Source organism: Hippoglossus hippoglossus, chromosome 6 (assembly GCF_009819705.1).
Source record: "Hippoglossus hippoglossus isolate fHipHip1 chromosome 6, fHipHip1.pri, whole genome shotgun sequence".
Lineage (NCBI taxonomy): Eukaryota > Metazoa > Chordata > Actinopteri > Pleuronectiformes > Pleuronectidae > Hippoglossus > Hippoglossus hippoglossus.
The window spans coordinates 25,626,242-25,909,225 of NC_047156.1; the positions used below are offsets into that span (position 1 = coordinate 25,626,242).

At 40.6% G+C, this 282,984-nt stretch overlaps 3 protein-coding genes across 7 annotated transcripts; 2 read left to right on the forward strand and 1 right to left on the reverse strand.

Annotated features, from left to right (window-relative positions):
* Positions 1–87,258: 87,258 nt before the first annotated feature.
* On the forward strand, positions 87,259–199,614 carry mgat4c (mgat4 family member C). Of its 5 annotated transcripts, none has more exons than XM_034588632.1 (7): positions 87,259–87,792; positions 105,757–105,847; positions 135,140–135,210; positions 144,613–144,693; positions 190,796–190,947; positions 191,620–191,767; positions 194,982–199,614. In XM_034588632.1, the coding sequence occupies exons 5-7, from the start codon at positions 190,819–190,821 to the stop codon at positions 196,136–196,138; spliced, it is 1,434 nt and encodes a 477-aa protein (XP_034444523.1). In that variant the 5' UTR covers positions 87,259–87,792; positions 105,757–105,847; positions 135,140–135,210; positions 144,613–144,693; positions 190,796–190,818; the 3' UTR covers positions 196,139–199,614. The 5 variants fall into 5 exon arrangements, with proteins under 5 accessions (XP_034444523.1, XP_034444524.1, XP_034444525.1 ...); XM_034588633.1 differs by lacking the exon at positions 87,259–87,792 and adding an exon at positions 100,161–100,381; XM_034588634.1 differs by lacking the exons at positions 87,259–87,792; positions 105,757–105,847; positions 135,140–135,210 and adding an exon at positions 144,066–144,286.
* Positions 199,615–214,576: 14,962 nt separating this feature from the next.
* Positions 214,577–220,944, reverse strand: nts (neurotensin). Its single transcript, XM_034588507.1, has 4 exons — positions 220,575–220,944; positions 219,528–219,589; positions 216,059–216,259; positions 214,577–215,045 (listed from the first exon to the last, which is right to left on the reverse strand). The coding sequence occupies exons 1-4, from the start codon at positions 220,633–220,635 to the stop codon at positions 214,902–214,904; spliced, it is 468 nt and encodes a 155-aa protein (XP_034444398.1). The 5' UTR covers positions 220,636–220,944; the 3' UTR covers positions 214,577–214,901.
* A 4,793-nt stretch (positions 220,945–225,737) lies between these two features.
* On the forward strand, positions 225,738–237,583 carry rassf9 (Ras association domain family member 9). The gene is made up of 2 exons (XM_034588506.1): positions 225,738–225,919; positions 235,278–237,583. Exons 1-2 carry the CDS (start codon positions 225,873–225,875, stop codon positions 236,539–236,541), a joined length of 1,311 nt encoding a protein of 436 aa, XP_034444397.1. The 5' UTR covers positions 225,738–225,872; the 3' UTR covers positions 236,542–237,583.
* Positions 237,584–282,984: the final 45,401 nt, after the last annotated feature.

Sequence of the window (282,984 nt, forward strand, 5' to 3'; positions counted from 1 at the left end):
TATGACCCCAAATGGTGTATTTCTCAACCAACCGACCACACCTCTGAATCAACACATCTGTATCTGATTTGTCGGGCACAGACAATTGGAAGCATGGTTTCCTGCCTTTTTACTACTATTGTATTCATTCAAGATAGCAACAGAAAAATGGGGATACGTATGAATGACAATTGGCTGCCTAACATTAACCACACTGGGGCCTAGTATGTGAACTCCAGTCTGTGGAGTGACAGTTGTGCACCATTCAGCAACTTCCACCTTGCAAGGTAGTTGACAGAGCTCCTACATATATGGGAATGGTTTGGTAATACATTAAAATAGTTTGTGTCCACTTATTATTCTGAGTAGATTGTCATTGCACTTAACCAGCAGCTCCTCTCTTTTAAAGGGATTAATAATCCTCAAAAATGTTAGTCCCTCTGTTACTTCTGTGGCACTAAAGCCTCAGGAGATGTAGCCTGCTCTGTGATGCAGTTTCATGCAGTGTCATAATAAAGATTTGTATGGCACGTGTCACAAAATGAAGTCATCAATAGCCTGATTGATCTAGTACTATACAACATGGATCGAATGAGCAAAAAAGAAAAGAAGAAAGGGACAAATGTTCCAAATTGTCGTCCCATGAAGCCCCTTTTCTTCCTCTCCGTCATCCCTCTGAAGCAATTTGTCGTGCCAGATTGCCTCTGTGCTGTATGACAGGGAGAAGTGGCTGTTTATCAGAAGAGCTGGTATTTAACTTTGTAGGACACGTTTGTATTGATTGGGATTTGTAATTTTCTCCTGAGTAGATGGAGGTGCTAGTTGCAGGCTGCTGTGCATTAAAATTAATCAGGTATGCCCTCAGCATGGCTGAGTAAAGCCACAGTGCAGAGAGCCATGCATGATTCTCTCAGTGATTTATGTAAAAAGGAAGATTGCCACAGGAGAGGTCTTTTTGCTCGCACTGAGAAACTGAGGGGTTTATTTTTGGGCAGCAGGTAAATTCTAAAAATATACCTAGCACCTCACTAAAGCTCTGCTCCTGAGTTAAAGATGTTTTATTGACACCCATGGGGAAGGTTAAAGTTACTATGCTAATATGGTAGTATGCTTGCAAGCTACTTAGAAGGAGATGGTAAAGTGCTTCAGTGTCATTGGTTAGCACTGTTGCCACTAGGTTCTGTATTCAAACCTCTTTATAGGTTTCTCTATTATCTTTATGTGGGTTTCTTTCAGATGTTTTCTGCCAGGGTCGACCTATTTTATGTGTAATCAATTATTACTTTTCATACATGCTATAATTTAAGGAGCTTTACAGAAGACAGGGATACAAATAAAAAAAATTAACTGCCAATAGCACTGACTAGCATATTCAGTGAAATAAAAAATATGGTGCATATCTTGAAGTAGTAAAAACATTAATTCAGACTGGCAAATGTGCCGTACTTTTCTGCAAGAGAGTAGATATTCCCTTTTGGTTCTGCCCACATGAAAAATTGATGATGGAAATTAGCTGTGAATCCATGGCAACATCAAGTTGTTGTGGCAGTAATAGTACCAATAATAGGACCAATCCTTGTATTGAATTGAAAGTGCCGACTGTTTGGATGCTCTCTGAGATGACACAGTTTGATGAGTGAGAGTTTGGTTCAGCTCCATTAAAAGATCAGAGGAAGAGGAGAAAGTGAACCTCTTGGCTGGATGGTGTTGTTTTCCATCCAGGGCCCTTTACTCCTTTGAATGATTGCCCTCTCTCGCCTCTTCTCGTTTCTCGTCCATTCAGAAAATGAGGAGGACAAACATCTGACAAATCTGCTTCTCTCTCTGCTACGTGTTTCATTCAGGCTGGGGTCTTCTACGCTTTGACGAAAACTCAGAACAGGGCTTTTATAGTCAGTCCAAGAGGCAGCTCAGGAGAGAATATTCATGGTAATACAAGTAACAAGTACTGCAGTTCAAATAGTGTTATTTAGTGGATTAAGGTTACACGAGCAATGAGCAAACTAAAAATAACAAAGCATTTCAAGAATGGTGGTTAATAGCTCTTTTTAATTAGCAGGAGCTTAATAAATCTGTCAGTGGTCAGTTAGTGTTCTATTCTGATTTTCACAATTACAGTATTCTTCCAACTTTCGTAGATAAAGATCAGAGGGCAAAAGCCAACTTTAAAGGGCCCATATTTTACACCTTTCTGGGATTTAATTTGAGGTATTGGTCCCCCTAAGATGATATATCAGGAGTTTAAAGTAAAAACTGCTGCAATGTGTATTTCCATGTCCTCTCTTCTGCCTCTCTCTGCCTCTCTCTGGCCCTCGAGACAGAGTGGGGGTGGTGGGTTCGGAGGCTTGACTGGTTCCGGCTGGGTGGGGCTGAGAGAAGAGTGCCATTCCATGATAACATCATACGGAGAGGAAGTACGAAACGAGACGTTTCAATAACATATTTCTTAGAATGGACTGAGTGACATCGGAGTGACTGTTTTCCTACTTTGAGGGTCCCTACTGACCCCCTTCAAGTCATTACGGATAGTAAAAGCCCCGAAAATGTATTTTACACAATATGGGCCCTTTAAACAAATAAAATGATAAAGGATAATTGCTATAATAAAGTTCTGTACGGAGAGATCAATGGGACAAATATACAAGTTTTGATTGAGATGGTGACAGAGGAAGTGATTAGATGATTAAAGCAATACAGCAGAGAATCTTCATTTTAAGTATTTGCACAGGTCATAGGATATGATAGACACAGTCTAGACAAATAGAAACTGAGTAAATTTTGATGAAGGTAGCGATGAAGAAAAGTGGCTGAAAGTTTGGTCTGAAAAACAGAAGGTTCTAGCAACTGATGGGAAGTGACAGATTAGTGACAGTGAAAGATTGTTGGCTGAAAATGACAAAAACTATAATTGATCGAGTGGGAGTAAAGGGCAGAACACCATTGGAGGAAGAATAGCTGGTTCTTTCTAATGAGATATTTACCAAATTGATATGTAACTGTTAATACCAATAACCCAGCTCTCCGGTTGTGGGAGTCACCCAATCAATGAGCCTTATCTTGGTGGAAAGGCCATTCAGTTCAAATGTCGGCCCCCTGCCCACACATACAGTACAATGTTTCTCAGTGCCCTGGGTGTATTGTAACAGTATTAAAAATTGAACAGTAACTTCATGTCAGGCAGAAAAGCTGTGTTTTCCTGGTCTCAAGCTAGTTTCACTTCTGCTCACATCCACTGTCACTATGTGTACAAAGTAATATTTCCAGATTAACCTGATTTGGACAATAGTCTGAATAAGATACTGCCATGTAAACAGCATTTTCTAAATTAAGACATGTAGTATATTTTGATCTTAGCAGCATTGTATGTGCTTGTCATTAGTGAGTCCTCCTCAAACAGTTCTACAATATACTGTCACTGTTTATTGTTTTTGTGCTTTTTATGAACAGTCTGACACTTTGAAGTCAGAACACTTTGGGTTCATCCTACCTGGTCATCAGAGTTTTCACGAAACGAAACAGAATTTTCTTCATGACTGTTCCATGTGTGGCTTATATATAATTTTGAATCATTTACTGAACTGGTGTTAGTTTTTCATATATTACATATCGAGGTCTGTTAAGCAAGTGACACACGTTCACAACATTTCAAAACACAAGCTGTGTAATTTAGCTCAATATAAGGCATTACAGCAAAGTAATTTTTTTAACTTTTGAAGTACCACAACTCTATGATATCCCTGGTTTACATTAACTCCCCAATAAGTTATAATGAGGGGTGTTTGGGTAAAATTGTCTTAGGTAGAGACCACGAAGGCTTAAGTATTTGTGGTGAAACATATACCCTGCTGATACACAAAACCATTAAACAACAACAGCAATAGTCACACTGGTCTGTATTTTAAATATATGACTGAAAACAGCTCTTTGGAATGAAAAGGAAGAATAGTTTGCTCCAAATTAAGGGTTTAGAAATATACAAATTATGACGACCCCCTAATTAGATCCCTTTTAAAGAAATTGACCCTTTTGTGAGAAAATAAAGTAAGAAAATTAGAATATGTACCTTACAAAATATTGAAACTATACTGGCTTATAACCAAATAATATATCTCAAACTTAAATCCTCTCAAGTTCTGTCCCTATTTCTCACTCCTTTACCACAGTATAATAATCCCAAAACCCCAAAACATGTGATTTACCAAACTTTATGTTGGGCCCACATACACACTCACATGCACGCACAAAAAGCAAGTGTACTTTACTTTTTAGGGACTTCTATGCAGTAGACAATATAGTGAGCTCAGCGGCTAAAGATAAAAAACGCTTTCAGACACACTGAATTTTCTCTGCACCGGTAATGAAGTCACTGCCGCAGGATTATATTTACATTACACCTTATTTATGAAGTGCATTTGATTAACTCCTGGCTAACCCGTTTTTCTTCCTGTTTTAACCAAAATTACATTCACTTAGAATCTCATTAAACTGCTTTCTTCTGATTTTATTTGGAATAATGTTATTTTAATCCCTTTAATTTCTACACCCGGCCACACTTTGAACCTACTTGCTAAAGAAGAAGTGATTATTCCAGTACATCGCATTCTCTCCCTGTTTTCAGATGTGCGCATCCTATCACAGAGATACCTAATGCGCACAGACACACTCCCTGCGCTCGTTCCAGGAATGCACAAGATTCGGTTTCATTTGTCGTTCACATTTTAGAGAATGTAATCAATATTTTACACATTAACGATGTATGATGCCTATTTCCCCCGACCCGAACCCATCCCGGATTAATCAGAAATGCTAATTGTTAGGACCCTACCCACCCAACCTATGTTGTCACTGATGGGTATAGTTGGGTGAATAGTTTATAGGTTTTCATGGCTGTATCTAATATTTCTATATTTTTCTGTCATTCAGTTTTTGTGTGAAGACTTTTTCTACTCGAGGATGTGACTCCACTTTAGAATGAAACACAGGTATTGGAGTTCAAGGCTGCTCATCAGCAAAAAAACAACAACAACACAAACAAAAAAAAATGTCTTCATCTTGTTTAATTCAGGCGAGTTAGGAAACATTTATCTCACCTGTGGATTGATGTGCAGCTGTTACTGCCTGACCCAGACTTCCTTTATGGGAATTTTGTATTGACATGTTCAACTATGTGTGTTTTTAACATTTCCACAGCCTTGCACATCGGTAGGTAGGCCTTCGATGGTTGCATAGCAACCTCAGGGGCAGTAACAAGAGTCTCCTCATCAGGGGCTCTGCCCTGCATGAGGAAATAAAAAGAGCTCCTCAGGGGAACAATCAGCTCATAATCATAATCAGAAACAGAAATACTTTATTGAGGGGGAAATTGTGTTTGTTGCAATAGCTAGCTAATGTTAGTACCTTAAGCCCCTTTCACACAGCTTGTTGAAGTCCGGGGTTTTTTGCACCTTTTCTTTCATCTTGTTATTGCTAGCAAATAATGGAGGGGGTCACTGTTGTTCCACCCTTTTCCTGGCAGCAGAGGTACAAGAGAGCCAGTATGGTGGGACAGACGCTGATGCTGTTGTGTTACACTTCATGCCTCTGATTCCAGAATGTCGACTACTTCCAATCACTCCTCCAGATGGAAACATGCAAACCTGTTTGACTCAATGTATAACAAGCTCTGGTGGCATAAGTTGGGGGTAACAGCAATATAGTGGGTTCTCTGCATAAAAGGGTCTAAAGTTTACTTCACTTTTGCTTCCTCCAGAGTTCAACTTGTCAATTACAGCAGTTTGTTGCAGTTGGCTGCCTCACTTTAAGTCTTGATAAACACATGGGGCTGCATGCTGAGAAACCTTATCTTCATTCCCGCCAATATGCCAAAGGTCAAACAATATTTACCAACTGTTTTTCATCACACATGAAAGTACTTACGAGGACGACTACACAACTTTTGTATTTACAACAACTTTATAACAAGACATCAAACATTTTCTTTAGGTAACACCTAGTATATAAAATGAAAAGGAAACATCAACCATAGCATTATGTCCATCTACAAGGTTTCAAATGCATTAACAAACACACTATCACTGACATTCTGAAACTATTGCTAAACCTGAAAAGGCAAAGGACACATTGGATCACACTTTCAGTCTCAAAATCAATAATCATTCACTTAATTTAATAATTAATCAATATACAGTATTGTAAGTAAGTTTGTTCATAATAATCTATCTAAAAAATTCAGTGTGTCTATCCTCTAAATTCCCTACAACTTATAACTGCATTCTCTTATAGACCAAAACCCGGTGGACTCACACTCTGAGGTTATTTTTGTTTGTAAGTTATTAATTTTTCATTCCTGCCTGCTTTAAAATGTAATCATGCTACACTATAATGTGTTTTTTTACTCCTGCAGTGAACCTTTCAACAAAACTACCAGGCATGTATTGGGAATTTGCATTCGTAATTATCCTCTTTGCACCGTTGCTTCAGTGGTTTCTGAAAAGGTGTTAAACTAACTTTGTACCTGAGAGACCAAGACAGACAAAATATGTACAGAGGCTTGCTCGAGGAGGTGGAATACACACCACTTAGATTTTTTACTTTGTTCCTCCTAATACTTCACCAGAAGTCTCTCGGATCAATCTCATTCAATGGATTTAATAAAGGTGTTGTCTAACTTTTCCATTTCGAGTTTGTTTGTTTTTTCCAAGTGCTGTTGGCCCTTGAACCAGGCCTTCCTATTAATTTGAAGAATGTGAAATGCAGCATTTCCAACATAACATGAGCAGTAACTTTGATTGGTGTTGTAAGGACTGAGAGAGCCGATAACACAAAGAGAGCGTGGGCTTGAGTGCAAATGTTTAAATTCGTGGTTGTGTTTATTCTACATGGGGCGTTTGATAGTGGTAAGGTAAATGAGCAAGGCCTGCATACTGCTCAACCCGATCCTACCTGCACTCGATCATTCCCTGGCACTCAGCACCTAACAAGGGATATGAGTTCCGCTTCCTAAAAGCAGGTTACAGCAATCCCAGAGGTCCCTGCAATGCTGGGGTGGTCCCTGGTGTAAATGTTGTACAGGGATGTGTGTTTATAGTTAGCTGTGCATGTGTGTGTGTGTGTGTGTATGTGCAGGCGTCTCTGTGCATAGTTGTGTATGTGTGCGTATGAGTGGTCCACGGTGGAAAGGAAACTCCACTAATAGCCCTGTCGTCTCTGTGGGCTCTCTTGCAGGCTCGGCTGACCTTGAGCGGGGGCCTCTTAAAAGATGACATGCAAAGGCTTTCGACTCGTGCTCGGCCCCAAAGTTGGTGAAAGATCGTGTAAACCCCTCCATTAATCATGCAACTCCCGGGTCATTAAGCTCCCCAAATCACCCGCTGGAACATCTACCTTTACAGTCATGCTATCTCCCCACAATAGCCAGGAGCTGTGACATTGCTCTTTAATAAAAAGCACACACACACACACACACACACACACACACACACACACACACACACACACTTCTGTCCTCCGAGCCTATTGCTGTTTGGGAGTTAGTAACTCTGCTCGTTATGCACCAGTACCAAGCCGCTAATGCAGAGAGACGCCTGTAAATCAGCAGATAATGAAAGTATGGAAGCCTGGAGCAGCTCCATGTGTTAATGTCCCTGCTCTCTTCACTGGAGGCGAGCAGGAAGACAGTTGTGATTTCATGAGGCACAGAGCAGTTGTCCTCCAGTCGACGGTAATGATAAGTAGGTAACTGAACAACATCGTCAGATATGTGGTGATGCAAGCAGGCGTCACAGTGCGGCACACTCAACTCCAATAACAATAGGACAATAGCTGGTGCAGAGATCTTGAAGCTACTAAATCTTTGTCTCATTGATGAAGTCAAACGTGAACATGAACAGTAGTTGCTCATAAGGACAAAGAGAATCATCACATAACCCTTCACTCTTTGACTTTAATGTTTGCATCACTCTCGCTGCTCTCATCCTTTTTCCTAGCTGCAGTTGTTTTCAGTGAACAAAGTATTAATATTAATATACTGTAAAAAATGTTTCTAATGATTTTGTTTTCCTACTTATTTACTGGTACAGAAAAAAAATGATTTTTGCATAAATAAATAAAGGATTTTTTTCATGTTTAAACATATATTTATATACTTTTATCCACTAATTCCACAAACATCTGTCCGTCCGTCCGTCCGTCCGTCTGTCCGTCTGTCTGTCTGTCTGTGGAAGGCAAATCACGCGAACCGTTCATCTTATCAGCTTTAAACTTGGCATGTCTATTGCAAATTGCCAGAGGAAGTGCAGTGCAGAGTTTGGACATGCAATATATTCAACATGAATTAAAATGTAAGAGAAATATGCCCAGCGCTCTGCAGCAGTCAGTGGGAGCCGGGCAGTGTGCTTTTAGACGTTCTCCTTCATAGCAAAAGCATTCATAAATTCACTTCCTTTTCAGCAAGTTCTCTTTAAAGTAAAAGCTATTGTTGTGAAACGTTGTGAACTTAAGTGTTGTTTGCAAAACAGACCTCTGAAATAGCCCATATGTGATGTATGAAGAAATAACACCAGGTCAGTAAATCATTCAAACTTATATACAAGCCACACATGTGAACAGTAATAAAGCAAATTCAGTTTCATTTAATGAAGAACATTGACTATCTTCACTGGAGATACACCAGGTAGTTTTCTAACTTCACTCTGCATCATAGACTCACTTGACTCACATGTTTAAAACGGTCACTACTCTAGTTTATATAAAATGTGACTACAGTTTGTTATTTCAATAAGTATAACCCCAACCCTAAACAATACATGTGTGAACATTTTTTATAACACCAAATTCAAAATAAATGTCAGAGTGTATAAGAGCTTTACAGACTCGGACTAAATCATGTTTCACCAGCATTGTAGTTTATTTAGTTCGGAAAATTGCACATAAACCTCCAAACTGATATTCATACAATTTTGTGGAGAGGTGGGACATCACGAAAGGAAGACCCTACAACATTTTGGAGCAAATCCAGATAAATTGGTGGATCCAAGTTATTTATTTTTTTCACTTTCTTTAGCGATACGGTGCTTTGGTGAAGAATGCAAGGTAAACGTTTAAATCTACAGACTGTTAATTATTTGTTAATTGTGTAGTACTTTAAGTAACATCATCAAAAATCAGATTAATGACAAGTTCTTTTGGTCTGTAATTCTATGGGAATTCATTGTTATAATAACAGGTATATAGCCTGCATGTATGTGGTGAAACAGGTGAGTCGTTTCAGGCTACAATAGAGACTAACGTTATACTTTGGTAGTTTCTGAGTATTTACCATTTGTATCCCTTCTTGTATAAGCATGTAAACATTGTTGCCCAAAGTAAATGCAGAAAGCCAGTTTCCATAACATGTCCAATTACTTCCAGTATAAGTATTTGTAACTTCCAAGTGGTAGCCACTCCACTGCAATCGTAGTTTCCCAAAAGTGGATGACAGATGCAGCAACTGTGCATCTGCTGGAAACGTCACTGTAGTTAACCCATAATTACCTTTCCACTGCCTGTAAAGTGTAATGTGCATCAATTCTTTGAAAAGTATGGATAGTTTCAACTTAAATAAGAGCATGGTAGTAAGGACAATAGTTGTAATTACTTTCTTATGGCCTGTAAAGTGTAGCCTGCCCGGTAACCCATTTGGAATATGTAATACTAAATGAAGGTAGGTACCTTGAAATGTCACTATCATTACCTTTCCACTGCCTGTTAAGTGTAATGTGTACTCTTTGGGGAAAATACAGGTAATTTCCATATGATAGAGTAAAACAGAACACACAAATAAAGTTAAGATTCAGTAACTAATCACTGAGTAACTCGGATACTGTAAAACATCAGGCTCAATCCCTTTATCACAGGATTTAACACCAACAATATCCCATAATAATCGTTCAAACTGATAAGCTAATAGATAGCTAAATTAGCATATCGTAAGCAAATACATGTAACACATTCGGCTAATTACCTAGCATTAGCTCAACAGACGGGGAGTTAAACAACACACATAAGCAGAACCAGCTCAGCAAACATATGAGTAAGGCCACTTAACAGAATCCCAACAACTGCTGGTTCATCAATTACACTCTTCACAAACGCCTTCTCTGCACATGAGGGGAACAGTCACGTAGCTGTTGGAAGCCTGAAACGACCCCCCCCCCATTGTACCCCATACATGTGGGCTATATACTTGATATTATAATAATTAATTCCCAAAGAATTACAGACCAAACCCCTCTACTCTGCTTCTATTTGACTCTGTAAATACCCGGTAATTCTACTGCTACAACTTGTCATTAATCAGATTTTTCAGATTTGACTTTACTGTTACTTTTTACAATTTCTTCAAGTCACTACTATTAACGACATTAATTAAAGGGTTACTCAGAATTCATGGCTGTTTAGGGGACTGGTATTTATCAGTGTGTACAATTTGGTGCAGATCCAAATAAAAATCAGGATCTAAATGTGATTTGATAAGGAGGCCGTTGGGCCTTGGCGGAGGAAAGTGCTCTGTGATGGCTAGTTTACATCTGCTTGCTCATGAGATCATGTCAGGTGGCACATTGCTCCCTGATTGCTCCCTCTTGTTTTGTTTAGACGATAATCTTGGTGCTCTGTTGAGATAGTCAATATATGCAAATCTTGTAGTCTGTGCAGTGTGAAGTTTTGTGAAATTTGTACTTATGTGCAGGATTTTCAATTTCAAAATGGGTTACTAGTTTAAAACTCCTCTGAGGCTAGGGTTTAAGAGAGGGACTCTTCTTCGATGCCATAATGCCAGATGGAGACCAGTTGGATTGTTATGAGGACAGCTTCTCCTCCTCCTTTCCAAGCAGGCCTCACCATCCAATTACTTTTAATTACTGAGGAGAGGATGCGCAGAGCACCTTAGCAATAGGCAGCGTGAATGGAATTGTGGGCTTTCCGGTGGGTGATGGGAGATAAGAGAGCAACAGGGCTGACACGTGTGGTTTATGGATGACTTCTTCAGGGGCTTGCAGGGAGCCTCTGTCTGTGCCGAGCTCCTCAAGGGCAGAATTAGCCCCCTGATCCACTAATCAATTTGGAGAGGAAGAACAAATTAACAGAGGTTCTCTCACTTGGAGTCATGAAGGAAATATATTCCTGTTGGTGCTTATAATTCGCTGCCTGTGTGGAATAGTTCCTTGTTATCATTGCTGTGTGATATATAGGACACAGTTGAGGTGTTTTTCTGCATTTGTGGAGAACGTCTGAATGAGATTCTTGACAGAGACATAAATCATTTTCCAGGTTAATGATTACTGTGTCAGCTCTTTGCACCATCCATGACCTATATGAATCATATCCAATGGCATATTTAAAGTATTATTGTGCCATAATGAAATATTCAAATACAGCCTACCTGCCTCCAGCACAATGGAGCACATAAGTTTGTAATGATGACATAAAGGCCTTGGAGGAATGAATGGGATTCATTGGAATTGAATCTGAGTCTCCAGGACTCCGTGTGACGGATGAGGCTAAAAAATGGGTCAGAACCACAGGTTGGCTGGCTGCACTTCTGGGCTGAGACACAACGAGCAGACGAATCACACATAGGTAGACGCACTATCCTTACCCAGATCAGGCCTCGTGATGATAAAAAGTGAGACTGAGTGATCATATGTTTCTGTTTTGTCAGTAGAACATTATTGTTTTCTCAAGTATCCAACCTTGGCTCATGCATGACTACAAATCCCCACTTGTGCCGCTCAGTTGGATCAAAAGACAGTCATTTGTTAAACAAGGGAAACTCGATTTAGCCACATTTAACTAAGTACAGAATTTTCCACCAAGTCAGTCACATTTTAATCACCCCAACCCAGCAATTAATCATCCAGCTGTTTAGTGTGATTGCAATGAATATTCAGTTACCTACTGAGGTCTTGTGCCTGACCCCTTCCCTCCCCTCATCTTAATTATGTTCCATTCGGTGGCCCTGTCGTCGAGCGGTGGCTGTTTGCCTTGCTCACCGAGCCTCCCCTTAACAGTCATTAAGAAAAATGACACCAGTGCAGGTAGTGAAAGCCCCTCAGTATGCAGAAATTAGTTTAAAGGCAGACGCCATACAGCTTGCCAGGATGAAATCCCCTCTTCTAGCACTCCCTCAGTGTGTAGAGTCATAAATCACCACGTGCTGCTTCCTGACAGGCGAGAATCAGAGTGTTCTGTCTATGAAAGTGTGAGGTTGGGACACCCCTGGCTGCATGGCTGCTCCAACCCGCCCTTCAAAGAGATTAATGCAAACAGCTGAGTTTTGATTTTTGGGTACTGAAAGTTAACATGGCAGTGAGAGGAAAAGTTTTTGCATTAATAGCTGAGGTGCTACTTGGAGTAAATCCATCCATCCATTCATTATATAAACCACTTATCCTGTTGAGGCAGGCATCTCAGCTGACATTGGGTGACAGGCAGGGTACACCCCGGTTGCCTGGTCGATTTGACACTCAATCAATGAAGAGACAACCATTCACACTCGCATTCACACCATACGGGCAATTTTAGAGTCAACAAGTATATGTACAGCATTTAACTTCAGGCCAGTACGGTTCTCTCAATCTTAACGTTAGCAAAAGACCTAGTTTGATGAGATGTAAAGCAGCATGGGATCATGGGAGTTTCTTCACCATCATTAGCGATTGAAATCTACCTGACATGACTCAAGCATGTCAGGTAATGAATAATCGTGCTCCAATGCAGAGAGTGGAAGGAAAAAACAGCTGACTGGCTAACTGTGTGTTTTTACTTCTTTATGTGTCGTTGGAAGTTAAAGCACAGACGGGTAAAGCCACAGGTAAAGATGATAGGATGCATTTATAAAGGCAAACAAAATTAAAGGTCCCATTATCTTGTGTAAAATCATGGATTTCTCTGGGTTTGAAAGTTGTTGGAAACATTTTGGCAAATGTAAGTACACACGTTAACAAAATATGTAATGTAGGTGTAGTCGTTTCTAGAAATTTGAATGAATAATTGTTGGATATTATATTTTTAAGGTGATGCTGCATTTTTTGGACTGTGGAAGGAAGTCAGAGTATCCGGAGTAAAAGCCTGAACCTGCGGTCGAACCAAGATCCCTCTGGCTGCGAGGCAAAGCTTCCATCTAAAGCAACATGCAGAGTCCATTATTACATTGCTTAAGGGGTGATCCCAGTTGATCACAATATCTTAACAGTGCATTGCTGGCTAGTTTCTCTGTGATGACAGTTCATGGAGTATTTCTCAAGATCTATGAAGGAATTACCGAGCAGGAGTTGTTGTTTCTAAACGCCAGCTTACAACAGCCTGAATCAATATCATTCACAATTTTCATTTTTGTGCTAGTTTTTCTTGGATGTGGCTTGTTACCTATTCCCCTCTTTGTTTTTCCATGATGCTGTGTGCAATGGAAGAAATGTACATTGTTTAGTTCAATTGCCATGTGCAAGCCATTTCACTGTACATGTGTTCACACTGTACATATTCTGTTTACATTGTATGTATTCGTTTTTACTCCATTTTTATTTTTTATATATTTTTTAAATATCCTTATGTTATAAGTATTATTTCCTTACTGATATTTTGAGTGCCCTCTTTCTGCTGTAATGTTGCAAATTCCCCCACTGTGGGACTAATAATGGATTATCTTACCTTATCTTATACGTTTCTTTGTCAATGTGTCAGCAGTCATAAATTAATTCATAATCTCTTGGTCTTCTGAAATGGTTTTGCCCTTGAGAATAAATACTCTGTGCTTGTAACATTCTAATATCTGCTGTTATCCACTGACTCTACCTTTGTGGATGAAGCTACACATCACTTCTCATTACTATTGCCTCTCAGATCACTTCTCAGATTTCCTTTGTCACTAGCTGGTGGCCATTAGAATTCTTTCCCTCACTGTTTTCAGCTGGCCCTGCTGTCTCATAATTCCCTTATGCATACAATAACACACATTTGTATATTTTGTGGTTTAAATTATTGTGTTTTCGCGTTTGGATTCTTCAGCATTCCATAATGTTGCCTTTCCAGATGGGTGTAATGTCACTGTTGTTCTTTATGATCTTATCACTGAGAATGTTCTAATATCCACAAAATGAATCTTCTAATTTCTTCCTGTCACAGGAGAAATGCAGACAAAAGATTCATATTTAAAAGCCTTTGCCCAAGGATCAGACTTGTTGCTTTTCAGGAGTATAATCTAACTATAAATATGTAATTTAATCAAGCTGCACCAAATTCAATTTTTCAATTATCAAAACCCATGACGTATTTACTGGGAAAACAATGGCAATGTAGAAAACACCCTATCTCACGATTTTGAAGAAATTGACAAAACAAAATCCTGTATGTTCCCCAGAGCCGCACAAAAATGTAATAGGTTTCATCCTGACCCATTTTGTGGGAATCAGTTAAGATCTTTTTGTGTAATTTTGCTTATAAACAAACAAACCAATCAACAAACAGACGGGGGGGGGGGGGGGGGGAAACATAACCATCCAGACATTAAATAATCTATATAAACCGTACCCATAAATCCTACAGATGGCTTCATGATATTTACTGTATGTCCTGGGTTGTGTCACTGGGGTTTGACATCATGCAATGTTGCACTGTGAGATCATCAATTATGACACGTGATTTACCGCATGTAAGCAATTTGAAGTGGGATTAAAGGCCTTGCCATCAGCCCCTTTCAACAGGCACTGCAGGAGTCTAACGTAATGTGTTGTGTGTCTTGTTTCAGATGAAGGTTAGAAATATCAATATGTTAGTAATGATGATGCAAACAGCACAATGCTTTGTCTCCCATTAAGACAGTAACACGATGTGATACATAGAAATGCAGTTGTTCAGTAAATGAAAGATTCATTGACAACTGAAAGTAATGATCACATGAAATGTGAAAACGGGTAAAGCTCATCTGCAGCCAAAATTTCAAAGATATTATATTTACCATAATATAAAGCAGAAACATGGTTCATTTCCTAACATTTGAGAAGCCGAAAACAGAGAAAGTTACACAATCTTTGTTTAATAATAGTGTAAATCAACCAAATTATGTTGTTTAACTAATCAAGTTACTGTTTGAGCTCTAATCTCGTGTCATATTTTACTGTCACGTTTCGGGAATAGGCCAACAGAGCTGATGTGGATGTTGACACACAGCAGGGTACAGGCCTTTGAGACAAATTTGTGATTTTGAGCTGCCTATGTAAAACTGACTTAACTTAATGAGAGGGTACAGGCAGGAATGACAGCCACGCAACACTGACAATACAGATGCTATACTACCCGACGAGAAAATGAGAAGGTGTGCAGGTGGCTCTGGAGATCAGGTGTCTGGATTTTTGCGCCCTAAAATAACTATACGTATCCTAAAGTGAATGGAACATTGTGGCTTTAGGTTGGGAAATGCAGGGTCAAACTAGGACAGCTAGGTCAGGTAGCTTTTATAGAGAAGGAGCAGGCTCTGTTTATACACTGAAAAAGAAAATTGATGGAGAACTTCAAAATTACAAAGGATACAAATAAAGTAATTAGAATAAAGTTTGTTGAACTTAAGGCCAACAAGTTATAATAACAGCAAAGCTCATTTTAATTTGTCTGTAGCCAATCAAAGTAACATTTTGAAATTGGTACAATAGAACAATCTTCTCTTTTCAATGTATCATCTTTCTTTCCACTACTCTTACACATGTGTGATGTTATTTCTATGCCTGGGGTTATTCTATGTTTATATTAGTGATCTTTCTTTCTAAAACAGTTGGACATGGTCTTTTTTAGCAAATGCTACTGATCCGGGAGTAAATGTTGCTTCTGGTTTTTTTTCTATTTTCTGTAATTTTCTATCCTCATCTGCAGTTTTATTTATGGCAGCACAGTGTGTGGTTTGCCTCAACGTGAACTACAATGTGTGTGTGTGTGTTTATGATAATGGATGTGAGCCAGTGCAGCAGTGAGGCTCTGGCTCCTCTGAACAACAATGGAACTGTATGGCACAGCGGAATATCTTAAGTCAGACAAATATTAGGCTGCTTATTAGGGTCAACTCTTTGTTGGTTTTGTATAATTATTGGATTTGTTTTTGCAATAAGAACAATACAGGATATCACCAGATGTATCCTTTCAATGTGAAGAACCTCACATGACAAGTCTGTAAGAAACAGTTTAAAATATACAAATCCAATATATTATTCTAACTTAATTACTTGAAATTTTCTACATAATACTGACTGACAGCACCTGAAAAAGTATCCTCTTATAACAGCTTGTGAATCTGCTCTTTAACCTTGCGTAGTTAGGGAAGACATGCATTTGTATGCCACACCATGCATGCATATAAAGGGATATACATGTATATGTACATGCCTCGTCATGACCTGTTTCTAAATTTAGAGAGCACAATAGATGACAGTTATAATGAAATGACAGTGACAATGAGGGATAGTTTGGCTGCTATGCACGAGAATTCATTTCTTTTTAATATGACTTAACATGAGGAGAGACCTTCAGTCGTCCAACGTATGGCGGTTTCAGTGAGGTTTTTCCTACGTGTGTTTTAGTTTAGCCGGAGACATATTGGAACCATCTGTTCAGCGAGGCAGGATGATCTCACACTTGTGAACAAACACCTTTTATTGGTGTTTGATGAATAAAGTGCTGATGTTTTTGTCGGTTCTGAAATTGCTGCCATTACAATGCATGGTGTTCCTGTCTAAGGTGCATGGCGACTTATCTGGTCAACATTGTAACTTGCATCGTCAGACTTAAGACTCTATTGTCCCCTTGGGGAAATATGTTTTCACAACCAGTACAGTACAGATCAACAGAAATAGGCACATTTTAACACTGTAAAACACACACATTTAACACAGTGACGGTTTGTTTAGTGCTGCAATGTCAGAGGGGACAAAGCTCCTGCTGGAACAGGCCTTTCTCCATTTAAGAGCTCTGCACCTTCTTCCAGATGGCCGTAATGTGAAATGGTGATTGAGGGGGTGGTCGGTGTCATTTGCTATGGCAAGTGCTAGTCATGTGATGGCTGGAGGGGCAGATCCAGGGGTGGGGCCAGGGAGGCAATGGCCCTAGCTGAAATCGGATTGGCCCCTTAAGTGCCCCTGTGTCATTAAAGGCAGTCACTTACTAACAACACATATAGTAAATATAACAATTTGTGAAGAATTTTTATTTTCTAATCTTGTTTTGAAGTAGAATGTGCTTAGACAAGGAACAATTTTCAAAATATATTCAATGATGTGTGGATTTACTCTATGGATTTAAGCTATAGAGCCAACAGCAAACAAGGACTGTGCACCTTGCTGAATAAGGATGGATGTTGGCCCCTCTGTGTAAATTGTGGCCCCTTGTTGGCCTCCGAAAAATCCTAGGTCAGCCCTGTGCATCGTCCATCAACAGCTTTTATGTTGGATTGGTTTTACAAAACCACATTAACATAATTTATTTACATCAAGTGAGACAGGTGGTGATTCATGATGTAAAAGAACCATGGGGAACTGACGTGTAATCACTCTGCACACAAAGCCAACACATGTGTTTTTAGGGTGTGGAAAAATGTATAAAACAGATCAGTCCTAAATGAGCACTACAAACATACCTGCACAGATCAACCTCACTATAATACAATTACTACACCATGTGTAACAGTGCCTGCATATATCTCTCTATAAATCACAGACATCGTAAAATTTAGTTCATAAAAAGAAGGTGGAGATGCCAGCAGCATTAAAGCTGCTAAAGCACACAATTAAAATGCTGAATGATGTCATACACTCTGGATATAAAAATGACAACAGAACTCAGACATCATGACAGGCCCTATCTTACAGCTGCCGAAAAGTGGCTCAAATCAGCACCAAGCGGGATCCAAGTTTCTTTGCAAATGTCAGACGCATGCAGTAGTCCCGTCCACGCTGTTTAAATAGCAAATGATTTTACATCCATGTAAGCACCCGTGAGAGCGACAAAGGTGAGCTCAGGCAGAGAATTTCATATGTAATTGTAAGTGCACGATTAAGATAGAAAGGCACAGCATGCGTATGCAGATGATCTACTTACATGCTTACGCCCATGAGAGGCTCGTGAACGTCACATGTGCGTCACAAAATGTCTTAAATGTTTAATTTAGATGCGCATGACAGATGCGCAGGTCGGCTCTGACATCATCGTAATCCACACATATGCTCATCCACTCATCACCAGCCCAAAGGAATTATTTTCTCCAATTTAGAGACCCACACCTGCATGAACATTCCAAGATAAAATCGTGTCCAGTGTGCCTGGATTTAGGTTCCTCCAGCTCGCCAATGATGCGCCGGGCTGCGCAGAATGAGCACTCGCTCACAGCGCTCATTGCAGGAATGCACAAGGTTCTCTTTACAAGGTGCTGCAGCCGTGGGAATGAACCGACTTGTTTCTCCCAAAAAGAAAGCAAATCGTCCTCTGATGAATCGTCCCATTGGCCTGTTTCACCTACCAAACCCATCTGCTATCAATGACAAATGTTCATTTTCACGACCCTATCCACCCGACCTGCGGTTATCAGATTAGAGTGGCCACGCGGACTGAGTAAGCAGCACTGCTCTTCTCGAGAGTTGGAGTCTCTACCTCTTCTTGTACCTGTTTCGAAGCCTCACGTTTGTGTTGACTGAATCCATTCATTTGTTTTAACAACGTCTTGACTGTCATTGCATGACCTAAAGATGCATGGCTCCATAACATAGTTTCCTGATATTTAGTTGGGTACATAGGCTACTTTTAAACAGACCTTGCCTAGCAGCTCAGACATGCTTCCTGTGTGAACAACAGATGCATGTGAGACGCAGCAGATCAGCAACGCCAGTGTGGCCCAGGCATAAGTTTCCTCTGCAACAGATCATTACAATAGAGGTCCACAAAAAAGCAAATAAAGAGTAAACACAAACCTTGCTGGCAAATTAAAAAGAATTCTAGAATCACAAACGTTAGAACTGAAGGAGAACAAAGTCAACATCGTGCAGACGTGACAGAGGGACATTGATCTGGTCCACTATAACAGAATCTGACCAGGCTAAGCTGCTTATATGCACTATTGCTGCTGTTGATTAAACAGGAATTAACTTGCACTGGGTCGAAACTCTACACAAACATTTTTAGCAGTGTAAATTTAAAGACTGAAGGAGTGTTTCAGCACCTTAGTTCCCCTGACCACACTGTTGGGGAAGTTACGTTGTCGGACTACAAACATGGGAATAAGAAGTCTTTGAGAGCCACTAAGAATTTGTCAAGACAGTGTCAGAACGAACTTCATTATAGTACAATGATGGCATGTGACTCCATTAGCTGAAAAGACGAATGTAGAGTTATGAGCTGGGACAATACAAGGGTGTTTATTAACCTTTTCACTTAGTAAAGTGTAAAATAACATCTATGCCATTTACCTCTAATTCCACAAACCTCTGTCTGTCTGTATGTGGAACACATATCTCACAACCCATTCATACAATCAACTTCACACTTGGCATGTGTATTCTGAGTGGTCATGGGAAGTGCAGGACACATTTTAGTGCGATTTGGAAGCAATACCTAAATTATCGATACAAATGTTATAAACAAGCGAGCAGCACTCTGTAGAAGTCAGTGTGTGTGTGGGTCATTGCGCTGACCCAGTTTAATCTCCTTCTACGCTGGCAGACAATCTCTCTTGTCTCCAAACCAAAAGCACAACGCACCTTTTGTGCTATGGTGCTGAATAATATAGCTTTTCTTTTGAAATTTTTGAAAAGTTGTGAAGTGTTGTTAAGTAAAATGTTTGAGTGCTTCCTCCACCACTGAGTGTTTCTGAGACAATGGCAACTCGTGTTATTTCAGTACGCATATATTACATTCTTGGCTCTCACCTCACACAGATGTGATAAGTAATAAATAGTCTCTGTATTCTCGTGCAGCTCGAGATGTGATCCACGTGGATACAAAGGTGTGGAACAGAACAGAGTTGTGAATCCTTGAAGGGAGGAATCCAGAGCCACGTTGTTAGTCCTAACCGTTCCTCTTTGTGGTGACAATCATCGCTGTGGGAATGCACAGTAAGCTTCACAGCTGAAGCCCATTCAGCGACGCTGCTTTGTCGAGGCCGTCACTCACACTGAAAACTGTCTTCGTGTCAATCTCGCCCGTTTCTTCTTACTCTCACTGTTGCTTTATCTCTGTCATGCAATTTACCAGCTAGCAGGATAGATCCATGTAATCCATTGTTCCCATTCTTTCATATCAGCCTGTTTCTCTCCCTCGCACCTCCCTGCCATTATTTCTGATTATTATAGCGTCGCAGGAATGTGAAAGCGCCGCAGGCTCAACCCTTTCTTCTCGTGTAAGTCTGGTGATCCAGGAACAAGGCTTATTTTAGTGCTGCACAAATTAGAAGTCGTTTTGGATAACGGTTAAATGACTCACGTAAAAATGCAAATTCTGTGTCACTCAAACTTAGAGACATTTTAATACTAGAAGGGAGGGTGGTGCTTTTCTTTTAGAGCTAAATATATAAATACACTCTACTCTAACAGAGAGCTGCTAATAATGTTGTCATTGTCATAAATAGTGACAACTGACAGATGATGCCCAAGCGTGTGTGTGTGTGTCTGAAGATAGTGTGACGGGAATGATTTAAAGCGCTCCTCGCACACTAGCACCTACCTCTCACAGAACAAAGTAAGTCTTCATTGAGGGAACCTTTATTTGTGTCTTTGTTTTTTCTTGTTTTGAATTGTTCAGTTTCTCTTTCTCTGTCGTCACGCAGCTTGAAATGGGAAAATATCTGTTTGTAAACTGTGAATGTGCATAATAGAGTATGAATAATTTTCTATTTTTGAAAACAAGACATTAACACATCAGCTGGACAAAACAATCCCCCTCTCTCGGGGGGGATGGGGGGGCTGCATGGACAAAGGTTTCTTTGTCCACGTCTTATTGAAAACACAGAGATTCTCATTGTCTTTGACTTGCCGGACAGTTGTTGATTAGTTTGTCCTTTTGAATCACTTAAGGAAGGTCCAAATGAAAGCGGCACGTCAGTCTTAATCACTACATCTTTTCATCTTTTTTATTCCGAGCACAACAACACACTTGTCCTGTATGCGTCTGCTGACAGCTGAATTTCAATACATCACCACTGATTACACCCAGGAGAGAAATGCAGCCTGGCAGACTTAGTAACATTCAAACATGATGATTGTGTAACACGCCAAAAAATGACTTTGGATTTGTACCAACAATAATCTAAATGTAGGTGGTTTGAATGAGTGATGCCTCCCTTTTTTATTCATCCGTTTTTTTTCTTCTCCTGAATTACCACTCATTTTACTTCTTTTAGACTAAATTACAGTGGCTCCTAAGGACAAAGCACATACAAGAGAAAAACACAAACATTAAGGGAAACAAGTTCCAGCTCCAGAGATGCAACTAATGGAACGGAAAGCACATACAAATAGGGAAAACACATGCAAATCAAGCCTTTTAACTCCCTCTTGAGTCCCGGAGCCCCTCCAGTGTATCAATTTGTGTTGCACGTGTTTTTCTTTTTGCATGTTTTTCTATATTTCTTGCATTTCTGGATTAGTAGCACATTCCCCTAATGTATCTGCTTTGTCCTTTGGGGTACAATACTACTTAATCAGGTCTGCAAAGGAACAGTCATACTTTTACTCTTTAGCTGAACTGCTCATAGACCGACCTGCAGAGCTAAGGCCTCAACCACATCCACCACCTTTGGGATGAACTGGAGCAGACGCTATTGCAATTACCGGCCAACCTCACTAATTCAATGGCTGCAAGGGAGCAAAGCCCTGCAGCTGGGTTCCAGTATCTATTGGAAAGAGGATGAAAAGAGGAGCTGCACCAATGGACAGTATGAGGAAAGCGATGTTTTCTGAACATTAGAGCCTGTATGAGCGTATACGTATGAGCAGAATATTTCTCCTTTAACAATCAAATATGGCCTTGATGTTCAGATGTATTCTATTGTATGTGTTTGATCAATACAGATATAGAAAAGTCAAACCAAAAAATCTTGATTGCCACCTGGTGGCTGGCCAAAGTGTCATAAACCCCACCATGTCCCATCCATGTTAATGGAATGGACATGGTGAGGGTACTTATCAAATATATTTTTCTCATAGATGGTTTCTGTCATTTTAGGTTGTTCTTATCACACTGATGTAAAGTGTTGTTTTTTTCTTGGAAGTTAGATTTTAATTAGTTATTTTATTTCGTTTGCTATAAAAAAAAGGCCTGAAACGTCAGGATTGGCAGCTGAGACTGACTGATAGTGGAAGGAGAGATGCATCATCCATCTTTATATACAGTCTATGGTTTGATCAATGTGCAGGGAAGGACTAATAATGCAATGGAGCTATTGCTTGGTCTGACACCCTGAAAAAAGAAATTCAGAAAGCTTTGATGTGATGTTTTTTCCCCCTGCACACACATTACACACTCCCTCCCCAAGACGTGATGGGGTTTCATCATGTGCCACTCAGCAGACAGCACATTTACCTTCACAGATGTCCAGCTGGGTTTGTCACTCATGCAGCACTGGCACCGCACTGTTCCCCGGCTGATTTTCTGTAAGTGTCCTTCATGTTCCCTCTGGTATGAAAAGAATCGCCGCCCCACCTTTGTGTGTAGGTGGAAAAGCCCAAATCTTTTGTGACATAGGTTTAAATGTTGAATCAATGAATAGATTTGAACAGATCCCCACATACCCACACCAATGTGCAACTTCGCACTTTCATCTTAAAAGTGGGCTTAAAATAGAAACCGAGGCAGAATCCATGCTGCTATGTATTTGACTTGAAACGAACGCTTCTTTTTTTAGGAAATATATTTTTAGATCCTCAAAGGACCCACGAAGGAAGAGAAGTTAAACGATGGTTTGTAGATGCTTCAATTCAGTAATGCATGTACAATACTGACGTTATCTCACAGCTTTGCAGGCCAAAATGAAAGATTGATCAAAGCCTGTTCAGGTCAATGTCACCATTGTCAGGCAGAATTTGAATGTTTTAATGCTGAAATTCATAACTGTTGAATAAAAGCTGGTGTATATTTTATAATACGAGATAAGAGATTTTCAGGCAGTCGGCGGCAGGGAGCCTTGAGGAAGTGTCAGAAGGATGCAGCCCCTGAGCACAACTTTTTAGAGCAGGAGAACTCGGCTGCAGCCAAATCTGTTGGGTCAGCTCTTTCGTTAAACTGGAATTCCAGATTATTCTAACCAAAGGTGACTGCCCCTGCATCTGCTGCCCCAGCAATTAATGAGATGGGTCTCGGGAGTCACTGAGGCAGATCCCCGGATAGAGCTGTCCACTTCATCTTAGCCTGCATGGAAACGTTGCAGGCCAGACAGTGATTTAGTGCCGGGGCTTCCTAGAAAGGTCACAGCTTCCTGTACCACACCACAGGACCTCCCATGCTGTATCCACCAACGAGTAATGGGGGCTGACTCTGCGTGCTCCACAGCTAACATTAACATTTTTCTTTTTTGACATGCTATAGAATTCCTCACACAAAAGATACCTTTTCCCTGGAGGACATAAAGAGTCCACACAGAGCGAGGACTTCAACTTTTCTGGAGATAGTGCTGTTATTTAAGATATTACTGTCAAGTATCATGCATGGGAAATGCTGTAGATCTAGATCTACAATTCTGTTAATGTACGAGTATAGATAGACAGAACATCAGGCTGGCTTAAAAGAAACATTTTTCTCACTGGAACAAGCAAGTTTGTGACCTTCTTTTGTAGGACAATCATCAGAATCATGAATCAAAAGCTGCCGCTAACACATCATCTCACTTTCTCACTTGTTGTGGAGCCCATGAAGTGGCATGATGAGTTGTATCTATCCAGCATGGTTTAAAATTGGCCACTGCAGCTACTTGGTCAAAGACAGAAAACTATTAGGTCATGTTCAAACAGATATGGCCACACACTTTGTCGATGCTATTGTGCTCCCTAAGATGTGTTCTGGCACAGTAACATCATCATTCTTCTTCTAGTCTGTATCCCCCTCATCAACAAAAGCTCTCAGATCTCGATGTCTTTCCAAATTGAAATCTTTATCTGTGTCTTCCACTTGTACAACACCTCATCTTCATCCTGAGATATTTGTATTCTTTTGTTTTCTTCAGCTTTGCAGCGTCACGCGTACTTGCTAGCAGGGATTCGTCGGACAGTGTCCTGCTGTATTCTCACATGAGCTCACTCCAGAGAACATCCACAGGCTTGCATTCTCAAAAATAGCCCCCCTGGTGTACTGCAGTTCAGTACATGTCTGAAAGCAGCTACGAAGTTCAGCTGCGACATATTGTAGAAAAACCCTATTCGGGACAATGGCAAGGACAACTGATTCTCCAGTTGTGCCTTCTGCATACAGGCTTGAGCTTCACCGAACTTTAAATAAACAGACGAACAGCTCTTTGTTTGAACAAGAACACGTTTATTACAGAAAACAACAAAGACATTTTCAATGTACATTATTTTGCAACAAAGAACTTTGACAAACATGCAGCCAGGAATTTGGCCCTTTCAAAATAAATTTGTGGTATGGTAACAGATCACGCTAGAAGAACTATGAGAAGATGCACGAGACTGTCCACTGGTTTCTGCTTTGAACAAACACAATTGTTTTCTTGTATCTCCCAATCATAACTAAAGAGGAGAGACCCACTGGACATTTGGATGAATTCCTGATATGTCCGAAATTTTGATTGGCTATCATCAGTCTCTCACACAGTTGAAGCATAGTCAAGAGTCGATTACCCAAACACACATATTTGCCTCACTGCATCTGCACAAAATGCCAAATGACAATAGGTTTATGGGTGGAAGCTATTGCACAGAAACAAAAGAAAAAGTAGGAGCTATAGGGTTCTTACAGTACAGTAATCAGAGTGTAGGTAGTCATCAATTTACAATATAGTAGCCTTTCTTTCTGCAAAATAGCCAAACCAAAACGTCCACGTCATACACGCCACTACACGCTGAGTCTCTTCTTTTGGATGTTTTGGCACAAAGAATGACACACGATCAAGGCAGCATGTTCCTCCCTTGATAGAATTGTTAGCAAACAATCATCGACTTCTTCGTCTTTGACAAAAAAAAATGATCTGGAGCTGGTTTGGAGGAGCCAACAGCAAAGTGTCGGCAGTCAGGTTGCTTCAGTCAATCGGACTGTACACTGTGAGCACATCAATTGTGAGTTTTTGCTTTCCCTCCCAGACAATTTTCTCGTACAATTTACAGCTTTACTCACATATCTTTTCAGAGCCAGTGGCCCCTCTTTGCCTAGTTTGCTCCACCCCTGCATGCACCTGCTACCATTTACCAAAACATCCCCTCTGTGTATAAACACCTCACTGTTTCCACTCAGCGTCACATTGTCTTCGTGATCATTGCCAAGTTCTCCAGACCTGTATTTGTTTAGCTGCTTGACTCCTGCTCCTGACTGTTAACCGTTTACGTCCTTGAACTTCCCAGCAAAGGCTCTTTACCTGCCATCATTGACACAGCTTGTGCTTTTTCCTCCTGCGTTTCTCAAACAGATCAGCCTTTGCAACAAAGGGACACGTCACAGAGATAATGTGCCATTAACACCGACACTCAGCTTCTGCTTCTCCTCTGCTGCTTCGTGGTGGGAGTCTTGTTCATGGCAGCAGGGAAGGTCAGTTCACAGCCAGCACGCTCATCAAACCACTCACGCTGAGCCATAAAATGGGGACAACTCTCAGGCTTTTAAGAGGAAAACGCTCTCAGAAATGCTTAGCAATCCATTTAATGTTATGACTATGACACACACACATAATGTTATATGAGCGCAAGTCCTCAGTTGTAAGTCGCTTTGGATAAAAGCGTCTGCCAAATGAGTAAATGTAAATTCTACAGAGGCGAAAAGAGGCTACTCACGGGGTCCTGGTGGGAAAATTCTCACATGGCCTCAGGCTAAGCCCAGATGGCCTCTTGAGACAGTTAAGCCAAATCGTTTGCTTTGTACATTTTAGAGCAACATGTGCATTTCTGGAAAAAGAAGCTATCAAGGAATAATCATATCGTGGGAATTTAAAGCACGGCCTTGGTGAGGCGACCTTGAGTCATCTGTCTGTCATCAACAGTCAGTAGTGATTGACCGCTCCTGTTTTATCTCCACCTTTGATTGGCTGCCATCAATATCAGCTGCCTATGAGCAAGGGACACCATTTATTCTGCAGCCTCTTCAATGGGATATAGATCAGTAATGCGGGGTCAACAGAGATGGCCTCCTGGTGAGATCTGACTAAGGAGATGCAAAGGAAAGCAATGAAGTAAGGATACTCCCCATGTGAAAAAGAAAATCATGGTCAGTGAATATATTTTCCATCCATGAACTCAATTAGCATGTGATTTTTGAAGGCTAAAGGTGGTTTATTAAGTGGAGCCAGAGGGGCCTCACGTGGTACCGTCAGAACATGACGTGATAGTTTTAGCCAATATGACAAAGAGTAATTTTTATCTCTGCCAAGGAGGTTAGGTTTTTATTCTGCATTTATTTTTGTCCGACTTCCATAACATTTCGTGGAGGGGTGGGACATGACCCAAGGAAGAATCTATTACATTTTGGAAACGTTTGTACTTGGATCTGCCTCATACTCCGCCCTCTACACGCCCACTTTCAACCATAAATGGGTTTGTTATGACTGCTGACCAATGGGATTACCACAGTGAGTCATGACAGAGTCACGGCATCAAGCGATGAGAAGAGGAAGCAAATCTTTCTGACACCGACATCGATGTGTTTGTTGGTGAAGTGGAGGTGAAGAGAGATTTTATGGGACAGCAGTGATGTCACTAATCAAGAAAATACACTGATACACTCCTGCTGTTCATTCTGTGAGTGAGAGTGGAGACGATAGAAAGAACGGAGCATGAAATAAAAAAGATCCAATCAGAATGTGGAGGAACTTATATCTCATGCTCGTGTTTTAATCATCCAAAACTGCAGGATTATAAAATTCAGAGCAGTTGTAAGGTCCCTAATCTATAGAATCTAACAGAATTATTATTATATGCTCGTGTTTGTACTGGGATGGTTCGGTTCCGTCGGTCGATCTGTGTGATACTGGACTCAGTTCAGCTCAGAGATCACAGATCTATAGAATCTATATCAGCTGATCAGACATCATCATGGGACAAAAAATCTTTGTGATCGCTGAACCCTCGTTTCCCGACTCCTCCTTCCATTCGCGTGAATCCATCACGGTACATTGTCAAGGTGTCAAGGCAGTATTTATATATTTAGAGCAATCGGACCGATTACCTCACATCAGTGGATCGTAACCTCCACTCTGGGATATTATTTGGAAAGTGAATAGTTTTTCTTTATTTTTTGTGAGTGATCTCCAGTGCGCTCTGTGTGCTCTGTGCGCCTGATGGCCCAGTCACGTTCACTGCAGTGATTTAATGATGCCATCTTGCCATCTTTTCAGTGATGTCTTCTTTGCCAAGTGCCATAAGAATCTCCATTTCTGTTGCTACAACCAAAACAGTGAAAATATGATATTTCCAAGTGCTTTTACTTTAACAATTCAGATTGTCCTGATATTGTCTGGGTGAAAATCGGAGGTGGTGAACCGTCATTGTAAAGTGAAATTAGCCTGTGGAAACCGGTCGTTTTCTCAATGACAGTCTGTTATTTTGTTGCTTGAATTAAGTTTTTCTTCATTAGAAAGTTTCCCACAGTGGTAATGACAAATCAAAAATAGTTTTGTGTGACTTCTTTAAAATGAAACATTTATTTAGAAAAATATCACTATGCATCAAGAACAATTAACAATTGGAAAACACAAAAGAGATTGTCTTTGTGCTCCACAGACTCATGGGTCAGGTGCCTCGGAGGAAACTCAGCGGTGCTCACCGAGAGAGGATGAAGAGGAGGCATAGGAGAAAGAGGATGCTCAGGAGGAAGAGGAGGGGCAGGAAGAGGAGGAAGAGGAAGAGGATGACCTCCCATTCCCATGAAGACCAGGCTCAGGAAGCAAGTTGAGAGGGAGTGAGAGAGGGAGATAGAGCAAAGGATGCCAGAAACGATCAGTGTTTCTGACGGAGAGGAAGACGTCGGCCTTTCATCCTGGTGGAATGTGCAGCCAGTGTTTTCTTATATCAACTCTCTGCCAGGTACTGATGTGGCTTCAGCACTACTTTGTCACTGAGGATATTGAAAATGGCTGGTGGTTAAAATGTTCTTGTGTTTAGTCTATTTTGAATGCACTTCATTCGACTGCAGTGCGTTGAGGTTTCAAGGCTTTTGTAAAATATAGTATCATATTAGTAGAAAAATTGACCGATAAATAATTTTACGATAACCCTTAACAATCAAGCCCCTTGATATATCAAAGAGCTCATAACCCCATATTATCCAAAAAGATCACTTCACTCCCAAAACACAGGCTCTCTGGTGGTTCCAAGAATCTGTAAGAGTCGAGGTATAGAGCCTTCAGCTACCAGGCTCCTCTCCTGTGGAACCACATTTAAGGTTAAACTTAAAACTTTAATAAAGCCTATAGTTAGGGCTGGATCAGGTGAGTCCTGAACCATCCCTTAGTTATGCTGCTATAGGTCTAGATCCACTGAGCACTTCTCCCCTTCTCTCTGTCTCTCTGCCCCACATTCATTTATTTATTTTACTACATGTCACTAACTCTGTGTCTTTTTCCTCCCATAGTCTCTCTCTCTCTCTTTCTGTCTCTCTTTGCAGGTATCTCTGACTCCAGAGCTGTAGGATAACAACTATTATTATTCATATTAATAGCAATGTCATTATTATTATTGTTAATAATAATAATAATAATAATAATAATAATAATAATAAAACATATTATTAGTGTATTATTATATGAATTGTTGCTGCTATTATTAACAATAACATCTTTACACTCTTGTTGTTTTTATCATAACTGGTCAGAGCTGATATCGGGCGGTTCACAAGTGTTCCTGGTCTCTCTTTAGTTTATTTATTTATTTTCAAGAAAAATACATAAATTAGTTGAGGGATATAATTGTTAGTTATAGCTTTAAAAAATCAAGTCAAATATCTGCCCTCATCAAAATGAATTCACCTGTTAAAAGATGGAGCAGATCATGAAGTGATCTGAAACCCTGGACCCACAGATTTCTCTCCTGACACCTGCAGCTGTTTCCAGTTGTTGGTCAGATTGAAGTCCACTCAGAAAGATGAGCAGTTTGAATCTATTACCTCTGGTCATTCCATCGTAGTGATTGTAGCTCCACTTATCCATTTGTCTCAAAATGGTTCCAACAAATCTTTGGATCATTTGTGAACAAGAGCAACTTAACAACTTAACATTTACATTGCTACGCCAAAGATGCTGTAAAATCTTCAAGGTTTACAAAACAGATGTTTGCCTAATGTTGTGATTTTTACATTTATCATGAGCAAACAGTTAAAATAAGAACTAACTGATGACAAGGTTATTTATGTTATCATTATTGTATTATTGTCATAATTAATATATAAGTTTTTTTAAACTTCAAATATTATTTTTTAAATCCTTTTTGGATTCCCATTAGCTCTCACAAAGTGGAACTTATTTAATGACAGCTAGCTAGCCATAGTGAGTATTTCATGTGTTTTTGACTGACCTGCTGCTCCCTTACTGGCGAACATGTCTTTAATTTTACTGTATTTCCAGAACGAGCCGCCGGGAAATGTCCCGGTGCTCCCTATGGCCAGCCTGGCTCTTGCTTAGGGGATGGATCCAAGAATTTTATTTTCACTTTCTTTAGTAATAAGAGATGGGCATATTTCTACATTTCATTGATTTATCAGGAACTTGAGGAAAATATTTTTAGGGGACTTAGAATTATGAGTGTGTTTAATTTGGTGCAGATCCAAATAAAAATCAGGATCTTGTGAATTTAAATGTGGTTTTATAAGGGCTTGGCGGAGGTATACACTCTACTGGGTGTCATTCTAGTTGTAAATTTCCCAGATTGTATCTTTAAATGACAAAGACTGATACATTATGTTGTTTAGTTTTGGGAAATATCACTGCCCTTGTATTAAGAAAGATATACTGTACTTGTTTGTAATATTGACTTAATGAGGTGAAACCTTTCACAATTGAAGCGAGGGTTCTTAATCCTGGAAAAGAAGAGCAGACTACACTTTGAAAATATTCAGCAAATACATCCCACCCCCTTCCATCGGGCCTCTTGTCAAAGCTACGGCCCCAAAACACATGAACGTGCACTGACAACTGCTAGAAGACGACTTTCCTGTGAGTCACTCGCTTACATCTGGCTGTCGTCTCTGCTTCAGTGGTGTTTGTCTCTCCGGATGAAGACATAGACAGGCAGGTAAGAAACACACAGATACACCAACCACTCATTTTATTTAGTCCAAATGGAATGATTGGCTGTGTTTACGTCAAGGGCCACAGAAATTGACTTTTTTTTCCTTGTTTTTCAGACGACAACCCTTTTTATGGCTATTGAGATGTGAAGAGGATTCGAACAAATACAATGTTTGTCAAAAAAGTGTTTAAGAAACAACTTACCAACCCTACCTTTAAATGTATGAGAGGCAGAAATGATGACTTAAAAGCACTGATCCCACATTTCTAAATTGCATTGCTATTTCTGTCAATTAGCTGTTCCACTCTTTTTATTTTTCAGTGTAATGGCCTGTATTCAATATTTTGTAACTGAGAGATAACTGTGGCAGCAACAGGAGTAGCACATTTTTTGTGTTAACTATAATGTGATGTCAGTATCTCTGTACGTAGCAAACTCTGTGTGTGTGTGTGTGTGTGTGTGTGTGTGTGTGTGTGTGTGTGTGTGCGCAAAATGTTACGGTATTCGTCAAAGCAAGCAGATGAATGTGACCATGTAGGCGTCTGCGCTGAGCTGATAGTGTGCTCAGCTTGAGCTTGCGACAAAACTCCGGGAACAGCTTTCAAACCTCGATTCAGAGGAACCGTGTCCCAGTATTATCTAAAACCCAGAAGCACGCGTTGCCACTCTTACACCCCCTCATCACATCCTGCCAATCACCAGGTCGAACCTTTCCAAGATGCTCCCCGTGAAGATGCGTTCTTTTCCCCTCTGATCCACAGAGAAAAAGTCAAAATGTAAAGAAGTTTCTTTTCTTAAAAATGACTTTTGAAAACATCAACATAACAGCAGCGGGTGGGTGTGTCTGCGTCTGGCTGGTGTTATTTGCTCATGTCACAGAGACACTGTGAGATGGTGTGTTCAAAAAGTCAAAAATAGCAAGTTCAATTTTCAAATCCCCCTGTGACGAAGGGTTTCATGGTTCGTAGATCACTGCATTAGCTCAACCTATAAAGGACCTTGTAAACCTTTTAAGTTAGATTGAGTTTTCCACATGCAATAATGTGCTTGCGTAGGAACTCTGTATTTTTGCACTCACCAGCAATATTTTATTGCACTTTCCACAAGGTCTGACTCCCTTCATCATCTGATGTTTTTACTTCATACTGTATAATTTCATTTGAGTGCTTTCGGTTAGGGAACAAATATCCATTAGAGGAAAATGTGTGAAGTACATTTGTTCAACAAGATTTGAAAGAAAATAAGGTACATATAAGGTTTATGGTTGTGTTCATCACAGCAGTGACGAAACTGTACCCATGGATCCATGGGTGGTTTCAACATCACAGTCCGTGTTCCCTTCTCCCAGACGGGCCATGAAGAGCCTCATTATCCAGGGTGAGTCACAAATACAGTATATTTTGGTCCATTGTTAGTGAGGTGAAATTAAGGCACAGGTCACCATCAAATATGCTCCCTGTTGAGTCCCCAAACCTGAGAGAGACAACATTCACCAACAGGCCTAGGAAGAAAGGGGAACACGACGAAGCAGGGCTGATGGCCAGGTCGGTTTGGCACCAGCGACCAGATAATTGGGTTCTCAGCATCAAAGTAAAATATCTGGGATCAGGTACCGCTGTGTCTCAGTCACAACTAGACCTGTTTGTTGTTCTCTCAATAACAGGGCTGTGTAGTCTTTCTGAAATAAATTTGATTTTTATTTCATATAGAGACAATGCAGTTGTTTGTTTTTGCTGAAGACTGTAGATAGAAAATAGGCGTTATGAGCTATAGTTGACCCATAAATGTAGACGTTTTTTAATAAATGTTTTAATAAATGTGATTTAAAAACCAGCTTTAATTTATTTCATGTAATTTAGTTTAAAGCTCAAAAAACACATTTAAGTGTGAAGTATCACTAAGTTTGCCAGTGCTGCTGCAGGACAAGACAAACCACTAGAATATTTAGGCTTCATCTTCAGGGGACCATGGAACTAAATCTTGGATATTCTCAGATCTCTGAGAAACAGTATTTCCGTCAGACAACTCACGTTCAAACCTTTATTGCAACAGTAGAACAGGTTTAGTGTTTGGCATCTAGGCTCCGACTTAATCACTCCCCCCGATATGATTACACAGATATGATAGGATAGATGAGCAAATACTTGTGACCCCCCCGTCGGAGCCTACAGGTGGATGCTGGGGTGGTGGAGGGGCTGAAGCAACTGGCAGCAATACTGCAGCAGCAGCGGGGCAAGAAAAGGGGGGAGGGGGGGATGTTCTCTGCTTAAATAGACTGCCTAATAGGTCGGGTTTGTATTATAGATGATAGTGGAGAGTGAGAGGTATGTCACATGATGTACGTCACATGATTGGAGCAGCGCAGCTCGAGTTGGCTGCCTGAACTAGCTCACAGGGTTCGCTTCATTTCAGTCCAAAAAGGTGGAACAACTGACTGATATTTGCATCCCTAGAGCAAAACCACGAGTGTAACTAACACGCCACATTCAACCAAGATTTGGCTCAATGATGTTGATGAATATTTACCAAGAAATGTAAGAAATATATAAATCTAAATCAAATAGATGCATAATTCTTAGAATTGAAGTTAAAAAAATAAAACAAAAAGCAATCCGTCACACAATATTAAATTTTTCCCGTTATTTTGCCATTCAATGGTTTCTTTTCTATTTTCAATAATTTTGGTTATGGGGATATTTTTCAAAGGGCTACATGTCTTTTTATGAAAGTTTAATACAAGTTGATTTTATACGTTTGTGTCATTTGGAGTAAAAACTAATTAATTACAGTATATAACCTGTACACCAAAAACACAATACTCTCCACACATTTAAATATTTTTTGTTTGTTTTTTCAGATCAGCACAGAATGTTGCTTTTGAATGCAAATGTTTCATGTTGTTTCATTTTATTTTACTGTGATAATGTGAAAAGTTTGAGCAATTGAAACCAAATCAGCTAAATCACCATGACTTTAGTTTTGGATCCCGTCCAGAAATATCAGACCTCAGCACGCACTCACTTGGCAATCATAACAACAAAGCTGCAATTTTGAGCTGCCACTCATTTTTGGGAAAACCGGGTTTGCAATGTCTGAAACTCTTCATAATCAGCTTGTTCCAAAGATTAAACACACACACACACATTTTCACACACACACACGGCACATGAAATTGCTTCATGTCCTCCAAGATAATATTCTTCATTAATCAATCTATATTATATCTACTAATCCCAGAAACGTGTGTTCTCAAGAACCATTCCTTACCTGCTTCACTCTTGGAATGTCTATTTTTAATGGCACAAGAGAGTGCTGTGTTGAATTTGGTGCAATTTGGACATGTGATATGTTCAGTATTGATAATAAATTATCAATACTGAACAGCGCAAACAGTGCGTTGTTATCAGCGGAGGAGGGACAGTGTACCTTTAGTCTGTGAACTGAGTTGAACATCTTCCTCTACGTCCTTGTATAAACTATAAGCAGTGGTTGGGAACTGGCAATATTATCTGGCTGATCTCCAACAACATTCATAGAATTTGTCTTCAAAGTAAAAGCACGTTTGTTTTGTTACTCCAATAACATAATCAAATTACAGAAGTTTTATTTTGAAAAGTTGTGCACTTGGGTCTGAATATTGTGACACATGCTAAACAGTGCTTTGTAATAGCCGACATGAAATATATGAAAAAATAACAGCACTTCAGAAAATCATTCAAATTTGTATATAAACAACACACATGAATAGCAACAAAGCAAATTCAGGTATTTTTTATTTAAAAAATGAAAAAATAAAACACAATCTGGTAGATTATGGACGCATAATAGCTTCAGCAGGTAGGATGAACTCAGAGTGGGTTTCCCTGTTTGGTCGGAGGACAGAGGGCGCTGTAATGCTGTAGTGGTTACTAAGCCACGTCAAACAAACCTCTTAAATTAGTCAATATGAATGAAAGTTGACTCGACTGACTGAACTGTGGATTACTTTGGCTTCAGGCTGTCAGGAGTGAATGAAAACGCAACAGTGGTACGTGTTATTCAGTGATACAGTGTGGTCTTATGGGAGGACTTTCACAGTAATATGAATAGCTGTGACCTTTTATAGAAGCCCAGGAACTAAATCATTGTCTGTGGTCTAGGTTTCTATATAAGCTAAGATAAAGTGGACAGCTCTGCCCCGGGATCTGCCTCAGCAGCTCTTGAGACCTCTCTCATTAATTTCTGGGGCAGCGGACAGTCACCTTGAATCAACTGATTAAACTAATTGAAAGCGTGACACTACCCAACAAAGACGAGGGTTTTCTTGATGTTGTGTGTGGAGCTGTGCTGGTGTCCGAAAAAAGTCTGGCTCATTTAAATTACCCCCCAAAACCCACATTTCCTTACTTACGTCTAGTAAACCATGCAGGTCGATCATTTTAGTTTTATTTTCCCACTGTTTTTAACCCACATTGACCACCATCAGCAACCTAGTGTTAAAGGTAAAGTTGTGTATGTATAATGATGGAAGGTTTTCTGTGATAAGTATCGCTGAATGTCTGACTGGGAGATGGATCAGTTCTGCTGTGTGTGTGATCAGGGGCATTTCAGGAGACTTTAGGGGCCACAGGCAAAAGGGACCTGGAGGCTCATCGAACCAAACAAACACCCTGAAGCATAAATGTATTTATTCATCCTCAACATACGTGAATGGACGGAGCCTTCTGTTCTCAATCTGCGGTCATTTCCTCTGTATTTGTGCACATCTTCTTAAAGCTCGCAGATATGGATGAAACACAGGAATGGAGCCGTACTGCTGGAAATCATGAAGCCAATAGTTCAAGCGAGAATGATGTTTAAACAATGGGGGAACCTTTGGAGGAGACTTTGAAAGTTGGTGAAAAACTCCATGGATATTTGTAAGATGATGCATTGCCAACAGGGATACACTGTTGCTTTTGCTTCTTTTTAATGAAGTACATTATCACACCTTGTTTGAAACAGATGTATCTCAGATGGATGTCATTTTCTTATACATAGATGGTCGTAGAATTTAAGAAGCTTCTTACAAAACTGTTGTGGGACTGTGGACTAACACCATCAGACATTTTGAGATGGGGGCGTCAGACAAATGCCTGCTATCCTGTTGCAATGCCTCTGTGTGTGATCTCCACTGTTTAGCCAGCCAGTGCCACCAAACACCTCGCTGAACTGTCACGGGATCATTTCCAAACCAAAACAAAAAGAGTTTGGGAAGTGATCACTCAAATGTGACACAACACACTTTTTCATATGGCTCCTTTTAGAAAGATGTAACCCAAGCAAATTCCACAAGCAAAAGCATATGAGGAGATGCAAAATCCCTGCAGCTGAAAATGTTACATTTAATAGCATCATTTAATATTATGGTGCATCTGTCAACAACAGTTTTCCTCAGACCTTTAAAAGTAAATTGAAAACCCGATGCCAGTAAGCTTGACTGACAGACTGTTACTAGCATGTGATACATTGCATTTGTTATGCATGTAAGGCAGTATTGAGAGTGAGTGGAGAATAGTTAAATGAACCATATTGAAGTGCAACATCTCTTTCCAGATACAGTGTATTTATGACTCTGGGTATTCCACATTGTGGTAGTGGGGCGTGGCCAGCGTCGGCTGCAGCAGGGAGGGAGTGGGGACGGGGTTCTGGGATCGGTGCCAGGGAGAGAGTCTGATTGTACACAGGTGTTCCAGTTCAACTAATGACTCTCTCCCCTTTATCAGCAGTAGGGCGCTGGGGCGAGGGGGGGGGGGGGGTCGCCGGGAACCAGGAGATCACTCCAGGACTCAGAAACTCAGAGATACTAAGCTGCAAAGCTAGTCGCTTTATGTGTGATTGAAGTTTATGTTTGTTGACATGTGTGTGTGGAGCGAATAAAGAGAGACATTGAAGACACCTACCTGATTCCCCTTGTGTTCATGACGAGGAACTCACGGTAACGCGGAGGCATTGTTACACACACAATGTGCTATTAGCAGTTTTCATAGTGACAGACACATTGAGTTTTAAAATGTCAGTTCTCAATACTGTGTGCACCACAAATGAAATTCTGTCCATCTCTGGTGTAAAGGCAGAAACGATGAAGGTGGATGATTTAGTGCTGCCTGTGTTTCCTGTGCTGACAGTCTCTCCTGCGTCTTGCTGCTCTCTGTCAGGACATCTCCACCTTTCTGCACTCCTCCTGGATTTAAACTTATGGTAAAACTACTCGTAAACACATCCAATGTGCAGAGGAAAGAAAAAAAAAAATCACTTCAATGTTGAGCTACAAATTATTTACCATTAAGTGATAATGTACTCCAGTTAAAATGCAGAATGCTGTATTTTCTTGCCTAAATATTGTTTATAATTACTGGCTCATCATCAGGAACATAGCGTGGCCAGCGTCGGCTGCAGCAGGGAGGGAGTGGGGACGGGGTTCTGGGATCGGTGCCAGGGAGAGAGTCTGATTGTACACAGGTGTTCCAGTTCAACTAATGACTCTCTCCCCTTTATCAGCAGTAGGGCGCTGGGGCGAGGGGGGGGGGGGTTCGCCGGGAACCAGGAGATCACTCCAGGACTCAGAAACTCAGAGATACTAAGCTGCAAAGCTAGTCGCTTTATGTGTGATTGAAGTTTATGTTTGTTGACATGTGTGTGTGGAGCGAATAAAGAGAGACATTGAAGACACCTACCTGATTCCCCTTGTGTTCATGACGAGGAACTCACGGTAACGCGGAGGCATTGTTACACACACAATGTGCTATTAGCAGTTTTCATAGTGACAGACACATTGAGTTTTAAAATGTCAGTTCTCAATACTGTGTGCACCACAAATGAAATTCTGTCCATCTCTGGTGTAAAGGCAGAAACGATGAAGGTGGATGATTTAGTGCTGCCTGTGTTTCCTGTGCTGACAGTCTCTCCTGCGTCTTGCTGCTCTGTGTCAGGACATCTCCACCTTTCTGCACTCCTCCTGGATTTAAACTAATGGTAAAACTACTCGTAAACACATCCAATGTGCAGAGGAAAGAAAAAAAAAAAATCACTTCAATGTTGAGCTACAAATTATTTACCATTAAGTGATAATGTACTCCAGTTAAAATGCAGAATGCTGTATTTTCTTGCCTAAATATTGTTTATAATTACTGGCTCATCATCAGGAACATAGTTGAGAAGCATATGAGAGACTTCCAAAGACATACACACACACACTTAAATGTGTTTTATTGAGCTGTGAACGAAATGATGAATCACATTTATAAACACAATTGATAAAAACAATCAAAATGTATGGGTTAAACATCATAACACCATCTACTGCTTAAAAGATGCATTCATTTTCAAATCTAGGCTGAAACTAGAGCCCTTAACCACCACATTGTCGACCATTCAGAGACGCCTCCCATCCTCCCCTGCCCCTCAGCTGTCTCTCACACACCGTTCAACCGCTGGCTGAGAACTGCAAGCCAGCTCATATTTCAACCGAACATTACATTGTTCACATTTCATACCAGATTGTGGCAGTACTGCCACTGAGATAAACCTCAAACTAAAAAAAAACAACGGTTACGTAGCGGAAATCATTCTTGTTGGAAGAAAATAATTGGATAACAGAAAGCAATTCATTAACTTGCTTTTGAGATATTTACTTTATAATTGTAGCATTTGGCATTTTTTGGTTTTGGAAACTAGTCACCTGTCAGAGATCCCACGGTTATCTGAACACAAACAGATAATAAATACTGCTCTCCCTCCTGCCTGACAAGCCCCAGTCCTCATCAATGGGACATGGTCATGCCCATGAAAATGACAGAAACAATAGTCGACCAAACAAGTCAGCGGCAAATTACTAAATGAATGCAAACAGGCGATATCACATCTCTCTAATTGATGTCTTTTTTTTTAGCTTTGACTGGTCAAGCACTACTTGACTCGTCTGTCCTGACAAAAGGCCACTGATTAAATCTGATTGAATCTAATTAAAGGGCATTGCATTGCAAAATAGACAGTACTGTGTGCATTAATGAGGATTTGTGCAGCCGTCATAGACGTCTCGACATTATTGACACAGTTATAATGAAAATATCAGCGGCGATTCTGAGTAATTTTCATATGTCTGGGTGACAAAGGAAAGGAGGCTCATTAGTCATATGGCTCAAATTGGATTTGAGTTAAATGCCTACTACTGAGCGGCGGGCTGAGTAGAGATCACTTTGAAGTGCAATGTTCACTTGATTCATTCATTGTTCAACGAGGCCAGTCGACTTGAAAACCGCCACGGCACAAAGCAATGCTTTTTCAGCTGCCATTCCTTCATCACTACTAGTTAGCCTTGATAGGCGGCTTCAACTGACTCTTATAAACAGCAATAATGCTGCCATTGAAAAACATGCTGCCTTTGCACAATAGCACTTTGAAGGGAAAGGAAGGAATATCTGGGCTGCTTTATAGACTGTATTGGGCTCCACCTGAAATTAGGCCAGAAACTCTTGTGTTTTTCTCGACTGGGAGCGCTTGAAGAGATGTGCTCCGGGAACATTTTATGCAACCCCGCTACATGTGCTATTTTCCATATTTTAGCAGCTATTTGAGCTGCCTTTTGCATCACTCAAGGAAAAACAGAAGTGTTCTCCCCGCTGCTGTCAAGGCCACTTTAAAGCTGGAAAAGTTCGGGGATCATGTGGAAAACAAACATTTGATGATCTCTCCTCAGAGGGACTCCTTTCAATTATTTTGGCAGCATTTGAAGAAAGAAGATGCCATGCCTTCTAGTCTCTGTCTGTGCTTAGAGATTGTTCTCATACTGTGTTGCTACACAGCCACCATCGTACATTTGAATTTCAAAGATCGCTCTTCCCAAGAAAAGTTTCCTGAGTGACTTTCACAAAAACAGAGCTGTGAAAAGGTATTATTTTTTGTATTATTCACTATCAAATCCTGAGAGACATTGTTTGTCAGTGCCAATTTAGAGTAGGTCCCCTCACATATGGTGTTTTAAAGCCGGAGAAAGCTGAAAACTGATTTGCACTCCCAGGGAAAAATTGATTTTTGATATATATATATATATATATATATATATATATGAGATAAGATATGACTGGATATTTTCACTGTCACCAGTCAATCAATTAGAAAAGTTTTCACTCTTTAATCTTGGTTATGATATAAAATCTTAACCTTGCAAACACATTCTGGTGGAAACAAAACACCCTAATCAGCACCGCAGTATTTGGCCCATGTTGCTCTGACATGACATCAAGCCTGTTTACATTAGGTTATGAAAGTTAGCAAACTGTAGAGAGGCAGGATTTAGGCCTATCGGGGGCTTTGGGAGAACAGATCTTTTTTGTGGAAATACAGGACCTGTGCAGAATTGGTTTGAACAAATCTTTCCAGTATTGATCTTGTTCCAAATTGGTAAAATGTCCATATTAGTTGTTCAAATGAAATTGTAAGAATAATGATAATTTAAAAGAAAGAAGTATCATAAAATTGTGAAGTAAAAGAATTGTGCAAGTGTGTGGTTGACTGACGGCTGAGGCAGTAGCAGCAACAAGACATATTAGTATTAGCTAACACTATTTATCATCTGACCAGTACTCGAGTTAAGTTGTCATGTTTTTATGTTGCTCAGTGTGCTACAGCTACATTTTAGCAAATAGTGCACTTTACCTAAATTTCCTCACTTTTTGTAAGCAAAGAGCAATGTAGCAAATATTCAGGTTGCCATTTAGCAAGATAAGACTAAATAATTCTGATCTTTGTGGACAACAGGAGCTCTTATACTCTCAATCTTTGAGTATAATTTCTTGAAACTCAAGATATTTATACATAGTTTTGACTATATCTTAAAAAATACAAAGCTGAATTTTAGTATTGTAAATAATTGGGTTGGGCTTCAAAAAGTGAATTCGGGGGAATCTTTCAACTCAACAAAATGCTACCGAACCCCTACAGCAGACCTGGCAACATCTAAATCATTGTAATGAATGTCATGTGGCTCAGCAAAAAGCTGATATGCTCCACAGACTTGGAGAGACATTTGCCATAATTGGGAAAATAGCCCTGCATCCTCGCACCATGGAGCCACATTGATTTTCTATTTATTCATCCCTCTGTTCCTGAAAATTCTGCAGAGCAGCGGCTGCAAACGAGAAGCGGCTCCCACAATCTCTCAGTTCCTCTGGGAGCAGCTGTGTGCTGAGGAAGTGGTGCTGTAAACAAGAGGCCAGTGTGGATGTGTTTGTCAGGGCGTGCTTGCATGTATGCGCCCTGGCTTCATCTGTCTTGCTATTCATGTTAAGGGCAATGACTCATGCTACAGCAAGGGCCAAAAGACAAACAAGGCACAAGCAGGAGACCACCTGCTAGGCCGGAGAGCAGGGCGAGGGGAAGTAGCTCTCTCTGACATCCATCTTGACTCTGATTCATTATTGTCTTTAGACAAGCAAAAAGTTGCCGTCTGTGGATTCTGTGGAAAGAGCGTGTGATGCATTTGTCCGCCTACTATCCCCCAAGGCTCGGTAACCCTTCCCTCTTTTGCTGCCAACTCTAAGCACTGTTATTTAGAGGGATGCATTTACCTCTGCCTCCCTGCTGGAGTGGACTCTTCATCACCAAACACAAATTCACACGCACCAAAACAGGAGTCATGTAAATACACATGCCCATGAGTGTATGAAAATACACACCGATGTTAACACAAACAGACATACACACACACATACTTCTGCCACTAGTGTCTAGTTTAGGAATTGGAGCGGACACGTCACAGTATCCAGAGGCAGCAGATCCTCCCCTGTGCAGCAGGACTTCATTTTAGACAGGCTGCTACTTTGTTGAGGCAAAAAGAAAAAAATGTCTGCCTGATTCTCTCAGGCTGTGTCAGAGGCATGGAGATCCACAGCCTAAAATGGATTCTTTTTAAACAGATTAAAATTGATCCAGTTAGTTTTGTTTTCACATTGTAATTTAGGGAGCGGACTAAAGATTTTGTTATGACATGTCTACATCCTGTCATTATCACCTACGTGGGCTGTGACATTGTTTTATTTATAGAATATGAACAAACCCGTTAATTTGGTTGCCACTGAAATATCATTGTTCTATTACTACCAGCAAAATCAATTTCCCTTACATTTAAACATTATGTTGACAGAGTCAAAGACTACAAGCAATCCTGCAAGCTGCTTCCTATTCTTTTTGTCCAAATGTTTAATTCTGTCTCTACCTCCTGCAATTGGTTCTAAAGTCAAAACAATCGTTCGTTTGATTCGGACCAAGATCACATCTTTTGGTCAAACAAAATTAGTGTCCGTTGGTCTGAACAGTGGCATCTTTCATACCGGTTAAATGTCTTGAACAAACAAAATAGGTATAAACACGCCCTAAGACTGATACAAACCTTTCTGTAGTTTTGCCATGTGTTGGAAGTAGAAGACAAATCTCATGACACAATGTTAGAGGGAAACGTCTCAATAAAGTAAATGTAAAATTTCGATCATGATCTCCTTCTCAGTTCCCCTTGGCCCTTGTTTTGTTTCTTTAATTCCGCAGACCTGCAATTTTCCATCCACCCACCAGCTGTAGCTGGACTTTCTCACGGGCTTCACTGCCAACTCAAACACCTGAACCCTAGTTCCTCAGCCAATATTTATGCTTGCCATTGTCGCCAGCTCATTGCCAGTTCATCCGAGGTTTTCCCCCGATGCAGGGGCGGACTTCCCGGGGAGACCCCTCCCGCTGACATGTCACACACACTCTCTCTCTCTCTCTGAACACTGCCATGTTAGTATTTACTGTCTTCCCGTAAGTCTCAGCCCTGCAACAGTTAACTAAAAGCAAAGGATGAGTCAGAGATGATGCTATAAAAACACATTTACATTTAACCAGACCACATATTGTGTGTGTAGCGCACATCTTATTAAATTTTTTATAACTCTATGAATTTTACACCGATTTTTAATCCGGCACTCTTTAATTAAAGCTCCTTCCCTGCATCATCCGTGCCTTCTCTTATGTGCCTGTATTTGGGTCTATCTTGCCTGTGCTGCTTTCAGCAAACTTCAAAGTCTCACTTTATTTAGCAAGAAGCTATGAGCTGTCCCCACACAGGTGAACCTTTTAAAAAAAATTATAACTTATACACTCAGTACTCGAGATTTCTGATCAAATTATGTCTCTACCAAATTCCTGTACCTCTGGGCGCACAGAGTGTAGAGAGAAAGCAGGAGACTAATGTGATACAATAACATCATTGCTGCTTACGCAAGTCACAGCGAGTCAGGGCAACGGCTAGCTAAAAGCAGTCACAATTGTGGCTACACTTTCCAAATTGCTGCACACAATGCTTGCTGAAAAATGCAACCAGGGCAACACATCTAACATGAGGAAACACCTGGTCAAACACAAGATACATTTAAAATCTAACTGGTAATTCATTTGCTAGTTGGTTTAATAGCTGTTGGAAGGGTCACCTCAGCATTAGCCAACACTCACTGGCTGCATCTGAAATTCCTTACCAAAATGCGGTTTAGCACACCTAAACAGTAGAGATTTTTTATTCCTAAGTCTTGATATCAAACCAATAGCGTGTGAATAGTAAATGACTTAAAGGGAAATACAGTATTCTCAATGTGATACAGTCAAGTACAGAAAAAAGGGTACTGTTAGGTACCGGTATTCAAATGTAAGTATGGGTACCAGCCCTGTATTGATTCAAGTGTGAGCCATAGTCAATCCTACTCCTTAAACAGCACAAGAATAAAAACATTAATGACATTATAAGAAAGAAAAAAAATCACTTAACAATTGTCACACAAGTATCACTCAAGCATACATCAACACATTCCAGAATGAGTCAAAAGGGAGAATATACTTGTTAGACTTGTTAGAAAAACAATAAAGAATCAATTAAGAAATATATCCACACTAAGTGACAATAATACATGAACAGTGCTGAGTTCTGTGTCCTCTTTGACTCCGGTACTCTAATATTGCTATTAAGAGACATATGAGTCCAAGTTATCCTCTCTTTCATCTCTGCTGCAGATAATTTGGCTGAGATGAGCCTATATTAGCTTAGAAACAAAATGCAGTGATGGAGAGGAAGCCTTAACTGGAGATACCTAAGTTCAGCCAAACGTAAAAAGCACATATTAAAATGAGCTTGAAATTAGAAGGAAAACTTGCAGGTTCAAAAACAAATATGACACCTCTGAGTGTCTTTTGGAGCCTTTTCAACATCACTCTCAGCTTGTATTGGTCTCAGCTATGGTTTGCATGCTAGAGGAGAAATAAGACAGTCACAGAAAGAATTCAGATACATTTTTACAATACGTTACTGAGCATTAAGGCCTTTAGAGTGATTTTCTATCCCTAAACCCTGTCCAGGTTGAGTATCGTCAACTCTCCAAAATGCAGCCTCTTCAAGCCATATGGACTCATCTGCATTCCAGGCTTCCTGGCAGCCAGCGAGACACTCTGAGGATCCTCCTTTAATGTTTCAGCAGTCAACGGCCTGGCTCCATAATTTCCCATCCAGTGTGGCCAGGGGAGCTAAAGCACTAAATTGCTGTCTGGAGATACTCACTGGCTCTAAAAAAAAAAAAAGCAACCCACTAAAAGGTTCCTGTGCAGGACTGCATAACCCAGTGCATATTTAATTCCTGGTTAATCAGCGGGGGCGATAGTGCATGTAAGCAGATTAGTCCAACCCTTATTTAACCATAACAGGACAGATCAATGTCCATCCATTTTGTTGGAGGAGACCACTGCCATGTGACTAGTTATTTAGCTTGACATATACACGTCAATAAGATAAAAAAAACTTTAAGCCCTGTGTATTTTAATTCTTCTCCGCTCACTTTTTTCTGCTTAAGCCCACTTGTGGCTGCAGCCCTGTCGGGTAACATATGATTCATTGAAAGGAATCATCGCAGTCTTGGGAAAAACCTGAAATTAAATAATAAACAGATATTCTATGCAACGCAGTTCTGACCATTTCCTACCTTTGACTAAACGTTACAGATTCTGTAAGAAAAGAGAACCCAAATTGGTCAAATGAAAAGGCAACAAAGAAAACATCTAGCAGAGGTGAAGTTTCATGCTTTTAAACACTAACTATGTTATAAATGGTGACAGCGAGGATGTTATGTCCTGCACTGCCCCCTTGGTCTCCATGGTGGGGTGTCATTGTCCTTGTACCATGTTCTACAGGGTGTCCTTTGACCATATGTATCAAAGCCAGACAGATTCCTCCACAATGAAAGATAGTAAGTTGTATCAGCAGTCTCTCTTAAATAATAGGCTTTGGTACATTGTTGTTACTTGTCCTTCGTAATCTTCTTTCTTTTGATAATCTTATTGAGCATTTTTCACTCAGCAAAGAAGTATTTATAAAATGATTCTGATCACTCAAGATCTGACAAAACAACTTGACTGTCATTGTTGTAGTTTTTCTAATATTTGCAAGCAGGAACCCTGTATTCATCATCTTTAAAACTGACAGGACTCCAACCAAGCTTTCATAAAGAAGATTCCAAAGAGATCAGGGTCATGCAGCATAGATCAACCTTCCACTGCTTTCTGATCATCCTGAGGCATCATCAGTTGCATCACACATGTTGCCGTATTCCACTTGACTCCAAGGTCTACACACTGACCTTGGAGTCCTGCTCACAAATCCACATACACAAAAAAAGCACTTGTTATGCACTTCCTCTGCCAAGGAAATAAGGTTTTCATCCGCATTTGCTTGTTGGTTTGTCTGTTGGTTAGAAGTATTAAGCAAAATTGACTGGATGGATTAGCACAAAACTTGATGGAGGGGTGTGATATGGCTTCCTAGAAGAATCCAATATATTTTGCATAAACCCAAGCTGAAACAACACGGGTCTAATGATAAGAGCTCATGTTCTTTACAAACCACCTGAAGCTGGTTTTTCTTTGTCCCCATTTATTGTAAAGGTGATTCCAGCACAGAAAACATGTCTGCAATTACTGACTGTTGTGTTATGGTATGTTACGTTACGTTACTTTATCAAAAATCAGAGTTGTAAAATGCCTTTATGTGTTTGTGTGTCCCCTGAAGGAACCCCAATTAAAAGGAAGGAGTGACAAGTAAAGCTGTGAATAGCACCAGCAGAGAATTTACTGTCCAAGTTTTAAAGTCTCTTAGAGTTCATGTGTCTCTCACGAGGGCTTCAGAGTCGTCAGACCACAGACAGCAGAGTATGAATATGCACAATGCTGCCAAGTTCCTTTATTTTACTTTCATGTCTCTTTGTGTCAGTGTTACCAAAAATAGAGCTGTCACATTTCTGTTTTCAAATGTTTTTATCCCACGAAACAGACCCAGCAGGTTTCACAAATAAAAATGCAACCTTGAGTGTTCTGACGCTGCCCCCTCTGAGATTACAACCAGCAGATGAAGTGCAATATGCATGAATATGATTAAAACCATTGCAAGAAGCTGGGGTCAGAAGTCGTTTTGCTCGGCAACTGAATATTCATCAATTTCATCCTTAAACTGTGCAATGATTAATTGAACCTCCAGTGTGATTAAAATATGAATGAGTTCCTTTCAAAGCCTAAACTCTCAGGGACGGCACATCCAAACTGAGGAGTTCATGTTTAATGCATGAACCACATATTGGTTTATCTTGGTGAGACCAGTCTCTGCTGCCAGGTATTCTTCCCTGACCATATGCCTCTGAGAGTGTACAGGTTTTCACTCTTCAGAGAGTTTATTTCACACACAGTGTCGATCCTTTTTAAGCCTTTTAAAGGGTCTGTCACATACTGGGGTCAGGTCCTTTTACGAATAAAAACAATACATGAACCAGTGGCGCTAAGAGGGGAAATGGCATAGAGAACAGATATTCATTCATTGCCCTGGGCGTTGTGTCTCGGCCCAGTTGTGCAGCCGACCAACCTGTGGTTCTGACCCACTTTCTGGCCTCATCCGTCACACTGAGAGTCCTGGAGACTCTGATTCATTTCCCATGAATCCCATTTATTCCTCCCAGGCCGTTACATCATCATTACAGACTTACCTTCTCCATCGTGCTGGAAGGCAGGTAGGCGGCATTTGAATATTTCATTATAGCACAATAATACTTTAAATATGCCACAGGATAAGATTTATACAGGTCGAAAAAGATGTTCACATATTTCTGCGGCTGAGTATAATTGCCGCAGGTTGCGATCACTGACCTGACATATGAATGTATCTTTAAATGATGAATACTTAGTTAAGTTTAGTTAGGAAATGGTAACTTCAGAGAATAGCACAACTCTTGTTCTTTCTGCAGATGGCTGGTCAAGTTGGAGGCAATAAACTTACTGTATATGGATTTGTTTGATTTAAACCTGCAAACCCTGAGCATTTGGATTTGTTTGGAGGACATAGAAGTAGGCCCTCTGTTAATTTCCCCTCCCTCTCCAAATTGATTAGGGGATCAGGGGGTAATTCAGCACTTAAGGAGCTACACTTCGACTCCCTGAGAGTCTGGAAGTCATCCATAAACCACCCATCACCCAGCGGTTAGCCAGCCTGTAACCCTGCTCCATACACATAAGCTGCAGCCTGCTGCGGAAAGAAATGGACCAAGAAGGAAATGGATGCACTTGAAAAACTAAAAAGTCACAACAGAGACAGAGAGAATGATCGCAAATAAGAGATAATGAGCAAGATCCAATTAAAGCTAGTAGTTTGTTGATGGCTTGTTGAATATGCAGCTTGCAGCCCGACACATGGATTCCTCTTACATTTCTAACAGAAAACGAATGGTTTTAACTATAAATGGTAGCAAATCTGGATATCTTTATGGACATGGTATATTTAATTTAACTGCAGTTTTTATAACCTCTCTGTGTAATAGCTGCATGAGGATGTACCCTACACCCATTTGATTACCTACAGATAAATGGCTGGTAAATGTTATTTTTTGATCAAGGCAGTGATCTCCATCTGCTCCAGTTTGAGATCCCACTTGTCTACTCCCAACACGTGGAACATTTCCTGTCCTCTGAAAAACAATATGTGGTGTTCTACATACTGTTTTGCTGTAACTGATGACACAGGAGACATTTGATCCATGTTTAATCATCCACCTTCCATGCATTTGATGTAACAGACACCATTCAGTTTTAATTAGACCAACTATAGCCACTCGCACTGTACATATATAGCTTGTGAAATATTTCCAATTTACTTCAGTTTTATTTGCATAACTACAGTGATTGTGTGTTGGACTCTGACTTCTATATGCAGGTGAAAATCTGTATAGACACTGCTAACGTACTGCTCTCACTATGCAGTCCAGACATTTTAGAAGAAACATGCCGGTCATGGTGGAAGACAATTTACACACAATTGAAGGCAATTATAAACTAATGAAAACATAACCACATACAACTCACCACATGTATTAATGGTGCCATGCTCAATCTTACTTCGATCATATTTGATCAGAAATAAGTTCCACAGAGACTGCATCCTTTTTTGTATTTAAATTTCAGCATTTTTATTGACAATGTTGATAAAGAGCAAAAGACAAATCTCAGAATGGCTGTAAGCTATGAAAGATCCACATTTACTTTAATTTCCACTGGTTAAAAATCTAAACGTGGCACTGAGAGTTATCTCCTCTTTGAACATTTGGCATCAAAGTCACATCCTCCCTGGTGGCTTCGTCATGTCAATGTCATCCTGACAATGATGTCAGAGTGAGTATTCTCTCCTGTGCATTATCGTGGCTGAATTAGATTCAAAATGTGTTGGGTGTTAAGAAACTGCTCTTAGAAGGAGCTGATGCACTGAGGGAAACCCACACGGAGCTGACAGGAGAAGGTTGATTGGTCGTTTTCAAGGACAATTCATCATGACCAATGGCTGCTGATGGATGGATTATTGGTATTTGTCAAAACCAAACCTAAAACATGTCAGTTAAAGAGGCTCGGTCTGGCTGAGGTTGTGCACTTGAAAAATAAACCCTTTTTTCTCCCCTATAAAAGTATCAGATGATTAAAAGGAAAGATTCCCCATTGATTTGCTGTTAGAAGCACTTGGAGACATGTTTTGTTTATTGCTATTCTGCAAATCACCAGAGCACAGCAGGGAAGGAGAGAAATTACAAATGCAAATTCCCAATAAGTGCCTGGAAGGTATGTTGAAAGGTCCTCTGAAGGATATAATTACAGCCCGGCTTGATTACATTTAAAGGGAGATGAGGGTGAAATGTTCCTGAATTATTCAAGCAAACAAAAAACACCCTGCAAGCATGCGAGGAGCAAGAATTAGTATCAATCTGACGCAATTCTTCGTCTGTCGCCACTCGAGAGATTGACATCACACACAACCAAATACAAAACCTGCTTTATTTGTTTGCCCCAAGCCTTGTCAGTGATTTCTTTCAAAACATGTTATTCCTCATAAAAATACAGTTTCCACAACATGAAAATTGTATATTCTTTTCCTCTTAATAAAGCTGAGAATAGACAGTGCAAGGCCAGCGAGCCACATCATACATTTTTTATTACCAGCCTCTCTGACAATAGCTGAGATCAACATGGAGTGGAGTTGCTGATTAAATGGCAAACTACCTGGTCAGATGTCACCATCTGCACATATCTCCCCAGTGACTGCATGAATTTCGCCACCAGAGAAATCCTCTTTCCAGTGGCCTCGAGGCCAAACGGATGGAAAATGTAGAATGTGAAATGTTAGTTTGGAAAAGTCGCATGTTAATAAGTGAAACATGAAGAGAAATATTTATATATGAATACATGAAGCAGATGCTCCCTGCACAGTCAAAACTGTCTTCTAGGTTTTTGTGCATGTACATGTAATCCTCAGGAAACAGCTGTTGTTTTTGCATCATCTCAGCAAGACTCAGCGCACAGCAGATTGTTCAGTTAATGCAATCTGTGTGTCAGAGAACAATTTGACATTTTAAAGCTGAATTTTGATCTTGTGTTCTGCCTAGAAATGTCTGCTTACAGGTACAGAGATGAGATCCTTTAATTCATTTAACTGTTATAAGAACTTTGTCGTTCATAGATAGCTAATTATTTCTTAGCAGATAGCAGATCAGTCTAATTCGAGAGTCGAGAACTCATGATGAAGGCCAAAGGTGGGTGGTGGGTGGCGTGAGGCGACCATGAAGTTGACGACGAACTGACAAAGGGAGGCACAGACACTTATATACACAGGGGAGGCAGGGGTAATTGGACACAGGTGAAACACATGAGGAACTGGTGCAGACAATCACAGGGGCAGGAAACAGGACAAAGACAGGATATCAGTGTGAAACACACAAGGAGCTAAACTACAAAATAAAACAGGAAACCCAGAGAACACAAATCCAAACATAAGGAAAACACAGGTATAGAGTCCATAATCAAAATATCATATAAGAAGGCAAAAGTCCAGAGAATAAGTTCAGAGTCCTGACACGGTGACTTTGCAATCCAATTGGAGTAGTGTGTCTGTCTCCACACGACTGAAGAAATCAGTGTGACCTTTGGAGGAGCAGTTGGAAAGCAGATAATGATTCTCAGCAGGGAGCCTGAAGTGTAAATGAATGCTTCTCTTCACTTTGTTATGGAGCATAATCAGGACTCTGCTCTGACGCCTCTGGACGGAAATTAGCTGGAACGAGGCAGTGAACTGTGAAGGGCTGGGGCATGACGGGGACCGGTGATCGCTCTTACAGATAAAGTAAATCACACACATATTCAAGCGGAGACACACATATGGAATCGGCCTATGCTTGTGAACAGATCTGTTCATCCCGTGTACCTTCCAGTTCTTCTTGGCACAAACCACAGTGTTTCCCATTCATTTTCTACACTGTGGCGGCCTACCATATTTAAATATGTCCCCCCACAGTCTCATCATAAAAAACTAGGGCTGGGCAAGTTAACTCGTTATAATCGCGTTAACGCATCAATTATTTAACGCCAACAATTATTTTATCGCGCATTAGCGCAGGTTTTATTATTTATTGTATTATTGTAAAAGTCTGTTGCGCACAGGCTTTTATTTTGTGAAAGTCTGTTGCTGACTGCTGCGGAACCGGAAAAGAAAAGAATTGGCGAATAAACAAACATGGAGAAGGGTACGGAGCTTTTACATGGCCATTTTCATTTTAAAGTTCTTCCAGACGGCGGAGTCGACAGAACCAAAGTTATTTGTAACCACTGCCAAGTTGAATTTTCTTATCACCGGAGTACTTCCAGTCTAAAATATCACCTAAATGCAAAACACACAGTTGATACCAGCAAATCATTCAACGAAACAGACAGTGGAGCGAGGCTTCGGCAGACTCCGTTAGATGCAGGGAGGAGTATAGATAAACAAAGGCAAGAGAAGCTAACGAATGCCATAGCGAAGTGGATAGCTACAGACTGCAGGCCGATTAGTGTTGTGGAAGACGTCGGTCTGAGAAACATTTTGAGAATCGCAACAAATGACGGCAGGTATGAGATGCCCTCAAGACGCACCATCACACGAAGAATACACGAGTCGTATGAAAAGGAGAGGACTGCAAAAGCGACAACTTTACAACGTGCACCCGCTGTTGCTCTCACTGGGGACTACTGGACATCACTCGGTAACCACAATTACCTCGGAGTTACAGTGCATTATATTGATGAAAAGTGGGCGCTGCATTCACATGCTCTGACTGTGAGGAAAACAGAGGAGGGACATTATGCTGAAACGTGTGCGGGACACTTTACTGACGTTGCACAGCAGTGGAATGTGTCAAATAAAGTCACCACACTTAGCACAGATAGTGCACGAAATATGATCGCTGCTGCGAGACAACTGCCTTTTGATCATGTCCCCTGCTTCGCGCACAGTCTCCAGCGTTCTGTCACAGTATCTCTGCATAACAATGCGTTTAACAATGTCCTGGCCAAGTGCAGAAAGGTTGTGGGGCACTTTAAACACAGTCCAGCAAGTGCAGCAGAATTAGAGCAACAACAAGTTGAACAGAAGAAGAGAGCTTCTTTATCATCTGAAAATGTAAATAATCTGGTGTGCCTTAGCAACTGGCTTAGTGCAGAGGAGTAAAAAACATCAAGTTTTAGGAATCTACAAACTGCACTGAAAGTGTTTTCTGGTTCTTTTTTGACCAAAGGAAATCCAGTATAAACATGGACTTTACAGACTAGTCCTCTGCACAGTAAATGCCAGCAGTGAACGTTGTGGTGCTTCACCACACTCTAACATTAATGCCCTGGCAGTGGCAATAAGCTTTAGTCTTGTGTTTGTTTTGATAACATTGTTTAAGTTGAGATTTACACAAAGTATTTATTTTATTTAACTGCTACTATATAAAAATGCTGATGTTAAGTGTTTGTTTGCACAACAAATGTTATGGCACTTTAGTTCATATGGCAGTACATTTAAAATAACAGTGTCAAGTTCTAGGAATTGACAAACTGCTCTGAAAGTGTTTTCTGGTGTCTCACTCTAACAGGGACATTTGGTACTAGACTGGTTATGCTGCTCCCTGAAGAAAGTAAAATGTTTCTGCTGTTACCTCAGAAATTGCCTGTTTTAATGATATGATTGTGGCTCAGGATTTTGTGGCCAGTTTTTTTCTTTTTCATAACGAACAGGATAACAGTAATGCCCTGGCAGTGGCAATGAGCTTTAATTTTGTATTTGCTTTGATAACATTGTTTAAGTTGAGATTTACACTGAATATTTTATTTAACTGCTACTGTATTAAAATGCTGATGTTAAAAGTGTTTGCACAACAAATGTTATGGCACTTTCGTTCATATAGCAGAACATTTAAAATAAAAGTGCGCTATACACTACTTTTGAATTCATTATTGGATTTTGCGTATACAAATGCGATTAATCGTGATTAATCAGGGAAATCATGCGATTAATCACGATTAAAACTTTTAATCGTTGCCCAGCCCTATAAAAAACATATATATTTTTTACAATTTTCATTATAACATAAGAGATCTCTGTCTACAGCGCTATTTTCAGGACTATTTGCCACGTGCCACTCTCTTGTGCTATGGTCGATAATAATTTGAACGTCCACGCAGTCAGACCTCATAGTTTCTGCTGCAGTTGTCGCATCAATGCAGTTCTTTTTCTCACGTGACACCTTATCTTTCACTCTTCAGTAAACACTGAACAATTTAAGTAGAATTGGCCCTGTGCGATCCCTCTCCCTCTACTTACCTTGTTATTCAGTTCGATTTGCTGGATGAGAGTTTGCTGGTATTGGTGCAGTTGGAAGATTTGTTTACTTGGCAGGTTTCTTTCTCAGACTGGCCTACTGTATCCTGCTCAACCTTCCTCCCTTTGTTTTGATGCACCATCCAACATTACTTGCATGCTCAGTTTACACATCCTTACACTTCTAGTGTGACTCATCACTCTCCTTCTGTCACACCTCATCATTTACGTAATGTTTATTCTGCGGCCTCCTTCCTTGAAACCAGACCTGAGCCATGTGGTAACAGCACCCATTGGACATCAACCATACAGGGACACGTCACCTCTAACCAGCTCTAATCACTCATCACAACACAAGTGCAAGACATATACAGCCGACATAATAAAGCACGGTCATTTTCCATGAACTGAATGTTAAATGCTGTTTCAACGTCCTGCAATTGGTACACAAGTCCTAACTATCCAATAAACAAAAATAAGTTTTCAACCTCTTTTCTGGTTCAGACTTAACTGAAAAGTCCAAAGGTCTGGTCCAAACAAGGTAGATGTGAAAGGTCTGAAATCACATCCTGAGGAAGAGTCTACCGATTGCATGGTTGTACAAACGAGATTAGGAAAGTAAATTGTTGTCTAGTCCAAATTCACCTCTTAGCCCTACCACTTGGCCCAAGGGAGAGGAATTGGGACAGGGCCTTTATGTGTGTGATGGCCAAGGAAAGAATAAAGGAAAGGATAAATTGCATTGTGAAGTCCTTGCACACTGTTAGCACTATGTTTTTTATCACTACTATATACACAGTATTCTGCTAATCAAGAATTAGCAGAATTGGCAATAACAAATAAGGCAATGCATCAAAAGCATCGATGAAGAGTCCTTGCAACCAAAAGTAGAGGTAAACAATCCCCAAATGAAAATATGGGAGAAAACTCCACAGGGAGCCTTCAATATGTTGTGGGCAACACAAAGTGGAAGGAAACCAAGAGTAAATCATTTTTGGCTTACTGTCATTGGAATGAATGGCTGCAGTCTTGGAGCAGCATCCATTTCTGACAATACACGTGGTATATCCTTGTGTTGTCATTTTCTCATTTACACTACTATAGTACAGATAATAGATTATTTACTTGTGTTTACAGACCTTAGGTAAAATTGTTAACGTCAGATAAGGCTAGCTCTACAAAAGGGTTTTTAACTTATTTAGCCTTTGCTTGATTATCGATTCTAATCAGAGATACATATTTCAGTTTATCTTGCACCTCTATTCCTTAGCTGATGCAGCGAGCTGGCGGTTGGGCTGACTAGCTTGACGTCATCACTGGAAAAGGTCTGCATTAGGCTCCATAAAATGTAGCCGGCCAATCAATATCCCGTCCCGTATTGACACCATGTTGTTTTCCCTAGAGCGTGACAACAATGTCAGAAGTGACTGCAAGTAGTTTTTGTGCTAATGACATCCAGCCTTTACAAGGGGGATAACTGTTCGTGTGAGCTGAATAGTTATTAGATCTAACTCAAGCTCAATGAGTGAGAACATTTATTCTTAAGGTTCAAGCATTTTTAATAATGTGTATGTTTGGTAGTTTGCCTGTGAGTGAGTCTGGATTCCTGTTAATGCTGTTGATTTGAGATTTATGTTCAGCTATAACAAATAGCCACATAAATGTATGTTAGTACCGCTAGGGGAAATGGTAAGGCGTTGTTTATTTTTGCTCCTGTTTTAAGATTTACATTAGGTTGTATATTTCTCTTTGGACGTTGACATGTTTCATGATGTAGTTGACAGGAAACACAAATAATCATGTTGAAGCATCCTTTGTTCTTAATCCTTCTGTTGCAGACTTATGACCTCATATATTCTGTGTTGCTTCATGTAAGTCAAAATAACAACAGCTGCATTGCAGAGAACGCCTTACTCACAGGTGATGAACCCATGGCATTTACACAGGCTCAAAATTACATTGAACAAATACCAGGGCGGCCTGGCTCCTCTCCCGTTGAAATGTGCTGCGGGAGGATGACATCCTCCTCTGGGTGTTGTTGTGCCGCTGCTGCTGAAGTGTCACACTTTTAGTAACTACCAACAATTCATTAAAACCTTGGTTTCATGGAATCCAGGGACCTGAAACCTACTCTGCTTTAAAATGACCGTGTAAAGTGTCAGTTCATGTTAAGTCTGTTTCTCCCAGGTGTGGATGTCTGGAATAATATGAATATGAAACAGGGCATTACTGGAAAAGTCCAAGCATGCTCAGTGGACGTTTAAATGGATAAATAAAGCCGAAGAGGAAAACAGATGGGCTGATAAACCACAGGTTTAAAGAAAACACACACACACAGCCATGCACATCACTTCCTTCTTATCAGCTGTCAGTCAAAAGCCCAGTCCTCCCCTTCTTGTTCTTACACGGCCTTGCCAAGGATTAAGTGTGCTTACAAGCTGCCCTGCTTTCAGCACCCATCATGTCTGCGTATGTCTTAGCATCTGACACCAGCCCACTAACCCCCTGAGCTTCTGCTTTTACACAGCCCGCATCTTCACCCAAACCTTCAAACTCCCCCATCCTCGTCCCATCTGAACCTGTTACATTGCTCATTCGGCCAACTGCTAACTGAGCCTGAAACAATTGCTGCTCCCGGGTTACAGCTGCCCATCTGTGCCACTTTGTCATTCACTCACAAGCGGGTTGATTAGAAGTGTATTCTGCTGATGTTCGCTCACACTCAGCATTCTGGTGAGTAGAACGAGGAGGACGTGGTTTATCTGCCTGCCCTGCTGCATGTTAGTCAACAAGGACCTAAGGATGTTGTATCACCTTAACTTTTGTATGAAGCCATTCCTTGTAAAACAAAAAAAAAATCATTTTGTTTCTGCCTGTTTCTTCTTAATCTCTTTTGGAGATAGGGATACAGCTAAGAGAGACACGGAGCGAGGGACAGAATGTTAATAGGGAGCGAATGTTTTGTCTGAATTCAGCCAGGATGAGGGGACAGAGGTGGAGATGTTAACATGAGAAAGGGCCAGAGGATTAAGAAAAGGCCCGTATGCTGCCAAGCAAAGAGGTGGAGGTGGCATATGCTGCACCCTGAGTCACCAGGAAAATGGAAAAAGAGAAGCTCCTGTACAATGTAACACAAGGCAGCAAAATGGAGTAGGTGCACAATTAATACGGTATTATAGATATATTGACAAACTGTTTCTTCTAATCAATGTTGTAAATACTGTTATTTTGTTGACGCGTTCACCTACATGCTGCATCTATTGCACCCCTGTCCGTCCCGGGAGAGGGATTTGTGAATATGGGCTCTACAAATAAAATTCGACTGATTGATTGAATTTTGGTTCTAAAGCTCTTTGTGTGTTAATTTAGTTCTCTGCTACATCCTCAAGCTGAGTTTGATGAGCTGCTATTTATTGTGTTTGTAGTTGTGTGGTATTATATTATATAGGATTCAAATGTATACATTTTTTATGTGATAAGATAAATAGACGAGACTACAGACTATCTAACACAATACAAAATTTGTATATAAGGTTGTTATGTTGGTGGTCGGTTTTGTCATTTCTTTAATAAAAAAATATTTCAGTCTCTTTCATCCCACTCATTGTTGTGCAGGAAGAGACAAAATAGAATTACAACTGGAATAACAACACTGACAAGGTCATGGTCCAGTAAACAAGAAAGACACTTTTTCAAAGAATTATGATTTAATCTACTAGAGCAGCTCTTCTCACTCCTTTCATCGCACACACACACAAATATACACACACACACACACACACACACACACACACACACACACACACACACACACACACATACACACACACATACACACACACACAGCTTTGAAACGTGCTCAAAACTGATTCTAAAAAATACATGCTGCTCTGATTTTGGTAAAATAAAAAAAGCTGGAACATGGGTAGTTTAGGATGTTTGAATTCTGAATGGAAGGAGTGACAACACTTTCCTTATAAATGATATATTATATATAATTCAGTTTGATTAACGATCACAGCTTAGATAGGTGATAATGAAAACCTGTACATGAAAGATTAGGGTCAAATATTGAGCCCAGATTCACCCAGTACTTTTTACTAACTGCACATTGCAGCTACAGACATTATATTAAAAACCTCATTCATAGCAGAGCTATTATGGAGGAAGGATAAACTGCATTCACATTTGCTGCTGGGTGAATTGACAAAATACATTTCCTTCAACGTATTAAAAAAAAGTTATATTTTTCATTGAAGTTAGTTATGTGTGTTTGTTTTGACATATTATGGAAACTAGCAGTCCATTTATTCCTCCAGCAGCACTCTCTCACTCTGTTCACTCCTCCGCTTCATCATAGTGCTCCTCCTCCTTACAACATTTTGGAAGCATTGACATTTTTATTGAACTTGAAAATTACTCGGCAGCTTTACACATTTACAATTAAATGTTTGACAAGTGCTAATTTGCAAATGCAGACAACTGTCCTTGTAGAAAAATCTGTTAAAATGAAGCGTTCTAATTAAACATGAAAATAGAACTGCTTGATGTATCCAATCAAATGAACTAATAGAAGCAGTGATGTGGTGCTAATTTAATATATGGTTATCATAAAATATTGACCTAATTCTAAAGACGTCTTCATATATACATATATCCACGTTATTAAAGTTCCTACCACACTGAGTATATCACATAGAAGAATACAGAAATATCTGAGCCCCAGTAAGAGCTAATGACTTGTTGTCCTCTCTTATCCAAAGGTAGTTTATTTATCTTCCTTTATAGAAATATACTTAACCCAGCCATTACAGGGGTCCATAAGGTTGATTTGTTATGTGACACATTCATTAGTATGTGTGGTGCACGATTCAGTTTTTAGACACAAGACTCACCCTGGAGGAAAGTGGTCGAAGGACGTATTGACAAAGTCTTGCACACATACACTACATGCCATAGCACATAAACATATTGTAAAACACAATGTCTACCGAGGGGGAAAGTCACTTTTGCACAGAAATATATACAAGTACATTTACTCCGCATGTACTTGTGCCTTTTAGACAAAAGCACAGATGTAGGCATACACATACTTATACACACACACACACACACACACACACACACACACACACACACACACACACACACACACACACACACACACACACACACATGAAGGATCTTTGAAGGGTGAGTGGATTGGGAGGAAGGGTCATGGGTCGCTGGGTCAGGAGATTTAGCTTCTCCGTTTTGGGTGAGCTGAGATTTTGACAGACTGTAGAAGTAAATGTGAGTCACTGTAGCGCTCAGTTCAGCTGGCTACCTTCTGAGGCCAAGGTTATCTCTCCTTTAACGTTTGAAAAGTAACAGTTCACATTGTAAAATATAAAATTTGAAGAAGAGAACTCATATTTGTATGTATTCTATAGCCTTTGAAATAAAGCTATAATATTTGGAATTCTATCTATATGATATGGCTGTAGATATATTTGAAGACACTATTGTCATGTTCTTAGTATCATTTCCTAGACCAAACTATTTTTTTTTTTTACTATTAGATTCCCCACCAGAATTTAACCCTTCCAGCGTGGGGAAGGCTTTAAAACAGCATTTACTGTAAGACGTGAGATAACATTTGTTCAGAAAATACAGTTGCATAATTTAAATACAAATTTAAGCTTATTGATGCTTTTTACGGAGGGTTTTTAAAAAAACACTGGACACCTGAGTGCATCTCTCCCCATCAAGTGCAGAATCCTTTTTTAAATTTATGACGAAGAAAAACTCGTGTATTATGAATATTTTGTCTACTGATATTTTTGAGATGTAATTTAGATGACTAGATAATTTAGCTGCTAAGATAGTTCAAACATTGGAATTGGGGATGTTCACATTATCACCTGCCATTATCATTTGTTTATTTTCTCAAAATGCCATGTTTCTTTTTCCCTTTGTTTTTTATTACCAAATTCAGTATATTATTACTATACATTTCCAGTGTGATCAGTTTTAGGGGGATGAAATGTTGAAAAGGTTGCAGGTGATGTTTGTGTTTTTTACAGTGAAGACCGACTGTGCTTATCCGTATCTTCTGTTCGGGTTCAACATGGCTACAGTCTTAACATTACATTCTTTATGACTACTGCTTATGACTACATTGGCAGCAATTAGTCCATGGTTTGACGGACAGTCAAACAGTGAATGCGAACATGCATGTGTGTAGGAGCAGGAGCAGGGAACTCCCCTCAGATGTTATTGGCCTTGACAGCTCTGGAGCAGAGCCCAGCCGTGAGCCACATTTACCAACGTGTCAGGTGTTGGAATTTATTTATTTTCTGCCATCTTGAATCAGTTTAGATCAGCAGATAAGTCAAGCCAGGCTAAGCCAAGCCAGGCTGGGCCTTTTCCACCCTGCTGCTTTCAGCACACCAGGCACTGAGCTGGCCTCTTTTCCGCTACCAGCCTTTTTTTTGTGGGCTTGCCAAAGCTGCTCAGGGGGGAGCTAAAAATGGCAACAAGTTGGACAAGGTTCTGACTCAGCTGATGAGTGAAAGACTGGGAACCATGATTGGTTAAGTTAATGCCGTACTTTGGTTGATTTAATAACTTTTCATGATCCAGTTTTTAACCTTTACAGCCCAATGTGAAGGCTGTACCTGTATCTGAAGGAGATAACACAACTGTGGATGGAAATTAATTCACTCCCATACGATTGGTTCTACATGTCAGTAGAGCTGCAGCTAACACAGAGAGGAAACTGACTGTATTGCGGTACGAATACAAATATGTTTTGTGTTAAATAATATAATGAAATTGCTTGCTTTTAGTCTTCCCCTCTAATTTCATCCTCCAGTTTGGTCTCTGGCTGTGTGTGGGAGACCCCGATGGCATCGTCGTATGCCACAGTTTGAACAATGAGGACGTTCATTTTGCTGCGAGTAACAACACAATAATATTACAGTGGCAATTTTCTCAATTCAAACAAAAAGACAGCTTTTTTCTATGCACTTTATTTAACTAAATTTGCGAATACAAGAGCTGGATTGACAACACAGAGGTGTCAGACGTACGCCCATCTACAAATCAATCAGTGTCAAGTCTAGACAAGTGATGATGACAGGACGTACGCCTTTACTACTCATTACAGCCCAACAGCACCTCTGCTGCTTGCATTTTTCTGTGAAACCCCAACAGCAGGCATTCATCTTCAAAATGTGGGAAGTAATATAATGGAACATTCTGACATTGGAGAGCTTTGTGACTTATGTAGAGTGTGGATCCCACTCTACACCAGATATGGATGTGAACACCCTGAAACAGTCAATACTTTAAACCTCATAGTCATTGTTTCATATTAAAGGTGTAAAAACAGTGACAACCTGAATTTGACTATTTTATGGCTGTATCGAATATATTGAGTTCATTTAATATCAGTCACGAGAGTGTGTGAAGGGCTGTTCAAGATTAGAGCAAATTGGTCACTGCAAAGACAAGAGTGACATGCTTTTTCTCTGGTGGGCACAGTGTGAGTCAAAGACACATCTGCATGAACTGACTCGTTTCAAATTGAGAGAAAAAATTATCACTCTTCCCAAGGCCATACTCCAACAAATCATCAACAAACACAGCTAAGAAAAGCAGAGGGGCCCAGAATGTCTTTGTCACAAGTACGTCATCAGTAGGAAAATGTAATGAGGAGGAGGAGAGGAGAATACTTAGACCACACTTGCACATGCATTTATGTATATACTGTATGGACACACACATAAAGGTGCACTTTAAGTCTAAAGGAAACAGACCCACGGACCCTGACACACTCCCCTCATTTATCTTTAACTGACATGAAAAGAGAACGTGAACACAAGCCCACAGACACACACATATACAGTCCTGTCGTCCCTACGGATGATTTGATGTCCTTACAGCCTGTCATTAGATACACAACTCCTGAACACAGTACAGGGAATGAATAATGATGCAGTGTTGTGAGCACTTTAGCAGCTCCGCCTGTCAGGGTAGTCAGCGTTTATCTTGTCACTGGACAACACCACCCTGCTCTTAGCACAAACAAATATAGACTGATATTTGCATCAGTCTCCTGAAAAGCTAACCCGTAATGTTCCCCTTGTACATCCCTCAGCCTCACCCTAGTGCCACCCACCCAACTTTATTTTCTACTCATCTTGAACACAAGATCATAATCTTTTCAGGTAACAAAGAGATTGACTGTTACTAAATATAACAGGTTCAGTCAGCAAGAACGATTTGAAGAATTGAGGTCGGCGGTAAACAGTTTGCAGATACTTCATATAACAATTTCCTGATTTAAAAAATGTAATCCGGGTGACATTTAATTTCCAAAAAAAAAATGCCTCTGCAAATGCACAATAGACAATTTCCTCCTGGGATCAATAAAGTATTTCTGATGTCTGATTCTGAAATCGTCTTTAATTCGTAGAAAAAACTAAACATCCCCAGGATCACAGATATTTTTTAACAGACTACTTCTGCTCTGTCTGCTGCTGTCATCAGTTCAGCTCCTCAGAGTTCAATTTAGAAAACAACACACACATTAAATCACAAGATGAAAACAACAACAACAATAAAGTGTTGGGGAGCGACTGCCTCTTGGGTTATTACATTGTGAGGGCAGTCTCATTTCTTAAGTTGTCTGTTATGGATGCTTGGTGAGAAACCCCTGGGCGTCACTTCGATGTACTGAGTGCCCCTTTAGCATGACTGCATAATTTGCAGAGTAGTTTTAGGTATTGTAAGTTGAAGCATGAGTGAAAGTTGGCATGCATCCAGCACAAGGTGGAGACGGTTGGCTGGACTTGTTGATTAATTGTTGTCATGTAAGCTGTATTCTTAACATTCTTTGACACCTTTTTAACCCAGTTTTTAAAGCAATGACGTTCAGGAACCATCTATATAAGAATCATTGGACCAGGGTTGTGGTCCAATAAGCTGCAGTTGTTGGGTTAAAGGCTGCGACTGAGCTACAGGATCAAACCGTTTTCATTTCTGGACTTACAAATATAAACTGACAAGGACAGGGAGACACATTCTGTCTATAACTCTTTCTCTAACCTTAAGATACTGTGTCCAAGCACATCTCACTTCCCTGGAAAACTCAAGGTGGTTCTTAAAGGGTAAAGAACACACACACACACACACACACACACACACACACACACACACACACACACACACACACACACACACACACACAGATATCCTTGTTCACATATATTCGAGCCACCCAACATTTACCATCACTACTGAATGCCTAACTCTAACCATAACCGTAATTCTAATAATAATATTACAAATTAATAAGTCTTTCCTCTGAAATTACCATTGAAACTTGCAAGTTGTGGTAATCTGGTCCCCACAAAGATTCCACAAGCATAGTGGGTTTTCACAAATAGTAAAACAAAACAGCACACACACACACACACACACACACACACACACACACACACACACACACACACACACACACACACACACACACAATGTATGTTTGTCTAACCTGGACTCAGCGGGAGCCAGGTTTTGAAGAGTCCGTATTTGTATTTCAAGGTTGCGCCCTGCTCACATTGCTGGAGGGTAATGCCTTTGTGATGATGACACAGCGGAGTTCACGGTGGAAATGGCGGAGCCGCTCTGTTGCAAATGAAGCACAAGATGAAAAGCAGCTGTTAGAAATAGTCTAGTAGCAAGTGCAGATCATTCTGTAAAGTATGAAGGGTGTCTGTGACAGAGGAAGTAGCTACCAGAACTTTTGCTGCGTGAATGGAAAGTGAAATCATGATATTACCTGGGAGACATTAGGTGATTTTCACTTATTGCAGGTACTGTTTTTAGAATCTTTAGAAAATCTTTCCAGGTAATACTTTAAGTAAATGTTCCATTATATTACTTCCCACATTTTGAAGATGAATGCCTGCTGGTGGGGCTTACCAAGTATGAACACTCAGTAAATTGGCTGCTGCCATAACTTTTGTTTGTGTGTTCTTCCACACAATATACACTTTCATATTATCCTCTGGGCAACAGAAACAGAGAGCGTGGTGGGATCTATAGAGGAACAACAAACTCAAGTTCTATTTTGATAAAACAGGAAGAGAAATAAATTAAAACATTTCAGGGCCAGACTTTTCATTATTTTGTGCAAATGGGTTCAACAAAACATATGGTTGGGGGCTAATTCATTAATTATACAATAATATTTGTCTGAAGCAAATAGAGCTTCATTATACTTTCCCAATATTGCATTGATCTCCCAGATGCAGTAAACAACATCAATTCTGTGCTTCAAGCAGGTTAAAGAAAACAGAAATTACCAAGAAATACTGAAACCATCTGAGGCCAGTCTCTGCTCCGCGAAATAAAAACACACAGAGAGACTGAGAGAGAATTTCTCATTGTTTGTTTCATGGTGCATCATCTGGTTTCCCCTGCCTCAGGCATCCGGTCATGTCATTTTCTAACTTTTAAATGTGGCACAGCTGTTCAAGCTAACAAAACTCCTCAAATGTGTAAGGAGGTGATTAAATACAATTTGTCGTCTTCATGCCGACCCGAGGTTAAGAAAAACTCATGAGGGAATATCAAACATTAATTTGATAAGGCAGTTGTTCAGTGTTAATAAAAGGTTTAAAGGTTTTTCTAACTGATGGCTATTCCTTTTTTGTAAGGCTGTGCAATTTCAATTTTTTTCATAAGGTTATAATTTTTAATTTTTTCATACTAGGGAGCGGTTTTACACCTACTTTGTTTGGACATGCACTAGATGTCCTTGTGATGCTTTAGTCTGAACCTAAATAACAGATGTAAACGGTGCCTCAGACCACGTACCAGACACAACTGACCAAATGTGATCAAACTGAATCATAGTTTGATTCGTTTGCAGTGTGAAAATAATTTCTTGGTTCCGTAGGACTTTCAGACCAGATGCAGGAAACTGAGCCAGCATTAAACAATAGAAGAAGAAAAATAAGTGAAAAGGGCTCGCTGGATTTTATAATGTTAGAAAAATGAGTATGTTGATTTTGCTGGAAGTGATACCATAATGATATTAGAGTCGCAGCAAAATTCAAAAAGTGATCAGGTTAATCATTTTTTCCCTTTCAAACAAAAAGAACCCTTAATACTATACACTTTATTCAAAAATGTTAACAAATACAATAGCCGAATGTACAACACACTGTCAGACACATGCCTGTCTACAAACCAATCACTGTTAGATGCAGCCCATGCAGATGATGATGATGGTGATGATGATGAAGACAGGGCATACGTATGTCAGTTAGGGGACAATATATATTCAGAATAAATGATGGTTACTGGACAAAAGGTGGAAAACAGACTAATTACTCAGCAAAGACACAAAAACACTAGGTTGAAATGAAAGTCACAGAACCTGCAGGTTGATTTGAGGCTGAGGTTTTTACATTTTGTCGGATCAAACTGTTTCATAATGAACAGCTTTACTCGGCTGGAGATGCAAGCAGTCAAGCTTTTAAAATAAAAGGGGAAATAAATTAAAAATAGGTTTTATCTAAAAAACACTCTAATTACATTATGTAAAAGAAGTTCATTAATTTAGGTTTTATTGTTCAATGTATTCAATGATAATTTGTCAAGGCTCGTCCAAGAAAGGATTTTTATTGTGACAAGACCATCAAAGAGACTTTGAGACTGACATAAAAGTCACTTCCTCCATATTTATCGCACATCTCAGTGAGGCATGCAGCCTGCCCACTGCTGATAGTGCCACTTTTTAATTATTTCCTCTGTGTTTAATTAGCACAACTTATTGGAGTTTTGTGTTGAGAAGAGGAAAACAAACATTAGACTGCAATCATTTACAAGTGGGTGCAGCTTTAGAAGCCCAAGAAAAAATGACTAAAAACTAACCAATATATTTTACTTTCACAAAAATCTTTCCCCCAGTCAAACCTGAGCATATTTATGGACTGACTGGTTGTACGTGGCATCCAGCAGGCAGCCGAAGTCACGGCTGACCTCATCTTTTGACACAGGTCAACCAGAGGTCACTGGAGCAGCAGCACTGCCATAGTAACTCATTCTGCATGATATGAAATAAGAATGGCCACCCTGGTCATCCATCATCTCTCTAGTGAGGCCCATCCATCATCACGGAGGCATGCTGACATCCGCTTTGCTCTGGTTCCTCTCGGCTGGACTGTGATTGGCCCGTGTTCCATAACCGAGTTGCCTAAGCACAGGGGTGCGTTCCCCCATTCAGAGCAGAGAAACACCCACCCTGCACATCTGAAACACATTGATTCAGAAATCTGTAGAGATGGGTTTCATTAACTTAGGGCCTTACGTTTTACAAGAAGGTAGTTGTTTTTTTCCCCCTTCAGAGTGTGAACAGCGTGAAGAGCAACTAGGTGAGCAGAACAGGGCCAGAGGCAGCTGTTAATGTGTTGTGGTCTCCGGTATGATATGCAGCAAGGTGTTGTCAAGAGGAATTGAGTTTGACTGCAGCGCTTGTGAAAAATCTTAAAAGTCTTGTTGAGTGTTGCTGATTGTGGCAGGTTTTTGCTCAAAGGTATCCTCCCCTGAACTTTTAAAATCTTTCAGGGGCTTAAATGTTTGACATTTCCATTTCAGTGGAGACCGGGAATCATCGCTGAGTAACACGTCAAAATGGATCTAAACTCTCATAAATTCTCATAGTACTCAAGCAGCCTAATTCACATCTCTGACCTTGAGCTATATTTTCTGCATGAAGGCTTGAGAGAGAAAAAAAGTCAAAGAACACCATTCTTTGAAGAATATTAGTAGTTCTTGAGATTTGGTACTGCAGAAATACTAACAGAAACAGGCAAATGGAGCTTTTAGTTCCTGGAATGGTTTGAGGGAACCAACATTTCTTGCTTCTCTGGGAATTTGCTAAATACCTATTGGCAAACCTATGGAATGATGAAAAGGTAACTCAGTGAAATGGGACTGGTAAATTAACATGGAGGTCGCAGTATAAATAGAAAACAAGCACTGAATCCAACCAGTCAGCAGACATGGTTCATTGTCACAAAGAGACAGACTGGCTCCATGAGAGACTTAAATGTATCTGGAACATTAATGGTAATAATGACATTTTCTAAGTTGACAGCAACAACACAAAATGCTTTAGCGTTTCATCTTTCAGATAGAGTCAGAGATGAAAACAGCATGACTGGACCAGGACCCATGGAGACATCCAGATAAGATCCAGAAGGAGATAAGTCGGAGTGAGCCCTTCATGCAGGACACAAAGAGGAGAAAAGCCTCGGCGCTTCTTTGAAATTCTGGAGCATAAAATGACTTCTGAAAAACATAGTTATCTCCAGTTTGGAGAGGGCTGGATTATGAAGCTGGTTTTATCACGCCTCATTGATAACACCACCTCAATGGGATTGAACACGCAACAACAGGAAGCTTGTGGTGTGAAAGGGTATCTTAAGGGAAACAGATTTCTGATGATGTGCTGTTTGATGTGAAGAGAAAGGATCTGTTGAATGGGCAGATAAGATGAGAGAGCCTCTGTGTGCTTGTGGTTTGCTGCACCAGCCGATTAAGTGGATAAGATGCAAATGATTACTCTTACAGAGTGGCAACTTAATAGCGACATAGATTTCTAGCAATTACGTTAATTACTTCATTTAATTTACAATGGCTTGTTGCAGACGGTGCATTACCATCATGGCTTACCAATGGAGGACAGGCAGTGAAGTGAAGAAAACATGATCAGACGCTGTTTGAGCTGGAGCATTGTGGACAACCGTGACCACGGCCCATGATGAGTGTATTTTTACACAGCCTACATCGTTACTAAATTACTTTTTGACTAAAAATGATGTGACAGGTGTTAAATATACCATTTAACAAACTGGTGTCTGCTCCCTGAATTGCTGCCCCGTTTTTTCAGAGATTCAAATAGGTATGGTGTTAGTATCATTGATTGCAAATGCTATTTTTTGGGGGGGGGTGGGATTAAGAATGGGGATGTCATCCCACTGTGCTAGACTCTGGCTACATCTGGCTCCCAAAATAATATTAGAACACTGTTTTCAGCTGTGTCGACTGAAAGACGAGCTAAACGTTGGTTAGTGACAAAGAAAAATGACCAAATAAGTCAAATGAAATGCGCATTTAAGGCCCTTTAAGCTCAACGTTAGATACATCTACAGACATGGATGGAGCCTTATGTCCATACTCTGTGTTCATTTCATCCGCATTTGTTCACATCTTCTGAAAGCTTACAACTACGGACAAAAAAGATGAAAGTACCACTGGAAATCCTGGGGCCAGTGTAGTCAATAGTAAAAGTGAGACGTAAGAGACAAACCTTTTGAGGAGAGACTTTGTGAGTGAGTTAGAACAGAAGAGAACTGTTGTTGTGGACACGACCCACATTTCTTTCTTGATCCCAGTGATTAAGGCAAACTCTTTAGTGTGCTCATGCTAACTTAAGCTAGAGACGGTGGTGTTGCTAGCCGCGAGGATGCTGTGCTTTCTGAGGTTGTTCTGGAATTTCTGATGAGGCTTTCATTGCCCCTGTCCTCTTGTTTTTTTTATCTTTAAACTTGAAACTGTCTCTCCAGGACTAAAGCCGAACTGTGAGTTTGACTTTTTGTGCCCCTGGTTCTGCTGAGGAATCGGTCGCACTGCAACTGAGCGACTCACAGGCCAGCAACTTTACCCTATTATTTGTGTGAGTGTGTGGGCCAACTCTGGTGTTTATAGTCAATTAAACATTCAGTTTGAGTTTGCTGTGGAAGAAGATATTGGATAAAAGAGTGAGAAATAATAGGTAATTACTTTGCTAGTTGGTGAGGGTAGTTATTATCTATTTTAAAGGAATTCAATTTTTGTTGTTTGTTTTGCTGTTTTCTTTTCAATTCAAAGGGTAAATATAATATAATATAATTTGTTAATTTCACCAACACTATTTTAAGTAAAAGGTTATTCCATTTTGTTCTTAATAGATGTCTGGGGTCAGTTTTTTAAAATACACTATAGTAAGTATGAGTACTTCTTTGATTATTAGTGAGATATTATATACCCCCCCTAACATTTGTAAAACTCAAAAATCTAAACCTCTTATTAACAGCTATTGGTGCACGTATTACTCAATAGTTTGGGTTATGGATTAGCATTTTACAATATATTGAGACCGCTCACAGGTGATTCTTGTAGTAGCCTGTTCAATAGAAAAAGCTGTGAGAGTGCTCTGCATGATATTAAACAGATGGTAAAGGTCATCCTTCTCATGATCATTATCATCTTAATTATTACCCCATCATCATTATCTTCATCACCATTATCACAATAACCTCACTCCCATCCATGTACCCATCCTTTTAATCTCCCCAGTCAATAGTTTAAGGAACTGTTCTTCATATCCTGAGCACTTACCAGCTAAGTAATAAATATTTATTGGATTTCACAGTCTACTTTCTGTCACCTAATTTTGCTGCGGAAGTTGTTCAGGGAGAAAAATATATGAAAATTGCAGATTCTGTAGTTTTCCACATGCAGCAGCTACGGGGGGGGGGGGGGGTGTAATGACTTTCTTATCAGACCTCAGGTACGGTACAGTTTGGTAGTGGCTGAGCTCTGCTTATAGTCTGATAACAGATCCAGCATACATCCTAAAATCACATTAGGAATACAGCACTTTAATGAGGTACCGAGTATCAGCTATATGTAGAGGAAGACAGGCAAATACAATAATATAAATATAAAATAATATAAAATATTGAACAGGATTTGGCTCAGCCAGTATTGGGCCAGTCACAGGTGGTGAATGTGTCCTTACATGAGATGTTTCATAGATTAATATTTCTTCATATGCTATTTTTCTAGTTTATGAGTTATACAAATTAGAAAAAACAGATCTGAAGCTTGATTTGAACAGGTCATATTTGGGAGTAAATCATGAAAATACCTTTGTGGAAAGTGAGGCCATTTTGACCAGTCCTCACTTTTTCAAAGGACTGTTTGAGGGTTAAGATTTGGTTTTAGGGTTATGGTCAGGTTTAGGTTAGGGTAAGGGGCCTGAGAATGTAGTATGTCAATGTCCTCACTAAGATAGTACAAACCTGTGTGTGTGTGTGTGTGTGTGTGTGTGTGTGAGTGTGTGTGTGTGTGTGTGTGTGAGTGTGTGTGTGTGTGTGTGTGTGTGTGTGTGTGAGTGAAAGCCCATCTAATAATCAGGGTTTTATTGGTGTGTTCCTGGCATTATAAAATACAGTATACTTTATACTGTATGTAGCCTTGCCATTAATGATGGGACCAAACACGGAGCAAAGTTATTTGTGAGCCTCTTATTCCCCAACTACATTTGAAATTAAGCAGCATTAATTCTGACATTTTGTGGTTCTGACAAAAACCACAGTTTTGACAGGGCAGATAATGTTTCCCTATTTCTGTGCTTTCCCTGCACTCATCTGCACTGAATATTATCTTTCAACTTGAAACCATACAGCACAAAATTTAAACCGGCATACTCATCTCAATGGCTATGGCAGACAAGTCCGTCTAGTGAGCTTACATTTTTCAACATCTAATAGACAAGAATAGTGGCTTTCCAAAATAAAGGGACATAAGAATATATAAAAACGAAAGCCAAATCAACATATTTGTACATACAACATATATAAGTATTCTAGTACATTAGTTCACTAGACACTACATTAGTTCACTAGACATAATGCATACATTTATTAATAAATCATGAATAAAATATACTTCCACATGAACTCACAATAGATTTCACTGAATACTGTCACTCACTCTGGTGTGCAACCTGCTCGCCAAGACACACACACCTGGACCTCAACCTGACCTTTCTCCCCTCTACAAAATATACAAAGTTTATGGAAATAGCCAATCTACATCAATATGAAAGGATTTTGCCATTAAATGTACTTTACCCCCACTTACGCTGACCCCACTGTTCTGTCTTGCCTTGGTAGTGATATCACAGATATCGCAGTTGCACGTTTTCCCAGCACGGCTGCTTCTGTGTTCGTAAAGTCTTATTGGAACACTCCAAATCTCGTGATTTCCAACCTTGCCCTGCTCTCAAGGGGACAGCATCTGAACAAAAACAAACAGCTTTTACAGCAATTACATGTCATTTGGCAGACACTCTTATCCAAAGCGACTTACATTAAGTGCATTCATCATCTATGAAGGGACATTTAGGGGTTCAGTATCTTGCCCAAGGACACTTCAGTATGCAAATGGGGAAGACTGAAGATTGAACTGCCAACCTTCTGGTTGGAGGACAACCACTCTACCCCTCAGCCACAACCGCCAACAAGATAATAATACAAAGCTTTGGATAAATGCTATTCTCCTTGTTTACCTGGATACATTTACATAAAAAAATAGATCAAATACAAATACAGAAATCTTTCATGTGTTGTTCTGATGTTACAAGTTCAGCTTGGTTTCTGTTGCTTATACCAAAAGCATTATTTTTTTTACTGTTTTTATGGTAATCTCATGTTTTTAAAACATGTGATCCTTAAAACATGTCTAAGGATTATAAATGAATGAAATATATCAGAATGCAAAGTTGTGCACATGGCTGCTGTTGGTAATTGCCTTCACTGGTGACTGATTCCCATATTTGTTATATATTTAGTGCTAAATTACAATCAATTTTACTTCAGGGAAATCTATAATGTCCTTCTAGAACAAGAGTGAATTTAGAGAAACTGTTAAACAGCAGCCAAATGGTCTGTTCCAGCAGAAACTGATTTGATTCTACATGAGAGACAAGTTAATTGCAGATGTCGACAGCATCAGGAATCCCTGCTAAGAGATAATGAAGGCCAGGTCAGCCAACACACTCAGCCTACAATTGCTCATTTGAGTCTTATTGTGATTGACAGAACAAAGATTGATCCACCCCAATCTCAGGCGGTGAACTTTAACACTGGCGCAGGTCGGCCACCACAGTGTAATGCAAATGCACGCCTACGCCACGTCAGCCCAGTGGACAAGTGTCAACACTTTCAGAATGTATTGATCTTCTGCTGCCACTGGATTTAATATGCTTGAGACTTGTCAACAACCACGAGGGAGGCTGGCCTCCTCTCGGCTCTGTTGCTGAATATTTGGCCTCAGAGTGAGAGGAGAAAAATCCAGCAGGGGATTTTCAGAGAGCACCGTTGAGCACAAATCAAAATGGATTTTTTCAATCGATCTATTTCAAGTATAGTTGTATTGATCCCAATTTTTCCTCTCAAAGTACTGATTGTGATACCTGAGCTCAGGGTTTTGCCTAATATTAGTGTTGTTATTTTATTTTTCTTACCAATTTAAAATCAGTATGCATCATAGCATGGCACTGATTGAGATATTTATTCTATAAATAAAGTAATATAACGTCATAACTACACAATACTTATCAACTTCAAGTGATCATACACCATTCTTTTTTAATTGTATTGGGGTAATAAAATTACAGAGCTTTTAAACGATAGTGACTAATGAACAGGATTTAATTATGATGAGTCATGTGTGGTCAATATTTGAGCCTTTTATAAGGTCAGTTACTGATGCGATGTATTGTTCTGGTGATTATCTTCTATCTATTCTATCTGTCCACTAATTCCATAGACGTCTGTCCGTCTGTATGTGGAATGTATACCTTGCAGTGTTCATGTTATCAGCTTTGCACTTGGCATGTCTATTGTTTATGGCCAGAGGAAGTGTCGAATTTGGTGTGATACATTTGATATTAATAAATTGTGAGCCCCTTGCGGCCAGTGGGGGTGGGGCCGCATGCCAACAACATACAGGAAGTCTGTGGACTGAGTTGAACATCTTCTTCTATGTCCTTGTGTAGAAGAAGGAAGCTGGCCCACCACCAATAGCATCTGTCCTGACTGATCATTTTGAAAATTCAGTTTCATTTTACGACTATAAATTCTGAAGTAAACAAAATCTGGTTGATCATGGACACACACCGGCTTCATTGTAGATGAACCAGGTAGGATGTGCACAAAGTTGACTCTGCGCCATAGATAGTTTATGAAAAGCTCTGCATGATGTCCAGCACACAAACAATGAAAAAGCGACAGTATATTGCTGGTCTCCACACCAATTTTTTTACACTGGTTGCACTGGTGCTTATCATTTAGGTGCACCAGCACATAATTTAGGTGCAGCCAACATTTTTTGACTGCACCTTTTGGCACCACAATAATATACAAGAGATGTTTTAGGCCTTGCACCCACGTCATTGTCCACAGTGCCTCTGTGCCGACACTTTGAAACAGAGAAGAGGGTAGGCAATAAAAGACATTACTTAAACCACATCCAGTTAGTCACCTCTGTTTCTCATAACAAGAGCAGGAGGAGCCCCGGGTGTGAGCTCATCCTCATCACTTGCTGCTGAATCTGTCAATCCGGTCAGTCCAGACCAAGCTCCTTTATTCTCCTTTTTTCTTGTGAAAGGGTGCTTTTGTAAAGAAATTACCGGATTCGCCGCAGTTCCCCTTGAAGTCGCCATATCTTTGCCAGTCAGCAGCGAATGTCTATTCATCGTAGGTTAAAAAAGCAAAAACAAAATCAATACCAATTTCGCTTAAAATATAAGTGGGGGTGTCTGGGGCACAGAGAGGTCTCTAACAATAACACATTTTGCTTGACCAAATTTTGTTCCAGAAATTATTGCGATGAATAAGATACCATAATCCTTTGTTAGTCCTACAATGGGGGCATTTTCAAATAGAATGGGAATGGACTGGTGAAAAAGGCACTGCTGGGATTTGAACAAAGGATCTCTTCTTTAGTAAACAGGCACATTCACCAACTGAGCCACAGTGCCACTTTAGTGGGGTATAATTGTCATCATTGTGAAACCATTTTAAACCACTGGTACAAGCATAATCATGAAAGCACTCGTTCTATATCCAAAGAATATTCAGTCTGACATTTGACTGAGAATTAGAATATGACAAATGCTTAATAAATAAAAATAAACCACACACAACCAAAAAAATAAATAGAACGCACTCTCTTGCTCTGTTATGAAAGTTGTAATAACATACATTTGGCTCAGGATATATGTTACCAGCTTAAACAGAAAGGGATGGTTATGATTTAGATCAGCTTTTAGCTTTGTATTATATTAAAGGGGACATAGCATGCCCATTTTACCACAAGTTGATATGGTTCCTTGGGGTCTTAATGAAATGTCTGTAACATACTTTGGTCAAAATACCACAAGGATCATATAAAACAGCACCCTTTTTACCCTGTATAAAACAGCCCTCCACAGAGTGACCTGTTTTGAGTGCCTGTTCCTTTAAATGCTAATGAGCCAGCTCTCCCCTCCCCCCTCTCCCCCCATGATTTTAAACGATATAAATTACATATTTTATATGATATAAATTATCAAATATGCATCCCATACTTTGTATTCCCCTTCTGTTGTCCTGGAGTTTTAATTTTCCCAATCACATAATTAAATGTCCCCCTCTGCCCATCCACTACAAGCACACAAGCAGACAGACAGAGAGAGAAAGAGAGGGGTGGGGGGGGGGGGGGGGGGGGGGGCTATGAAGACCATCATTTACCCCCGAACCCCGACATTCAACGGGTACAACAACAAGCGGAGAAAGCAGAATCGCGGGCTGACCTTATATATACAGTCTATGGGGCTGACCAGTGGAGAAATGCACGTCCCGTGTGAACAGCCAGGCGGCTGCGTGCTGGAGAACGGCGCTGCGCTGCCTCGCAGCGGCGCTTCCGCGTCCGGTGTACCCCGGCGTAACTACTGTACCCCGGCGTAACTACTGTAACCCGGCGTACAGTAGTGCTGAACACTGCGGAAGTGTTACAGTAGTGCTGAACACTGCGGAAGTCTTCCACACTGCTGGCTGCGTGGCGCTGACACAAATTCCAGCTCACGCATGGGAGAGCGAGCGGTCGCTCCCGAGCAACTGCTGCAGCCTCCCAGTCCCAACGATCCAGACAAATGCCACATGTGAGTGAATCGCGGGCTGACCAGCGGAGAAATGCTCGTCCCGTGTGAACAGCCAGGCGGCTGCACGCTTGGGAACGGCGCTGCGCTGCCTCGCAGCCTCGCTGCCTCCGGTGTAAACCCGGCGTGACGGGGGGGGGGGGTGGTGTGAGGTGGGGGGTGGGCCAAGACCATGTAGGGAGACTTCCAGTTCCTTGTTACGACACAAAACCCAGGAAGCTCAATCGAGTCGCTCAAGCATGACGTTTCTGACTTAGAGGAACTATAACAAAACGCGCGAGTGTTTTTTTTCCCAGAGTTTTTGGGTTGGTAGACATGCCAGATACCCACATTAACGTGTAGAAGCACTAACAAAGTGGAATTTGCATGCTATGTCCCCTTTAAGTCAGTATTCCAGCATTTCCTCCAGGATTTCGTGTGTGTGTGTGTGTGTTTTTGTCCGCTCGTCACATTTTCTATGTGTTAAAATACTTGTCTCATAAACTTTGGAGCAAATCAAACAAACACAAAGTAAACTTTAGTACCGCTCAGATTCTAATAACTTGTGATGGGTGTTGGTGTTTATTGTTAAAGTGTAAAGTGAGTGCAGGTCACACTCAGACAGAGACTCTAACCAACCTCTGCTTCTGCTCTGATTCTGAAGCAGAGATGCTAGTGGTCTATCACTGGCGGTCCGTCGTGGAAACCCTGTATTCACACTTTTCTCATCTCCGCTTCACTGTCCGTCCGTCTGTCTGTGTGTGTGAGTGGGTGAGTGGGGCCGTGGCCAGCCTGGGAAATGTGTGCGAGTGTAAATTCCGCAGAGGAGATGAGATGAGGAAGCGACACTATTCGCTAAAATACAGAGACAGACCAGCTTAATGTCTAGTGCAGACAAGGAGCATTTTTAGTCGCACTTGACTGATTTCTGGTCACACTAGAACTGTTTGAGGAGACAGACTAATGAATAGTTCTGAAGTAGCTCCAGAGCATTAACAAAGGACAAGAGGACAGATCAGTCCATCAGGCAGGTTTAGAACTGACACTGCACTGGTTATTTCCTAAATTAAAATGGTGAGACATTATCTCATGTACGCTGGTCACCCTAAGATTATCAATATGCTTTTATATTAACACTGAGTAAAATGACTTATATATAGGACATATACATGTAGTTCCATCTTACAGGTCAGATCAACCTTGTAACCAGCCACAGGCAAATGTTTCCAACAAACAGGATCTGAAAAAGAGTGGCAGCAGCAGTAGACAGACACGGTTGCTGACTGGCTGGTGAAGCAGATAAAGGGCCAGATATCTGTCTCCGGCGCTCGAGAGAGGAGTGAACGTTGGACAGAAACATGACTCCAGATCAATACTAATGTTGCTCCATGCCATGTTGATGTATATGTAGGCAATTGTTTGAGAACACATTAAGCACAACATGTCAGGAGGGTTTTTTTTCTGTCCCTCCAGTGGCCCAACATGAATTAATGCAGCGTTAGGAAAAACAACTCGTTCACTAGCTATGATTTATTAATACTCTCATGAGTTCGCAATGGGAGCTTATGCTATGCGTGATATATTATCAGTTCTATGTGTACAGCTGCAGCAGGTCTACAAAAAGCCCCTTTCAGCTGCTTGGAGCATAAGTGACCAACCTCTACTCCCTGCTCCTGTTCTTTGCTTTGTCTTTCTGCCTGTGCACACTTCTTAAGTGTTTTGTCTTTGTTTCAGCACATTATACAGTATATTCATGTGCAAATGCCTTTCTCAGTGAGCAAGTTAATGAAAATCTACGTTGCTTTCCCCCGAGCTTAATGAACAGTCCTAACCCCAAATCCCTGGAATATTATAGAGTGTCAACATGAGCTGGGTTGTCGGCATAATTACAAGATGTAATTTGATGCATCGAGCCTCATTCAATTCTTTAGTTTCTGCTTGTATTTCCCACCGTCATTGTATCAAATTGAACATTTTAATTATACCTCAGTACCCCTGCAGCAGTAATTGAAGCTTATCTGATGTTGTCCCTTTGCAGTGTCGGAGGATTTCTATTTATTCGCAGCACCTCCCAAACCAACAGTTACTACTGCAGGTAATGGTAAAACAAGCGTGGTGGGTGGTGATTGTAGGCCGCATCGCTATCAGAGGTTAAAATCTCCACAGATTAAAGAGAACACTGGCAGCTCTGTGTCGATATGCTGTCAGCTCAGCGTGATGATAAATGTTTACGGCACTACATTAAGAGGAAATTACCTCTTTTTGTTCGGGACCCGATCATTCATCCACAAGCGTAGCATGCCCATCGTCAGCCCTGTTGTAAATTAGTCTGCACCTTTCTGTGGGAAGAAAGGTGGGGAGGATTGGGGAGATCAATCTTTTAGACGGGCAGTTAAAATCATTATTTGGCTTCCTGCAGGACACAGGCTGCGCTAAGCAGCGACAAATCATCTCACACAGTTATAAACATTCCTTTTCGTGGACACCCCAGGGGATGGCTGCTTTCTGTCCCTCTGTATGGAGATGACCAGTCTGACCGACAGGAGGAGAGGATCCTGAGTTAGTGAGGGTATTAAGGCTGCAGGACCGCCACGGTTATTCATAAGAAGCCACCATAACAAGCCCACAGTGGCTTTCCTAGCTAAGATTTACAGTGTGCTTCAAAAAAAAACTGCAGCCATATCCCCACAGAATCTATTATTTTGGCTCCCTCTCCTCCACCAAGCTTAGGAGCCGAGCTGAAGGAAAAAACGAGGAACGATGACGACTTCCTCAGGCCATGATGCCGACGCAAAGTATCTAATTCCTGCATCAAATCTGTCTTAAAATAATCACAAATTGTTTTGTGCTATGGAAGCAAAGTGTCCTTGTCCTGCTGTCACTGACATTGTTTACAATGGAGTTCTGACATAAGGGGAGATTTGCATGTTTAACAAACAGATCTGAACGGAGTTTCCACATTGACGTGATTCAGACCCACAGCAATCACCGCTCGGCCGCATCATCTGGTGCTAATCCAGCTAATCTTTCCATTGGCGACTGTTCGAGGATGGCTGTTTGCCCTGTTATTTTAGGAGAATGATTACGCATTGTGGAATTAACAATGGCTTAACCTCTTCGCAAGATTTCTTCACATCGCGCCTGCAGAATGCTTAGGGGGAAAAAATATTCAGTGGAGAGCTGCGCTGCTCTCGCTTCCTACAGAAAACACAATGTGAACCAAGATGTTCGCACCAATTACTAGATATCATTCATTGCATAAATGATACTGTGAGAAAGGGGCCTTGCTTCCAGTATTGTGAGAGCTTGCATTCCAGTAAGCTGCCGTGAACCACCTGGCTGTTCTTTCAGATAATATCCTCTCTTACCTGCCCTGTGAGATTTTAATGAGGCAGAGGATTCCTGTAAAAAGAAAAAAAAATCACTTTTTAATTACCAGTAGGCCTCATTTCCTTTTCTGTAGTCCAATAATGACCAAGTCCAGGAAATCAATTTAGTGCTGTACTGCAAGAGGGAGTAGCCACACTCATTCCCTGGGCTGACGAATGACCAGAAATCCTGCATATTTAGCACAAAGATCAAAGTCATAAATTCAAACTATTGTGCAGGAGCTGCTCCAAACCTCTCTGAAGGAATAAAACTGAGACCATCTTCATTTGTTTTTGTTGCACTTTGACCTGAATTACGATTGCTCTATGTGCACAGGATGAGCATTCACATGAGATTCTAGCGTCCTTTAGTGAATAAGTTGCATGTACTCTCACTCTCAGGAGTTATTACATTAACATTCTTATTATGATCAAATGCAGAGATAATTGTTTTGTCCTTACGAGCAATTCACATTGTCAGTTTCTACTTAGTTCCTGTTATCTTCTTGATGATAGATTTGTGTTGGTGCCAGTTAGACTAAATTTGGAAAGAAAAAAGTACAAATTCTTCAGCGTCTTTGCAGGAACGTGTTCTGCCAAGTCAGTACCACACAGTCTAAATGAGCTTAATTAAAGGAGATTGAATTGTTGTTCCAAATACCATTAGCACTCGCACAGCAACAATATCGTGATTAGTTCTTCAACAAATAATGAAGCTGTGAGTGTTGTGAGCAACAGGATTGTCCACAGCGAGGACTGAAGTTTACTGTTGTGTTTCAGCCATTTCTAGTTTTCCTTTTGACTATTTGAAAACTGTCGGTATTTATCACTGTTTTGAAGAGACAGGCAGATATACTGATACGAATGAATACACAATACTGCAGCCCAGTGAATGGGCATGGTTCTCAGTAGTCTGCACCCGATAATAAAATAATTTGGCAAATCATTTCTGAATTACACTTGATTGTTGATTGAAAATCCCCTACAATAAGACATCACATACAGTTATGATTATTGGCGATTTAAGTATTTATTTCTCTGTTTCAGTTCTAATAGTATAAAAGAACAATCTCGTTATTTATCCTCCATAGGCATTTATACAATACGCAGCATGCTTCCTCAGTTATTAACATTATTGACACGGCTCCTGTGGGGAATGTGATTAATTTACAACTGGATTTCTGTCACTTCCACCGTGGTCAGGTGTGAACAGGATGCTGATTGGACAAACCCTTACGAGCCATCTCTGCGAGCAGCAAATCCGTAAAGACCTGGAGAGGCAGTCGCATGTTTTAATGCTGAATGCTTGAGATGGATGCCTTCCCCAACACAACACAACACCCACACTGTTCCTCTTACAAACCATTCGTCAACATATTGTTCGAGCATAGAGCGGAAGATCTTCAATTGTTCTTCTCTATAAATGTCCAGGGGCCGACTGAAATCCATCCAGTTTATCTCTCAGTCCTCCACCAGTAAAGCTGTGATCATTAGCATGCATGTGTCTCTGAGGAAGGTGTCCACCTGATGATGTGATATGATGCCTAATGAAGCCGGTTTGCATCATCTGCATCTTGGATAGCAAATAATTTACTGTCTGTGTGCATATTTGATCTCTGGTGCAGGTCTACATGTATTCATGTATGTAATATGTACCTGCCTGTCCGTGTGTGAGAAAAATGATATCCATTCCCTGCAAGGAAATGACATTATTGCATTAATACAAGGCCAAATTAAAAACCAAGGGGCATGGCTAGAATGAATCAGAAATAAAAAGCTGATATCTGTAAAAGTGAAAAATAAATTCAACCTATGTCAAAGACATTATGTTTTATTCCATGTCCGCTTATTTGTTGGTTGGTTGGTTTGTGTGTTGTAAGCAAGAATACACAAAAACAACTGTACAGATTTCAACGAAACGTTGGTGAAGGATTTGTCATCGGCCATGAAATTTAGGATAAAGGGGCAAATCCAGGAATTTGTTTATATTCTCAGGAAATAATGCATGGACTTTGATTTGTAAAGACTCTGTATTGTCTCCTTGTCCCTGCAGGCGAGAATCACCCCAACAGCATGATGCTGCCACCAACAGGCCTCCGTTTTTTGTTTCATCAGACCAGAGAAAACCTTCCCTCATGCTCTGAGTCACCTGGTCGGCTAACTTTAGGAAGAGTCCTGCTGGTTCCAAACTTCTTTCATTTCACAATTATTGAGGTCACTGCTCATGGGAACAATAAAAGCTTTAGAAATGCTTTTATACTCTTGCCCTGCTCTGTACATCACCACAATTTTATCACGGAGGTCTACAGAGACTTTGTTGGACTCATGGTTTGGATTTTGTCCTGACATGCAGTGTGAATTGTGGGACCTAATATACAGTGGTGTTTGCCTTTCTCTACTATGTCCAATCACTTCAATTTCCCACCGGTGAACTCCAATCAAGTTTAATCAGGAAGATACTTATAAGAGGGACCAAAGAGAATGAAAGAAGTAAAATTGAATTTGGGAAGTAGAAGTGGTCCAATTAGGTGAACCCATTGATGTAGGAAACGTCCCCCTGGGACCAGACACCAGTGGTATGTCTTTAATTTCCACATCTTCACGAGAGGGACACCTCTGGTCAGACAGTTCATTGGAAATGTCAGGTGCATAGTTAAGGTGGTGGAGCTGGGTTGACAAAAACTAAATGACAGCTGAATGAAAACAGAGAGAGAGAGAGATATCTGAGAGCTTACAAGTGATTGGCCACATTGGGATTGGGTGAGGAAACATTTGAGCTAGTGGAGCCAAAAGATACAAGGAAATCTGTACTTGTAACTTAGAGGGCATGAGTAAGGAGACAGTCTTCCTGACTGAAATTTTGATGAGCTTCATTTCTTGACACACCTCAAGGGTAACTAAAGCAAACCTGGAGGCACGTGAGCATTTGTAGTGTGTCAACAAACGCTCTTAATACTTGTATAATTGAGATATTTCCGTTTTAGATTTCTAATAAATTTGAAAATAATTTGAAAAAACATGTTTTATCTTATATCATCATAATGGGTCAGGGTAGTGAAGTGCAGACTAATGCACAATGTTGGCAGACATCAATGTACAATTCAATCTATGACACAACACAGTGTGCAAAATGCAATAGGGTTTGATTGGGCCAATATGGTAGTATTATTATTGTGTGTGTGTGTGTGTGTGTGTGGAGAGTTGTGTAACTGCATCTCAATCCGTGTATGCATATTCAGATTTGTACAATGTGTAAAGGAATCTCGAAATGTGTGCTGAGGTTTGTGAATTCGTGCTGGAATTTTCAATATGTATACAGAATCTGAGTACGTAGTCAGAATTGTAAAGGTGTTAAAAAAATCTGTAAATGTGTATTGAGGTTTGTGCCCGTCGACAGTTCTTCAAATGTGTGCATTGATCTGTGATTATGTAGATACAAAATCTCAACTTCAGATTTTTTGCACACGTACAAATCTGATTACACATAGACAATATTTTTTTTCCAAATCTAAATATGCACTCATGGATACAGTAACACAACTTCCCACACTCACACACAAACACACAAATAATATTGCTACAATATTGGCTCCATATCTGAATCCTTAATGAAAACAGTGTAGTGTACATCTATATATTCTAGACATTACAACAATACTGAATAGTTTCGTATAAATATGCATTTTGTAGACTAGTGGTGATCAAGAGAAAAATAAATGAAATAGTAAATGTTAAAATACTTGTTTTTCGACATGAGCAACCTTTAGCTCCTGTAATTCATTCCCTTGATTCAAACCCTCTCATGAATGTGGAGATTTTGCCTTTGAAACTTAAAGATGTTTTGCCCTCATCACATTCATTTGAATAAAGTCGCCAAACAAATACAGTAAAAATCTTTAAACAATCTAAACATCCCTCCTTGTTTACATCCAGCAGTCAAAACACAGTGGCACGCTCGCAGCGTGACGGCCGCCCATGGGATCTGCCTTGTATTTAATGCATTCACACAAAGTTGTTGCTGATCCTTTTCTGCAGCGTCTTACATAATAAATGTGAAACACAGCAGAGGGAATAACACTAACCCTAACAACAGCACGGAGCAACACTAACCATCAACAACAACGTCACCGTAGATGATATTTTCCTGTTGTTATTCAAAACTTCACTTTCTTATCTCTACTTTGTGTTGCCCTGTTGTGTGGGGATGGTGCCCAATAGTCCACCTCTGTTAACATACACAGTAGACATTTTTAACTTGGGTGACCTCAGGAGAATACTAACCCACCAGCAGAGTTGGAGGCATTCTCTTCCACAGAGCTGTGAGAATGAACCACAGATTCACAAATTCATACCATGTAATCGTTCCCTGCTAAGAAAGCCACGCGACCCAAGGATACTGTTCCAGGTCAGATTTGCACAAAGAAAATTGAGTCAACGCGGGTGTTTGGCTGTTCTGTAGCTGAAGCTGGGACAGCTATTTCTGGACAAGCTCCGATGATTCATCCGTGGCTGTTGGGAGGTGTGACGTGTCAAGATGTGTCATTCCACTAATTGTCACTCTGACTTATCGGGAGCCTTCTGCAGCCCCTGAGCTCTCTTCTGACCTGAGATAATTCAGGCACAAAACTAAGCAGACAGAGCAGGTTTTACACACCTCAGGGAAGAGGAATCTGGTGTGGCTCTCTGGAGGTTTAGTGTACAGCTGGACTGCAACCGCCTCTGGGTTTTTTGTTCTGAACACGGATACCAGTTTCTTCCTGTTTGTCGGATTTTAGATCCTTGGTGGAAAAACATTTGGATTCATTAACAGTGCATAAAACGTACATGGAAGTACATGGAAAGACACTCCACCCGAAGTAATCATCTTGCATGCATAATTTGACCACGAGTAAGTGAAAACACAGAATGAGCTGCTCTGACAAAACTAACATGGGGCTTTGCTTTGTGGTGATTCCTTCAACAAGTCAGTTATTTTCTTTATATGGATTTCATTGAGTTTATTTCCCTATAGAAGCGGTTGGTAACCTTTTTTCGTGGTTTAGTACCATGACCAAATATTGAGCGTGTGTCACAGTAACCTCTCCAGTGCAGGAACTGTTTCTCTCTGGCAAAGCATTTGACGTCAGATGGTACTGATGCAGCAGTTCCTCAAGACAAACCGACACGTTTACTGGTGGTAGCAGCTTTGAAACAACAGCATGGCTCCTTCACAAACTGAATGAGGTTTCAGCTTCTTAGCCTTCAGCTCACTCACCACAAACCCTTGCCCACGTTGCATCGTCTCAGTCAGAATGTGCTCTTATGAAAGCTGCTTATTAGCACCCAAACTTCTTTGATCTTGCAACTCATCCAGTTGAGCTGCGTGTTTCCAGCTGCGATGCTCCTTGAGATTGGCCTATTTCATCACTGCGAGCATGTCCGTGGAAACTGGGCAGACTGAGTTTTCTTTCACAACAACACCAATAATCATTGTTTGTCCATTTCTCTTGGAAAGCACGACATGCATCTATATTTTCTCGAAAGTTGCCATGATGCTTGTCAATGTTGACATGTAACAGCTATTTGTGTGTGTTTCCTGTAGCCTGAACGAGAGCTGACAGGCGTACAGCCAGTCGGGACCACCCTGAAGGACGTGTCAGTCTATGATTTTACGTTGTTTTCTTTGATTGCAGTTAAGAATGAGTTGTTGCAAGGAGAATTTTGGGAATTTGAGAGTTGTTTTTTTGTATTTATGAATTGTCTGGAGGGCAGCACCATATTTCCTAGCGAGCTGTATACTGCCTGTAGGCCAGAGGTTCTCCACCTCTGTACTATGCTAAGTGGCTATGATCAATATTATATATTAACAATGGATCAAAATTGCTTTTTTGTGAAAGTGGTAACATGAGACAGAATTGTCACGCGTTATAATGACTTTCAGCTCATGGATTTGGTTGCACAGGCTAACCTGTTGTAGCACTCTCACTTCTGTCTTCAGCGTTGTTTCCAGTAGGCAGCTGTTTTCAGGTACAAAGCTCTGATAAACCCACTCGACAGCATCTGTCCAGCACCAAACACAGCTGTACCAAGCTAGCAACTGGATGGTGACTATCGTGGAGTTTTTAGCAGCTAGAGAGATCAAACAGAGCGAAAAAGAAACTGAACTGGACTGGACTTACATGTGTCAGGAAATATATGGTTACATATGTCAACCAGCAAACACATCAATGATAACAGCTTCATCAGATGATGATCATGTGTTTCATGTGTTTCATGTGTTTTTACACTGCAACCCAAGTTTCTTACCCTGAGCAGATGACTGAGGACTGAGGATATTTCCCAATATGTTTTTTTATATGTTTTAGTATTGGAATATCAATTTTGCATTTACCTTGAAGGTCATAACAGTGTATAATTTTGTATCTATTTATAGTCATGGTATATTTACATGTTGTATATGTTGTACATAGTAACACCGTTTGATGTTTCATAATATATTAATGCTTTTGTTGGCTTGTTTCAGTTGATCCGTTTTGGGCTCGTCTTTGCCACTGGAACACCTACATTTCATTGTGGGTTCAATCAAGTTAATCTTATCTGTTATCTCCTCTCAAACTGTCATCTACAACTAGCAAATACAGTGATCAGATGAGTATTAAAATAATAAAATATATAGCCTTCGAAAAATAGACTTCCTCAGAGTGTCTCCAAACTGTGCTGAGGAGCAGTTTGAGTGAATGTATCCCGTCCTCCACCAGATGTCTGCTGGGAGTGAGCAGGATCATGAATATATGAATGAACTATCTCCCAAAGACTAAATATTCAGGCCTGCACTGCCATCAAACTGAACTTTCCACAACTTCACCACTTCACCACCACTGGCAGACCTGATGTGATTTCTGAAACTAGAAATAGTGGACAACATTGACCAACTGTGCCTGGCTTGCTTTGTGTTTCCATCTGTACACAAAATAAATGCTCACTTCCAATATGACACACAACTGTTATAATGAAGGTACGTTTGTGCACATTTACAGCTCAGGAGCCTGTTATTCAGGAGGCTGAGAATGAACACACCGTTCCCCATCTGGTATAAGCACCCATCATGATTACACGCAAGGGTGCAGTAGGCTCATATTACCCAGGTTACCCTATTTAATGTTAATTCTGTTGGGTCACACTACACTCTCCTCTCATAATAATATCCAAAGTATTTGGCTAAATTGTATGCTGTGGTATTTGTGATTATGATATGAATATGCATATGCATATAAACAGCTTAGCCCAAATTTGACCTCAACTGAAGCTTGAGCTGGTCTTAGTGTTCTCTCTCTCTCTCTCTCTCTCTCTCTCTCTCTCTCTCTCTCTGTAAATGTGCCCATTGGCGTGAAGTCATTTTCACTAAAAGCTTGACTGAATAGGCCCACCATTGTTACTTAGATTGGTTTAGATTGATTAGGAGCAGACACTGATCATTTTCACTTTATCTTTCTCTCGTGATTAATGTCTCGATTCTCGGTTATTGAGCCTTAATACTTGTGGTTATAAGAATGTTGGGGATGTGGTCTGACTGTATTGAATCAGTCACTCAAATATGATCATTTATTAATGCAATGTGAGCAAACAGCAAATAGTGCGAACAGCAAAATTTACTTAAATTATACATAAAATTATTTGTAGAATTTCAAGCATAACCACCCATTAAAATGATAATAACTAGAATTAGGTAAAATCGCAGTACAATAAAAGAAGGGTGAATTTGGGTAATCTGGAACATTGGGTAATCTAGGACACCAAAGCTTCAGTCTGTTCGTTTCCTGTTTAAACAAAAGAAAAGAATCAAAAGAACTTTGAAGTCATGTGACTGAAATCACATGACCTCATGTAGGTGATGTCACTGAAAGGGGCATGTCAATGTCAATGTCAATCAGAGGCTCCCCCTTGGAATTGCATGACAACATGAATGACACAAGTTTCTGACAAGATCAATGTTAAGGATATAAATCTGTCATAATAAGAAAAAATATCCTAATTGTTATCAAATTATGTTTGTGATGTATTCAAGCAACAAAATATGCACTGAGTTATTTTTTTTCAGCATGCTTTGGGAAATCATGGGCAGGCTTTTAAGTTCTCTAAATTGAGAAATATGGATTAGGGGACTTCCTGAAGTACATAAGAACAATTTAAGAGATGTAGCATATGATCTGCTGGAGTCAGAAAAGAGTTAATGGTAAATACAGTCTGTCCCTGTCTGTTTAAACTGATAACCATCATAAAATCACTTAGCTCTCTAGGACATAGATGATCCAAAAAGCACAGAAGAGTCTGTGGTCTGCAGCAATTGAAACATGTGGAGATGGGGTGATCTATGATAATGGGTCTCTCACCTGCACGATAGATAGATTGACAGATAGCTAGATCATTTTTGGTCTATCCCAAGTGACAGAAAATCTCCTTTTGACAGGGCTCAACAATACACACATAATTCACAATTGACAACACAGTACATATTTAAAGGTTCAGTGTGTAGAATTTAGTGACATTTGAAGTGTCATGTTGCAGCTGAATACCCCTCACCTCACCCTCCCCTTTCAAACATGAAAGAGAACCTGTCGCAGCATTCAGTTGTCATAAAAACTCAAAGGGTGTTTAGTTTGTCCTGTCTGGGTTCCTGTAAAAAACATGGCTGCCTCCGTAGAGAGGACCTGCTACCAATGTAAATATAAAGTATTTAAATATAAAGGGCTCATTCTAGGGTAAAGAAAGTAACAATTCCTACAATTCGATCACACACATCACTAAGATTACTTTATATTAGTTTCTGCAATAGATCCCATTCAACAAATAGAAAACCTAGCTCACATTTAAACCAAATTCCAGAATAGGTTAATAAGAAGGGACTGTTAGAAACAGCAACTGTCATAAACAGGTTAAAGTGCAGTGTAAATTGTTGAGGATGGTTATTGCAGAGGGAATGAAGGATTTCTTGTAGAGGTTTGGCCAGTGGGATTGGTAACGTCTGCAATGATGGCAGTAACTGGAAAGGACTAGGTGGAGGGGCTGAGATGGCTCCTCTTGGATCAGGGTGGCTTCCCTGATCACTGACCGGGTGTACAGTTCAGATAGGGAAGTTTGGAGTGAACCAATTATTGTTCTGGCCTGATTAGTTATACGGGAGAGTTTAGTTCTTTTGTGTTTGGTGGTGAGGGTGTTGTACCAGGATGAGATGTTGAAGGTGAGAATGAATTTAATAAGTGACCGGTAAACCAGAGTAAAAAATGTCCTTGCTGACATGAGTTTCCTCAGCAGGTGGACTATTTGTTCCATGAGTTTGCCCCCATACAATGGCAAATTACCGAATGAATAATCTATTATATCTTTTAAAAATTGTGATATTGAGCTTGACATGCATAAAGCAAGGTGATAAAGGCTTTTAAAACCCTAAAAACAAGTGTCCCAGATTACTAAATGACCTGTGTCAGATTATTTTTTGGCACAAAGAACACTAAAAGCCGCGTCATGTCTCCTCTGAGTATCATATCTCCATTCTTTCTTCAGGTATGGTTAGAGCAAAACAGATAACAGAATAAGTCGCAGAGGTCGATATTGCAAAGAATGTCCCAGATTACCCGGAATCACCCTGTGTTTGATATAAAGAAAGCTGCTGATTCAGCCTAGATGATTGTAATTAAGAAATGTAGAAGCAGAACTTTAATTCTGGGGTCTATTCTATCTACTTAATGTTATGTTAGGTAATTTAATGTATCACAAGGTATCAGATTTGATAACGTTTTATGGGTTGAGTCTGCAAAGTACAACATCTATGTAAAGTAAATAAATAAATGAACAGTAAAGTGTTTATTTGTCTTTAAAAGTGGAATATAAAATATCAGCAACATATTGTCGCACTGAGATTAAACATGTCTAGACGGGGTTTGGTCCAAGGTCTTGATGTTTCCTGTCAATTCTGCCTGTTATCTCCCATTCAGTGGTGCAGAAAAGCTCCCCCAGACATCTATTAGGTCTGCATTGATTTTTGACATTAAAGTTCGGGCAGCTAAACGAATCCCTTTATAGACTTTGTGAGTGATTTCCTTCCAAACTCATAGCATCCTAAAACATCCTCAATACTTATTTGTACCCCAACTAATCACCTCCCAGAAGGGGGCCTGAACAAAAGCGCATCCTTCTTGGACAGGACATTGGTCCCCCCCCAAAAAATCGTATTAGCGCCCCTGGGTTTGGGGGTTACAGCCTCTGAGCCAGCCTCGTCTTCGTGCTGTATTTTAAACAGGATGCACTTCGTCTTGCGATGACAGGTGGAACCAGGGATCTGACCGTCCGTGCCACGCACGCACCGCTGGAGCGCACGAATCCGATCGCACCGCCCTCCTGCCCGCCTGCTGCTGCTGCTGTCGGGAGGAGCGGGGCGGAGGAGAGAGCAGACCGGAGCGCGGCGTCAACCAGTCACGGTACCTCGGGGATGGCAGCGATTTCGACAGCTAGCGATGCCCCGTGAAATCCTCAGTGAGAGCTGAGGAGGAAGGAACAAAGCGGATCGCGAGAGGGGACAACCGCGGGGAGGAGGCGCATCATCCGTCCGCTGCAGAGAATTTCCCAGCGGCGACTGCGTGTGCCCGCCTGTCTGAGCAGTCGTGCGGGATCGCGGAGCGCGTCGGAGCCGGTGTCCGAGTCCGAGACCGACAGGAGGAAAGAGACATAGAGAGAGAGAGAGAGAGAGAGCTACTCCCCCGCTGACACCTGCATGTGGCCCCTGCAGTAGACTGCGCTGATGTGGAGGTGAGTACCACTGTGTGCTGCTGAGGAGTTGATGTGATTGTTGCTGAAGGACGCACATGGTGAGGCCACGTGGTCACAGGGAGAACAGGAGCAGCACGCTTCTTCTTCTTCCTCGGGTGTGTGTGTGTGTGTGTGTTTTTTTATTATCCATCCTGCTCCGCAGTGTGCCACCGAGGTCCTAACTTTGTGCACATCGCAGCCGGCCTCAGTGCACAGACGTCACAGCATGTGGGGCTGCGTGTCTGATAACATCAAAAATGCAATAAGTCACAATCACAGCGCATGAATCCAATCTCTGTTTAGACCAGCCACTGAGGCAGAGTCAGACTGGAGAAGAGTGTCCGGATCTTTAACTACATCTGGAAGCACGTTATAGCTCCAGCGAAGAAATCCAAACAGCTGGAGTCATTGTTTGTCAGAGAGAACCCATGCTTAGTGGATACAAGCCGAATACACACATCTGACTTACGAGAGCTGAATACTGGCAAAACAACTCGCCATATGTTTATACTATGAAGTAATACAGAATTTAATAGTTGATACATTGACGGTATTTCAAATTAATTTGAAAATAGCAGCATTGCTTTCAGTGTACACAATACAGAATGGTTATTTGCTGTTATCTCAGTTGTATATAATTATAAATGAAATAGCTTCAGGTTCAGGACTGGCGTTTGGACCAAACAAGCTACCGGTAATTGAAAATGTCACCTTGGCTGGTCGGATCTTATGAATGTCCTCTTCCCCATTTTTAAAAAACTTTTTATAGACTAAACCATTAAAATGATTCTTCACTGAATACACAGCTGCTAGGTTGACTTATACTGAAAATATGTGTTGCTTTCAAGTTGCATGGCATTTAACAGCATGTGTACAGCAGAAACCCATACCTGTCCTCCTTGGCCTACATCCTCAGTCACTCCGTTCCTCTGAGCATATCGTAGTGCAGCAAAGAAAAGGAGAAACACAGTTTTGAGCTCTTTTCAAGTGGACGCTTAAAAACGTAAACAGCTTCTTCCATCCAAGAGAAAAAACATGAAATTAAAATTCTGACACGAGTTGACTTCACGGACGCTGAACTGTAAACAGTAACGCACCACCGAAGGCATGCATTGTCCTAAGTCGCCGTAGATTGCATCATCTGCCAGGGGGCCGCTCATGTCCTGCGGTGCGAGTGACAGCTCCATGGCTCATGTGAAAGGCCTGTAGCAAAAGGAGCAGCTCATTACAAGTGCAGCAGCTCGGGCCTTCCTCTGGCAGGAGGCTGCTGGCTCATTAGGGGTCCCGAGGGGCGAGTCTCCCACTATGAGCCTCAGCTTGTTACCAGAGCACTCGGTGCAACCGCTGTTAATTGGTATGAATTCATTTTCACTGACAGATTGCAAAGACGCACACGAGTCAGTAAAACGGTGGAGAACTCGGCGCTGTGCGGATATTATTTTTTTTCACTTTACAAATGTATTTTGTATCACGGCGGTGATGCCTTGAGTTAGACACCCTGTTTCCAAAGAAGCAGATTTTATCCCCAGAAAATAGTAGGGAAGCAAGACAGCTCACCAGTGTGATAACAAACAGTGCTGCGTTCTGCTCCTGGCTGCCTCTGCTCCTCATTGTTTGCCTTAAATCTATTTGGAAGCTGGAAATTCCTGACTTCACAATCTGTACATTGCTATACATCACAAAATAGACACCAGCATTCTATCATTCCATGGTCCATTCAGTGGTTTCTGTGTTGTTTTGTCCCTCCTAAATTGGCATAAATACTGAATCTATTTGTAGACTTTCAGTTTAACGTTGATGAGAACACTCCTGACAGAAGAGTGACTTGCGTGCAGAGACAGTTTTTTTCTCTCAGATCGTTGCACGAGTATAAAAAATTGCTGTTAATATACTGAAACTCTTTTCGTGAACCCATCACCAGTGTTGCTTTCAGGGGGAGCTGATCCCTCACTGGCTTCCATCTGCGACACAGCCAACTGTGTTCGTTCCGCACAAGCTGAAAGGTCCCATTACTGGAAATGCATTCTCAGTCGTCAGCTGCAGTGGTCAGGAAGTTTGCCACCTGTTACCAGCTGCTCTTTGTGCCTATGGTGAAAATGTCACCAGGGTCAAAATAAAAAAATAATATTTTCATGTCGTACAGTGTTACATATTTCATGTCGTACAGGATAACAAAGGAGTGGAATTTTGAGATATTTTTTTAAAAACACATGATGGGCAAATGATTGATGAACAATTAACACATGGATGTGAAAATAAAATTTGGAAAATTTATTTTTCACTGTGTTTTTATGGGACAGCATTAAAAGGTAAAACAAATTAAGACCATGTTGGCTTTATCTTACTCCCGTCACCATGTCTATACTATCTTCAACACATGTTTGTGATGAAACAGTAATTTGCTCACATTCACATATCCCTGCATCAGAAAGGTGGTAAAATACAGACCACCTCAGACAGGAGTGGACATTGGCACTTGAGCAGAATCTCATCTACTCTGTCCATGTGCAGTATTTTTTGCTCAGCCCGGACATGATTGTTTGTGCTGTGCTGTGCAGCTGAGTCTGAGTTTGAAAGCAGAAGGGCTGCACACTTTATTTCCCTGCTACAAAATGACTCGACTGCTAAATGAAATGACTCATGCTTTCCCTTTCATTCACACTGTACAAGTAATTTAAATAAGTCATTTTTCTTTAAAGGAAGAGGAAGCTTCTATTGACCCTTGCGTGCTTAGGCGGAACGTAAACCCACAAAAAACCTCTAATCCTTTATACTTTTTGAATGGAATCACATGCAGGCTTATTTCTGTTGCAGTTAAAGCAGAAACGAGATGAGACTGTCTATCTGAGGAAAAACATTCATGCTTCTAATTTCTTCAGAAATCGTATTTATCGCTCAACTTAATTTTTGAGGTTTATAACTTCATATGAAGACCCAGTTTGAACCTAATAAAATGGAAACTGTTTAACAGGTTAAATTGAAAATATATTCTAAGTACAATATTATTTTTAGCTGTTTATCGAAAAAATAGAATATAGACTCAAATTGATTTAAATGACATAACTAGAGCAGTTCGGAGTTAGCAAATAGATCCAAAGAGCAACAAACACTGCAGATGCAGTCCAGGTCATTCAATGCGAGTTCCAATGGTGGATTCAGTAGACCTTTCCATATCGGCTGCCGCCAGCTTGGTTCGCTACCCTCCTCCATCAGTCATCAAAGTAGACCCACCCCATTGTAGATAAGTGGTTGGATTGGTTCGGCCTGTCTCTGGCAGGGAGTGAGAGTTGGGAGGGATTCATATGTGAGAGGTAATAACCATGATCTCACTGATTGTTCTTTTCCAGGCCAGATATTACTTGCAGTGTAGAGATGCTCTGAACCTAAAGCTCTCGAGAGACACTGATGATTAAATCATCAACTCTTCAGGTAGTCTGGGCAGACTGCTGGGGAAGCTTAAGACTAATGCTACAAATATCTGTCGCTCTGCCCTGTTGACCGTACTCCCACCCCCCCCCCCCCCCCCCCCCCCCCCCCCCCCCCCCCCCCCCCCCCGTGTCTTGCCATGTTTATTATCCGAGGTGACTCAGGTCACGAATGCCTCGGCAGCCGGAATGTATTGGGTGGCCACTGACACTGCTGTGACACTGAGGATGTGAGGCGTAAGCGTCAGGGAACGAAGGCTGCTTCAGTGATAGTGGATCTGAGCTCGGGTCCATGTTCAGCCGCCGTGAAGACGAATCTTAATGCCAGCGCTGACTGAACCGCCACTTACTGACTTCCTGCCTGGCTGAATGGGTGAAAGAATGAACCGTACTTACACCATGCTTAGCACCGATGCCAAGATTAGCAGAGGAAGGAGCTGAAACACTCCAGGCATAAATCCAGACTGTATATTCACACAGTCAGATGCATTGATGTTGCCGTCAAGTGCTTAGCTGGTTCAGTGAGCAGCGTGATGCAAAGCTTGAATACCATGTTTATTAAGCGAGGAGAGAGGAGGGGTCTGGGTATAATATTCAGCACCGTATGCTCCACATTGGGGTTTCTCCTACTTCAGGAAGACAGAATCACCCAGCATCTTATAACTGAGTTTACTTTGAATGGAAGCATCTGTTATTGAGTTATTCCTGAATTTATTTCATTTAACTCAATTGATCCTGAGAAATCAACAGAGACTCATCATTTATTCATAATTCAGTTATTTAATAGATTGATCTATTTTCTTCCAATTTCAGCTCCATTTTCACTTAATTAAACGATCTACTATTTAAGGTGCATCACTATAAATAAGATGTAAATTTGTTCCGATTCCAATAGCAGCCAAGCTATACTCATTCTGTTCTAATGGAGAGCAAGATTCTTACTTAGAAAAGTTCTTGTTGTTTGTTACCTCCACCAAGGAGGTTATGTTTTTGTCTACATTTGTCCGTCTGTCTGTTTTTTATCAGGACTTTGCAAAAACTACAGGATGATTTACAGTGAAACTTGGTGGAAGGATGTGGTATGAGTCATGTTACATTTCATTTTGATGCACATCCGCATCAAGGGGTGGATCTACTTTTTCACTTTCTTTATAACTTTTGAAAGAGTTCGGAAACACACTCATTGATTTATCAGAAGAATTCATGGATGTTGACGAAAAAAGTCTGATACAAGTAGGGGACTGATATTTATGAATGTTTGCAATTTGGCGCAGATCCGAGTTGATCAACGTTATAAAATCAAATTATAAAGCTATTACTTACAATTTTAAATACTGTTAAACGTACGTTCCAAATAATTATTAAATCATTTTAATGCACATTTAAATGTATACATCACCAAAGGCCAATGCTATAAAATATAATACAGGGTTACGTTAAAATGCAAGATGATCCCTCACATCCACAGAGACGTTGGGCCAACAGCCTGAAATGTAAATACCTGCACGTATCATGTTTATTATCTTTTATCACCTAATTTAATATAGTGTTTCATTGGCACTGTAATTTAGTTCTTACATTCCTATGGTTCTGTAGTGCTTTTGCAGTAATCCAGCACAATAAGTTAATCATCTCATTCCATTTACACGTCCATATCTTAGCACTGGGTTGTAGTTTCCGTGCCGCCATGAATAATATGAAGTTAATTGAGCAGAGCCCGGGATCAAACCTGGATACAATGTCAGTATAAGAAGACATTTCTCTCAAGCATTAAAAACTGTTACTTCACCAATGGTTTTTGATTTTAATCAAATTCTTCCCTTCTTCTGTGAAGAGATATAACATTTAAGAACATTGGTTTGTTTTACTGAATGAAGAACAGTGTTTGTTCACCTGTAAAAATGTGTTTATATATCTTACAGTAATGTGTAATACCAATCCTCAGGCAATGCACTTTATTGATTGGCTATAGTATTTATAATTTTCCCACAGAACCCAACCCCCACAGATGTATCAAGCTGTGCATATGTACACTTCAGGTTACCTCAATTAAGCCAGACCTGTGACCGCAATGACATGGCTGAGATCACTGTAGCAGATACTGCTGCGTTGTAATATTCTATGTCAATATTTATGCATTCGAAATAATATATTTATATTTTGTAATGACATATCTATTGATTGGCAAGAATAGATGTAGAAAAAGGGGGAGGGGGGGGTCACCCATCTTTATTTACAGTCATTGTTTGTAAGATTGGAGCCATTTTGCCCATTAAAACACGGCTCCATCGGCAGAAACAGCTATCTGCATCTGTTTCTGTGTACTAAAAGATTACAGTTACGCAGCAGGTCGGCACACGTCGGCCAGTGCACATCTTTGTTATTATTTGTTAAAAAGGAAGGTCAAATAAAACTTCAGTAACACGGCTCCACAAACTTTCTTAAGTTTGACTTCCTGTTTCCTGATCATGTGACTTCTGGACTCTTCTCCAGACTGATGGACAGATGAGAGAAAACAGCAGTTAGCTGTTAGCTAGGTGAGTAGATAATGAGTGAATTTTCATTTTTGGATGAACTATCCCCTGAAGAAGATTATCATTCTATGTTCAGTCGACTGTCATGTCAGGTTAAACCTTAGAGTGCTTTTACCCTGGCTGTTTGTATTACCTTTGTGACTTTCAGTTGGTAAATCTGTCGTTGGAGGATTTTATGAATGCCAGAAATTGTTGTTTTTCTAAGATTTTAAATACTTGAAGAAACGTATATTCAAACACATGAATAAATAAAGCCAGCACACTATGATACACATCCAAACTGTACATGCAACGTTTTGATCCAAAGTGGTCCCACTTAAGCTGAACATTTCTAGAAGAATCATCCGATTTGTGGATTGAAATTATGTATGCTAACAAATAAAAAAAACTGTCTATATTACGCAAACAAAATATATAGTTCTCCAGTTTTGAGTTTTAAAGTATCTTAGCTGAAGCACGTTGTGGAAGTAATGTCTAACAAAAGGCTTGACCTCTCGTGCACCACAGGGTATAAAGACAATTTAATATGTTTGTGACCTGGGGAAGAATCCATCCATCCATCCATCCATTAGCCGTAGCACTTGCCCTTTGAGGGTCGCGGGGGGTCTGGAGCCAATCCCAGCTGACGTTGAGTGAAGTCACCAGTCCATGACAGGGCCGACGCATAGAGACAAACCATTCATGCTCACATTCACACCTGTGCAGAATTTAGATTCACCACATAACCTAACCTGTATGTCGTTTGACTTTGACCGAGGAATAACCCAGAGTTCCTGTCTGACAGAAAGATGGCAGATTCAAACCAGGAACCTTCTTGCTCCGAGGCAACAGTGCTCACCTCTCTACCACCATGTCACCCAAATAAGTCAGGCAGTAATGGTAGTGGGCAATGCACAGTAATGACCAATTTAGTAGTTTTTGCTTTTGGACAGTTGGTCAGAGAATACACAGAACAATATCACATTGTACTATTTATACTGTTAAATATACCAGAATGTTACCTTCCACTACTCAATGAAACTTGATACAGTGAGGAACAGGTGGGGTCATTTTGCGAGCATATAAATAATTCTTTCGCCGCAGTAAATAGAGGAAAATAGGAAGCTGTTGTGTCACAGCACTGAACCAAAAAAGGGGTTGCAATAAAAACACTCAGCTTTGCAAACTGCTCTTCATTACAGGGAAGAAGTTGCCTATACAGCAGCAGCGTTAAGTCTCCTCGTGTTTTGAAGTGGAATGATCTTAAACTCACTGAAGTGTGCTCTGCCTGCTTCATCTTCTGTGTCTGTGGCCATTTTCCCTCAGCGTCACCCCCTCTGATGCTCATTTAGCATAATGTGACTTTCTGCCCATTAGTATCAAAGAAGGGGCTGCACTCGTACCATTTACTGTCAAGTTTCCCATCCACAAAAACAAACGTCTGTTCTAATGGTTTTATCATTTTGTATGGATTACATTCATTAATCAATTATGTAACACTGCTGTGTCGTTCGGCGATGTTATAGCACAGCATGCACTGCTAGAACTAAAGGGCCAGTGCGCTCATAGTTAATATACATTTTTTCTAGGGGTTTCTACAAATGTAGATAGTTTGTGTGTATGCGTGTGTATGTGTGTGTGTGTGTGTTGAAGTTTTTACATACCCATTGAAATTTCTTGATCCAACACAATGGAGTCAATGGTGATGGTTAATTTGAAAATTTTTGTGGCACAGAAATACTCCCTTTAACAGTAGCTGACTTTTCAAAATGTCATTTTTAAAGTTAGTTTGCACTTTCGAAGAACAAGTGAAATTCCTTTGATGTCAGTTGTGTTGGTGTGGAGACAGAAGTTTTACAGAACACCAAAAACACTCTCCTGATACCAAACCTGTATCTTGCACAGTGGACGATCCAGGGCCATGATTTCAGTGGCACTAAAAACTGTGTGGCTGACTGATATCATGCATGTTACTACTTATTTTAAATTCATTATTTAGTATTTTATTTCATTTGTTTAAATCTGAATTATGACTGATCCACTTCATATGCTCCATAAACTGATTGAAGGCTGAAGCTGTGCCATGTTTATAGCAGTCACATTATAAGTTGATTCATTGATGAATTAATTGACAAAAAATGTGAACATCCAATTTGATGTGCAGGCAATTGAGTCTTTTATTCAAGTAATACATATGTATTTCATATCAATAGGTGCATGTCAATGTAAACTGAACATATTTGAACTTTGGACTGAAGGTCAAAACAACAAATATCCAGACATCACATTAGAAATGAATGCTCGGCAATAAAACAACATCACTAATTAAGGTAATATAATTTTGATTAAAGTCCAAAATATATTGATATAATGCCTATGCATAAAGCACAGTGAGGAAGAATAACGCTATAATAATAATTGATCTACCTATCAAGTGTTTGCCATTCTCTGCCAATAAAGAAGAGATTAAAACCAAAATCTTCACCCCTTAAAATAGGCTAGTCTAAAAATGTGCCATATATCATGATAATTATCTTTCCCAACTGACATGAAACATTTTTTTTGATATAATGACCATATCGCCCAGCCCGTTTTGGGAATTACACATTACACTACATATCCTTTAGCTGACGCTGTTATCCAAAGCGACTTCCAATAGGTGCATTCAACCATGAGGGGATAAACCCAGAACAGCAAGAATCATGTTAGTACATTAGATAAAAAAAAAGCCAAACTATAAAAGTGCCATCATCTTCTTCTGCATCTGCTAAGGTGTAGTCGGAAGAGATGCGTTTGTGGCATTTACAGACTATTACAGCTTTACAGACTATTACGACAGACTAACGATTAATGGTTCTCTCAGTCTGAGTCGTCGTTATTGTACTTTTTGTCAAACCTGGGAACTTATATATGCGAGGAGGGCTGAGCCATTATATAAAGCGCAACACCGAGTTGTAAGGGTCGCCTTGTTGTCTTTAATTAGGTATGTAGAGCAGATAATGGGAGCTAATGGATTGCTAGACAGCAGCACCAAAGTGCCAAAGAATCAAAGGAAGACAGTGGATTCCCTTATGAAATATGCATCAATGACATTGAAATAGAGACTAAAGGCAAGCCATGCTTGTTTGGAGAATGGGGTGGAGGGCTGGTTGAAAAAGGTTGCATAACCATGCCATATTGAGATCCCTTTTTTTCCCATTCACACCAGCTGTTGATGAAGGCATGGAGCAGCTTTGATCAGCGAGAGGAGCTGTGCTGAGGTTGACATTACAGATGAGGACCTGAAGGCGACTGAGGCTGCCTGCCTGACGGATTTATTTATTTATTTATTATAACAAAGGAGTTTCATTTTCTCAAGCCGCTGCTCAGAAACTAAAGAAAAGTCAACACTTTACACATATATCTTTGCTTTGTCTTTGAAATGTTGCTTCACAAGATCAGATGTAACAGTGGAGATTGTCCAGAATAGGTTGGAGTTATAGGGTGGCTCATTCTCCTCATAATCTCATACACAAATCCCTCTAGAATATGCAGGTGGTAAATGTAGAGCAGCAGAGATTTCATGAAAAGAAGGTCTGTGATTGTTCCTCTGAAGGCGTCGCCAAGCAGCAGAATATGAGGCCGTCTGTGCTGATATCTTGTCTTCCACAGTCCCATGGTGACAGGCTCTCATCCAGCTCCTTAAAATTACCTCACTGAAAACTTAGATCGACAAAAGGACAAATTCCAAAAGTCAGCATTTGTTCAAGGCACCTTGGGACAGTAATTCAAATGATGCACCTGCGACGGAAGCTGCTCATTGTCGTCAGCGATTTATCACAGGGATTTCAGGCGACACAGGTGCTCAGACAATACGTACAGGTGCTGATTCTCTGGCTGTCGGGAGCCTGGTCTCAAAAAACATCTGAGAGTACTTAAAGTACGGAATCATTTTGTGACTGTCTGAAAAGTTTATACATGAATAGTAACTAACTATTGTGACCAACATCTCCAAATTATCTATTATTATCCATACGGAGAAAAATGATTTTCAAGCTGGTGACATTTTCTGAGCTGTTTTAGAATGGTTAAATGGTTTAGTTTTAATAGTTTTATGCTTTTAAGCTTTCAACTCTCAGATGATGAACAATGACATTTTAGTAATTTATTCAAAAGTTCAAGGTTTACCTAAAGTGATACTGTTAGAGTGTGTGACAGTGGCCGCCCAGCTGTGGTTCTGGAAGTAAATTTCCCATTAATTTTCTCCATTGACGTTTCAGAAAATCGTTAGAAACACAGTTTTAAGCCTGGAACCAGGTCAACCAGCTACGAGATGAATCGTGACCATAAAACATTTGATGTGGATGAAAATAATACAGGAAGATTTAACAAAAGATAATGGTTGTGACTGTGTACATAATTATTTTAAGAGTAAAGGAACTACACATGCCATAAACCATTGAGAACCATCCCTTTCCAATGACTTCCAGCACTTCTTGAATTTGAACGCGTTTGTTAAAATATTGTTGCAATATATTGTAGTTTGTATCTCGTATGTATACATATAGTGTTTTACATAATGTATAATATATATGGTAACAGCGAGCTCCACCAGAGATGTTGCTACTACACCTGAGGATTGTGGGTAGTGTAGTACTTCTATTTGACATTGGAAATAAAACATGCTTTCTTGGAATGCAGTTGATTTCATACAGACTTGTGGCCTCTACAGGAGCCAATAACATTGTTCCTCAATATCTTAGCTTGTAAGTCTACATTGGGTTGTTGCAATAATATGGCTGATAATCAAAATCTCTAATCGGAAAAATGGAATTGAAATTTTCCTTCAGAACAACGCTGTTGAACTCTATGCATGCCTGTTACTTTTAATATTCATAGCCACTTGCATTTTCTATACTTGGACTTAAGAGTATGCACAGCAGTGTTGTGGATATTAGTCATAATATATATGCACAAAAGTGTAAAAATATAGTTATTTCCAATACACTGACCAAACACCTGTTCATAATTCTCATGTGAAGTGTTTGCTAAAATAGAGCTGAATTCATAATGTGTGTTGCTCCCTGAGAGGACGTTAGATTTGATCCCTTCACAGTTTTGTTTTGTCTCATCTATTATACATAGTGCTGTGTGTCTGTGGCGAGGCCCATGCTCTCTGTTTTTGACTGCTGGGTCGATGTGGAGGAAAAGACTGTGGTACTGGCTGGAGCGCAGTATGTGGGGATTTGTACCTCCCTCTGTGACAAGCCTCCTACAGAAGTAAATCAACTCATTACTCTCTGTCTGTCTGAGTTAGCTCAAAGAACTGGACCCTGCGTCACTACTCAGCGAGGTTTCAAAGTCAGTGACGGATTTGAAAAAGAATAAAACAGGTACCAACTCGTTCTCAGCTGCTCTGCCTCAGGATGTAAAACTTGATGATACCAAAGATTACTGTTGGCACTTACTGTTGCTTGTATCATCCAGGAGCTGGCTGTAAAACCCACCAATGCATGGCAGAGTTACATGGCAGCATAGGAGAGGTCTTTACTCATGTTATATGGTTACACGTGAAGGAACTAATTATAATGAAGCAGTAAAGTGTCTCCACTGCTGTAACTGCAGCAAGAAAAGGTGAATATTCAAGGGTTGGAAGGTTGTTTTAAAGATCCAGACTTAGACATTTAAAGCCTCACTGGGCTCGTTCTCAAGCCAAAACAGAAGCATTACTTTTATTAAAGTATTTTCATGGTGATAGATCACCTTGGTACGAGAGCTTTTGGCCGGATCTCTGCTCTATTTAACTTGCTTACTCGTCTCTTTTGAAGACAAAAATATGACCTCCCCATTTATGCCAGTCACAGGCCACGTGCGTCGACCAGAGACCTGTTGACACTGTCGCATTTCCTCAGTCCCCCGGTGAGATCAATGAATGTCAGACCCCCCCCCCCTCCACACACACACACACACACACACATCAGCATCTCCAAGAGAATCTAATTCTGCTGCTTCCTGAGGTCTAGCTCTTCAGGTACACATCTGTCGTCGCCTCTTTAATTGAGCTCATAAATTATGGAGGCTTGTGCTGCTCCGACCCTAAAATGTAATTAGTTTACAACAGTACACACACTTTTTGAGCCGCAGTTGAGGAAAGAGGGTGGGGGGGGGGGTGTATACGTTGTTCCTTTAAGATAGGGAAACCGGAAAGTGGATGAAAGGACCAATGAGAAACCAGCATTTGCAGAGACTGTTAGTGGCAAGGAGAAATGTGCTTGGGGGGGGATAGGGGGGGTAGGGGGGGTAGGATTTGTGGGGGGCAGGTGTGTGTGTATGTGTGTGTGTGTGTGTGTGGGGGGGGGGGTGCTCTTGAGAGAGTATAGGCGAACAAACGAGAGAGTGAAAAGGAGGGGGAAGAGAGAGAGAGAGGAAAAAGAACATCCATGCGCAGGAGTGGGATCACAGAAAAAGAAACGGCTCGTTGCTGGGCTGTACTCACTCACTCACTCACTCACTCACTCACTCACTGCCTTTACAGTGACCATTTATCTCCAGTTTACTGAGAGACAAGAGGCATGGAGATCACTTAGACTGGTGGCGTTCGCAGAGCTCCCGCACAACACACACACAGTAACAGGGACTGAGCGCAGAGATGTGTTTAAATGCTTTGGGCAGGTGAGTGTGCTGGGTTTTAATTTTTTTTTTTTCATGAAGGTGCTGCTTCTGTGATCGGTGACGCTTCCCTCCTCCACTTGGATTCCTGCTCTCTGCACGCTGCTCCTATGTGTGTTTATTTTCCAAGCCGATGTCTTAGTGGAGTAATATCTGACTCCTCTATGGCAGCCTCCATCTCTCATGCTGCTTCTCTCCTCCCTTTCAAATCAAACCCCACCACCACCACCACTCCGTCCCTATCGAGCACTGTCCTCTGTTTTTTCTCTTCCATCTTTCTCCTGCCACTGACAGTGGGACATGTTACCATGTCTGATCCAGAAGAAATAACTCATCGCAGACACACAGTGCTCTCCCTCCTGCAGCAGTGTACCTGCTGAGCCGGGTGCGCAATGTTTACCTCTTTGATGATACAACTTCTTAACCCTCTCACCAGTTGCTGCTGCTCCGTTCATCACATCAATTAATGTGTCTCATAATTATTACGACATGTAGCCCTTTCGAAGATGTCAGGAGGCATACATACAAAACTGTGTCATTGTGTCATGTTTGTGTTTCCATTTCAGCTCTGTCTTCCTTACGCGAACTCCTGCTGGCTTATTTCAAACAGTGAGAACTTCATTTCACTTTTCAGGAAAAAGCTTTCCCCCCGCGCTCAGAGCAGAGGTTACCAAACAGGTAAACCTCAGCTGTCCTGTTTGAGTGCTTTAGCGATTGCGATGAATCGCCTGCCCGGCTCACTTGGCTCTATTTCATACCATTGTCTGCTCGCTGTGATTAACTGGTCTGCGCTTGTGGCTCGGGTGATTTCTGCTTTGTGTTGAGAGCTCGCCTGCAGCCGGCGGACGGGGCTGTGCGTGAGGGGCCGGCTGCCAGGATTGGAGGGTCAGCTGATCGGCTCTGAGGTGCGGGAGATTTATGGCCCCCCAGAACAAAGCTGTGTCTGCTGAGGGACCATAAACCATAAATCAGGGAAAAGTGGGTCAGATTGGGTCAGTGCTCATCTGCTCACTGCAGATCCTTCTCTCTCTTTTGCTAAAGGTTGTTTTTTTTCTCGCCGCACCTGACTATCTCACCATAAGTGACGTTTTCCACTCATTGCACCTGTACAAGTCAACCTGTTGTTTATAGTTAGGGTGAACAGTAACCTGTTGTTTATAGTTAGGGTTAGGGTTAACAATAACCTGTTGTTTATAGTTAGGGTTATCAGTATCCTGTTGTTTATAGTTAGGGTTAGGGTTAACAATAACCTGTTGTTTATAGTTAGGGTTATCAGTATCCTGTTGTTTATAGTTAGGGTTAGGGTTAACAATAACCTGTTGTTTATAGTTAGGGTTAACAGTAACCTGTTGTTTATAGTTAGGGTTAGGGTTAACAATAACCTGTTGTTTATAGTTAGGGTTATCAGTAACCTGTTGTTTATAGTTAGGGTTATCAGTAACCTGTTGTTTATAGTTAGGGTTATCAGTAACCTGTTGTTTATAGTTAGGGTTAACAATAACCTGTTGTTTATAGTTAGGGTTATCAGTAACCTGTTGTTTATAGTTAGGGTTATCAGTAACCTGTTGTTTATAGTTAGGGTTAACAATAACCTGTTGTTTATAGTTAGGGTTATCAGTAACCTGTTGTTTATAGTTAGGGTTAACAATAACCTGTTGTTTATAGTTAGGGTTATCAGTAACCTGTTGTTTATAGTTAGGGTTATCAGTAACCTGTTGTTTATAGTTAGGGTTAGGGTTAACAATAACCTGTTGTTTATAGTTAGGGTTATCAGTAACCTGTTGTTTATACTTAGGGTTAGGGTTAACAATAACCTGTTGTTTATAGTTAGGGTTATCAGTAACCTGTTGTTTATAGTTAGGGTTAGGGTTAACAATAACCTGTTGTTTATAGTTAGGGTTATCAGTATCCTGTTGTTTATAGTTAGGGTTATCAGTATCCTGTTGTTTATAGTTAGGGTTAACAATAACCTGTTGTTTATAGCTAGGGTTAGGGTTAACAATAACCTGTTGTTTATAGTTAGGGTTAACAATAACCTGTTGTTTATAGCTAGGGTTAGGGTTAACAATAACCTGTTGTTTATAGCTAGGGTTAGGGTTAACAATAACCTGTTGTTTATAGTTAGGGTTAACAGTAACCTGTTGTTTATAGTTAGGGTTAACAATAACCTGTTGTTTATAGCTAGGGTTAGGGTTAACAATAACCTGTTGTTTATAGTTAGGGTTAACAGTAACCTGTTGTTTATAGTTAGGGTTAACAATAACCTGTTGTTCATAGTTAGGGTTAACAGTAACCTGTTGTTTATAGCTAGGGTTAGGGTTAACAATAACCTGTTGTTTATAGTTAGGGTTAACAATAACCTGTTGTTCATAGTTAAGGTTAACAGTAACCTGTTGTTCATAGTTAGGGTGAACAGTAACCTGTTGTTCATAGTTAGGGTGAACAGTAACCTGTTGTTCATAGTTAGGGTGAACATTAACCTAATTTTTAATTTTTATTAAAAACCTGCATATACCAGCTAATTAATAAAGGAATAAGTGAATCCCCCCTAATCCTTTCATTATCTCCAGCCATGTTCACCCCATTGGCCTTTTGTCTCTGTTCATCTTAATCATCCTAATCATATCCTGTTTGTCTTTTCAAGAGGCTGATGAGAGTAAAATGGCCCGTTGTCATTCTGGCAGCAACTTGTTACAGATTGTACACGAGGCATTCCACTCTGTTCCATCTTCTTCCAGTCTGTTTGATTCTGATCGCTGCTTTGACTACTTTTGTGATTTGTCTTCCTAAGGGCAGTCGAAGCCAATGTGAAAAATTGATTTTCTGCAGAAGGATTAGCAGTGGGGTTATAGCTATAGGCGTGCAATATATTACAATGATTCATCTGGCATCTGCTCACCAAAGTAGGCTAAACAAATCCTTTATTAGCTGCAATATGAGAGTGATATTTAACAGAACCATGCACAGGCATACAGCAGACTGTAATCTTTACTGTCAAGGCAGTGGGCGACGGGTATGGGAATTGCAATGAATAAGTTGAAGCTGTGTTTTCGAAGTTCAGACAGCTTGAGTAGGGAGATAAATAATCTCTGCCAGGAAGGATGGATCTTAATTTATTTGTGTCTCTATTGTTGCACAAAGAGGCACCGTGCACTGCTGCTGGAAATCAAACAAATGCAAATGCCGGCTGTGGAATGGAAATGACTGTGAAACATCACAAGTCTCTCAGTATGGCTGCCATAACAGCAGAGATTTGTACTTGTGTTTACAACAACACTGATAATATTTTCTACTATTTTAGGGGAACAGGAATGAAGCCATAGTGTGAGGCATGCTGCGTTAATGTTTTTCCCTTTATCATGCTAATACCTGACAGGTTTACAGTTTGTTAGCAATGTGTGGAACTCGTATGCATGTATACGTGTTGTCAGCAGAATAGTATTAAAGAAGAATCCATGAGAAAAGACCCTTTTAAACTAGTTTTAATCAAACGTTTCCCCAACATCTTCACATCATTTGCTTTTTTTATTATGGAAAGTGAGAATTGCTGCAGCTTGAAAAGGTAGAAATGACCTTTACAGAGCTGAATGTTAATTTATACATGTGTGAAAATAGCTGATATGTTTCCAAAGTGCTTTGTCTGCTGTTTGTGGCTTTTCATACATTTAGGTTGCATGTTGTTCTCAGTCATTGTGCTTAGGTTGCTGTGATGCTTATATCATGCGACAATGGGTTAGTAAAACAAGTCTCCAGGGTCAGCTTTCAGTCCTGTGTTTGGTTTATTACTGCAGCACAGTCTTATTGTTACATTAGTTTGGACGTGGCTCAGGACTTTATTGGAAAACTGTTGTTTAGCCCATTTAAACAATTCCCAAAGCAATTTAGTGGCATTATTATATAGTAATATACAGCATAAAGCTGCAGTGATTTTATCACCATAATATGAATGAGGAGTAAATGCGGAAAAACATAATGTTATAACATATGCACTTGGAAATCAAACATTTTTAATATGTGCCCTTTGAAAAAGCCCATTTGGCTCAATGTCTTGAGACCTGATGTTGGATTTGTATGAAAGAAGGAAAAACAAAAGACTTGTGAAGGTTATTTCACACACAGTTTCTTTCTTGACAGGACAGCTGATGTCATTTTAATGTATTTTTCAGACACACATAATGATCACCAGCACAGCTTGGATAATATATAATTAAAGCCCCTCTTTAATTGATTCCTCTGGATTGTAGACGACTTCCTGAATTGTGCAGAGCGCTGCTCTGTACCTTCGTTTGTCTCCGGAGATTCCGCTGTGCTTTGAAGCGACATGTTTCATTGTGCTTTGAATTCAGCATCAGGCGCGCATCTGTTCTATGGGTTTAACTCGGCGACATCATCGAGCATGATAATTTCTCCCCAGACAGCCTTGAACGAGCCATAATGTCATATGCAGCGAATTGATGGGTTTTATGCTTAGTGGGAAATAAATCAATGTGCCACGCAGAGTAAGATTTTGAAATTACAGCACAGAGCGGGGCTGCCAGAAGTCACTTATCTTAGAGGATGTTAGATATTTTTGGACACATTACAGCCATGCATTCCTAAAAAGGGCATTACTGTACATTCTTGATGAGAGGCTGATGAATTGAAGTTACTTTAATCTCAATTTGTCCTCAGCTGAAGGAATCAGATTGACAGGTCAGATCTCATGCACAGCATTGGGTTTTAATAATCCATATATGAATATGATGATAAGAAAAATGGCTATCAAAGCCTCATTCCAGCGCAGCGTTCGACAATCGAGCTTAGACACGGTGCCATATTTTATTGTTTTTAACGTCAAACAAATAAACACTAAGTGAAAAAGCCCGAACCAGAGAATAGATTGTAAAATGTATCTTCTCTACCGTCTCTAACCTTTAGGATCCTGCACATGTTAAACTACTAGTTGATTAATGCAGTTAAACGGAACGTAACAGTCGCACATTTCATTACCATCATGTTTTTAACAAGATTGTTCATTCAAATATAACAAAGAAACTGTGTTACACTGTTTCCTGCATCAGACATCATGCTTAACTCACAGTAGGCTAACGTGAATGGCTCATTTTGCTTGTTTTTATTTATAAAACTTGATTGGAAGGACACAGTAACAATTTGTAATTTTATCACAATATGATTTCACTAAATGGTAATAAACAGAACCACGTTATTGCCAAAGTTTGTATTTCACCATGCTAATCCCCAAATGTGTCTGCAAAGACTCACATGGTGATCGGCCATAATATCCTGTTTATCAGAAACACATTGCGATTTTAATTTAATCCTAAAACAACCTGTGTTTTGGTACATTTTGTCATGTTGTCCTCTTTTTGTTTTTGTAGCTGACACACTGCAGCGACATGGCGGCCATCTGAAGACGCCTTAGGATCCTACGCATCTAATGGAATGCAGCCAGATACTCTTAATGTCAAGGTGAGACTGAGATACTGCAAGATACACACACACACACACGCACACGCACGCACACACACACACACACACACACACACACACACTAAATGCTATTCAGTATATAAATCTACCAACACTAGCCAATTAGCTTAGCTTAGCATTAAAGAGGGGAGACAAAACGTTTATAATCCAGCTGTTAGGCTCACAAGTTAACACATGCCTACCTTCCACTGATTATGCTAAGCTAAGCTAACCAGCTGCTGGCTGTAGACTCATATTCACTTTACAAATATGAGAACGGTGGCCAATCGATTTTCTTATCCAACTCAGTACGAGAGCCTGTGAAGGAATTTCCCAAAATGTCAAACTGTCCCTTGAAGTGTTTCCTCTTTACTTGTTCTCAGCCACATGTTCAGCTGCAGCAGATCATCAATCTTCAGGCTGCTGCCTGTGTCCCTCCAGTTATGTAGACTCACTTTTACTCCTCTTTTAAAGGTGCTCGTCACACAAGGACGTTTGTAGTTACTTTTGAAAAGATATAACACATCAGCTTCACACACTGACGAGTAAAATATGCCTACAATCTTCTATGACACAAGCCATAAGCCAAAATATTATAACGTGTCTTTACGCAAAAATAAAAATCTCTTTGCTTTGTTATATAAAATTTTTAATTCTGCTTAATTCCTAATTCTGTTTTAAACCCCAAAAGTCGAAGCTGAAAGAGATTAAAATGTTCTTTCAACACAATCACACCCACACTCCAGAGTGATTATTTTTCCATCTGCATATGTTGCATAAGGAAATAGATCATTGCATCCAGGGTAACCAGTTTGCCATTAAAAACATGATGTGAAAATCTGCATCAGCGCGCTGCCTGATAGTACTGTTTGTGTTTTTTCTGTTAATCCAACTGAAGAAATATTACTTTTATTTAAAAATTAAAAATGGGAACTCCCAAAAAGTGTGACTAGACAAATTGTCTGAAATTCTGAAAGTGACCAGAATCTGCCACAGAGCTGCTGCGTGGAGGATGTTCCAACTTTTCATATCACATTGGTAAAGTTTGAATTGGTAAAGTCATCTTCTGATATCTAAGGGTATTGTAATTCACAGTCTTCAGTTAGATTTTTTGCAGAATTATTCTAAGTAAGTGATGCTGAAGGCTAATGTTACTGGCCAAGAGGCTTTCCAGTGTGCCAGCGTCTAACAGTAATGAGCAGAGAATATGGGCTTTCTTAATGTGGCCTAAATTTGCATTTTGCCTACTGCAGAACTGAGGGCAAATTACACCTCCTCTTTGTCTGCCAACTTCCAGTCTGCTGCTGAAATAAATACTTCCTCTGCTCTTGAGTGATGCTATTTCCTGACTGTTAAAACAGTAGTTAACACTTGCTATTCAGAAGTAATTAATTTTTAACAAAAAGCTTTTCATTCTCTGTTGATAAGCAGCTTTTAACCTCTTTTGTGTTGGAGACTCAGAGCGTTAAATAACATTGTGGCTGAACCTGGTTGACTGCAGCTCTCTGACATTGTTAGGAGACAAGTGGAACACGCACTATGCATCACCTTGTTGCAGTGGCACTGTCACATTATTATCACAATCACCTACATCAACATGGGATGAAATGTTCTGATGTAATAATGATGAAATAATTAAACAACCAAAAACATCTTCTTAAAGAATACATTTCATAGGCACAAAAATATTAACCTTAAATATGCAACATCCATTCTCTCTCCACTCACACATCCTGATATGCAGGTGTGTAAAAGAAGGATGTGACCAAACTGCGGAAATGTAACAGATTATCCTGCAGAAAATAAGGATGTAGTTATGTGATTAAGTTAAAAAATATTCTAATTCATTGAAACATTAGTGAAACTAGAGCCTGGCCGATTTATCCTTTGGCCGATAAGACATGACCAATATGAGCCTTTCACAGACATAGTGATATTGGAGTAAATGTTGTCTGATATGCGCCAATATAAAAACATTTATTTGACAGATTAATGCAGAAAAATAGGATTTATAATTGTTTTACATAAAAATGTTTACTTTCGTAAGTTGAGTTCTCTATATTTTGTTGTATTTGTGTTTTATTTTTATTCATAGTTATTTATAACAAAGTTTAAGATTAAACTGTAACATTTCAAGCCTCACTTAAATGTTTTTGTAATAGTTTTTTTTAAATGATATTATAGAAATCATGGCAAATTTTTGGGATTTATATATATATATTGTCTTGAATAAGGTATTGGAAATGTTTTTCTCCTTAATTTTATCGGAATTAGCTCCCAACAATCCATATGGGTCAGGCTCTTTGACATATTGGTCAAAGATAAAATATTACCATGGAAACACTGTATTTTATAATTTGAAAGGAAATGCATAATAACTTACTAATTTGTATTTCTAAAATCTTTCCCTTTATTTATCCAAAAAAGAATAATTTTCTGTAATTGCCTGTACATCCAACTGTATCATATTATAAAAAAATCTGTCTTGTTCATCAGCAGCAATAATAGTCGCTGTGGTCAATCATAAAATTGTGTAAGTGCTGTTTATATCTCAATATGTTCTATTGTATCATCTGACTTCCCATAGTCTGTTCTATTTCCCCGGGTTTTAAAATGAGCTAAGACTCAGACCTTGTGTCACGTTGACCCGCAGCACAAACAAGTCAGAATAAAAGCTGTTCAGTTTTCCTTGGATGTGTATGAACTCTGCTGCTTGCTGCAGCCTCCGTTACCACTGATACGTTTCCTTTCCCTCGGCTTCCAGTTGACTTTCCACCCTGCGTGGGATAGTGAGAGCAGGAAGGGACAGGGCAACAGAATGAATGGGCGGCAGAGGCAGTAGCGAGGTGGACCAGAGAGATTAGCTGGGAAATTGACACTGACAAATCTCAGACATTAAGGCTTCCTGGGAGGCGGCTATCGGTAGAGGAGGTGGCAGGTACCATATCCTGTAAATGGGACTGGGTTTCCTTAATACTCAGCTTGCAGCGTGTTGGAAAGCCGAAACCACCCTGTCGTCCACGGCCCCAAAAAAGATAAGAAAGCCAGGTGCGCACAGAGACATTTCATTTGACTAATGTGTTTACAGCCAGAATAATGAATAGAGTGAGGAAGATGAGAGTAATTAATTTGAGCTTTTTCTAGCTAAGTAACAAAGCAAATACGGGCAAAACTGTTTCATTTCCCTTTGGAGCTGGAGCTTTTTTCCCTGTCTTTCGCGCCTGTTTTAATGAGATAAAGCCAGGCGTCTTTGATAAGGAGTCCTAGCTACTTTTGTTAGTAGTCTAGTAGCCGTTTGATCTGTTCTGAGGGTGTTTGCTCACATTCTCCTCATGAAAACGAAGGACACAGCCTGAATGTAGCATTTACATTCATCTCCGAGTGTCCGCAGACCATTCAAATAGGGAACGTGATTATTAAGTAAAAACAACAATTCATATTTTTCTTTACACCAATTAACAATTTGATCTTAATTAGGCATCATTAGGAGTGAAATGAGCCTTTTCTCACTCTGTAAACCTTTTGAAAATTGCAGACATGCAGTGCATTGCTTCGTGTCCTGGGAGTAAAGAGTCTAATTACCAAACATAAACAACTCTCTGGCCTTTGCAGCTGCACTACTTGATGTTTGCCGAGTGTTATTCCCAGCGACTTAACCCTGCTCAAGAGGTTCATGGTGTGTTCCTTCTATCTTTATTTATTGTGGACAGTGAAGTTGTTTTCCTGAAAAAGGATTCGGTGCCCTTGCTGTTGCCTAGCAACAAAGTGAGTCCATGGGACACGGCACCTTGCAGAGTCTCTTTCCGACTACCTTGAAACTTGTCCTCTTTGGACGTGTGGAGAAAGGTTATTTGAGTAACCATCATTATTCATGAATGAATGACGGGCCATTTTCACGAAGGAGAAATGAAGATGTGAGTGAGCTGACGTTTGACTGATTTTATTTCAAGAACAATACAGAGACTTTAAAGCATTATTTGTTTAGTTTGTTCTTTTTTTGCTGGCATTGTGTCACAGTAACCAACAAGTAATCAACATGTCAGTGTGTGTGTGTGTGTGTGTGTGTGCGTGTGTGTGTGTGTGTATGTGTGTGTGTGTACTGCTACTTATATTAGAAATAACACCATTAGTGCAGAATTACAGAAATGTAGAGGTGTTGTTTTATAGCAACCATAAAAACTGTCCAAAAATATAATACAGAGGCTTCCTGGCAAGGGGCCGCTTTATGCAGACAATTTTTCACTCCGAGTGGTGAATTCATCAGACTTTATATTTTGGTGGAACATAAAGGAGACGAGCTGTTAAATATTCATAGCTGCGTTGTGTTCTTAAAATAAGGCTCATTAGCACTCCCAACCTCTTTTCAAGTTCCGCCTTTCTCTTGTCACTCTCAAAAGAGCCCCACAAACATGTTATTCATCTCTCATCTCTGTGCTCAAAGTGGGTTGGACTATTACATCGAACAAAGTCTTTATTTTGAAGCCAGGCCAGCTCTGATACTATTAGATTCTAACTCCTGTTTAAGTACCATACGAGTATTGATTGGATCTATTGAAGTCTTGCGAGAAATTCTGGTGCTGTAATAACAGAATTGATTTCTTTAAATAGTGGAAACATACGCTTTTAACAGGATTACAAATGTTGTACTCCTACCCCTCCCCCCCCCCCACACACACACACCAAAAAAAAAAACTGGCAATGTGCAGCACTGAACCTCCACAGTTAGAACTGGCTTTTCTCTTCCTTTGTGGAGCATTATCTCCCTGTGTACATGCCTGTGTTTTCTGTCTGTCGGTGTGCGAGTGTTCGGGGTGCAACCTGTCACAGTGCATGCTAGGATCGATTCCAGTCCTCTGGATCCCTGCACAAGTGTAGAAAATGGATACAAATGTTGAGGATTGATTTATGTGACTCATATTCGGGACAGTTTGACTGTACAGTCGTCTTCATGCTCTACTGTGAAATTGACTGGTTGATACTGGGCCACTTAAATGCATTTGGTTTAGGGTAATTCCCTCCTACAAGGAGGTTATGTTTTCACCTCTGTCTGTCTGTTGCTTGTTTGTCTGTCTGTAAGCAAGATTACGCTAAAACGACTGAATGGATTACCATGAAACTGGAAGGATGTGGTATAGTTCACGGAAGAACCCATTACATTTTGGCACTGATCTGAATCAGGGGGCAGATCCAGGATTTTAATTTTTTTTTATTTAACATTGTGAGACATTTTCAAGGTTTTCCCAGAGAATAATTAATGGCTCTTGATGAAAAAAGCAGGTGAATTTACGTAACTGATATCTACGAGTGTGTGATATTTGGTGCAGCTTGACTGAGGTTAAGGGGAATTGAAGGATACTGGACATCAGGTGGGTCTGCGGGCTGTTAGCCAAGCTACAACTAACATTAGCTCCATTTGTCTTCAGATAATCTGCTTTTTTCAGTGAAGATTCAGGATTCATGTCAAGGATTTACAGTGTTTATCATTCAGGAGGTTTTTATGGGTCACTAAATTATTCTGACCAGAAGATACAGACCAGGGGTCTCATTTATCAAACATTGCGTAGGATTCATACTAAAAGTGTACGTACGCCCAAAAGCCGGAAATGGCGTACGCCAAAGTAAATTCCGATTTATAAAACCGTGCGCACGCACACCTGAACGCAATGTTCGCTTTATAAATCACAGTCCACCTGGAAACGTTCATACATGGATCTGCCTCCAAATCCGCCCTCCACACGCCCACTTTACACTATAAATGGTCAATGCAAAGCACGGCATGAATATTAAATTATGCTGCTGACCAATGGGTTTCTACTGTGAGTCGTGACGGAGTCACTGCATCAAGCTATGAGAAGAGGAAGCGAAACTTTCTGACACTGACATGAGGTGTTTGTTAGTGAGGTGGAGGTGAAGAGCGATTCATGGGACAGCAGTGATGTCACTAATAAAGAAAATACACTGATACTCTGCCGCTGCTGTGGATAACACACGGAGCCTGAAGTAAAAAAAAGATCACAGATCACAGATCAATAGAATCTATATCAGCTGATCAGACACCGCTGAACCCTCGCTTCCTCCTCATCCTTCCATTCGCATGCACACATCACGCAGAACCCCGCACCAGTGTCACGGCAGTATTTATTTATTTAGAGCATCGGACTGATTCCCTCACATCAGTGGATCCTCACCTCCTCTCTGGGATATTATTTGGAAAGTGTCTTCATTTCTTGTAAGTGATCTCCAGGTCGCTCTGTGCGCCTGATGGCACAGTTCACTGCAGTGATCTGATGATACACGCACAGTGTTAGAAGATATTATTAAAACCTATTAATGACTCGGATCTGTAACTCCGCTGTTAAATGGAATCTAAACGTAATTTGCTTTAAGTTGTTTTATATATTTTTTAATTAAAAGGTTTGTGTGGAACAGATATGTCGCGCGAGCACAACTAAAGCTGTTGGTTTTAATGTAAATGAGGAAGTGGATCAATAATCTGCTTCAGTTCACCACCTCACGTCTGCGTCGCCACTTTCCCGTCTCCAAAACGTTCGTACGCATGGGTCAGAGTTTGCGTGGAAATACGCACATTTTCCCGTCAAGTTTGTTTTGATAAATCCCAACGTTTGCGTGAGAAGTGGCGTACGCACGTTTCAGGCCCCGTTTTGTGCGTACGCAACGGGGATAAATGACACCCCAGGTGATTGACACCAGAAGCTCAGAATAAAACAGTTTCCTCTTGAAATCGGTGTTGTGAGCGGCACTGTTTGCTCTTTTTATTTCTCTTATAACTTAAGATCCAGATGGCCGATGACTTAAGTCCCTCAACGGTTAAAGATTATAGTTATAATGTTATAAAATTGATTGTGATGGGATTTGAAACAGTGAGAAATTAGTCGGTTGGAAATATTTTAATGACCGGCCATTGGGCCGACAGCCATTATGGAGAACTCTGTTCATTATGTCCCTAACACCAATAGATTATTGAGAACAAACAACAGCTTTGAGAGATGGAGGTAAGCACCATGGACAGTTCCTGCATTTATTACCATCCAAGTCTGTTTCATTGCAGAGGGACACCCTTCAGAAAATGTCATCATGTAAGTCTTAAGTGAACATTGTTGAGTCAATATACAATTGAAACATTTACATTTGTATCTTTGATGTCATTGTTTAGTGCTGTTATGTAAATTGAGAGCTCTTTATTGAATATATAATTTTTTAATAAAAAATATATCTTTAATCGGTAAGTGGATGATTACTATTCATTACTGTGTAAATGCTTTACTAATCCATCTGTTGCCTTCTGTGCAAACTGTAAACATCCAGTTTTGTTTCATAATGAGCAGCTTCAGCAATTGACTCAAACACACACACACACACACACACACACACACACACACACACACACACACACACACACACACACACACACACACACACGCAGTGCAAAAGGGAGGTTCACCTCACTTACAGGCTTCATCCACCCATAGGCAGCTTATTAACATCCACTTTATCAGCGTTTTCATATTTCATGACCTAGTTCATCAAATTTGAATGCCCTCCAGGTTCTACACGTTTGTGTTTTTAGTGCAGTCATGTCTGAATTGAAAGCTTTACCTATACGTCTCTTGTTGGAATCTTATTATTACTTTTTCTTTAGGAAGCAGGTTATTAATGAGACAGTATCTATGGTTATCACAAGAGTCTTTGATGAATCACGACATGTGCAAGGAAATCATTACAGCAAAATCACTTTACAGAGCCAAAAACCTGCTGAAAGCAGATGATGGGCCAAACGCCAGTGGTTTCCCTCTCTGCAGACATGGCATTCAGGCTGCTGAGCTCCACTAAAGTACGTCTAGGGTAATGTGCTGCCCTCAGATTGCCCGAGTCCTGCTGAGCCTGTGAGATGCACGATTAGCCTGTGGCCAGGCCAGCATGCAGTGACCATAGCCAAGCATCGATAGATGAATAGAAAGAAGAGACAGGGAGCAGATTGGAGGGGAAGAGTACAGGCAGAATACAAAGGTGTGTGTCCATAATGTGCAGGAAACAGTGTTAGTGTTTGATGGTTTTATGTGCTAAAACAGAATGCATTTGGAATTGAATTATTGGAGCCTAGCTCCTGAGAGTGCTGCAGTGTGAATATAAAGATTTTTAAAGGGTGATTCAGAATGTGGCAATCATTCTGAAAAACCAAAAATGGCGGCAGTGATGCACGGAGCATTTTCAGCATTACTGAGTCGACCACTGGCAATTTCAATTCAGTCTCAAGTCACTGTGTGAGGGTTTGGACTGTATTTCTACAGTAACATAGGAAGAATTGGTACTGAACCTGAACTGAGCTAAGTCTGCAGGCAACTGCTCTTGCATTGTGCTGCTTACATGCAGATAGCCTCCTAAGGTATTTTGTTTTGTTTAAAACCTTTTGCAAACTTAAACAAAGAAACACCTCATTTGGGATTAAAAGCTCCAAAACACAGTTGATGGTAGAGCTGTGGGCTATGCCCTCTGCTGACATCACATTTTGTAGTCTTGGTTATTTTGTGATCAGGCCTCGGGAGAGTTGCTCATGTTCACAAGTATTGGTTGAAACGAGTCCAAAGAAAGAACATGTGAGTCAGAAAATGAGCAGAAATCCAGTTGTATCTGCTCAGGCTGGATAAACAGAAAAAAAGTGAGTTGTACAGCCTGAAAAGACCGTGTCATGAGAAGCTGATCACGGCCATGTACACTGTGCTCTATGTTACACCATGAATGTTGTTTGCAGTTCAGCTCATCAAACTGAACTCGTATCAATAATTATAGTACAATGTTCTGTCCAAAAAAATTGATAAACTAGAAACAAGGTGAGAGAACTACTGCCAATATGGCAACATCTCAGGTCTGAAGCCAACAGAGTGTTTTAGCTGTTATGAGAAATAAAAACACAGTGCGGCCAACTTGTAGTTCACAATGTCATCATCAGAACTGAATATAGATATAGAAGTTATTTCAATCCACTAATTGCGGAACGGACACAATATATTTTTTGTTCTACACTTATATTAGGTTTTCTCCACGTTTATTCCTCACATTATTATTTTATTTCAATATTTCAGTCCTGTTTTTTTTTTTTTTTTTTTTCAATAAAATTCTATTTTGTTGTTTATTTCTTTGAGTATGTGATGATTAAATGTTCCCTCTGTATGAGCTGAATACATAAAACATCTTTTCTCAGGACGTGTCATTCTGTTCAGGACAGGAAACTTTACCAGGCGCACAGCCCAGACTACCATACAGTCTGTGTATCTTCCATTTTAAATAAAGTTGGTTTAAAAAAGTGTATGTGGAGTCTGATTTTCTCTGCACCGTGGTTTTCCTTTCCTAACTCCTCATGGCCTCTGCTTCACACCTTTCCTTGACCTCATGACGTTTTTGATTGGGGTCAAGGAAAGGTTGTTAGGAAAGGAAATTATTTAGACTTTCCGAACGCATCCAGTGTGTGTCCCATTTCGCTCTCTGCTTCTTCTTTATATTTAGTGTTAATAAGCATTTGGCAAAACAGCTTAGACATGGATTACGGCCACTAAGTGGACTGGAGTGGCTGGACTCTCATTCATTGGGTCTCTCAGTCTCATTATGGCTCAGTGTTTATGAGTCCTTGTGCCACTCTGAGTGTCAGAACTGCTCTGGTATTGGGGCGTGATATCAAATTGGTACAAATGTTTCTATATCAGTTTTCTTTCTAACCTTTTCAGCTCTGCCCTTCCTCTTTTTGTTCGGACATATGTTCGTTTTGCTCGGTCAATGCCGCTATGAATTGCTTGTGAAGAGGAACTTTTCACAACTTCTACTGCAAGTGAAGCAACTGCATCACAATTGAGCTTTGCTTTCACATAACATCAGCCCAGAATGAGAAGCAGTGTGTAGGGGTGTGGGCTGGTGCCTAGTCACGTTGGGCTGACATCGCATCTGTGTGCTGGTCAAGCAAAAAGAAGAAGGCAGCTTTAGTGGTCCACAGAGCAGCCGGCCTGCTGGTTTTCCTTCCAGTTCTAGTCCAACTATTGTACCATAATCATGGTGACATCAGTATGGTACTTTTTCTGCACAATTTCTCATTAGCTTTGACGATAGTAAGTTCCCGCATAGACATGAGCCTTTTATCACGGCATCTTCCTTTAATTGTCTGCCATATTTCTCACTGTCGTGCTGCCTCTTGTGGTATGTTTGTGTTGTCATCACAACATCCCTCTGTAGGCTTTACCCATAAATATCATTTACAGGCTGTATACACAATGAGGCAGACAGGACACACACACACACAAAAGAGTTCCCATAGGAACTGGGGAGAATAGCAGTTAAATGATCTGGCCTCCTCTAGGACAAGGCACCATTCAATCACTGAAGACAGTCCAGCCCTGAGGACTGCAGACAAACACAATGCGTTACTGAGAGGAATAAGGTGAAATACGTAGGGGCTTCACAAACAAAGTTTACACAGCTCCCGTGACGACACCCCCCCCCCTCTCCTATCGCCACCCATTAATTATCAATGTGGACTCATAACATGCTTGACTACTGCCTTAAATTGTCTTTGCGTCCTTGGATCCACAGACATTTTCACAAGAAAATTATGAACTCAATGAAAAGTGTGACAATCATGATGATTGATGGTGTTTGTTTTATCAGAGTCTGTTCATCTGCTCTGGGCACAGGCAGGGTCCTTGGAGAGAGATGGCTGCGGTGCACACATCCTGTGACTTACAGGTCCCGGAAGCACTCGTGGATTGTAGAATTTCTGCAAAAGAAATAAAAAGGGAATATAATGAAAAGTCATTAAACCTTGGAATGGAAGCGCTGAAACAGATGTTGTTTTGCCTCCATTTTGTGCAGTGGACCATTTAAATGTCATATTTTGCTTTTACAGAAACCAAAACATGCAGATTCCACTTGCCAACAGCAGTATTGGTGTCCTTTATGACTAGAGTTTAAAAGTAAAGTTCTTTAACTTGCCTAGACTTATTTGATGAAGAGGATTTCAGCTCTGTCACGTCTTTCCGTGCCGCTGACCACCAACCTCTGACTGCCTCCACATGCCTCATTCCCCTCTGGTGGTCCACAGTGCGGTGGCTGGAGCACCACTTCTCCTCATCCACACAGGCTCCTGTGGGGTGATTGAAACTAGAGTAAGCCCTTGTCAGGGCCTCGGCCACCATGTAATTGAATTCTACCTTGTTTCACAGAGTGCAACAAAGCATAGCACTGGATAGAAGGGTAAATATACTCAGCACTTTGAGACAAACCCGGGCCGCGACCGCTCAACAACAAACACAGGCACAGCTTTGCTTGGTATCGTCTACAGACACAGTGGTGCCATCAAAGTGAAAATACTAGAGCTGCTGCTTGTGATGAGGCAGCGAGGACGCTTCCAGCTGTCGCATGTATGCAACTGTTTGTATTGTTTTTAAAAAAAAACATCCTCATTTGCAATTTGAGTTTGGTTTAGCTTTACCTTTCACACTTGGACATCAAAAACACACACAATTATTACCTCACTGATTCTTGGGAAGTGGGACAAAACAGGATCCATTATAGAAAAAATAAAACCTTAAACTCAGACAAATTAAACGTATGTATGTATCTACCATGTACTAAGCTGCTTAGCTGTGCTTTGATACAACCTCCCAACTTTCCTCTTTTTTAACTAAATGCGCTTTTTGCATTTTGCATTTGCTTTTCTACTTTGTGTCAACACCATCAGACACCAAAAACAAATTTTCACCCAGGCTGACAAAACCCTGAAGAAAATTACTTTCAATATGTATATATTAGTTAGTTATTTTATTGGTCTGTAAAATAAATGTAACATTACCTTAAACAGCTATCAAAATGTTTTTAAAATTTAAAAACTATCTCATGTTAGGAGATTGCATTTTCATATATGACCAACTCATCCTCAACAAATATGAAATATCATACTGAAATATTCTCAAAATATTCATCTTACGGAGGTGACAAAACATTATAGCTCTCAAATACATTGGATGACTCAATTACAGCATTAAAACAAACAAAACAAACAATAAATATGTTTTTTATAAACAATTTTTTTTACATAGAAGTGTAAAACAGAAGTGTTGTTTTATGTCATTACAAAATTGCCTCATTTTGTTCAGCAGCCGGTATTGGCTATGGTTCCAATTCTTTCTCCTTTTCCTCCTTTTTTCAGTCAAATCCTTTACTTGCTTTATTTTTCCTTCACTAACTCTCTGTCTCCATCTTTGCCTCTCCTGTCTTAGAAATCCTTCTTTTAATTCTGGCTGTGTACTGATTTTCTCCGTCTGCCTCTTTGATATTCTCTGTTCCTCCTTCTACGTTCCTCCAGTGACAGTTGTTGCCTAGCCATGCTGGACTAAAACACACAAGAAGAACACTCAATATTATTGATCATATGTTCCTGTACTAGAGAGGGAGTGCATCTATGTACATATATATATATATATATATATATATATATATATATATATATATATATATATATATATATATATATATATATATATATATACCCATTATTAGACAAACAAATAATATATTTCTACATTTGACTCAAATTAGTCCAAAAAGTTCCCATTGAATGTGAACTCCGTAATTTGCCTGTCGAGTTTACATAGACAGGCATTTTTTTAACAAAACAAATGGAGTTCATGTAGCAGCCATTTTCTTTTCAGCTTGATGCTACATACTAACAGAACCTACTTCAGGAAAATCAAATGATCTTAACATTCTAAACAATTTCCTCAGAAATTGGAAGACAGAGTTGAGATCATGGTTGTCACACAGGAAATATTAACGTTAATATTTAAAATACTCTATAATACTTATTTGATCGTGTCTGTCATGGATGCACTCTGCACAGGTGGAATGTGAAAATGGGTCCTTAAGAGTGACTGCTTCCCCTAATATTGCCTGATTTTATTACATTTTAATGAATGTCTGACAGTGTTGACAAAAAGAGCGGACACAACTTTGAAACCTCATGAAATATGCACGTGTCGTTGAAAAACAACCTTGCTCTGATATGAGATATTATTAAGTGTTTCTTTTTATGAAACAAGCTCTTTTTAATCAATAAAAAATATTTGTATCCATTTTATTGCACATAAATGATTGAACCCTTTCTTTGAAGACAGTAAGTGTCATAGATTTGATATAATATTTATTAAATTAAATTGAAGGAGACAATTGTGTTGAATACATTCTAATTAACTATTACTATTAACTGCTGGATGGGTTTTGTCCCGTGTCTCAAGAATCAGTGACCTCCATATCAGTAAAAACACAAAGGTTAACAAAAATTGTATTAATAATAACCCACAAAGTGGATGGGAAGCTCATACACTTCATCATCCATAATTTAACCATCTTTTAAAAATTGTGGTGCTTCTTAAAATGTAAAAAACGTTACTATTCCACAGATAAATGTTGCAAAATGGATGTGCAGAGCAGGATTACAGAAACACAAGTGTTGAATGACATCAGGGAATTTGCTGTGAAGAAAAGCGAAAGGGGAAGGCTGACTGATAACAAAGGGAAACTTTCAAACCAAGTTAGGGTGAAAACAGTCAGAGTATAGAGTCCAGGGTGCAGAACAGAGGCATCCAGAGTTTGTTATTTCTGTTGCTGTTGTTAAGTGTGACAGGTTCCAGGCTGTGAGCTGATCCTGGCCGATGGAAAAGACAATGGTTAGGAGGCAAGTGGGCAAGAACGAAAACAAGACTTTAAGAAAACAGTAGTTGCAAACCAGGCTTGTCCAAAGAGTGAGTACAAAGGGGTAAAGGATATTCTGGCTGAGTAGTGGTGACCTGACCTGTCTTTGAATATTGGAGTCACAATATCTCCGTCCAGACAAGAACACAAAAATGACTACAAACGCTGAACCAAGCAGTGTAGGTGGTGATACAATCTTCTTTACAATACGTGAAATACCAAAGAAGAACATAATGAGCATGGTCAGTGAGCTGCTCCTCCTGTCAATCGGTATGGCCGCCATCGTTATTCTTGTTTGTGGTGCATGCTCATTAGACAAAGCACAAACGGTAAAAGTTTCTTTTGTAAAATGTCTGCATTAGTGGGGACAGGCGCAGGATGCAGAGGACACGCATGGCCAGCAACACACACTATCAGGAATAACCCTATAAAGATTTGGTCCTCAGCAAGCAAATGTTATTAACAATGAGTTTCCCCAACCCTACAAAAGATGGAAGTCAAAAGTCCATGGGCATATTTATTGCTCATTATATTATCACAGCATGACATTCTTGATGTTGTGTAGCTGTCGAGTGTTATGTTCTTATAATGGGTGTTTCATTTTCTCCCATATTTGTCTTTTACCTGAACTGGGGAGGTTGTTTTTGCCTGTATTTGTTTGTTTGTTGTTCAGCAGGATTACGCAAAAAAGTAATCAACCGTCTACCATGAACTTTTGTGACATGAAAAGAAGAACCTAGATAATTTTGGTGCAGACCAAGATCAGTTGGCAGATCACTTTCTTTAACATTGTGAAATAGATTTTTATGGATCGGTCGGAGATATGCATTCTACTGAGTCTCTCTATTAGTGCTCAAATAGTAACTTGTTAACAATCCACAGTGGTGAACAATGTCTTCTCACTGCAAGAAACAAACAATGGGAGAGATTGTCGAAACATTAGAGACATGTTACAATCTTAACACAGTAAATAATATCAGTCCCCAACGGTCAAATTATATTATTGGTTGTTTGTTATACAGTTTTTTTCGATTGCATAAACACTAAAATCAAAAGTATTACACAATTATCAAAACCTTACACTCAAGGAGCAAAACAACGGCCCCAAAACAATACACACAGTATTTGCAAAACACTAAACACACTTGTATACATTAAACACAGAAGTATATCAAGATGTCACTTCCTTGCAATTCCAAAGCACTGACTGTCAAATTACCCCCCCCCCCCCCCCCCCTATGAGCCAATTGGTTCAACACAGCCATCAGGTGCGCAAACACATGATTGCTAAATTGTAGACACACCAATCAGGTTTAAGCACTATAAAAATGCAGCAGGTGAGTTCACCTGTCTTCAACCAAAATGGAAGGAGTCAGAAGAAGAAGAAGAGTGAGGGTGAGAGGGGGAATCCACGGAGGAGGAGATGGAGGAAGAGGAAGAGGCGGAGGCCGTGCCAGAGGCCGAGGAAGAGGAAGAGGAAGAGGAAGACCTGAAGCAGGAGGAGAACGTGCTCAAAGAAGAAGAGGACCAAATTTATCAAATGAAATTCGCGCAACACTAGTTGACCATGTCGTGAACCACGGATTGACGCTGAGGGAGGCTGGACTAAGAGTTCGGCCAAATCTTAGCAGATATACAGTGAAATCTGTCATTGTAACCTGTACTGCAAACAGAATTTTCTGTTTGTCTGATATTTGCTGAGCTTACAGTGTTATGCACACTAGTGTAGTAGCGTGAAAACTGGGACATGTTTTGTTGTGATTCTCCATGTTGACATTTTGACTGATTTGGGAATATGGAGAGAAATAAATTATATTTTCATCAGTCTGCAGCATTGGTCTTGTGTAGTGTTTGGTGAATTTATTGTATATTTGCACTTTCTCTGTGTACTTCACTTACAGTACTCTAATCACTGAGAAGTAGAATTGCTAAAAGTGTTTTAGGTTAGCAACAGCAGTGTGTAACTGGTTCAAACAGAATTAAGTCATATGAAACGTGTGTGTTTCATATGGTAACAAAATATGGTTTTGATAAATTAGTGTATAGTTTTTACAAGAGTGTTTCATTTTGCAAAGGATCTGAGGTGTTTTGCTAATTGGGTGTGTGGTTGTGCTAATTGTGTGTAGTGTTTTGAAACACCGGGCCCTGTTTTGAAAAACCGTGCTTAAGCAATCGAGAAAAACTGTAATAACTGTGAAAAAGATCATGTGTAGTCGAAAAGCTGGAAACAGTTTATTATACAGCTAAAAATGTTTGTCAGAAAAAACAAAACGAAACAATGATTCTTGTTTAAAACATATGATAACAGATGTGAAGGAACATGTCAGTTTGGTTCATGGCATAAGAAACTAAAAGGTTTTTGCTATGTAATTGTTCGGTCTTTGCATTCTGGTGTCTCTGTGGGACTGATTGTTGAGAAGTGTGTATGTGTGTTGTGTGTTGTGTGTTGTGTGTGTGTGTGTGTGTGTGTGTGTGTGTGTGTGTGTGTGTGTTTGTTCTGAGTTTTAAAAGGCATACTATAAGGAGACACAATGCCAGTCTTTGGAGGGCAAATGGGATTACATTGTTGAGGCTGCTTCAAGGCGTCACTCCACTGAGGCAGGCTCCAGTCGGTGGCCTGTTTGCTGTCGGCTAATCTAAGGAGATGGATTCTCAGGGCTTACTCCAGTACAGTTACTGTGCTTAATGGGTTTGACTCCCCAGGACATTGTTTCAATCTAAAGGTCATCATGGTCTTAGTTCAAGCCGAGAGCCTCTCAACCCGGGCTGATTTCCTCCTCAACCACCCTTGTATAGTGTACTTCACAAGGACATTTTTCTGTTAGCACTCCGATATTAATCACTGGGAGAGAACCTGCATTAACTTTCTCGATTACAACACAGGCATGTATTGTAATCGAGAAAGATATATAGACATATTATTTTTTCATGCAGCTGGGATTTTTCCAAGAACCTGTTTTATAAACTCTGGAACTTAATGTGTATTTCAACCACAGGGATATAGTTTTAACTCTGCAGTTGTTCCATTTTCAAGTTAAAACTAGCCATCAATTTATTTTTCTCTGGTGTAAAATAACTCAACAAAAACATAAAAACATTTTTTTCCTGAGGTTCTTGAACAGGGAATTCATCCAGTACTGCTCTTGGATTGTACCATTTATTTACTATGATTGTTCAGCTAATGATCTTTTTAGCTTTAAAGGGATAGTTCACCCAGAAATAATAATTCACTCATTCTCTACTGATGGAGGAGTGGGTGAAGTGTTTGAGTCCACAAAACACTTTTAGAGTTTCAGGGGTAAACAGTGTTGCAGCCAAATCCAATAACAATTTAAGTAACTGGCCGACTACTTATTTAAACGTGAAAAAACAACAGGAAAAAACATAAAATGCCTCCATACTGCTCCTGTGATGTCATCCAAGTGGCTGTAAGCGCCGATATTCAAATTCGACTCGAAACGGCATCATTTACGCAATGTTTTTAGCTTAAATGTCCTCTGTGATTCACACTCCAACGTAGCTCCGGACGAGGACATCACAGGACATTTAACCTAAAAACATGGTGTTAATGACCGGTTTAAAGTCAAATATGTTCTTTTATGTTGGGGCTTACGGACACACTTTTTTATTCACTCAGATGGATAAACCAATTATTAAGGCTTGATGTTGACTGCAAAAAGCATATATGCAGCCATAATCTCCCCATATGCTGTGCCTACATGCTGCTCTTTATGTTCCAGCCGGTCCCTTATCTGCAGTCCCAATCAGTCCCATTTAAAACTCCAGGCAATCTTGCCTCGAAAGAAAGGTACATTGCTTTTTCTCCTGCTAATTAACTCACCGTATTCATATAGATCAGAGCTGCAAGCAGAGCAAGCTGGTTCCACCACTCCTTCATTGGACCTGGAACAATGTGTAGAGTCACCCCAACACTGCCACATGACCAAAAGGGTTTTTCCCTGAACCAGGCCCAAGGCTTCGGTGGTTAGCTCCACTCCAAATCCAGGTGAAGCATTTTAGTCCAAATTTGACCGGCTGTTTGGCTCAGTTCAGCACTAACGGACCACCACCGTTACTTCTGCTCCTGTGGTGTAATCCAAGTGTCCGTAAGCCCAGACATTCATATTAAACTCAAAATGGTATCATTTACACAGTGTTTTAGGCTAAATATCCTCACGGACACACTGGAAACCGCACACACTCTCGGCCAAGGGCATGTGCAGTGTTCGCAATCGCATCGCTACATCCGCTAGCATCGCTACTTCCACCAGCATCGCTACTTCCACCAGCATCGCTACTTCCACCAGCATCGCTACTTCCACCAGCATCGCTACTTCTGGTAGTTGACTTAATGCTTAAAACTTAGTACTAATGATACTGTTTCAAGTTTAAAATTAATGTTGGGGCTTGTGGACACTTGAATGACACAGGCAGTATTACATTACATAACTTTTTTTTTTTTAGATATATAAACACCAGAGTTGACAATGGTTATTAGACATCATCTTCTTAACCAAGGTGTAGTTGAAAGAGATGTGTCTTTAGTCTGCGGTCGAAGATGTGTAGACTCTCTGCTGCCCTGATGATAATGGGGAGCTCGTTCCACCATTTGGGAGCCAGGACAGCCATTGGCAGACTTTGTCGAGTGGCTAGGTGTCACTCACAGTAAGGGAGCAGCAGCAAGCCAATATGGAGGCATGTTGTGTTTTTTTCAATTGTTTTATTATGTCTGAAGAAGGGGTCACCTTGGCTGCAACGCTGTTTACCCCCTGAGACTCCTAAAGTGTTTTGTGGACTCAAACCCTTCACCCACCCCTCCATCGGCATAGTGGTCAGTAGATAATGGGGGAATTTTCATTTTTCGTTGAACTATCCCTTGTAAGTAAAAAGTGTAAAACTTGGAATCTTTGAGCAAATCTATTTTTAATCAAATTTTCCAAAACTAGGAGATGTACAGTAGGTTTACCGCTATAGGCATACTGTGGGGTTTAAGAGTCTAAAAATCAATAATCCTAAATTGGTGGGTTGGTTCATTTTGTGTTTTTTATTTTTCGCACCAATAGACTGCAAGTGCACCACTTTTCTCTCAGTAGTTTCCCACCACAGGAATCTATATGTGCTGCTTTGACACAGACTTCAACAGCTTCCTGCAATGTTGGGGATTCATTTCACCGTTAAGGTGGCAGGTGGCTCATCAGGCCTCCGATAAGGCTTTCAGAGTCCACTTACCTGCTCTAATTTACAGTATCTAAGGGATTTCTTGGGCTGCATATATTTTGTTCTTTGAGCAGCCAAGCATTAAATTGCTTTCCATCGGGAACAGCTCGTATGCTGGGGTCGCCAAAGCTGTGGCTGGTTTCCAATGAGATGGTTTGGCAGCGAAGCCAACACTGTAATTAGGGTCACCCGGCTCCGGAGCTGTTGCAGGGCAAAAGGGTCATCACGGCCGCATGGGGTTTGGAAGTCACAACTAACCTGGTGGCTGATACCGCATGCCTTTATAGATCATACATCAACAGAATGCTGAGGTGGTGCATCATCAAAAATGTCTTACTTTAGCCACCAGAACTTTATAACAACCACCATGACGTTCCTTTGCTCCAGGGCACTGTATAAGCAAACAGTTAGAAATATATGGCACTCTGTGTCACTGAGAAAGGAGCGCTCAATGACAAAGGAAGAAATGGAAAGATAGTGGTCTTGAATGGGGTAGTGAAAGCCCCATGTATAACGACTTGTCAGCTTTGTCTTCCGGTGCCAGAAGCTGACTTCAGCAGCCTTTTGCTGTTCGAGCTTTCAGTGCCTGTACAGTGTGACTCCCTCCAATGTAGCCTGTGGTGTTTTCTTGAGGAGACTGCACGGCATGTGTCCATCTGCAAAAAGCATTCCTTTGTGTCCAGCAGTGAAGGAAAAAAACAAACAAACTCCCGGGTGCTTTGTCCAGCTCATAGAAGTCTCTTTGTCATTGCAGCAAGTAAACTCTCCTGTGAGAAGTAAAGAGACAAATTCTGCTCAGTAAATCTGTGGTAGAAACATACTCGTCTACAAGTGGCCTCCTGATTAATTAGATTTCATACCAGCAGGCACAAACTATATTGAATTTGGTTAGAGACTCAGCACAGTATTTCACCATAGACTGATAAACCCTTCAGTACAATTAGGACTCCCTCATTAGGACACCTTATGCTGATTTTCACGAGTATCGTGTATTATGTCTGTGTTCAAGTTGGTAAGTTTAGCTGAAGAAATATTTCCTTTGCAGGAAATGTTGGTGTTTAATGGCTTCGCTCAAAAGCATTTCAGCAGTAATTGTGCATTCTGCTGTGTCAAAACCTTAAGAGACAAGTACAGTGATTTTTGATGTTTATCACACCAAGGATATTTATTTGGATTACATGATTGGTGGTTTTCTTTGACAATATTGCACAGGAAGTCTCATGTTATCTCAAGTTGATTTAATGTGGGCATGATTACAATTGATTGGGCTGGTCAAACAGACAAAGTTACAGGTACAAAAACAGCCTGTAGCACTCGTGTGAGCCTCAAACGTAGATGAAAGTGTTGTGCCGAGGGACAGAACTTAAAAGAAGTTTATTTATCATCTTTCAGAAAAAAACAGAACACGGCAATCCAGCGTATATTCAAAACTAATGTGCTTTCCACGGCAGTTCTTGCTGAATTATTTATCCATTCATTTTAGAAAAGACGAACCAATGTGGAGAATTGTGATTAACTGCAACAACTTTTTTCCCACCACGTTTTAAAAATGGAATCATGACAAAAGCGGTTTCACCACTTATCTTATAATAAATGGTATATGTGGCGCTGGATGGGAAATAAGTGCTAATATAAAGCAATACTAAAATTAAGCAGCATCAAGGGAGTAGGTATGTATTTTTGCTTTAGTGCTTACACATACATATACACCCACACAAACATGTCCTTGTAATACATGGTGACGGTAATGGAGAATTGAATTGTCTAGGGAAACAGATAAACACAAGAAAACTGTTTGCATTGCTGGTTTATAAAGCTGTTAACCTCAGGCTCTGTGAACTAGTGACCATATAATATATAGACTATACAGACTCTATAAAAGTCTGCTGACAAAGCTTCTGCCTCCTCATTACCCCACTGTGTCAAAACAAACATCCATTTATGTAGATGTCTTGACAAGTCATTTACTTGATTTTACAAGATCTTTTAATTGTAGACATTTGTGGTTGTAAGAGAAACTTCTCTCCTGAATGATTGGATCTTAGTTTGGGATGTTGGATGCAGAATATCTCTCAGGGTCATCTGAAGCAGCTATGTCATTAAGTGCTTCATGTATTTTTCACCATGTTGCACTGACTGTCTAATTATAAAAAATGGGCCCATCAGGCCTGTCTCAAACCCCCCCCCTCCCCTAACTCTACCAGCACTGGTCACATAGGTTCAGTGCTGCAGACGTTATTTATCTCGTCCATATTTAATGAGGAGTCGCCCAAGGAAGCAGATGGTACATTAGCTGTAATGAACCGGAGCTGACTTCAGTGGTTCTTGTGAGAGTATGGAGTTGAACCATGAAGGCCTCACCGCTTCACGCCCTACATTGTGAGCGGGTCGAAAGCTGTGTGATGTGCACAGAGCGCGTGTTCACTCGCCTCGTAAGAACAGATCCCTGTTATAAGTCTGAACAGGATCTCATTGCCCCCGGTGAAGCATCATATATTGATGTGGAGAGAAAAAAAATTACTGTAAGCTCTGACCTCTTTGTTCGCAGTGCCAGCATTAAAGTTGCTGAGTGAGGGCTTCACATTGAGCTACATTTTATTGTTACACTCAGCAGAAGTGATTCAAATGAGTACCCTTACTCTTACATGCTTCCTGACACTCACTGACTGTAAACCAGCAGGCTACACGTGCATCCTCTCCTAGACCCTCACATGCACTGACAGGGAGGTTTAATTAAGATTTCTGTCAAGTTCTGGAAATCCAGAATGGATGATTTTGGACTAACAGACAAACTGCACTAATCTGTGACTCAAACCTAAGAACCAGCCAGCTGTATTTAACAGGCACGTCAAGATGGAAATGTTATCACAGCCAGTTCTTGAAGACTACATCTGGCAACAACCATTTATTCCCTGAGGTTACTTCTGCAATCTATAATTTTTCTGACTGCTTACCCCACAGCTGGAGGTTTGTTGCTGTCTGTGATGTCTGAGGATGTTTCATGTCCTCCATTCATTCTTTGGAGAGAGACCAAGGAGTGGTGGCAGCTATCTGAGAGCCTGCATGCTCCCACGGTGTATGGCTAATGCTGATAATTAAGGGGAGTGGATGGATATACCTAGTTTCTGCAGTGCGATGGGTGGTGCTTTGAGCCCTGCTGAGTCACAGGGCACCTTGGAGGTAAACGAAAGCATGTTTTAGAGAAATCTGAGGGCAGTGGGGGGGGGGGTTAAAAAGATTTCTCATCTCAACTGGGTGCTTTCATAAAGCAGGACTCAGGGTGTGTGTTGAGAAAATAATCACGCAGTGCAGCATATCAAATCATGGCTTGATGAGGAAAAATAAACATGTCTGAGTTCCTTGCTTGCACTGCAATTTAGCGCATACACCTCTGGGGTCTCCAGCTGCAGGGTTCGCTCTGTACACTCTGTGCAGACAAATACCATTGTAAGAGGAGCAGAGGAGATCTTAACAAGTAAAAAAAAAAAACCTCCCCAGAGACAGACCAGGAGAGAGAAAGAGGGCTGATGGGATGGAGAAGACTGGATCACCACAGTGTGAGTTCATTGAGAGGAATGAAGGAAGAAATTTAAAGTGATGGCGTTCCTGGTGATCTTCAAGGCAATGAGACATTATTGATTTCCAAGGAGTAAACTCATTCCTAATGTGTCCAGGGATCCAGGCTTTCTTCCTTTGTCTTGTCCTAATACTCGTGTATTTCTATAGCTTTTAGCCACCACAAATGACTCTGGAGTGAAGCTTGATATATAGCAAAAGCCCAGCGTGGTTTAGGCATGTCGGTCTAGCTGTAGGAAGAGTGAGCACTCATCTCAGTGGATGGCGAAGATATGCCTCGACCATCTGTTCCCTTCAACAGACACAATGCAGTGAATCAGCACTTTAGTTTTTTGAAGGAGTGTATCCTGAAAGCCTCTTATCTGTGAGGGCGGACACAGAGTATTGCTGCAGAGATGTTTATCTGTGTTGATATTTAAGGGAAGGGAGCGATGCATTCTGTTATTGCTCCTTAGCCAAAATTTTCACACAAATTCAGCGAGGCAGACAAGCTGTCCTAAGCTGTTTTTAAAAATTGTTTACAACATGATGGCTCATTGGCATGAGGGGGCCACCTGCAGAGAGGTGAGCATCAGCATTTGGATGTGTTTAGTCTGTTTCCGTTGAATACATAATGTGTAGTGCTGAATATCTAAAGGTTGACACTATTTTATCTGCATTGATTTTTGTGTGTGTTCCCGAATGTAGGCCATATGAAGCTAGGGTTGCCATCTTAAGACAACTTGACTTGGCTTTGAGTAATAGTCGTGCAAAGTTATCAAGTCTTTCCATTGCTGTGCTGCCACTGTGGGTGAAAGATTTGGTGATGAGCTGAGGAGCTGCGGCTTTAAGATCCTGTCCAAGGCAATAGTGAATAGGTATAGTGATTCAGAAATGATGGTAGAGATAGCAGATGAGTTTGTGGAGATATGGCGTGCAGCCCCAAGTTTATCAAATAGACTACAGATAGTCAGAGGATAGAAATCTAAGAGATTATGTAGTGTGTTGAATAGTTGCTTGTCATGGACTTGGACTTGGACTTTTTAAAGGACACAAAGTAAAGCGGGGCACACACTGTATGATTTTAGAAATGCTGTTGTAGAGTAAATCTTCACAATGTGAACCAAAGCTCACGATGTATGTGCTCACACTGTACGGTCCAATCGTCAGCAATGACCGGACCTGTCATAAAAACACAGGGCTCTTTCCCCGTGCACCACGATGCACCGTGCAAAGCGCAGGCAGATGTCCGGACTGTGCCTGTGCGCAGTTGGCATGTTGCAGGATGAGCCTGGAGCATCTGGAAACAGGAGGAGAGTGAGATGTAGTGGCTGTTTTAGCATTGGGATAACCAGACAAAGTGTTATACTTTTATCCTTCCCTTTAAGTGGGTTTATTCTATGAAATTAAATATTAATTAGGAATGGGAGATGGATAGTTTACAAAATGTACCTTGTGACCCTATGTTTTATTGACGAGTAATAGCAAACGTTTCCACCACAGTGGGGCCTCAATCAGAGTCAGTGCAGACTGTGTGTCAAACTAAAGCCCTATAAAGGCTACATCCTGTGATTAAGTCAAACGTTTTATTCATCTCATCCAAGCGGCTTCTTCGGCTCAGTTTGCTTTCACTGTGTTTGCCACTTCGCGCAGGCGCAGTTTGGTTATAAGACACAGAGATTGAGTAATTGACTCATGGTTCTGCTTCAACTGTGCGAGAGGATGAAGTCGGCCGACCTAAATTTTGGACATGTCAGAAGTGTACTGTTAATGAGTCCGACGGTCGGTCAGGAGCAATTCAGCGCAGCCCGCTTCCCCCTGTACACTGTGAGGCGAACAATGTGTGACAAAGCTGAAAATCGTATGACGCACGACTCAGAAATCGGGGCAAAAAAACGGGCTTGAATCGTACAGTGTATGCCCAGCTTCAGAGACTTTTGGTAAGGTAATGGAGGAAGAGAGCATCCATTGTGTTTAGCCTCTCTAAGGGACAGGGGCATAAATAGATTATGGCCACCTCCTCCTCTTAGGGTTAGAGTGTGTTTTTGCCTTAAGATCATACCAGCATCAACAAGTCAAGAAGAGGGGCATTTTTGGAAATATTTACAGTGTGCTCTGCTTTTCAGATAAACAAGATAGACAAAATCATTGAATGTATTACATCTGCATTGAGAAATGGAAATTCAGCTTTTTTTGTTTTTTTTCATTCAATCCAAAGGGATATTTTTTATGTTGGTTGAGCCATTCTCTGTCCCAGGTAAGGTGCCCCAGCTGAAAGGTGGAATTCAGGCACTTGGGCTGAAACAACGAGCACATTGGGGACACTGAGCTAGACCAGAGGGCCACTTGGGCCACTTATTATGCTTCGGCTCCCCTCACGTGTGACGTCTGAGTTAACATTAAGCAGCATATTAGAACCCTTGAAGCTTTGAGAACCCTCTAAGTCGTGCTAATTCTGGCATGTAGACATGCTTGGGTTTGTTCGACTGAAAATCCCAATTCGTTTAGAGAACAGTTTACCTCAGACAATGCAGCCTAACAATACATGGTATGACTACACACTTAAATTCCCATGCCATTTTGGAAGAAATCCTTTTTCATGTTTGTTTTTTGGAAGGTGGGAATATTAGTTCCCCTTGAATGGCTCTATATCTAAGAATCGCTTAGCAAAGAGAAGATTAAATGCACACATTAATCCAGGAGTCAGAGCAATCTTGTAATCCACTCAATATGCTAATTGCCTGTTCTTTCTCCAGCAAAGGGGTTTACAGGCCATTAAATGGCACTGAGTAGTTGACAAAGGATAGCCAGTATTCTCCCCCACCCACTCTCCCTCTGTCTCTATTTTGTACTTGGACAGGTTGTTGCACACCCACACAACATCCGTCTAAAGAAATATGCAGAACCTTAACAAAAGTATGCTACTGTGATTCCAAAGCAGTTTTTTTTTTGTTGTTGCAGGATTATGGTAGAAATATTGTTTGTTCCATGCAGGCCTGACAGTGACAAAGGTGGATATGTTGAACTTTTGATCTTCTCAATCTTGATGGGGTCTCTATAGACGTCTTCCGCCAGCATACCAAAGATTTCTTGTAACAATTGTCCATATCTGACAGTGGTACAAGTAAATAATGAAAAAGAGTTGAGCGCTATTGTATCCGTGGCAGTCCCAGTCAAGCACATCCCTCCCTTCTCCCACTTTGCCCATACTCAAGAGGATCACACCAAGGTAAAGTGCAATTCTTAGCACACTACTGCCTGTGTACTAGTCCCCCAAGTGGCCTTGGCAGCCTCAACATGATGGATGTGGTTTCCGATCGAGTTTCTCGCTACACTGATAAAGCAGCCTTGTCAAAACACATTCACTTGCAATGTAAGCAGATAAAGATAGTTGAAGATAATTAAAAGATTTGCACTTTGCGTCATTTGTGGAGCCAACTGCCAAAGAACGGGGCTGTGACGGATGACTCAAACAAGAGAGTTCGGCATGAAGCCTGACTGCAAATGTAGCTGGTAATGACCAGAGTGTGTTTTTCAGATGCAGCTAATGAGCACAGCCATTACACATAAATGACATTTTAAAAACCTGGGGAGTAAGGAAATGAAGGAGTACTCCAGATAGACTGCCCGTAGGCAGATAATATGAGATCTGGTCTATAGGACCAGGATCTCAGTTTGCATGTGAAGACTCACAATTGGCACTTATCCTCTGTTTTTGACGGATAATCCTTTTATGGGTATCATTTAAATTTTCTGATGAGCCCATTTTCAAGGATGTTTGCTCTTTTGTAAGATTCTGTAGAGCGAGAGAGAGACTGAGGTGATGAAAGAGACAGCAGTTTAGACCTTGTAGCTTGTGGTTTGTGAGGATGCGTTGACTCAATCTTAACCTTCATGTCACATCTAATGAACCTAGCACAGATAATGTAATTATTGCTCAATAGAAACAACCAGATGGATTTATTCCCTTCTGTTTAAACAGTAGCTCTCAAAGTCGTCTCACTTAATCCCCAAAAATCTGCAGGCTAATGCTGCCACCAATCGCTCTGCAACATGATTGATTAGTCACACATTTTGATGTGCTAAATGTGCGCAGATATAAATGAAATCATCTTGAGTGTTTGTTTAGAGGTGGTTTATATCTAGCAGTAATCAAATACTATGAGGGGCTTAAAGGTATAGATTCTGATGCTAATCATTTTTTATTGCATTGAAGATTTAAAAGCAAAAAAAATCTAAAATTATTAATTTCAGTGAAGATAATGGTGGAGATGATTCCATTAATGCTGCCTATATGAACAAAAATAGATTCGTCCTTTTCAAACAACAAAATCTGCACTGCCCACATACCACATGCAGCTCTTATGTTTAAAGTGAGAAAATACACATTTTTTTCTATGTAAATAATTATAACATAAGAAAATGTATTTCCTGCATCAATTGCTCTGTAAAATAAGTTTTCATATCAGAAACATACACGCAGATATCAAAATGACTGTGAAAAGGCTCTCGTCGTAGTGACCCAGTATTTTATCTGGATCGTGGTTGTTTGTTTGAACCAATTTCTTCAAGGAAGCATTGATACACACCTCGAGGCCCCAATAGTTAACTTATAAGCTGTTATAATAATCTTCATATAGCTATAATCTTCATATTAATATGTAATGGCAATAATATTTATAACATTCATAGAATAGCTAACATTGTTGTTTTTAGATTAACAGTTTGCAGACGTGTTGTTGTTGTAATTAAATTTTCATGACTTGAAAGTTTTTGATTTTATTATTATTAAGCTTGCAGTCATCAAGTAATGTGCTCACATCCCTCCCACAACACATTTGATGGCCTGTTTGATGTATTAATTTTTCTCAGGAATAATTTCAGCATGAGGAAAGTGGGTGGGAGTGGGAAACGTGTTGGCATGGTGATTACAAATTAATTACAAAAATCTCAGGAAAACCACAAAAACAATAATATCAAGATGAGAGAGTAACGGCTTGCTGCAAACATTTTGTCTTTTTTAGTGAGAGTGAGTGGGTGTTTCTGCTCGTTTGTTTGGCTTTTTTTCATTGAACCTCGGGTAAAGGATGTTTTCCTGGAGTTATTTTGTATACTGCAGCATGATGACCTTCAAGTTCTCTCTCGGTATCCCTGAAGGTTTTTGTTACAGTGCAGATGAGATGCAAAGGTAAACCTCTACGTGGGCGGTTGTCTCTCAGGTTGAGAATAATCCTGGCAGCTGTGGTCAGTCACAGTGGAAAATGGGCCGAGATGAGTATGCCGCTTACAAACACAACGTTGGCAGTGAAAACTCTCACTGCAGACGAGAAGTATTTATTGCATTTCATCGAATCCACCCCCCACAACCCGAGAAGCACTCAACCTTTAGTGACCATACGGCTCATTTGTCTCTTACCTCGGATACGACCCACAGGAGTGTCTTCTGACATATTAACCCTACAGCACACCAGACCATGCTGGAAATGTTTGGGCAATATGGATCTGTGTTTAATTTTGGAGTGAAGTGTGGGCATTTCCCCTACTTCCTTCCTGAGATCTGGGAATGAGGTGAAATTGTTGAAAATCCAACCAAACGATTTAGGAACATGGGCAAACACGGCCAGAGGTCTACCACACATATTTTGGGGAGATAACACAAATATTTACATTACAATTCAATTTTTTATGTTGTAAATAAACGAGAGGGTGTGAGCCTAAGAAATGATTTTGTGCTTCATACTTAATGTGAGAGTGGAATTCTGAGTGCTCAGCATAGTGATTGAGATATTGCACCTCAAGCGATGTGAAAGCTACAAAAGTAAGACCCAGGTTGTAAAAACAATTAACCAAAGGTTCACATTGTTTCGTGGAGGAAGCGTTTTCTGAAGATTTCACAGTTGCATTCATGACAACAGCTCCATTTAGGTTTGCATGCTTGTTGAGATATTACTGCAGCACACAAATTATTTTCTTAAAATAGTCAAGTAAAAAGAAATCACTCAGTAAAATTCTTTTTGAGGGGAATTAGAGGCTTTGAGTTAAAAATGCATTTGGCATCTCAGCAAATTGGCTCGGACTCCAAATGGCAGCAAGAGGTAATTACTTGACTTGAAGAACTAAAATGTCCAAAACTTATGTAACGCGATTTTACTAAACTGCACTCAGCACCCTGCTGTTGAGTAACCCAGCTGGTCTGGGATCACTTTGTGCCCAGGGACATTGGAGAGAAGGAGAGGCAAGTGATTGAACCTCTGGGAGATTATTCAGAAAAGAAGAAAGGGTAACTTGTGACAACACTGGGTGTTTGTATTATTATAATAAACACTCCACTGACTGGATTCCCACTCCAAAGCTCCCCTTTGGAAAAGGGCCACAAAATCCAACTGAGTGAGGAGCACCTCGCCAAATGAGGTCATCTCCACACATCCTTTGATCCCTCCATTCTTCATCTTGGAGGCAAGTGGCACATAAGAGGATCTATCTTTGTGAACGCTTCTGAGGCCCCAAAATTACAAACAAACTGAAGGCGTGGGATCAATAGAGTGTGTCTCACAGAATGATGAACTGGCACTTCAGAGGGGGAAAATCAATGTGGTGCTCCCTTCCCCTCGCTCTCCCCTCTGTCTTTCTCTTTGGGTCCTAAACTCTCCTCACAGTCCTTATACTGCAGTGTTTAAGTGTGTGTTCACCTCTATGGTTCACCTGTGTTGCTTGAAGCAGTGTCTCTTGCTGTGATTTAATGTTCCTTTGTTTCTTATTCCTTTTTAGCCTCCGAGACCCCTGCCACTTTGATGTGTGAGCACACCCACCAATAATGGCCCACAGGATACGCAGTGGAAGTAAGTGCTTCTGGTCAGATTTACCACTTTAGTGGATCCTCCTCCCTCCACTGCCCTTGTAAACCTCAGCTCATCTGTTGTGGACATATTGATCAGTACAACATAGCAATCTTTAAATCACAACACACAGCAGGATACAAACATCGGAGTGGTCTCAGATGTTTGTATCCCGCTGTAGCACTTGACATGAAACAGCCAAAATGAAACAGTTAATTTAGTGCAACGCAGGCCTCAGACAGTTGACATTAGGGTGTTTTAATTTTAGAGCTCCAGTATGTACCGTGGTGTTGGAGGTGAAAATAGCACACATAGATTCTCGGGAAAATAAATTAATAACAAACAGGAAGTCCATTATATATCTTTAACAAAGAATTAGTCAAGTTCCCCAAAAGGGTAAATTGGATTCAATGAGCTCTATCTAGAAATGAGCTAGCTTGAATTAACCGTTGTTCTGTGGGAATCGTAGAGGATCACAACAGAGGGAGGCATCTTCTTGAATCAGTTTTGGCTTACTTTGCCTAAGAATGTTTTTTGTATACAAGTGCACAACGTTGTTAATGACAATAAGGCACAAAACACGTGTGTTCATTAAGTTAAACCATCTCGTGGCATTATAAAGTAATGTTGTACAACAACTCTGAAACGCTTTATAGTTTTGTTCCTGTGCACAATCGACAGAATCTTTACATAGGCTGAATGTAGCAAGCTTACATTAGCTGTGAGGGCTGCTAACATTACTCAGGTTAGTTAGCTACAACATTCCATTAATTGAATTTAGCCAGGAACTGTTAAGAATTGTAGCAATTGATGCTAAACACTGACAGAGAGCTGGCAATCAACACACTTCTTCTTGGGGTCTTGCTTCGTGCTGGATCATCGATTTTCTGAACCTCAATGTTCTGTTGTCAACAAGCCTGGATAAATTAATGAGTAGACACCAATCAGAGGCTGCATGTATCGATTTTCATTTTCATCAAGACATCAGGTATAGACGTCTCACAGAAAGTATTTTACAGTATTTTTTAAAATACAAACATACAAAACATTAAAGTATTATGATACAAAATATGAATACATTTTCATCAAACCTATCAAATACAAATTCCAAAATACAACTTTGTATTTTAAATACACATTTTAAATATGTGCATGATAAATACTGGCCATCCTGTGGCTAATTTGAGTGAGCAGGTGTGTTGTGTCCTGTTTGGCTGATGTGGGCGAGCTCTTGTGATGAGGGTGAGACAATCCCTGTTAGTGCTGGAAGGCAACGCTGTCAGCTGTGGAGATCTCCTCCTGTCAGCCTGCCCCCTGATATTAAGGGCATGGAGAAGAAGACTTAGACAGATATCCATGTGTGGTGAAGGGGTGGAGGTGTCCATCCATCAATCCGTCTGTTTCTCTGTCTGTTTCTCTGTCTGTCTGTCTGTCTGTCTGTCTGCCCGCCCGCCAGCCCGTCCGTCTGTCTTTTTCTCTGTCTGTCTGTCTGTCTGTCTGTCTTTCTGTTTCTCTGTTTCTCTGTCTCTTTGTCTCTCTGTCTGTCAGTCTGTTTCTCTGTCTCTTTGTCTGTCTGTCTATCAGTCTGTTTCTCTGTCTCTTTGTCTGTCTGTCTATCTGTCTTTTAGTCTTTGCTGGTCTCCAGGGGTACAGTTTAGGCTGGAAGCTGTTGTGTGTCAGTAGTAAAATATTCATAGTACGTGCAGGGAGTTTGACAAGCTGCTCTGACACCTCCGTACTCTCCACCCTTATTTTCATTTCCTCCCTGGCTCCGGCATGTTACCTCACAGCTCTGCTGTTCAGCACCGTGCTCTATGCTCAATACAGTCATGATGAAAAGAAAACCACAGTGCACTACTTCTTTTTTACCTTTTCATACGTATCAGAGCCATACCTTTCATATCCTGGCAAACACGTCGCCTGAAAAGCTTTCATTTGAGCTTTTATGACTGTTCTGTTGAAGGCTTCCATGCTAAAACTGTAGCTTTACAATATGCCCTTTAAGGTCCCTCTCACCCTGTCGTAATGGAGACACTTTCAATCTGAATCTGAAATGAACCTTGTGTGCTGCACATGATTTCTTGCATTTTCCAGAATGTCTCATCAATCTTCGGAGAGCCCTGCTGGACACAGTGTACCCTGCATGATTTCGGAGAATGTTAACCAACAGTAGTATCAACAAGACGGGGGGTGCGTTTTAGCGAAAAATGGTGAATATATGGTGAAATACTGCCAGGTCCGCCTCGTCTACTGTGGACTTTCAAAAATCGACCTGCAATTGTGGCTCTAGGAAGAATTCTTTGACTCTTCCTTGACATACAAATGGACAGATTTTGGAAGAATATCTGCTTTCAAACTTTTCAAATATATTTCCAGTTCAGTCACCATGTGTAACTGCTCTGGAAAATAACTTTGACCAACTGTTTTAGAGCCTATAACCATTATCTACCTGAACCCCACAGTTTTACTTCAGGGGCCTGTACTCCGAAGAGGGATTTGCAGTTATCAGGGTGACTTCAGTTTTACTTCAGAGTTTTCTCTACTACGAAGTGACTCATAAGTAAAAGGATTTTGTCTGTCTCTGAGGAGGACAAGGGTTTTCAGAGACAGACAGAATCCTTTTACTTACTGTATGAGTATCTTCTATCTGAGTCTCTAAAGATATAGATTCTAATCGGAAGGAATGATAAACCTTTGTTAGCTGCTAAAGCCGTATATAAGCAACCCGGCACGTAGGAGTAATGTGCTCACAGTACCACAGACTGTCTGCATTTATCCATGTTTCTTTACTTGTTACCTGTTCACTGTGGGTGATGGAGAGAAGCTCAGCAAACAGACGCGATATACATTTTACATTTTACACGTTAACAGCAATGTCTTTTCTTTAGTTTAATTGTTATTGTTCTTTTTTGGTATTCTACTTACTTTCATTTACTTTCGGACTTGTTTACAAACTTAATTATGCATTTAAATACTGATATCAATTTACAGTAGAAATTGAATAAAAGTTGTGTTCCTGTTGTATTCTTAAGATGTGAAAATCTGCCTAATTACGTCTTTATTTTATATTTTTGTGTTTATTTTTTACTTACCCCCAGGTGAGCTTGAACCCACCATGGTTTCACCTCAAAGAATAAGGCTTAAACTGTCAGGCTTAAAATCCTAAAGTCAGGCTTAAAATCAACCCTAGCCCTAATAATAGAACAGATTTATTATAAAGACATTGACCGATCCACATTCACACAATCAATATTCTTTGCCAGGTCCCTTCCTGCATCAAGCAGCTGTAGCTGTGTTTCTTTTAGTCTGGATAATGTGTTTCTTCTCCTCGTATTTTTCTAATACAATAATTGATCCTTGTGAAATATTCAGTTCTGCTGCCAGGACACTTCCATGTCTGTGATTGGTCATACGCAGTAAACACCGCCCCTTTTATGTGCACCCGCTCATATCTAGATTAGGAAAACCTGGACGGACTTATCGAGTATATTACCAGCGTCCTGGGACCGCTTTGCCCGACTGCGTTTGTAAGGTCAAGTTCAGATGGATGACTGGAAGATATCCTGGGTATGACAAACTCGCTTCGTAGTACAGGCCCCAAGTCTGTTTTTATCATTTTTATCTTATCGTTTTGTCCAGTTTTGAAAAACTATAAATGAAGTTATGGTATGGATACAGTTAATACGTTTCAGCAGCTTTCTAGTAGAACATCCCCGCATGAAAAGGTAGAAAAGCTGCTATCTTGACAGCAAACCTGTTTCCATCCGAGGCTCTAGCTTTCAGACAGCATTGATCAGCTGCTCGCTCTCTGCATATTTCTCTGCATCATGCTGCAACAGAATGATTAGCCTCAGGGGGGGGAAGGTAAACAGAAGTGGGGAAAAAAGTTGCAAATCATCTTTTCATTATATTTTTCTGCAGCCTTGCTCTTTAGTCGTCATCACGGAGCCGAGGCCTCTATCTCCAAACTCTATATCAATATGGATTTAGGAGTCTCCCTGAAGCAAGGTCCTCAGCTAATTAAATCTTATAATCACTTTGTACTGTAAAAACACAAGCGAGGAGGAGGGGTCGTGTCAGGACTTGGCAGTTTAAACGAGGGCCAGTGGAGTTTTATTTAACAAAGGCAGCTAATTGGGTCAGAGCTCTTTATCCTCATAAAGCACCAAGGTTCTCCAGTCGGACTGCTCGCGGCTCTTTGTGCTCAAGCAGAGTTTCGACTCTTTCTAAGAGAGTGAGAGGAGGCAGAGCGAGGTTACAGCGCAGACCGAAACAGCCTCTGTTGGCAAGGCTACAGCAAACAGGTATTTTATATTGTCTTCACGGTTTGGAGGAAGTCAGGTCTGCTGTGAGAAAAGTGATGGGATTCACAGCAGCTCTATGCCTACGGTGAATTCTAATAGAGGAAGGTGCTACAGAGACGTGCAAGTCCATGAACGTGCAAGTCCATCTTTCATCTTAAGAGGGGGGATCGTTCAAGCAAGGCGCCGCATGCTCCACTGATGCAGGTGTGAATACGATCCTATCGCTGCCGTGTCAAACTCTCATCACATCTCCTCTCTTTACTTTGTATAATCACCTGCAGTGTTTATCCTATGCATAATTCATAATTATTACAAATATTGTAATGTGTAAATAGTGTAATATTTTAATTACAGAGACTTCGATCTGCACTTGCAAAATGCTAATTTTACTCGTCTATTGTACCATGCTTTGTAGCTTGTGTTTAATATTGCAGCAAGCTCTAGGTTATCTTCTTTATTCGTACATGCCCAAATGTGAGCATTAATTATCCAGTGATTCCTGCTTAGCTATCAAAAGCAGTTAACTACAATAACAAGTAAAGAAGCTGTTTTCATTCTTCACTCTCACTCAAGTAAACACTTTCAATTTATCGTCACCTTAGTCGGTTTTTAGGCTTGAATGGTTTTTTTAAAGACAGAGTTATTGTGTTCCTTATGGCGTTTAGTTAGTCTCAAAATTCATACACAAATCTTCCCTTCATTTTCATTTCAATTGTTTACTTTGTGGGTCATATACCCCTGGTGACAACAACAGCCAATGTTAGATGTTGTGGCTAAGGAGACTGGAGATAGGCTGACGACTGTAGTGTTCAAAGTGGCCAATCGAAGATGGGCAGCATCAGCCACTCTACCTGCTTCCAAAGTCTTAAAATTCAACTGAATGAGAAAGTGACTGTCAGGCAGCGTTGAGCAGTTGCGAGTACGTAAAGGGGGCAAATTTGCGCTCGTCTTAACCCTGTGCTCGTGAAACCACAGATTAGCACACACAGTAGAAATGCTCGCTCAAGAGTATAGTTTTGCGATATAGTGTTCTGTGCACTCTTATCAAAAGTGTGTGAGAACTTTGAGATATAATAAACACCATAGTTCCTCTGATTTCTTTCATGCAGCTGCAGCAGCTCTGTAGGCCTGGGCAATTACCCTAAAATGTATCGAAACATAGACATTTATAAACACTAACCGAGTAAAAATTTCTCATGTCTGTTAATTTGGTTAATACTTTAGCCAATCCGTGCATTCACAAACTGTCGGGTTTCCACTACGTTCATTTTGCAGGGGCAGAATGTGGTATTACCCTACCGCATGTCCTCGGAACTATCCGGATACATGATCCAACACCATCGATTTATAATTAAATAAATGTGTGAATAACGACACACACACACACACACACACACACACACAGACAGGAGAGACATTTTTCCCGCAGACTATGACGCAACACAGTGCTTTAATTTTGTAATTGCGGAAGAAGCGATGCCCCGTTAATCCAGGAACATAAATATGAATTCAGCAGGTTTTTTATATATAAGCCTCTTGTTGACCAGCGATGTGCCCCATGCGTGGGGGGGGGGGATCACTGGGTAACATAAAATAATCGTTCATTAATCGTAAATGATGTAAAAGTTTGAAATAATCGATGATATTGATTTGAAGTCACAGCGCCCAGTCCTACAGCTCTGTTACTTATACTCATATTATTCCCAACTGTGCTTTCAGTTGCTACACAGTAACAGCACTTAGTGGATACAAATGAAATAGATACTTGCAGTTGATTCACAGCAGCATGTCATTGGATGTGAAAAATGACAACAATATATGTAACTGAGATATTTGTTTAGCACAGTGTAAACATTACACAGCCTCCATTTAGACTAAATAGTTGCGAACACAGAAAAACACTGCATTATAAATTCACGTAGAGAAATAATGCACAAAAAGAGGAGAACCTCACCAGGGTTGTCTTCTCATCACTCCCCCTCTTTTCCGCTTTCACAAGCCAAAGGAGTCGCTGTGTATCTGCGGTTGCTCTGTGCGCTGCAGCTCCGAGGTGGTGACCTCGCGTTTCCTCCATCTTCTGTGTTACTCACATTTGTGTCTGTCCCCGGGGCTCTTCGTCTAAAGAGCCCGGACTGAAGAGGCAGCCGGGGCCAAGCGCAGTATGGCGGGGTTAGCACTGCCCTGGAGAAATCTTCACCGCGACCTGATTTCTTTCACTTGCTCCCCATATTCCCTAGATCCTCTGCTCATATTCACACGATCCTCTGTCAGAGCCATTTGTGGGGAAAAACTTCTCTAACAACAGTGAAACTAGAACAAGATTTCAGAGTCCAGTGACGTGCATTGTGGTTGCAGATCCAGCACCAGGCTGTCAGGTGTCCAAGCAGATTTTTCTTTGAATGATTAATCTGGCAGATAATTGCATCCATAATAAGAAATAATGCATAATGTCCGCCTGTTACTGCTCTCATGAATCCTCATCAAAACTGCATATTTGCAATATCAGTGGGAAACCGATGCATCGAGGAAAACCTCTCATAGCAGTGTGTCATATTCATCTCCCTGAGATCTGAGTCAATATTAGTGATTGGTCCCCAAGTCACGTTCAGCCCCATCTTTTCATTCCAGCATCTGGATTTAATTGGTGCTACACTGTAAAGCCACAGCTGTTCTGCCTGTTAGGACAATAAATTATCCCAATTAGGAGTCAAACAAAGGAGGCTGTCTGACACCGGCGGCCACTGCCATGCCGGGAGATCGTAATGCAATGAAATGAGGCTTCTCACCAACATGAAGCTGTGCAGAAACACCTGCCCCATCATCTCCCTGATCAAAACACAGTTCCAGTCCAGCGGATATATAGAGCAGGAGGAGATTGGCTTGCATGGCCTCAGTCGCAGTAGCTTCTGGCATGTAAATGAAACATAAAAAGCCTCACCGTGTAGGAAATCAATGAACGGTATGTTATATAATTGCAGGGCAGATGATTAATTGGTGTTCGGATGATGAGTTGTGGGTACATCCAGGTTTTCTGGCAGCAGCGGGACGTATCGATAGCATCAGTAATGAGGCTGGTCATGAGGGAAGGTTCAGGAGGATGTGGAATTGGAGGAACAATAGGAACATCTGTGCCTCACTACACAGCTAGGGCATAATTGTGACCATATTTCATTTTCCTCTTTAAAAGCCAGTCGTACTACCCTTGCTGTCCAAGTCCCTGAAAGATGAGGCATATTTATTTGGCTCACTCCAACACATTCAGCAGCTTTAGCAACTCAGGTGGTCTACCTTTCAGAAAAACGTGGGGGAGCTGCCTCTGTGATGACGGCCTCTGTCTCGATCGGAACTCTCTCCACGTCTCCGCCAGGCCACGCCATCCCTTTGTCTCACCGCTTGCTGTGAACACACCATTAAGCCAGCCCTAGTTTGACAAGAAAAATGAAGTGTGCTTTTTCCTGTGGCCTCGAGTGTCTTCCTGAATAATGAGCGCATTGCCTGGACCCCCCATGCCCCCCCCCCCCCCCCCCTCCCACTCCCTGCCATTGGTTTTTCTCTTCTCCTTGAAGTTCCCGTCTGCTTAGAGAGTGAAGGGGTCTTGAGGTTGGCATTTGTCTCTGGGAAAGAAAAAAAGTGGTCACGCAAGACCTGTCAAACTAAAGCTGGGAAGCTTAGGGGGAAAAAGGATAGATGAATGAAGTGGATTTTATTGACACAATCCTCATCCCATGTCACAGTATTAGAGAATTATGTATCTGAGGAGATAACCGTTACGACAGAGCGTCGTGAAATGATGCAAACAGCTTGTGCGAGCCAAATTAACTGGCACTGTTTCCCATATCACTTATTATTATAAAAAAAATGTTAACGTGTCGAATGTCTCGGCAGCAGAACTGGATCATAGCAAAAATGCAAAAAAAAAAAGAGAAGCTCCGGTGCTAGCTCCTCGTCCAGCCTTACTTCTCCCAATTACCAGCGTGTGAGCAAACAGTCTGACATGACTGACCTCCTCTCTGAGAGCTGTGGTCATGACTGGAAGGCTCTCCCTGCTTATTACGACAGAAGTGTTATAGCAAGGGAAGAAAAGTCTGCACCGTGGCGATAGCGCCGCAGGAACGGATAGCCTATTATCCACCATTGTGTGGTGCTGGTAATGGTGAGAGAGAGGGCATCCTCTCTGTAATGGTGATGATGCATTTTGAATGGGTAGTGCCTATTATATATCAGTGAGTGATAATGGCAGCAGAGAGCATCCTCTGGGTTGTGGTCATGATGCCAGGGAAATTCATAAAGGTCCACACAGAATATACATTGCATGCCGTCTTGGTTTTATGGTGATAGCTGGAATGAAAGGAGTGGCAGACTTTTTCTCTCTCTGTGTTGTAATAATGGTTGGCCAGTCCATGTGTTCAAAGAGCGTGAATATCCAGGGAAGGGCTGAAATTGACAAGTGTGTGTGTTTGTGTGTGTGTGTGTGTGTGCGTGCGCGGGTGCATTCGGCCGCATGCATGTGTGCAGATGACAAACAAGAGGCACGCAGTAGAAAGAGAGCGTTAGTTAGCTATCTGCTCTGCTTGGCGCTCCGCCGCCCCTGTGATGTATGTTTATGGCCCATCATCTCTAGCCAATTACCCTGCCTCAGTGTGGGAGCGCCGCGCCTTCCCATCACAGCCGTCAATGTCTGAGCGTGGAGAGAGAGACAGCGACAGTTAACGTTCCTGGACATCCTTGACAAAGCGCTGTTTTCCTTAGGGGGCTCTGGAGATTCATCATCAAAAGTAAGCCACTGGGTAGAGGAGTCTGCCGTTTTCTATGGCTGCTTTGGGAATCGGAGACTTGTTTACTGTGTGTTAATGTGAACGTGTGTGTCTCTCTGTGAGTGTGTGTGTGTGTGTGTGTGTGTATGAGTGTGTGCAAACTTGGTAAATCTCCTGTTTCCCACGCACTCTTGTGCTTGCTTCAGTCTGTGTGGATCACTCACAGTTCGATACATTGATGTGTGCATACTGTCGGACGCCGTAAATGATGTGTGATCATTACAGTCATGCTGAAAATACTACAGCTGTGAAATAACCTTGGCATGTTGGCTGTCGTTGTTTCCCAGATACAGCCGAGGCAGACATCTTCATGTATCCCGTCCAGGTCAAGCTGCAGACTTTCTCCCACAACATCTGACTTTTACAAGGTAATCCTTTTCACTTGCTTCTTTGCACACCAAATTGTGTGCTGAATTGTTCCGATTTCAGCATAGCTGCCCCAGACTGCTTTGGCATAAAATGCTCTCCAGTAGAGAAGTAACATTAGACAAGGTAAATCGAATCGAAGTCTTGGCGCAACATCCATGAAGACTAATTTGCTTTTAGAGGGAGGGAGTTGTTTTTAACCCTGTTGACACTGATGAGGAGTGTGACTTTATCTAAGGCAATCTCATCACATTTAGATGATCTGTGATACTGAGACAAGACGAGGGTTTATATGTTTTTTATCTCTCTGGCTCCATATTCATACGATATGACAGATTGAAACTACAAAGCTGTGTTTGTGTTGGCTCGATGAAGTAATGCTGGTGCCCAGAGGGTCTATCAGGGAGAGAAAATATTGACCGCCAACAGTTACACTTTGCTGGTGTTATTGCTTTTCACACTTGTGTGATACAGACAGCAGTCACCCAGCACAACATTTGTAAACCCGAAGCCATATTGACAGCTGTGTCGCTCTTCTGTCTAGGGCAGCATATCCAGTTTATTACATTTACTTTTTATTTTATTTCACTCAAGTGCTTTTGTTGCACATCACATAATATGAAAATGCCGAACGAGACGAGAACAAAAGAAAATACTTACAGTTCAGATGAGACACATGAAACCCACAGGGGCCTGCTAAATTAAGATGTGCAGCAGAATGTGTGTGGGTTGTATGTGTGACTTTTCTTAAATATGCTGTCGAGTCTGACTTGTTCAGTCAGCCTCTGTGACTCTCGGTGTGCACACAGTTGAAGTCAGTTTATCACATCGACATGAGAGCAGGGCTCTTAGACATTGGCTGTACTCAGCAGCAGTACAGGGTCGTCTTTTATTATAAACTCACCAAATCAGATTTCACTGTTTACTTGTTGGTAAAACAAAGTGGTGGATATAAATGTCACACCTACAAAACAATTTTTTTTAGAATTGATCTAATTTCGTAATGTCTTTTTGACGGAATCGTATAGTGATGAGCATCTTGTTATAAACATTTCCTCATCCAAATGACAAAAATTGCAGTCGAAAACAAATATAATCTGTTATTTAAATTCTTTACCTTTTGACATGTTTTAAAAGTTTGGAGAAAATCTGCTGTTAAGCTTGACGGATTGGTCATTGCACGCTAACTGTTACGTCAACACAACGCCTCTCCCTTTCATATGAGCGTTTGAGGTGCAGAACACAGTCTTCTGTGAGGGTCACTGCTGAGAATATTGCAAAACATACACTGCAAAAAAAAGGCAATGAGGAAGAACAGAAACACGAACAGAACAGGTTTGACACCGATGTTTTTGCCCCAGGACGACTGCTTCAGGCTCGTGCTCCTTTCTTTGCCTTGAAAAACCTCGGAGGTTTCCCATAGTTTCCCGCAGAATACCTCATCTTTACCAACTGTTTATTTCTGTTCTCAATCTCGGTGCTTGGTAATAGAACTCCTCCTCACACACTCGTTCCTCCAGCACAATCAATGTTGCACTAGACGTGTGTGTCGAGTTTAAAAAGGTTGACCAGGCGAAACTACGCAGCGTGATTGCAAGTGCCAGCAGAAAACATCTGACACTTGCTACCACACAAGGGCAGGAGTGACGAGCATTAACCAGGCTTCATAGTGGACCACGATCACGGCATTAATCACCATTTTAATAATTTTATTTAATAATTTCACTTATAAAAAGGAGCATGGTGACATTGTGAATATTCTAGTAGAGAGCAATTTGCATACGTCTCTCAATCTGCGATATAACTGATGAAAGAACATTGCATGCTAGCTAAAATGCTGTCGCTGTTTTTGTTTTTCCTTCCTATAACATTTTGAAGTGCCACACTCCAGTGAATTAGACATTTGGCATTTTGCAATTGTGGAGACTTGAAACAACTCAAATCACTCACTGATATTATCTTCCACATTCTCGTCTGCTTCAGTGGCATGCCAATATGGGCATGCATTAAAGATTCATGCAAACAGCTGTTTCTTTTACAGGACAGCATGGCACAGAGCGAGGCTGTGTGCTTCGATTTCAAATCAGGGAAGCCTAAAGGAGTTTGAGAGAATATTACATACAGTACAGGCCACTGTACTGTGAGGGTGGGAAATGAACCCATGCTAGCCACAAAATAAAACAGATAAACATCCCTGAACCTCAGAGTAAAAGTGCAAGTAATTCCTGTAGCCAAAGAAATAAACTGCTTTTATATCTGATGAACTAGTATGAAGTAATACAAAACCAGGAATTTACCAGCACATACCTCTGCCAAGACTAATGCCCTATCTGTTCATGTCAAAGCAGTGTTTCGCATGAATTCTCTAGACGGTGGCCATATTTTAAAATTTGTATTTGTCCTGTCCTTTTTAAACTTCTCATAATAAGAGATCTCTAACTTTGTTTTCTGCTCAGTTGCTGCATTGTGTAGCGGTTTGCAGTGCTATTTGCGGCATGCTTGCTCGTGCTACCATCCATAAAGTCCGTATTATTTTTTTTTGGGACGGACGGACGGACATCTGTCTGTCCGTATTTTTAATTTTTTGGGACGGACAGACGTAAATGTTGCACGTTGTGGTAACGTGGATTTTGTACTTTTACCGTTGCCTTCAACAGACAGCAGAAGAAGAAACTGAGACATTTTTGTACATTTGTGACTTGGTTTTGGGGAAACCTGAAATTGAACCTTATAACCTCCTCCTCCTCCTTAACATAACGATGTTCTGGAAACTTTGCAGATCACTGTTGTAATGTTGCTCTAAATGCACTGAATCTCATGCATGAAACATGAGCACGACAACAACTTTGTGCATTGTGCGTTACCAAACAACACTGAAACTGGAACCTGCATAAAGAACAATCAAATAAATGTAAATTATGCTACACACAATTATTTGTATTTGTTTGTGTGTGTGTGTGTGTGTGTGTGTGTGTGTGTGTGTGTGTGTGTGTGTGTGTGTGTGTGTGTGTGTGTGGTCCTAGTATAACAGATATGTGTTATAGGGACCTAAATCTACAATGTAATGGCCTCTGAAGTCATGAAGATTTGTGTGTGTGTGTGTGTGTGTGTGTGTGTGTGTGTGTGTGTGTGTGTGTGTGTGTGTGTGTGTGTGTGTGTGTGTGTGTGTGTGTGTGTGTGTGTGTGTGTGTGTGTGTGTGTGTGTGTGTGTGGGTGGGTGTGTGAAGGAATTTTGGCTTTACCTACACCTGTGACCTGCACCCATTGGACGATACTAGCTGTCAATCACACAGAATTCATGCCCCAATGCATATGGTGCTTCGATGTCCATTTAACTCTTAATGGAACTGTAAATGACAAAATGGACATCAGGCTGACGTGTGAATCGTTTTTCAATAATTTCAATATTTTTTGTTTTTATTTTTTAAGTGAGGATACATACGAGGGGGGGGGGGGGGGTAGGGAAGTGGCGGAGGGCAGTTGGGATGAGGGGATGGGAGACAGGATTAGGGGCGTGGAAGGATGGGAGAGGTGAAGGGGGTTAACAGGGTGAAGGGAGGTGAGAAGTTGTCTTTCTCTTCTCCTTCTTCGCCTCCTTCTCTCTTTGCTTTTTCTCTCTCTTCTCCTGCTCCTTCTTCTCTTTCAGCTCCTTCTTCAGTCTCTTTTCTTCCTCCTTCTGAGCTTTTCTTTCATCCTTTCTTCTTCTGGCCTTGTCGCTGTCTGACATGAGGGCCAGCTCCTGAAAAGACAGAGATGACACGTGTTTCATTATTTTCACTCTCAAAGTCTAAATCTGAAACAAACTCACAATCCAACAAGTTATTGTTCAAATGAAACTGAGCTGATCAGGTCACTTACCTGAAGCTTAATAGTCTTCACAATGAGGAACTTGATATCCTCATCCATCTTCTGAGATTCGATTTGTGTGTCTTCCTGCAAATTGAGCCACTTCTTCTCCGTGGCTTTAACCAGACTCTTCAGCTCCTTGATTTTTTGAAGGCAGGTCTCTTGCTCCGCCTGCTCACTCCTGAGCTGATCCTCCTGAGTGTTGACTTTAAGGTCCCAGTCAGACTTAAGCTGATGGATCTGAGTCTGCATGGCCGTCGGTTTTTCCGTGAGCTCAACATTCTTTTGCAAGTCCTCCTGCATGTTGAGCCACTTCTTCTCTGTGGTTTCTACCAGACCCTCCAGCTCCTTGATTCTTTGAACGCAGACGTCTTTCTCCAACTGCTCACTCCCTAGCTGATTCTCCAAAGTGTTGACTTTGAGGTTACAGTCAGTCTCGCTCTGGAGGATCTGAGTCTGTGTGGTCTTCAGTTTGGCCATGAGCTCATCATTCTTATCGACCAGCGCGGTCTTTTCACTTTGGAAAGTGGCAATTACTTCATCTTTTTCCCTGTCGACATCCTCAACCTTCTGCTTGTACTCACGGAACTCCTCTGTTATCCTCTGAATGACAGCCTGTGGCTCTTCGGGGGGATTGTTTAGGAACTGTATATCTTTGTCCTTCACGATCAACCTCTTGTTCATTTCCCTCAGCTTGGACTCTAGTCCTCTCTGTACCACCTTGGCATTCTTTAATTTACTCTCCAATGACACAATCCCAGCCTGCATCCGTGTCTTGTCCTTATTCCATTTGCTGTTCTTGCTGTTCATCAGCACCTTAAGAGCATTGTTCTCCAGCGACAGCTAAACACATGCAACGCGGAGCCGTGTGCCCGGTCGCCGATCGCTCTCTCCACCAACCGCAACAGGTCCCGAGTTGCGTGTGCTCGGGCCCGTTCAGTGCTACAACGTAGCCCTAGTTATTATTATTATTATTATTATTATTATTATTATTATTATTATAAACCATATCAGTAGCGGCAGGTAGTTGGTAGATTGTCATATCCACACAACACTTTACTTTGGCATTTACCTAAACAAGCATGACTGTTGAATTGTGAAGCATCACAGTCACAGCAGGCTTGAGAGAAAGGCACGACAGTGATCAGGATGACATTTGTAGAATATTTCACGACAGATGCAGTGATAATATATGCCAGCTCCTGACAGCCGTGCAGCCACAGAATTCAGAGGCTGAGTTACGTGTGTTAGGCATGAGATACATATTCACAGCGAGTGCCAGCGTTCCCTCTCTTATGCCCTTATGCACTCTGACGCTCCTGTTTACTTTTCCTCTCGTGTATCCTGATAAACTCTTTCCTGCCTTTGCTCCGGTGTTTGGGGAGGCTGAGGTTTTGTCGCTATACAAAGCTTCATTAAATATCTTGATGTGCTCTGCATGGAAATGGATTCAACATTTAAATACAGCTGAAATTGAGGTGTGTACGTGTGTGTGTGTGTGTGCCTGTGTGTACTATTATACTCTCCGTGCCCCACAAAAATACTTTAAGTGATCTTTAGAAGTGTAACACAATAGCTTTCTCTCCTCCACTGAGACGGGCCGTGACCTCCTCGCCGGTGCTTAACAGTGACCATTTGAATTGTAATGGGACAAGCTGATTGCCAATTGACAGCCCACACAGAAGTATTGGCGTACTGAATCAAAAGGCAGCTCTGTGATATCAAACACAAACAATACAGCGAGCTCCAGCCAAATGCTTTCTGCTATGCTGTTGTGTTACAGTGTGTGGAGGAAAAACCATTGAAAACAGCAGCGGCGAGAGCGAAGAAGACAGTGGTTTCACCTATCAGTGCAGAGCCGCACCTCTCTCAGAGCCACCTGCCATGCTAAATAATGCAATGGTGAGATATCCCTGTCGAATTGCAGTAATAAGCAGATGATCCCCTTTAGAAATAACAGCTGGTTGTGTTTTTGTTTTTGTTTTTAACGCCGAGGCTCCATCACTGCCCGTCGCTCCTCGTTCATCAGCAGCTGTTAGCCATGCGTCCTATGTAATTGCTCTTCTATAGTGCACTGATTTTCACTGCCACTTATGAGTCGGATAAACGCACTGTAATTTAAACATTAAGGCAGTTGAGCACAATTTCTGTCCATCTCCTTTGCGAGGAGCTTGATAAAAACACTGGTGCTTTCTGTTGAGCAGCACACTTTGCTGTGGCGGAGCGAGAAGGCAACCTCTGCAGGATGTGTGTTTTTCATGCTGCACAGTGGCGTATTCTGTGAGGATTTCTGAACGGTGCTCGTTTAGTACAGAGTTTTTCCATCTCCTGAAATCATCTTACCTTGATGGCTTTTTATGCATCCTGAGCTGCTGAGGCATTCTTACTTTTTTCTTCCCCCAAAATTCAGTCCCTGAACAAGACAACTCGTCAGGGCCTCCTCATCTCTCCAAAGCTTTTCATTTTCTAATTAATTTTAAACTGCACCACGGGGAAGCCTAGCTTAGAATACAACGGGTTTGGCAGCTTTATATAACCTCCTCATTTCAAACCCAAATGTTGAGAAGATTCCTTATTTTTCTTTCTCAGTTAAATGAAAATCCTCCCTCAAACATTGTAGTAATGTATTTTCTCATGCCTGGAAAGTTCCAGTGCAGTTAATAGGGTTTTATGAAATATTGTCTATTGTCAGTCTGCCACATTAATCCTCAGCGTCAGGTTTTGTGTCATTCACTCAGAAGCCCGAGTCCAAGGCTTTCTGTCTTGACTCATCACACACATTCAATGTTTAGAAATCCGTCATAGACTGAGTTAGAAAAAAAACATTTTTTTACATTGTCAGCTCACATTTGCTCAACTAGAGGAGATTTCTTTTAATCACAAGACTATTTTAGGAAATTCCTCTGAAATAAGAAGCGGTTAAGTACACAACAAAAATAACAACAATAATAATCACAAGTTATCCTCACCCGATAACAATGTTATCAAGCAAAATATAACCCATATTCACATTTCATAATTTGCCTCATAGGGCTTAATAAAGTGCCACACCCTTAAAAGTGGGTAAAAAAAACGTAGAAACCTCAGAGAGAGCCACCTGTGAGGGATCCGTCTCCCAGGATAGACAGAAGTTTTATCAGCAAAATATCAATATTTACAACATTCATGAGAAAAGGCACTACATACATGGAGAGGTTTTTATAAGTTAAAAGTATTTACACAAAAGAAAATGTCTGACAGAGGTGAAAGGAGCAGTAATGACCCTTTTTACGATAAAAGTATTTTCAGTAATAGTAGAATATATGAGGAGGTGTTTTGTATATCTAAGCAATCTATTGTTTGTCATAATCCACAAGCTCCTGCTACTACACACAACACAAAGATTTCCCAGTGCCTTCAAGTCTGAGCATATCAAAGAGTGTATTGTTCCTTCCCAACTTGGAGGTGCACATTAGCGATGTGTAAAGCTTCCCCCTGAATTGTGGGTATAGGGCTCTATCTTTGGCTTACGCCCACGTGGTATGTTCCTGCACGCTGGAAACCCACTCAGCATTCTTTATCTCTCTCCGTTTGGTGTGAGAGGAGGCTCGAGTGCCGACCCCACGGGATTTCAGTTCTCACCGATGCTCTTGGACTTACGGTAACATTTTGCCCCAGTGTCAGGGAAGCGGAGAGGAGAAGCGGAGCGAGAAAGAGAAGACTATGAGCTTAATGTAGATCTGTCATCAGCTGGCTGCAGATCAAAAGAGCAGCATTGGCAGGCGGAGCACAGAATCCATTGGAGCCTCCTATCTATGCCAAGCTTCAGCTTCTCTGAGGTAGATGAGCACACAGGGGCCTGGCTCGAGGCGAGTAGTGTGTGTCTGCTTTCTGCAGCAAGTATGTGCATGTGTGTGTGCATGTGTGTGCGTGTGTATTTTTGGGAGACGAAAGAGGTGTGGGCACACGCACGTTGTCTCAAGGCAAGGATCTGGCACTTTGAAAATGTCACCAAAAGCCCAGAAACAAAAAAAGAGAAGAGTGTGATGAACAGACGTGTGTTCTCTGGGAGGTGTGGGATTTAGAGACTGAGGAAGGCAGAATTATTCTCTCAGAGTGGGAGACGGTGGCACAAAGACTGAGAGATGCAGAGTTTTCTTGACTGTACACCTCTGCAGCATCACTGTACAACTGGTAAGTGGGTTCAAGAACATATCTACAGTGCAGCCTTAGGAGGTTTGTAAGGGTTTTCTTTCTTTCCACTTTTCTTATCACCAGGATGGATGAATTTGCCGTTTCACTATATGCACTAAATACTCTGCTGTTTCAGCTTAATTAGTACAATTATGTTTTGTGCCTACTATTCCATTTAGTTATCAAGCTGAATGTTGCATAGTTAATAGTTTGTCCTATGCCAGCACCCAAATCCAGGATAGAATGCTTAACAATAATAATAATCATGATAATTATTCTAAGATAAATCTTTTTTTTTTTATTATTCTTAATATTATTATCAATAAAATGAATAAATGCTGGTTAGAGTCCTTTTAGTTTGCCTGTGATGATTCCTTATGACTTGTGAACTTTCTGGGTCAACAGTATGAAAGGCCAGGGGTTGCACTTTAGTCAAGCTTAGACAATATCTCAACAATTAATCGATAAACAAATACTGAACCAACAATTAGTGAACCATTTAGGCTGAGTGTGAGAATAAGGGTCATGGTCAGCCAACCAGTTGAATTATTGAATCTGAAATAATGTATTTTTAAATCATACAAATACTCTCTTAAGGTTCGATATTTAAATGATTAAACATTAATATTAGTGCTTGCTCGTTGAGGAAACTGTTTCAACAGTTTTTAAGGTCCGGACCTACTAAGTAGTGTGCCTTGAGATAATGTATGTTATGATTTGGCACTTTGCAAATAAAATTGAATAAAATATAATAATAACATTGATAAGAAAATGATAATTTATAAGATTTAGTTGATTTTAAATCCACATTAGAACACCACCTTCAAAAGATAGAAAAAAGCCAATTCCCTGATTCAGTTTAATAAAGTATGCTATAAATATATCAGTTTTGATTAATACAAATTTATAACATAATCAATACATCAATACCAATAGCTTGTAAAAGTTGAGGGGTTTGGAGTTCCACAGAGAAGAAGCTGGTGACATTCACTCTTAAATAGAACAGCAGATATATTTATTGAAGCGTCTGGTTTGAGATTTAGTGTTAACATCTAAAACTGAACTCTCACCTCTATGGGAAGTGAATGAAGCTCTCCATATAAGTACCACACAGAACTACACTACCCAGTAGGAGGGGTGGTTGTGTTGATGGCACAGAATTTCTTGAGCCTTAAGTAACAATATCACTTAGGTAAAGTATATTCATTCTTTTGAGGATTACGTTTGCGTTCCCTCCCTATACCTTTCTTCTTCTATTCCTTCTGAGCCATATTTAGTAGATTGTGGCTTTGCGAACATGAGAGGACACTAAACCATCCCAACCCGAACCCAACAGGCATTCTGTTTTTGTGTCTGTAGATTGCTGACATTGGTTACTAGGACTAGAGGCTAGTCTGTGTTTTTTGTGACTAAAGTTTAATATACACTCATATTCAACAGCATGAGTTAATGAATGGCCCTGTCCGAACCCGACACAATCTTGAATTTAAGATGCTCATAAAAACTGCACTGAATTTGTGCCACCCAGTCCCTCACACGCATGGTTGTTGCTTGTTTTCCGAGATCAAAGACATGCAGTGGGGAAAAAAACATACTCCAAATGTTTGCATATTTTGTTGTGTTGTATGTATTTTCTAATGTTGTCATATTGATGAAGATGTTGTCTTAGTTTCCTTTTGTTTGCTCACGTTGTGTTAAGCTCTCAGGGCCACCGTTCTACCTAAATAAGTTTATAAAGAGAAGGATGTTGTGTTCACAGCCTGACCTTGCCAGTCTTGAGTGTTATTGTGGAAGTAGAACAAAGAAAAATCCAGATGATGCACAACAAATCTCTTGGGTGTTTGTGTGTGTGTACATATTTATGTGTGTGTGTGTGTGTATGTGTGTGTGTGTGTCTGTGTCCTCATGTTTACCCAAACTCAATGTCAAACCCATTTCCAAACCACTGATTCAGCTGGTTGTGGAGATATACAGTGGCGCTGCCAGTGCTAACCTTTAAAGATTACTGTGACATTAAAAGCTGCATATGGTGAGTGGGGGAGACCCGAGCATGGGTGCCTCATCTGATGCAAATGTCCCCTCTCCCCTCTATCAGCAAAAGTAATTATGGCAAACCACTGTGACATCTCAGGCTGTGCTGTATACCTAGCATAGGTCACGGAAATACACCCATCTCTGCGGGTAAGGAGGAGACAATTATCTTTCCGTGTGGAGAGGTGGGCGTTGAGGGAGGATCCCTCCACCGCCAACACCCTCACCCCCCCCACGCTCCTCACACTGAAGTGCCTTTTGTGCCAGCAGCCTTGAGGGACTCGGTCAAGAAATTGACACTGCCGTGCGCTCGGAGCTAAAGAGATGTATCTGTATAGCAGCACTATCTCCCCTGGCGACCGGGCTTCATTAATATATTGGCAAAACATGTGTTTGGTTTAGATTTTATAATGTATTTTTACAGTCGCTGCACTGATGTGAAAATGACATGCACATGGGAAGTGTCTGTGCCGCAGTAGTCGTAGGGTGTCTGGTGGACGATTGATGGACAGCTCACACAGTCGTGGAATTACAAGAGTAATAATAATAATGAAGTTTATTGTTTTCTTCGGCTCACATGCGTTGCATCTTATTTCCGCTGTGCCACATAATCTCATCTATTTATTAATATCAACAACAGAGACTCCACAGCACAGACGAAACATTAAACACAACACCAAAACCCCACAACACAATACCAAACCAGACCCAGATGCATGTATTACAATGGCCTTATCAACAGGTCCAACTATATAACAAGGTAACAAAGGGGAAAAAAATAAGCAAACAAAATAAATAAATGAAATGCTTTGAGAAATTTCCATAGGTTATTAGAGAGGAAGGAAGGAAGGAAGGAAGGAAGGAAGGAAGGAAGGAAGGAAGGAAGGAAGCTGTGGTAATAACCCATGCTGCAAGCATAATCTTCTTTTCTGTTTTCATGATTTTGTTCTCATCTCTTTGCCATGTCAGTGTTGTCACTGTGTCTTCTTGTGAGTGACTTACCTTACGGAGGGGTCCTGCAGCCCCACTGCCAACCCTGCTGTTCAGAGTCAGTGGGCTGCAGTGGCACAGAGCGGCTTACGCTAACCTCTAACCCCCTGGCAGTCGCTGCCGGCTTAGCTCTGCTGAACAAGTCAACTGGGCTTTGTGCCCAAAAGAGTCGACCTCAGTGAGTGTCGTCTGGCCCTGTAGTGAGATCCCTTGCACCTCAGGGTGAGATCCAGCACATTATCAAACCCACTCCTGAGACAAGAGGCCATGGCACTCGCTAACACTGTCCCATGATCATAGACCTTTCTGCCGTATCTACACTCACATCCTTGTAATTGTTTGCCTGCAAATAATTCCATTTTGTTTATAATAAAATAAAATAATGGTCAACTTATAATTATGTGCAGGTTTAGGCTTGCCCCGTAGAGTATAAGAATATGCAGCATCCCTTTGTTGCTGTTCGTGTAAACAAGAATTCCTAAACAATTTGGTCAAGTTCCTCTCTTAGCCGTGGGTTACATCCTCACTGCGATTAATCAGACTAACCCTGATCCACCAAGATTTTCTTTCTGTTCCCTTTAATACTCACGCACATCCAGTGATTACACAATGTCCTATGTAATAAATAGCACAACTTGCAGGGACTGGGAATCCTGGGAATAAGAGAAAAATATAAACTTTACAGATAGACCAGAGCATGGCTCTGTCAAGTTGGACGTTGTTCATGTCAACAACAAGGCAATGCCAAGTGCTTTACACAAGATATAAAAGGCATTGTGATCAATTCTAAAAGCAACATAAGAAGTTACATAAGAAGCATAAGCATCATAAAAAAGAAACATTTTGAAAAAAGAAATTCAAGTGTAGAAATAAGGTAAGAAGAAACAAAGTAAAAACAAAGTAACAGTGCAGTGTAAGAAATAAGTAGCCTTATTATTTGATTTACTGTATGGCTGTGGCAAACAAGAAGGTGTTGTAAAGACCTGCAGTTCACAGTTTATTTGTTCCAGATGTGTGGAGCATAAACCACTGAAGGCTGCTTCTACAAGATCACCTGAGGGGTCTGGATGCTTCATTACGTAGCAGTAGATTAAAAATGTATCTATATCTAGGAACTGGAGTACTATGATGCACTTTCTTCTTGGTGCTAGTGAAGACCCCGGGCAGCTCATTGACTCTCAATCTGCTGCAGCTTTCTGATCGATTTTTCACAGACCTGTAAACTCACCATTGCAGTAGTCAAGTTGACTGACGGTGAAAGCATGGACGAGTGAAAAGAGAAAAATCCAGTTGTTATAGTATTGTCATGATGTCAGATGAATATATTATCCATTTGTTGTATTAGTGAATTTCAATGATTCACAATAAGTATTGCACACCCACTTTATCAGTATCACAAGTGAAGATGATTAAGTGTTCTCATATTCCGGCTCCGAGTTGTAAACAAAGAACTTCCTGCAGTAATTTGTGGTGCGTAGGTGAGGGTGGGGGCGATCTGACGGTTTCTGCAATTAGTTACTGCACTGAGGGAGGGAAAGAATCACATTCATTATGAGAGAGTATGGCCACCATGAAGGAGCCTCTTGAATTGTAATGAAGGCGGTCCCTTGATAACCATGAATTCACCAATTAAGGTTCTCATATTACATTCAAATTATGTGCATTTTAACGAATAGTTCTTCCATGGAAACTCTTTTCCTTTGGTTTCATGGAGATTCGCTGCTTGCAAATGTTGGAGTAATTAAGATAATCAAAGCTTTTGATGTTCCACATATAATCCAACGCACAGCAATAGGGAGGAATTGCAAGAAAAAGTTGTAATGACTTACAAGGCTTTGTCCTCCTCTATTCCCTCCCATTAGAACAGCTCCCATTGTCAGCGATTGCATTTTCTTTTTAGAGAAACAGCTAGTACATTAGTAGGGGAGAAAGTCACTCCTTCGTTTTGCAAAATTAACGACTGTCTCCTTCACACGTCAACTTTGTAGCTAATTAGTAAACTTGCTAGTAGAAACTCAGTGACAGTGAAGGTTTTTACAGTTGTTTGACATATGGTTAAATTATTAGTGAGAGCCACTCCACTATTTGACCACTGCCAGCAGAAAGAAGCAGAAAGGTCATCCATGAAAAACAGACATAGGGCTGAAGCAGTTTTTTTTTTTTAAAGCAGCCTGTCCAGTAAGGGTTAAACGTTATTTGTTAAAAACAGTGACATGTAAGACGACTCGAATTTAGTTCACCCAGAGTGAGATAACTACATAATTATACATTTTGAGTCAAATAAGTAGTATTTTTCTTTTGTAATAAGCTGATTTGCAACATATAGAGAGAGTGTGTCACCATTTAAAATGAACATTGTTTCTCATGGGGCAGTTTGCTAATATAACTGTATAAATGAGCTTTCAACACATTACTGAATGATGCGCACCAAGGGCGATTCAGAAGTGGGTGTTCGCTATGCTGATTGAAATATAAGTGGGTATACATCTACACCTGCGTATGTAGTGCAGGGTATACCTGCATATACGAGGCACTACACCAGTGCTGTCAACCACAGGTCTCGCTCTGTGGGCTTTTATCTCTCTCTTTTTGTCCCTGAAATGCCCTTATTTCCATTCCTACAAAGGAGTTGGAAACATGACAGCTATTTTAAAGCAAGAAGTAATATCTTTTTGAGATCAACTGAATGCATGTGCCTGCATTATGTATGATGTATGTGTGAGAAAGGAAAAGAGAGACAGTGGAAAGAGGCGGGAGAGCTCCCTAGCTGAGCTTTTATCATCCTTAAATGTACCAAAATGAGTCTTGGGGAAAAGGAAGCCGTGTGGCTTTTGAAGAATTAATAAGCCTGTCTCATTTGGATGTGTCTAGCGTCTCGGACAGCCAGTGGAAGCCCCAGTTCCACACTTTCCTGACAGTGCTTTTGATGATCACTGATACACACAGCGGCTCCCAGGGAGCGAGGCATCCAACAATGAGGGTAGAGTCAGTGGAGACTGGCTTCACTGATCCTGACTGAGCTTTATTATCTGGCCTCTCTCCAGCAAAGCACTGAATTAGTTATTCCTGAGACAAAGTATTTGGGACAGTGTGCGTGTCCATTGTTTCTGCTCCTCTTGTTGGGGAAATCTACTTTGACGAAGGACACTGGTTTAGTTACCTGCTGGTTACAGTCGGTCCTGTAGAATGAGACCTTTAAGTGATATTTATAAACGGCTATTTTGTCTTTACCCTATACTATCTAAAGATAATGAAAAATTGCAATTTAACCTGGTGGTTTGTCGTTAGTCGTTCGTTTTTTTGCCCCAAATTATAATTCACATCCACTTTGAGATTCCACCTGTCATGTCAAGTCTCTTTAGTGTCACGTTACTGTGGCACGAGGGAGAGGCGGTAATTAGTGCTATTGTGATAAAAGCTGCCATCCAGAAAATTTGATGAAACCTGGTGAGTCAGACGGAAATGGGCTTCAGCAAACAAAATAATTGGGTAGAGGTGAATTAGACGCAGCTATGTAACTACAAGCCTGTGCCAGGCAATTTTCTACTCTGCTACTACAGGAAATGACAAAAAAGCATTGGCTGCCTTTGTTGAGAACAATTTAGTGATTATATGGTTGATAGCTACATTACGCCATTTGATAGGAGGCACATCTGCCCATTTGAGGGCTACTTTGTCGGCTCTTTTTGCTCAAATTCCTCTCCAAAAAGTGTCCCTCGTCCTTTCATCCCACAAATGTGGTACAGCGATTTTTGTGTTTAGGGAGGTCAATGGAATTCAATGCTGTAAATTTTTGAAAGTTATGATTTCCTTGAAGAATAGTCTGATAGGGTATCAGGCCATTTACAATGTGTGTGAATGGGTTTACATTCACTTACTGAATCCAGCTGCAGTTTTAGGTTGTATGACACACGACCCGCCCAGCCTCACAACAAGCCAATCGGCTCATTTATAACAGCCAGACCAGGAAACTTCAAGCTAATCCTTTTGTTGCACTGACGCACGCACACAGCTGAGGTTCACAACTGTTTCACCTGATGGTGTCGTCAGGTGCAGACGAGGGAGCGGTAAACAAGAACTTGGGTAATGCAGCAACATAACATATAAGTTCTTATGTCTGTTCATGTGTCCTGGTGGGATGAGCTGATGGCGTCATGTCTGTCACTCATGATGAGTGACGGGGGTTCTAATCAGATTTTTCAGCTGAATGTATGACTGTTGTTTTGATGGTCCAGTGATCAATGAAAATGCAGCTACAGCTCTTTCTCCATTCATTTGGATAGAAGCCTGGTCTTATCCCCAAATAACTGCGTGTGACGTGTTGCCAAAATGCCTGCAGAGTGGTGAAACTTTTCTCTCTCCATCTATGAAACTTTGCTTGACTAATTTCTGCCAAAAATAATAATCAAAATTATGGGCTTGCTTTCCCAAGGTTAATGAAAGTATCTGCAGATGATTTTTTGATGGAGTCGGACTCTAAACATCATCATTTCACATAGTGGTGGGCATAGTTCGCTCTCAAACAGAAACATACTTGTTACATCCAAACTAAGAATTGACAGGGAGCCCTGGGGAAACCAGCCCACGACCCTTTTGAATACGTTGCTTCAGGCAATGTCTTTTCTGCACTGACATGCTTTCACTCATTGGCACTGGTAACCTGACAGCCAAGAAAATATGCAGCACACCAACATAAAGCTGTGAGACAGAAGCCTACATGGACCTTAGGAACAACATTTTTTTAATTTTCTGCAAGATAAGGAACAAGAGCTCCCCACTCAGTAATGTAAAAGAAACTATTGCTTATTTGCATGCCTCTTTTTTACATTACAATTACTTGCAGTCCCACCTCTTTATAGCCAAAGACGTCGCTAGCAAGTTAACCGAAATAACATTGCTAGACAAAAAAAAAAGGTATGATGGGAAATGGCAAGTAAGCTTAAGTGAAAGAGAGCCATGAGCAGGATATCGACACGGAGAGCAAAATGAGAATTGATTTGAGGAGAAAAGGGGGCTGCCGTCTTGCAGAAGCAGCGGCTCCTGTGAATTCCTAATCCAGCAGTCTTTCAGGAAATCTCTGTGGCAGAACCGGTCTCTCATTACTCTCACAGACAGGCCTGCAATCTGTAGCAGATTGGAGGCTCGACAAGCATCAGGCTGTATTAAGATTCAACCCCTCCGTGATGTTGGCAGACCAGGGGCCTAACGGGAGTTTTGTAAACAGGCATCTTGCCAGAGGACATATGGGTATCGAGCATTTAAAACGGAGGCGAAAGTATCGATTCAGTCAACACACCATCAAACTCTGTCAACATGAGTGATCAGGGATACATATTTGCGCAGGGCTTTTTTTTGTTGTTACACTGTTTAAATGGTTTCTGAATGTTTATTCCAGCATTTATTCCGCTTAAGGCAAGACATGACAAAAGTACAGTTTTTTCATGAACAGGTCAAATTTGAGATTTTGGGCTGTTTTGCTTCTACAACATGTCTCCTGTCAGACTAGTGGAAAGAAAAACATCATCATTGTCAATCCATCTAAGTTTGAAGTCTATGTGATTTGTTTCCTTCACCATGTCATCAGAGGTATTGTTTGAAAGCTGTCACTCCTTCACAGTGTTTTCAGATTCAAACATGATCATTTACTAAAAATCATGAAATTGCTAAATCTTTTGCAGTCCATATCTTTAAAGGCCAATTTCTCAAAATGAGTTTTTTCTCATATAGTCTGAGGCAGAAATCTTCAGAAACACTCAACATACACCAAACTTATGGTTCATTCCTACCTATATTCTCAAGATATCTACGGAAGAGTTGTTTCATATAGCAGCCTGGTCTTTGTATCATTTTATCACTAAAACATATACGTATGGAAATATACATGTGGAAAATATACATTTTATGGTTGAGAGCTATTTTCTGATTTATGGAATGATATTGAAAAATTTAAGACATATTTAAAACCCCCTTTGTAAAAACCTTTGAATCTGCATGCGTCGTTTCTGTTCTGGGAATGTATGCAAATTAGACCATAATTCCATTAGATCAGCGTTACTGCTTGGTGTTACTCAGCAGAATATTTTTTTCTTCCATTTTTTATCGCCTGTTCCCCCCACAGTGTTAACTGGACAGCAGGTCCACACCAGCAGACAAAACTCCCTCCACAGGAGCTGTAGTGCCGGGCTGCAGGGAGGCAGTGAAATCTAAACTGAAGTGACACTTACTGACTGGGCCAAGGGGAAGGGAAAATGAGCTTTTCCTGGGGAGAGGGGAAACCTTTGAATAGGCAGATTGACAGGTTGAGCAGTCAGAGGAGATAGAAAGCACTTGTAGCTGCTCGGACACGCCAAGAGGTCAGACGCCAGGGCTGCCAGCTTTGCCGGAGTGGCGGCGGTCCTTCCATGTGACATTCTTGTCAAACGTTTGGCAGCGGAATCTCTCACAAACAACACAGCGGGAAGTTGATGGTTAATCTAATTTCCCCAGCCCTGCTCATGTGCATGGCCTTAGGGGTGTTGTTTTTCCTCGACATCGTGTTAGAGGGAATGTCGACAGAAGGCTTGGCGCCGCTCGGAGCTTGGGTGGAGTTTTCTGTGAGGGGAAACGTTCAAGGAGTAAAACAAGAAGGTGTATAGCAAGATGAAAAAATGCTCAAGTTATCAATCCTGTTTGTCAGACAGTGTTGATACCACAGAGGAAATTACTTTTATCATGGCGACACCACAAGCAATAACGTGAACAGAGAACAAAGGGAAATCATGACACATGTCACTTAAAGCAGAATATATTGGCAAGAACAAAAAAAAACCCATCAGTGCAGTGGCAATCTGTACCCAGAGGATTTGTCAGGTACGACTCCAGTCTGATAATTCCACATGTGAAAAAAGTTAATTGAAGAGAAAAGATTGGATGTCACTGCTGCGTGTTTACTTGTGCTTTTCGAAGAGACTCATTGAGTTCCTCCTATGTGTATTTTGTAAAGAGACATCAGTGGATATTTGCTTTATTCATTGAATCATTCATTTATCCAACTCTGCCAGTCCGATGAGCTTTTCTGGTGTGTCTTGTTCGACATCACAAACACACCTAAGACTAAGGTGCTCTCTCACTTTGCTGTCTTGTCAAATTAGTACATTCACCCGAGTGTTACATTTCCATCCCTGCCAATCGGAGCTAATAGCAGCACAATAAATTAGGGGCTTTGGATATGAAGGAGACCCCCTCATCCAGACCCTGGACACTGCGGTGGTGGTGGTGGTGGTGGTGGTGGTGATGATGAGGAATAGAGCATGAAGATGGGACGTCTGATGAAGGTCTTGTGGTTGGATGGTTGAAGGGAGATGAGACATCCAGAGCTGAGGGGGTGCAGGGGTGGAGGTGGAGGGAGGTATAGAGAACTTTTTAAACTTTGAAAGATTACAGGTGATTGGCTCAAGGTGAGTGTGTCAGGTTGTGATTGGATGAAATGAGAGAATGAGAAGGTGGAGCCTAGAGATAGCGGAAACTGTGCGTGTGACATGTGCAAGAAGACAGGCTTTCTCACCGAACTTTCACTTCATGTGGAAGCATTACTGGAATTCTGCTGGATGTGTCACAGCAATGTCTCAAGCCTGAGATTTCCTGGCACCTCAACGCTACAATCAGCAAGCAATTAAAAGTGTCTTGACGTTTTATTTAACCATAGTTGACTCTCTTAACATATATAGGTTGATTTTGCTTGGAACGTATTCGAAAAACAGCAACAAGCCAGTTGTCACTCAGTTGTCATAATTGGGTCACATCTGCCCTTGGAGGCCGGGCAGAGGAAGTAAATAAACAAAGTAATTATGTTTTAGTTGACTTGATAGTCTACTATTGCAGCAGAGCTGCCAGGGGATGTTTGATAAACAGCAATGAGACGTCTGCTCCAGGTTCATTTGATACAGCTCTGCATAGCCTTCACTTTGAAATGAGCTGATAGCAGAGATGGATGTAGTCCTCATAATTTATAAAGCCTCCATTAGGGTGTGTTTTTTTCCCTTTGCCTTGCTCCTGCAGTAGAAAACATATTTTTCAAATTGCAAATGCCCCTAAATATGTAACTGTATCTCTCCTACCTTTTTATCTTTTGGTGTTTTGATCTAACAACAACAAAACAGAAGGATCATGGAGGGAACGGAGGATATGTTTCACTCTGAAAGTGAATTAGTGACCTGTTCATTTATGCATTAAGAACACTGAAAGGAGGAGGTCTTTATCTTCCGTTGAACTTACAGTGCAATGATTTATTTTCATCTTGTTGGCAAACATTGGAGAAATTGTGCTCCAATGAATTTGTACTTAATGAAAATATGATTGCAGAGAACAAATTTGTCATCTACCATACAACTTATACTGTTGAGAAAAATAAGAATTAATATGCGTAACTGATTTACTCACAGATTCCCAGATTGGCATTTTAATGTTGCTATTATCTGCTGAGGGAGAGACAGCTCCCACGTGCAGTAGATCTTGCTGACTCTTGTATATTTGCCAGTGCTAAACGAGATGGAGAGACTTGACTGAAGGTATATATATCAAAATCATGCAAAGTGAAATTAAATATAGCTGTTGGGTTTCAGAGTTTTCATCTCAGCAAGCTCAACTTTTTATTTGGAGAATCATCCACTGTTACACACTGCATGGAAGTTGAGCAGACTCATTGCAACAGTTAGCAACTTTAACATTTTTTTCCATTCATTCCAAGTCAAATGAGCTATTACAAAAGCATGGGCTACAACTGAGGCATTTAACAGCACAATTAAATTCCAATGGCTTAGTATCTATTGAGCAATTAACCTTTGGTAAACCAATTATTATTTAGTACGTGATGACAAAAGTAAGGTCCTAGAGGAGCCATGTCCTGTTTTAATAGACAGTCTTATGCCCTATAAAAGATGGAAATGTGGAGCCATTTTAGTGCCCTATTAGCTTAGCTCTGCTGAAACACTGCCAACTTGCTTCATCCGTGAGTATTGATTAATTGGCACAGAACAGTCTCACCGTCTGGGTTGGCGAGAAAGGAGAGAACAAATGGATGAAAACGGATTCATCCAGCTCAGGAAATGCCAGGGTGTCCATTTGGTCGAGAGCAGGTGTAATTACCAGGATTCAGTTCAAGGTCCTCAGATGGTCCACATGCAGCCTGTAGCGAGGCCTCCGAACCCCTCTTACCAAGGTTTCCAAGGCAACTCCCATCGAATCCCCCGAATCAAATTCACACCACCTTGTATTCCTTTTTTACAATCATTCTGGATGTTTGACAGCTCACCGTACTGCCCGTCTATTTATGCATCAATAATGCCATTAGAGCACACTTAGTCATTCGAATGACACTGTAAATGACATTGTTGATTTGTCACCAGAGGGTCATTTGTCATTTTAGTTGTGACTCCAACAATCTGGACAATTCCCAGCCTGTTATATCCTTCATGGAACATGAAGCAGCTCAGCCATAAATTTATCACAGGCAATGCCATTACCTTTAGCTTGACGGCCCTCAAGCAACGGCAGTGCAATAATAGAGAATAGATTTTATCCCGTATGGAGCCTAGGCTTTCGCTTGTGCTTTATTTCCTCCTTCCAGCCTCCAAGATAAAGGAGAAAATAAGGTAGCCACTGAAGTGTTATACCTACCTTAATGAAAGGTTTTAAACTGATACTGGTATTGACTCCAATGCCGGAGGCGCATGTCTGTATATCAGATGCTCTGTCATAAATGAAGATCAACAATGCTGTTAACTTTCCTTTACGCTAACCTAAAGGAAAACAAAATCAAGCACTGCATTGATGAGTCTTATAATTAGATTTCCTGTTGCAGTACAATGATTCTCCAGTGAGATCACAAAGACATGATGAAATGCTTCAGATGATGAAAACTTCCAATCTTATCATGGTCTTTAGCAGCTCGCAGCATCTCTTGCCAAGTATGGGAACTCCGATTTTTTCCATAAAGAGAAAACAGGCTGATTTTGATCCCCCGTGATTTGCTGGTAGAATCAATAATGATAATGCAGGCTGATCAATAACTCCTCCACGGGGACCATGTGGCAGAGTCAGTAACTACTTGAGATGCATTGTGTGTGAGATGTCATACGGAATATTGATATGAGTGCTCATTTCCTGCGTGCCGCCGATGCTTTGGTGACCGTATGAGCTGTTAATGAAAAAATCAGCAGGGTTTGTCAACTGTCATCATGACCAAACGAGGCAGAAAGAGGGGCGGGTAGGAGGGGACGTAATAAAGGACAAACTTCTCTGCTCACAAATATGAAGCTTAATAAGAATGTTTGTTAAAAAAGAAAGAGGGGAGCGAGAGAGAGGCGCTCATATTTAGTGAAGAATTAGCATAGAGCGCTGTCAACATTGATGGGAAATCCTATCAGAATATTAATGTCAAACTTCTAAGGCGCACATTTTTCTGCCAGCACAAATTATGACATCTAAGCTGGATTAGGATCCATCCTTTCATTACTTTATTTGATTTCCTGACATCCTTTCTCCTTGTGCACACATTTTAAGGCCGGCTTACTAAAGAGCTTTAGACGTGCAGGGATTAGATGATAGTGGTGTAAAAGACTGCTTGTGTGGACTCTATGCTGATTATTTTTATAGGAAAAATTGTTTTCGATGACTTCCCACATTTCCTCAAGTCTGTTAACATTTGTGCTGCTTCACCAGAAAATAATTACTGATCACTATCACCTTTTAACATGACACAACAACATTTTTTCAAGTTATAACAAAATATTTTCACATAATTACAACATATACTATGTTATAAAAAGTAACTTGTCTTCTCATAAGTTATATAATAAGTAATAATAGGTTATAATTTCCTGTAATAATCATACCATTCGTCTTGTATTAATGTAGAATGTCTTATAGTATTGATGATAATAATTATATTTCTATAGCACCTTTCAAAACAAAGTTACAAAGTGCTTTAGATTAAAACAGATGATGTAAGGAATACAATCCAAAACTCAAAAAGCTAACAAGATAAAATATCACTTAATACAATTTTATATGTAAAGCCCATATTCACAAAACACAATTTACCTCACAGGGCTCAACAAGTTGTGACATCCTCTTCCCTTAACCCTCAACAAGATTGAAAATAAACTACAGCAAAAGAAAACATAGAAACCTCAGATAGAGTAGCATGTGAGGATGTGAGGAATCCCTCTCCCAGGACGGACAGGAGTGCAATAGATGCTGCATGTAACAGAGCACGTCAACAAAATACCGTTTTTACATTCATGAGAAAACATAGTATCAAACATAAATGGAGTGGACTACCAATGTTTGAAGTACTGATACAAAAGAAAGTACTATACATAGTTTCAACCATATATCAATAGTTAATAATACGCAGAGTTTGCATGCCTGAGATCTCCAGGCAGTGAGTTCCAGTTGGATAAAGTAGGTTTGCACCACTTTGGTCACTTGAGCATCAAAAGCAGCTCAGAATAAAAAAATGACTCCTATAGGTCGTGGGCCTCTTTACAGACATTGGTTGATAGGGCATCCAGCACAGAGTAGAGATCCGTGATGCTGCTAGAACTGGGGCCAGAGGATCTAAATATAATCACATCTGATTTTGAGTCAGCTGCAGAATGTTTTTGGGGCCATCCGGCTTTTAAAATCATCCAGGCGGTACGTAATATGGCTATATGGTTGTAATGTGATTCATCACATAGAGACTGACGTGGACGATAAAGGCACTGGAAAAATTGTCCGTTGTTTTTCAACAGCAGCAAAACAACAAGAGAAGAAGAACCTTGCAATGTGTCAACCCAATCATGCAGTAGAGATTAATCAGATTCTTCAAAAATAATATTCATTGATGGATAAGTGGTAAATAGTGTATGTGAGTAGAAAAGATGTTGTCTCCTTCTCAGGCTCGAGACCACAAAAAAATGTGCCCTCTCCCTGTCACACTTCTACCTGATTTATTAGCATAGGCTCATTTGTTTCTCATTAATTATGCACTAATGTCAACCCACTCAGGAAGGTGAGGTCAAGACACTGGAAACAGATTCCAGGAGTGAATGGACCCAAAGGAGCAAAAGACTTTCGCAAAAGTGAGCGCTGATGTATTTCTCACACCCGGGAACTGGTCGGTGCATCCGAGTGGAGACATCATGGGATGATAGGTGTTCTAGTTAAAGGTTAAAGGTTGTGCAGGGCTACTGGGCTCACCCTCATCACAGGGCCTTTTCCTCCCTCCGCCTCCCACACTCCCTTTTCTCACAGTCTCTCTGGTCCTCAACTCGGTGCTGAGTCTTCGCTGCTGAGCCGTAGCCTGAGAACAGCACGTCTCCCCTCCTCCTTATACCTCTACACCCTCATTATCGGCCACCATCTGCCCGACCTTAGCCTGACATCACTCCTTTCCACCCGGCAGCCCATCAACACTACCCTCTCACTCTCCACTGGCACCTTGGCTCACAAGCTTGCCACAGCTGCCATCTCACTCTGAGTTACACATTTGTCCTCTTCGGCCATGTTTTATGCTCTGTAATCCCTCTGTCTTGAGTCTCTCTTACAAGAACAAGTTGGATGTAAGCCACTCTACTAGAAACACTGATCCCTCAAGAAGTCTTTTGTCAACACGCTTTGATTCTTCCGAGCTACTAAACACTGCTTATATTTTGAAGTCAGATAAGGTAATGTGGAAAAAATTGGTCTGTTTTTTGGAAAGATAGTGAGAAGCCAACCAAAACTTTCCTAGAATGAAGTCAGATAAGAGAACTTCAATTTTGAATAGAAAAAAAGTGAACCCGAAGCACTTCTTTCAAAAGAACATGAAAATCAAATCTAGTCCTCTGAGTTTGAACCTCTGCAGTCATGGTTAAATCCCGACAGATCGAACTTCTTGGTGTCAGGAGTGTTGATGGCACAGCCAGTTTTTTACTATCAGGCCTGTCTTCCTGTCTTCATGTCGTCTACGACTTTGTCTGCCCACAGAGCTTACAGGCAGAGCTGGGAGAGAATGGTGGGCTCGGTGTGGCAGATAAACAGGATTTTGTGTCTGGCAAGCCTAAGATTGTCAGCTCCAATCTCTTGAGAGAATTACAACTGGCAGTCAATGCTGGGACACTGGCTCAACAGGCAGAGCATCAGACCCTGTGTACCGATGAGTGGGAGATGCCGACTCTTCCATCACGATAGCGCTGCTTGGTTTTTTCATGGCTGACGGGGTTCAAGGTTCCAAGAGCGGTGAAATGGACTTTTAGTAAACATGTTATAAAGGACAGAATGTAAATGCCACTGGGTCTGTTTGAAAGCACAATAATTACAGTTTGAATTGAAGAGAATAGGTGGGTGACAAGGCATTTGAGCGAATGCTTCATGATTTATGAGCTTTTTACATTTTCACCTTTCATCTAAAGATTGCCTCTTTATCTCTAGCATTCCATTTGCTGCCTCTGTCTCCACCACACAGTGGAGGTAGTAGAACAAAGGCTTTAATTGCGTAACGAGCGTCAACATTTAACAAATAGCCTCCCCAGGAGGTACCGCTCTCTCCCAGGTCCAAGCCCAGCTTTTGACCTTTATTCTCTGAATGGAGCCCCCGGAGGTCACATTGCCGTCATTGTTAAATGTCAGCAGTTAGTGTCTCAAAGCGATGCCAGCAGTTTAAAGCATGTGGGCTGGATAAAAGCCACCTCTCTGCCATCAAAAGCTTCAACCAGGTTGGTATTTCCTTTCGTAAAGAGGGCAGGTTCTCGATGCTCTCTAAATCAATTGGAATGAGTTGGCTGCGCGGCCCCTTTGGCATTGAGCAGCATTACCCAGAGATAAGGGAGCTCAGACGTGACGAGCCATATTAACCAGCCAGCTCTCCCTCTGATTGGATCATTGCCGTGCTGCCCGCCTGCAGGAGGGAGCCCGGCATCTAATTGAACAGTCTGGCTCACTGTTGACAAGACTATAATTTCTACATATCACCAAGGAAAACACTTGACTTGTTTTTTTACCTGTGTGCACAGCCGGTGATGAATGCGAGCTAAGTTCCGTTGTGGAGACAATCCTCAATCAAAGGCAAGGTTTGGATAATTTACTGGGAGGAGAGGTTTGAGAGGAACGAGGTTGGGGGTCTGCGGACAGGGATAAGTGGATCAATGTCCATTTCTTTAACGTACCCAAAGCTCAGATGTTAATCTAATTTGACATCTGTTGGGGGAGGGTGCACAGAATAGAGAGAGAATGAATTACATCAGATGTCAAGGGGAACGTGACTAAGTAATTCAGTTACTTAAGTGTGGAATGACATTTATCGGATTGTGACTAATAATAGCGCAGAGGTTAGACTGAAAGGAATGGTGCCCTACCACTTATTACCAATGGTATGAAAAAGTGTTATTGTGTGATAATGGAAAACTTAATTTTATGCAAAGGAGAAACATGAGCTGTATTGTAGACGTCAATAACAAGGAGACGTCCTGTGGTTTGAGCCAATGGTTTTCAACCTTTTAAGCTCCTGACTCCTTCTAATGAAGCGGTGGGTCCATGGATTAAGAATGACAAAAGATGGAGTTTTTCCTGCTTTATTTAAAATAATTTCAATGTCCAGACGAGGTAATGTTACATAAAACAAGTGTTTCCTCTCCCTTTAATTGTTCGGCCTATTCTGCAGTCTAATGGCCTGTTCTAATGTTGTGGCTGAGTGGTGCATGTGATGAACAGTAAATGATTAGTAATAAAATACACTCACAATCCTACTGTCTGTTTCTGCTAATGATTGATGGAATGTTGACATTTACAGCCCGTGTTCACGTTTCAGTTGTTTGACCAATGACTCTCATTTTAAGGCCTTACAAAGCCATGCGTTATGGAGAACAGATACCTGTGACATACTGTATTTCAGTTTAATTACCATTGATTAGAGGCAAAACCATCAAGCCAGCCTTGTTCAGTTTCTCATCAAACACTGTTATTTATTGCAAGCCACATTTTCACTCTTGAAATTACCATCCGAGCATCAAAGTGACTGAAGGAGCTATTCATACAAGAATTAAGCCAAGAGAAAAAAATATGAGCGTACATTAGCTTTAGGCCGTAAAAATTCAGAGATTTACATCTGTTTTGTTTGGAGAGATTTGAGCTGTGTTTTGAATAATGGGAGGATCTATAAGACATGTTATTTTCTGTCATCTTGTCCCACCCCTCACGAAGCTGCATGTGCATGCCCAGGATTGATGCCGTCAGAAGAAACCCTTTCTTCGCGGCTGTCACAGTCAGAAATGAAAACTATCAGCAGCATCAGACAACTGTGTCTAAAGCAATGTTTCAATAGTTTGCATACTTCAGCTCCCTTATAGTGCATTTCATTTCCTCCTTGAAGAGCTCACCATGCATAATAATGTCTTTTATTTTGAGAGACTCCCTGCCGTGCCGTGTGAAGAGTGGAATGTAAAGGTTTCACCGAGCGTCTGTGCCCACCAGGGCTAAGCCACACAGCAGCTGTGAGTGATAAAGCAGATCCTCTCCACAAGAGGAAAAGAAGGAAAAAAAAAAAACTTGTTCTCTGCTCCCTCTTGACTGTCAACCGTCAACTCCTGTCCTGTCCCTGAGGCGCAAATGTCCAACTTCCAAATGCCAACCCAGTCAGGAGTTATCGCCACTATTTCCCCAGCGAAAAATGTCAGATGGGTGGTGATTTTCTGCTTTATGATTTCACAGGAGTGGCGACCGTACAGTGTGAGAGAGATAGTCAGTTTGATAAGTGGGACATAATAATGAAAATGGGTTTTTGACAACTAATGTAAAGCCTCATTTCTGCTTTGACGGGTCAGCTGAACCTGCAAAAGACAATGTTTATTACACTGTTAAAATCTTTGTCATCCATTTTTTTCATCTGTATGCTGTTGATACTGTGTTGTGTGCAAACTTAATTTTGTTTGCATGTTTTCGCCGGGTTGTTATAAATCATCTTCAATGTACTAGAGCCTAACATGAACATTGGGAACATCCATCACGGGCTGAGTTGTCTCTCATTTAGTTCATTTGGGGTGTATTTCACAGCCAGTGAGACGCAAAGGAAAGAGCGAGCCGGCCATGGCTCGGTGCCCATTGTCACTCTTCCTGAACACAGAGCAATAACCGCCCATGCATCTAAACTGAGAATAAAACAAGGTGGGAAAATAAGCACTACGTCAACACTGCAGGGGGAGAAACAGTGGAAGGACGCTCAATGACAGGCCCAACACGTTCAGCATCACTGCGCTTCTTTATAAAGATCTTATAAAATGGTATATTTTATGTCAAGGACATCAAGTCCAGCAACATTAACCAAGAAAGAACAGCAGTTTTCTCTCCTGATGGCTATACACAGAGCCAAGTGGTCACAGAGTCAGGAGGTCAAGCAAGTGTGAACAGTGATTTGACGCTTGTTGTGGAGAAGCTTCTTAGAGCTGTTACCCTGAGATGTGACTGCCATTGGTAATAATTCCTTTTCAGTCACTGGATATTTTCAGACTCTCTGTGATGGCTTATTAGCTGGACGCTAACACTTTGACTCTTAATACCAGACATAAACATATCACAACGAAGCAAAGGTAAAATACAAATTTATCTCAGTGACGGAATTGAAACGAATCAGATAGATGTGTCCAGTATAAATAAATGTCTCATCTCCATATGATACATGGTACATGCATGTCTCTACGCTGTTATAGAAATATTAGGGATATATTTATTATAAGCAAAGAAACTGAAACTGAAACTTAAAATCATTTCTTATTGCTATTAGTAACTTTTAGGGCCCCTGCATCCTTCTTGCTTACTGAGGCTACATCTCATCTTTACAAGAGTGAGCGTATTCCAGTACTAAGAGCCCCTCTAACAAAGATACTTACATTCCACAACCTACAAACAACCAACATGAAATGTTTGTACTTTTAGGCAGATTTTTGATTCAAGTTAACAAGATAAAAGTAGAGCCCGACCAATATGGATTTTTTGGGGCTGATGCCGATACAGATATTAGGAGGTAAAAAAATTTAGACACAGATATATTGGCCAATTTATTAACATTAATTAATTAATTAACATTCCGATTTAGCTCAGTTGGTAGAACCAATTGAACAGTGAATAAGTGGTTGTGGGTTCAAAACCAACTGATGGCAAAAGTTTTGTACGATCATCCTGTGTGTATATAATGTACATACTCAGCATTTTTTCTATTTAACTTTAATTCTTTATTTTTATTCTATTGTTCTTTTTAGATTTCTTTATTCTCTTGTCATTCTGACCTGTACAAATTGAAAATTCCCCGGTTTTATCTAATCTAAGCTAATCTTATCTAGCATTTTTTTAAATGTATTATCAAACCTTATGACAGAGAAATATAATTGAGGCTTGATCTTTCAAAGTTTTAAGCTAGTTAATTAGTTTCGTTTAGTTTAAAAGTATGTGCACAACATGAACACATAAACAATAACAATTGTATGTATACAAATTGTTGCATAATTACATCACACATATAGAGACTGTCACTATAGGTCATCTGCAGCTTATTACAACCCAAAGTTATGTTTGGTTAAGTTAAACTACATGTTTGTAATCAGTACTACATAGTAATCAGATTCAGTACTACATAGTTCAGGTTGGACAACTTCTTGCACATATCTAATTAAGTATGTGACTTTATCTTGTGACCACTACCAACATTTGACATTTGAAAACTGTTCCATCCCAGAACAAAAAGATCTCAGCTGTCTTGGCTGTCTAGAAATGATATCGTATAGAAACAGAAAACAAGAAATAGACAAGTCCGAAGTTGTCACCTCATAAAGTAACCAGCTTTAAACACTTGTTACTCTAAATTATTTGTTCGGTAAAAACGCTAAATACTATCATGTAGCTGTTTAGAGGCCTTTTCCCCTATTTGTTAAAAGGCTTTCTGTGTCCAAAATCCAGCTTAGATGTCCTTGATGGCCCTTAAAGGTGCTTCACATTCTCCCACTCTTACACAAGCACAACTGACAGCTTCCTGGCATGAACACATCTCCCACTGTTAGCAGCCGAGGAATACCGTAGGTGTTGAAGACAATAGCAGCAGATTCCAGGGAGTGTATCCGGCTGGTCGAAGATTTGATCTAACCACAAATCTATTTCGCTAACCTTTGAGCTTACCCAAAGACGTCCCTCTGATTTGTATGATTGCATTGCTCATGAATACTTTTTTTGTGTCTTCTCCACGTATTAATTTCAGTGCACAGTTTGCTCAGTACACGCTCATTGCCTCTTGTTCTGCGAGTGTCTCCGTGTAGATAATACAGGGCGGAAAGCACAACATGAGGTACCTCACCACCCAGTAGCACTGAATAACATCTTTGCCTCACTTTTCGTGGAGTAACCTTCAAGCTAAGATAATAGGAAGACCCCCTCTACATCTGCGTTAACCTGCCAACCACCCATCCTCCCTATTCTTTGTGAATAGCAGATGAGCATACAGTGCCTACACTGACAAACACAGATGCACATGCAGACAAAAAAGCTGCATAACCTGCATGTGCCAAAGACTGCACACACAGTAGAGGTCATGAATATTTGATGAGGGCCGCGCAAATCTTGGAGAACTTTAAGCTCAACTCACTGGTCACCATGCATCTTTAATCGGGTCTGCACCTCTTGTCGGACAGCAGGAAAAGGATAACCGCTGGGACCTCGAGTTTGAGAAAGTAGCTGGCCCTCACCACCTTGATGAATAAGTAAACACATTCAAGCAGGCAGAGATGCAGTCTGCAGGCTTTCAGTCGATAACAAGTAGATTTGTTTTCTTCTGAAAGCAGTGTTGTTTACAAGCCACCGATTACCCCTCAAATTTGATCCATCTCTCAACAGTTTTCCCCAAGCTTTGACAAAGCCTGGCTCTTAGTCCGACACCATTCGGCTTCCCCCTCATACGTGCCCAAGCTGCAGCCTCTGAAAGGTGTATTTCATGGTGCAATAAAAAAGAAATTAGGTTGTGCCTGCACTGAGCTCTGTTTATGAGGTTCCCATAAATATTTTCCATCTAAATTTGTGTCAATTTCAGAGCAGCTTCCTCCTATGGAGACAAACTTGATTTCCTCAAGATTGCTTAGTGCTCAAGGTTATTTTCAATAAGAAGCTGTTTAATGTTGATGCAGCTTTGTAAAGGCTGCTGAAAATACAAAATACACATGAATACACACTCTCTGTGCACTTCTGCTTCTGTAATAACCTCAGGTTGCACATCGCCAGTTAAAAGGTGCATATCCTTTGCATCAAACATTGATAAGTGTTTTTATTTTTCACGAAATCCAATCCGTTCCATTGCCTGCATGTCATCAAACAAATAAACAATAATGTTTTCCAAATGGCTTTGTTGTACTACATACGCGCTTATTAAAATGGCATCTCATTAGGAGCATTGAGCAGCCGTTTTACATGAGATTAATTGGGTTTTTTGAAAGCACTTTCTCTTCATTATCATTCTGTCTTGCAAATGGATTCACTGCAAAGGCAATGCATATTCATTTTACAGGAAGGCTGAAAATTGTTCGGAAATGAGCCAAAGGTGGAGCCGGGCTGGTGTGCCGACTTGCGCTGAATAATAAACACGAGAACCTCTCAGCTGGAGGTGAGAGAGAATGGCTGTGTCTGTGGAATACATTTGGGAACCTGCTGAAAACAAGTCTTTCACCTTCAGTGAGAATATTGTAGTTAATTTACTCAAGTCTTTGATATGAATTTGTTTTGTGTCTAATGGGTTTGTAAATAATAATCATGATTACAAATATGTAAATAGTTCACAGTCTGTGTTTTCACAGTTAAAATGCTGCACGGGATGCAAGTGTTTTTGTTTCCCATGGTTCCAGGTGAAGATATGGATGCAGCATGTATTCTTGACTACCTCCTCCACTCTAGTGGCATTAATAATGCACACAGACAAGCTTTTACTGGATGCTGATTTGCTATTTCAAAAGGTAGGGGAATATGTGCAGCACACTCTCTTGATAGAGTGGTCTAGTTGCACTTTGAAATGAATAGGGATGAGTTTCTCCCTCTCTTTTTTTTTCTTCCTTTGACATACTATTCTGTATGTGTAATGTGTATATTTCAACATCAGAGGAGCCCACTTGGTTTGAAAGCCTGCCTGAGGCTGGGAACCAAACAAAAAGTTTTCCTTTTTGCCAAGTTATGGGCTCTTTTACCTGAGGCAAAATGAACTACTTCAAAGGCAAAGGGCATCCTTTGTCAGCATCTCAAATTGACAGCAACAGCTCCACCTCAAAAGTAATTGCAGACAACTGCAATTCTAAGAGAAACAGTCCCTTTGGCTACACAACCCAAAACAAGAGGCATCATTTCACTGAGCTGTAGTGCACAGATAGATCATTATTAATTATTATTCTCATTAACCTCAGCGGGGTTAATGACGGATCTATCATCAGTCAGAAACGACAAGCAAAGGGGCTTTAAAAAAAGAGTAATTATCAACATGTCTACATCTAACTCAGTAAAGTAGAGCAATTAACATTTTGACACAGAAGTAACAGTATATGTTACATTAGCAAATGATGTAGAGTGAATTGTACAGCCTTTTATTGACTGTTTGCTGATTCTAGATGATTTTCTGCGGGACAAAACCAAGTCAGACCTGGGGAATTATCCAGTGCCATTTTTTTGTGCAGACATTCTTATCGCTCAGACCATAAATGTCACTGAACAGTAAAACCCTGGTTAATTAAAGTGTAATTGTGTTGCTGTCGGTCCAGTGCCTCAATTAGTTGTATGTGATTATAGCAGTCAAATGCCGCCAGAGTTTCCAGCACAAGTGACAGAAAAAAGCTATATAGCATAGACACTGAGCTTTTGTGTTATTATTTACTATTGGTTTCTGTGCACCTACAAGAAGTGATTCAGGGTTCAATTACATAGACTTTCTTTGCGATAGACCTGCAGGGGTTAATAGACTTATTGATTGAGACAGTTATCCAACAATATAATGCTCTTTGATGGGTGGTTTACTTTCTTGCCTTCAAAGGTCCCTGTGTTCTGCAGCAGGAATTTCCAGTCCAATTTTCCAGTCTCGTTATTTGTAGAACAGAGGAAGCTGTTATAGTTTAACAACGATGAAGACATTGCTCAGCAGCAGCGCCATGTAAAGGGTGGAATTAGAATAGGGTTTTTATGAGGACCTGAGAGCTCATTTATGTCATCACAAATGCCACAGTGTTTTTCATAACCAAGGTTATAAAATAATAGGCTGATGATGGAAAACTCAAGGTGTGAGCAGTGACCACTGAAATTTGCTGAACGCTGTAATGTTGCTGTGGCACGAACAGGGTCATTAAGGTTGAATAGGTACAGACTTTAAGTCCCAGAATAGCTAATTAATGTAATGTATGTGTTCCTGGAGACTCAGGGGGCGGGGGGGGGGGGCAGACACAACTAACACAGGCAGGCCAGATGTCCAAAAATTAGGCTGCATATTATTATTTTGCTGGCGATAGTGAAATTTAAATGCAAGATTCAAGGCAACATTATTCAACTTTTGTCGAGCAACAGCGGCTTCTACAGCCACACGTGGAAAAGGGCAGCCTAAGATTTTTCAATATCAGGAGCCATTTAGGGGCCACAATTTCAACACAACATTCTTCTCTCAGTAAGATTCACATTTAAGTCATTCCTTGTCTACTGTTAGCGCTAAAGCTTTGAGCAAAGCCACACATTATTGAAGATATTTTTTAAATTGTTCCTTTTTTAAGCACATTGTGAACTTCAAAAAACTTAGGAAATAGAAATTATTAACTAATTATCATATTTATTGTTAGCATTCTTAGTAAGTGACTGGTTTTATTTAAAAAAAACTGTGCCCCTGTCCTGCTGACAAGGAACAAAAGAACAATAAGCTTATCAATTGTGATAAGTTATTTATGTTGATTACAATTCCCAGCTTCTTGAACTGGAATTGTTGTTGCTGTAAGAAATAAACACACCAAACCCCTTTGAAAGGTCCATCCTCTTCCCCTGGATTTTATGACTGGTCCGTCTTTTGGCTGATCTACCGTTGGCTATTACTCTTGAACTTGCTGGGCTTGATTTCAACACGTCTCACTCAAGTTACTTGCAAGAACAGATTTTGGAAGGGTTGTTCTCCCTATTACAAATGAATGTGCCATCAAGATTATTTTAAAGCCATTATTTTAAGGTAAAATCATTGATTTAAAGAAATATTTTGTATCAGATGTTAAATCCGAATGCATGTTCAGTGTGCAGCATCAATAATCCTCCCCACATACATTACAGCAGTATCAATGATTCTCTTGAAGGGGCTTTTTAAACATTCTTTTTTGATAACCAGAGGAGAGGCTCACTGTGGGCTGCCCAGTCAGGGGTATGGGAGATAAATGTCTATTAGTGACTGGCCATCCCACACATCTCTCATCAAATATTAATGCTGGAGACTTGGGAGTATTCCGACGATGCAGGGATATAGGATATTCTCCCATCAGTTTAGTCCTGGGATAGGTAGTCAATACTTAGCAGAGAACAATAGTATTCAATGCTGGTGAGGTCGGCAGGAAACATGTACAAGGTATTGTGCTGTACATCTTTATTTTTGCTTGTTGAAAGGTTTGAACTCAGTAATTCTGCCAAGCTTATTTTGCTCACTTTTCATTTAAGCATAACTCTTATTTCAAACACTGTTGTTTTATTTTCAACTGTATCTATAATGAGGAAAATGCTAGACTCCTGCTTCACTGTTTGTGATATATTGGTACTTATATGTAATTCTAATATTCCATTGCCCTCTATACGTTGCTGTAGTTGAAGTGTTATTGAACGTTTGTGAACTTACACATCCAGTAGACTTATAGCAACATTGTCATTTCACTGAAGTTGTGTTTCTGTTCAGCCACTTTACACTCTACTTCAACCTCTGTGTTGGTCTCCACCAGTGCCTGAGCAATTAAACTGCATGTTGTCTATCATTAGCTTTTGTCTTCAGATTTGACGCCTAGCAAACAGTGGCTTTAGCTTTAAATTCTACCCTTAAATTTCTACCTTATATGCTACCAACTTAATATTTAGACATCATTTCCACTTTACCCATTCGAATTTTAAAAAGTAAAAAGAAAAAATTATGAGCACATCTGAAGTTTAGTGAGACGCTGTATGATGAATCCTGCTTGCTGATAGAGTCTGTGGTGGAGATTTTCCATTACACGTCATGGACTTGGCTGAGTCACATATTATTAAAATACAGACATTATTGCAGTTATTACAAATCACAGTGGGACCTGAGGTGATACTATTCCTGTGTGTAAGGGTTTATAGGTTATGAGTCACAGCTGCAAGCTATTTGTAATTTGAGTTGTACATACATATATATATATATATATATATAAAGCCCACAGTGTCAGGATATATTCAATGTCAATATACAACCTTGAAACATTGCCCTCTGATAACATCATTTCAGGTTTTCCTACTCTGATTAGCACCTTAAAGACATTATAGTTCATATTGACCTCTTATTACATTAAAATGCCTCAAATTAAAAAGAAGTAGAATGCAGCATGTGGAAATCTACCTGAGTACTTTGTATGTGATTAAATTCAAAACGTAGTTCTATAAGCTTACAGCCAGTACTCTCCACTTGACCAAAAAGCTCATTCCCTAAGAGCACTTCAATGTATGCGCTGTCATACTGGGTGAAACTGGGCCCTCTTATTGAGTCTCCAGTCCTCACTTCAACATGGAGCCTTTTGAAAAGCCTGCGAGTGCCCCATCCCTTCCTGCACTAAATGTGTAGGGAGGAGATAGTGCATTCTCATGTTATCTGCTACCGGCCTATTGCCCCTTCAGCCATTTTCTCATTTCACAGATTTGACCAGGAGGTGACCTTGGTTTTTTAAGTGCTTTTAGGGCAGAGCCAAGTCTCATCTTCCTTTTTCCTGCCTCACAAATGGAGACGAACAGAAGGAGAGGGGATTTCTTTCTACAATGGTCCTCTTCTTTTTATTCCTCATGCCCATAGCCACTGTCCAGTTTTTTTCCCCCCACAAAGTAGACGACAGGCTGTTGTCTGCTAATTCACGTGGGTCTGTGCTTTTAATGTAGAAAATGGCCTTGGGGGAGCAGCAGCATATGTTTATGACACATGACGTCAGGCGTAGAGGGCAGTCAGGGAGTTTGAAGTCAGGGAGGCACACAGTCCATTAGCCGAATGTGATATAACAAAGAATTAATTGAATATCTTTGCCCTAGACTCTAGGGCCTAGAGAGTACTTCACAAATTCCACATACTAATCATCTTGTGTCTCAGATGTTGGTAATAATTCATATCACCAGCTGCAGTTTCACAACCTCACACAAGGGATGTTGAAGAAATGGAGACCATATGCATGGGTCTGCATGTGTACAGGGGGCATACACATGTCGCGTGTGTTTTCTAGTGGAAATAAGTCGACAGAATCGCAGTCTTCCATCGACAACCCTCCCAAGTGCACCTCTGGCAGAGCGTTAATCTGGGTCAAAGTGCTAACTGCTTGGAAGGGCCTGGGAGAGGCTGGCTCACGTACAGTATGAAGCATTTCTCACACCTCCCGTCCTCATTATAATGCTCACTGCAGCTGGAACGACAAAGGGCTGTCATATTCGCCACTGACCTCCAACGTAAACAACCCATACAACACTCTAGAAGTACATCGGCTTACAAGGCTTTAGTAGCTAACGGATGCTCAGACTCTTTCTCTTTGAGGCTGTTGGTGACTCTCTCCATCAAAGTAAACCACTGCAGAGTGGGAGAGCCTCTCAGCACTTCTCCACGGCGAAGCGAGAAGTTGCCTCATCATCAGTACGTTACGCTGTTTGATTGCACTCAGTTGTTTTTCATGATAAATGCGGTCTTCCTCTCATTTGAATTGTGCAGTCATGGATTGCTGTGGTGCAGGGCCACTCACAGCTCCAAGGGATATGAGGCCTTCATGTCTCCAGCCAAGTTAAAAGAAATCAAATGGCAGAAAGATATGGACCGATCGGACAAAGCTCTTCACAGCCACATTTCAATTGCGGACCAGGCTGGATGATCTTGATGATTATACTGCAACAGCAAAGGAGCCACAGCCATTTGTTTGGAGTGTGTTGATGCTTGATTGCTCTGAAGCCAGCATCAACATGTGGCGCGTGCTCAATATTTCATGAGATTGTTCTCTAGTACCTTGCACCACCTGTGCCAGTGCTGCTTCCTAGAAACAAACAAGCCTTAATGCTGATGCATTGAAAAGCTTCCTTGATGTGTCCAACACATCCTGGACTGAGAACAAGGCACTCTCTTATCGCTGTGTGAGCTTACAAAGGGAAGGACACTGGGACCAGCGGGGATAGAAGGGGCTGTTTGGCAGCACATCGGAATATTCTTGTATCACGGAGCCTGACAGGCTGACTGGCTGGTTTGTAATGCTCCAAGGCTTGTCTTGCATACAGGTTCCTTCTGGGAGAACAGCTGGAAGTGTCAATGTTACTCCCTTGAGGGCAATGGCGGTGGTAGTGGTGGCGGTTGGTGGTGCCGGTGGTGGTGGTGAACAGGATGGGGGGGCAGCGCACTAGGACAGTGTGTCCATGGGGAACACATCACATTCAGTACACAAACACGCACACAGACTCTCTCCCTTCTACCGCCCTCCCCACAACACCTCCTCCTCCCATTAGAGTGAGTGAGCTAAAGCTGCTGACAGCGGTGACAGGCCAAGCGCAGGGAGGCGACGGGGGTGGCACGGCTGCTGCTGTGGTGGGGTGGCACATCTGTTTGGGTCCTTGTTGCAGTTGTCTGGCCTCTGGAGTTTGATGAAGCTGGGATTGGTAAAGCCCACCACGTCTGTGGCCATTTTATGATCAGACAACCATTTGGCAGCTTACAGGCGCGAGAAAAAAAACAGAGCAGAATGAGAGTTAGTGTTGTCACCTTAAATAACATGACGACTCCCTTTGGAAGATTACCTTTGTGGAGATGACAGGTCATCAACCTCAAACACCATTGGCTGTTGTGACACACTGGGTTTACAGGCATTACATGGTGGATCTCACTCTAACACAGCTTTCAGGCTGTAATCCACCACTCTGTCTATTGATAGCACTCACTGACAATTCCCCAATGCATCCCAATAATAAAGATAATGTCCGTGTTTCTATAGGGGGCGTGGATGTCTGACAAGGGTCGCTAAGAATTTGTGTGGCAAGCTCTATAAATGTAGTAATTGGTAAGTATTTGACCAATTTGATTTAATAACAAAACAGCTACTTCATTATAAGGGGATTTATTCTTCCACCCTGGGCCTCAATTTTGTTATCAACAAAGCCTCTGTTACTCTCGGCTTTTTATCGAGACAGAAAGTCCATTGAAAGTGGCTGAATGCTTGAAGCAAGGCAACTGCTGAGTCCCCTCAAATCTGCAGGCTTAATTGATTATTTGTGCAGGGCTGTATCTGCAAGGTGCAGGATGCCCAGGGAAATAATGTAAAACAGATAACACTCTGAAATGTGGGAGAATTCCTTTTTGCTGCCCATTTTATTAATCTCTTTCTCTTTATTCACAGTTTCCCATCTCGGTTTTCCCATTACAGGAAACACAGCTTCACATTTTGAAAACACTTTTGCCTCAATCGACAGTTGAGAGTTGATTCAAGCCGGAAAGAAAATTGTTTGTTAAAAGGTTAATTTGATTTCTGAATAACGCATGGAGGGACTCAATGTTGTGAGGACCCAAGACTCCCGAAGGAGGACATTTTTTTTTTTTCAAATCTCATCTTCATTATTCTGCCTTTCTCAGTGCCTTGCTGGAATTAAAAGGAATGGATTCATCAATCAATTCATTTTTTTCCCTTTCAGATTAATATATTTGCTGGTTCAGTCCTCAGCACATGTTGTCCAAAGCATCCTGACACTTGGAAATGACTTTTGACGAACAACCTTGGGAAGATGGAATGTGAAATTACTGTGGAACTCGATTCATGTTTGTGGCATGTCAGTCAGGAATGCCTCCTCAATCCTGATACCTTTTTCCCCATTTCCTCTGCTCCTCACTCCCCTCTCGACAGAAGCCCCGGTATCGTTGGCATGCAGGAGGACTGCCTCTGCTCTGCAGCAGTCAGGCCATTACAAATGGAAGGCCTTTTGTTTCGTTCTTTGTTTTATTTTTTTCCTTTTTTTCCTCTGTGCGATATAGAATTCTTCACATTAGGTTGCACATCAGGCCAGAACATAATTGCCCTCTCCACACTAGGGCGATCCTTGTTTTCCATTTCAAGCCTGCCACCGTCAGATTCCACCGTCAGAGGGAGTGGGTGTAACAGGGGAGATGGAGACAATTCCTGGATCAGTCACCTCATGTGGGCTGCCAGAGATGCATGGGCGACATTGAGGATGAATGCAGAGATAGCTTGCCAAGGTACTTTCTGCCTGGAACACAAAAGAACTGGGGTATTGAAAAAAGAATGTATAAAACCTACTTCTCAAATAGAAACTGCAGTATATCTAATGGTGAAACGATGAGACTAGTGATTATTTATCCATCGGACATGGGAATTTGCTGATTGTCTTTTGGTTATCTTTTGGTTTTTGGACTTATCATCGAGCAGGAGAAGTGGTTTGATGGTTGAAGGCACTGACACAAAGCAACTGCTGAATCCCCACAAATCTGCAGGCTTAATTGATTATTTGTGCAGAGCCGTGTATCTTCAAGGTGCAGGATGCCCGGGGGAAACAGTGTAAAACAGATAACAAGATGAAATGTGGGAGATTTGGTCTCTGAAATTGTATTAATTGCCCATTTACCCTTTTATTCACATGTTCCTATCCACGTTTTTCCTATTACAGAATCACTGCTTCACATTTTAAAAACAGTGTGGTCTAAATCGAAAGTGTTTGTTAACTGGTTGTTTTCATTTCTGGATAACCCACAGAGGAGAACATTTTGTTTTCAAATCTCTCTTTGGACTGTTCGTTGGAAGAAAACAAACCTGCACTCTGAAGACTTAAGAACTTGTGATGGGTATTTTTTTAAGGAATTTTGGGTGATCGAGTTCATTCATTCGTGAGTTCTGAATATTTTGGGGTAACGCTAGGAACATACAGTTTTTGTTTTCTGTGCCTGAGGGGTAGAGCGGCCGTCCTCCAACCTGAAGGTCGGCAGTTCGATCCCCAGTCTTTCCCATCTGCATGCCAAAGTGTCCTTGGGCAAGATGCTGAACCCTGAATTGCCCCTCATAGAACAACAAAGTGCTGCTAATAGATGCACTGTATGAATGTGTGTGTGAATGGGTGAACGTAAAACTGTACTGTAAAGAGCTTTGAGTGGTCATCAAGACTAGAAAAGCTCTATATCAATACAAAACCATTTACCAAAACCATTTACCATTTCGAGAGTAGTTTACACAGACCTCTTCATGGAATTTTCCAATTCCTTTGAGTCTCGTTTTCTATCCCTCGTGTGCTCATCTTGCTGCACAGCAAGGTAATAGCCCTCAGCATGCTGTGACGTCAGGGATTGATGGGCAGAAGATTTCCAACTGAAAGCCATGTTCAACCCCCGAGGCTCCATTCATGATGTGATACAACCAGAGGATAATTTCCTTGGAGGATTTTTTTGGTCCGGGATTTTCCATCGTATTTCTTCCAGGAGCAACTGTAGTAACAATCATTAGGAATTTCTGGCTTCTAGGAGGGTGTGGCTGTTTACAGCAGCCAAAGCGGAGAAATAGACAATAAACCGAGAAGAGCATTGAGTGTATTGAATTAAAAAACTGCGAGTCTTCTAGAATCAAAATCGAATTGAATTTACGAGGTCCTTGCGGCTAGTAAACTCGGCTGTGTTGCCACCAAGCTCCCTTTGTGTCAGTCTAACAGGATTTAACCTCTTACTGAGAGCACGTCGCTCAAAAGGAGTTCAGGACAGACAGTTGATATGAGTTTAAGTGTACAACATGTGGGCTGGGCAAAGCGACGGAGAGAGGCGGAGTTGTGGTTTATTTGGTCCAGTTCACACAGACAGAGCATAATGGATATTTAACAGCCCCAGCCCGCTGGAAGTTTGCTGTGTCCTGAAGTGGTGCAGGGGACATCTGAGTGAGTGTGTGAGTGCCAGGATGACACAACCATTAAAAAACACTTAGTCCATTTCACTTCTACATTTTCACTTCAAGCCACAAGAATGAACACTACATAATGTATGTTTGCAGTGAATTTAGGCCAATTTATATCTACCTATTAATACCACAAACGTCTGTCTGTCTGTATGTGGAAGGCTTATCTCCTGAACTGTTCATCTCACTGGCTTCACACATGACACGTGTATTGTAAATTGCCTATGGAAGTGCAGTGATGAGTTTGGCACGATTTGGACACCAAATATGAATAACCTTAGTAACAAATCATTTAAACGTATATAAAAGCCTGACATCTCTCAACAGTAATAAAGCAAATTCAGTTTCTTCTCATGAAAAACATGACTATTGAAATATAAAAAATGTCATTGCAGGTAAACCAGATTGGATGAACACAAAGTTTTCCAACGTCTCTCTGCACCATAGACTGTTTATAAAAGGCTCTGCACACAACGTCCAGCACACGAACAATAACAAGTGACAGTATATTTTAGAACTGTTTGACTCACTAATGACAAGGAATAATTCTGAAGTATCTCCAGAGCATTGATACAGGACAAGTGAACAGCCAAGTTAGTTTAGATATACTGTATATGTAGCTACTCTATTTCATAATCCAAGAATATTCAGTAGACTGCAAATATGGAGGGCGATTCAGTTTTTCTGCCCTGCATCTTAGTCACAGTTAAATCTGGGGAAACAGAAACAACCAATGTTTCCCAGCTGCGCCTTTGGCACGATGAGCATCTCATCCTCTTCATACTCTGAATTATTGAAACAAGAGAGGCGCCTCGCTTTGTCTCGTATCAACGGGACAGACAATCTGAGAGATCAGCTCTCCCCCCAACATGAAGCACAATAGTTAATTGTAGCTCTCTTGCAGGATCACGCAAGGGAATTCTTTTTAGTTGCATTGTGGGTCGTTCGTCTCAACATAGCTTATGTTTGTGCAGAGCGCAGGAGCTGCTGCTGAGTTCTCATAATAGAGAAAGAGGCAGGCATTGAGACGCAGGAGCTACCTGAGCGCTGGTGTCAGGAGGACTCTCGTGCCTGTAGCTGAGATTCCTCCAGAGGGGCTCTAATGATTCTTCTCATCATCATGCTGCGCTCAGCTTTCTCCTGCTGAACTCTGCTATTCACTGGGAACACGCAACGTATTCTGCTTCAGCCATAGTTAGTGTAATGGATTTTATATACCATGCCACCATAGCACAGACCTGTATATAGTATTCAGACCATTCTTGGCAATGTAATATAATATTGTGTTGATCATATCTTTATGGCCATAGGTTACTAATTTACTAAGCGATGTTTTATAGATTTGTACTGGTATATTTTTTATCACAGAAGCATATACTGTATATATCTGGTGGAATATATGCTGGAAAACACTCTCAGTTCGACAGTTGCCTGAAGGTTTCTATGTAGGTCGCTTTCCAATATCATTGTCTGTTGCAGCTGACAGTGAAAGATCACCTACTAATGGCTGTAATATTTAATCTCTCAGTGCCTGTCATTCCCATTGACCATCTTGCATATTAGTCCTGGACTGCTTTTCTTTAGAGCAGTGGTCACCAACCTCTTTTCAAACCCAAGATCCCTTTTTAATTCAAAACGTAAACTGAGATCTACCACCCTGATATCTTCCAAAAAACCCACTTAGGAGGGTCATATTTATTATTTAGCAATTTCTGTTAAAGGCTGAATGTACGAGCATAAATGTACATAAAGAAAGGCAGTGATGCAACTTTATCTATTCAATGCACAATATTCACATTAATATCAATTCATATTTACAGCATCTGTTCAATGCAAATTTTACATAGGCTTTGCCTTGAATATGTCCATAAATATGACTATTTCCTTGTATAAAAGTAGTCCTGTGTACTCAAATATATAACAGTACTATACAGTATGAAGCTGTGCATCTTCGACTCCTGCAAATATTTCACAATAAAAACAAAACGTTGGAGTGCTTCTATTTTGAAACGCATACAGAAAGTGTTGCAACCATTTATGTTTATAGATAGACATTAAATCTCAGGTGAAAGATAATTGTCTCTGTTTATTCTGCAGTCAACTACAATGTTTACCTGTCAATGTCTCAAATGTATTTCCCAAAACACTTCCATAACCCGTTTCAAAGTAAAAGCACTCCAGCGTTTCACTTTCTGAATCCATTCCTTTGTTCTAAAGGGGCTTTGATTGTTATCGACAGACTGGAAGATGCACGTCTTCATACAGTAGACTCCTGACATTTAGTTTAGTACATGATCCGACGTGTATTGAGGGAAATGCAGTAGATAAACCAGCAGCTCTGCTTCCAGTACAACACGCGCGTGTGAACAACAGACCGACACACAGCTGATCTGCGGAGCAACCGCAGCCTGTGAGTCCAGGGTGTTCGGGAGTCCACAGTGAAGGTTTTAGAGATCGAGTGGTAGATCGCGATCGACGAGTTGGCGACAGCTGCTATAGAGACACGTTTTTAGCATTTAACTTAATCTAACCTACACCATTCCCTCTTCATTTGTGTCACCACACAGCACTGACAGATGTGCTATTAACATTTTCTAATTGTTTGGGGTCCTCTTTTACTGACTCTGTCAAAATAGTGGTGTTTTTGTTTGCAGATTTTTTTTGACAGAGGTCTCATAGCTCCTCGGTATAAGAATATATTTTTATGATATTTTTGGGAATCAGCTTTTCCTCCACAAACAAAATGGAGCAGGCAGCCTTATGTAGCAATTGTATTGGTTTTATGCTAATGAGCAAATCTTGCACCTCCTCTTGATGAGGTGGTGTTCATCAGTCTGTAAAAAGCAATTTGCGCCAGAATTGTTTAGTCGAGAGTTTGGTGGTTTGGAAGATTTCCTTTAATGTAACAAATATGGTGAAATATTATGTGTGAAATATTTGATGTAAGTTTTCAAATTGCAGACTCCAGACAAATGCTGACTGAGAGCATTTCATGAAAATCTCATGAGGTTTCGAGAGAACATTGGCTTTAGTCATTTGGCAGAACAGTTTTTTATTCGTTTCTGTCTGTCAAACTGTTAAATCGAAATCTTTTAGACCTTCATCACAGTGAGACATGTGGTGCATGTTGCATTTCTATATGTATAATGTATTCTATATATAATTTATATTATATTTGTATATATTGATAGCAGTATCTGCTTGGGTTTTCCAGGTATTTCGTCTTCCTCGCAGTCCAAAGACATGCAGATTGTTAGGTTAGGGCTTTGCAGCAGTGGCACAAAAGCGCATGCTGATGACTAATTGCTAGCAAAGAAAAGACCAACGCCATAGTTACATGTGTGGTCTGCTGCTGCTGTTTATGGGCTTTTTCTCACCTCAGTCTCGGGTGAACAGTTGCTATGTGGAGTTTGCAAAACCTATTGTGGGTGAGCCTGGTGTTCCGTCAATGGAATAGATTTTATTGCAACTTATAAGACTCCTGGTATGAATAAATTTAGCTGTCAGTGTCAGATTGGCTTTGCAATTTAATATGTAAGTTAAAGACCACCTCATAGGGATTAACAGTTGTCTAAATCCTAATTAAACATTCTCTGTCCTTAAAATCGACATGGGTGAGGAAAAACAACAATCCATACATCCATCCATACATCCATACATCCGCTTATCCTTTGAGGGTCAGACAGGAGTTGCAGCCAATCCCGGCAGACATTGGGCGAGAAGTTGGGTACATCCTAGACAAGTTGTAAGCAAGTTACAGAGTGCAGCTCAAGCCGCAATTTTCAGTCCAAACCTGTACGAGCCACGAGCCAGAAAACTAACCAAGCACCACCCAAACCCACCAGGCATTCTGTTGTTTGTGGCTAAACCTGAAACGGGCCTGATGTTTTCCCTGATAACAGACACGTGCAGATTAAAATATGAAGTAAATAGCCTAGCAAACGTGACCAAACCCGACCTGAATCTCAAAGTTTTTGTCGGTCGTTCAGCCCAAAATGGTCCCAACGTGCTCATGTTGGGTATCCACGCTCTAGTAAGGTAAAGTTACACAATGCGACTTTTTAACCCCAAAATAGTTGCTTCAACATTAGTTCATGCTGTTTTTGCTCTGTGTAACTTTGATCAGGTACAATCTCCTGTGAGGAGTGTGTAACTCACTGATAGTCGTAGCTTAAATTGTCAGAATCACGAGTGATGCTGCAGTGTGAAATTTACATAGTGTTGCATTAAAGGTTTAAATACATTTACGAAATGACTTTATGAGTTTATGTCCTTTGCTTCTGACAGCCTGTAGAAAGTAAATGGTTTGTTTTTATATAGCACTTTTCTAGTCTTGATGTCCACACAAAGAGCTTTACAGTACAGTTTTTGCCATTTACCCATTCACACAAACATTCATACAGTGCATCTATGGGCGACACTTTTCCCCCAAGAACACTTCAGCATGCAGATTGGAACACTGCGGTCTAACCACTGCCTCTCTGGTTATAGGATGACCCGCTCTACCCCCTGTAAATCTATTATACATTTGTAAAACGTCAAAACTGATGAAAGTGAGTTCAGTCAGCACTTCTAATACACTCAAACGATGAATATCATAAGCATCTCAGAGGTAAATATTCTTGCACATGTTGAAATGGATTGCATTAGATTGTACAAGCGTACAATAGACAGATATTGTGTCCAGTTAGTGCATCAGCTCTCTGCAACTCCCTGCTCACAGCCCACTGCTCCTGGTCCCTTGTTATTTATAGAAGCTTTTAATTGATCAAGGCATCAAAGAGCTGTTTACGAGGAAGATTCAACAACAGACCTTGGGAGCTACAGACTGGTCTTGTGTTCTTCATCCATCATTCATAATGCCCTAGTGTTCTTTAATGCTTGGTTTATAATAGCTTTTAAAGCTTTGAAAGCATCTCAAAATTACTTTGTGACGAAAACAGAAGGTCACCAGTTCAAATTCTAGCCAATAGCTTTTGTCTCCCTTTTTAGGCAGAACGGAAGTATGGTTAGAAACAACACTAGTCTCTTTTTAATATTTGTAAGAATAAAGTAAATTATATATAAGAGTATACATTAAAAAACAACTGAGTAAAAGAAAATGAATTCAAATTAATTGTGACAGTCAATTCATAATTTAAGATCTTTACTAGACAACAGGTACTTTGTTCTGGGATGTGGACGTTTTCTCTATATTTTAATCTTATAAAAGGTTGATTGATTAATATCAACATCTGATAGTTACATGAAAGTAATTTGCTGAAAACCTTGTATCCTAGTATCTAACATATAACCCATTTTACACACAACTGTCTCTTTTCCCTCTTATCTTCTGTCTTATATTCATCTTTTTCTATTTATTGATTGAGAGTGAGTACCAAGCCTGTATAACTGATTTGTTCACTCCATGTTCTTGAGCGGTTGACAACTCTGAGTACACAATGTCCAGATACAGCTCTCATCCCAAGCACATAAAGAGAGAGTTGAAATGCTTCCAATGCGTGGCAACCAATTGTTTCGCTGCTGTAAGCCCAGATAATTGTGAAAATGTAATGTTATTTGGTAGTTTAGGTTAATTGGAGACTCAAAATCGATCATACATGTGAATGGTTGTTTGTCTCTGTCTCTTTGATATGCTGGTGACGGGTCCAGGGTATTGAGTTTTTCTCCCATGTGATGTGCTAATCAGTGTATTGGGTCAACCTCTCTGCCAGACTCATTATTCCCCCCCCCTATCACACAGCATTAAAAGAAGAATAGTTATGATCGAAGCTCTAGAAAATCATGTCAAACTTGGTTTTTCATCTTTTGATGCTCAAAATAAGATGCAGATGCTGTCAGCCTGTGGATGCAGTACCACAGGCTGACAGCGCTCTGAGCGAGTGGCCCTAACGTGTCGTCTCTCATGTTTCTTCTCGTGCAGATCCTGGTGACTGGGTGCACAGCATGAGGCTGCTGTGGAAATCTGTGGACAAGATGAGGTGTCTGAGGAAACGCTCCACTATTCCCTTCCTCGGCTTCCTCATCACCTTCCTCCTCTTCCTGAACCTCTACATCGAGGATGGCTACGTTCTGGTTCGTAACTTTTGTCCAGGTTTAAATTTCTTAACTGTTAGTAGCAAGCATTTTCAAAATTACTTTGAACACTTAGTACTTGTAGACCATCTTGATGTCTGGTAAAACAAATATGCCTTTAGAACCAAACATATTCTTGTATTTGTTGACTCCACCCATGTTGTTCTTTTCTATAATTGCTTGTTTTTAAAGGAAACATGTTTAAATTTTCATAACATGGACCCAAGTTGAAATGATCCAGATGATTTATTTTTTATTCATGAGGCCATCAAAACTTGGTGAACACAGTACATTATCTGTGTTTGTTTTTTAAATTATTAAGTGGGGAGTCCACATTTGCAGCTCTCTGGTGATCTTCTCAAGTCCATTTACTCGGCTGTGCAAACTGCCTGGAGGGGTTTTAGGATTCCTTTTGTCTCCAAACGTCGGGGGTTAGCTCAGCCACATCAAAACACAAATCATCTCAAGTTTGTACAATATTTAAATGACAACTCTAAGACGACAAAAGTCTGCTTTTCCCCTCATCCGAATTATTCACAGTAGAAGTAAAACATTTCAAGATGACTTTCCTGTTCCTTTTCTGCAGTGGTTATGACAACTTGTACCCATTCTCCGCCCCCTGCTGTTGTTTATGCTGTGCAGTAATGTTGTGTTTCTCTCGTTGTGTTCCAGGAAGAGGATAAGCGGCAGCTCAGGGAAGCATCAGTCCACCCTCCGAGCTCAGAACGATACGTTCACACTTTCAGGGACCTTAGTAATTTCTCTGGAACCATTAATGTCACGTATCGTTATCTTGCTGGAACCCCGCTGAACCGCAAGAGTAAGTTTAGTGTTTCTTTAAGAGGAAATTACATTGACAAGTTTTTTTTCATCATGAGCTTTTGGGGAGTCCCACTCAGTCATAGTTGTGCACATGAGTGAGAATAGAACTAAAACAAAAAAATCTGTGATGTTGGGATTTAAAGCACAACCATAAAATGTAACTTCTCCACAGAGATTTTGTACATCCGACTAAACAGCTCTTCTCCTGTGCACAGTGCTTCATTCACAAAACGTTTATTTCTGTTTCAACTGCAACTACATTTCATATTTATATTGCTGATAGACAAAGAGAAATTTAGACGATACATTTATAATTTCTGTTGGGGTGGGGCCAGAAGGGGGCAATGGCCCCAGCTGAAATCTGATTGGCCCCGGATATGCCCCTGTCCTGTCAGTCACTTAATGACACTCAAGGACACCTTACATGTACAAATAATAAAATAAAAACAGATACACAACAATAAAAACAATACAAACATAAATACAAACAATATACAACAACAGACTAATAAAAGAACAAGTAAATACTAAAATTATACTGAGTACGCCAATCGGAAGAGGAGAGTTTTTGAACGGGATTTGAAGGTAGGGAAAGAGTCAGTTTCACTGATGGCTTGTGGGAGAGAGTTCCAGAGACGGGGGCTGCTCGGCTGTAGTCTCTTGACCCCATGGAAGACAGCCGAGCAGGAGGTGTGGTGAGGAGCATGGAGGAGGAAGCGCGGAGAGTACGGGTGGGTGTGTAGTTGTGAAGGAGGTCAGTGAGGTAAGGAGGAGCCATGTTGTGGAGAGCCTTGGAAGTGAGGAGGAGAATCTTGAAGTCGGTGCAGTATTTGATAGGGAGCCAGCGGAACAAGACCAGAGGAGAGAGATGAGTGAGTGATTTCAGTTATAAGAGAAGACAGAGATGGTGAACAGGTTTTCACCAGGTGAATAGGAAGTGGATCAAGCTGAGAGGTAGAAGATTACATTTTCTGAATGAGACCTAATATTTCCACAACTGAAAGCTGGAGAAAGGAAAGAAGGAAGGATCATAGGAGGATGGATGAAGTGGACCAGAAGAGGTGTGTTTCACAGAGGACAGCTGCTGATGGATTGTTTCAATTTTAGTATTGAAAGAGTACATGAAGTTGTTGCAGTAATCAGTGGAGTACATGTCAGGTGCAAGAGTGTCTTGAGCCCGCAAGATGGTATTAACAGTAGAAAATAGTGTTCTTGTGTTCCCATCGCCAGACCGAATTAGGTTGGCATAATAGTCTGATTTGGCTTTGGAGAGAGCATCTTTGTAGTTTTTAAATGTGATCATTGTACATGTTTTTATGGATAGTGACACCAGCTTTTCTATGAAGGCGCTGCAGACGACGACCTTTTGGTTTTTAGGTGACGAAGTTCAGGGGTAAACCAGGGGGCAGAGTGAGAGAAGCGAACAGTCCGACTCTAGTCTAGTGGAGGAAGTTTGTCCAGAATACTGTGAAGTTTTTTGTTATAGTGAGAAACCAGGTCATCCGGAGTAGATAGGTTGATATGGCTGGGGAGGCTGTCCTGTCTATTTGAGAGAGCAGACAAATTGATGTTCTTGATATTCCGGAGAGTGATGGAACGAGGTGGGTGAATTCTGGAAACTGGCCAATTGACATTAAAAGACACCAGTTTATGGTCGGATATGGACAGATCGGATGCAGCACATTGAAGGGGGGTTATACCAGAACAGCAGACGAGATTGAGAATATGGCCTTTGGTATGAGTAGGTAGTCCAAAACTGTCAAGACATGATGTAAAATCCCTTGTGAGTTTGTTTATAGTGTTGTCCATATGCAGATTAAAATCACCTAACAGAATTACGTTAGGGGACTTGGAACATAGGAGGGTTAAAAAGGCAGAAAAGTCATTTAAAAAGTCAGTGTTGGTCTTTGGTGGGCGATAGACAGCAGCTAAAATAGTGGGGATTGGCCCATTTATCTGTAAGGCAATAGACCCAAATGAGACATGCACAGGAACATTCACAGAGGATACTTTCCACTTCTCATTGTGAAGTATCACGAGACCACTCCCTCGACCGGTAACACAGGGTTGACCGATGTAACCAAACCCAGGAGGAGTCGTTTCATTAAGAAATCAAACTTATGATTGTCGAGAAGATCGTAGAGCAGAGGTCCCTTGTTGGTGAGCGAGCGGGTGTTAAAAAGTCCGAAGACGAGATTATTGGTAGCGAGCTTGACGCTAGCTGGCCTGGCCGGGGGAGCTAGCACGCTGTGGTCCGCAGTTCATATAGATTTTACTGAAGAACTTGGGTAGGAAGACCAGAAGGACCGTATAGGTTTTGTGTCATCGTAGTCGAAGCTGCGTCGGAAACCACGGTGGGTGTATTTGTTTCGGAGTTGACGTGTGATGTCCGGGTGAAGATGCAGTGCCGGTGGAGGCTCAGCGAAGCGGAGTGGCAGCTGGAAAAGTTCCACCCCTGTATACTGAAGTATCGGTGTTCCTGGGTGGAATATAATGGATACGATGATCCAGATGAATTTAAGCCGTGTCAGCGGCTTGTTGACCCACATTGTTGCTACAGTGAGACTCCAGGGTAGAAGGGAGTAGTCCTGAGGGGTGAGGGGACAAAGCAATGAGACACCGGACAGGTAAATTGTTAGATCGACAATACTTAATTCATCAGTTGTCATCAAGTAGACCGATCTTAAGACAAGTGACAGCAGAGTAAGCTGTTGTTCATTACACTTGAAACAACAGAAATAACAACTGACAAACAAATCTCTCCAGGAGCAGTGGCAGCTAGTCAGCGATCACTCCGGCCTCTTATTGGCCCCTCTACGAAAATTGTGGCCCCAGATTTAGAAAAATCCTCAATCAGCCACTGACTTCTGTTACAATTTCTCAAATCATACAGCTATGATTTGACGTAATAATCTTAACTTTAGGTCTTTTTCCTGAGCTTTCTGCCACATCAAATGGTTTTCAGCAGCAGATAGACTTTGCTCAGTTGTCATGGTCATACCATCATTATGGAGGAAACTTAGTCCATCTTAAATTGAAGTTATTTTTATCAAACTGTTGATATGTTGATAAATGTCCAACTTTCACACCAAAATCACACATCTAGTTTATTTAAGTTTATTTTCTGCAGAACTTCCTTGAGCTTAAAATAATACAAAGCCATCATGGAATCTTAAGTTTATTAATATGAAATGTTCATATTTTGTCCACAGAGTATCTTACCATTGGACTGTCTTCAGTGAAAAGGAAAAGAGGGAACTACCTTCTCGAAACCATCAAATCCATCTTTGATCAGTCCAGTTACGAGGAACTGAAAGAGATAGTGGTTGTGGTCCACCTGGCTGACTTTGACCTGGTCTGGTGTGAGAACCTGGTGCAGGAAATCACCAGGAAGTTTGCTCACCACATCATATCCGGACGCCTCCTGGTGATCCAGGCACCGGAGGAGTATTACCCGTCGCTGGATGGATTGAAAAGGAACTACAACGACCCGGAGGACCGTGTCCGTTTCCGCTCGAAGCAGAACGTCGACTACGCGTTCCTCCTCAACTTCTGCACGAACCTTTCTCACTTCTACATGATGTTAGAGGATGACGTGCGCTGCTCCAGGAACTTCCTGACAGTGCTGAAGAAGGTGATCACTTCCAGAGAAGGCTCCTACTGGGTGATGCTGGAGTTTTCCAAGCTGGGCTACATCGGGAAGCTGTACCACTCCAGAGACCTGCCACGTCTGGCTCATTTCCTGCTCATGTTCTACCAGGAGATGCCCTGTGACTGGCTCCTCATCCACTTCAGGGGTCTGCTGGCCCAGAAGGACGTGATCCGCTTCAAGCCCTCGCTTTTCCAGCACATGGGCTACTACTCATCTTACAAAGGAGCGGAGAACAAACTGAAGGACGACGACTTTGAGGAAGACTCCATAGACATTCCTGACAACCCCCCTGCCAGCCTTTACACAAACATCAACGTCTTCGAAAACTATGACGCCACCAAGGCTTATAGCACAGTGGACGAATACTTTTGGGGGAAGCCTCCATCCACTGGAGACTTCTTTGTCATAGTATTTAACAAATCTACCAAAATCAGTAAAATTAAGATTGCCACTGGTTCTGACGACCGGCAGAATGACTTTCTTCACCACGGAGCTCTGGAAGTGGGAGAGAAGCTTGTTGGGACTAAAAAAGGAAAACAGTGTTCATCTTATATCACATTGGGGGAGTTTAAAAATGGCAACATTGAGGTTCAAGATGTAGACCACAAGATTGCCTTTGAAATTGAGTGTGTACGCATCGTTGTGACGGCCAGTCAGAAAGAATGGCTTATTATTAGGAGTATAAGTTTATGGACTACACAACCTCCCAGCCAATGAGGACTATACACAAAGACTCTTAGTAAGTCGTTGAGACTAGGGTTTTTATTATGATTATGATTTGTTAATGTGTGAATTTTCAGGTTTATTTATTCATTTTGTATGTATTTATTAATACTCATTTTGATTGCTAAATCAATCAATAGTTTTTATACCTGCAAGTTGTAACCTTAATGGAACATCTTCCCAGTCTTTAAGGACTGTTCAACTAACCTCAGTGTCCATCAGCATAGGTCTTTTCGATAGTCCATAGTCCTTTTCAGTTTAACATATATGTGGCTGATAAGTCAGTCTTGTGTTTTTTATGAACTATAATATTCTAATGACACAATCACATTATGTTATTGTTTTATATCTAAGATGAGGCTTACAACATTCTCTCTCTTTTTACCATCAACAAATCCTACAAATAGACCAAATCCATTTTTCATTTGTATCACCGTGTAGCCAAAGTCTCATATATCTCATTCTTCTATATTCTTTTGTGCCATGTAGCCATACCCTGAAAACACATCCCTCCAAAACCATGAACATACTCACACTGTAGTTTATTTTGAGTCATCCCCTCATGTATCTTTCATCTGCGTTAATCCACTTTTGAAAATGATGTTCAACTAATGTGGTAGCCTACTTAAACTTATCTTAAGTAACATTTCCTCAAAGTTCTGTATTTTTCTAATGAAACATATTATTTGTGACCCATTTTCCAACATTCATGTCTTTACTAGCAATGAATGGGCTCGGGGCTGAGTGCCACAGACAGTGTGGGCAAGTCAGAATGTACTGAGCAATAGACTAATATCTTATTTCTTTTATTTCTTTTCATGGTATTAGTTAACAGTAACAAGTGTGTAGAATAATTCTAGTATCATTCGCCAAGCAGAATGTAACTGGAAGTTATTGAAGGTTTTGTCTTATGCATTTAATCAAATGTTAATCATTAAGCATAGTATGAAACAGGGTTTTTTTCATATGATTTTGCATATTTTGTCATATCATAATGTATTTATATTTCAAAACTTCATTGTCAAATGAAATGATTTATTATTTAGTATCATGGTTTTTCAACCACATCAGCTGACCCTAACTTGATAACGTATTATACTTTATGTCATAAGTGGGTGATTTGATTGATTTACTTTAAGAATGTTTTTGCAGGCTCTTCAGAAAGCTGCTGCAAGTCTCACTTGATTTCTTACAAATTTTTACAGTTCTGTTGCTTTGTATAAATATTTTGAAGCACTCTGTGTTTATACATGAGCAGAAAACTGTTATGACATGTAATTAAGTATTTTTAAGAAACAGTTCTCATCCAATTATAACTATTGTGTCTCCTGCAATTTCTCATGACTGAAATTAAACCTGCAGAAGTGCAGCCCTGGGATTTCTCTCTGAGAATGTCCCCATTTGGCCCTTAATTATTTTCCTCCTTGAAACCCCACCAGGAAAGTACCAGAGGTCATTGCTTCCTTCGATATTCACAATGTCACACCCAACTTTTTCCAGTTTCAAATGTTGCCCCCTGCTGTAATTATCTCCTCCATTGTGGTCGAGGAGGGCGTGGAAGTAGGCCGAGCTCTCTTCCCCAGACTGTATGTTCCGTCCAGGCTGCTGACAGGAGAACAATGTCTGTTTTCACCCGTCTTCTCAAAGAGATGAGATTAGATTGCACAGTGAAGAATGGTCAAGGTGTGCTCTTAGATCTCTTTTTTTTCCAACCACAGCACAATTTTCACCTAGTAAATTGGTCTGTGTTTTCCTCACTCTCTACACCAGCAAAACAACATCTCCCCCGGAGCTATAGGATCTCAATTCGTTCTTTCCCCAATGTTGCGCTCACACAACTCCAGTGTGTCTGCCCCTACACGGTTGCCTCTCTGTGAGCTTTCCTCTCGCTGTCTGCTGCTGCTTTGGGGAAACTCGGATGGCTTTTCCTATAAAGACCTTTTCCTAAGTCCACATCTTACTCTATGTTACACAGTAGACATCTGCAAATTCTAACTCATCATCACCATGATCCTCAAAGCAATTCACAACTGTGCTTTACAAATAGCCTTGTCATTTTCCATGTTCACGTAATTAGAATCTGTCGTTGAGCGATGTTCAGTGACAGATTGGTTTCCTCATTGAAGTGGCGTCAAGGAATCACTCAACAATGCAATAAAGAGGTAAATGTTTACATAACACTGATGTTATTTAGGAACGTGACGTGCGAACAGATCGTGTTCATAAAGCATGCTGCGACAGTTTTGTTAAGTGTTGTTCTGCTGTTGCGATAGCCACCTGTTCTATGTTTTCTCTCTCAAGGTCTCGCTCAGTGTCGAGACATTTCGCAGATTGGCTCGTAGCACCGCCTCGAAATCCTTCCTCAGCAAATCCCCCCTGTGCTATCTGAAATGAAATTAGAATGGCCACCTCCTCAAAATACGGCTTATTGTTTTTCCCCACCATTTCCCTTGGAATGCAGCTATTCATTTTGGTGAATGGTTCTGTGACCTGCATGTATCATCTCCTCGGAGGGGATCTTGTTTGAATGGATGATGCTCAGAATCTCCAATGTGCTGCGTGTGTGGTATTCTTTACGACGCACACCATGTTGCCAATTCCGCCTAGGATTACCTGCTTATGAGCTATAAACACATGATGTCACCACTGGGCAGCTGCTTTACAAGTGTAATAGATGGCTTTGATACGAAGTTGAGCAACGGTGTTAAGAGGCAAGATATATCTGGAGGGGAAATTATCTGGCTTTATTTGAAATAAGATGCCGTCCTAAACTAGCTGCACGTTGCAGATTTATGGACGGATTTACATCCTGAAGATAACAACAAAAGCTGCATAAATTCTTTGCCATTGGCAGGAAGCTTGGAACAAGACCATTATCGAAATACTTAAAAACTGTAATGTTCTCCGATTGGGTGCTTACGACAATAAATGGCCATCTTAACTGTCCATTTATCAGGAATACGACACTCGCTGCATGGGCAGGCAGAGGTGTGTTGATCACTTGAATAACGGTAACTGTCAGAGTTTGTTTTATTGTAATGGCTGCGAGGGTCCGAGCCCCGAAGTTCAAGTGACAAATGTGAATATGATTGGTCCTGACTTCTTTGAAATGTGAGTTGTCTTCCGGTAGAGCATGTACAAAGTGCATGAACAAAAGCATCTTCAGTGGATAAAACAACTCCTTTTGTACACCAGGATCTATGAATTACTGTTCAGCTTCTGCTAATGAAATTGTACTGGGTTTGTACGTAGAAGCCGACGCTACCTTACTACAGGTTCACATGTGCTGTATATCGTTAAGTGGAGCAAGTGTGTTAAGATGTTGTTTCTGTGTCCGTTTTACTTTCCATTGTTCTCTAAATGGTACTGTATTGTAAGATGACATATATTTTTTTACACGTATCGTTTCAAATGTTGTATTGTATATATTGTACTTTAAATGAAATTAGATTAAACAAATGAATGCCAGACTTTGTGGTGCATTGTCTGCTGACATAGAGCTGTGTGCCAGAGAGCTCAAGGGGCCAGAGAATATTGAATATGTGTCTGTGGTGTCAGTGCTTGAATATTGGTTTGAAAGCCTTGAGGAAAACAAAACTCTGTTTACATCACCACCAAATTCAAATTGTCACCACCTCTGTCTTTGCCCCAAACATGTTTTATTTCAGTGTTTAGAATAAAAGCAGAACATAGACTTATGGCCTGCATTTAAAATTGAAAAAAAGATAACTGTCATTTGCAGTTCCTTGAAACTTGCAGGCCTCTTTGACTCAGATCTTGCCGTAGCTAAAAGCAAAAACGTACATGCAATATTAATATCAATATTCATATACTTTCAGCTTCTTTTTTTTTCTTAGCTGCATGCTTAATGAAGGTTTGGGGGTCATGCTTAGGGGGATATTGTGCTGTATAAAGCTTCATGCTCTTTGTGGATTTGTAAAGAGAGGGTCATACAGTTTCACATATAAAGTGCACTGGTAAGACAACTGGGAATATGGCTGAGAAGGAAAACATGTAAAAACACATTCTGGAGGAAACACCAGTGATGAAGCTGTTTATTTAATGAAAGTTACTCATGTTGTCATTGTTTGTGTAAAGACACATGAGGCTCAGTATCAAAACTGCTTGTGTAATCTCAGATGCCCGGAGCATTTTTACACAACGAAAAAAATCACACCATTTCTTATTCGTCTCATAAATTAGTGAATGCTCAGATTTTTTTCTTTTTTAACACAACTAAGGGATATACAAAAACATGGCATGTAGGCCTGTAAAAAAAAAAAAAGTGCTTTGTATTAGCGTTATAATCTTATTAAATTATAATGTCAATATTTTATGGAAAGAAAGTGAAATTTCAGTATTTTACCAAACGACATTTGTTTTTGTGAATTCAGGAGGTTTAGCGAAGGAGCATGTTATCTGTTAATTAAACAGACTGGGCCTTCACAGTGTCGAGCTAATTGTCATTGCCAATCAGGGTTTTAAATAAAGAACATCTGGCAGGTTGCAAATTAAAGCAACAATGTTAAAGCAGTGAATGGAAAAAGAAGATATTTGTATGTTAAATTCAATTAGAGGATAAATACCATCTTGTTTTAAAACATTAAACATGGACGTTTAAGAATCGACCTACTAACTCTAAAATAATTGTATGAAAAACATTGACTATAAAATCTTCTTTGCAAATTAACAAGGTAGGATGAGCACAAGTTTCTCTCTGCACCACAGACTGTTTATAAAAAGCTCTGCACACAACGTCCAGCACGCAAACTATAAAAAAGGGACTGTATATTGTAGAACTGTTTAAGCGGGAGTCATTGATGATGAGGACGAATTATGAAGTTGCTCTGAAGCATTAACACAGACCAACACTATAACATCAACAGGAAACACACTCAATGGCTCTAAGCAGAAATTAAAAAATAAAACAGGTGAATAAACCACATAAAATGTCAGAAATACTATAAAAATAAACTAAAGCAGAAGGTAAATATAATCCACAACAGGTAGATTTAAGGTAGACAAGCAAAGTCTTGTTAACATGAAAAGAAGTAATCGCTGTTGATGTGAGTTTAGCAAATGATTCCTGTCTGATGGTGCCTGACACTTAAAAGCACATCTCACAAATTCTTTGACAATTCTTGGCACAATAAAGAAGCTGCTGAATGTGTCTGAGTAAATAAGACGACGTGAAAGGAAATAAAAGCTGTTTTAAGTGTAAAGGATATAGTTAAAGTAGATGCATTTGAAAACAAAAAAGAACCAATGAAAATGCCTCCTGGAGCGAAGAAGCAGCCAGTCAAGTGTATAGATCTCTTACAAAAAAATAGCAAAAACCAATACTGTTATAGAAAACATTTAAAAATGTAAGTGTTTCACATGATAATTACAATTCAGAGGTTTATAAGAGGAAGGCAGTACAGGATCAATGAAACTAAATTACAGTTATCACAGGTTTCATTACAGGTTTGAAAAAAGACTACTTTTGAAAATGCAGTCGAGTTTCACCTTCAGGCTTTCACAGTACCTCCTCCATTTCAGAGACCTTGAGCACTTTTGTCACAGTCGTCCCACGCTTCTCTCCATTTCCTGCCCTTCAAAGTCATCCAGAACCAAATGGAAGGAAAGCGTACATGACGACTGACTACCTGCAAAACCACAGCTAATGCACACCATGAAGGGGCCAGGGTAGCAAGTAAAAAGCCAATATCCCACATAACAAGCCCTGCACTGTGCACAGCGGGAGACATCAGCCAATCAATTACTGTGGTTGCCATGGTGCTACCCACACAGGAGGGCAAACCCCACATGATACCAGGCTGGAGAGGATAGTGCGGATTTCCCCTTCTGCCTTTTGATCTGTCTTCCTCTCGTACCTCTGGGAATCAGCCTCTGTGGAGGGATTTTTAATTCCACCTCACATGTCTCTCCTGTCCATTAAGAAGGAGCAGCACTGAGCGCAGCAAATCAAAAGAACAATGCACACGGCTCATTTGATTCTTTTTTTCTTGGCCGCTTCTTCTCTTAACGTGCAGGCGCAATATGTTTTCAAGCACACACCAGTGCAGCATCAAACCTTTTCAACAACGTTTGAGTAAAACATTTAACACTGTGTGCGTTTATTGAGCGTTTTCAGCACATGCCCACGTGAGGCAGGTTCACAGGCTGAGGTGGGGCTGAGAAATGGAGGAGGGGAGCTGCAAAGAGGTGCAATGAGCAAACGAATGGTTAACTACAAAGCTATTGAAGTGAAGCTGAAGGCAGGGAAACACGAAGCAGGTGCAGGTGATGAATGATTTGTAATAGCCCAGGTAGGAACCTGTGATTGTGTGTCTACCTGTGATTGAGAGGTCCCCTCAGTGTTCAGGTGCTGTCGGGCTGATGAGTCGCCAGTTGCAGTGGGAACCAGGAGGCCTGAGCCCGTCTGCACCACAGGGTATTGAACCAGTTTCGTGATGGAAAAGTAATAGGATATATTCTAACCTGCCAAATCTAGGATTGAAACAACTGAGGTTAAAAGTGCATTATCCTTTATTTTCACACTGGGACAAATCAAAGCTATGTAAAGAGGAGCCTGGGCATGGGCAGTATGGTGGTTTCATGTGGTAAAAAGGGAAGAGGCATAACTGTGTAGGTCACAAGTTTTAATTACACGGGTTAAACTGTGCTCCTATTGCATAGATGATCCGTTGCAGTGGTGCAGACGAGTTAAAGAATTCTTTTCATTTGCTGTCATGATGTTCAACATTAACAGCGGAGCAGCCCAGCAGAACGCTGCGTGCCTCACTTTAACTACTCCCATGGCATTTAAAGGGTCTTCATGAGAAGTGGAGATAAAAGCGGTGGTGCTGGAGGCACTGCTGGAGCCAGCTCCAGTTCCTACGGCGAATGAGAGTTTAATCGCTCCCAATTGCTTTGCCTCACAAAGGTGTGACCCCACCCCCTCACCAACTCCTGCTACCACCACCACCCTCCCATCTGTCTCACATTGTTGCCAGTGAACAAATCTCGCCGCAGGGAACTGTGCTGCTACTTCTTCCTCAGTCCCTTCTTCCCTAAACCCTCCACTTTCAGCTTTGTAATTCCTTTACCCAACTGGGAACAGGGAGAGGAGTAATCAAAACAATTACACAAGACCCATTTTGTTTCATAGGAGACTTTTCTTTTTTCATGTGAATCTTCAGCCAGAATGAAACAGGTAGTGTCTTGGGTTTTTTTTTTTGTCGAACATCACACAGGCAGCAGCTGTCACAACACAAGAGAAGCTTCAGGGGCACACTGGTTGTACCAGCAGGTTTATCACATGGCTCCTTCAACAAGAGATCCACAAGCAATTACCCCAAAACTCAGAAGGAGAAAAAGCAGAAGAGAAGTGAGGAAACAACGAGTGAAGGAGAAGCAGTCACTTTGATCTGTTCACACAATCACAATCCCGATCATCGTGTTGGAGACAAGACAGTCATAGTGCCTGTTTCACAACCATGACAGTACCTCTATTTTTAGGTATATATTTTTCTTGAAAGGAAAAAAAAAATTACAATTCCTTTGTCCGTGCTCACCTGACAGTGTGTCTCATGATCAGCCAAACAGCTGAGAAGAGGTGCCAGGCAATGTGTTGGCAGATCAACTGAGCCTTGACTCTGATGAGACAGAATGAGCTCAGCACAACATATTGCCTGACCCTCCTCACTGCTCACTTTTCATATCTATACAGTAGCTCTCAGACTCCCGGGCATTTCGTCCAAAATTCTAAAGGCCTTAATTAAAGATTACTGTCAGGTTTCTTGCATGCACTGCTTAGATAACTCATTTCCCAGGGTGCATTGCTCATAACCGCACAGGATGGACACCAGATTTTTCAGCTTTCAGGACAAAAGCCCTCGGCTCTCTGGCCAACGGGATCCTTCCAGCTGAAGGGCAAGCAATAACAGCTCTGCTGCTGCCATATCAATGCCACCGCTGTGACTGGGAACTGGGGGAGGTTGAGTCTTTTTAATTATCACAGGCAGGTAAAGAGGCACAATGTTATGGCTGGTGGAGGAGCCAGACACACAGGTAGGCAGGTGCAGTAAAGGAAGTGTAATCGATATGTTGGAGAGGACAAAGCTCACAGACAGATGGATGGATTAGTAAGGAGGCGGACACACAGGCAGCATTGCAGAAAACAGGTTAGTGCATGCAGGTAGCATAAGACATGCTCGAAGCAGTTGTACATTTGTAAAATGCAGAATTTTTTCTAGACTACAGCTGTTAGCAAAGACAACAGCGCTTGTAATGGACTATCCACTACACTGGTAGTCAAGGCTAATACCGATTGTTCTCTTCAGGAAGGGTCATGTGATAGGAGCCTGATAAATTAGAAAAAGCTATGTTGTGACTGAAAGCGGTTGTGAGTGTGAGTTCCTGCCCGTACAGACTCAAACACAGCCCCTGAGTTTTCAAACAAACACAAGGCCAGCAGCGTTTCCAAACCTCTCCATTTTAGCTTCTCTAAATTTCGGGAATAGTCGGGCAGAGTTGATGCACTTTTATACAAAACGTATAATGTGGATGTAGCATAAGAGGGCGGGGAAGCTTAGGGGTTCAGCAGCTGAAAAAAGCCTGAGACAAGAATCTTGATGGTAGGTCTAGTTCGACAGATGGAGAGATCCCAAAGACAAATCGTGACATACAGTCAACCGTTCCAACAATTACTGAGACACTTTACCTTCATGAAGTCTGTTTATAATGTCATCGCATAAAGAGCAGAGGGAAACAGCCCTCTTCACACACAACAAAGCTTAGATGCATGGCATGTATGTACACACAAAACCATGTAATAATTTGTATGCATGAATACTCATGTAAACCCATTGAAACAGAAGTACACAAGTTCTGACCAACTGACCAAAGTGCAAGCAGCACTGTATCAGGGCCTATCTTCCTTTTCAGCATCTCATGGTTGTTTCTCATGTCTCCCATGAAAAAGAGAAGATCCACAGACCGAGACATATTCTGTATGTTTGCAATCAGACGGAGCCTTTCAGGGGTCTAAAGGAAGATGGTCTAAAAGGTCTGTAATGATGCTCTTTCTGTACACCTCCAATATGGGATTCTCAATATAAGAAAACTGAAAGAGCGTCACATAGATGGAAACAACTGCAATATCCAGCAAGATGTCTAGGCCAGTAGGAAACAAATGCAGTTGTTTCACATGCAGTATGTTCACTCTGTGGCAAGGTCGGATGTATCTGATCATTGCCCTATTCGCTTTACATTTCAGAAGCCAAAATGACTGTATAGTTGTAAGGTCTGCTCATCTCTGATATAGAGTTGAGGCAGATTCAATCAATGATTCAGCGTGGTGTTGCCCTCTTGTTAGCTCCTGTCAGGAGAGGGTTGACTTTCTTTAATAGTGATAGAAATGTCAGTCAGAGTCAAAGTTATTTTGAGTCAACAACGAGGCTATGTCAGCCAGCGTACAGCATGCCAGTGTACATGGGATGGCAGTTAGTGTATATACAGTGACAGTTTGCTTGTGTAATGAGTAATAACACATGACAAGTCGTCATGATGTAGAGATGTACGAGATGAGGCGAAGATCTCCATAATGCAAAATGAATATCTCCACCCGGGTCAATTGTTTCTCTGTAACAGGATGACTTAGAGGGCATTACCACTGTTTCAACATCGGGAGTTAACAGAGAAGCAAAGCAGTGGCTGGGTTTAATTAACTTAAGACAAATAATCAAGAGGATTTATTGAAGACTTTACCTGCTTGACCCAGGTAGTGTGTTATCCTTACAGCTAATGACTGAGGCTGGATTATCAACTGGGCACTACAACTGCCCTCGGGGCTCCACAAAAGTGAAGCGAGAGAAAAAAAATTGTTCTGGAATGTGGTCAGTTGAAGAAAATCGTACTTAACGAGAATCTCAACTTTAAAGGGACACAATGTCTGGCTATCATCTGGCTCCCCCTACAGGTGGGATGCGTAATTCACTGTCATAAATACGGGTTTTGGTCTAAACCTGACTATCCTATCTTAACCCTCATGTGTAACAAGTCACAGTCAAGTTACGACTCACTTGTCCAAAAACAACAATGTCAGGTCAGCGTCTCTCCTGCACCCTTTAGCCTCTTTTAGCTCTCGCCAACGAGTGAAATATGTTCCAATATTCACTCTCGTTCGATTTATTACTTGGTGCCTTTCAATGTGCTCTTCTTAGTTTCCTGAAACAATGCAATCTTCAGCTTTTTTGGAGGCTCTGCCAGGATGTCCACACTGAGATTGAGCTGGTCGTCACTTATAGCTACAGCTGCCAGCTCCAACTCGGGTTATTGGTGTGTGACGTATATATCATAAGGCAGGTTGTAATGTTCCAGCACGCTATACCAGAGTTACATAGTGCAGTTCCCGGCCTCCAGGGGGCACTCTGGCAATGACAGACATGTCACTCACCCTATTGTAAGTTTGTGAGTTTGTGACATTCAAATTTGTTGTAAGCTGTAATAAAAACTACTTAGTATTCCGAGGGTCAAGTTTTAAGATCTTCATGATTTTAGTTTTGTGCCATACAGTGCATATAGGCTAACACATAATCAAACGAGCACACAGCAATTCTGAGGTCAGACAGCATTTCAGTCCAGAAATACATCTTTGTCTCACAATCAAATATACATGTGAGGATTTTTTGATATGTAATAGGTTGTGTAGTAATATTATCAGCAGTCATTAAAAACAGCAACTAAGCAGACAATTCAAAATGCGCTTATCTAACTTCATGAGTATAAACTAAGATAACTTACTCAGATGTTGTACATGTTGTTCACATGGCTGTTATCTTTGAAAAGATTTTAGGTGAAACATTTGCATGTCCACTTCAAACCTGAATGAAATTTGAATGAACCAAAGAGCCTGTTAGAGGATCTGTGTGACATGTTGACATGTCGGAGGTTACTCATAACACCCCTCTCTGTGTTGATGTTGACATTGAAAGCTGACATCACCAGGCATCACATAGTTTTGATGTCATTTTGGAATAGAAACAATTTGAGTGTTGAGCCCTGAGGTTCTCCTTTTTGGTGCTGTCTGTCTATGTCTGCTGTCTGTCTTTAAGTAACCAGGGGCCATTATTCACAACTGACAATAGCAGGCTTACCTGTGTGACAATAAACAGCTCAGACGTAGCTCGTCCCTGCGTTGCCACTGCTGAGCTCCTCAGAAATGCTGCCCATATGTGAGGCCTAATTACTTTCTCGGCTGGGCCCTGCAACAAGGTCGCATTTGTTATGCCACTGTCCCATCCACACAATCAGATTCCTCACAAAGGGAGCTAATCTCATTCCTTCACAAGCCATTATCTTGATCGCACTGGCTTTTTACGCAATTCACGCTGTCCAAATGAGAGAATGACTTTCCTTGAGCAGGAGTGAAGACGCTCATCAGCATCCCACCGAGAAGTTTCAAACTGTCAGCCAACATCCACCAAATCCAAATTGGAGTTTAATTTAAGAGGCGTCCGGCTGGAGAAAGGCCAAGACAAGCAGACTGAAGCAACACTGCAGCGGCAGATGTCGATGAGGGTTTTTAATGGAGTTGAATTAATTCAAGCAGGGTGTAATTTGTCCTGTGGATGTGGGAGGCGTACTAAGCATGAACTTTTCAGGGTCACAGGAGTTGTTATATTGATAGACATCTGCTGAGGCGGCCCACAAATTTGCAAAAACTGACAGATCTGCTCTGATGTCGAGATCATGATAGATTGCTTTCCTCCAACGTGACGCCTGTTGTGAAGCCAGAGTTGTGTTCTCACACAGGGAAGGGTATTAAAGTTATCAACATGTGAATAACTTCTGATACGCTGTGATTCTTTGGTTCATTTTCTAAATGTTAATTGATCGAGTTATCTTTAGTCCATGTAGATGTATCTTCAAATTCATTTACGTTTACAGTAACATTTTGAATAGTCTGCCATTGAATGTGTGACAAAGATGCAGGGGGTGGGGCCAGGGGGGCACAGGCTGAAATGTGATTGGCCCCTGAAGTGCTCATGTCAGTGGTCTAAAAAATGACAATACAAACAATAAATATGACAATTTGTTAAGAATTTAAATTTTCGAAGCTCACAATGTGTTTGAACAAGAAACGATTTTGATATTCAATGATGTGGGGCTTTGCTCAAAACTAAGAGCTAACAGTAAACAAGGAATGACTTAGATGTACACTTTAAATCAGGCATTATATCAGACATATAATTGGTAACTCTTTGTAAATTGTGGCCCCTTTATGGTGCCTGATTTAAAAAATACTAGATCTGCCTCTGCAAAGATGAAATATTGGCAGAATTTTTAGTTTCTCAGCTAATCATAATTCAAAAATAGGTTTGCTCTCCTGCAGCTTTTACAACCAGTCTTTTACTTAAAGGGGACATAGCATGCAAATTCCACTTTGTTAGTGCTTCTACAGGTTAATGTGGGTATCTGGCATGTCTACCAACCCAAAAACTCTGGGGAAAAAACACTCGCGTGTTTTGTTATAGTTCCTCTAAGTCAGAAACGTCATGCTTGAGCGACTCGATTGCGCTTCCTGTGTATTGTGTCGTAACAAGGAACTGGAAGTCTCCCTACATGATTCTGCTTTCTCCGCTTGTTGTTGTACCCGTTGAATGTCGGGGTTCGGGGGTAAATGATGGTCTTCATAGCCCCCCCCCCCACCCCTCTCTTTCTCTCTCTGTCTGTCTGCTTGTGTGCTTGTAGTGGATGGGCAGAGGGGGACATTTAATTATGTGATTGGGAAAATTAAAACTCCAGGACAACAGAAGGGGAATACAAAGTATGGGATGCATATTTGATAATTTATATCATATAAAATATGTAATTTATATCGTTTAAAATCATGGGGGGGGGAGGGGGGAGCTGGCTCATTAGCATTTAAAGGAACAGGCACTCAAAACAGGTCACTCTGTGGAGGGCTGTTTTATACAGGGTAAAAAGGGTGCTGTTTTAAATGATCCTTGTGGTATTTTGACCAAAGTATGTTACAGACATTTCATTAAGACCCCAAGGAACCATATCAACTTGTGGTAAAATGGGCATGCTATGTCCCCTTTAATGTTTTGGTTGGTTTGTCTGATAATATGATTGAAATGCAGTTTTCATATTATCAGTAGTGACATATTTGTCCCTTTAGGATGTTTCCAATGATAGTTGTTACTTCTGGAGGTTGGCTTGCAACAACCTCTTCAGCTGCTTCACTCTGCAGTTTCTCTATCGCTGTTTTTCTGCCTTCGACACTGAAAGTTTACGTCCCAGTCCCAGGTAATCGCAGATTCAAAACCCTGCTTGGCTTGGTTGTTTTTCCAAGCAGGGAAGCAATGAGCACAACACTAGATCTATTGGAATCTCTGGAAAGTTTGTTGTGGACACACACCTTGTGCTGCTAAAAAAGCTCCAATCCCCCTGCTAACATGGGTTTCCAACATTTTAACGAACCCTCCTTTTAAAGTCTGAGGAGTCCACTTTGGATTTTATTTCTCTCTGCTTTCTGCCAGTGCATTTAAGTGTCTGCAGTTCTATTTAAGCAGCTTAATGCATTACTGTAGTTCTCTGATTAATCTGAAATAGAATGATACCTCACACAGTCACTTTTAATAAGAATTTAAATAGGAATTCTTAATATATGAGATTGCAGAGTGTGATTAAAAGTAGTAATGGAAGACATTATCACTGCAGTGCATTTAGTACGGGAACAATTTTATTTTTTATATTGTTTAAGCAGAAAATAGAAAAATGTTTGTGATTCATTGTGATGGAGGAAAACTCAAAGGCTATTCATGGACGATAGTGTTTGGTGTTAGGGTCAGAGCTGTTTTCACTCCTCAAAGTCGGGATTAGTTTTGTATTATACTGCCACCTGCTGGTAGTTAACAGATACTGAAGGGTTTGATTTATAGGGTTTTGTTGAAAGGACTCCCATTTCTAATGTTAACGTTTTATTAAAATAAAACTACACTGCATGGCCAGATATTATTTGTTTATCCACAAACACACACACACACACACAAACACACACGTGTTTAAGTATACTTCTGACATCCGCCCTGTGGGGTCTTTTGAATTTAAATTTGCAACTCCCAGATGTTTTGATGGTTCAGGTATTTACTTTTTCAAATAATACAACCAACCAATCAATAACTTTTGATTAACTGTTTGCACTAAAATGAAAATTACATTTAATAATATTTCTTTGTACTAGTTATATACGACTTATCTTTTGGTGCAGTGCAGCCAGAATTTGTAAGGAGAACGTGCCTTATACCTTTTAACAACAAAGCTATATATATATATATATATATGCACAAAGGAAATTAGTCTAAAGGTCTCAGTCAGTTATTATATTTTCTGACAAATAGAAAATTGGAGCTGCAGATTACCTTTTCACTGGCATTATTTGTGTTAAACATGCATTTGAAATGCTGAAATATGTCGAACAAATGCTGAAACTCATCTGCAAATGTCAGTGGATGAGTCTTCAGAGTCTTGCTAATGTTTTGCTCAAGGTTTTTGAGATAAATTGTGATTTGTGAATGTGGGCTATACAAATAAAATTTGATTGATTGATTGATAATGTTAACACTGTAGCTCCGCTCCGTTTGTTGGATAAATCATTCCTTTCTCCACTCAGACTTTGAGCAAGGTACATCAACTCCCAACTGTCGCAGTAGCAAACATTATAAGACTGTTGTTGCGCTTCACTTCTTCTAGAAGTTTGAAGCCTTTGCAGACAGAAAATATATCTATTTTTAATTAACTGTTAGAATAGACCCTGCACCAAAGAAACCCCAAAATAAAATCTTACTTGTTTTTACTATCTGTTATTATTTGAGGTTTTCCCTGGAATGGATTTCTTCTGACTCAGTTGCCTGTTTTGTTCCTTCAATAAGCTCTTCTTTTGCCTGCAGGGACACAGGTACTGTACTGCTACACTCTGCAGCCGTTCACACTGCACATCAGGCCAAGGGACTAGTTAAACAACACTGCCATCCGCTGCCTGTGATGGGCACATGCACCACTGGTGGACACATTTTCAGCCCGTATATTGACACAGTTTGGCCTCTTCATTGCACACATGCAGCTTCCTGGAGCTGTTGGTTACGAACATGTCCACAGGCACCTGCACAATGAAGCTGAGGGAAGGTTTCAACAGCAGCGCTGCCATTTTGTCACATCAATTGGGTAAATACTGTTTGTACCTGGAGTGAATGAAAACCTGAACGGTGGCTACAGATAATGTTAATCCTATCAAAGTATAGAAGGTCGATCTGAAAAGGTTGAGTTAAATGAGATTCAAGTGTGCCGACACTCACCGACCTGAATATTGCTTGAACCACAAACTCTCTGAGCCCTTCTTTGCTTTTTGCTTCATATTCACAAGAAAACAGATAAGATTGATTTGATACAGGAACAAGAAAAAAGCCTTTTCATTTTAAAGGCTGGATTCTCCTCAAATCCAACAGTGTCTTCAAAGGCACTTAGATTGAGTTCCCCCTGCTGATGTTTCAAGCTATCTGTCTCTGAGCTGTCTGCCGTCACCCCAGTGCAGTGGAGGTGAATGTCATTTTCTTTTCTGCTGCTCAAGGAATTGAAAAGTTTTCATTTTAACCTTCTCCAACCAAAGACATAGCACCAGTGTAATCACTTCACAGTCAGCTCTGTGGTTATTAACAATAAAGAGAATATTGTTTCTGGAGACAAAAAACCCAAACCCAGAACATTGGTTTGGCCTGACAACCCTGACATTTTTTTTTGTGAGTATATCAAATGTACAGGTATACACTCGACGTCTGGGATGAAGGATGGTAATTCATTTTTTGAAAACCTCAGCAAATCCCTAAATGCCTCATACTGTCCTGTCTCAGTCTGCTGCTGCACTATAATTAAGGGATTTTACCACAAACCTTGAAGCAAAGAGTCTTGCAAAATAAATCCCTGATTCAAGTGACCCCAGTCTTTTTTTTTCAGCTTTGTAGTGGTGCATTCATGTTCACATTGTTTTTATATCCTTTTAAAAGATATATATATAGAAACAACTCTGTTAGCCTATATATATATGAATAAATTACTAAATCAAATTATAACATATTACCAATTAAAAAAACTGAAATAAAAGTAAACTGTACAAATCCTATATCAATAATATATAATGAGGAGAACCTAATTATTATGCAACTTCACTTCAAACAAGAAACAGATAAACTAAATGAACTGCCATCTAAATCCTCACCTTTCTAGTCGGCAGGTGACACTAGACCCGCCTCCTACAGTAGCAGCATCACTGGTCAAGAAATACCAGAAATGGATTTGGTTGAGACCCCCACCGACACTCAGCCATTAATTAAAATAATAACTCTTTCCAGTGGCATCATCTGCCGCATTTATTTTTCATATGACAGAGTCTGTATTGTATTAAACAAAATATGCAGTAAGCACAGGTAATGATGATCCAACATAAAATGTTGGATTAGACAATAGGCTACACTCTGCAAGTTCTTTTACTTTATACTTTGAGTAAAAACAAGTACTCGCTTTTACTCAAGTAGAAAAGTTAATGTGGTACTTTTGCTATTACTTGAGTACATTTCTTTTACTTAAGTAAAATGTTTGAGTACTTCCTCTACCCCTGGGGGTCTGTGTGCATAGAATCAAAGATGGTAGTGGTGGTTACGTTTTGTTTTAAAACATGAAGAATACTTGATACATTTTTTTGATTCAGCCTTTTTATTATCACCTCAGATAACCACTGTTATATCTGGTTTTGAAGGTCCGATCAAAGTGTGAGTCAGATCCAGCTTTTCATGCCTATTGATTTATCACTTCACACATTTTGATGAGTGTTACCAAAGCTTTATATGTAGAGCAAAGGTTCCGATCAATAGTTAACCCTGTGGCACCATTTAGCTTCCTCCTTTTTCTAACCCTGTTCAACCTCACCTGCTCACCTGTTTAACCTGGGCATGTACCAGTGAATGTGTGAAGTCAAACCCACAATGAAGCAGAACTCTGTTGGGCAGGAATGGTCATGGATACGTTTCTGTGGAGCAGCAGAATGAGACAGCACTGAAAGCGTATCTCTCTGTGTGCTGCACTTCATCCAGGATCTTTGGTTGTCACGGTTAAGAGGCGAGTTTCAAAGGAGGAAACCAGCGCACTTTGATTTGCAGATAAAAACTGCTATTTATTAAGGCCAAGACTCTCGTTCCTCGCGGTCAAAGTCTCTTTTATCGGCTGAGGTTGAAATGCCTCATGTGCCCTTTTGAAAAATGTTCAACACAGCTCATACTAATAAGACTGACACTGAGGGTGCCATGTGCTGAATGTTAACACCGAGAAATCAGTATTGCATCAATTTCCAGGCAGTGTTGAACATCGCTGTCACACTGACAGCAACTGCAGGTCTTTTCTTCTGTTATTTTTCTGCTTCTATTTTCAGCTTTTGCAAGAAGATTTGCTGGAAAGATTTTTGACATCACCAGACTGTTGTACAGCATCTATAATTCTTATATTTTGTATTTCTCCTATTGTCAACAAATCCCATGAAAAGACAAAAAACCATCAATGTACTTTTCCCCCTGTTGTCTGTACTTGTTAGTGGGATGAGCTCAGTGTTTCTTTTGGTCTTATCAGGGGTTTTATTGACTCTATCCCTCAGTCTTATCCTTTCACAGGTTTTCATTACAGGGCTCCAACTACAAGAAAGTCTTTGGAACTCTTGAAGCTTTGGTATACACCAAGTAGATTATATTTTCATTGATGTGTTTGTGTGTCTGTCTTATGTGAACAGGATTACACAAAACTGCAGAACTGATTTTATTCAAACTTGGTGGCATGAGGAGTGGTGAATGGGCCAAGAAGGAGCCTGTTACCATTTGGGGATGATACAGTTATAGGGGCGGAACCAGGAATTTTCTTCACTTTCTTTAAATTGTGAGATCGGACGCTCTATGAATGCCCTTCTAGTGTGTGAGTGTTACCTCCTCTGACATGTCATTTTGGGGTAAAAGGACCCAGTGCTGTCTAATTGGAAATGTAATATGTGGAAGATGGTGATTTGTGCACAAGTGTCATAAACAACATTTATTGAAAGCTCAGGTCGTTTGTCCAAATTCCCCAAGGCAAACCCCCACATTTCCAGAACTAATGTAAATGTTATGGAGATATATTTAATGCTCTTTTAACTCATATTTTCAGTTCACTTTAAAAAAACTGAAAAAAACACCAGCTTGTATAATGTTTATTCCCCATGTGTGTGAAACCTCCACATTCTCACAAACAACAACAAGGCCCTGACCCCGATGTCCTCAGTAATAGCTCCAGACCTGAGGTCAGCGTTAAGTACATGAGAAGCAGTTGGTTAGCCCCGCAACACGAAAGAAAAGATAAGTCAAATTCATTGAATCATGAATCCTTTAATCATATCCTGCATGAAATAGACGTTGTGTGCAGCGAAGAAATGTTGAGTACATAAATATAGTTTCTCAAAGATACACATTTTGTTTGATGCTCAGGGTTTTATTTTCAGGACCTATATTTGAAAGGAGCAGAATACAGGCAGGCCTCTATGCTGGACAGACAATCGAAGGGTCTGACTGGATGAAAAAGATTAAAGAAACGTAGCAGTTACAAGAAAGGAGATAAAAGAAACACAATCACATCTCCACAGACAGTACAGTATATGGTCTGGTCCCTTTACACATCACCTCGGCCTCTGGGATGGCTGTCAGTAAACTGTACTCCGTTTTAAGATGTATGGCCTCCGGGACTTGGTGGTGTGCGTCGCTTGCCTCTTTAGGATGTAGGGAGATTTTCGCTTCAGCGGAGTGTCACTGTTCTCCTCTAAATATTCTAGAGAGTCGTGAAGTAGCTGTTAGGGGCAAAAAGAGAGGGGGCGGCGGGTGAGTGTCACACAATGCGGAGGAAATGGCAGACAAACACATGTTTTGCCACTGAGTGGCAGGGTAATGGGAGGCCACGCCGCTGTTGCTGTGATTACACGAGCTCTGTGCTCCCATGCATGGCAAAACAGGTGCTGATCTGCAGTCACCGTGTTGGGATCAAAAGAGCAACGAGAAAAAGAGAGAAAAGCTGCTGTAGCAAGAGCAGAGAGTGAAAGGAAAATGATGGAGAGGAGAGGGGACGAGAGACGGAGGAGGGGTGAGCGAGAGGAGATTTAATGAGGTGTGTTTACAGCTAAGGAAGATGGATGGGGCCCTGTGTGTGTGTGTGTGTGTGTGTGTGTGTGTGTGTGTGTGTGTGTGTGTGTGTGTGTGTGTGTGTGTGTGTGTGTGTGTGTGTGTGTGTGTGTGTGTGTGTGTGTGTGTGTGTGTGTGTTTGTAAGCAGACACCGTATATATAAGTGTGTGTACTACCTTTAGATTACTGACTTGAATTTGTTTTTGTTTTATTTTATTGCTTTTGTGCAAAAGTCAATCTCGGCAAGAGACTAGTGACATTTATCACACATTTTTAAAAGCCACGAATAATATCTGACTGTCTAATGACAAAGTATCAGTATGTAGTCAAGTTATTTTGTGTTAGATGACCTCATTAAATTTTGCTTCTAGTTGGAAAAACATTGAATTGTTAATGTTAAAAATGATGAATGTTTTACCTTATTTCAAAGAAGACTGAGAATTGTCTCAACTTTCAGAGCAGCATCCAACATCAGAAAGTTTTAACTTGGGATGCTGCAGTTTACTGGTGACATGTTTAATTTTCTTAATTTGTTTGTCCTCATTTGAAAATTCATGTGGCGACCATTAATTTCCATTTAACTCATTACAGTAAAGGGTGAGTGTGTGTGTGTGTGTGTGTGTGTGTGTGTGTGTGTGTGTGTGTGGGTGTGTGTGTGTGTGTGTGTGTGTGTGCGTGTCTCACCCTCTCCTCTCGGCTCTGCAGCGCTCTGCAGATGTGCTGCAGGCTGTACAGCTCCTCCAGCATCTGGAGGCTCTCTCCCCTCAGCTCGCCCTCCTCCCGCTCCTCAGCGCTCCACGTCTCCTGCCTCAGGCTGCTCACCATCCTGCACAGGTTGGACAGTGACATACGCCAGTAGGGGGCACTCTGCTTGTTCTGTCTCATCTGCAAAGAAAGGGAACAAGAGGAGGAGGGGGAGATGTTGGTTTGAAGAGGGTGTCCAAAATTGAGTCAGGGAGTGACCGTTTTTTCCAAATTCAGGGGATGGCGATGAATGGCAGTGGATCCTTGTTGGAAGGAGGGGATTTAATTGGAGTCTTAACTGAGATGAGGTGAAAATTGGTTTGAGACCCAGAGGGGGAGGGAGCACAGAGTATTCAAACACAGCTGGTGAACATCACTGTGATCTTTGGAGCATGAAAAGTGATTTATCTTTCTTATCTATCTCTTTTTCAATATTTATGAAAAATGCCACGAAAGTGCTGCTCGGACTGTTTGATTCAGACAAGAACACAAATATGGAAACTGTCACACAATTGAATACACTTTAAAACAACAGCCATGCCACAACATGTGTAGCTTCTCATCTTCATGTTTGGTTGTGACTGTGATATAAATAATATAACAGAATAAATTCTTTTAAAAAGAAACAGTGATGTTGTAGTTAGGTGGTGTCACTGTAAGTTTCAAATGACCAGTGATGTTTCTGCCATAAATTCAGTATCCTTAAAACGCTGTGTTTGTTTTGACAGTTGTGTCTTGTCTCAAGTCTGAATCCCACCAATCAACGTTGCTGAACCTCATGTTTTGCCATTTAGATTTCATTTAAAAAAATACTGGTATTAATAAGCTGCTTATCAGTCCGAATGCTGTTTGTATGTTTCCCCCACTCACTGAGTTTGTCCTGCTGCAGCAGGAAAGCTTGGGGACGGCTCCGTTTGAAAAGGCACCGATGATGCTGCGGTACGATGAAAGCACGGATGCGGGCTGCCACGTGTTAGGGCAGCAGTTAAGATCTATGTGTGCTATTTGTTAGCCATTGTGAGGCACTACAGACCCAGGGTGATACTTGTGCCACGTCTAACCTCATCTAGCGGCAGCCGGCTGTGTTATAATCCAGTTTGAATGCTTTAAGATGGAGAAGGTCCCCTGTGGGCCAACGCCACACAGACCTCTGGGTGTCACTGAGGATGATGGAAGCATTCAGACGCTGAGGAGAAATTGTTCTCTTCGAAGTTATTGTAAAAGGCCACGAGCCCTCCAAGACTCAGCCTGCATGCATCATTTATGAGCAGCTGAGGAAAACTGTCTCCTCTGATGTTGTGAAGACGGTTGCCACTTCGAATACGGGACCCTTTTGTTTTCCCGCGGGGGAAACATCTAATAAACGTTTCTGGAGACATCAAACGAACAACCCACCGGGGACCAAACATAAGCAGCCACTGACATTTGGAAATTATTCATGCGTTGACGATTTCAGTGGTTTTCATTTAGTTTTAACTGAAGTGAGCGAGTAGGGTTTTAAATGTGAAGAAAAGTCAGATGAAGGATTGTTTTGTTACGTCGCTTGATTGGAATATTCTCTCTTAGTGTTGGTCAAGAAAGGGCCTTGGTGAGTGGGATGAAGATTTATATGTATTCTCACAGTTGTCGGCAGGCCCAATATTGTCTGTCTAAGTAACAGTTGAACATTGTTGTCATTGATAAACTGCCAGAGCTAAATCAAACTTCAGATTCATGCTTAATTTTATGTTTTGCCTTGTTCCTTTAACAATTTAAAAATCTAACTTAATATCATTGCAATTATCAACTTTAAATGACTGATAAGCTCAGACTAGACTTAAACAAAACACAGTCAATGCTGATAGAGAGCACAAAGATCAGCACGGCCCAGAGTGACAGATGAGACCTGCTTGTAGAATAATGCAATCATCCTCAATAGAGAAATATAAACTAAGGGAACTCTACCGCCTGCATCTGATCTGATGAGAAGAAAACGTGTCAAGCAGGTTAATGAATTTAGTTGTCACGGAAAAAAAAGAATCACGCACAGTAAATTGTTGAGAAAAGGCCACAAGTATCTTCTATGCTGCACTTGACAGCCTCTCGAGCAGTCTATCAGCCATCCAGGAAGTTATTATTACAATCATTGCCCCTGAGCAGCCTCAGAGCATCCGCAGCAGTGAATCACATAGCTGATTTGTCACCGTCACGTCTCCGTATGAGCGCCACAGTTATTTATCACAGGCCGAGAGGCGGGGAGGAGGGAGATGTGTCGTGGCCACGCTGTCAGGTCCATCTGAATCATATTAGGCTCGACAATCTGTCTCCTCCCGTCTCCAGTCCCCCTCTCACCTATGTTCCCTCAGCTCCGTCCGACCTTTTAGCGCAGAGCACCACACAGATGTGATAGAGATCTTGAAGTTACAGCTGAATAACCTCTCTCAGCCGCGGCTCTCATTTTCCCTCTCATCTCAGAGGACGTGACTGCAGCAACTGGGCTGTGTTGATGAAATCTGCTTTTCTATCTCTTGCTGAATAAAAGTGAGACTTTATTCAATTTCAAGTCAAACACAATGTCAATCCAAAAACAAATAATAGAAATATGAGGCCCTGAGTGACCCGCATCCATGAAGGAGTTTATGTTTTCATTGATGTCTGTTTGTTTGTCTGTTTGCAAGATTGCTCAAACATGGACAGACTTTCTTGAAACTTGGTGGAAGGGTGGAGTATGCCCCAAGGAAGAACCACTAACTTCTGGAGCGGATTCAATTTTTTTCCACTTTTTGTTCTTTACCATTTTATTTTATTTCTAAATAAAAAAATGCAGAGATCTTGATGAAAACAATGTCAGGAATATGAAGAGTACCAATCCCTGTGAACAGGTGAAATGTGGTGCAGATCTAGATAATGGTCTAGATGTATCTGATCTCAATATATTTAAAAGCAATATGGTAATAAAAGGGACCAATCAGGCTATGCGGAGGTTTACGGTCTCTTAGAGCCCTTCTATTCCAGTGGTTCTCAAATGGGGCCCTGTACACCCCTATGGGGGGTGAGGTCCGTGAAAAGCCTCCGGTTTCTTCCATGAAATAATCATCATAAATGGGTGTTCTGTGTCAACATGGTGAAAATATTTTGACATGTATAATATCTTTCTAATACCTCTTGCGTTTTTATTTCACATGACTAAGTACAAGTGTAAAAAACAACAGACTATGTCAAATTATTCTAATAGAATCTATGAAGAGGTCCCTTGTATATTCTTCCATGGCTGGTCCATGTGACTCATGGACCCAGACTTCATGAAAGAACACCTGCGTGTGGAGTCAGACGGAGAAATGACCAGTGTCACTAACTGACCCGGGTGTGTTGAAGCTGTTCGGACACACTGCCTCTGATGTAACAGGCGCAAAAAGAGAAGAGCTCATACCTTAGAAGTGAAGAGACTGCTGAGCAGCTCCTCCTCCAGGGCTCGCTGCTCCTGGTCCACATCTGTGAGTGAGAGGTAAAAACAGACATATAACCTTCAGCCAAATCTAATCAGGAGTTCAGTCCATCCTGCCTGCTTCTGCTTGCTACGGGAGAAATGTCAAATAAATGTGGAAGTACAGAATGATCTTTATCAATTTGTCTGGTGTCTGACTTTATCATCATCTGCTAAGTTGACATTGTGATGTAAACTCCTCTCTCAGCGTGCAGTGTTATTTATCATAGGCAACTTCAAGCATTCAACAGGTGACATGTGATTTATGGAACTCTCTGTACTGAGAGTGAAACAGAATGTAATTAACCCAATGAAGCTTTACCCAAAATCCATTTTTTATTCTTTTGATAATATTTTCTCTGCATGAACAGGGCTTCTAATTAATTTCCCCCATCTCACACGCCGACTGCTCCATGGCTCATTAGACCCAAGTGGCTTTGCACTCTACTTCCCTGTGGATTTAGATTCTTAAGCAGTTTAGTGCAGTCTGCGTTTAACTGTAAAATAAATGTTTTTTCTTCTTTTCATTTGGAATCAATGAAAAAAGATAATAAGAAATATGGAAATAAGAAGAATAAATGTCTTAAATTGAGGATATACTGTATGTGTTTATATTCAAAGTAATTCAGAGTGGGGTTATATAACGTTATCGGTCTCCTGTCACACAAAGTCACACAACATTAATGAAAGCAGTAATCATCTTGAGACACAGTTATTTTGGCAGCCAGGGTATTCATTTGGAAAAACAGTGTGAACCACAACGGTGAAGACAATCTTAGAACTGCACGTTTGTATTTTAACTACAAACATATTTCCATCATTCAAAATCAAATTCCAAAAAGACACACCTGTTGCACACAGAGAGCTCAATACTGTGAATAGCACTCGTGCCATTTTATCTAATTTTGTTGCTATGAATGAAGTCGCTGATTAAAGATAAATCCTAAAATGATGCAAACATGTTAACTCTGTTGTAAGAGCGGCAGTGCCTACCTGTACAAAGTCCCCCACATGTGAAAAAGAGAAGGAGCATACACGCCAGCTGTGCCTGCATCTTGATGAAAGTATGAACAAAATGAAAGAAAGAAAAATAAAGGATCCCAATCTGAAGAATTCACTTGGGAAGAACCTAGTCCACAAGGTTAAGGGTCAGCCCCAGACAGCTAAAAGAGACTGGAGGTGGACTGTGCAGTTGTGATCCTGCTGCTACTGCCTCTTCTTCTTCTTCCTCCTCCTCTTCGTCTTCTTCTCTCCCAGCTCTGAACAGCGCTGCCCCTTCCTCACAGGTTTCTGGTTGGACGTGAAGTGAGGTGGGCTCCATTCCCTCAGTTTATAAGAGGCAACGTGATGTCAGAGGATCCCTCACCGCCACCAGCTCCTCTTCTCCACACCCACCTTCCAAGCCATTAACTCAGCCCCCTCCACACATCCACCCTTCCCTCCCTTCATTTCTCCTCCTGTCACTGTGTCATTGTTTCATCAGACGTCACTTTAGCGTCACAAGGCGAAAGGTTTTGCGTCAGGGTTTTGGAGATGCGGTTATTTCACCTCGTCAATGCACACAGTCTGAGGTTTGGTTCTTCTCTCATCTCGTGGGGGGTTGGGGGGTTGGGGGGGGTGGGGGGGGGGTTGGGGGGGGGGGGATGTGGGAGGATGCACGACAAAGATTCACTCTTTCTTTATCTGTATTTTCAAATCAACAAGTCATTGTCAAGACTTACCGAATGCCTGAAAACGACATGCATCAGCAGTCAGTTATTGTCAAGAAATATTTCTATTCCAAAGTCAAATGTTACCACTTATTTTATGGCTGTTTTTTGTTGTATTAGAATCTATAATCACTTTTATTTGTATCATATAATATAACTACTTATGAAGTTGATTGTCTCCATTTGAGAATCTCTAACCATAAGGTCCATGTTTTATCTGTTCTGGAACATTTATTTTCATGTCCATGTCTGATTAAAAGCGGATGTTCCAGGTTCAACCATTCAGTCCATCCTTGGAATTTCAAATTACTAAATTCTGTATGAGCATAACTGAAATAAACACAACTGCTCTATCCACCTCTGATTTGTCTCAGCCCTAATAGAAAAAAATGAGCAAATGTGTAACAAAGGAAAATAGTTAATAAAAGGAAAGCAATAAAAAGTCATCCAGCTTACACTAGCATACATCAATAATCAAGGCTATTCACTTTTCACTTTCCTTGTGATTTAGGGATCATTAAGACAACATGATATCAGTGTTTGGATTCTACAAGTGAAGGTGTTGCAGCTGCTTCATCACTCTGATGATCTGCTGCAGTGAATGAGAAAGAAATTCAGAACTGCTCCTTCCCAAGGAGTGAGAAACAAAGGGAGAAGATCTTAAAACCAACGGCAGATATCCAGCACATCCCCAGGGTCTACTGCACTGGTGATGGGAGCATGGGAAACTATAAATCATGTGACAGAGTTTATGGACAATGTCAAATTAACAAATACGTGAGGCTCATTGTTTTATGTCTACAATATCCTGTATGCTCTAGATATGATTAAACAAGTTAATAAAAACATAACATGAACGTATATCTCAAGATTATCATGTAAAAACTCAAAATGTTGTCCCCCTCTTGGGTACAAGCACTGTAATATTCATAAAGACTGCTTCTCTCTTGGCTTTGCAACTCTCAATAATCAAGGCATGTTACTGTGTTTGTTTTTCCTCTTCAACTTGTAAAGTTCCTTGGTGCACTAACATTAGTGGGTTGAATGTGATTAGGGACAGCACAGCAAGAGCAGTATTGCATAACCTTTGTTAACATGTCATGTAAGAAGCAGGTTTGTAAAGCAGGCACAAGTTTGGCCAGAGACTGATTGAAATTTGTACAGTTAATATAACTTAACATTACTAACTGTTGTTTTATATATGTATCATGGCGCCCACCATGGCAGACGTGTTGTCCTGCTCCGCTCCACAACGCAGTGTGTTTTTTATTATATCTGTGTACTTACTGGCGGCATGGAAGCAGCTTATAGAAGTGAGGTGGCAAGAACTCATCGGCCACTGTTCCTCCGTGGGCTTGAGGTGGAGAGGGTGAGCAGCTTCAAATTCCTGGGCGTCTACATCAGTGATGACCTCCCCTGGACACTAAACAGCGGCTGTACTTCCTGAGGAGGCTGAGGAAAAGCGACATGTCACCAAAGATCCTCAGCAACTTCTACAGCTGCATCATTGAGAGCATCTTGACCAACTGCATCACAGTGTATTGGAGCTCCACTGCAGTGGACCGCAGGCGCCCGCAGAGAGTGGTAAAGACTGAGAGGATCACCAGGACATCACTACCCTCTCTGCAGGACACCTACCACCGCAGAGTCCACAGAAGAGCCTGCTCCATTGTCAAGGACCCCCAACACGAACAGTTCACACCCACCCCATACACGCATGTGCGAACACACACACACACACACACACACACACACACACACACACACACACACACACACACACACACACACACACACACACACACACACACACACACATCCCATACCACAACCAGACTGCACACAATGTATGTTTTTGCACAGTCCTACTGTCCATTGCACTGCATTACTGTCTATTGCACAGATGTTTCATTGCACATATTAATATTTTTCTTAAGTTGATATATGTATATATATATTATAATTTTTTTAACTTTTTATAACTCTTAAAGCACGGTATTTGTAGCAGAAGGCAAAGTAAGAATTTAATTGTACAGGCCTGTATATTTGACAAATAACACTTTGAACCTTGAACTTTAAACTTTTAATTAATCTCTACACCAGATTACTGATTAACTCAACTTTAGGTATAGTTTTAATTTGATCATGAACATGAATTGATGTCCAATAGCTGCAAAACCGGGAACGACAAGTAATGCCAGCGCTGAGTCATCCCCCCACAGCTCTGTCGAGTTCATGCCAACTGCAACAAAGCTTAGGATAATGTTATTGGTCATGAGACAACAGGAGAGGATTACTCAGTAAGAGGTGGGTAGGGTGGCGTTGGGTAGGGCAGGATAGGGTAAGGTAGGGTGGGGTGGATTTGGGGTTGGGTAGACCAAGATAGGGTAGGGCAGGGCAGGGCAGGGCAGGGCAGGGTTGGGTAGGGTTGGGTAGGGTTGGGTAGGCCAAGCCAGGGTAGAGCAGGGCAGGGTGGGGTAGGGTAGGTTAGGATAGGGTTAGGGTATGAGGGTAGGTACGGGGGGGTAGGGTATGAGGGTAGGTAGGGTAGGTGAGGTAGGGTGTAGGGTAGGGTATGAGGGTAGATAGGGTAAGCTAGGGTGTTGAGTAGAGTAGGGTAGGTTTGGTCCTTGCTTAATTTCTGCCTATTGCCAGCAGTAAAGCTGCTAATATCCAAATTCACAACATGTATGCAATTCAGTTTAGTTGATTTGAAGACTTACTAGCACCTGTTAGCTCAGCTAGGTTATTGCTGGTTGATACCTTTTAGGTATTTGCCTGTTAAATGCCGTGTAGGTGCAGGTCTTCTTCTCCCAGATTGGATGATCTTACTTCTGATTTGGTCTGATTGGACAGTCAATTTTTGAACGCACAAAACATTTCTACAGCTCTAAAATTGCAAAACACATTCATAATCTTGAATTTAGACATTCAGATACATGATGCAATTTGAATGAATGACCCTTATTTTAAATACTCTTATCAGTCTCAGAAGCTCTAGGTGTGTAGCTACAGTGGGTAACGGTGGTTTTAAAACATTTTGGAGCTGTGCTCACTATTGCAGCCCCGAGGGTGGCAAACTCTCAGTGGGCCTGAATGACATGTTAACATAGCTCATAGACCAGCTCACCAGATCCAGTGTTCCATGTGTTTCTGGTTTACAGCACCATGGTGGGCAATTGGCAGACGTGTTTTCAGTGTTTATGTGCTCTGAAACACATCACAGCACGGAAAGGAGTGAAAGGAGTGCAAATTTGTGTCCACCTGTCATGTTTACACCACCGGAGCTGGAGCCGTCTTACTATATAAATGTGGAGAGGGCCAATTGATTTCACAGGCATGCACTAACATGTACATGCACATGCATATAACATGATCGCGTGGCCAGACCAGCTACGAATACCAAGAACAGAGACGCTCACACAACAAACACAGAGAAACTGTGACTTCATTTGCTCCTCAGGACACCGTGACACCAATATTTCCAGATGTTGGCACCCATATTAATGTTTAACATCTTGTGTATATATAACCTTAATAAAAAGTAAATTCCCAGTTAGAACAACTTCAAAACATATGTGCTCTGCAAACAGAATTTGAAGCACGGGAAACAGTCTGGCGATAAAGCAGGTTACATTCCTCTGTATGTCAGAATGTTATCTTTGTCATCTGAATCTAAATGGGATCACAAAAGCCAAGACTTTAAATTGTCTTCAATATGACTGCAGCTGACAGACTGTAAACACATTTTAGCATCAATTGACTTACTTTTGTCTTTTCATCACACAATTAGATTTATTTGTTGAGGAACCCATAATGAAACCAATATGCAGAATGGTACAATGTCGTAAGTAAGTAATAACTAATATATGTTGTAATACATAATGCAATTTTACTGTTATTCATTATGCTGATCTGAATCAGGGGGCAGAGCCAGGAATTTTTTTTTCACTTTCTTCAACATTGTGACATGGGGCGTTTTTCTACATTTTCCTTGATTTCTCAAAGAATAACTCATGGATCTTGATGAAAACAGTCAGACATGTTTAGGGGACTGATATATAGTTTGATATTTTGGTGCAGATCCTAATAAAATTTTAGATCTAGTGAATTTAAATGTGGTTTGATAACAGGACTATTAGGCCTTGTCAGCAGCATCCGCACTACTGCCATTGTAGTTTGTGAATGATGAATGATTTTGGGTCACTTTTTAATTTTCAAATCTTTCCAAAAAAAATCCCTAATGGCATTTCTGCACTCTTTTATTCAGATGACCTGGCCTGTTATTTCTTAGTTCAAGTGTCAGTGTTCTCTCTTTCACTGAATTGCCAAAAGTATTTACCCCTGTGCCTGAAGTTTCCCAAGTTGTACTTGGAGTAGGAAGGGGGCAGAGTTTCACTAAAAACACTCTCAGTAGCTGTAGTGTGGTGAAGCACCTCCCTCCCGGGTTGGGATGGGGCGGCGGACGGAGTTGCAGTCGGGACACCCTCAACTTTCCTGAAACACAAAAAGTCCGACGCCCTGTCATGCAGGGACTGTAACTTTCTCCGGACTGTGGCCTGTTTCCTCGCGCTCCTGAGTCATGGCTCCGTTTGGGAAAAACTTCCTGAAAGCTCGTCTGAAAAACAGGTAACTTAATGAAAGTTATCATTCTTGACGGGAAACCTGTTCTGCCTGTGTGTGTGTGCGTGTGAAGCGTGCATGCGCGCGCCTCTGTGAGTGTGCGCGCTCCTCTCTTTCCCCGTTTGGAACTGTTGAGGAGGGACAATTACGCACAACACAGTGCGCACTGGATTTATGGTTTAGCTGCGCAACGGTCAAAGTAAACTAAACGGTGTGAATGCAGTTTTGCGTCATCATCTACGATGATACCATGAATACATTTACCGTAGAGTGATATGAGACAAAGAGGTGCACCATTAAATGACACAGAATAAGCTTTCAAGCTGTATAAAGTGTTGGGAACAGGCTGGTCACGCATCCATTTTGACAGATATTCCTCGGTGATGGCAGTATGGATATGTATGTTGCATGTGTGTGTCTAGAGGAGCAAGTAACCTTTAGCACTAAACACACTTTGTAATCCGTATAACTCTATTTTTAACACACACGATGCGACTTTAACTAAAGTGAACTGTGAGACTATGTTTTACTTATTTCTTTCCACATTATGAAAGGTATGAGCAAAATACACTCAACCTGTGGAGCTTTGACCTCCTCCTGCTCTGTAATTATTACAGAGAGATTTTCTATTTAATACTCGTTTCATCTGGGAGAAAATTCTCACTACAGGTTGAGAGAGATCCTGTCATCAGCACCTGTATCATTTTCTCCAGCAATTTCCTTAAGTGAAGCTAGGCCTTTTGATGTGCCTCTGGCTACAGCTGGCATCGGCCTCTGCTTTAAAAAAGGTGGGATAATTCGATTTACCGAGGCACAAGCCGTCCTCAAGCCATCCTCTCGAAGAAATTCTGTTGGCGCTATTGACTGCAGATTTTGTTGTTGTGCAGAGTTGGTAAACAGAGTTTTTTTCTTTTGGAGTTATCTAGGTCATGATCCAATCCCTTACAGTGTGCAGGCAGGATTCCGGTTGCCAAGACCGGGATCAGGGAGGTTTTTAATGTGGCTAAAGAAGTATTTTCATTAGATTTACCTTTTAACACTCTCATTTACCATCAAACTCTGTGGGAAAGCGTTTTGGATGAAGTTCAGACGTAAAAGAGGTTTTGTTTTACAGCTCCTGCTGGTGACACCTTTCTCCAGTGGCCCCAGCAGCACAACAAATATATTTTGACATGAGATATGTTATCTTTGGTTACTTCAAACAGTCTGACTGAAGCTGTCTCCGTGAGCATGTCTTATGCTTTTTTTTATGTTGTGTAGTAATTACTGCTGCGGCACCTATAATTACCTCAAGTGTTTAGATCTGTAGATATGTCAAACGCTTGATTCCAGAGTTGGGCTTTTACTCATGCTGAGGCAACGAGGTGGATATTTGCTGAAGAATGACAAGACGAAGCCCATGTGAAGCTGCGGTCTGTTCAAACGTCAAAACCTGTTGCAAACTGACACAATAAAACTAAAATGCCGACGATGATTGCAGCTGACATTTGCTGGAATATCATCAGACAGTCGTAGGGTGTCATCGCAGAGTCGTGTCCATCAAACCGGCCTCATCTAGTAAACAGCACACAACAGGCCTGAGGGGGTTCGAAATTACAGTAAACAGTTTGCAGTCAGCGACATATGTGACCAGAGCGATTAAGTGACCACTTCCACCGTATCTTGCTCTGGGTCACAGTTACAACATGACAGCACATGTGGGGGTGGACCGGGATCGAGGTGGCAGCTGATGGTGGATCACAATGGTGGATCCTGATAGTGGCACTGGATCGTGACGATGGATTGTGGATTATGGTGGCATCTGATCGTGGTGGTGGATCCTGTATCCTGTTGATCATGGATTATGATTTTCTGCTTGATATACAATATGTCTACTCAGATACTCATATCGTAGCTGACAATAACTCCTCAATTAATTTATCTTCCATTATCCTACAAACCTCTAATCAATGATGTAAATACTCTTATTTAGCTGAAGGTTAAGGGCAGAGGATGTCACACCTTGTTAAGCCCAATGAAACAAAGTGTGATTTGTGAATATGGGCTATACAAATATATTTTGATTGATTTGATTGACCTATTAGAATATTATTATGGAAATGTTAGGATAACACAAATTATCAGGCCACGTCAAACAATTTGAAAGAAATCTATCATTTGTGTTTACAGAGAGTAAGTAAGTCACTTATTTTCACTGGGCAAAGGCCTGTTTGGTTTGGGGGGTGGGTAGGTAAGAGGAGTGGGTGGTTTCACAGAGGAAAGGAAGAGAGGGGAAGGGGTGTGTTGTGTCTCTGCTCACAGATGCCTATCGGGGGAGTCATCGCTCCAGAGATCAACACATCCAGAGAGAAAAGTGATGTTATTTCCTCACCCATCCCTCATCCTCTCTCTGAGATAAGAGCGGAGAGGAAGTGTCTCCTGTCCAGCACTCGGAAGTTTCTCCCCTACCTCTTTCCTCCCACATACAAACCAGACATATAGAAAACACTTTAAATACATGTCTGATGTTCGATGTTTTAACTTTACCTGAACGGTTTGATGGCTTTCTAGGGTTTCCTACTCTGAATGGGCAGATAAAATCTTTTCTAAACACGAGGGGCTAAATTAAAAGTTGCGTGGTGGTCTGTCTCTAAACAGAGCTGCTTTGATTCATTTAGGAAATGCTAATGCAAGGTTTTCATCTTAGGCAGCCTGATGATACAGACCTTTACTGTGTGGAAAACTGCATGTGTCTGTAACGTGATGTATCATGAGTGATGTTAGTGGTGTGTACATCAGGCATTTTAATCATAATAATAACTTTATTTGTATAGCACTTATCTTAACGAAGTTACAAAGTGCTTCACACAAATTAAGAGCCAAATCATAACATAATAAGGTCAAGACCTTAAGTTTATAGAGAAACCCAACAGTTCCCACAATGATCAAGCACTTTGTCGACTTTTGGAGACTGTGGTCTTAAAAAGTCTAAATTAAATCATCTGAATTTTAGGCCTTAAAAGGTCTTAAATATGTTGCAATATCACACATGCTCTTAAAAATGTTAAATCTTAATTTTGTTAACCTTCATTTACTTCTATCGTGCTTACAAACTAGCTTTTTGTAAGAGAAATCTTTTGGCAGCATACATAGTTTGTAATGTCTCCTTACTTGTAGTTTTTTCTTAATGATACAGATATTATAATGCTTTAATAAAGCTACAAACAAGACCTACATGGAACTGATAATTGAGTCTTTCTTTACTCGAGCACTTCACTTTATCTTCAGTCATGGGGGAGTGTACAGTAGTAATTCTGAGTCTCTGATATTGCTTCATATCTGTCGTACTTGACATAGGTCTTACATTTCTTTCATTGTGATCTTAAAAAAGGTCTTAAAAACTCTTAATTGTATCTTGTTGAAACCTGAGACCATGAAGAAAGATTTTGCAAAGTTTTTCTGTGGATCCACCTCCTTTCTCAGCAACTGCTGAATGGACTGTTGTGGATTTGGAAGCTAACCATGGTGCCTAGAGGACGAATCCTAATGACCTTTGTGATCCTCGGACTTTTCCTTTAGTGGCTGACATTTGTGAAATTGAAATGTGGATTGATTTTGATGCAATTTCTTAGAAATGAATGCCCCCTCGGGATGAACTGAACCTTACCTTTCCATGTAGAGCCATCCAAACTAATGAATCCACCCATCAGCACATAAGGTACCGTGTTAAGTTAAGTGTCACTGGGGTGACAGCAGAGATTTGTGCAGAATTATCTGGATTGCTGGATAACAGTGTAGGTGAAGAAGAAAAACATTTGGCTGAACCAACCCTTGAGAAGTCTAATCAGGAATGATTCATAGTATAATAAACAGGTTGTACTTCACTTATCTGCTGATTTCAAACCAGCCAATGTACTGTTTCTCAGTTTCAGCAATCCTATGATTTCATTACGACCACAAAACTAAACAGGATACAATCGTACCTGTTGACAGCAGAGGCTACAGGATATATTTAATGGTGTGCTATCACAGCTGTGTTCCTCTTGGAAATATCTGCAGCACCTTATCACATCACTATTGATCTGGGAACACACGGCGGAGAGCTATAATTTGTTATGACTCGCTCCAGCCGCCAGCGTGCGGCCCTCTGTGGTAACTTGTAGCTTGCAAATTTATGACACAAGAGGGAATTGTCAATGTCTACGAGGTTGTCATTATGAGTATTACAATGGAAGAGAGCCGTGCCACCACTGTGCAGCTGCAACGGGATCGTCCTACGCAGAAACTTGTTTTAAAATTCCTGTGACTTACATGTGGTTTACTTCCTCGTGTCTGACGTCTCACTGGGTATTTAGAGATTTAAGTTCAAGCTGAGGTCAAGAGCATCTGCTCAGGTCTCTTGACTTTCACTTCTTTGCGTTGCTGTTTTTTAATTTGCTTTTTTCCTTCCTGTTAAGCACTTTGTAACTGTTAAGAAAAGTGCATGAGTAAAGTTCGTTGTTGTTATTTTTCATTACTAGGGCTCACTCAGGTAGGGCTCCACCACAGAGATCACATGTTTTTGTTCACAGAACATCAACACTAGCGCCAGCCTTTATCACCTAAAACTCTTGTTAGCACTTAACAACGTGTGTGGCAGCGCTTCTTCATCCTCGGATATTCTTTTTGTTTTTTCAGTTTTGCTGTGTCGTGTTAGAAATGTAATCAACACGCCCACTCTCTCACGTGCAGAGGATCTCTTGTTGTGTTCTCAGATTGGCTCATTCGGATATTATCCAGTTTTCCACTCACTCGGACGTTTGCTTTCTCACATGCAGCCCCCAGCTCAGTGTATGTCTGAAAACAACTTATGTGTTATCCACTGCACAGCATCCATCCTCACTGGGACTAGATTTGAAAGTTTACTGTTTATCACCTTAATTCCATTCCATCCACTCTAATGACCAGGTTTGACTTCATCACAACATCAGAGTCCACAGCAGACAGCTGTGAACACTGAGGGCACCCTCAGTCGTTGATTCTGCCAACGCAGCTTCAGCCTGAGCCATGAATTCCAAATGGCACCCAAAGCGACAGCCCTCATGAGTGTATTAGCTACGATGTAATCAGCCCGATGGTGCGTGCAGCGCAGGCTAGTGGTTTTGGCACTTGCAAAGACTGATACCACCATTATCATCCAAATGTTCGTCCTCAGAAAATAACAACAATTTCTCCCTTTCCAGCTTTGTGAGTTTCCTGTAATGCAGATTTATTTAATCCGAAAGACATTTTCCCACATTTTTATTTGTTTAAGTGGTATTTATATTGTTATTATGAATTAATGTTCCACAAGGGAAGTGTTGAGGCTGAGAGTAAAGTATATTTCGGGGTATACAAGGCCCAAATATAGTTTGTATAGAAATACTTTTACATTTACAAGAGTAAGAAATCTGAAATATCAGCGACGTCACAGGTACATGTGTTTCTCTACTTCATGTCATAAAAACAGAGGAAGAGTAGCCACTGGCTTACAGCTACATGTAAAATCCACACTGACATTGATATAGTTAGCATACTGTAAGTAGCTGCCTGTGAAGTCAAATTACCCAATTTAGTCTATACCGTAGCGACAGTTCCTGTTGCCATGTCTTACTTGTTTTTTATGCTTTTTGAGTTTATTTTGTATCATTTATTAGTAGCTGTTCAGGTTTCCTCTTCCCTAACCCCTAACCCATTGAAGATTAATTGAAATACTGTCATTTCTATCTCCGGCCCGACCTCTGGGACATGTTTTTTTTAACACGGCCTCCCATTAAAGGTTAGATTCCAAACTCTTGACATATGGCGAACACACTCGCAGCCATGCACTTGTCAACACTTTGTTCACATTAGTGAGTGGAGCTGAAAACATGCCATAGTGAAAGGTTTGGAATCCATGTTCCCTTCCTCCCTCTGTCCATTGAACAGTGTTGGCAGGATGTTTGAACATTGGTGAGGTCTTTTTTTGCCCTGAACAAATGCAGGTGTTTCCCGGCTGTGCTGTACCCTCTTCCTGTACAGCTGAGGGCTTGGGTCACCCTCTCTGAAATACCCAATTGTCTGGAGAGCGTGTTTATTCACCTGCATGTGCAGATATGATGATGGACACATGTTTCTCACATGCTTCGTGTTAGTGTTTGTTGGAAATGTTCAGTCCACAGGCAATTTAAAGTATTTAGCACAGTTGGGATTGAATGATCCTGTTTGCACTCTTCTTGGCCTCTTCTGTTCTGTCAGTCCTTCCATCTGTGCTTTGCCGTGCATCATAACACTGCTACCTTAACTGTTGTGCTTGTAACAGCTTAAAAACAAAAAAACTGTTCTGATCCCTCAAAGTTCTTTAGTGGAGGGAGAAGTTTGTTTCAAGCAGCCTTTAAAGGGATCAGTAATGTGTTGTAACGAATAACTACAGCTGTTAAATAAATGTAGTAGTACCAGATGTATGAGTACTTTAAATCGACTTGAAGTATAAAGTAGCGTAAAATGATGATAATGATGTACAGTACCTCAAAACTGTACTTTAACAACAACACAACAAACTGTAAATGTCCAGAATGCATTTCACCTATCCCACGAATATATCAGCGAATCACAACGTATTTCATCAGTCACATGTCTTGAAAATGATGACATCGTAGATGAGACGCACACGCCTCAATGATTAACATGCAGACGTCCCACCTGGTAACAAGATATACACACATATTTTGCATCTGGTCTTAATGGGACGTACTTTGTGAACAGTTCCTTTTCCCGTTCCTCCATTTTACCACATAAACCTTTCAGATTGTTTAAATTTGACTTATTTATAGAAATAAAGTTATTGATTAAAATACAAATTAATTAAAATATTGATTATTGCACTGAAAATATTGATTATTACACTGAAAGCTGTACAAACATGAGTTTGAGAGCAGTTGCATCAGACTGAGTTATATTGCACAGGCCTTTTCTGCGTCCACCCTCTCTTTCCCTACACGTGCATCAGTCGTGTTTGTGGGATTTCCTGAGCAGGTTAGAAACTCTTGAGGTCAAAGTCGTCATGGCTGTCGTCTATGAATGCCAGAGATGGCTGGATTTGTTTGGCCTGTGCATAGCTCCAGTGTTTGCTCTGCCCCGCCGGTCGCCAAGGGTCTCCATAACCATTAACCAGCCTCCTCCATTGTTGCATACGTATCACATTCCTGAGACCTTATTCACCAGCAGTTTACACAATGCATGGGTTATGTGTGTTTCTCCTGCCATGTGGGAACCAAAACACGGCGGTATCAGTGTGTAAAATCAGCAAACACCGAGATAATTCATTTAAGTTCACCACTTTGAATAATGCTTAATATGCCACTTGCTTGTGTCAGCCTGCAGGTAGTATCTGAATCATCCTCGTGATGATGTGTGCTGAATGCGGGCTGCAGCCAGCCAAGGTTATCTTCACAGATAAAAACACAGCAGCTACAAGATGCAAGGTTCAGATCTGAAGCCACTGCTGTGCACCAAGGCTAAAAACAACATCCAACTTTTGTTTCGTTTGGGTAAATATACTGTAGAGTCTGCTTGTGTGATCCAAGCCCTGAATGCAGCTCTTCATTGTATACTGAAATAAAAGGATGCTCATGAGTTATTTTGATGTATTACTGTTAACATTATAAGGACATATTGCCTGTTTGGTTGCAAAAGCACACACAGACATTCCTTCCACTCATAAAATCAGTCTGCAGGTCAGTGTTGGAGGAGTTTACTTGATAATCTTCCTCTGGTTTCCTTGAGAGTGAAGTGTCTGTAATTGCATGAGTATTGTATATAATGTATGTCACTTTCTTTGCGACAGTAAATCAGCATTAACCTGATCAACTGCATGAATTGCAGAATATGCCTAATTTGTTATCTTTCATAGAATAATATGATACATCATTATTTATCTTGAAATCAAATTGAAATGTCTGGCAATGCTATCTACTTATTTGATTACTTGTGCTTGTTGTGGATGTCTGTGTTGCCAGTGCCTATCATTTGACGACTGGATATTAGGTCCTGGATATTACCGGTGGTCCATTAAGCATGTCAAAAATGAATATCTTGTTGTACGGTCCAGACGAAAAGGTAATGAGGGCCTTGGGGTTAAATAGCTTAAAACCGAACCATTAAGTGATCGTCTCTGATGAGTAAGATGATGACTAACAGTCTAATAGAATCTAGCCAGAGAGCACAAAATGAGTGACCGTAGTTTTCTGCTCGTTGAACTAATGAACAACCACCAAAGTGGAATCTGTTTAAGAAAGAAATATGACTTGGTAGCCTGTGGAGTGTTTGAACACAACTGTTCGTAAACAAGGTCATTCACAATGAATCATCATTTCATTAATTTTTTAACTACAACAGCCTGACATCTCACTACCCCTGGTTTACTGGGAGATCTCACTACCCCTGGTTTACTGGGAGATCTCACTACCCCTGGTTTACTGTGAGATCTCACTACCCCTGGTTTACTGGGAGATCTCACTACCCCTGGTTTACTGGGAGATCTCACTACCCCTGGTTTACTGGGAGATCTCAGCACCCCTGGTTTACTGGGAGATCTCACTACCCCTGGTTTACTGGGAGATCTCAGCACCCCTGGTTTACAGTGAGATCTCAGCACCTCTGGTTTACTGTGGGATCTCATCACCCCTGGTTTACTGGGAGATCTCACTACCCCTGGTTTACTGGGGGATCTCAGTGCCCCTGGTTTGAGAGTGGCATGTGACCTCTGTTGTACATTAACCCTTGTTTCCTGTCACCTCTCTGCTGTACTGCTCACAGTAATGCTTCAGTGAAAACTCAGACCCTGTCCACACTAATGCAGAGTTTTTTCTCTGCGTTCGGGCCTCTCGTCAAATTTTTACGAACACCTTCCAAAGTGCAGATTTTCAAAAAGTCTTGTTCCTATGTACCGATGTGTACATTTTAAACTGAGCATTTGGGAAACGATGACGGCACATGAATTATCATTAGTTATTCTCATGACGAGGACCCTTAATCTCTGTGATAGTTTTATGTGTTACACATCCCATTATTAGCAGCCCTGACACTAGGACTGTGCCAAATGACCAAGTTACAGGTTTACATGTTAAAACAATAGCACAATGCCCAAAAAGTCAAACTTCTGTAATAGCTTCCAAATCAATGAAAGTGTTCCCAGTGCTAGATAAACCAAAGGAAACAGGCATATCACTTACAAATGTCAAAACAAGTTTTCATTTTTCTATCATTGCTGATGTCCTTGTCTCTCGCTGTCCCCCCTAAACAACCACTTAAGAGAAAACAGAGGGGAGACCTAATGTGTCATTTTCAAGCCACAATTGTAAGCTTTTTCTTTTGGTCTCTTCTCCAGGACAAAAGATGCCGAGCCTGTGATAGGAAAGGAGATTCAGGTTACTGTCTGCAACGAGGAAAAGGTCGTCTGTGGAGTAACAAAGCACACAACTTGTGCAGATATGATTCAGGCGTTACTGGAGGATCACAAGTCAGTCCCCGAGAGCAAGTGTCTCCTGCATGGGGAACCCAAAGATTTCTGTCTGGTTGAGCGCTGGAAGGGTTTTGAGAGAGCGTTGCCTCCTCTCACTAGAATCCTGAGGCTGTGGTATGCCTGGGGTGACCAGAGACCCTCCATCCAGTTTATTCTTGTCAAATCCAGTGATTTTGTTCCTCAACCTACTAAGAATGCTCTAAAGTCCAAGGGGGCCAAGCCAAAGCGGTGGGAGCACGGTCGTGTGCAGCACCCCCAGTCTCTTCCAGTGGAGAAGCAAAAGCGTCTGGTGAAGAAAGCTTTCAGGAAGCTGGAGAAGCTTCACAATGAGAGCAGGAGCTCCCCGGGCGCAGAGGAGATTGAGCATATGGTGCAGCTTATTCTCAACCAGGACCACACCATCCGGGAGCAGATCCAACACATGAGGGAGCTGGACGTGGAGCTCGAGCAGTTTGAGCTTCTTGCACAAAGAGAAGCTGAGTGCGAGAGCGCATTGGCTCAGGCTTGTGCTCAGAGTTTGGAGGTGCACAGTGAGGAGCAGCTGCAGGAGTACCTGTACACCAGCGATGGAATTGAACATCTTGAGCTGCAGGTTCAGAGACACCAGGAGCTCATCCTCCAGCTGTCCCGGGATATAGACACTGAGCTGAGGGGGACCACCTTCCCACTGGACCAAGATGACGAGGATGAACAGGAAGGAGCAGCAGCTTCTTCCCGGATTCCCTCCGAGACAGACAAATCATTCTACACTGCCGAACTCAAGAGGATGCAGGATGAACTGAAGCACAGCCTCTTTGCCGGTGTGGCCCTTCACAACCAAGCTGCAGAAATGGAAAAGCAGCTGAAGTACTCTGACACTGTGCTGGTCTCTAAGGACCAGGAGTGCTGGCAGCTGGCTGCCCAGTTGAGCTCGCTGCAGATCGGGGACAGCACGGAGGATAAGCCCAGTCTTTCCCCACTGAAAAGTGAGACTCAGTGCAGTGTCTCACAGACAGTGAAACTCAAATACAGCCTGTCCCCTCTAGACATTACAGACACAGACTCAGACACCGGGATTAGCTCTACACACAGTCAGGACTCGCTGTCACCATGTCTGGACTTCCCTCCCCCACTGGATACAGACGTTTGAAGAACCCAGCTGACCCTGCAGTTTAATGCTCAGTGTGCACCAGCCCCAGTATGTGTCTCTCAGGTGTTACAGTTACAGCTGAGCATGTGTTTGTCCGTCAGATATCTCTCTGCTCATCCCTCATCAAACAAGAAGGCTATTTAACTAGATCTGAAACAATTCGATTATACATTTATTGTCTACAACTTTTGTCATAATCAATTCAATATTTCAGTAATTTTTCAAGTAAAAAATGTTTGGCATGTTTGTCAACAATCACGCAATTTGAGTATTTCACTTTGTGTTTGTTTGTCCACATTCTCTAGTGTTTCAGGGATCGGATTACTCTTTTTAATGCAGAATTTGAGTCGTTAAATGACATGCTGTGTTTTTGAATGGCAAAATGATGCTTAAGACTGCAACTCGGATGTAATGATAAAACATGGAAGGCACAAACTGGAGCCATGTATGCATCAACTACTATCAGTGTCACTATCACTGTTTATTGCTCTGTAATTGTCGTTTTTTTAATCATACATTTTGCCTCCAGCGAAGAAAATGACAGACATTTTTTAATGTATGCCAGGCGTAGTAACTTAAAATAATTTGTATTATTATTAGAATGTATTTTTATTGCCCCTCATAAAGTTCTCAAGCTTTTTATGAAGCTGCACTTCTTTGTACACACTAATGATTATCTATTAACAATGTTTTATATTAAAACAAACAGCTCACTGGTTTGGATGTAGAACTTATTATGTATCATTGACTACACTGTAAATACACTGCTGTATCTGTAAGGACCAAATTTGATAAAAGAACTGAGAAGATATTTATTCATCATGTAATTGTATTTCACACATGATTGTTTCCCCTCTCAGGCAATGATCTCTATCTAATCTCAATCTGATCAAACATTCAGCTCCCAAATATTACTAATTTAATAATATTTGCAAAATAAACAGTTTAAATATCTGTGTAAACATGCTTAAAAACACAAACTATGATAAAGTAGATTGTACATTTCAACTTTCATAATAAACACTAATGCTGTAAATGTCAACAAGAGTTATTCTTGAATTTGGTGAATTTGGTTCATTGCAACAGAGTTAAGGTCTTTTCACACAAAGTCTGTGTTTTTTGTCCGAATATTCGTCATGTTTGAAAATATATACAACCTCAGGTTGTGTCGGTCGCATGAACACACTGACTCTAGTGTGTCTTTACAGTTTTCGAAAACAGGTTTGATTTGCTGTGTTTTTCACATCAGTCAAAGGTGTTCCAGAGAGTTGAAGCTCAAACTCAATTCTTCAAATGCAAATATTTTAGTTTCATAGCTCTCTCAAACCTCTGAATCACCCCAGAGAAATGACACCGCTACCTGAGAGCCCCTCTCCGATCGCCGCACCATATAATCAGACAAGATGGTCGCCACACAGGCACAAACAGCGAGTGCTCTCCTCCAGTCAAGGTACTGCTGACAGACTAACACTTTGTGCTCGGGGCAGAGCAGGCTGACTGCTGGAACAGCGGGGTATCTGTTTCACACACTAATTGCTCATCTGCCGCTCCCACCTCCCACCTCCTCCCTCGGCGCTTCAAGCCACTGAGTAGCTCCACCAAGCATGAAAGGCCAAGAGATCTTACAATGTGAACAACCTCGCACTGGTGCCCCACGCTTGTTGATGGAGCAGGGGTTTATTACGGTACTTTTATCATGTTCTGAGTCACTAACAGGCACACACACACCGAGCTGGAACAAACGGGCATTTCATGGAAGTTATATTCTAATGCTAATTTGACCTGTCTTGAGTTAGTGGCAGTTTTAAGGAAAGGATTGTTGAATGGCTGAGTCACTCAACCAGATGCCATGGTCTTTCTTCAAAATGCAGAGCTACTTCTCGTGCAGCAAGAAGAGCTAAAGTCCAATATTTTAAAAAGACAGATGCCAACATTTTGTGCTCATGTTCCATTTAAGAAATGTTCTTAAGGCACTATCAGGACATAAGTACCAGATGGAATGAATTGGTTTTTACTATTTGTACCATTACGAAGAACATTCATCTTTTCTGTGACCAGTTTCTCAGAAAGAGTCCCTTTCGTGTTCAGCCTGTAAAACAGCCTGAGAGCCTGGCTTGTTTAGAGAAACAGCAGATGTTTAACTCTTGATGAGCTTGAGGAGAAGCCCAGGGAAGCTTTTAAAAACCAACAAAATATACTCACTTCACCTCGTTTTTGTATTGACAGACATGTTGACATACCTGCTGTTCTTAACTGAAGAAATGAACCGACTTTGGGCCCTTTTTCAAGAGAAAGGACCTTAGTTTATGTATCATATTAGATAGTTTTAAGGCGGCCGAGCTGTTTGAAGGGCTGAAGCTTCCAAAACAAAACAAAAAATAAATAAATGGCTCAACAATACATACATTAATAGACACATTTATTTATTCATATATTTATATATTTATTAATTCACGTATTTATTTATTGAAAACAGTACAGACATGTAGGCACCCTCATCTGCTGCCTTGGAATTTATTTTATGTTTTGTCGATCTGTGTGGGGAGCATTGAATGTCGATCTGTTCCATCTGATGTAGATCAACCGATCCAATGACATACAGTACTTTGAATGACTTGCAGCTGTAACCAATCCGACTTTATACAGCGTTAATTCCGCACCACGTTATTAACATATAAATAAATACAGAGATAAATAAATGTGGAAAGGTAAAAATACAGACCAAATAAATATATAAATTAATATATAAATAATACATTTAGAAATACATAAATAAGTAATTGAATGTATAAATGAATAAATAAATTAGAAAAAACTTAAATGGCCTATTTCATCATCAAACTATTTATTCTATGTTGTACCTACCTGTCTACCTTGTATTTTAAGGTTTAAGCATTTACTCTAATTTAGAGTATTATCAAGTTGTTTATTCATTTATTTTTCCTTTTGGCAGTTTCAGTCCTCCATAGTGTTAAAGTGCTTAAAGTAATTTAACAAAGCTCAGGGTATACGCTGCACAGAACATTAGAGCTCACCACCATTCAGTGCTGGAGACTCTTGGGAGTAGTGTGGAAGATTTGTGAAGCCGTCTTATAACTGAATCAGCGAAGAAGCTGGTGTTCCCCTGCTGCAGCTCCCCGGTTCCAGCGAGGCTGCAGATGTTTGCCTCCTCTCTCTGCCACAGATCAGCAATTCAAAGACTAGGCAGCTCGCAACTGCGTTTGGCAACAACAATAATTACATGGACCAAAATGACAATTAGACTGACTGCAAACGTGTCGTCGCTCAGCCCTACTACTCATCACCACTGGCCAGTTTGAGAGAACCATAATTTGTTGTCAGCTATGAGTCAAGTGCTGAATATGAACAGTGTAGAGATTTTTTAAATAAAATGTATTATTTTAACCAAAATATATACAAAATAAACATAATACATATGGAATACTCTTGTTTGACTGGAGCGCATTGACAAAATAGAGGCCTTTCATATGTGACCTTGTTCTGGCCCCACGTTTTATCTTTTTGCACAGAAGGAAGCAGTGACACAAGACTCAACCAGACGTGACGTGTAGGATACTGTATGTACATATTGTTGTGGCTATACCGTGTTTGATCTGGTTGGGTAGCTTTCACCATCAGTGAGGGACAACACTAAACTGTAAATGAACACATTTCAACGGCCTCTACGTAAAAGCTAACTGGATTCCTCACACATTTGTTCATTAGCATGGCAGTTTAAAAACATATTTTGGCTGACCTTATGGATGTCATCATAGAGAATCTAAAGGAATAAGGTGGATTAAAGATATAATTACCCATAATTAGAGCTACCTATCTGTCAATCCATGTCTCTGTCTATAGGGATGAATGTATTATTAAAAGCTTTAAGTGATTGAGGAGATTAAGATGTTTGATTTACTTCTTTACCCCAGAGGCACTTTTCTACTCTCATGTGAAATAAGTACATCTGGCTCCAATATTTGAATCCTATACCTTGACTGACAACATCAAGAGGTGGAGCAGCCTCAATGCCAGAAATGCAAGAGAGGTAGAAAAAGGTCAACGATTGGGGCTCTGACAGATACATGACAATTATGATTTGAATACTAAAAAACGTTCACATTTAAAGGTTTAAACACATTTTAAAGTTAAAGAAAGCACTTTGCAAGCTTTGACTAGTGAGGAAAGAAACAATATTTGATGCAAACTGGACCAGTTTGAGAGTTTGATACTGAATTCTCAAACTTATTTGTCATTTGTTCATTTGTAAAACGATGAATGAGACACATTGAGGTCGCACAAAAGCTGAAGGACATTTGGATAAAACGCTGACCAGTGTTTGATAAAAACCATTAAGTCACTGATTGTTAAAATCAACAGATTCTGAACTGTCTTTTTCCTATCAATTGACGATGAATTAGCCTCTATGGACACGGACAACATTTAGGGGACTCTGGTGTGGACAGTGGATGTCCAGATCCAAGACGCCATTGTCTGTTCATCGTACACTGTGTACAGTCCAGTTGAATGTTCCTCCACACACAACACACACACTGATACTGTTGTAGGTGTTTTAAGCCCAGACAACATTTTGGCTCATCTCTATTAACAGCTATCTGCATACTGATGCAGTTTGATCAAAATGCTGAGAGCCAATCTTCTTTTGCTTTTCACCGCTTGCAAACAAAACCTGCTCAAACCTGATTGGTCAAACTAAAAACAGAAACTAGAAGACTTCCAGCCCCAATTTGTGTCCCTCGCCTACAGATTCTGCATATTCACCTGTAGAATCTGTTCATGGAGAGAATATGTTCAGCTGCTTGTATGAGCAGTCAGACGGTTCCCACGTGCTGGTGCCAAAAACCTGCAGTGCATCTTTGTTCAGTGGTGTTCCCACAACACGCCCCAACACTCAACTTTACAATTCATAAGAAAAATACATTCACTTTACTCCTCACCACATTTAACAAACCCAGAATCATAATGTATAATTGGGATATGGGCTGGGATGAAAGTTATGTTAAATGCATCCAAATTATCCAGCACATTTACTGATGTTTACGCAGTGGCCCTGCTACAGTCCCATCAGCCAATCCCAGTCCCAGTTGGGTTCAAGCGGGGATGAGCTGGGACTTGTCGAAGTAGTTCAAGGGCCTTGGGCTTAATTGCCACAATCAAAGCAAATGTTGGAGTGCCATCCCATCCAAGAGCATGAATCATTTGATAAAAGAACAGAGAGCAATAAAGTGTCCCTGCTGCCAGGGAAGAAACCAGAGAGCAAACAGGGGGAAATGGAGAGTCGTGTGTGGGGAAACCTGCTGGCTGCTGCTTTAAAGATGGGGAAATTATTTTAATATGATCTGGGTTTTGTGGGTGTTTACATATCTGAACACAATATAGTTTGTTCTCTAATTCAAATGAAATGTAGTGATGAAAGTAATGCTACGAGCGTAAACGCTAACACGTGACTTTAGAGGACATTACATTGACATACAATTAAATTTATGGAGATTTACCTATACCTTAATCATAAGGACAACTTGCCTAACCCTTACCTTTTACTCTAACCTACACTTATAACCTCAACCCAAACTTAAACCTACACCTAAATCTTAAATCTTAAACCTAAATGTAAACCTCAACCCAAATCTAAACCTACACCTAGACCTGCACCTTAACCAAAACCTAAACATAACCTTACCCTAACCCTGACCTCAAGCTAAACCTACACCTAAACTTTACCTAAACCTTCCCTACAAATATCTGTTCACCTTGAAATGTAATGATATGTGAATTTGCTGTTTCCTCATTATGTGTTTGTGTAAACAGATTTATGTTCCCACAACATGAGTGATCCCTAGACCACCCACACACACCCACACACCCACCCACACACACTCACACACACACCCACACACCCACACACCCACCCACACACACACTCTTCCATTGCTCTCTTTTATCCTCCCTCCCTCCCCCCCCCCTCTCTGTAAGCTCCAGTAAGCACATTTTATTTTGGCATGGGTGTTAATTCTCCTCTTTATTAGCGCTGCTGTCCTGGACGAGGCTGTTTGTGTTTCTACAGGTGTTCTCTCATGCACCTCGCTCCACTGTCACGCAGCCTTTCATTAGTTGGCGACGCTTTTCGCTCCTCAAAGCGACAGACAGCCAGGCAGAGACAGTCTGATCACACAGAGAGAGACGGGGCAAAGCAAGTACAGGCACTGATACACAGAGTGAGGTTTTACTCTATTGTAACTTTGAATTAATGTGATTTAAGAGGAAACCGACAAAAAGATTACGGTGTTTTTCTTTTTTATGATGACAGATTGAGCACACACTATGCCTGGTGTTGTTTTACCTTGGGAGATTGTCATTATCTGTAAAAAAACAAAAATTATTGTTTCAAAGTCAAGTTCAAAGTTGTGGATACCCTTACATTTGTATGGATTTTTCTAAGACACTATCCCACTTCTATATGCTACTTTATCCTGTAAGGTCATAGGTTAGTACTTTATCCTTGTTGATATTTAAAGGTCACTATCTGTGCTATTACTATTTAGATAAGACATTTAGCCAGCTTACATGCATTACATTACATTAACCAGTTATGAAGTGCCAAAGCCACTTCCATGGAGTCTGGGTAGGTCACAAGAACAAATTGTCCCTAGCAGGGCGCACACCTCTGCCAATGCCCAACAGTATCTTTAAATTCCACAACAAATCTGTAATGTTAGTTTGGACAAAGTTCTAAAACTATTAAAAATACATCCAGTCTAAACTTTTATTTATTGATTGAAACCACATCAATGAACGTTTGTAGCCATACAGCAGCTGAAAAAAAGCCTACTCCCTTATGAAACCACCATTATATCATCTAGATCCATGTATATTTGGACACCAAACCATGTACGCTCATAAAAAATCTGTCCCCTTAAAAGACTTATTTATGGGAAATTGGTGAAACACCCATCTCCCAATATTTAAGAAAAAAAAATTACTAGACCTGCAGCTTTGTTCGGATCCTCATGAAAATGTAATGGGTTCTTTATTGGCCCATGTCCCATCCTTCCACCAAGTTTTGTGGGAATCCATTTTGTAGTTAAGCGTGATCCTGCTGCAAAACAAAAAAACAAACCAACATCAAACCAACAGAAACGCAACGGTGAAAACAAAATTTCCTTGGTGGAGGCAAAAAATCAATTACTTTATACATCCCCAAAGACCAATTAGCTGTGCAGCAGTGACAAAACAAATGAAGACATTAAAAATACAAATTAAGAAATGGGAAACAAGAGTAACCAAGTTTAAACTATTTAAAAGTAATTTTAAACAACTAAAGGTATTTGTAATTAAGTCACTATTTCCTGGCGGAGTTTAGTGGAGAGATGCCACAGAGTTGGTTTGGCTAATGGACCTCTAAATAGACAAGCAGAGGGTGGGAGCTGAAGCTGTGGATGTAAAGGATGGCAGCTGTCATACTGAATGGACTGTTCTTCTATTGAGTGCCACTGATTTTGATCATTAACCAGCCTATCTTTAAACTTTTAACCTATGTAAGACAAGAAAACCAACTTGTAAAAAAATGCTGTAAGAGGTGATTTAATATAAAAAAGCAATGATATTAATATTTGTTTGCTCTCTGCTATTTTTTAAATACATTTTTGCCATTCAAATATATAATTTGCCCCATTTGTCCCACTTAAAAATGGTTGTTGGGTTCTGATATGTCTACGGCCACACAGAGTTAGACATTAAACTTTAGCTGCATGACAAGTTTCACCACAAACACAATAATACAATGATAAACCTGTATTCTGACTCTGAGATTATGTTGTTAGTTTTAAAAAGCCGATTTTCGTCACTTTATATTGATCAGTGAGGTCAAATGATTTTTTATGAAATTATGCTTGATGGCACGTCTCCAAGCCTCTTTATCAAATTATACTTCATTCAGAAATTGTTGATGTGGAACACAGATTTTTTAAACAGATCAAAATCAGTTCATTCGTGAGTCAGTGTGAAAATAGTCTTTTTCGAGTCTATGGTTTGAAAGACAGGAATTTATGAGGCAAGGAGAGGGTTTTTGTGTTTTTGCAGCTTGACCTATATTTTGGACCAAATCTTTGATATCCTCCGCCAAGGATGTTATAGTTTTCATTGCCGTTTGTCTGTCTGTTTCTGTAATCTTGCCAACAGACAAACTACTGAAACGATGTTCCTCAAACTGGTGGGAGTCTGGAGCAGATTCACACCAGTGGGTATAGGATTTCTTCCCCCTTCCTTTCACATTGAGACAGTGGGTGTTTTTTTAACATTTTTGTGAATTACAACTGCCCTGTAAAACCATGCGGAGGACAGAATTCAAATTGAAATAGAACATTTTAAGAGAGAAATAACAAATTATCCAGGTAACATAACCATGCAATCTGAAAATGTTATATTGTTCTATCAGGCTGCAATGAAACCTTTGAAAAACAGAGTTGTCAATAGGCAGGGTAATTGGGGGTTACATGCCTTGCTTGAGGGCCTCAATGGCCTTGGACACACCGTTCTGGAACATGCTCAGAAACGATATTCTGAGCTGCATTTTTGTGAATCCTCCAGCTTTACTCAGTTAGATTAGTCCTAACTAATCGCATGCTTCATCACATTAGACAGGATTCTGTTTTACTTTGCTTCAGCCCGAATGGCAGCATTAACAGGGTGGAAAAATCATATCAGATAGATCAGGACAATAAATTCTCAACAGTGCAGGAAATAAAATGATTCACACAGCAGTCGACATCATCATACATTTTTACATTCCCACGAAACGCACAGGTACTCCATTCAAATTCATTTCATTCGCAGCAGGCTACATGAAGATAATGGTGATGATGATGATGGTGTGTGAGCTTCGCTGTTTCTGAGGAGGACGAGAGGCCAGGCCGGTGACTCTCACGTCTGATTGCCTGTGGCACTCTGATTAGCTACTTTAGTAAACATGGAATTCATTTATTTTGCTTCACCTTTACACTCAACACCCTGCGCCTGTCACTCTCTTACTCTCACCATCATTCTATTGTATAGGATTCCTGATTAGGCCGGTTTTCGTGCCATTTACAGTTTTTCACATTCCATGTGTATTTCACTGGTGAGTCGTGACGGTGACTAGAAAGATTAATAATAGATATAATCACTGGGGGTCAAAATTCACCACCTGTCGATAGATAAACTGCTACATGTTTGTCACTGATGTGTATTTCTGTTATAAATCGGAATTTGATCTCCACAGGGAATATATAAAGCAATGTAGATGCCACAGAACAGGAAACAGCCTCTTTTCCTCTCAAATGAATTCCTCTTATGGAAGCTACTGTGATGAGTCTTGTATCCATTTAATGTGGGTGTAATATTATGGCATCAGACCTAAAGAGTCTGTGCAGTCAGGTTAACAAAGCTAATGAGATTTCTGCAATTAGTCTGGTCTTACTCCTGTACATAAATTTAAAAAGCAGATCCTCGAAAAGGCAAAATAATAAAATAATAATTGACTTATCGACCGATTCTCTGTATATATATCTATATATATATAGATATATATGTGGGTCTTTTGTTTCACTCTAATGTAAGACTGGTATCAAACCTCAATTCATTTTTCCTCGAACTAAAACGTGTCCATTGCACCTTGTATTGAAAACGGTCAAGTACAGAGAGACAGCATTGAATGCTTGCTCAGGTCTACTCTTCGATCACTTCCTGATGTAAATCGTAATTTGGTCATTTTAGAACCATATTCTACAGAGAAAGTTGTTGTACACTGGTTTATGTTAGGCAGCATTTTAAGAGCTTTACCTGTTAAATGGTAGGAGATATGTAGAAAACGGTTTCCATTCATCAAAGTAAGGTATTAGAAAGGTGTCATATTGTTAAATGTTCATACCCAGCCATGTTTGTACAAATGGAATTACTCTTGCCGTATCTCTCCTTTCATCTCAGATGACCATTCTGTCACATAGTTTGCATTTATTAAAGAAAATAAAGACGAGCTCGCTGATTGGTCTGGTTCCCAGGCTACTTAAAAGAAACGTTGTCGTAAAAATGTAAGCATTTCTTGTCTCGAGCATAGCGACAGATATATCTCTCATAGCATCCCTCAGGAGAAAGGAGACTTTGAAGACAAACCCTGGCTCATGGAGGGTTTGAAGAGTCAGACTACTCAGGGCCTACGTTAGATCTGTTTTGCCTTTGATTGTGGGCAAGAGGCTCTCTTGTTTCCTGTGCCATGTTGAGGCGAGATGACAGCACTAATCTAGACACACTTCCCCTCCAGAGCTGGAACTTTGAAGACCCTGCTCTGTGTGCGAGATAAATATAATTTGGGGCTAATTTCCTGAGAGGGGTCCTGTCAGTGTCACAAACACACCCAATGAGCCTGTGTATAAATAATGTACTGTACTCAGACTCATGTAAACACACACACACACACACACACACACACACACACACACACACACACACACACACACACACACACACACACACACACACGTACACATACTTACAGTTGGTTCCAAAAGTCTACTTTTGGATAAGTCATCTCAAACTAAATGTCAAGTGCATGAGCAAAGCAAACGCAAAACCAGAAAATACACATATACCCCCTTTTACGAGCCTCATTCCTCAGCCACTGTCTTTCAATGCTCATTGTCATGGTAACTGAAAGCACACTCTGCTCCTTGGCAGTCAATCCTTGCATTTTAAAATGTGGGAAAGGTCCCAATGGAAAAAGGTCAGCAAACTTCCTGGTATATCCCTGAAGCAAAGTTTCTCCACGCTGCTCTCTCTCAATCCAGGGATTAAAATGTAGTTTGTCCTTTTAAAATATACTTCTGTTTATCATAAAGATGCAATACTTTCAGAGAGATTCTGAGAAATGAGATGAGCTGGTGCTGGAATTCATTTCAGTTTAAATAAAAAGTTCTGTTTAGGCAGCTTTTCTGTCTCTATTGACAGATGGAGAGGGTGTATTGGATTTACAGCAGAGATTGACTCTGGCACTAACTGAGCTGCATTCCTCCGACTCTGGATGTATGACAGAGCAGAGCAGGGTCCGGCCTGCTCTGCTCTGGGCTGGGCTGGGGTCTCTTTCCAGTTGCTCCTGTGCACTCATGGGTAGTGGTTTCCTGTGATGTTTCCTGTCAAAAAGGACTTTCAGGGGAGCCATTATAACCCTGTGGAAGAAATGCGAAAGATACCAAATGACCGGGTCTGACAAGTGCTTGCCCATAGTCATGTTTATGTTGTCTCGAGTAGTTTACAGTCAATTAATGCCAGAATGTAGTAAAGTGTAATCCAATAATTGAAATAAGTTCAAACAGTTTTCACCATTTGACCAACGTAGCTTGAAGCTGCGAAGCACAGCTATGAATTCATGATCTGAATTTCAGCTATTTCAGTAATTAATAACCTCCACCAAGAAGGTTATGTTTCTTTCTGTGTTTGTTTGTTTGTTAGCAGGATTACATAAAAAGTAAGGATGTGGCATGAGTCATGGACGAACCCATTAAATTGTTAGTGTTGATCACAATCAGGGGCCACATCTAAGATTTGTTTTCACATTCTTTAAAATTGTGAGATGTTTTTCAACATTTTCTGTGATTTCTCAGAGAACAATTTATGGATCTTGATGAAGAGAAAATCTTAAATGTTATTTGTATTTGCATATTGGTGCAGTTTCAAATGAAAAGCAGGATCCAGAGAGTTTGAATGTGGTTTTATAAGGGGGCTGTTATAGGCCTTGGTGGAGGTAAGTGCTCTCTGAGGGCCAGTCCAGTTACATTTACTGAGACCAACAAAGTGACAAAACAGCAGTGCTGTGTTCAATGTCATTCTATGTTCACATTCTCAACTGAATAGACAATCATGGCGCAATAGAAAGAAGTAAACAACGGCTTGTGACACTTACTAATCATAGTAATTTTGTGCCCTATTAGATAGATATTGTGTCGCACAGCTGTAATCTTCACTTCTTGCATTGTGTACTACTTTAGTTCCTGTCTCTGTCAGCGTGCTGCATATACTTCACCCTGAGACACAAATTCATGCACATGAATAAAAGCGTAAAGGGTCAATCTGGATCACTATTGAGTAAATGGAGAATAATTTTGGACATAACTCTGTACGCCTCCAAGAACATAAGTACTCGTCTGATTAAGCTGTAACTTTGTGACTGAGCCTCACAGGTGGGGGCTAATTTCACAAGTAGCAGCTTCAGGCCAGCCATCACATTTTTGACAATCCACATGAGTCACCATCATTTTACAGCCCTTCACTCAACGAAACATTTCTGAAAAATTATAGGAACTATTGTGGCTCTTTTCTTCAGGGACTGGAGAATCTATATTCCTTTATAAAAACAAGTCCACCAACTATAACAATCATTTAGGTCATTTGTCCCTAGACGACCCATAGAAGCACCAGCAGCGGACAAACAGGCACTTCACCATCATGGAAACACCACCTTACCCTCCACCTTTAACTTGCCCTAGGTTAGAGAACATTTGTCGTCATGGTGACGTCATGGTGACGTCATGGTGACAATGAATAAGAGGATCGATGATATACCATTTCACAAGGGAAACGATCAGGACTTTCCTGTGTGACGGTCTCTGTTAACCAGACCACAATGGGCATTTTCATTATAACAACTAGTCAGTCAGAGCTGAAACCTGATGCAACTGTTCCTGGTCTCTCTCTCATCTCTCTTGAAACACTCGACCCTTTGACCCCTGCTTTAGAGGTGACTAATGTTGCTACAGTGTACAAAGGCGAAATGTTACAAAGGTACTGGTTATTCCAACAGTTTTTATTGAAAAACTTTCTACAATAAAAAAAGGCATGTTTCAGAATTGTTAATATTCAGATTTTAAAATGAAACGGTCCTTGTTCATTGTGTTTTCAGATTTGCGTGGCTGAGTAGGAGAATGGGATCTGATAAGCAGAGGCAGATGGCTTTTTGTTTCACTAAAACAAAGTCTGGCCAGTGAAATTACAAAATGAATAATGAGATGTATCCAACTTTTCAAACTTTCTGTGCACAACTTTTTGGGAACACGAATTGAAACAAATCACAGTTCAGACTTTCATTGAGGCTGGTAGCAGGTGGTACAGGAAGTGAGGGAAGTGGCTTGTTTATGCAGTGCGAGGAGTCAGCATTCACAATGGAAACTATGTTATCTGAAGGGGGGTCATTTTAAATCAGCCATTTCAAGAGGCATAGACATGTACGCACAAACTGAACATAGGACAGAGTCGCCTGTTCACAGTCTTCTTTTATAGAATTGTTTCCCACAGAAAATGAGATATATAATCATATATATATATATAGTGGCCATGTGTTTCACTTTAAAACATCGTTAAAGTTTATGTGGAAGACTGATAAGTCTCTCTCTCTCTCTCTCTCTCTCTCTCTCTCTCTCTCTCTCTCTCTCTCACACACACACACACACACACACACACACACACACACACACACACACACACACACACACACACACACTTGAGGACAGTCATTGGCAGAATGCATTCCCTAGCCCCCTGTCCTAATTTTAACCACTAAATGTGTCTCTACCCTAATCTTTACGTTAACACACTACAACTAAGCTTTCAAGTATCTCAAGGTATAAAATGCAAGTGAATTTATTTTAAGTGCAAAGTGAAACTAAGACCAAAATTGCTTTGCTCTCAAATGCCCATCACAATTATTCTTCTTTTTTTTTTGATCTCGATCACAGGAGGGGTACAGAGCTGTGCTCTTAGAAGATGATTTGCCAGTCATTAGTAAACTGCAAAAAGAATAAGTGCCATTTTAGAAAACAGGTTTTCACCTCTGAGCAGGAAAGGTCTTGTCCTGTAGTTTCTATGAAATTTGGAAAAAGCCCAAATATGCATGTGGACAATTTGAAACCATTTGAAGGCTTAAACTCTATAAGACTTTTTTGTTTTGTTTTTTGGGCTCTTTTTGTCTTAGCCTCCCTCCCCTTGGGGAATGTGAAGTAATGAAATGGGAAAGAGAAGTACCACAGTTAATGGTGGTAATGCACCTTGACGTTGGTTGCCACCCGCCAATAAACTGAACAAAGATGAAGAAGAAGACATTTTGATAAATTAATATAATTGAAATGAATATTAAATCATAATATATATAAATTTGCCACATTGACAGGTAGAGTAAAGTTTGAATGATTTATGGTCCCTGGAAGAGACCATTGCAGTCTGATGATGTTGTTATAGAAGTAAGGAGAGAAAAAGCCTTAATGGTCTGGCCTGTGTGCAGTCACCATCCAGTAAAGAAAGGACCTTTAAACTGGTCCTACGTGACGTTACAAAGAAAAGTTTGTCTTGTTTGTTCCTTTCAGTCTGAATCAGATTACTGATTACATGCTGAGCCTCATTCCATCATTGTATTATATCATGAGAGCACTGTCTCTGTAATGTTCACATTACAAATGACTTGAAGGCAATGAGTTCTTGAGCAATTCTACTACAGTATGTAAACAAAAATATCCAATGAAAACAAGTCAAGAGTGAATCATTGTTTCTGTCATTTAACAAGCACTACAATAAAGAGTTGCTTTGCCCTTGATAAGAAATGAACTGTGTAACTAATGCAAACAACTAATGCATAACCATGACCATGTGGTCATGGTTATGCATTAGTTGTTTGTTTTTGTCTCTGGTGTTTATTTGATTTGAAACTATAGAAAAACATAAATACATTTTTTTATATATATTTTTTTGCACCAGATAGACATTAGCACAAATTGGAGTAGATGTTCAGTGTCTGTAAAGTCCCCACAGTATTTGCCTTCCTGATCTATATCCTCTGTCTCTCATTGTTAATTGTTAATTTCAGCTGTTTGCAGTTTACACTCTCATTTAGTTGACATGACTGTTTTGGGGGGATTCACAGTAGCTGTAGTAGTTATGGAGGAAATGGAACAGTGTAAAATCCCCCACATTTACAGTTGTATGGTCAACTCTTTCAGTCAGGCATTTCCTGCAACAGGCATGTGACATTTTTCTTTGACATAAGTATTATATATTACTTTATATATATATATATATATATATATAATATAAAGTGATATATAATACTTTACTTTATATATATAATATATAAAGTGGTGAAATAACTGACTGTCCAAACAACAAGCCGACCATACAACCGACTGAATGACCAACCAAACAACCAAACAACCAAACAACCAACCAACCGACCAACCGACAAACCGACAAACTGACTGACCAACCAATTAACCAACCAACCAAGTGACTGACCAACCAACCAAGTGACTGACCAACCAACCAAGTGACCAACCGACTGACAAACTGACCGACCAACCAATCAACCAACCAACCAAGTGACAAACTAACCAGCGAACTAATCAACCGACTGACTGTCCAACACTACCCTTCTACAAAGGCACATAGCATGACTAAAAATCAGCAGTGTAACTGTAACTACTGTTTGGAATAAGACTTCAATTAGATTAATCTGTAGTGGATTTTCAAAATGCCACATACTGATGTCACAGTACCACCCACATTCTTTAAATGACAAGTGACATCAAAGAATTTTGATTTTAATATAGCCCTTAATATTGATGCAACTCTGTCACAGCAACAAGACCATATCCAAATTTCTGCTGATAATCTCACTTTAAATGTAGTGGTGTTCTCAGTGTTTCCATTAGCTCTGACCGTCACATTAGCTCTCTCCGGGGAGACACGGTATGTTGTAAACATCACCCCCTGCAGGGCCGATGACGTCACCATCCCTTGTCTGAACGTCTCCTCCCTTGGACTTTAGTCAAAACCTCTCGTCTTAATTATCACTTTGCCGAAGCCATTTCACAGCGGAGAAGAAAACCCCCTGCAGACAGTAAACAAACAAGTGGGCAACTCTCATGAAGCATCATTACAAAGGTTGATTGCTCCATGGAAATGGCTGCTGCCAACCATAAACAGCAATTACTGCACACATGATTTTTTATCGCTTTCTTACATACAATAATTTAAGAGCTTGGTCATCCCAAAATCTTACTTTGTATTAATGTGCCTGCAAATATGAGTCAGTGGCCTTTTTGTTATTGATTTGATGTAATTTTAGAAACACAGAACAGATTCGTGTCAGAGGGTTAAAGAAGCTGGACAAACAGACCCAGAAAAGTGAGCAAAACCATGGACGGTAGACAAAGCCAACTGTCCAGGAGACGTAAACACTTCCTCTGCCGGCCCCGAACAGAACACAAAGGAGGAATTTAAACACTGGACTGACAATGTCAAACTCCCCTGACAGTAGAACAATACGATCCAGCTGCCTGCTGGTGAACAATAGGTTTAAAACATAACCCATTCCTGTTGCCAGAAAATCTCATTACAGTCGCATGAAACCACCTTTTTTTCATCCAGAGAGAGGAATTAAAACTGGAATGTAGTCGACGGCTCTGATAACGTGACTAGTAAACAAATTATCTTAAAAGGACGTTTCTGGCAGAGGGTCAGACAGGAGGCTAAATTATAGGAAATTCTTGTATACTAAACATCTATAGAAATTTGGTGAGCCGTAACAGAAAAACAGGGGGGCTCAATGAAAACTGCCCCAAAATATATGAAAATATAAGAGTAGAGAAAAAAACTTTTGTAATTCAAATTAATGGAACATGTGTTTACAAGGTACATACAAGATTCATCTAATAAATCTAAATTGTAGTTTTTTTTCTCCCACTATCCAGAGATGAAGCTAAATGATCACGGTTCCGAACTGCGGACTTGCATCAAACAGTCTGCGCAGTAGCAAAAGAGGGAATGGAGCCACAGTAGTGAGGTATCATTGATATACAAGATAGACCAATCACAAGTCAGTCTCAATTGTCATTCATGACGTTTCATCCCATTTTATAACATCAAGTAACTAGTTAAAGTAATTTAAAACCATCAGTGAGATAGAACTATTTAAAATGCCAGAAACCCTCTTTGAGAATCTGTACTTTGACTTTCTAGTTTGGCCCATGTCATTAACATGGAGGAGGCTGGGTTTATCTATACTGCTGCCAGCCACCAGACTGTCTTACAGCCTTACAGTCTATCACTTTCTCCTATGGCCACATGGTGGTGCTGTGAGATCCAGATCCACACAATAAAGAAATCGCATTTTGAATGACAAAAAAAAATTCTTTAAGTCTGTAAAAACTGTAAAATTACATTTATAATTACATTGACTTTTTGGGATAGTAAGGAGACAGAATTCCTATTATTGTACTATTCTCTGAGTGTAATTTCCACAGTGCTAATAATTAAGAAGGTATCTTGAAGCATTAACTATGAGACAAAAAAAGGCAATGTACATCATCTCCATCAATCAAGCAAAAAATGTCTTGAGACTAATAAATAAAAAGGAGGTGCCCACATTCTGTCCAGAGTAAATAAAAGAACATTTTGGCTCTTTGCCTGCAAATTCAAAGCGCTAATATTGTACCACGCGTGTGTTCACCTCTGACTCTGACATTGTCTTTGCTCTGCTTTCTTTGGCTGAAGTGCAGCCTGCTGCTGCGCTTTGGGACATGATGTCAGGACGCACGTAGGGAGCACCTGTTGATGTGCGCACGAAGGCAGGGAGTGAGCTGATTGGTTCACGACCCTAAACAGCCCTTATGTGTACGCGTCTGAGACGGTGCCACTGCCTCTTATACACCCACTGTATGTAATCACTATGGCAGAGTGAGGCACCCTCGGCAGCTTCAGACAATATCTGTGACAACGACAGCGCTCCTTCATACTATTCACACGCACAACCCTGCAGACACACTCGCAGTAGTCAGAGGAAGCTGAAGGCAGAGGTGCTTTGACTCCAACAGGAAACCCCCTCCATTGTTTTTCAATGGTAGCTAACCAACACCCACAGGCTGACCTCACATTAAAACGTCAGTTTTTCCTTTTCCTGTGGGCTTCTGTATTTTAATATAGCCCTTAACGCCACATTTTGCATTCCATTTCCATTTTAGGCACTTAGCTGTCACTACAAGGAGATATACAACTAATGTCTTTGTACAGTTAATGGAAATTTGGCTGTAATGGGTTTAATTGACTTTTTAGTCTGGTCTAATCATCCACAATGCCTTTGTTTTATTTGATAAGGTATAAAAATTACACAGCCACCATACGTACACGTTGCTTTAAAGATTAATGGTAAGCGTGCTGCTTGGTACTGGCATGATTTTCATATTGTCAACAACCAATCACATTTTCATGCTCGGTGAACACAACTAATCAGCTTTCTTGATAAGCCACGCCAGCTGTCCATGCAATGCTAAAGTGTAAAGTAAATCCTAAAACCAGATGAACAAATATCTGGTTCACCGACCGTCTCTGGCTTCTCTCTCCAGGTTTATTTGGATGTTTAATGTCAAGAAGTAATATGATTTGATTGGCTGGTACCTGCGCTGCCGCTCGAAAAGTTTGAGCTTTTCTCAACTTCTACTGCACGCATCGCAAGCAAAGTAACGAAACCACAGTTAAGTTTTGCAACGCCCGACCTCACCCCAAGTGAATGAGCAGTATTTACGTTCTAGCATCCAAATGTCACGTGCAAGAACTTCATTAGTGTTTTGTTTGTGTGTTTTTTTTGTGCTTTACTTTATGGTTTTAATTCTCTTGGAAAATTATGCAGTGTAATGCTGATGTTGTGTTGACAGCAGAACATGTCCCTGAAAAATCCAATGTTAAATGAGGGTGCTGAATTCTTGACCACCAGCGACTAGTTGGTCAACTGTAAGATGTTAACGAAATGGAACCGTGCTATAGAAGCTGCAATATCTTGCCAAGGTATGTGGCCTAACAGTTTGCCAGTGTAGGCCACTACATGTACAAGTTAATAAAAACACAGATTGTACCATTGGCTCGTTTCTCACAACTGTCTGCAAACCGTGTCTGTTTTGGGGTGGAAGTTTATTATACCAATGAACTGTAATGGTGCAACAGAGCAAAACATAACTTTAATTAATAGTTGAAATTTGTCAAAAGTTACTTTTTTTTTTTTCAAAATGCACTTAGCTTAAATTTAGCTCTGAAAGCTCAGCAGGATTTACTTCGCCCCTAGCTATACAGCTCCTTATGCAAACATATGCTTTATGTTCAAATATGTGATATCACATGTGCAAAATGAAATAACACTCCACGCCAAATTCCACTGTCATCACTCCAAGTCTTCCCTTTGTAAATTCACATATGTGCTCAAACCAAATTTGCAATTTTTCACACATCAATATGGGCAACTGAAAATGCATGTAGTCATGTGGTCACATCTGTTTTCATTCGACAGCTTCATCCTCAACACATCCTTCAGCATGTTGGCCAATCAGCAACTTCATTCAACACATTAAGACTGTAAGAGAGAGTGCCCACGTGAGGCATCACTTCCCACACTACAGAATTACCTCCACAATACCTCTACGCTAAGTAAGTGGGTGAAAAAGCTTCATAAAAATTCTGTTTGTATAAAATGTTAATGAGCAGGAGGCTCTGTAGATTTTGAGGAATAGACATTACTAAAATGTGGCTGGTTAACCTCTTTATCGTACAACCTCTTTAAATGACTTTAAGTTTGTTCAGCTTTGAAAATAAATATTTATTCCATTTGGGCAATATTACACATTTCCTGTGTCATCCTTCAGATCTGCAGGTTCAGTGTGTGAGATTCAGTGGTGAAGTGTCATGTTGCAGCTGAATAGCCCCCCCCCTCCAAACATGAAAGAGAACCTGTGGTAACCTGTGGAACCTGTGGTAACCTTCAGTTGTCATAAAAACTCAAAAGGTGTTTAATTTGTCCTGTCTAGGCTACTGTAAGAAACATGGCAGCCTCCGTAGAGAGGACCTGCTCCCTGTGTAAATATAAAGTATTTCAATATAAAGGCCCATTCTAGGGTAAAGAAAACAACAATTCGTACAATTTAGATGAAACTCACTAGTGAGAACATCAGTAGGATTATTTTATATTCAATTTATGCCAATAGATCCGTTTCACCTAAATATTACACACTGGATCTTTAGGTAATTAAATTTTAATTTCCAAGACTGCATATGTTTAATTCTACATTATTTTACAAATCTTTCACCAGAATCATCATTCGTGAAGTGTCATATTTTGTTCCCTCAACATATGAATCCCCAATCTATCTACTTGTGTTGGACTAGGTACCTGTTTTCAGGAAATAAGATTTTAGAAACAAAAAGAAGCAGCCCCTAAAGAGCCTCTAGTTTCAGTGTCGAGGCTGCAATTGAGTAATTAACAAAGTTCAGTCAGAGAACTCACGTTCAAACGTTTATTGCAGCAGTAGAACAGGTTTAGTGTTTGACGTCTAGGCTCAGACTTAATCACTCCATCAGATATGATTACACAGGAGTGATGGGAGGGATGAGCAAGTACTTGTAACCCCCCTGTCGGAGCCTACAGGTGGATGCTGGGGTGGTGGAGGGGCTGAAGCAACTGGTAGCAATACTGCAGCAGCAGTGCGAGCAAAGGGGGAGATGGGAAATGTCTCTCTGCTTAAATAGACCACCTGATAAGGTGGGTGTGTATTATAGATGGTTGTGGAGAGTGAGGTATGTCACATGATGTATGTCACATGATTGGAGCAGCGCAGCTCGAGTTGGCTGCCTGAACTAGCTCACAGGTGTCGCTCCATTTCTAGAGCTTTGCTTGAACCCTTTTACTTTTGCCATTGAATTCAAACATGAGCTGTGGCCATGAGAATTCAGCTGTATCCCAATTCACGCCCTCCCGTCTGAATTGAAATGGGTAAATGATGTGTACAGTTAGCTGTTTGGTCCAGTTGAAGCATGATACTTAAGCATTGGACGTCTCATCGCTTGCCGGCGCCATTATCTCTTTGAAAAACAGTTCTTCACCAAAGTGCAACGAATCCTGGGATATCATCAATCAATCAAATTTTATTTGTATCACCCATATTCACAAATCACAATTTGTCTCATAGTGCTTTAACAAGGTGTGACATCCTCTGCCCTTAACCCTCAACAAGAGTAAGGAAAAACTACCAAGAAAAGCTTTTAACAGGGTAAAAAGAAGGTAGTTGTTGTTGCCTGGAAGGATCGACCCGTCAGAGCTTTTGTTTCTCAGGGATGAAAGTTTGCATTTATCGGCCACATTTAAAGGAGCCTTCGAAATGAGAAACCGTAGTTAAACAATCGATCTTCAAATGCAGCCTCCCAAGACTGAATTGAGACACAACTTCCTTTATACCGCTCATCACCGCTTGGCTAAGCAACAACTCTTGCTTAAACCTCTGGACTGAACTCATTGGCTGAAGGGAAGATGCAGGAGGAGCAAATCAGCAGAAAAGGAAAAACAGAGCCAAAAGCCTTGAGTCTAAAAGAAAGTGGAGAGATAGTATGCAACATTTTTTTAAAGGCCCTTTTATATTAGGTAGTATAACCAAAACACTATCACACCTTCATTTCACGTTCTACTGCAGCTGATTGCTGTGATTTGTCAACGCTACTTGGTTTTCCAATATGAAGAGCAGCATGTGGTTGATGCCTAAATATTGGTGACAGATGTGTGGTTAAATGGGTGTAGACGGGTGTTGATAGAAATACAAGAGCTGAATGTTTGTAGCTATGATCACTGCAGGACTGAGAGATTGAAAGACAGGATGAAATTATGATTCATTCTAACATTGTTTGTGATGTTTTGTTGAACAGTAAATTGCATTGTGCTTAAGATTTTTTAGACATGACAGGTGAAGTAAACCCTTATATTGACAGAGAACGGTTAGTGAAAATGATTCTGGCCTCACACCCCTAGCCACACCCAAAGTTGAAACAGCATTCCAACAAACCGGTTCTATTACAGAGAAATCATATTGAGAACAGATTATCTACAAATAAAATAACCTCAAAAGAAAACTAACTTGTATTTTAATTCTTCTTACTGATCATGTTCATTATCATGCCAATGGCACCACACTTGTGTTAAAGGACCTAAACTTGTGTTAAACCTAATCTCCAGAAGTCACAGGCTGGCCCAAATATTAACATAGATCAAAGAAAACACATCCCCAGCATGGCTGAAGGCCTTGGCTGGTGTCCAATCAGGTCGTGTGATAGTTTTGTCTGAAGACGTCTCTGTTCCCAATCTCACAGAAGCCGAAAAGTGTCTAGTATCTGGTTCAAGGCCACAGCTTCTATAGGGGTGAAATGGGAGGTCTTGTTTTGACACCATGGGACAGCTCACTTTGTTCTTACTTATCTCCTCCTCCTGTGGCTAACCCCTACATGCTGTTTCCCTGTTATGTCTGGATGGAACATAGTGGACTGTAAAAAACACTCTCGGTACATCTGAGAGGGTTCCCTTGTAAATACATGCTGCTCTGTGCTTGTACCTGTTGATTAACTCTAAGCTTTTTGACAGTTTATGATAAAGAGTCACAAATACATTGTTTGCGCCAACAGGTTTGATTTAAATCGAAGTAGTATTTAGTCAAACCTAGTTCACAGTTATGTATTAGAATTAAATGTGAACCCATTTAAGACGGGGTAAGGGATTTTAATGATTTTTTGTCAAAATCTGCTAATATCTCGGTCCAATAGCTCTACGTTCTATGTGTGCACTGGTGAAAAAAATCTGGTTTAAACAAACAGCCCTGGCTCTGTATTTTGGGAAACTTCTTTGGACGACCCGAACAACACAACACTGTTCCAGCCAATCAGCAAAATGAATGTGACAGAGTGATTTCCAGGGCAATGGTCAAAAACTGTATTTGCTAACGATAAGCTAATCCTCTTTGTTGGAGCAATTTATAAATAACACATGTGGAAACATCACCTGTTGCATCTCAAACGACATCATTTCATTGTTCATCTAGCTTCTTCTATCAAGGAATGGGAGGGCGACCTGGAAAAGTGGCCTAAGATGATTCTGAAGCAGCAGCGGAGGGAGCGGCGTATTTGTTTTGGTCTTGAGTTTAAATATCAACAGTTGTTCCCAAGAATCGCTTACCCCACCTTTGCAATGTGCCAATAGAAAAGCTGGATTTGTAAAACGTTACTTGTTTGATAATGAACAAATTCCACTTGATCAATGAGTATACAATCCATCCCCCCATTTCAAAGTCGACACAGGTGATATATTGTTTCAGTCCCAAAGTTGTCAAAACCTTGTGCATGTATCCGTTACAATCCATACCATCCACTTTAGTTTATAAGTATTCACCCCTCCACCCCTTCCCGCAATGCAGTACCTGGGTGTATTGTTTCCTGGAGAGACTATGTAATTTACTGTGCAGAGCTCAAGATTATATTTCAGCCCGAGGCTCTGGAGTGGCCGTACGTCTTGAGAGAGAGAGAGAGAATTGGCTCCATGGGGGGAGCGGCCAAGCAACTAACCACCGACCGGTTCTCATTATAATCCTACTGTACGGTAATAAGAGGTGAGACACTCTATCGCACATAAAAAGAGAAGGGCCTTGTTTTACACACTGAGAGCCCAGCTTCCCACAGTCCATCTCCAACAAGAATTAATGGATTTGTAGCATTCTGCAGCAATGTTCAGCTAAAACACCCTGAGATTTGCATGAGAGCCTTAAGTCAGAGAGATGGAGAGCACGGCTTTGTACCCAATTTCCCTTGGCTGCACTAAGCAAAGGATTAGTGCACAACCAACTTTTCTACAAAGGTGTCCGACACACTTTGCTTGACTCACAACAACCACAACAATGTTCAGACTAAAGCCTCGTGTTGGTTCAGCACTACACTGCATAAACAGGGTTTTTGAGGATGTGTTGTGGTTACACTGAAGTGACTAAATTAAACAATTAAAAATTTAAAGGTCTGCTGTTGTAATCCATTTTTATATCCACATAGCAAAAGGTAACTATACATGCATACAGATTTAAATATTTGATGTGGTGACAAAGCTGCAGGAACAAAACGCATTGTAACTTAAAAGAGAGGTTTACACCTAAACAATTCAAAGCAGCTTCTGTCCTCTTTATTGAGCTAATGGATTTAATCATTTCCAGGTCAATAGTTGTCCAGATGTGGATTTTAAAGTAAAGGATTTATTTGATGTCTAGTTTATAATGAACCACTGTTGTGACAGTATGTCATTGACAATTGGCATAACGTCAGGACAGGATTTTATAGCAAATTAAAGCAACCCAATGCAATATTTGCTCTTGACTAAACATTGTAAAAACAAGCTGAGGTCTGAGCCTCCCCATGCACTATATACATTATACACACTTGAAGGAAAGAAACCAGCAGCTGGCAGCCTCAGAAGCCAAAGAACCATGTCGACTGACAAGGTTTTAGAGGTCTGGCAGTAAACCTTTGCACATTCACTGCACTCAACTCAGTAGAACAGTAGCATACAGTAGCATAACAAGCTAACTCAGTATCTGAGGCAGTTATTGATGTGCATGATGTGAGTCAAATCCCATCTAATTGTTTGGCTTACTTGCTAAACCTCTATCAAAATGGGTTAAACTGGCTCCTGGTGATAAACTAGCATTTACCATCAAAGGGATTGTGAAGCTGTTATTTTAAGGCATAAAAACGACCTAGTGTTGCTTTAAACGCTAATGTAATAATATGTATGCACTAAGTAACTTACACTTGAGCTAATTTAAACAAGGTTTAACCCAGACATCCATCAACCTATGAATTACCAAATCAGTGTATACTAAATTAGCACTAATACTCCAAACTTGCAGTGTGATTGAGAAGCCATAAAAGTAGTTTGCAGAAATTGAACTGCTCAAAGAAAAAGAAAAAAAAGTCAATTTCTAAATCCCAGTGATAATTACCTGCTAATGAAGATCATGTGATGTGGTCTGAAGCCCCAGAACAGCTACTGGATTGACCTTGTGGCGAGACGTTTTTTTTCAACTGCTGCTTTCCCAGGCCCACAAAATTTAAGTTTCAGATTTAAAGCCAAAATGAACCAAGTGGTGGGATTCAGTTCTGTAAGGTTGGTAAGATATCAGTATATGTGTCATCATCACAGGAATGACAGTATTAGTACTGAGTATATTGATACTGAATCTCTATTTAAATCTCTCTGTGGCATTTTATTGCAGATCCATTAAGTGGTTTTGAATCTGGATGGGAGATTTCACCAGGAATGAACATCTACTGCAATGCTCACATCCCATTATGGCTCAGCATCTCGAACTGTGAGAACTATCTTTCTCCTATATTTTTGTTCATGCTCAGGGAACAGTGCATCTCTCTAATTAGTCGACTGTGCGGTATAAGTTTTAAAAATTGCCTCTGCGAGTGGAGTCCTCGACTGTGATGACTCTCTGTTTGTGCTACTCAGGGATATGAAAGCTTGTTGCATTGTCTTCATAACGCACGACTGGCACGCTAAAACTGTATCCAGGAGTTTATTACTTCCAGCTTATTAGCAACCTGATAAAGCGCATGCCGTTCTCGGACGGGTAAATTGATACTAAGTGGTGGGATTAACTCGGTGTTACGGTGACAAATTAGTTTTGGCTTTGTCTTTTCTTCAACTCCATCGTCTCCAAATGATAAAGCCTGAAAAGCAGAAAATATGTTAGAATCCCTTGAGTGTGTGAATTGGGCATTGCCGAGGAAGCACATGGAACACAGTGTGCTTTACCCTAGGAACATGCGTTGTGTATTAGATGGAAATCAGCCCAAGTAGATCACACAAATGTGTGTAGTGCAGGTCCAGACGTATCCAAGCTTTCTGATTTGCCTTCGGGGAGTTTATCGCTGATGGCAGCCAAGAGAGAGCTTATTCACACACTGGCTCCCAGGTCTCTAACAGTTTACCTCACTGACTGAAATGTGGTTTGTCAACTTTCTCCAGATACCTAATGTTCGATTGCACCAGAAGGTTTCCAGGGAGCTGGCAGATAAGTGTCAGGAACTGCCCAAACCAGTGTCTGTGCTTGCATCACTGCAATGGTGTCAGATCAGTGTATCATAACCACATTTGCGGTTAGTGGGTGTCGGTTTAATAGACTGAAAGCCTGTAATTTGTTGATGAGTAGGACTGTGACTAAAAGAGCAGCCTTGTGAGGGCTCAGCAAAAAAAGGTACTGTAATATGATATGTCTTCATGCACTTTACATTGTCCTGAGCTATTAGCCAAGCTGCCTGCTTTTGTTTTGGAAACAAGAACTCAAGGCCTGACCATGAAAAACAGACACTTTCTTCTCCCCTGGACAGATGATTGTATTAATTCTCCTGTTTTGATTGTGAGCTTAGCAAATATTAAAGCGCGTGGGCATGTTGAAAACATTGGACAGTTCACTCTGTGCATTTCAAGTTCTTCCCAAATGTGAGTGAATACAAACAACAAGCTAATTTAATGACTCACCAGTAAGTAGTTCTGTGTTTAGTTCTTCATTGGCAGATTCAGGCTTCACTTTTTAGGAGCTGTCATGTCATCTTTATATACATTCTATGGTTCTGACTAGTATACATTTAATTTGCATTATAGAATTAATTAAAAAAAGTTAACCGTACTTTGTCAAACCATTATTCATCAAATCAAACTCAACCGTAAATATATGTGTGTGTGTGTGTGTGTGTGTGTGTGTGTGTGTGTGTGTGTGTGTGTGTGTGTGTGTGTGTGTGTGTGTGTGTGTACATATATATATATATATATAACACAATGCTTACATTTGTCATTTCGTTGAGATTTTTATTTTCATTTTACAGCAGGATGCTCGATAAATTAAGCAGCATATTGTTATTTTGTATTTTACTTTTCTTAATGATCAGTATTTCATTGTGTCAGTCATTTGGCTTTAGGGCAGAGGCAGATTCACTTCATTCACATAGGTTTTTTTTCCCCAAATGTCTTATTTATTTGATTATGAACTCTTTGGGTCTTTGTACAAGAAAAGCATATTAATAATATCTGCCTTCATTGAAAGGGGTTTGTTGAGGTGGGTGGGGCATCTTATCAGGATACTGTACCTCCATGGGCACCTTCCATTGGAGGTTTACTGGGTACAACCAACTGGGAGCAGACCCAGGGGCAGACCCAGCACTCCCTGGAGGGACTACATGTCCCTTCACCTATCTGCCAGAATGATCTGAAAAGCATGGCTGTGGGCTGCCTCCACGACCCGATGGCAGACAAGTTGAAAAAAATGACCAGATGAATATCTGTTGTACGTGTTGATCAACTGAGATGTATCATCAAATGTTATAAGTTAGACTTGTGTTTTTCTTGCTATTATAATGTTATATACATACATATAATAATATACCTTATATACATATGAGAACATGGAATCATCCACATGTGGTTTTGCAAGATAACTTTGCTTAATAAATAAAATCATGTCTTGGATTGTGTGCATTGTGGATAGAGAGGTTTTCTATCCTAGAATAAAAATGTAATAATGCTTCATTGAAAATATTGACAAGACAATGGAATGGATAAATGTAATATATTTCATACAGACAGTCTCACCAGTAATATTAACATATTTCAGGGATCATATTTAAAGTGGAAAATGTGACATTATTTTGCTCTTCATCCCCTAACCTCTCCAGCACTGCAGTAATTGTCCATGACACTCCGTCTCAGGTGAAACAATCTGGTTTCAGGCAAAGTCCCACTCTGCCGCATTCATGTGCAAATCACTGAGAGGAACAATTCACCGTAAAACACTCTGACACTTAAGAGCAGCTCTCAGGGATCCACCTTGGGCTCCTGGGTCGATCTGAACTCATGCAGGAGTTTCAACACTCTCATAAAGACGTCCTCCCCCGCATTTGATCACTTCTGTGTTTATATTCAGCTGCATTACCTCTGTCGTATTAGAAGGTTAGCCATAAATTGTGAGCACTAGCTTTGGTCTCTGTACTATAAACCACATTCTTTTGCGTTGACACATAAAACATAGCATTTCATTGCATGCTTACGTTCACGCAAAAACACTTAATTCCATCAAATGCCGTTTGTAAATAAATGGCTAATCGTCACTTCAAAACAACACTTTACTTAAGTGTTGTTTGTCATTCAAAAAGGAGGCACTGCATGTGTCTCACATAAGTGTTGTAAAATAAACAGCGAGTGATGAGATTAGCCGATGAAGCCCAATGAGTGGGTGATGAATAATCAACTTTTTTATCATGCAGCCCTCATTCGAGCAATTTGGACCCAAAACCAAATTCTGCAGGGTTTTATCTCTTTTCCTTGAATTAAATCATATTTTCTTTTCTGTTTTTTATGAAATTGTCTCTTTTATAATAATCAATGTGAAGACGTAGACCACTTGTGTTGTTTTGAGGGGAAGAAGCAGTTATTGACTTGGTGCCAGAGCTCAGCGAAGGATGTGTCTCTAATCAAATGTGAGTTTTTGGGTTCAACAGGATGGAGGTTTACCAAACAGAGGTTTTCTGTCCATGCTCATAAATGCTGTGGGTAAATCAGAGTAGCAATCAGGCAATGTAATTTGATAGATATTAGGTTGATTAAAGCCCACAGATGTGTGTTATGCAAAGTGTTTCTGCTAATTCATTTAATTGTTTGCTGAGTAGTAAAGGCAGGGCAGGAAACACTTTGTGTGATTATGTAGTAATTTTCAGTGTGTGTCAAGACTGAAAGGGCTTTAATTCACAGTTTGGTTACCGTCATCGCTTTTTCTGCTCTGCAGGAGCCATGTGTCATACATGTTGAGTTTAGACACGTCCACTTAAACACAGTTTGCACTTTAAGAACAGTCCAGGTATGAACACATTGAGTCATACCAGCAATAGAAGTGTCCATGGCAAACTAAAACTGACTACTGCAGCGCCCGTTGTAAACCTGCCTGCACCTGTTTGGTTTATGTATAAGTTTGAATGATTTATTTAACCTGTGTTATTTTATTCATACGTTGCACGTCGGCTATTTCCGAGGTTTGTTAAGTAACTAACACAATCTTTTGAACCAAGTTTAAAATGAAAACGCTTTAATTCAACTTAGCATTACAGCAAAAACCAAATGTGCTTGTACAAATTGTAATAGGAAAAAACAAGACACATTTCTGAAGCAGAAGTGATTCTGTGAATGTTCATGACGGAGATTAGCACCTGCCACTCCTGTGAATGTCTGCCCTATATGCTGAAATGAAAATAATCAAATTATAATGATCTGGTGGGAAAGATATTATTGTCTGTCAGTTGCCGACATCTGCTGTAGTTTATCAGAGGACGTAGAAGACGGCACGTTCAACTCGGTCTGCAGACTGTATCACAAGTTCAAATCGCACCAAATTTGGCACTGCTCATCCTCGGGCAATCTGCAATGGATATGCCAAGTGTGAAGTCGATTAGATGAATGGTTTGTGAGATGTGCTTTCCACAAACAGACAGACAAACATTGTAATTAGTAGGTAGGACACATCCAGACATGTGCCTTTGTTGAGTCGACCTCCCATGAATACAGTTGAAAATGCTATTTCCATGGCTACGGCTCAGACTGAAATTTCTCAACAAGTATTGAACTGCAACTGAACTATGATTGTAATAAAATTTTGATTTGTACTTTGATTTACGGCCAAATACATACAAAATGATTCCATTAGCCGCAGCTGTGTTTAGTTAGAAAGATAATTAGCAAGTCCACACAAATCGTTCTGCTCTAATCGGCTTCATCATGCAGATAATAATGTGACGTAGATGTAAAGATTGTGGATGTCAACATTCCCTGTGATTTATGACACAACTTTAGAATGTTTCAACATGACCTGTATGGAGCAGCAAAAATGCAAAATGTAAATTGTAGTTCCTAATTTATTAAAACGGAAATTACACTTGCAAAACACAGCTATGTCCTGTTAGGACTGTAAGTGGTTTATTTCATGTTAAACTTCATTCAGTATCACAGTTAGTTTTTATCCGACTTTGGTCAGGAATAGATATTCTGTAGGTATTTCAGTCTGTGCAGCTGCTTGTCTTCTGCTGCCTCCAGTTTCGAGTCTTTAAGATGCAACTGACATGTAGTGAAAACAATGAGGTTGGCCAGAGATATAGAGCTATAAACCACATAACCCTGCCTCTCTCCCTCTCCCACTCACTCGCACACAAACACACACATACACTCTGTCTCTCTCTCTCTTGTCACATTTCTAAAGCTGCTCCTGAGTGATTTCCAAGACATTTAGAAAGGAGCTCCATAAATCTGTTGCAGAGTGAAAGTGCCGTTAAAGTATCTTTGCCACAATGGCCACGTTTATATTTTACTTTTCGCGCTGGCATACATTCTAGGGTGTCTGTTTCAGAGGGAAGGGAACCTCTAAATCTGGGTTTTATCTAAGCACTATTATCCATCAGCCTAACAGCTTTGCATGGGGAGTGGGAGTGCATTTTAACAATATAATCAAAGCTCAATAAACTAAAGTGTATGATTTTAACAGATTATGGTAATTTGCATTTGAGGGATGAGGATGGCTTTGGCATATTATCTCTCTTAAAGTCTGTCTATGAAAATACCTAAACCAACAGTCAACCTGTAGAACTCAGCCACAGTATTGATGTTTAAAAACAAGAAGATACAGTTTCATTTTTACAAATAATTTCCTACAGTAGAAGTGCACAGTATTTTCTTAGCAAACGTGCACCCATGAATAAAATAATCCATGTGTTCTGGTTTACTTTCTCATGTGGATTGATGCATTTGGTCTGGCCAGGATGATGTATGTGGGTTTGGTTGAACCCATGTTGACCATAATAACCATAAATCAGTGCAAATGTGTGGCTGTTTTAAAACCATAGAGCTCTGTTTTATTTTTGTGGCTTTTTGACAATATAAACTATAGAATAACAAGTTCATCCTTTGAATGAATTCTTCCATTTCCTCATTCCGGATGCCGACTGTCTTTGAGGATATGCAGGTGGCATCATAAATCTGCTGTTTGATATGTAAACATATTCAGATATTCAGTTGCCACTATCAGCCTCTAAGGGCCCGAATTATGTTAAAGTCTGTATATGGCTGAGGATGAGGAGATATGTCAGAAACATATATGTATGTATCATCTCAGGGTGACAGTTCACCCACAATTCATTATAGCTGAGATTTTCAGGAAAGTGCCCTGCGTCATGGAGCTCCCAGTAAAGATGATCACCACCGGCTGTCATCAACAGCCCCTGACGAGTCCAGAGCAGACTACAGATAAATAGGACAGTTGTGTTCATTTGACACTGAAACAGCAGCAAACTGAGACTCATCTTATCATCAATACAGATGCAAATTTACCCCCCCAAAAAAACATGGAACAGATGGACAGCACAAAACAAAAATAATTTTCACCTCATAGCTGTCAGAGCTGACAGTAAAAATCACTCGGATGTGCTGATGAGCACTGGATGGGTTATAGTACACACTGTGGGCTGTAAACCTGCAGTGATGGAATCATTAGTCACAAGGAAAGAACATTTTGTTTTTTGACTCATTTTACCAACTCGTAAAAAAGCTGTATTTGTTTTCATTTCAAAGTAAAACAAAATAATTAAATGAAAATATTGAATAATAATAACTCAGTCATATTTGTAGGTATGGTTAAATGATTCAGATTGGTCTGTTTGTAGTTTGGCGCTGAGCAGGTTGAAGACAGTCTGCTTTTTTTAAACAAACATTAGGGAGGGTCTAAATCTACTTTTGCTAGTTAAACAGTGGAATAAGGGAGTAACATACATTAAACAAGTCAGAGTGCCATTCCCATTAAAAGCCAGGTACACTTGCATCTTGTTGGATTTGCCAGGTAGCAAGAGAGAACGCTTCTCTACACCGGAAAGGGATCTGCTAAAGTGAAAATGCAGAACATCTGTGTGTGTGTAATAGTCTACGCACTCTGATCATGTACCTTAAAATTACATAATATGGTGATATACTGCGCCACTGACCAAGTTTGTGTTGGTCAGTATACAAAGTAAGACCACATGTCTGCTCTCCAAAAGTGAATCCAAAGCTGTTCAATCACTCTGTGGGAGCAGGCTGCAATATTGGTCATAAACCCCACCTCCTCCATGTAAGTAGATGGGACATGGACCAAACCAAAAAATTCAAGTACATGTGAAATAAATATTTCTCAAAGATGGTCTCCGTCATTTTAGGTGATGTGTCATTTGCTTTATATACAGTCTATGCACTGTGCCAACAACATGCCTGACCTACACGTCCATAGGTGCTCAGATCGGCATGCATGTATTTGTAATGTAATAAATATAAACTACATGGGTGCTGGACAAGATTAAGATGATTATTTATTTTAAATAGTCTTTAAGTGGGAAGGCAGGGTGGTGCAGTGATTAACCCTAACCCCTAACCCCTATCCCTAACCCTAACCCACAGCTAGAAGGTTTGCCTATATAGGTGTTAATTAACATCCTGTTTAAGTTAATCAGTGACCAATAATTGCCCATAGGTCTGAGTGTGGGCCCTGTGATAGACTGGTGTGTACTCCACATTTCACCCTGTCTGCTGAGATTGGTTTCAAATGAGACATGAGATATTTTCTACCCGAACTCTATGCGTCTATCATTTGAAGGCAGGGGATCTGGACCCATCCAAAACCTATAGGAACAAGTTAATGTTAGTTCATAAACTTTATGCCTCACCTCACGTACCGATAGTTTGTAAAATACATCCAGGTTTTCTGTTATTCCTCTCTTGCCAGTTGAAATAGCAGCTTGGCTAACTTAATCCACTCAAGAATTCTGATTAGAAGTCAATTTATTGTCATGGTGACGGAAGAAATGTGACTCAGTTACAATGAACTTTACAGTTTTGTTGCAGTATAATAAAGATAGCTTGTGGTTTTTGCCCTTTTCATAATTACACATTTGTTGTCCTGGCTGCTAACATCGCTATTAAGAAATCATCTGAACACAAAATACACACGATTTTTATCTGTGCAGTCTGACACACGGCCGGAGCCTAGTCCTCTTGGATCCACTCGATTATTAGACAACGTGGATCTGAACACATACATAAGTCTCAGGTCTACAGTTCGACCGTGAGGACTTCAAACTAGTAAAGCTAACGGATGAATAGATGGTAACTTAATCAATTGTTAATATAAAGATTTTAATAAGTGCTGTTTTAATATAGTAAATAACTTCAATGTCCCACTTAAAGTGAGTAGATAAGGTCGACGTGTTTGACACAGAAGTTAATTTGTTTTGCCGGGCCTCTCTCTGTACCTTCTGACGGCTAATAAGAGGAAATAATGTGAATTTTCTTAGAGTTGGAACAAAGCGACACTAGTGCAGCAACACAGACAAATGACTGTGAGACTTCTCTTCTCTGCTGTACTCGTGACAGTGACCACAACTGTGAATCAGGATCCCTGTGATTCCTCAAAGAAGGTTGTGAATCATCAGAAATGGAGGCTCATCAACTCCATCCAAAGGTTCTCCATGAAAGGTTATGACCATAAAATGACAGATCATCTGCACCAGAAAACACATTGACATCATCATTACTATCCGTTTGTACAGTTAAGTATATATTTAAGCAAACCCAACAGATGTATATAGTTAGCTACACATTTGAGAAAAAAGATCACCAGCTAATTAAATCTGATGCATATTAATGATATTTTATACTACATATGCTATAGATTACTGTTTACAATTATATAGCCAATAATTACAACTGCTTTTAATATACTGCAAACATTATGCCATAGGTTGCATTTCTGAATGTAAAAAGTAAGTGTAATATTGGTAGAAATAGATATTATTTCCGATTACACTTGTATGTTTTTTTCTATTTCTTCATTGGAAAAGTTGATTTAGACAACAGGTGACATGGATGGTGTCATTTTATTCAAAACAGCACATCATGTGGCCAAGATAATAATGTCATGAATAAAATATGACTCAGGGCTCTTTGCATCTTCTTCGTACTGATTGATTTAAAAAAAAAAACATAACATCAGGGTCACATGCGCAGGGGAAAGTTTACAAATTGGACGCATCACGCTGCTGTGTGAAGAGACTGCAGTCTTTGTACAGTCGGATATAAAACTCGTTCTCATTCCACTCACACAAGACCACAAGCAGCAACTCATTACCTGAGGGGTCGTCCTCAGACAAGAAAGGGGCTTTTCAAGGATCACTGCAAAGCCACTCAAATCAAGAAAGGCAACACACCCGTGGTAATTGTTGGATGTTTCCAGTGTAGCCGACACTGCTCCCTTAAGTAGCCCGGGAGATTTCTTTTAACACGCTCTTTGGGCTTTGAGTCTTTGACTCGCATTACGGATCGCACAAAAGCAAACTCAGATGAGCCTGCAGTGTTGCAGCGACAGGTTGAGCTCCCGACTCACAGCATTTTCATACATTTTGTATACTAGTTTGCAATGAAATGCATTCTTTAATATTTAGCTCTTTAATTCCGAACATGTTGCAGCACATTATGTGTTTTCCCTGTTTGGCATGCGACAGGCCATCTGTCTCCGCTGTGATAAATCCATTCTCTGGATGCTATCTTTGGATTGATCTCAACTCGCCGCAGAATCTTAATAAGTCTTAAGATTCTTTTGTTTTCCCTTATCAAAGATTTCTTTTTCTTCCTTCTGGACTTTCCCCTTGTTATTTTTTATTCACTGGGATTTAAACTTATTTATCCTCCTGGTTTTGACTTTGAGATAAACTCTATCAGGGTGGTAAGGTTGTCCAAATGAATATCTCAAAACAATCATGTGTATCTCAGCTATACTCTCTGTTTGAGTAACACATTCTGCGCATGCCGTTCAAAAGTCAATTACGTTTGACGAACTGGGAACAATGAACTCCAAAGAAGGACATCTAATCTCTACTTCAGGTTTCTGGTGACACATTCAGTACCAGTTCCTGCATACCTCAGATTCCACAGACCCGACATATTTACCTCTGAGCACTTTCCTGGCTGAACATTATCTCATCTGGTTATCTTAACTGTGTGACAAAAATGTAAATAGCCACCTCCAGACACCTTTATTTGCCCCAGTCAGGCCTCCTCTGTAATGGAACGTTCTGGTTTGGTGCATAAAGAGAATATCTTTAGCTCTGAGACGACATCAACAATAGCCTGCCCTTGTGCTGTGGACCTAGGTACAGTACATGTGGGTTTTTTTCCTTCTTTTCTGTAGAGTGAGAGCATTTAGTGGGTCTTGAAGAGCCCATTCATTCCTTCCTGTGCGGACTAAGCTCATTCCTTACAGTCTGAAAAGAAGCACTAAATGCGGTGGGAGACTGTTCAAGTGTTTATACCCATACATCCTCCCCTGGGCCTGCTTACAGCTAAATCTTGTTTCAAAAGCTCCACCTAAGCAAAGCTGTGGCCACTGTGCCAAGTTCTATCAAACCCACAGGGGGGTGCCCAGTGTGTGAATACAATTTCAGAGAGGAGACGGTGAATATGTTTGACATTTTGGTAGGCACGCGGTGCGGGGCACTGCCTCCTGGGCTCTCCGGGACATTAACCTCAGATCAGAGTCACATAATAGCCTATTGACTGCTGCCCATATCTGTCATGTGGCTCCAAGTTCAATGAATGCTGATGTCTTTTTCTCTGGGAGGACTTTTTGGTTCATCCTGTCACCAACAGCAGGACTAGGCCGTTCATTTCTAACTGAGGGCCACAATTTATTCATTATTTCCGTGCAAGAATCAGCCCAATTCCTAATTTGTACTAATAAATGTGTATATCAGCATTTTTAACTTAATGAGACTTTTTAAAAACGTGTATACACTCTAGTATAATATATAGTGGCCACTGGAGAAAACTGACAGTAAAGGATCTACCTACTAATTCCACAAACGTCTGTCTTTCTACCTGTCTGTTTGTCTTTCTTTCTGTCTGTTTGTCTTTCTTTCTGTCTGTCTGTCTGTCTTTCTTTCTGTCTGTCTGTTTGTAGAACGTACTGTATATCTCTCAAACCATTCATCTTATCAGCTTCACACTTACCTTGTGTATTCTTCGTGGCCCAGGGTAGTGCAGTGTTACATTTGGTGCAATGTATTCAATATCAAGGCAACAGGCAACCAGCGCTCTGTAGCAGTCATTGAGTGCAGGGCAGGATAATCTTCAGAACATGTCTTCTTCTACGTCCTCTGATAAACTATAGAAATCTTTTTTGAATCAACTTTTCTTTCAACATTTGCTCGGCTGCTTCTTTTGTAATATTATACCAACTGTAACTTCAGTGCTTTAGTATAAAATTATGTATTTATCATCTATTGTGTTTTAATGCAATATAAATCCCACAACTGGGTTGAGCCTTTTCAACTTGCCTCAGGGCTACAGAACATTTTATCCCATAAACGCTCTACAATTGGCTCATCTTGCCCACAGGCTCAACTTCACTTAAAGATGACTGGGATTAAAGCCTCATTTGGGGTTTAACTGTATAAACTGTGTCATTTCGTAGGTGTAGGCACATCCCATTCAGTAACCTATACATCAAGGTTTAACTGTTGCAACATGAAGAGCTACTGTCAGTCAATGCATTTACCAATTTACTGCAGCCATAGTTCTCGTGTTTTGCATGACACTGCTTATTGTTACAGATTGAAATGCAATTAAACCAATTAATCCAGCCTGGTTTCACAAGCAACACATTAGACACTCAAGTTACTCACCTGTTATTACGATGCGCATTTTTTCTTTTGATTTTAAGCTATGTCTTTTTTCAAATGACTAACCCATAACCCTAATTAACTTACTGTTAAATGACATGCAGGACTTTATGGTATTAAATTGCATGAATGCTTGAACTTCTAGTTATCATCTCTGCCTCAGCGGTGTATGTCTCTCCGGCTCTGTACTGCATTCAATGTTTAATCATGTTTATCACTGTCCTGCAAGGGCTACAGACCCCGGCTTGTTATCTCTTTTGTTAGACAACTTTATTTATTGGTGACTATGAGTATGTAAAGATTTCAACAAATAGGACAAAAATGTGTCTCGTTTTACTAACCCTAGCTTTAGTCCCAAAAGCCTTTCAGTCTAAAAGGCAAATGTCAGCAAAATGAAAGGCTCTCTAGCACAAACCATTAGAAAGAAACAAGTCCATTTTGTTCCTGATCCACTCAATACATTGAATTGTCACCATTTTAGCATTGGCGCACTTCAATTCCTACCTGCAAATGATTGACTTTGTGAGGAATGTTGTGTTTTAATATATTACAAAACATGCAAAGTCTAGGCAATTTAATCCTGAGGGAGGATGTCTTTCTTTGCCATAATCGTGAATCTCAAACCGACTCCATCCACATGCTTTTTTCCCCAAATGCTTTATATTAGCTCTCGGCTAATGATCAGTAATGTGTCAACATTATTAGAGGAGCTGACCGGTCATCTGTGAATCTCATGTAGAATCTTAATGTGTTGCTTTCTCCTGGTGTGCGTCCATGCAGGGGACAGTCCTCTGGAGACCAGCCCAGCAGCTGAGGCCCAGCAGGGCTGGCACCGATCGCTGCTTAGAAACCTGCTTCAAGAAATGGTCTGTGTCAAACAGCAGCCTGTGAGTCCATCACAACATTTTCATCTTTTAAGATTCACCAGTGTCAGTGCAGCCAAATTAATATTGTCTAAAAGGAGAACACAATAAAGTGTGTGCAGTATAAAATGATACATTTATCTGCCCTTAACCCTCTTGTTGAGGGTTAAGGGCAGAGGATATCACACCTTGTTGATAAACCTTTTCTGTTCATGACGAACTTGAATTGCATTTGATGTCTTCGACATGTCTCCCATGTATTTCCTAGGACACTCTGTACCATCTGGCACATTTAAACTGATTAGTCTGGAATAATTGTGTGCTGGGTTAATAAAATAAATAAAGTTCAAGGAAGGATAAAAATGCCCTTATGCAGTGCAGATACAATAGAAAATATTCTCCGGGGGATTGTTAATTGTTATTTATGAACTTTAAACCCCAGTTGTTGTGATCAGGTTTTTAAAATGTAATAATCAGCAAAGACTTTAAAGGTAGGTTGAAAACAAATGCCTAAAGATCCTTGAAATTAAGAAACAATATTAAACACAAGATTATTTATTTAAAGCCCAATTAAAGAAATATTTCTACCTCCGCCATTGAGGTTTTGTTTTCAGCCCAGACAAACTCACTCACTGTAGCTGCCAGGCACAGCTCGAGCTAGAAAACTGATCCTTTCTACTTCGCCTTGAAACAGAATACGATACAACGAGAGCTCCAACTTCCTCCTCACCGGACAGAAGGCAGACTAATTTCAGGAGAAATGACAATTGTCATGCTGCACGTCTCAAGCTGCTGCTGCTTTACATTTCACGTGTGTTCCTGAATCATCAAACTGCCTGACTGTCCCTGTGCGTACTGTCTGTCTGCTTTGATCCGACTGTTATTGAGTGCGTCTCCTCAGTTTGGGTGGCAGGCAGGTTTTGTTTCACTCAACAGAAGCAACGCTTTGGTATCGTGAGCAACTTGATATAAAGAAATGCCCACTAGCGCTGCACAAACCTGATCCTACTGTGTGAAGCGTTTTGTTCTGCAACAGGAGAGGCAGCAGATGTAGGCTACGTGTTGTAAATGAGCGTTCCAGGTAAATATAATAAGGAACGCAGACTATTGTTGAGTGACATAAGATACAGCCCTGAGGAAGAATCCTTTACTTCCTATTGCTGGAACATAGAGTCCATAAGTACCGCAGCCATGTTAGCACATCGTACCATGAGGTGACACTGCCTACACCACTGTTGTGGACCACTAAGCCCACAGGGAGGGTTTTACAGATAAAGGAAGTGTTGGGCTGTGCACTTAAGGGTCTCTCTACAATGCCATCCACTGTGGGACCTTGAACCTAAATGACAAAACAGATCATTTGTCCTATTTGTCATATGGTCACCACGGTCCTCTTCATTAGTTGCTGAAGAGGCCCCATCCAATCCGAGCCTATCAGAGGCCGGCGCCAGAGTGACAGAAGTAGTACAGAAATGCAAACAAAGAAGATTATTGGGTAAATCAAGATGATTATAAAATACTTTGGATGTATTGTACATTAGTAAATCATTAAATCACATGATGTCATAACACATGTTGCGTTAAGACTTGATCTGACGCTTCCTGTCAGCGACTGCGAGGGAGAGTGGTCCTTCTTGCAAATGTCCAGAATGAAAAATGAACAAATGAACAAACAACATTATGTTTATGCTTTAAATCAGACATTGTTTGGGAGTTGGACTTTGATGAAAGTACTTTTTTCTTCAGGTTTGTGTGGTAATATATGACCCTGTAAGATATTCTATATTCATTTATGTAACCTCCATCAGATGAACATACATCGTGGTGCATGTCATGTACAAAAGACCTAAAATGGGGAATAAGGAATATAATTTTAAAGGGAAATATATTGTGGGCTTATAGATTGCCTTAGAGCACACTGAATATGGGTAATGCTATTTGCATGTGTGCGTATGGGTTCTGTAGGGAGTTTGCGTCCAGGACCCATGTTCATGATAATCCGTCCAAAGAGCTTGTGATGGAGAAATCAGTGGATTAACCCTCATCTGTCCGTCCTCACACAATTTTTGGGACACACCCGTGTTTGGTTATTTCTGAATCAGAATCTTTTTTAACTGACAGCTGCACTTTAAAGAAAAGAGCCCTTGTCTTTGTTATATATGTTTTATGTCACCAGTGTTACACACTGCTGCAGCATGCAAAAAAAAAACATTTCCCTTGTTTCACATTGTAACTTTTCATCTATGACGGATAACTGTTTGTCTTCATCACCCCGTTTTACTCAAGTTATTTTTATTCCTCCTCTGTGCTCGGTAATATCCTCCCTCTTTGTTCATCTGGGCTGAAGACGCATTACGAAGGAGCCGCTCATCCAAGAAATGTACATCGATGATTCATCTTAACCTATTTTGTTGTACATCGCAGCCATGAGCATGAAACCAAATTCTTCAAGAGAACAGAAGTGATATAAGACGCCAAAGTGATTCAGTCAAACAAGTCACACCATAAGTAATCTCCTGGTACACAGCTCTGTTTGTCATGTTCCTAGATGTTTTGTCTTATACAATCGTTTGACATTCGACTGTTGGCTGTTTGCGCCCTGGCAATCTAGGAAACGTGTCTTTTTGTGGTCTTTTATCAGTGTTTGTAGAAATGAATCAGCCTTTCACCTTTCCCATTCAGGGGAGAAGATGGGCCACATGCACAATGAATTACTCATCCAACACTGGACCAGCTTCGACCCTAATTCCCAATTCCACCTCATTAAGCCTATTATGGCTAAATAGGCTTCAGAAACAACTCATATGGGCTTTTATTTTTATTATTATTATTATTAATAATACAATAATACTTATTATTACAATAATAATTATTATATGAATTATCGCTGCTATCATTAATAGCATCTTTACACTCTTATTGTTTTCATTAGAACTACTCGGAGTTGAAACCTGACGGAGCACCAGTGTTCCTGGTCTCTCTCTCCCCGTCTCCTCCCCCTCCCCCCTTTCTCTCTCCCTTCTCTCCCCTCTTTACCACCCATCTCTCCTCTCCTCCCCATTTTTCCCTGCTCACCCCAATCGGTCGAGGCAGACGGCTGCCCACACTGAGTCTGGTTCTGCTGGAGATTTCTCCCAGGTAATTAAGGAGGTTTTCCTCTCCACAGTCGCCAAAGTGCTGCTCATTGTGGGAACTGTTGGGTTTCTCTATAATTCTTAAGGTCTTGACCTTTTATGTAAAGTGCCTTGAGATAATGTATATTATGATTTGGCGCTATACAAATCAAATTGAATTGAATTGTTCAACTAGTTTTTTACATTGGTTAATACTTTACTGCATGGCTTTACTGGAGAGGAAAACATTGGCTGAGTCACTGGTTTGTTTGTGTTTTTCTTCCTACACCAATTACACTCTCTCTCTCTCTCTGCCACTGCTGGAAACTCAGAAGGCTGTAGGTGCTAGTTTGCTTTAGAAGAGTGTGTCACACCCCTGCTGCATCATCTGTGTCATACGCAGGTCCACTGTCTGTATTCCCACCAAGAAAGCTCCAGGAATTCATCTTCACCACTTCAAAATGCTCAAGGATACTGAATCATTGTTTTGTTTGTTTTTTCCTGACAAACTGTGAATATATTTTTCAGCTGTATAATAACCTGTTTCCAGCTTTTCGACTACACATAAGAAACACCACAGGTCGTGTGTGTGTGTGTGTGTGTGTGTGTGTGTGTGTGTGTGTGTGTGCGTGTGTGTGTGTGTGTGTGTGTGCGTGTGTGTGTGTGTGTGTGTGTGTGTGTGTGCTGACATGATGCTCCTTTACTCATGATGATTGAACCAATGCTTCTGTTTATTAATGATTGATCAGTTAATTGCAACATCACACCAATCTGCACAAGACAGTCTCGGCTGAAGACTCACATGATCTGAACCACTGCAGCCTGACACTACACAGCTTCAGACTGGGACTGGATGCCTTTTCACACGTTTACCAAGGCACCATGATGATGATGAGCAAATGGAAGAAGCGGTTTTCTCTCCTCTGAATGTGACGGAAGCATCACAACCCTTAAAGCTCAGTCACTTCTCGAAAACGAATAAACCTTACAGCTCTGGGGTTCCTGTCTTTACTTTTGCTAGTTTTATACCTGATTATAGTTTTACCACACCTCTCTATTCAAGATCAAGCTAATGGAATTGAAATCTTCCCTCTTCTTTAGCTTTATATCACTGCTTGATAATTTCTGTCTTCTGCAGGCATGTTTTTACCATAACCATAAATAAAATATTAAATGTAATGTATTATTTCTGTGACCCAGTATTTTGTGTGTGAGCGCTGTTTGAAATCCTGTGAATAGCTCCTCATTATAACAATGTTTGCATTTACAGCTGAAACATGAATTTATAAAAGCATATATTACTCCCCACATGCTGTGTCAACCCAGGTGTATAGTAATGTTTGCAATCTATTTCGAAAAAGTAATACTGATTCTTGTCCACATAAATGTATTTATTTGAAACTATAATAATATAAAATGTTTTTTGTGGTCGCTGGGTGAGTAGTAGATCCGACACAACAATACACACATATTATCACCCTGTTGTTGAGGTGGTGGCTAACATCCAACCTTCACACCCAGCACACTACATGTTTCTCATGTGCCCAGTCATGCTAATTGTCAATTATCACCTTTGTAATTCAGGCGTCCCACACACACGTGCACAGACACACACACGTGCAAAGCAAACCATAGTCAGACATGTGCGGGCTTTGTTTTTTTGAAGGATTTGATTGTGTTTGTGCTCAGCTGATGAGTGACGACAGGTTGAATGACCAGATCAATGCTAAAACAATAACTTATAGGAATTAATTCTTTACCGCCATTCCCACTAGAACCACGCCTGTTAATGTCGTCTCTACTCTGTATGTTGTGTTATTAATCATCATATTTATTGGGATTTGCTGTGATGTGCTTCAATCAACCTGTGACACATCTTGGACAATAATGATTATTGTTGTTATTGCTGTCAAAGTGACCCTTTTTCTCATTATGCTCTCATTAATCTATAATTATTGAATTGTGCAGCTTTAACTGCTCAGCATGATTTTTTTAAAGGCGTCTTTAACCTGCCTGGAGAGACTTGAATGTGGTTAACCGCATCACATCAGCTCAGATTGTATCAGGTAAAGTGCAGTGTGTCACATGTGGACAGGCTTTCTTTAATATCATCAATTTAAAGGTAAAAAAGAGGTGAAGAGACATTTCCCCCTGATTCTCTAAACGAACCACTTTATTACCATGAAGGAAAAACCTTTGGACAAAGACACACATTGTTTTAAAGGCAGTGTGAGACGTTCAGCAGTGTTAAACACACAGAACCCAGCTGATCAGCAGCACGTCTGCCTTGTAAACCACCGCTGCCACTCTCTCCTCTCTCAGTTCTGAAGTGCATTCATCTCTCTTTTCATGTTTCGGATCCGACGAAGTGCTCCATCATGACGGCAGCGCTCTGCCGCCTTCCATCTTCGTTGATGAAAAAGGTGTGCGAGTGCGGTCCCACCTGGGGCCCCCCCTCCACACACCCCCACCCCTACGCCCCTTCCCCATTGTCTTTGAGTGGTTTTAGTGCCACTTGTGCTGAGCCTTCAGAGAAATATCACTCTGACAGACGCTGTCGTGTCCATCCTCAGACTCACCTGACGCATGTCACACGGCAGTTCAGTGCTGCTATTTCAGGCCCTGCTTTTACCCTGGGAAGATATTGATCGGTATGACCCATGGTATATGTTATGTGTCTGATTTGTCCCTCCTGCTTTACTTTTTATATTGCAAAGAATTTGGACAAATTGCACAAAATCAATATCTTTACATCGTACATTCAGGAAAATGGCCTTGTATATCATAGTTCTATTTTTATCTTTTTAGTCTAGATTCTGCTTCTATTCCTATTTGTATTTCTCAAGATACATCTTATCTTAGCTTCTGGCTTTCCTCCCACAAATCTGTCTTGGGTCTAGCATTTAAGATCGTTATAAACATGAGTATCTTCTCCCGAGTGTTTAGTGTTGAAGAGAATAAACACACTATTTGTCTATGTACTTTTTGTTTTGGTTGTTTTTTGAGGTTTGGGCTTGTCGTTCCAGAGAAATCTTAAAGCGGTTCTTTGTGGAAGAACTTGACTGTCCTGCACAGACTCTGACCTCAAACACATCTAACACATGTTGGATGTGGAAAACTGACCTCAGGAAAATACATGGTGGCCAACCTTCCCAATGGAGGATGTAATAAGCAAACAGTGCTTGGTTTTGACACAAAATATAGTTTTATATATATATATATAAGTTATATATGATATGATATCATGATATTCTCATTTCTCTATGAAGAAAATCTGACATGATTCATGTCTCAGCTTTGAACGTCACATATTCTCAGACGTGCTAGTTCACTCACACAACATACCAGTTATTAAACATACCATAGACACACATTCGCAGGCTGTGGTTTTAAAATGACTGGGTTGTGTAAATGTGAGAGAAGCTGTGAATGAAAAACGACAAGGTGAGTTTGACAGAAAATCTGCTTTCCCCAGATCTGTCCCACATATGAACCAGTAGATGGCGCAATGACACAAATATTCACCACAAATATCTTAGCTTTTTTTTGAAGAAATCTGTCCTGAGCACAGCGTAAAAAGTATTCATCTGCTCAAATATTACACTTTAAGGTGATTCTTGTGGCATGGTATTAAAGTGCTGTTCTAACATCATCCACTCTTCAGGTCTCAGATTTAGAAAGCAGCTGTAGGATTTTGATCCCATTCAGCTGCAAGAGCCTCAGTGAGGTCAGTGCGAAGGTCTGGTTCTTCCAGTTCACGTCAAAGGTCGAGGTCGGGGCTCTGTGCAAGTAGCTCAGTGTCTTCTCGCAGGGATTTTGTTTTTATTGACAGTGTGAGGACAGTTTTGTTTTTAAATGATCATGTTGTATTTCAACCGGCTTCTTATCATTTGGAGTAAAAATTTAGAAATCACGTCTCTGTGTTGCCAAATACTTTTCAGAATTTTTTAACTATTAACTTTAAAACTTTTTGTTTATTTATTTGATAGGGACCAGAAGAAATACTATAGGGACTTAGCTGTAAAAGTTAATTTTCATCTGTTGTCCCTCGCTAGTTTTTGAAAGGCAACTTCAAATAAAACTAGGGCTACGTTGTAGCACTGAATGGGCCCAAGCACACGCAACTCGGGACCTGTCGCGGTTGGTGGAGACATACAGTAGTATGTCAGTAATATCCTTGACCCATGCCCCCCACAACCCACCCAAAACCCACCCAGCTCAGGTCGGGCCCTGACGGGGACAAACAACACTCCAACAGACGTCCACAAACACACACGTACACATACAGAACAACGGCTGCCAAGCAGCACAATAAAGAAAAGAAATTAAATTAAATTAAGAGTAAGATCAGTAGCATCACACTTTGAACTGTGATTTGAAAATGAACTACATGATAATCACACTTTAAACAGCAAGGAAAATAAACATTTTATCTGAGTTGTTTGTTTGCACATATGTAAGTACCTCAAAATGTAGCCAACTCTATCTATCTATCTATCTATCTATCTATCTATCTATCCATCTATCTATCTATCTATCTATCTATCTATCTATCTATCTATCTATCTTCCCATCTATCTATCTATCTATCTATCTATCTATCCATCTATCTATCTATCTATCTATCTATCTATCTATCTATCTATCTATCTATCTATCTATCTTTCCATCTTTCCATCTATCTATCTATCTATCCATCTATCTATCTATCTATCTATCTATCTATCTATCTATCTATCTATCTATCTATCTATCTATCTATCTATCTATCTTTCTATCTATCAGCATATTGACAACTTCTGCACAAAAATCCTCAGCGGGAAAAGCTCTCACAATTTCACAATGGGGTTAAAACAGTGTATTTGAGTGTATTTCTGTGTCACATCTTAGTTCTGCACTGGGCTGGGTACCTGGAGTTAACCTGCAGACATTCAGTGTAACAGGTCAATTTACATATTCATGTTAATTCATAGTTAATGGTCAAAATGAACTAGGTGTGGCTCAGCTGACAGTAAAACAAACATGAGAATGATTTTTGTCAGGCAGATTAAAAAACAGAGAAGCAAACTCTTCTGGGAGTCAGTCGCCTCTTCTCAGTGGGTTTGGTGTAAAAGACACATTAATGATATTTAATTTTGTTCCTCTCAGTTGTCAGAGTGAAGCGTGTTGACCCAGTGCTCTTTAAGAGCATGAAGACTCCACTCATCACCACAATGATTCACACACTAATTGATTCACAACGATATATGAACTCCTATTGTCGACTTGTGATGTATTTAAATATAGAAACTAACAAACAAAACCAACACTGTAGTAATATATTAGAATAATGAATCATTTATTTATATTCAGAAAAACACACAATGTTATACATATATTATTGTATTATATTATTATATACATTTTTTATATTATTGGTTAGAGGTGGGCATTGAGGGGTTTGTTTTGGGGAGTAGGAAAGGGGTGAGGGGTGAGAGAGTAGGGAGTGTAGGAGGGGAGGAGTAGGGAGTGGGTGGGTTAAGAAGGGATGAAGGGTACAAGGTTTCAGGGCAAACGTCCTCTCATTCCTCTCTTCTTTGGAGGATAATCTGTCTCTTGTTTCAGGAGTTCATCTTGGTCCTCCATCTTCGATGTCTCCAGCTGCTCCACCTTTCTCCTCCACTTCCTCTCTACGCTGTCCAGCTCGTTCTCCATGTCACTGAGCTTGTGCTGGGAGGCGAGGTACGACTTGGTAGAAGCTTTTCTTTTCCTGATTTCATTTTTCACCAGCTCCTCCTTATGTCTGACTTCGTCCTGGAGCT

Excerpts from the sequence above, each read along its gene's own strand:
- mgat4c (XM_034588631.1), top strand. The coding sequence starts at position 152,662 with ATGCAGAGTTTTCTTGACTGTACACCTCTGCAGCATCACTGTACAACT. Across the intron at positions 152,711-190,795 it reads GCAGCATCACTGTACAACTG|ATCCTGGTGACTGGGTGCAC; the intron begins GTAAGTGGGTTC and ends CTTCTCGTGCAG. Across the intron at positions 191,768-194,981 it reads AACCCCGCTGAACCGCAAGA|AGTATCTTACCATTGGACTG; the intron begins GTAAGTTTAGTG and ends TTTTGTCCACAG.
- nts (XM_034588507.1), bottom strand. The coding sequence starts at position 220,635 with ATGCAGGCACAGCTGGCGTGTATGCTCCTTCTCTTTTTCACATGTGGG. Across the intron at positions 216,260-219,527 it reads GCAGTCTCTTCACTTCTAAG|ATGAGACAGAACAAGCAGAG; the intron begins GTATGAGCTCTT and ends CTTTCTTTGCAG. Across the intron at positions 215,046-216,058 it reads TGCAGAGCCGAGAGGAGAGG|CTACTTCACGACTCTCTAGA; the intron begins GTGAGACACGCA and ends TGCCCCTAACAG.
- rassf9 (XM_034588506.1), top strand. The coding sequence starts at position 225,873 with ATGGCTCCGTTTGGGAAAAACTTCCTGAAAGCTCGTCTGAAAAACAG. Across the intron at positions 225,920-235,277 it reads AAAGCTCGTCTGAAAAACAG|GACAAAAGATGCCGAGCCTG; the intron begins GTAACTTAATGA and ends TCTCTTCTCCAG.